Consider the following 229,614-nt stretch of genomic DNA (forward strand, 5'->3'; position numbering starts at 1 on the left):
TCTGTAGCTTGCACCTGTAATCCTAGTTACTTGGAAGTCTGAGATCTGAAGGATTGTGGTTCGAGGCCAGCCCAGGCAAATAGTTCTGGAGACCCCATCTCCAAAAATAACCAGAGAAAAACGGACTGGAGGTATGGTTCAGATGGTAGAGTGCCTGTTCTGCAAGTGTGAAGCCCTGAGTTCAAATCCTGGTCCCCCCCAAAAAATCAATTCTTAGGGCTGGTTGCATTACAAAAGTGAAGCAAGACAATAAGGTTCCTTTTTCCTTATTTAGAATGTTGTTCCATTATGGAGTTTTCCCAAAGTATTCCATTTAGTTTTTGTTGCTATAATTCTTTGTTTTTATATTTGCTTTATTTAGAATTATAACTTTATTTAGATGCAACTCATGATATCATAAAATTGACACTTTTAAAGTATACCATTCACAGGTTTTAGAACCTACAGTTAGATAACTATTACCAGTATCTAATTCCAGAATATTTTAATCACCCCCAAAAGAAATCCTATATCTATTAGCAAGTACTTTGCATTTTCTCCTAGTCCAGCCCCCATGAGTCTTTTTGTCTCCACAGATTTGCCTACTTAGACTCCTTTCCCTTCGCATGTTTTCAAGGCTAATTCATGCTGTAAGATGTATCAGTACTTCTTCCTTTGTACTGCTGGATAACATTCCATTGTATAGATAGATCACATTTTGTTCATCTACTAATCAGCTGATTATATTTGACTTCCCACTTTTTGGCTTTTAAGGTCCTTTTTTCCTCCATGCTTAATTTTTTAAATTAGCAGAATGTGTTTTTTAGAGAATATTTAGAATTTACAGAAAATTGAGTCTCCCTGTATCCCCCCACCCCACACACACATACAAGCACACACACTATTAACATCTTACAATGCTCTGGTACCTGATACATTTGTGACAACTAGTGACCCAACATTGGCATATTTTTATTAACTAAAGTCCACAGTTTGTTCAGAATCCTTAGTTTTAGCTTAAAATCCTTTTTCTGTTGGAGTATCCTATCCAGGAGGGCACATTTCATTTTAGTAGTCCTGTCTCCTTAGCCACCTCTTGACAGTTTAGACTTCTTTCCCTTGTTTTGGTGACCTACCCAGTTTTGAAGAATATACAAGATTCTCTTCTATTGGAATTTGTCTGGTTCTGTCATGATTAGTCCAGGATTTGGGGGAAGTGAGAATGCTACTTTAACAAATCACATCAAGGGTATATATGCTCAACGTGATTTATGGCTATTGCTGGCCTTCATCACCTGGTGAAGTTGTGATTATTAGGCTTCTCCACTGAAATGGGGGGCTACTCCCCCCTTTATGCTGTAGTTTTTGGAAGAAAATCACCTGTACAACCCACACTAAAGTAGTGGGGAATTATGCCCCACCTGTGAGGGTGGAGGTTCTACATACTTTATTTGGAATTCTGCGAGAGACATTTCTCTTCCCCATTTGTTAATTTACTCAGTCATTTATGTGGACTCGAGGATATTGATTTGATGCTTTGAGTTCTAATTTTTATTTACTTTATTGCTCATTGTTCCAGCTTTGGCCAGTGGGAGCTCTTTCAGTTGGCTCCCGTGCCCCTTTGACATATACCCATCAAGGTGGAATTTTTTCTTTTGTTTCTTACATTCTTTCATTTGTAAATAACCCAAATCCCCACAGAAGGCGACTTTAGGAAAACTAACAATACTCCCTATTGCAGGTAATCGGATTCCTGGGCTGATGGAGGCCTGTACTTCTCCAGCAGGGGGTGGAGGGAGTCTCAGGGAGTATCAGCGTGAATAAGACACCTGTCCCAGCTCTCCTGGAGCTTAGAGGATCACACAAATAGGCACTGGTAAGTTTGGGATGCAAACACAAATCTGTGATACTCAAACCTCTATTTGTCCTATACTTCAAGCTGTACATAACTTGAGAGCGTTAGAGAGTAAAAACCTCAGGAGCAAAAAGACTTGCATGGAAGGTGCCAGCTACTTTATACTACCTTTAATCCCAAAGGCATGAAGCTACTTTTTGATCATTTTGCCCTGATTTCTCCATGAAAATTCATTGTCATTTTACAAATGGAAGATTAACTATATGACTATGAATGGCAGATACATTATTCTTTTCTGCTTCATTAGACACCACATATTTTTTCCCAGGTGGGTGAGTTTCAAATTAGTGTGTACCGTAGTTTAGTATTTTATCAAATAGGGGTATTTATATAACAAATGTTTATATTCCACCATACTGCTACTTTAGTCTTGAGCTAACTCAAATGAAGCCAATCTAAAGATCTTGTTGCTTCAAAATGTCAGGTGAGTCAGTTCAACAGCCAGTGTCATCCTGCTCCTCTGCAGTGTGGATACTGAATGATGACTCAGTGATTCAGCTGAGTGCAATGATACCGCAGTCCAATCTTTCCTCATTTAAGGTTCTTGTTTTTACTGTAAATGCTTCCTATCTGAAAAGAATGAATGAAGGGGGTGGGGGAGAGAAGGGAGGCAGACACCTGTATACTGAGTGCTTCCCTTTGGTGTTGTGGGGCCACTTTGGGAAAACAGAATTTTTTTTTTATGGTGAAGCCAAATTAGTTAGAAAAAGGAACCCCATTAAGAAAAAGAAAATAAATATCAGTTATCCTTGTTGTGTAAGTATATTGTTTTGTGTATGATAATAATATAAAATGTATTTTTTAGTGTGGTGAAATGTTCAAAGGAGTTGGACAATCACTGCTATAAGGGGCCTAGGGGGATTTTTTTTTTTTTTTGTGGCATTACTGGGGTTTGAACTCAGGGCTTTGCACTTGCTAGGCAAGCACCCTACTACTTTAGCCATGCCTCCAGTACTAGGATAATCTTTTTCAGCCCTCTTGAGTCACTTCACCCTGAACTTCCACAGCCTTTCCTGAGAATTTGAGTCAGGGACAGTATTTTGGGAGTTTGTGGGGGAGGGTAGTAAGGACAATGAGACACTCCTGGATTGCAGCCCGTAGCTAAAACATGAAAAAGTTATGCCTATAATCCCAGCTACTCTGGAGGCCGAGGCAGGATCGCAAGTTGTCTGGCAATCCAGGCAAAGTTAGCGAGACCCTATTTCAAAAACAAAATACTAAAAACCAAAGGACGTGGGGGCGTGGCTCAAGTGGTACAGCGCTTGCCTGGCGTGTACAAGGCTCGGAGTTCCCCAGTGGGTGGGGGAAATACAGCCCACCCTTCCGCATGAAGACCGAATCCACAAATGAAAACGGGGCATTCACCATGTATGAAACAGGAAAGCATCCTTTTACTGGTGCACATCTTTAAAGAACATCGTATACCTGTCAGCCACCACCCCCCACCCCTGCCAAATTCTGTCTTCAGGAGAGAGGCCTGAATGTGGAGGGTGTTCGAAGTTGTTGCGTATCCTCTTTTCCTACCTTGATTTTATTTGCGCAGTTTTAAAAGCGCGTGAACAGCCCAGGCGACGCGAGGCCAGCTGGCTGGTTTAGACCCTAAGAGTGAAGCATCTTCCTTGGTGGCGAGTGGATGCGGGGAGGAGGGAGCTGAGGACTCCTCCCGTGAGGGGTGTTTGCGCAGCCGACCCTCCTCATTGGACTGCGTCTGGAGGAAGTGGCATCGCACGGAGGTAAGGGAAGAATTGGATAAAGGGGGGGGAGTGCACCCCGCAGGGGCTCTGACAAGCTTCGATAAAAGGCGAAGTGCATCTTTGGCAGGCGGTGTTGGAAAGGAGGAGAAACAGGGAAAAAGCGAAGCCTCCAGGGGTAACCGGGAACGGTCCGATCCAGCTTGAAACGCATCTGGAGCAGCCCGCCCGAGCCAGGTGAGCAGCCGCGGTGCCCGCGACTGCAGGACCTGCTTCTCCATGAACTTACCAAGAGCCGAGCGCCTTCGCTCCGCCCGGCAGCCCAGCCTCCGAAGCTGGGGCGCCGAGGACGGTGAGATCGACGTCCTGGGAGATGAGGAAGATGACGACGACGAGGAGGACGACGACGAGACTCAGGGGAGCCCCAAATGCCTAGAGCAGCGGCACCAGCCCGGGCCCCAGGGGGCGCGGCGGGGCGCGGGCGCAACGCCAGGAGAACCCTCCGAGGGCGGCGGCGGCCCAAGCCCCGCCACCGAGTTTGGCAGCAAATTTCGGGCACCGACTGGGCCGGCGGTGGCCTCTGGGGACGCCCCGGCGCTGGCGAAGCCCCCCTACTCGTACATCGCGCTCATCACCATGGCCATCCTGCAGAGCCCGCACAAGCGCCTGACGCTCAGCGGCATCTGCGCCTTCATCAGCGGCCGCTTCCCCTACTACCGCCGCAAGTTCCCCGCCTGGCAGAACAGCATCCGCCACAACCTGTCGCTCAACGACTGCTTCGTCAAGATCCCCCGCGAGCCCGGCCACCCCGGCAAGGGCAACTACTGGAGCCTGGACCCCGCCTCCCAGGACATGTTCGACAACGGCAGCTTCCTCCGGCGCAGGAAGCGCTTCAAGCGCCACCGCCCGCCCGCGGGAGGCCACCTGCACCACCCCTTCCCTCTGCCCGCCGCCCTGCACTGCCCCCACCCGGGCCTTCTGCTCGGGGCCCCCGTCCCGCCGCAGCCTGTCCCGGCCACCTACTCCGCCGCCGCCCCCGGGATCCGCCGGTGCGCGCTGCTGCATCCGCACCCCCTTCGCTACCTGCTGCTCTCCGCCCCGGCCTATGGCCGGGTGCCACCGAAAGCCGAAGGCGCGGACCTGGCGAGCCCGGCCGCCCTTGCGGCGCTGCAGCCCTCGCTGGGCCCCGAACTCTGGAAGGAGGGCAAAGACCTGGCATCTCAGCCGGGAGGCGGGTGTGCCTCCTTCAGCATCGACAGCATCATGCAGGGGGTCAGCGGCTCCGGAGTGGGGACAGCGCCGAGTCTGTCCCCGACTCCCTGGGGCTACAGCCACCTGCTGCAGCGCCCGTCCTGCCTGCTGCACCACCAGGCCGCTGTCCCCTTGCTGCGCGCGTCGGCCGCAGCCGCCCGGGCCATTTTGCTGCAGCAGCACGGTGGCAGCAATTGCGCTCCCCGCAAAGGCACGCTGCCCGGCCAGCACCTGCCTGCTGTCGCCGCGCTGCAGAGGTACCAGCATGCGGCCAAGGACTCCGGGCTTACGTCGCCCGGGCCTCCCCTCGGATACAGAGGGGACCTCGTCGGCCTTTTGAGCAGCTCTGGTCCACTCTGAGGGCAGGCACACCTGCGGTAGCAAGGTGGCAGGACGGAGACACCCGCCGCCTAGGCCTGGGCATCTAAGTCCCGCCGCCCAGCAGCCCCGAAGTTGTGGTCACTGCAGAGTTGTTACCAAGGAGCAGACGCCCAAAGCCAGTGTGGTCCTGGACGTCGTCTCACCTTTTCTTTTCCCGCCTTCAATTGTGACTTTCACAGCTGCTCCGATTTGCACTTTTGCCGAGGAACGTGAGTGGGGTATTTTGCGCTGGTATTAAACGAAAAACAAAACAATCTCTAACACAAAAACGTGTTTCTTCACTCTGTAGGAAATGCGAGCATTCCCAAGTGCAAAATGCTTACACTCTGGGACCTCCTGAAAACCCATGTGTAATATATGTAGAATTTTAATTTCAAAACATTTATCTGTGTCTGACGTGTCATATACCACAGGGAAGTATTAAAATTGATCCTAACTATATAGATTAAATAAAATCACTACACTATATCGTTTATATTGTAACTTGTCTCTTTATTCGCATTCTCAGTGGAACCATTTTTAAAACTTATTCTTTCCTCGCACACAATTAACTTGTATTTATGATTCATTATCGATGTCGGGAGACGCCCATTTTCAATGTGGCTTTTAAATTTCTGGATATTCGAATCTGACAAATTTTTCCTTTTAAAATAGATTTTGTACTTATGAACCTTCTAAAAAACTTTAGAGGCACTGTAAATATAATCTCCATAAATATAATCTCCATTATCTTCCCTTTCCCCTTCCTTTCTTTCCTTCCTTTCGCCTTCCTCTCTTCCTTCTTACCTTCCTTTCTCTCTCTCTCTCTCTCTCTCTCTCTCTCTCTCTCTCTCTCTCTCTCTCTCTCTTTCTCTCTCTCTGACTCAATCCTGCCTCAAGCTCCAGAGTGCTGGGATTACATCATGGACCGCCAACGCCCTGCGCATTTTCCATTTTTCTAAAGACGTTGAATTTTATTTTTCCGAATAAGCTGGAGAGTGATTTGAAATCAACTTGGAAGGTAGCAGACATTTACTCAGGGAAAATAAAAGGGCCATGTATACTAAAGTACTAGAATTTTTGAAGCTCTTTTTCTTAAAAAAAAAAAATCTTAAGGGACTGTGCAACCATCAGTAAGCTTCAGGTGACTAGGGAGAGAAACACGCGAGACGCCCTTGGTGAAATGCTGTCCGAAAATAAGGCAATTTTTTAAGAGATGCTCTGAGGGTTCAGGTTTCCTGAGAATCTTACTCCGCGCGGCTTTGACCAAAGCCACTGTGGGAATGTAAGAAAGTCTTCCCTGGTCTACCCACCCTCAGCCGTGAACTGCTCATTTCAGAAGGAAATTTTTCCTTCCAGCTTCTCATCCACCCCATTACTTGGAACCTTTTTGATGGGTCCTACCTGGGACCCCCGTCCCTCCCCGGTTTGTGGGGCGCTCTGGGAGGTGCCCAAGCCTCATCCTTAGTGGCTGCAGTCGGTCAGCTTGACTCCTGCTCTCCCCTCTGCTGGAGCACACTCCAGGGCTTGCCCAGTCTGAGAATTAGGAAACCGAGGATGAAGGGGCTTTATTTTATTCCCAGTTCCTGCGAGCCCAACTCCCCTTTGCATTTTGCGCGAAGATGTCCCTAGACTTTCCGTTGTTCATGTATTCAGTTAACGACCTTCCAAAGCCGCCTTCACCTGCACCGCAATCAGAATTGACCCCCTCCGGGCGTTGTCCACGCCCACGTCCTTCCTTCCCTCACCTGAGGCCACACTAGCACAGCCATGCATGTGGGTGACCGTGACCAAAGGCCAGAGCCCGGCCCAGGTCTGCCCCCAGCTCCTAATTTTTCCCTAAAGAAGCCGAATCGAACGACGACTTTCCAAGAAAACCATCGATTCGGTGGTAAAAAAAAAGTTAAACTTTGTTTATCGATGGAAAGTGGCGCTCTGAGTCCTCTCGGAGGACTGCGCGGACAGCTCGGGCGTCCGAGTGGGAGCCGCATGGGGTGCCTAGGGGACAGTGTCCCGGCGCTACCACCAGTGCGGTACCACACCTGCGGGACACCAGCGGCGGGGCGCGGAGTGCGCGGGGCTGCACGGCACACACGGCCGCAGCTCAGGATCCCAGGTTCAGAGCCTCTCTGGTCCCGCGCGTCTGTCACCCTGTCTCTGGGATTGAACAGCAAATGGCGTCTGGCCAGCCGGTCCCCACCCCCAAACCCCCGCGCGCGCCACACACATGCACACGTCTGCCAGGCACGGGATCGTGAGAACCACAAAACCCCCATTTTGCACAGAAGAAATTGCCACTCAGAGGTATGAAGAAAATCGTGAGGACCCCTGGGTCCGGTGGGTTTTGAACCACTAACTCCGCGCGTCCGCATCTTCTGGGCCTCCCGCGGGCGGAGGAGGCCGAGGCCCCGTATTCTTCCTTCCGCCCGGGCTCCGGGTGACCGCAAGGCAGGAGGCCCGGTTCTCTTCTTAGACCCAGGCGTCGGGGAACGCGTTCCGGAGCCGCGGGAAGGTTAAAGACAGGAGCCCACCTGGTCCCGCCTCGCCCAGGCAGAACTGGAGCGAGGGACAGAAGTTTACCCGAGAGGATCCCCAGTCCTTCGCGCTCCTCCTTCCCGGAGTGACCCTCTTTTGTTCTTTCCCCTCTTGGTCCCTAAGAACCCAGGCACCCTTTTAAGTAGGTGTCATTGATCCCCGCCACCCACCCGAAGCCGCCGCCTCCTCCCGGCCGCCCACAGCCCCACGTTTCCCCGCGCAGCCAATTCCTCCCCCGAATCTACTGCCCACTTCGCGCCCCGCGCGGGCACTGGATCCCGACAGCGTGAAAGGTGTCCGGGAGTAAGGCTGCGCAGACCTGGGACGAGGGACGCAGGGTAGGGACTAGCTCTCTGCTCACCAGGCCCTGGTCCACTGGAGTAAGAGTGCAGGTGGGATTGGAAGCACCTGGGATCATGGGCTCCTCGGGGCTGGCAAGGAGCTGCGAGCCAAGAAGCCCAGGTGCCATCTGGTGCGACCATAACCTTCTCCACGCCACAATGCTTTACATGGAGTATCCAAAATGAACAGTACTTGCTTACACATATGGGATGTAAGCAATTGGTTCAGGAATGTGTCATTTCTACCCTACCTTAAGTCACACGCCCCAGCTCCATTCATTTTGACTCCGATTCAGTAATAAAGGGTTAGACACAGAATCTAGAGATACACCAGAAACCAGGAAAACATTGAAATCAAAGGCGACAAAGAACTAACAAGGCTGGCAGTGATATCAAGCAAGTGGTGTCTTTTCCTATATTTGTTTCCAAGTGTGGGACACTAGGTTCTTATTCCTCCCCAGCATTTGGAGGAAAACGGTCAGAAATGTCCCTCCACATTTGTATATGGCTACAATTAAATAGTAATCTTATTTTAACTGCTAACGTCACCATCCTGTAGTTTTTACAAAAAAAAAACTTTAATAGCTGTTTTTCATGTCAGCACTGAAATTATTTCAATAGGTTTTAAGCATTCATTGAGCCCATAGACATCACTAGCTTTAAAGAACTTATGCAGGTGATAGCTAACACACAAATCTGTTGCTCCCAAAAGAAAAATTAGAAGTAGGAAAAAACAAGGATTTAGGAATACTGTATGACATTCAGTTCACCTTTATCCCCTGTTGCTCTTCCACCTTAACATAGTCAAGGTTTACCTGAATATAAACATGACTTTCTCACTCACAGGAGTACCTTTATTTAAATCAGTAATTAAGAGTATTTTGGGGATAGGGGAGGTCCTTCACTTGGGGGTGGGGAATGTAGTTCAGTGGTAGAGGGCTTGCCTAGTCTGTGCACAAGGCCATCTTGTTCAATTCCCAGCACCAGAAAAAAAGAGAAAAAAAATTGTTTTACAGTTATGGTTTAGTGAATCGGTTTCTACTCTCAAATCCAGGCAAGGAGAACAGTGAGGTTCAAGGAGCAGGAGAGAGTCCCTTTTCTTTGCTATGCAGTGCAATGACACTATTTAGAATCATGTTTATCACCTGTAGCTTCTAAAATTAAGGTGACTCTTACTGTGTTCACCAGAGTATCTGTTATATAAGATATACTGTGCCATACAACAATGCTTTTTCTTTCATTTAATTTTTTTTAAAAAATGGAAACTTCCAAACATGTACAAAGGCAGAGATTAGTTTAATTAACCTCTTACATTTTATTATAATGTCTCATATTGTAATTAATCCCTTAGCTAAGCCAACCTTGTTTCATCTTTACTGACAGTCCTCTGCCCACTAGATTATTTTGAATCGATTCTGAGCTTTCCTATAATTTCATTCATAAATATTTTTGAATATTTCTATAAAATATAAGAATTTTCATCAGTTAAACACGTTACCATTGTCAGACCTAAATAATTCATTGATAACATTAATCTATCCAGGAAATACTTAAATATATCCAATTGTCTCAAAAAAAATTTTCAGGTTGATTAGTTTGAACTATAATGAGAATAAGGGTCACACATTATATTTGCTTGATGTGGTCTTTTATGTCTCTTTTGGGTTTCCCCAGCACTCTTTTTTATTTTCTTAGCTTTTTGTTGAAGAAATTCAATTGCCCTGAAGAATGTGACAATCTAGGTTTTCTGGCTACAGGTAATATTCTTATGTCAAGATATATCCAGAGATAAGGTTATTTCTTTAGACTTTTGAACATTAGCACATAATATTGTTTGTAGCAGGACAAAAAAAGGGCCTGAGGAAGCTGATGTGAAATATTCCTGAGTGTAAATATAACCTTTTCATACAACTTTAGAAATAGATTATCGCTATATTTATAGAAAGATATTTCTAAGCTACTAATCAGATATCTCATCAAAAATTTACATCTGGTTATATTGGGGTGAGAATAAAGTTCTTTTTTACTTTTAAATTTTAGTCAAAGAATCAAAGGCATTTTATGTTTTTTTTTAAATTTTAGAATGTAAATAATGTCATAATTTTCAGTAAGGATCAGGTTAGTGTAATAGCACAAATTCTGTGCTTATGAAAATAAAAATCATTTAATGACTCTAAAGAGAATTGGGACATAAAAGAAATTAGATAAAACAGAAAAAAGTTCACTCAAATAAGAAATAAGTTTAGTAAACATCAAAGGTACCTATTTTGGCTGCTTTTCATTAAGGCAGAATGAGTCTACTGAACACTGGGCGTCTGTGCTTTCCTTCATCTCATTCTTCAGGTTTTGGAACAGGTTTCTGTGCTTACCACTATCTGGAGTGTGAGGGAAGGCAGAAGCCAAATGTTACCCATTTTATATTTGGAAGAAATCCAAATATTAAAAGTGCACAGGAAAATCAATTGAAATCTATAACATTGGAAAGTGTGTAAATATATCCATGTATATATAACTTAAATTTAGATGGATTTAAATATTGTTCAAATAACCAACATTATTGTTTAAAAAGTATTATTTATCTGGAGCAAATGGAAATTGTAGGAAAGGCTGGATTTATATGTTGTAAAACTATAATTAATTTATTGTTATACCTAGTTGGTAAGCACCTGATATTTTATGCAATACTTTTTGATATTTTTATTTGTTTATATATTCTGGTTCACTACCTTAACACTTAATCAATGTGCTTTCATATATCATATCTGTATATGTACACAAATATATTTAAATATATGCAATATCTTTGAAGCTTTGCTACTGGAATATATTTTAAATCTTTGTTAAAATTATTTAAATATCTACTGTAAGGAACTAGCTTTTGTTTATTAAAATACAACTTGGAGTCTGCTGTTTCCCTGGTGACTAGCCCAGTTTCCAAGGATAAATGGTGATAAGGAGTTGAATCTTTGAATGAAATCTGTGTGGTTTGCATTCCATTCTTTTTCTCTCTAGCTCTGTGACCTTGAGTAAGTAACATAACCACTCCAAGCCTCAATTTCTCCAACGATATAATGGTAATAATTATAGGTTTTACTTTATAGGGTCATTGTAGGGATTGCCTGAAGTAACGCATAGGAAATGCATAGTGCAGAACCTGGCTTATGGAAGTGCTCTGTAACTGTTATCTATGAATTAATCATGATAACTATGACATGTACTTAAGCGTAAGTGAAATCATAGCTGACATCCTTCTCTGTTGTGTTCCAGTCCGTTATCCTAGTGAGCACCCTTGATTCCTGCAGCACAGGGCTGGCGTACAGGGCATGCTGTTCGTGTTAGAGGGTCCTGATGCTACTTTAGTTTAATTCAGCATCTTGTGAGAGACAAACCCTGTGTACCATGACATTCCAGAGCCAACGTGGCCTTCCTCAGAACTCCCTCAGCATACACAGACTTCACCTTGCCCACCACTGAAGCCCAGCAGAATAAGAAATAAGCACAAAATTTCTAAAATGTATATTAGTATATGTGGAAAAACATACAATCTTCTCTCATATGAATCATCTGCTTCTTTTCTGTCCAGCTTAATTGTCACTTGATATATGGATTTATTTCCCATTCATTTTTGCTGAAAATATCAACCAAGCAATTACTCTGTGTTAGGTACTGTGCCGGGAGCATGGAACACAAAGATGAGCAAGATAAATGTAGCCTTCATCTTTGGGGCTTGGAATCCAGCCTTGGATACTGACACAGAAGCCGGTACCTGTAAAATCATGCTAGGCAAACTCACAGTGTTGTGAGAACATTCAAGAAGGGACAGCAACAGGAGGGGACTTCCTGGAGAAAGAGACACCTGAGCAGGTTGAGGAAGAGGTAGCAGGTAAAAGAGAGAGAACATGAGGCATGGCTGAGTGGCTTATCTGTTGGACTCTGAATTTTGTAGGGATAGGTAGGTATTTCTTATAGACTAGAAATAAGCCTCAGCAAGACAGTTATGTTGTTTTATTTATGTTTTGCCCAAGAAATCCAGGTGGAAGAGCAAGAGGACTTCAGCAGAAGGAAACTGGAGGTGACCCACCGGATGCTTTAGAGCTGTGGATGGACTAGCAGGCAACCAGTTGCAACAGAAATTCATTTGCCCATTCAGGCGAAGTGCAAGTTCTAAAGAACCTATAGAAGTATCCAAGAGAGGCAGTCAGCTCTACCTCCTGCCAAATGCAGAGGTGTCAATGTTGGAGCCTACAGTAAAACCATTGAAGTAGGGCTGGGATGCAGCTCAGTGGTCAGTGCTTGTCTACCACATGTGAGGCCCTGGGTTTGATTTCCAGCACTGGAGGGGTAGAGGGAGGAAAGAAAAAAAAATCAGTAAAATAAGAACTCTGTGTTCCCCTTGCCTCATCTGGGGTGGTCTATTAGCCCTGGTATGCCAGAAACTGAGGGGTTTGCCATGAGATGGCCATGAGGCTATGAGATGTCCAGTGCTAAATCCATGACAGTCCCAGGAAAACAGGGCAGTTGATTACCTTAGAAACCATCTCCTTTCCCAACTCTAACTATGGAAGGCGATGGAAGAAGTCAGAAACTCCATTGGCAAGATGGAAGAGGAGAACAAGGAAGCAGAGGGAAAAGCTGCCATACCCTGCTTCCCCAAGTGTAATTCTCAACTGCACCAGCCCAATCCCTAGGGAAGAGTCTGAACTCTCACACAACACCTACACTGTGGATGCTGTATGACATATTACTTCAGTAATTTATAATTTTAAGCCCATAGCATTAAAGTGACTATTCTACACATTTTTAAGTGTATAGCTAAGTAACCTAAAGTATACTCACATTGCTTTTGCAACAGAACAATTTCATCTTGGAAAACTGAAACTCTGCATCTGTTTAGCAGCTCTGTGGGCTCCCCACCCTCACCCTGTTCCCAGTCCTTGGTAACCACTGTTCTACCCTCAAAGACCTTTCCATATCTCCTCACAGTGACCTGAGGGGCATGGGTGGAAAGTGGGTGGTGTGTGTGTGCTCTGCTTCAGGTTCTGGTGATGGGGAATAAGAGCCCAGGAAGTTTCTTTCTAACTCTACCCATCAGGCTTGTTTAACCTAATGGCTAGACTTGTTTACAGATCCCTGTCCTCTGGGGGAGAGATTTTGTCTTTAAGTGTCACATCCTCAGTGCCTAGCATGGAGCCTGCCAAGCCATAGGTGTTCAACAGAGATTTGTGATCTGCTACATGAATGAGTGGAGTTTTAAAACTGTGGTTTTACGAATGTGTGTTTGTGATAGGTAAAAAGAAACAAGGTTCTAGAAGACGATACCTGTGGTCAGTATAACACAAAGTCAATGGACTATATGATAGGAAGAATTTGAAAGAGTAAAAAGATGAGAAAGAAAACAGAGGATGGTGACATATGTTTGTCTCTTGTTATTGCTGTTTCTGTCTGTCATTTCCCAGTCCTACATCTTAAACAAGGGGAGACTTTCTCCCTTGCTACTTTTTTCCAGTGTTCCAGTCACATTTTTGTGACTCTCAGTGGCTAGCTCGGCCCACTATGAATACCCCTTCTGGTGTGGTGTCCCCCGTGCTGGAACAGCTCTACTTCTGGGGGTGGTGAGCCTTCATCTTGGTGTCGGGGTGGCCCCAGAGCTGGGTCCACACTGTGCTCAGCTGTAGCATGGGTACCCTCTTCTTTTGTCCTCTGTGTTCTTCTAGTCCCAAGCCTGTTAGGCCAGTACCAAAGGGAAAGCTTTCCCATTTCTTATTTCCTCAGAAGATTTAAAAAACAAGCAAACAAAACCCCACCCCACCTGGATTAATGTACATACATATGTATGTACATGTCTATCTATCTATCTATCACCTATCTATGAGGGGTTGGTAGGAAACCCCCACCCCCTGCCACAGATTCCTAAACCTGCAGAGTCCAGGTTGCTTGCATGAAATGACATACCATTTGCACTTAGCTTCTGTACAACTTCCCATGCACTTTAAATCACATCTAGATTACTTATAGTATCCACTACAACACCAATGCGCTGTAAATATTTGTTACACTGTATTTTAGAGAATAATAACAAGAAAAATTCTGTACGTGTGCATGCAGTTTTCTTCTGAAAGTTTTCCCTCTGCCATTGGTTAAATCCACAGATCTGGAACCCACAGATGTGGAGGGTTGACTGTATTCATTTCTACCTTTTTCTTATAAGAAAACAGCCTCCTTGCTTTGCTCCAAACAGCCAATAGAGTGTATTCATCATGTTAAACTACTCTTTCACCATGCTGCCCAGAACACATGGCACCATATTTCCCAGGCACTGAATTCAACTCCCCAGTAAAAGACACCGACAATGCAAAAGAGGCAGAGATGGAAGCAATGTGTCTTCCAGCCAAGGCTTACAGAAAAGGAACAGATCCCTCCCAGAGCCTTCAGAGAAAGCATGGTGCTGCCACCATGTTGGTTTTTTTTTTTTTTTTTTTAAACTTCTGGCTTCCAGAACTGTGAGACAATAGATCTCGGCTGTTTTAATCCACCCAGTTTCTGGTACTTTGTTATGGCATACTTATGAAGTGAATAAACCCATTAAGTCATCACAGTTCTCCTTCTGGTTCTAAGATTCTTCCACATATAAACTGCTAGAATCCAGTCTATTTTATTTCTTCAGTCCTCGTTGATGCTTTACTCCCACATACTTCTCAACTTCCTTCACTTCTTCCTAACCCTACATCTCACAGCTGACTGCTGAATTTCCGGGTCCCTGGATTCATCACTGTCTCTTCCTCCCTATCCAGGCTGACAACTCACAAAATCTTCTAGTCCAACCCTCGCTCCTGAGTCCTAGGGTTGAATTTCCTATGGCCTCCTGGGTATTTATAACCTTGAACTTGTACAAGTGCTCAAACACTGCATGGCAGAAATGGAAGTCATCATCTAAAGCCCCACTTCCCAAGTACATGTCACTATTCTTTAGGACACTCTCTCTTGGATTGCTATTTTTGTTGACAATGGAAGCCCCTGGAAGATGATGTCCTTTGCCACAGGACTGCATCTGTACACCCAGCCCAGAACTTCAGCTGAAGAATGAGAGCAGAGAGAGAGCTAAGGCTGTAAGGGAGAATACACGGCAACCCGCTCCTAGAACTCCACAGCACCCTTCAGACATCATGGCTGCTCCTCATCCACACTTTCCAGTTCTTGCACAGATTGCTCATGTGATCAACCTTAATCTGGAACCGTATCTACAGAGCCTGGTGCTGGCTTAGCTATGTTGAGATAATACGAAGCAATCACAGGGAGAAAAAGCTAGCTACAGTGAAATAATAGGGAATAACACAAAATAAAACATAACTGAGTGATGTAGGAGAGAGTTCTGGATCTGTTCCTTTTCTGTAAGCCTTGGCTGGAAGATACATTGCTTCCATCTCTGCCTCTTTCGCGTTGTAGGTGTCTTTTACTGGGGAGTTGAATTCAGTGCCTGGGGCTTGCTAGTCAGGTACTCTGCCACTTGAGTCATGCTGCCAGCCCTTTTTTGCCCTCAGTGTTTTTGAGATAGGGTCTTCTTTTATGCCTGGGCAGGCCTGGACCCTGATCCTCCTGTTTGTCCTTTCCTTTGTAGCTAGGATGACAGGTATGTACCACCACACCCAGCCATTGGTTGAGATGGGGTCTCATGAACTTTTTCCCTAGGTCTGGCCTCAAATTGTAATACTCCTGATCTCTGTCTCCTGAGTTGCTAGGATTACAGGCATGAACAGCAGATTAGGGGTATACTCTCTTAGAACATCTCCAACTCTCTTTCCAAATATAATCACATTCTTCCTAGGGAGAACATGAAATTTTTTTTTGGCAGAGGGGCAATGATCAATCTAGAACGTGAGGTAAATAAATGGCAGGGAAGATTATAGACTACTTTGATTTAGGAAGCTGGAGAGGGAGACAGGGTTAACGGCAGAATTTTTTTTTCCAAGATGGGAGAGTATTAAACACGTTACTATGTTGAATAAATGAAAGAGCCCTAGGGGTGGAGAAATTAAAGATTCCAGACCAAATGTAAATAATTGATGGCACCAGCTCCCAGGGGTCCGGGGTCCGGAGTACAGGTGGATAGATCAATCGTGGGCAGGAGAGATGTGCTCAGATGCAGATGTGGGTGGGGAAGGGGGCAGTCTCCAAGCAGGGTGAAGCGTGACAAACAGCTCCGTGCATATTGAAGGTGTTCAACAAATAAATCAAGAGCAGATGTTGGTGTGAGCAGCTGAAATAACAGCTGGGCAATCAGCCCTTCTCTGTGGGTAGAGGATTAGTTAAGGATTCTGGCCATGGGAACCAAGAAGAGGAGGACAATCTGCTTGTGTGACAGGCTGGGCTTTCATTGCTAACCTGAATTAAGAGTCCTCTACTAAATAAAATGCTTATTCAAACATATGAGACCATTTGAAGGTATTTTTTGAGGAAAATCTTGACTGTGCCATAGGTGCTCTTGAGACTGACTTCTACATGGAAGTGAAATGGCCTTGCCCAAGTGAGAATTTAAAAAATAACCATCACTTCCTGAGGAACTACAGTGTAATTATCATTGTACTGAATTTTGTTTTACATATGCAATTTAAAATTCTGGATGTAATCATGCAAGGTCACTATTATTATGACTTTCATTTTGCAACTAAGGAATATGAGATCCAGAAAGATTAAGCAAGATCATATAAGTTTTAATTCTTAGAGGACACTCATTCAGCAGTGTCCTCAGGAGCACGTTAGGTCCTGTGACAGGCAGCCAAGGGCTCAGCAAAGACTATCTTGGGGCCTTGGGTGTTGGAGAAAACTGTCTAATGGACACATTAAGTTTCCAGGCTTCTGACTTTCTTGACCCTTGTCCAGGTTAAACTATACCTTGTTGGCATATCACAATTAGGCTATCACAGATATCTCTGTGTTATCACAGATATAACTCCAGATATCTCTGTGATATAACACAGATATCTCTGATATAACACAGATATCTCTGTGTTATCACAGATATAACTCCAGAGAAGCTTTCATGGAAAGCAAACATGGCCCACGCCCCCCAATCATATCAAGAGCCATCCCTGAATGGTATCACCAGGCTCTCTTCCTATGGCAAGTACAAGGAACCAGAGGAGATAGCTTATAAGAGATAGCTTGACAAAAGAGCTCTAAAGCAAGGTCCAGGGTGTGGGGTAGGGTGCGGGAATGATTCCTCAGAGTGGACCTGGGGAGTATTTCAAAGGAAAAGAGTCGTTAACTTGAGCTGAACACTGAGAATGAGTGGCTGAGCCCCAGCGCTCACTTCAGAGTTTATACTCTGAAGAGGGGAGAGGAACAGAGGGCAGTGATCTGTGAAAGACTGGAAGGTAGGGGATTTGTCCTGGAGCTGGGCTTCCATACCAAGCACCCTATATTTTTATTTGGGGTGGCTCTTCTTATGGCCACTGGAATTTAAGGTGCTTAAATATGTTCAGTTACCCCAAGGCACCACCGTTTATAGTGAGACGATTATATAGTCACTGACAATTACATTAAGATGTTTTGGCTAAATAGGTGAAAGGGAAGTTTTGATAAAAGGTATCATCTGAGCAAGATTTCTGAAATTTTAAAGAATATATAGCTGAAGACATTTTCCATAGTGCCTTGTGAAAGAACCATGTAATAAACTCTTCCTTTAGCTCATATTCTCTGGTTGACTAGGACAGCTCCTGCTTATCCATTTATAGCTTTTAATATTTTGTTGACTTCTTCTCCCCTCTTTCTTTATTTCCCTGACTTTATATCATTGAAAAATCAACAAGCTGGGCGTGGTGGTACACACCTGTAATACCAGTACTCACGAGGCTGAAGTAGGAAGACTGAGAGTTCAACGGCAGCCTGGGTTACAGACTGAGAACCTGTGTTAAAAAATCAAAACAAAAATTCTGCTTAGTGGTTTTGACAGAAAGTTGGACTATGCCATATTTCCTTGTAGGAGTTTGGGTATCTTTTATGCTTTTGTTCTGTAGCTGGGTATTTGTATCTTTCTCTTCCACAGGCCTGCCCATGGATAGTGGTCCTGACTTCGGGATGCATTGGCCTGGGCTTGTGACTCAGAATGACTGAAAGACAAAATATTCTGAAGGATGAGTGCACATTTAAGAAAAGGGAATGTCCAAATCAGATCACACATGAGGAACAAAGAAACTTAGATTGTAGACACTGAGAGAGGTCGGGGCAGGTCAGGAACAGATGTCTGAGGAAAGACACAATTGAGAGGCTCAGGATCCAGAACATCAAAGCCAAATCAGGGACTTCATGAATTCATTGTCATTGGTCAGAAGATATACAGATAGTCCCCAGCTTCCAATGGCTTGACTTATGATTTTTTTTGACTTTATAATGGTGTGAAAGCATATCCATACAACCATCTTGTTTTTTACTTTCAACATGGTATTCAACAAATTACATAAGCAATTCAACACTATTATAAAACAGGCTTTGATAGGTGATTTTGCCTAATTGGAGGCTACTGTAAGTGTTCTGAGCCTGTTTGAGGACAGCTAGGCTAAGCATGATGTTTGTACATTGGGTGTGAGGAATGATGGTTTTATCAGGAGATGACCCCACTGTAAGTCAAGGAGTGACTTGCAGGCTTAAAGTCAAGCAGACTTGTTTTGAGCCTTAGGGCTGGTGCATTTATGGATGGGATCCACGCTTCTGTAGAGTAGGATTTGAGAGCAAGCACAGTACTCAGCTAACTTAAAGGATCAACCCTAGCTGTCTTAGGAAGAAACTGAAAACTTTAGCATTGAATTCTTTTTTTGGTGAAAAATATTTATTAGAATTGAAGCAATGTTATAGTTGGCTGCCTGTGCTATAGAAGCACCTTGATAGGTAGCTAGAAGGGTCACCTGACTCTAGGTTGTGTGATTTCCTAAGGTTGAGTTGGCGGTAACACATGCCACTGTGCGGCAGAACAGGAAGGACTGCTTAGATTTGAATCACAGGATGTTAAAGCCAAATGCAATCTTACAAATATTCTACTGGAGGAATGGGTAGTAGGAGTCATTATAAGGCTATCTCAGCGCCATTGATAGTGGTCACCAAGGGGCCTAGGTTGGGAAGGATAGGAAGGAGAATCATGGTCCATTAGAGTGTGTAATGGGTATGGGAGGCCATGTCCGCAGCAGGATTTTACCATGTTCTGTTCTAATCCAACAGTTTTGTTTATGGGGAAACTGAAGCACAGAGACACAAGTGATTTGTAGGTTATCCCATTACTGCTTTTGAGTCATCACATGTAGAACTTAGCTCTTTTGCCTCCAAGAGGGTCAGCTGCCTTATCATCACCGTGTAACATAGCTGGTTTCCCAGTTCTTCCCTGCAATAAATAATTATCAAGGGCCTGCTTGTTTCCAGCACTGAAGTAAGAGCCAGATCCACAACAGTGAATGAATAAACCAAGTATCATCTCCTTCCTGGCCTTACATTTTACCGAAGAGATGGATTAGTATTTAGTAGAAGAATGCTTTCTGGAATAAGATACCAGAGGATAAATACAATGAAAGGACAGACATCTTGGGACAAATTTCTATTGCTGGCATATTTTAGGATGGCTGGGGCTTTGTGGAGGGCACAGGATCTCTGGAGCTGATGAAAGTCACCAAAAACCTCATCTCATAGGACTTTCATGCATGATAAACCATCCTTGCTTGGAGACCATATTTGGCCTGTAATATGTCCTCTGTGAAGTCAAGAAGAATCCAATTTGTTCATCAAAGAATGAATCTAAGAGGAACACAAGGTCTCAATTCCTCTCTAGAGTTCGCTGTCCTCTGTATTACAATACTGTATGCAGTGGACAATGTTAGCGAATCTTCAGGCACTTTAGTTGTTACACATTAATAATGATAGTAGGTAGATAAAATAAAAGTGATGAAAATCAGAATTGCGAAATTAAACACACACACACCCAAGACCCTGCTCCTATTTCTTCAAGATCTATCCTATGAGAAATCACGTGAAGGGAGGGGACAAGGAAACATACTCTGAAATGTGGATAGTCAAGCAGTTGAGAAGTGCAGGTTTGGTAGGGTGAGGGCAAGGCAAAAAAGAAAGAAGGAGCTAATTAGATCCAGGCAAAATGGCTTTGCCAAGTAAAAGAGGAGCGTTGGGATCACGGGTGTGGCAAAAACTGTTCAGATTTTCATGGAGGTGTGAGGGTGCTGGCTGGTAGGAAAGTGGGCAAGTACTCATCTCTAGAAGGAAGGAACAATAAAAATGCAATGTGTCATGGTCTTCATCTTAGGACAAATTTACTCCTAGATCTCCTCTACCTACCCAACTCCCAGCCCCTGCTCTTTCCTGGAGAATGGAATTGAAGAACAAAAATCACTTGCCAGCCACGGTTTTGGTGTTCCCACCCCTCCACCCCTGACTGTGGTGGGAAGCCCCTGGGATTTACTGTCCGACTTAGGGAAAGGGTGGAGGTAGCCAGAGGGACAAGCAGGTAACTCCTTGGACAACTGGTACATAATCTGTTCAGACACCAATGAAATTTAAGGCCAGGTGACTATATTCTTGTTTTTGCCAATGATATTATCATGGACTCAGTTTCTCTAAGCATCTCATGCCTCCCAGCTTCCACTTACCACGTTCTTTAATGCTGAAAATCAATGCTGCTTAAAAGTATCACAAAATTTTCTGTGCAAACTAGGTGTCCATATCCTGCTCTGCTCCCTGCCTCCTGCACCCATTAGGGCCCATAAAACTAATTTTCCAATGGGCAGTCTAAAGCTGCCTTTACATTCATTGAAAAAGGTGACTGATTCACCAGACTCAAAAGACAGCTCACAGAATTGGAGAAAATCTTTGCCAGCTACTCATCCGACAAGGGATATCCAGAATCTATAAGGAACTTAAAAAACTCAGCCAAAGAATCAATATCCCAATGAAGAAATGCACACATTAATTAAACAGGGAATTCTCAAAGGAAGAGGTACAAATGGCCAGTAAATACATGAAGAAGTGTTCAACTTCCCTGGTTATAAAAGAAATGCAAATCAAAACAATACTTAGATTTCACCTCACCCCAGTTAGAATGGTCATAATCAAGGGTAATAAGAACAACAAATGCTGGTGAGGAAGTGGTGAAACAGGAACCATTATACACTGCTAGCAGGAATGCAAATTAGTACAACCACTATGAAAAGCAGTATGGAGATTCCTCAAAAACTAGAAATAGAACTCCCATATGATGCCCAGTGATACCACTCCTGGGCATCTACCCAAAAGAACATAAGACAGGATACAATAGAGTCACCTGTACACTGATGATCATCACAGCACTATTCACAATAGCCAAGCTCTGGAAACAATCCACGTGCCCTACAACTGATGAATGGATCATGAAAATTGTGGTATATGTACACAATGGAGTATTACACAGCCAAAAAAAATAATGACATGTGGTTTGAAAGTGAATGTATGCAATTGGAGGACTTCATGTTAAGTGAAGTTAGCCAGTATCAGAAACACAAAAGATGCATGTTTTCTGTCATATGTGGAAGATAGATCAAATGATAAACATATACATAAAAACAAGCATGATCATATACAAACTCAGATGTTGAACATGTTTGTAACAGTGGAACTACTCGGAAACTCAGGGAAAGAGAGGAAGGAAAAGAGAATGATAGAGCATCAGTAATATCACATAACCTAAGATGTGAAGGTAGAGGATATAAAGATATTGACAGCTGTTGAAAAATGAGAGGTGGGAGGTAAAGGGGTAAGGGAGAATATTTGAAGGGATTGAACAGACCAAACTAAAGCACACCCACAGAGGGTGTACATTGAGACACCCCTTTGAACATCAACTCAAATATTAATAAAGAAAACTAGGACAGTAAAATAGGTACAGTGTGTGTGGGATGGGGGGTAGGGTACAAGTAGGAGGGGAGAGGGTGAAGGAAGGAGATTAAGGTGACAGTATATGGTAGATGGGCTTCACACAACTATATGAAACAGAATTTAAAAACCTCTTACAATTGCTTTAAGTGGGTCGGGGAGGGGGCTGAGAGGGAGAGACGATGGAGTCAATGTAAATAATGTACAATATAAGACTAATTGGAATTGTCACTACGAATCTCCCCCTGTACAATGAATATATCCTAATAAAAAAATTAAAAAGAGAAAGGTAAGTGAATCTGCTTTCATTGCTTTTGGGGACCACCATGTCACTTCTTGCTATCAGCACAGGCTGCTGGGTTCCAGAGATAGAAACTACATCAAATAATAATAACAACAACAGTATTTCTAATGAACATTTTATCATTTATCCAAAATGTGTCAGCTACTGTACTAAACCTTTAAATATAATTCTCATGAAAATGCACAATGTATACACATTTGTATATATTATTTCATTGAATTCTTACTATTGAAAACTTTAACTTTGCAGCTGAAAAGACTTGGATATGTAAAGTCGCCTGAGGTCACACAGTAAGAGGTAGGAGTTCAATGATGGACTCAGCTGTCTGACTCAGGTCTGGAGACTAACCTGTGTCCAGTACCTGAAGGGCAGATGGCCCAGGCACGCACGTGTTCTTCAGGCTCTACGATTGCACAGGCCACTGCGGTGCTGTAAGGGAGCCCTTAAGTGCTACAGTAGAAGATTCTTTTTTAACTGGGAAAACTATTTAGTGGATTGAAGATGTTTTGAGCTGTATGGGACACTGGTAGGCAGATTTTGGAGAGAGATCAGCTTTGCTAAGTTATAGAAACACCTCAGGGTCTGTTTCAGGGAAATACCTGTAGGGTGTTTCATGGTGTGAAAGAGAAAGAAGGCTGAGGGCATGGAGCAGGTGTCTGAATGCCACATTGAAGAGTTTAGAGTTTGTTCTTCGTGTATAAGAATGATACACCAAGAAAGGCTACTTGAGATAAATCTAGTTCACACTCCTTGTTTTGTACAGGAAGGCTCTGAGGTCAGGGTCACACACTAACAAATGGCCAACAAACACATTGCAATGGTGTAGGAGGCAGAGTGTGAGGACTTAGGCAGGCACTTGTGATAACTGCACTGGTGGGCAGGAACCTGGGTGCTGTGCCTGGGGAGGGGAGTCCAACCCCAGACACAGGCTCCAGCTCTGGGGCTAGAAGGGCTTGGGGAACACCAGTTAGAACTAAGGGAGAGGCTTTGGAAGAAGCTGTGCTCTGCCTAGAAGTCTGAGGGTGGTAAAAGAAGAGGAGCCAGCAAAGCCCAGAGAGACCTGAAAGCTGATGGCAGAGAGTGAGAGGCTGTGCCAGAGAAGTCAAATCAAGGCAGGTCAGATTGTGGCGGGGAGGAGGAGGCAGCGCAGTGGTCAGAGTGATTCCCAGTTGGAATTGGTTATGGATTGAGGAAATGACTTTCCATTTCACTGCTGTGAGAGGTTCCTAGACTGCAAAGGGCTGAGGGAGAGGGAAGAGAGAACATACACAGCCTTCCAATGTTGGCTGAGGATCAACGAGGAAGGAAAGGAGAGGGAGGATGGGTTCTTGAGGGGAAAACAAGTTAAATGGTATTTCTTCAGGAGAAGGGAGATAGGAGAGCCCTTTTTTTGGCTTGAGGGAATGAGCTAATCTTACAATGAAGGGATTAAAGTTTTCCTTTTATTTTATCCCAGTTTCAGGGCTTCAGTTTTAAACAAGGATAAAAAAGATCTACATTATAAGTTTATGAGGATTAAAGGGAAAACACATTTTGATGCTTGGCGTATTATAAACACCAAATCCTTAATCATTGGTTTTAATATTTTATTACCACAAATTTATGAAGCAATCGTCTCAGAATCTTGAAGCCAAGGAATACAATATTTACACTGTAAATCTTATCATGGTGCCATGTTCTTCATTTGAGAGGTATAGTTGTTTAAGAAATACTGTTTCGCATATTTTGAAATGCCTGGCTTGTAACATGCCCACGATGCATGATTTTATCCATCAACGTGCATGTGAACATTGTACAGTTTAATTGTTACTGCATGAGCCAAGTTTCATCCTTGTGGGTGTTGGTTTTGGATTTATTCCTTACATCTGTAAAAGGAGTAAGGAATAATAACAGGAACTCTGATAAGCAATTTCACTATTTTTTCTTTTTTGATCTGAAACCTTGTGATTCAAGATTGAGGTAACTTTTCTTAATTTTTTTTTAAATACTTTTCCATAGGTCAGAATGATATTAAGCAAGGACACATCATAGATGAAAAAGATTCTTTCTCTTGGAGGAGTCTAGGAGAAAGGGAGAGAGAGAGGATAGATAGATAATAGATGGATGGATGGATGGATGGATGGATCGATAGATCAATAGATAAATAGATAAATAGATAGATAGATGGAGAGAGGGAGAGAGAAAGAGAGAGATAAAACACCAAGGGACAAGATCACTCTTAAAGAAGACACCTGTGAAGCCAGCCAGTGTGCATGCACAAATGAAGCAGAAGGAATTAGCCACAGTCCTAAAAAAGAAATCCATGCATCTGGTGTCAGATGAACTCCAGTGAACAGTCTCACTTAGTTCTACACACCCCAACTCAAGAGCACGTTGATTTCAGCATGAAAACCAGATGTGCACAGATGACTTCTGAATAAATAAAATTCAGCAAGTTCATGTTAGGTGTGCATACAGCAGCACGGCTAGGTCTTAAAAATGTGATATCGAGGGCAAGGATAAGAAAAAAAAAAAGAATTTGCAATATGGAGCCAGCGTGTAACTTAAAGCCACATGTGCACATAAAGCCATTTTTTAAAATTTCTACAGAGAGATGTGCATTTTTAAGGACATACATGAAACACAGAGAGGTTGCTTATGGGGTAGGGAGGATGAATGTGGTATCAGACATAATGGGGAAAAACAAAACTAGAGAGGTTCTTTGCACAGATGGATAATGACAGAGCTGAGGAGGATGAGTTTTAAAGAGAAGTTGTCTTTTGTCTGTTTCTGTAAGGTCAATCCCACGCAAGGGTGAAGAATTTTCAGGCACACATTCTGTCCTGGTGGTAACACTGTTCTGAGGGACTCTGCAGAGCTGTTTAGAATGGCTTCCTGGGGTACATTAAATGTGAATGCATCAAATGTCATAGCCAGGACCCTGCTTGTGGCAGAACTCAAGGATTCCAGGGACCCTGTCACAGGAACAGTGATGGTTACACTTGCTCCCCTGGGCTGGAACCTGAGCTGTCTCCCTTTCACCTTTGCCAGGGGCTACATCCCAGGATATTTTCACAGTTTAGGCTTAAGCCTTGTTCTGCTGGAAAAATTATTTTATGAAGACTAAAGGAAATGAGTGGGGAGACTATTTCATGGCATGTCTTTTTAAAATTTTGTTTGAACGTTAGAAATCCGAATAAGCGATAGCATAGACGAAGTGTCTTAAATGTTTTGTAATTCAGTTTCTTCATCCTTAACTATGTTACCTGAGATACAGCTTGACGTGGGCCTTGAAAACTTCTCGGAGTGAGTGTGGGCATTAATTTCATGTGGTTCATCTCACTGGGATTCCCGGACCTGCAAGGGCGAGCCGCATTACTTGGACTTGTTAGAAATGCAAACCCTTGGTCCACCCTAGACCTCCTGAACCGGAAACTCTGGGGTTCACCAGGCATCTTCAGTTTATTAAACCACCCAGATGGTTCTGATGCAGCTAACATTCTAGAGCCACGATCTAGACCCATTTCATAACCTTGCTCATTCAGGTGTCTAGTTTGTAACGTGCCAGCTTTATAAACTGAGGAGGTTTTTTTGTTTTTTTTCTTTTTTTGGTAAAATACCTAGGCTCACATCTAATCCCAGACACTTAAATCAGACTTTGTAGTTGTCATTAAAGTCTCTGCAATGGTTCCAATGTTCTGGAAAATTAGAGAACCATAGGTCTAGACTAGGACTCCTCAAATTTCTGTGAATGAAATCAGCTGGATCTTGTCAAAATGCAGATTCAGAGTCGGCCTGGGGGGCCTCTGAGCTTCTGCATTTTAACAAGCCTCTTGGGGACGCTGGTGCCAACTGCAGTCCGAGACAGGATGAGGCGGGAGCATTAGTTTAGGAGTCAGAGGCACTGTCTTCTTAGCCAACGCTGTCTGGTTGCCACCAAGCTTGGACTGCCATCTCCACTCTCTGGCCCAAGGTTTGTTCTGCCTACTTTCCTCGCACAGATAGCAACAGAACTGAGCGAATATTGCCCAGGATTGTTTCCTAAAGGGTGTGCTTCTCCCCAGGGATTTAGAGAGTATATGGATAAGCACTTAAAACTTTCAGTGGTTGTGAGTTTACTGTTACGAATGCGTAGAACAAGTGATGTTGATGTTCAGTATATAGAACAATAACATAAAGTTTCCTTTTAAAAAACATGTGTTTAACTTTAGAAAAAGGGGCATTTAAAGAAAAATATTAAATAAATAACAACAAAATTATGAATGTAGAATGAAAATGACAAGTTTAGGAAATGCTGAGAAAGCAGATACAAAAGGGCTGTGATTGCAAAAAAAAAAAAGTAGCCTTGATTTTGATGGCTGAATGAGATGAGATGTCAGCTCATGTATGATGTAGGCATTCTGCAACATATACTCACTGGGAAACTGAGTCATTTTTTATTAAAAAGGGTTTATTGAGCATATCCCTGCTTTGCATTGGGCATTGTTTTGATTGTTGGAGGTCAGGGAGGAGACCAAAACTAATATTTATGCCCACAAAACACTACAGGAAGATAAGAGCTCAAGAAATAAACAGCTCTGCATTTTTAATTTAATATTTCACTATCAACATGGATTAAAAAAAGGTTTTGTTCTTGGAGCCAGGCATGGTAGCATATATCTGTAATCTTTTACTGAGGCAGAAAGATTACAAGTTTGAGGTCAAATGAGAGCATGTCTAAAAAAAAAAAAAAAAGTAAGGTCTTGCTCACTAACAGCTGACACTGTCACAATAAATTATTTGCACACACGTCAAAATGAGGAGTGGGGTGGCTTAGTTGTGACGACTGATGGACAGGCCAAGTTTATGACTTTGGGGAATGCTGCTGGGCTCTTACGTGAACAAGCAAAACAATTATTATTACCAGGATGTCTTGTCCAGAACATGAGGATAGAGCTCAATAGCTGAAAAAGGAAATCACTGGGCTGGTGAAGTAGCTCAAGAGGTAGAGCACCTGCCTAGCAAGTGTGAGGTTCTGAGTTCAAACCCCAGTTCTGCCAAAAATAAAAATAAAAAAATTTAAAAGCAAAACCAAAAAGGAAGTCACTGATTCTGACTCAAAATAAAATTTTCTGAGATTCCTAAAAAAGGGTACAGGAATGTAGCACAATTCAACCATACTTTGCAGTCCTGTGCCCCTGCCCTTGTATATAAATTCAAGGGCTGCTAATTTTCCCTCTAATTATTTGAGACAATGGATAGAAATTACTTGAATCCTTTGGGCTTCAGTGCTCCCACCCATCAAATTATAGGTTTGGACAGTCACTAAGCTCCCTTCTCTCATTCTAGTATCTATGGTTTTATTTTTATAAATTTTTTTGGCAGTACTGGGGCCTCACACTTGCTACACTGGTGCTGTCTCACTTGAGCCATGCCCCCAGCATTTTGTTTTGTTTTGTTTTACTTATTTTTCAGAGTATTTGCCCAGGATCAGCCTCAGACCAGGATTCTTCTACTTACACCTTTCAGGAGCTGGGACCATGCTCAGCTAATTTGTTGAGATGTAGTTTTGCTAACTTTTTATCCAGGCTGGTATCAAATGGCAATCGTCCTGATCATTGCCTCCCAAGTAGCTGGAATTACAGGCATTAGCCGTCATACCTGGCCTAGTTTCTATGATTTTAAATTTGAGAAAGAGTGTGCTATGGTTTGGATAAGTGTCCCCCAAAAGCCCATGTCTTTTTTTTTTAATTTTATTATTCATATGTGTATACAAGGCTTGGGTCATTTCTTCCCCCTGCCCCCACCCCCTCCCTTACCACCCACTCCACCCCCTCCCTCTCCCCCCCCCCACTCCCTCAATACCCAGCAGAAACTATTTTGCCCTTATTTCTAATTTTGTTGTAGAGAGAGTATAAGCAATAACAGGAAGGAACAAGGGTTTTTGCTGGTTGAGATAAGGATAGCTATACAGGGAGTTGACTCACATTAATTTCCTGTGCGTGGGTGTTATCTTCTAGGTTAATTCTTTTTGATCTAACCTTTCCTCTAGTTCCTGGTCCCCTTTTCCTATTGGCCTCAGTTGCTTTTAAGGTATCTGCTTTAGTTTCTCTGCGTTAAGGACAACAAATGCTAGCTAATTTTTTAGGTGTCTTACCTATCCTCACCCCTCCCTTGTGTGCTCTCGCTTTTATCATGTGCTCAAAGTCCAGTCCCCTTGTTGTGTTTGCCCATGATCTAATGTCTGCATATGAGGGAGAACATACGATTTTTGGTCTTTTGGGCCAGGCTAACCTCACTCAGAATGATGTTCTCCAATTCCATCCATTTACCAGCGAATGATAACATTTCGTTCTTCTTCATTGCTGCATAAAATTCCATTGTGTATAGATACCACATTTTCTTAATCCATTCGTCAGTGGTGGGACATCTTGGCTGTTTCCATAACTTGGCTATTGTGAATAGTGCCGCAATAAACATGGGTGTGCAGGTGCCTCTGGAGTAACCTGTGTCACAGTCTTTTGGGTATATCCCCAAGAGTGGTATTGCTGGATCAAATGGAAGATCAATGTCTAGCTTTTTAAGTAGCCTCCAAATTTTTTTCCAGAGTGGTTGTACTAGTCTACATTCCCACCAACAGTGTAAGAGGGTTCCTTTTTCCCCGCATCCTCGCCAACACCTGTTGGTGGTGGTGTTGCTGATGATGGCTATTCTAACAGGGGTGAGGTGGAATCTTAGTGTGATTTTAATTTGCATTTCCTTTATTGCTAGAGATGGTGAGCATTTTTTCATGTGTTTTCTGGCCATTTGAATTTCTTCTTTTGAGAAAGTTCTGTTTAGTTCACTTGCCCATTTCTTTATTGGTTCATTAGTTTTGGGAGAATTTAGTTTTTAAAGTTCCCTATATATTCTGGTTATCAGTCCTTTGTCTGATGTGTAGCTGGCAAATATTTTCTCCCACTCTGTGGGTGTTCTCTTCAGTTTAGAGACCATTTCTTTTGTTGAGTAGAAGCTTTTTAGTTTTATGAAGACCCATTTATCTATGCTATCTCTTAGTTGCTGAGCTGCTGGGGTTCCATTGAGAAAGTCCTTGCCTATACCTATTAGTTCCAAAGTATTTCCTACTCTTTCCTGTACCAACTTTAGAGTTTGGGGTCTGATATTAAGGTCCTTGATCCATTTTTAGTTAATACTGGTATATGGTGATAAACATGGATCTAGTTTCAGTTTTTTGCAGACTGCTAACCAGTTTTCCCAGCAGTTTTTGTTGAAGAGGCTGCTATTTCTCCATTGTATATTTTTAGCTCATTTGTCAAAGACAAGTTGGTTATAGTTGTCTGGCTTCATATCTGGGTCCTCTATTCTATTCCACTGGTCTTCATGTCTGTTTTTGTGCCAGTACAATGCTGTTTTTATTGTTATTGCTTTGTAATATAGTTTGAAGTCAGGTATTGTGATACCTCCAGCATTGTTCTTTTGACTGAGTATTGCCTTGGCTATTCGTGGCCTCTTGTGTTTCCATATAAATTTCACAGATTTTTCAATCTCTTTAATGAATGTCATTGGAATTTTGATGGGAATTGCATTAAACATGTAGATTACTTTTGGAAGTATAGACATTTTTACTATGTTGATTCTACCAATCCATGAGCATGGGAGATCTCTCCACTTTCTATAGTCTTCCTCAATCTCTTTCTTCAGAAGTGTATAGTTTTCCTTGTAGAGGTCTTTCACATCTTTTGTTAGGTTTACATCTAGGTATTTGATTTTGTTTGAGGCTATTGTAAATGGAATTGTTTTCATACATTCTTTTTCCGTTTGCTCATTGTTAGTGTATAGAAATGCTAATGATTTTTCTATGTTGATTTTATATCCTGCTACCTTGCTATAGCTATTTCCAGAAGCTTCTGAGTAGAGTTTTTTGGGTCTTTAAGGTATAGGATCATGTCGTCTGCAAATAGGGATATTTTGACAGTTTCTTTACCTATTTGTATTCCTTTTATTCCTTCTTCTTGCCTAATTGCTCTGGCTAGGAATTCCAGTACTATGTTGAATAGGAGTGGAGATAGTGGGCATCCTTGTCTGGTTCCTGATTTTAGAGGGAATGGTTTCAGTTTTTCTCCATTAAGTATAATGCTGGCTGTAGGTTTGTCATATATAGCTTTTATAATGTTGAGGTACTTTCCTTCTATTCCTAGTTTTCTTAGAGCTTTTATCATGAAATGGTGTTGAATCTTATCAAAGGCTTTTCTGCATCTATTGAGATGATCAAGTGGTTTTTGTCTTTGAAAAGCCCATGTCTTAAAGGAGTGGTCATCATTCGGTTGTCCAGAATTGGGAGGTGGCAAAACCTGTAAGAGCTGGAGCCTAGTAAGAGGCAGTCAGGTCACTGGGGACATGCCCTAAAAGGGGATATTAGGACCCCAGTCTTTTCCTCTTTCTTTCTTACTTTGTTTTCTGGCCACCCTGAGATGATTAGACCTCATTTGCCATATGCTCCCACCATGATGTACTAACCCACCACTGGCCCAAAGCAACAGGGTCAAGCAACCGTGGACTGAAACCTCTGAAACTGTGAGCAGAAATAAATGTTTTCCCTTATCAAGTTGATTAGCTCAGGCATTTTGTCACAATGGAAAGCTGGCTAACAGGGTATCTAGTGGAGACTATGTGGGAAAGACTGCAGGACTTATTAAAAGTACAGGTAGACACTGAAGTTTAAGAGTCACATTTCCTAAGGACTGGGGGCATGGCTCAAGTGGTAGAGTGCCTGCTTGGCAAGTTTGAGGTCCTGGTTCAAACCCAAGTACTGCTAACAAATATTTTAAAAGAATTGCATTTTCTAATAATTTCTTTGCCCAGTTAGAGTTTATGATTTTTATCTGATGATGGTGCTTAGAGGAATGGCTGTATTAAAACTAAAAATAAAATAAAGCAAGACCTTATTTGAACTTAGCAACAATGCCAGGTCTTCTCTTGTTCTCTCTCTCTCTCTTATTTTTTTTTTTTTTTTGGTTCTGGGATCAAACCCAGAGCCTTACACATGCTATGCAAGTGCTCTACCACTGAGCTACATCCCATCTCAGGTCTTCTCTTTGATTTGAAGAAGTTAAAACTGTTACAAATGGGTCTATCTAGGCAAAATGAAGATGGAGTCAATGTCTGATGCATTTAAACAATGTAGCCAATTAAAAGGGAGAGTTAAATCCTTCATCTTTCACTAACACATATATGAAAAAGGATAAAGACTTCCATTCTTAATTGTAGAGTCTGGGGGACTGAATGGCAGCCATGATTGCTTGAGCCTTTCTACTTGGGCTTGCTTGAATACAGAGGCATTGGGTAGGCTTCTCAAAGCAGGAATCCCTGGCCAAACCTGGATGAGCGGTCCAAGGTTTATCTACATTAGCCATAAACAAGCCAAAGGGAGGATGGTTGGGCTGCTCCATGCGGGAAAGAAACAGAGTGAGTTTGTGTATGATCCCTAAGGAGAAAGTGTCTTTGGGCTGTGTTTCTTTTTGACCTGAAAACCCTGAAAGCAAGCTAGCTAGGAGTTAGAGAAGGTAGTTCCTACAGTCTGGATTTGTCTTCAGTTTTAGGGAAAGTCTTGATTACAAAGAAGAAATGCTTTATTTACGTGTACTAGGGGATTTATGCAGGATTCCCTGAACTATCATTTCAGACACCAGGAATCTGGGATAAAAATTCTATGTCTCAATAGGGAGTCATTCCCTGTTGTTCAGCAAAACCTAACATTAGCAGTTCCTTCTCAAGTGACGACAAGCTAATTGCACTGGCTTCCTGTCACCATCACAAAAAAAAAAAAAAAGCAAAAAAAAAAAAGAGCAAAGCTTGCTCTTTGCCGAAACATCACAGTGTCTATTGCACTTGCTGACTCTTGCTGTAAGTGGCACTATTGGACCATTTTTTCTTGGGAACCTCGGTAATAGGAGTGCATTCAGAGGACGGTTGCCGTCAAAAGGACTTTTCTTTTTGATCCACACAATCAGCTTTCTTCTTCACATGACACTCTCTCCCCCCGGAATACGTAGAGGCAGCTCTGACTCCTTCCAGTTTGCAAACCTGAGATTCCTCTCAGGTGCAGGAAAATTAAATAAAGCATTTTGGATGATGCATTGGTGCCCACTCCATAGTGTTGGTCTGTTTGAACTTGAAAGGGAAACTGGTGGGTCTGAGGAGATATGGCAGCTGTGAAAGCTGATGGTGTAAGTGGATATAGTGAAGGGGTGATGGGGGAGCGCTGATCATTTACAAATAAAAGAACTTAGAAAGGGAGTCTGAAATGGTGCAGGATAAGGAGAAAGAAAGCATGAACCAGGAGAAGCCATTATGGGCTTGTTACATATGTAATTTATGTGTATGCATGTATGTCTATATAGTTCCATGTACTTGTGTATTTTTTTTCTTTTGCAATTAGCAAATAGATTTATTTCCTTTCCTCTCTTGGCCTCTTTCCTTAATTCCCTGGTCTTTATTTTTTGCTTCTATTTATTCCAGAACACTGATGGACAGCTGAGCTTCAGGGAGCTGGCTCTGGCAGGACTAGGCAACATTAACATTGCATCTCTAAGAATCCGATTTCTCAGAAAAAGTATGTCACATTTTAAAATTGTGACTCCTGCTGGATATCATGGTACATGCCTGTAATCCCAGCATTTGGGAGGCTTCGTGTAGGATTGCAACTTGGAAGCCAGTCTGGGCTTTATAATGAAACAAGCTCAAAATGAAACAAAAAGTGCAACTTCTTTGTATTTTGCAGTACTTATAAGAGTAAGAGACATTAGGCTGTTGTTCTTATCTGTCATGGAGGATTGAACCAAGTGGCTGGTGTAATGGATGATTTTTTTTCCTCCAGTGCTATCAACCAAGGTCCTGTGGCACCGGTAAGAGGATGACACTGCCTGACAACCCTTTTATAGCATATCTGAACCATTTTTTTTTTCCAGAATGAAAATGCAATAACTTTGGTCTGGAGCAGTCTGGTAGGAGGAGGGAGCTGGTGTACTTGGTTTCCTTCTGTCACATGTTTGGCAAAATTAATTAGACTTTTAAATCAGGAAATTCAGCAAGATGAGTTAGATTTTTATACAAGAGAAGTAGAGAATCTCCAGCTGGTTGGGGGAGTGATATGGAAGTGTCTTGCTAAATCAGTCTTGGTGGACTGTTGCTCTCCTGGCCAGCTCCATTTCTCAACAAGCAATCTGTAGGGTGCATATAGAACTAAGTGAGCAGGAAGAATCTTGCTTGCGGGAGACCTGCTGGTTCAGATGTTCATGATTAGAAACAGACTGTGGGCTTTTTCAAGTTAAACCAAAGCAGCAGTTCTAGTAGGAAGAACCTCCCCACTCCAGATCTTCTGTTTCTGGACACTCGTCTTTGGAAATACAGATTTCAGCAGAGAGGGTTGTTAGTGGAGGACTTTGTGCAACTGAAATCTCTTAGGAGCAATGGGAAAGATGAACCAGAGGTGGTTATAGCAAGTACTTTAACACTTTCTTTAGAACTGTTGACTTTAGAATAATAAGCCAAGACAAAAATATTTGCATTTGATGAAAATGTTGTCTTCCCTTGTCATGCTAGATGGCTGAGACCCAAGTCTTACACAGCTACACATTCTCCTTGCTGTTGACTGACTTATCTAGTTGTGCAAGTAATATACAACTTAGACAAATGTTTGGCTCAGGAACAAATATTGCTTACCATATTGAGACAATTACTGGCACTTTCCAAGGTAAGGCCTGACCTCTGCTTTCCCTCTACCATGTCATTGCTGATTGTTGAATATAAACTTCCTGTTGAATCTGCAGATTGGCTCTGATAAAACGTGAATGAAACTCTTAACATCCTTTAGACATAAACATAATTTAGCTTATTGTTTCTGAGTTTGCACACAGGTTTTCTTGCCTCTGACTTTCATGTCAGAGGGCCAGCTCTGTTGTGTATTACAGGCTTTGTATATTGATTTTGTATCCTGCAATTTCACACAATTAACTTATCAGTTTTAATAGTCTTTTTGGTGAAGTCTTTTGGTTTTCTATACATAATTGTCACCAGCAGAGACAATTTCAGTTTTTCCTTTTCTATATGCCTGTCTTTATTCCTGTCTCTTGCCTAATTTTTCAGGCTAGGACTTCCAACACTGCATTGAGTAAAAGTGGCAAGAGCAAGCATTCTTTTCCTATAATGATATTATAGGAAAAGCTTTGAACTTTTCACTGTTGAACGTGTTAATTCTGGGTTTTTCCTTTCTTTGCCCTTATTTTGTTGAGGTACATTCCCTTTGTACCCACTAAGAGTTCTTTTTTTTTTTTTTTAATTATCACAAAGGGATGTTAGGAGCCAAATGATTTTTCTACATGTGTCAATATGATCATATGGTTTTTATCCTTTATTTTACTAATTTGGTGTATTAAATTTATTGGTTTGTGTATGATGAACAATCCTTGCATTCCAGGAATAAATATCACTTGACTACGGTGAATGATTTTTTAATGTGTTGCTGAATTTGGTGTTAAAATTTTTTACATCTATGCTTATCAGAATATTGGCCCATCATTTTCATTTCCTGTAGTGTCCTTGTTTGGCCTTAATGTCAGAGAACACTGACCTTGTAAACTGTATTCCATCCTCTGACTTTTTGGAGAAGGCCGAAAGACTTCTTTAAATGTTTGGTAGAATTTAGCCATGAAATTATCAGGTTTCCGGTCTTTTCTTTGGTAAGAGACTTTTTATTACTGATTCAACCTCTGTACTCATTATCTCTCTGTTCAGAGTTTTAATTTTTTCATGATTAGGTTTTATGTGTCTAGGAATTTGCTCATTTCTTCTAAGTTATCCAGTCTCTTGACATATAATTGCATGCTTTTTTTTGGTGGGATTGGGATTTGAACTCAGTGCTTTGCACTTGCAAGGCAGGTACTCTACCACTTGAGCCACACCTCCAGTACTATAATTGCATATGGTGGTTTTTTTTACAATCCTTTATGGTCCTGTCATATTGTCTCCTCTTTCATATCTGGTTTTATGCTTGCTATCAAGGACTTGAGGCTTAGGGGAGAAGAGAGTTAGTTATGGCTCAGAATCCAAATTGCCATGAGTTAGGGTGGGTGTTCCTGGTTAACTCAGAGACTGTGTATAGAATTAACTGCCCACTTTCTGATTGTAATATACTCTTTGGCCAAAAAAAGAACTAGATGACAATGTTGAATAAAGGGACCAAATCAATATTTGTTACCATGGTGCAATCAACTCAGATTGGCTGTGGTCTTCTGTTAGTAAGTCAGTGGCTGATCCTGGTAGAACAAAGTTAGGTCACATTCAGGGAATAATCCTGAAATCTTTTTTTTTTTTTTTTCCATAGAGCAAAGTTTAATGGCGGGCCCAAACTGCCAGGCTGGCCAGGGAAAAGATGGTGCAGCAGCAAATCTGGGCCAGGCATGGCTTTTATAGAAGGGGTAGTTAAGGAAGTTAGCGCATGTGTGGTAGTCTCTGGTAGGGGTGGGGCTGTCTTAGAGTGCAGGATTTTCTGTTAAGGGCAGGGCTGTCCTTGGGAGTTTCTCAAGTGAGATCTGAGGATAAAATGGCCACTGATTTACAAATGATGACATTATTGTTCTATCATTCCCCCATTTTTTCTTTAATCATGATGAGGGCAGGGGCTGAGGATCAGGAATTGGGGTGAAGCATTGGTCTCTTTAGCTGCTTCCCATTGGCAGGGTCATTGTATGGGGCAGGATCTTCAGGCTCCTGTGGCATCCTGGATGGGGCCTTCACAGTAGCTTTTCCAGGCAGTTTTGGAGAGGTTGGTATCCCTGCAGGTGCAACTGGTTAAACTTTTGATTAGCAATAGCAGACATGCAGTGTGATACATGGGAGGAAGCTTAAGAATAGGAGAGCAAGAACACAGGCATCAGGATGGGCATTGGCCAGGAGAACCACTGTGAAATGTTCCCTAGACAATTTCAAGGGTCCTCCAATTCCCTTCTCTGTTTTTTCAACTGTTCCTAAAGAGGTGCCGCCACTGGGGGATCCCATTGAGCTTGACAGCAGTGGGTGTCGTGAGAATGACCAGATGAGGGCTGGTCCACTGAAGTCCCAATGAAGAGGGTAGAAGATCCTGGCAGGGGAGATACCATGATCACAAAGGTGGTTTTCCCAGGGCGAGGCTTATCCATTGCACTCCGGATGTGCTGACCCCTGCTATTTCCCCAAATGTGGGAAACTTGACTGCATAATTTGTGGCAGTGGAGGACTGCGTTCGCACTCTCCCCTGGAGAAGAGAAGCACTACCTCCAGATTCCACCTGATCCACACCATGCTACCTTTTGTATTTTCCTGAAATCTTAAGATGGCTTTCTTTGTCACATCCGGTCTCACCTTCTTCCCTACTCCTCAAGGATGCCCTCACCCGCTTTATTTGAACTTCTCCTTCAGTGGCTTGCCTAAGAAGGGGTGCTGATGAGTTTTTCTGTGTTAACATATGCTTAACCTTTTCAAGATTTTGATTCCTATTTTAATTAGGAGACTCTAGAAAAAGAGCAGATTGCTCTAAGCTCTTAAGTAAAGCTGACGTGGTGAAATTTCATATAGTTAGGGGACATGGTTTTAGGCAAGTGGGCTTTGCAGATGAACCTGGACAGATGCCTATTTCTTCTATGCTTAAATTATGCCTTCATTTTGGTACAATAATTCCTCTTTCTCTTTGTCAAAATTCAGGATCATGCATGTAGTATTGAGATTTCAATCTGAGTCTCACAGCGTTTACTAGCTTTGTGACCTTAGTCAAGTCACTTAGTCTTTCCAACCCTTAATTTCCTCATGTAAGAGAGAAGAAATAATATTGCTGCCTCAGAGGGTCTTTGTAGGCTTAAATGGGAGCAATGCACACACTTGTGTAGAGATGTAACTCCTTTTTCTTACATATGTAGGATATTCTTTAAGAAGATTTTTAAAACTCTGGGAAAGAGGGATATAGCTCAGTGGTAGAGCACTTACCTAGCATGTGCAAAGTCCTGGGTTCATCCCCAGAAGCTCCCACACAAAACCTTGAAACATTTATTTGCTGCCAGAGAGATAAAGGGTGAAGTAGGAGACTTTTTACTGTATACCCCTTTTTGTACCTTTTGAATTTTGAACCATATGAATGTATAATCTATGTAAAATATTAAGAATTCTCTAAATAACTTATTAGGAGTTAGATAAACATGAAGAAATTCCACTTAAGTGGCTGTGTGTCATTCAGTGTAGGTCACTGTCCTCAGCAACACTGTGTGAGGCAGATGATCTAGAGAGACACATGGCTTAAATAGCAGTGAAAGGGATTGTTGGCAGCTCATCCCGTAATATAGTAACTTTAAACATAACTTTTGTTATAAAATATTTCAAACATAAAGGAAAACACAGAGGAGCATTCTCTATAATTTTTTAAAGTGCTCTTAAGGGGTGGAATTTATCATTTGAACTGGGATAGCTCAATAAATAAAGGGGGTGCTATGGGTAAGTACGGTGGAAGAACAAAGTTAAACTCAACAGTTCCAGGAAAACTGGGTTGCATGCTCACCTAGAAATTAAGCAGTACCACAACTGTTGCATCCCCTTTTGTGACTCTTCCTGGGCCAGGTTCCCTTCATTCCCCAAAGCAACCTGATCTAAATAGGGATGTTCATTGTGTCAAGGCAAACACGGCAACTCTGATCTGGACATACTGTCTATGATTTATGCCTACGTGACAAATGTGTGCATGAGAAACTATGCAGAGGTCCTCTGTGTGTTCCTAAATTTCACATAAATAGTATCATATGTTGTCACTTTTAAAAATCGGTAAGGCATTTTGTCTTCTTTTCCTAGAAAATTAAAGGAACAAAGGCCTGGGAATAATGATGTATTAACTAAGGTTCTTTCGATTGAAAACAAACAGAAAGTAATTCTGGCTAGCTTAAATCATGGAAGGATTTAATGAAGAATATAAGCATACCTTAAGTATCTCATGACTGAGAGAAAGGAGGTTCACAGAAGCTCAGAGCTATGGGCAACAGGTGGCAGTAGATTCAGTCGCTCCTGCCCCACCATCAATATGGCCAGACCACACTGCCCCCTCTCCCCGTGCCTCTGCTCCCCCCCAGCCTCTGCCCTCCCCCTAGCCTCTGTCCCCTCCACCCACCCCCCCAGCCTCTGTCCCATCCACCCCCCAGCCTCTGCATGTCTGGGTTCCAAAGTTGAAATTCCAGAGATAGTGACAAAATCCAATTGAGCCAGGCATTCTTCGCTGGGTCACTCTCCCTGTATATGGTCAGGAATGCAAGACATAGGACATAGTCACTTAGAGCTCATCCCACTGAATTGAGGCCATTTGGAGAGCAGGTGATAATTGTGAGCTGGGCACTTTAAAAGGTGACAACTATATGGTAATCAGAAAAATTGGAGTCAAGAAGGAAAACAGTAAGAGCAAATAGTGTTTCCATTTGGGAATTTCTTCTTGGCATTTCCATTTGTGGGCTCCAGATCTGAATTCTGAGAAAAAAATCAGCTGAAAAATCAGGAAAGTGATCTCTTGCTTATTATTAGGATCACTTATTCCTGAGAATTAAAGCTTAATAGGCTGTAAAGAGACCTTACTGGTTTGAAGAAATCTATTGGCTTGAAGTGGAAGTGAGATCAGGTAGTACTGACATGGAGTCAGGAGCAGAAAAGAAGCCTCAGACAGACTTCCTTGTGTCTGTTGTTCTGTTGCAAGTGTGTGTTCATGGCCTTGCCTGCTAACAGCAAATGAAGTAAATGGTAAGTTTAGAGATTTATATAAATACAAATACATATATTACAAATCGCTGAGTGGTGTTCTAGAAATACCAAGTTTTGGAAACAAAACATGTCCTTAAATTGGCAATTCTGACATTTGCTTTGGTATAGTATTGTTGACCTTGCTAGAAGGTCCAAACATCACGTTATTTGAACACTTTCAGAGAAGACAACAGATGTCTTATAGGTTTAAATTTTTCATTTAAAGAATGATTACTCTTAAGTATTAAAGATTTGTACTATCTTACAATTTTAAAAATTATTTTTATCCAGCATATTTTTATTTTAATATGTTGGTTCACGATAATGTTTTGCATTTGTTATTATATCTTTTTTTAAATAAAAAGCTACTGCTGAAACTTTTTATATAATCCTCTTACAAGAAAAATGATTCCTTGCTCATTATTAAAGTTACTCCAAAAACATGTAAGTAAAAGGAGAAATTTTTTCTTTCTTTCTTTCTTTCTTTTTTTTTTTTTGGTAGTACTGGGATTTGAACTCAGTGGCGCTCTACCACTTGAGCCACTCCCTCATGTAAGTAAAGTGTTGTGAAAATACAGAATAACATCTGAATTCAGGAATTTTGAAGAATGCTCAGAAATTCCATTTGTAATGAAATCGAGAATTACACTCTTGATTTCCAATAATGAATGTCTGTCAGAAGTCAAAGGGAAGCTGGCCATGGTGGCTCACTTCTACAGTCCCAGCACAGAGGCAGAATGTCTGAGAGTTCTAGGCCAGCCTGGGCTACATAGCAAGACGCTGTCTCAAAAACAAACAGACACCAAAATCATTGCAGTCTCACAAAAATACTGCCCTCTCCACCCCAACCAAGTCAAAGGGAATAACATCTTATGTTGGATACCTGGTAGAGTTAAGGAAGAAATGTATTGCTGAGCCCTGAGCTTTTTTCTCTCTGAGGAGTAAGTAGTCAAGTTTGTTGGGAGGATCTGTGATACACAAGGAATTTGGCTGTTGTTGGATAAGCACTTCCTGGTTGATTTCAGGTCCTACAGGAAGTTGGAAAAATCAATTTTATGATAAATGAAAAGTGATTGCCTTGCTAGGAAATAACTTCTACTTTCTGATTTCAAAGAAGACAGCAAGCATAAGGTAAAATTTGGAAACAATGAAATACTTGAGACTTTTCCTTTGAAATTGGTAGCCATATTTTTTAGCCCATGAAACTCCAGCCATTGGCATTGCTCTTAGCTTAAAACATTATTCACAAAGCCTTAGGTTAAAATGCAGTGTATTTGGTACATTGTTCCTCTAATAGCTTGAGTTGGTTTTCAAGTTAATGTACCCTCACTTAGCTGTGCTCTGAAGGAACAAAATAACTGTTAAAAATCTGACTGAGAAAGTTGGTCAGGCAGGGTACAGAGAATCCTTGGGAACAATGGGTGAGTGAAACCTGAGCCAGGACCCACTGGAGGAAGTAAGGGTGACAAATACTCACAAGGCCCCAAACTGGCTTCTCTTATTAACACATTACTTCACTCTTGGTCTTGCAAATTCACCCAGACTTCATTGTTGAAAAAAATCCATTTATAAGGCAGGGATACTGGTTTGTATGGCATATATTTCCTTTTCAGCTCCATGACAAAGACGGATATAAAATAGCTTTTAAAAAACTACTTTACATAAGAATGTTAAAATATTTACATGGACATTAGCCATATATTATTGGTGGCCCCCTTTTAAAACCCAAACATTAAAACCGCCAAAGGAAAATTCTCTGTAGGAAAGGTTGCAAGTGACTAATAAATATAATTTAAGTTAAACATGGAAAATACACTTCCTTTTTAATAATGATCTGAATTATGTTCCTTTTGGAAGTCTTTGGAAACAGTTCAACTATTTAAAAAAAAGTACAGAGATTTCTTTAGAAAGTAAGCTTTTTTTTTTCCTTATCATAAAATGAAGGACTTTGGTGAGACCATTTCTAAAACTTTTAAATAATCCATTATTTTATATCATTTATGTCTCTAGGTACTGTACAGGACATTGGAAAATTGAGCTTTTATCCTTAGCAGAACACAAACCTATTATTTTTAGGAAAAACTGAATTAAGACGAAATATTTTGCTTTCCAAAAGGCAACATTTTTGCAAGTTAGTTAATTAACACCAAATACCTTTCAAAGTGGGGTCCAGGGCATTCAGGAGTGGGAGACCCCACCCCTTAACTTCCCATGCTGGCTATGGGAACCTTACAAATAGCACGTCAATATTTTAGTATCTTGTGGCTACCTCAAAAAACAAACGCCAGAGGAACTGGATTTATTTTCCTATGTTGGGCGGATGGCTCCTTTTGCACAAGTTACTTAAAGAGCATTTAAAGGGTCAGTGAAAAATAAGTTTTTTCATATTTAACGTTAATTCCCTAATATGTGTGATACCATTCTAGATATTATGCCAAAAAGGTTAAACTGATATAACCCCCCCCCAAGTCAATGTTCTTTGATACAAAGAATAAGAATTATTAGCATAGTAATAACAGTATTTATATTAGTAATTATTTTGGTAATAATATCTAATGATACATATTTTAGTAATAGTAACAGTAATAATAATTGGATCAATAACTAGGCACTTCTGTGCAAGCAATTCTCATATTCAACTCCTTAAATACGACACGACCCTTAGGAGGTAGCTAGCAGTAGGTGCATTTTATAGATGAAGAAATGAACATTCGAGAGGCTAACCAACTTGTGCAATGCCTCACAGGTAGAGGCTAAGGAAGGTCGGGGACAGAGGTGAAGCTGGGATGTTAGGACACCTAGGCAAGTGCATGGACATTTGCAAAATGCACACATGAGATGTACATTTATAGTTCTTAACTTTCATTTAGGGGCCTTCTTTCTAATGAAGGAATCAGAGAAGCAGCCAGTTTTATTGGAATCACCATATACTATTTCATCTGTTGAGTGGAAGATGGTACCTTAAGAGTTGGTTGAAATATATAATTGACTTCCCCACCACCGAAGGTGTTCAACAGGTTAAAAAATGAACCAGAGCTTCCTTGGAGGAATGCCCTGAGACATTTTCCCACTTGCTTTTCTGTCTCTTGTCCTGCACTTGTGGCATTTCTCTGCTCTTAGCGTCAATGAGTCAACTACATGTTTTTAGCATTCCCTGTATACACACAAGTAGACTGTGACTCAACAGGAGTATATAACTACTGTAGGAAAAATTGATGTGAGCTTTTCTGCCAGCACGGAGAGCAGGGATGGGAGGAGTTCAGAACAGAATGTGTCATACAGAATTGCATATATATATATATATATATAATTTATGTAACTGTCATCTGTCAGTTTGGCTCAAGAAGTTTTTGTGGTTGCTGCTGTTCTCTGGCCCATCCGCAGGGTGTTACACGTGCTAGGAAAACATTCTACCACTGGTCTACACTCCCACCCCAAGAGTATTTTTTTAAAGAAGGCAATTTTACCTCTTCCCTTTTGTACATTCTGACATGTTCCTAAGTGGAGTCCTGATTAAAATTACTCTTTTCATGCCTCACAAATAAAAAAGAAATCACAAAATGAGGTACTTGGAAGGGACCCCAGATATCTAAAGTGTTTTTTGGAACTTTCATGTCTTTGATCTGTTTATAGGTGTTTTAGAAAAGAACCCCTGGTTCAAATAAAATTGGGAAGTATTTGGGCTAAAGTTAACTAGGTTTCTTTCCTGCAGAGCTGGCTGCTGCCAAGTCTTCATTACATTAAGGTGCTTTGAGAACCTGTGCGAAGGGGATAGTAATAAAGTATTTCAACACGTATTTTACTCCAGATTCTCTTTAGGGAAATGGTGGTCTAGCTGAGCCAGATAGAATATTCTCTTTGTAAAGATGGCATCAGCTGCCAGGGAAAGGAAGGCTATGTCAGTTGCTCCTGTTTCATGCCAAGAGTTCTCAGAGTGATGCCTTGCTCTAAAGGCTCATAGAAGGCTGATAGGCATCTCTAGGAAGGTAGAGCTACCCTTCATTGGGACCCAAACTGCAGAGATGCTCTGAGCTTAAGAACAAAGGAGTGAGGAACATGCAATGATTCTTACCGAGTTCACTGACAACATAGGTGGGGAAAGGACATTAGCTGTGAGCACAAAGCTAGTCTGGTTCTCTTTCCCTAAGCAAACCAGGCATGTTAAGCTTAGGTTTGGAAGTAACTAGGTTAAAACATTGAAGCTGATGTCTTCTTTCTAAAACCTCTCAGAATTTTTAATATAAAAAACGTGTACTGTGAGGCTCCAAGACTGGGGTAGAATGTGCAGGATTTAAATAGTTACTTGGCTCTGACACTCTTGCTTTGTGCAGTATTTAGGAGACACTACTGTTCTGAGGAAAACCCTTTGGGAATACTGATGTAATTCAACCTCCTCATTTTACCAGTGTACCATCTATGGGCAAGGCATTTCTTATCCGGGGCCTTCTCAGTTTCTCCATCATTGTGACAAATTCATTGGAATTAACCTGATAAAATTTGGAGACAGCTTTGAAGAGATTTCTTTAGCTGGCAAAACCTTTTTGAATATTTTGTGTGTAATTTACTCCATACATTTGGAATTTCCAGAGTCAAAAACCACAGGTGAATTCAGTTGATTTTTGTAGAATATTGCCTATGCCAAAGGCCCTTCAGGAGCTGTGGTAGTCTACAAAGATATGAAGTGTAACTTTGCTGTAGAGAAGATATTTATAAGAATGACAAATATGGGATTTATGGAAATAATAATAACTAGCTTATATTAATTGAATTTTTTTATTTGTTGGGCACTGTATTAAGCATTTTAATCCTCCCAACAATTTATGAGGTAGGGCTTATAATAATTTCCATTTCACAGTGTGGACACTGAGGTTATGAAAGCTTATAGACTTATTCCAAGGTCATATACAGCTAGGGGAAAGAAAAAATGTATAAAATATATATGAGTATGAATAGAAATGTGTATCAGCTTGTGAAACATTCCTTATGAGTGAAGCAAAGTGCATGTAAATTCAGAGAAAAGAAAAATAGCTTTCCAAAAGACTTAGTTAGTGAGTTTCAAGTACATAGTGGACAACTATTGTTTGGTCACTCATTCCTTCTTCCTCTGAAGGACAGTAGCCCTTTATTTAAAAAAAAAACTGTTTTTACTTTTTTCCTTGTCCTTTTTCTGCTCTTCTCTTCTTTTCTCCCCCTTCCCTCTCTCTTTCTTCCCATAGGGGCTCACTGTGCGGCCTAGGCTAGCCAGAAACTCACCATCCTCCTTCCTCAGCCTCAGATTATAGGCGTGCACACCATGCCCAGCTCTGTTTTTCTTTTCATCTTAAGGTCTGGCTAGCTGGCTGGGTACATTGTCTCAAATTGAATTGGTCAGACTTTTTGGACAATTTGGAATTAACCCCAAGGGAATATTTTCTCCTGGATGGTAAAACAGTAAAACAGTTTGAGGTGTTGATGCCTTGCCCCTAGGACTATGGCAGGGGAAAATGGTGGTGATGGTGAGAAAGGCAAGTAGTGAAGTGGAGAGATGCAGTCCTGAAGGGCTTCTTGGAAACTCTGAGGCTGGGGGAATATGTCTTGTCTTTATGGGGGCACATCCATTCTTCTCTTGTGAATGACACTGTCCTTTGCCAAATGAAATGTCATTAGAAAGTGATTTAAAAAAAAACCCACACCACAAAGATGTGCACAGATCCTTTGAAGGGCTGCAGTTCTATTTGGTGCTAAGCGAAGACTCATGCACACCACTGCAAAGTTAGAAACTCTATGGCCTGGACTCCAGGAGACAGAATTGAGAGTAGAGGAAAACAACCTCTCCCAAAGTATGCTTGGAAACCATATTTCTCCTATCTAACTGAAACTGTGCACCCTTTGACCAATGTCTCTCCCCTACCCCTCTCTAGAACCCTCTCTAGTTTAAGAGAACAGCTAAAAAGTCCTGGCAGGTTCAGTCGCTGGCTTTGGTGTTTCTCCATCATACTTCAATGCTATTAATAAAAAGAGGAGAGGCAATACAAGAATTTGGACTGACTGCAAGTGCCATGTTAGCCACTTCCCTGACTTCATGAAAAGGTCCCATTTTTCATTTGTAAATGAGGGGTATGAATGCCATTCCTACTTTTTTTCATTGTTTTCAGTCTCCAAAGAAAGGACAGAGGCAAAGCCTTTCCCAGTCATCTTTCTACAATCAAACACTGTATAGGACCACAGCCAGTCAAGGGTACTCCTGGGAAGTAGGTAATATTCTGAAAAGAAGAGTAGCAGATTTCAAGACAGTAGTCTTACTGAGTACAATAATGTCTCGGGGTGACAAGATAGAAGCAAAAAGAAGAATTATTTCTTCCCCCTTTGAGTTTTATCTTTTCAACCCCTTCTCTTTTCACCCATATTTTCTATGAGAATTTTCTTGATTTTAGATTTTGGGTGGGTTTTGTGGAGAGAAGGCAGAAAGTCGCCAGTTCCTGAAGAACGCCAGGGTGTGTGCAAAAGGACCCAGCATAACATCAGCACAGTACCTGGCACCTAGTTTTTGTTTAACTTGGCTTTGTTCATTTGTTCCCCAGGATGTTAAAAGGGCTTTTAGCCTTTTTCTACTGAATTTAGAGAGCACTTCAACAGTGTGGAAAGATAGACAAGCGTGTTCTAAGCAGGAGTTGGTAGGGAGGGTGAGTAGAGCTAGCTTAAGAAAATGTGTGACGGTTGCAACCACCACAAAAAATAAATCAGCAAGCAAGCAAAAATACCCACCTCCTCCGATCGGAAAGTGCTCGCTGCCTTGAGAGTTGGCTGGGAAAGTGGACTGTTGGGGTAAGTCCTGGGGATGCATGGCCTGACAGTGTGTGATTCCCTGCAACAAATGGTCGTGGTGGGTGTGTGGTGTACACACACAGACGGCGAGCAGCGCTCAGCCTCCGATTTCACCTCTGGCAGAAGATAACAATTCTCAGCTCGCCTTTCCAGGGTTATTTTTGGCTAGGGCTGTTCCCTGGTGGCAAAAGGTTTTAGCCCCCTCCCAACTCCCTCCCTGCCCTTGTTCCAGAGAGCTTGTGCGCGTTTTCTGCTACTTTCAGGGAGACCTGGAGAGAGGGCTGCCAGGTGGGGGTGGGAAGAGGTAAGAGTTGCGGAAGAGACCCCCCTCCCCAACCCAACTCAAGCTCTCACCCGGGGGCTATTTTCTTGCGGAGGGTGTGCCTCTGGAGAGAAGCGATCCGAGGGAAGGCGGGGACTGGGCGCAGGAGAGGCGTCGCCGGGGGTCGGATAACTGGCACTAGAACCAGGCTTGTGGACACTCCAAAAGTAAGACCAGCTGGGGAAAGAAACTGAGGAGAGCCGGGGCGATCGGGCTGCAGAGTTGGGAGGGAGAAAACTTTATTGAAGGTGGAAGCCCAGCTGCTGGGGCAGCGAGGGGACGCGCGCGGAGGAGGAGCGGACGGCGCCGCGGGAGGGCGCGGGGCGCCTGGGGACCCCGGGGGCCGGGCGCGAGGCGGAGCCCGGGCGCACGGCCAGGCCGGTGGGGGACCGGGCAGGCTGCAGACTCCCTGCGGCTCCGGGAGCCGCAGCAGGACCGGCGGGGAAGCACCATGGAGGGGAGCCCCATCCCGGTGCTGACGGTGCCCACCGCGCCCTACGAGGACCAGCGACCGGCCGGCGGCGGGGGGCTGCGGCGGCCCACCGGCCTCTTCGAGGGTCAGCGCAACTACCTGCCCAACTTCATCCAGAGCGTGCTGTCGTCCATCGACCTGCGCGATCGGCAGGGCTGCACCATGGTGGTGGGCAGCGACGGCAGGTACTTCAGCAGGACGGCCACGGAGATCGTGGTGCAGATGGCTGCAGCCAACGGGGTGAGTGACTCGGACCCTTCGCGTGCTGCCGCCCCCCCTGCTCATCCCTCTCCTCGCGTGTCCCCTCGGCCAGACCCCACCTGCCCCGGCCACTCTCTAGGCTCTCCTTCCAGCCTCCCACCGCCGTGCCACTTGCAGCCAGCCAGGCGCACCCGGGACACCAGCTTAGGTCAGTACCCACGCCCGAAAAGTCTTGAGGAGGTCCTACTCTTCTTGGGAACCCTCTTTTCTTTGAGCCCCAAGAGCGTCCTGAACCTCCGGTAGCTCCCTGAACTCTCCCTCCTTTTGCACCTGTTAATTTTTCTTTTCGATGTTTTTTTTCCTTATCCCTTTTCACCCCATCTTAGCTCTGAGTTTTAAAGATTGTCCCAACTGTGTTCACTATCCACTCTCCTCTCACACACTTCTTTCCATTTTCTCAACAAAGTTCCCCCACCTTGAGTCCTTTCTGCAACCATCTTTTCCTTCCATCCCAAATCTTAGCTCCGTCAAATTTAACAGAGTTGCGCGCGCGCACATACACACACACACACACACACACACACACACACACACACACACATACCCCAGCACACGGTGTTGAACCATGAGATAATTGGCCAGAGCCAACCCTGAAGGATCTTTGGCTCTTTAACCCAGTGGTTATTTAATGGTTCCTTTGGTTGGCGCTATATTGGAGCGGATCAATTTGTTGCTCTACAGCCAGCCGGGGCTCCCAGTTCTTAAGAGGTGCAGCTCTAAGTGGTATGAAATGAGATTTGCGCTGGTTTTCTTAAAGGGATTCCCGTCTTCCCTTTGGCATATGACAGCAACTTATGCCTCTTCCTCTTTGCAGTTTTTATCCTCATTTCTTCTCTCTTCTCAGGGGACCTCTGCAGTCTCCTTTTGCAATCTGAATTCTCAGACCTTGGGTTTTTCCTCCTTCTGCTAGAGGCACCATTTGGCATATCTCCTCCCCCACCATTTCCTTCTTTCCAACCCTCCCCGCCCCCAGCATGTCAGGGGCCACTATGTAACATCAGGGGTCTCTGAATTATCTGTGGGAAATATTTTTAAAAGGAATTTCAGCCTTGTTAATGCAACCAGATTCACATCCATAAAATTTTCCTTGGGTGAAATCTCTTCTACAGATGTATATGCATGGAAATCTTTAAAAGTGAAACTAAACAATTACCTGTTATTTGGATTCTCTCCTTCCTTCCCAACGTTCTCCTTTTTATCTTCTAAACTTCCTGGGTTTTCTTTATTTTATTTTTAGAGCTGACCATACTTCATATTTGTCTGTACAATTTTCCCTTCTTTGCGTTTCAGGAATGGGGAAAGTTTTTGTTGTTGCTGCTGTTTTGGTTTTTGTTTAAATAACCAAAAGCGATTGGGAGAAAACAGAGCCAGTGGTGTTAAGGTGGGTGGTGGAATTATGAGTTTTGACTCCAGCTAACAATGGTGTAGCAGGCACTGAACTTGCATTTATCTCTGGTTCTTCACCTGGGACTGATGAATGTTAGTTAAAGTCAGGGGTTGGAGAGAGGTTGACAGTGGTCTTTCACTCTGTCTGACAAGCTATTCCTGTGGAGCGTTGGAGAGAACTGAGCCTTGGGAGAGTTAGGGCAGCCTTCATACTCTCTCCCTGGCTTCTTTTTTTTTTTTTTCAGGAGTGAGAGAAACATAGCCTGTCCAATATGTTTTGTGGGTCAGGATAGTTTTTGAAGGTACAGTTGTTGATATGCACAGATGAATTATCACTATGATTTATTATTTCTTGGCCCACTTTACCATAGGACTCTTCATCCTCTTATCCAAATGGGTCTTCTCGGATAAACACGTTTCTTAACTTTAAAGGTAGAATTAGACTTAGGAGTGATGGGCCTTGATCACAGGCACTTTGCCCTTTTTGATTTTCTATTGGATGCTCATGGACAGGCTAAGGAAAAAAAAGCAAAAACTAGAATTCCTTCTCCTTGAACTGGCAAACTGTCCAGTGGGGTGCACTCCCTGTTTCTGAAAAAAATTGATTTTGATTAAAAAATTAATTTAACAAAAAATTTTTGATGAAAAGTTGTGTTTGATCTCTGATAATATAATTTCTGGAGGAGAACACAAGAATGAAATTCTAAATGACACACTACATTACTTCTGTTTTAATATTTCACAAAGTTTGAAATAGATATATTTCAAATATGTACCTGAACAACTTGGTATTTAAATATTTTTTAACTTGTTCAAATTAGTTTCTATCAATCAAGGAACACACATTGCACTTGGTTTTATATCCCAAGACTCTCTTAACCTAGAAAGCACTCTATTTATCTGCCTTTCTATCTGTCTATATAACAAAATTGACTTATGGAAAAGCCAGGTCAGTTTTCCTGTAGAATGCTCTTCTGGAGTTTTAAGTTTGCTTCTTATGATGTCATTTATTTTTTTCACTCTGTTCCCTGTCTTTCTGTTAACTGAAAATTATTTCCATAGACTTGTCTTGGTCCATTTGGGTCTCTGTAACAAAGTACCATGAGCTGACTCACTAATAAACAACATGAACTTATTTCACATAGGTCTAGAGGCTGGGAGGTCCAAGGTCAAGACACTGGCTCTTTTGGTGTCTATGGAGACCCCATTTCCTGGTTCGTGCAATAGCGATTTCTTGTTACTCCTCACATAATGGGAGGGACTAGCTATCTCTCTGGGGTTTCTTTTAAAGGACACTAATCCCAACCATAAGAACTCCATCCCCACAACCTAATCACCCCCTAAAAGCCTTAACTCCTAATAGCATCATCTTGGGAGTTAGGGTTTCAACATATGAATTTTGGGGAGACATAGCATTCAGCCCCATTGCAAAGATTAATTAGATTCAGGATTAATTCTTTTTTTTTAAAAAAAGAAGACTATTTCACAGGTGATGCTGTCTATTCATATTGCATATTATAGGACACTTCCTGTGGTCTCAGCGTTAGGGATGCTGAAATGATTGCAGAGTTCTAGTGGTTACTGCTTGCATCCTCCATTATTTTCTCTCTTAGGTGCAGCCAGTAGCCTGTGGAGGTCAACTTTATAACATGTGCATATTCAGCTGCTTCCCAATCTCTATTCAATTGTTTAAGCACACCCTGATGACCATTTCTTTCTTGCTTTTTTTTTTAAATAAGGAAATATTCATTAAACAGGGGGATTCATAGTGATAATTCTGATTAGATTTATATTGTACATTATTTACATTGCCCCCATCCCTAAGGATCATTTCTTGGGTTGACTGTTTCTTTAGGGGTTTTAGAATGATGATTTGATTTTCGAGTTCTCTAATTCCATTAGCTGGCATTTTCTTATAAACTGGATATTTTCCTCACAGCTGGACTATTTGGTTATGCTCTCATATACTTCTTTCTAGAAAGACAGACTATTTGTTTGTTTCTCTCTCTCATTGCCAATTTTTGGAGAAAGAATTTGGTAAAATAGCTACCTTTATAGTTGAATTTTATGACAAATGAATTTTGTTTTTTGTTTTACTTTTGTTTTTTGGCATACCACTATGGATGCTTGGATTTTTACGTATACTGGGCAAGTGTTCTACCACTGAGTGGCATACCCAGCAGTAGTGATTGTTATACTTTTTATATTGCTATGGACTTTTCTAAAAACAAACTCCAGAAGTATTTTAGTTTCTCTTTTAACTATGCCATACTATATGGAATGAAAGAAAAATAACTGCTGTATGAATTGTGAGCAAGCTAAGTTTGTAACCAATTGGTTTTGAACCTATTTCTATTTCCATTTGCTTCAGATCCTCTTCAGTAGTTTGGATCTTGCATGTACCAGTTTATTCTAATCTCTTAGAGTTTCAGGCTTGGGGCTGGTGGTGTGGCTGAAGCAGTAAGATCGCCTGCCTGGCAAGTGTGAGGCTGCCCTGAGTTCAACAAAACGAACAAACAAACAAACAAATAAATAAAAAGAGTTTAAAGGCTAAATGCAACATAATTGCTATAAAAACACCTTTCCCTTGTTCTGGGTGGGTTCATCCACAGCTAAGAGCAATCTCTTGATTATTCCTCTGTTCAAATCTTTGTTAACCATAGGTACCTTTAATATTAGCAGATGACCACACTGTGTCTGCCTTAACATATTTCTGGCTTTCTCTCAATTCTTCTTTCTCTGCAGATAACATTCTATAACATTATTGCTCAGTAGAACTTTCTCTGATGATGGAAATGTTTTATAATCTGCATTGTCCCAGGCTCTAGCCAGATGTGACTGTCAGACACTTGAAATGTAGCTTGTGTGACTAAAGAACTGGATTTTGCATTTTTAAAAATTTTTTTCTTTTACAACACTTCTTTTTGTCCTGGGGTTTGAACTCAGGGCCTGGTGCTTGGTAGGCAGGTATTCTACCACTTGAGCCATGCCTCCAGCCCCACATCCTACTTAATTTTAATTAAATAAAATTGAAATTGAAATAGTCATAGTTAGTAGCTAGTGTACTGGACAGCACAGCTCTATAACTTAACATTTAAAATCTGTTTGTGAGTTTTAAAAAAGGAACTTGGACTGTTATCTCCCGAAGCAACCATTTGTCCATATGTTAACTAAACAGAGGTCACCAAATCCTGCAAATAGACATTTGTCACATCCAAGCCAGGTTTTCTAATGTGCTAACCTTAGAGTTAATAGCAATGGTAGAAAAAGTTGTATCAGCAGCTGGGAGGCTGGCCTTTTTCTCACTCTGACAGATAAGTTGGAGGCTAGATGCTTTAGCCTCTTGACATACCTAGAAGCCACTTGTCCCTTTCTCTCCCTCCCTCTCTCTCTTAGCATTACTGGGATTTGAACTCAACACCTCACACTTGTTAGGCAAGCACCCTACCACTTGAGCCACGCCCCAGTCCTAAACTACTTGTTTCTTCATCTATAAGCTAAGTATGACAGCATCACTGAATTATCCTGGGATCAAATGAAGCACCATATATGAAAGCACCCTGTAACATCTGCAGTACCATGTTCATCTGTTTTCCATTGCTGAGACCAAATGCCTGAGGTAAACAACTTAGGGGAGGAAGGATTTATTTTGGCTCAGGATTTCAGAGGTTTCAGTCTATTGTCAGCTTGCTCCATTGCTATAAGCCTGTGGTGAGGCAGAAGATCATGGCAGCAAAAGCACATGACAAAACCAAAGTTGTTTACCTCATGGTGGCCAGGAAGTAGAGAGAGATAGGAAAAGGCCAGGGACAGTTGTAGCTCTCCAGTGACCTACTTCCTCCAACGAGGCTGCACCTACCAGAAATGCCATAATATCATGAATCCACCAAGAGATTCATTCATTGATTAGGTCAAAGCCCTCAGGATCCAGTCACCTACCGAAAGCCCAGCTCTCAACCAAGCCCAGAACACAAGATCCTTGGAGGGACATCTCAGATTCAAATCCAAAAGCATTATCAAAGTTAAGGAAGTATGGTTATGATCAATAAATATCTCTTAGCTAAACATAATTGGACTGTATGCATTGAACAGAGCCTGTAGTGGGTCCCTTGGCAAACAACTTACAGCCCTGTGGCAAGTTTTAGCCAAGAGAAAACTCATTTGTTGATGAACCATGTACTATACTGGTCACATGGATGATCAGCAAAGAAATCATAGCATGCAGTATAACTGACAGATCCCAAGAGCCTGACAGTGTCAGGGAAACCTTTTATAGGTGGAAGCTGAGGTGTAGTGGCCTGAGGAAGGTGGGTGAGCTGGGGATATGGATGCGTCCTCCAGACAGATGCTTGCTCAGGTTGCATTCGATTTCAACAGGCCATGAAAAGCCAGTTGCATCAAAGAATGAGAATACACTTGGTTTGGCGTTTATTAGAACTATTTGGGGGAAAAAATCTTGGTGTTTGTCTTCAAAGACAAGGAATTCGGATTGGAAGTTGAAACAAAGTAGGCCATGGTGCTGGGTGGAGAGTTGGTGGGTGGGGGAGGTGGAGAAGGACAAGAGAAGGAAGCCTGTGCTTCAGCATCTAGTGCTTATATCCTGGAATGATCTGGAAATTGAAAGTGGCTCAAGGTCTTGTCTCTAGAAGAGGAAAAGAAGTGGGTGGTGATTGCTTTGTAGTTTTTACTAGTGTTTACTAGAGAATAGGTGGACAGAGTAAACTCCTGCAATCTAGGGGGCAGATTTGTGATACAATAGAAAACCTTTGGAGCCTTCATAATTCTACCTTGCTTCCCTTTGTGAATGTCATCCCTGAGTTATGGAACTAGGAAATCCACTATGTGAACAATAGCAATTTTTAGGAAGCCCTTGGCTCTATCATGTCCCTGCTGGGGTCAGTACATTCTTGACACTTTTAGCCTCTAGTCTTCATTCATTTTTTATGGGGAAGTAAAGGGAGTGGGAGAGGTTTTGAGAACAGCTGGGCCCTCCCAGTTGCTGGGGTGGTTATTTTAAGCTTGATGTGTCCAGAGACTCAGATGACATTTTTAACTAGGCTGCTTTATTAAATCCTGTGATAAAACATAGTGATGTTTATTGAAAAGGCATACACCAGCAGCATCAGGTATGAAACTTACCCTAAGAATTTTTTCTATAGAAGCTCTGTTCTCATTGGGCCTTTTGTGAACTCTGGGAGTTTGCTAGTTTCTGTACAGCCTTGAGGACTATAGGTGGACCCACTCTTGGAGAAGTTCAAGTGTAGTTATTGGACCCATCAACCTTAACTCCCATTTTTGGGTCCTGCACACTTGCGTTGGACCACAGTAACACGAGCAAGCACTGTGATAGAATTTTAACAAGGTTATTTGGGAATAATAGGCAGGGGAAAGTATTCCAGGGCTTTTAAAATAGAAGGTAGAAAGCGAGGGCTTCAAGGTCATGCATCAGCCAATAGCCTTGAGAACTAATTTGAAACATTTGAGATTTGGCCAATGTACTTTTACTGCCTCTGTTTCTACGGCCAAAGGGAAATTTTAGGTCCTTTCATCTGATTTGACTCTGCTGGTTATGAATAATAGGGTCTGTATATCTTTCATCTCTTACATTTTTAGTGACATCAGCTTTTGGAGAAATGTGTGTATTTGTATTAAGAGAAAATTTTCAGGAACATTCAACCCTCAAAGAAGTTCTTTTTCTTGGCCTGAAGTCATGGAAGTTTTTGACTTTTCCTTTTCCAAGTCTGTACCAAGAAGAATTTTGTACAATTACAATATTTAATTATTGCCTTTTTAATTGGTTTACTTTAATAAGAGTCCTGGATTTTAGTTAGGGGTATCTAGATTTGCATGTAGAGGTCTCTAAAGGAAAAAGAAAAAAAAAATCTAAAACCAGAGCTCCAAGTTTATTTGATGAAAGACCTCAGAATGTGTTGGGAGGAGAGTTTCACAATAAATGGCTCATATCTACAATATATAAAAAGCTCTTCCAAATCAAGTTGAAAATTCTAATCAGTACAAACATTGTTAGCAACAAACACATGAAAAAGGTGATCAAACATTAATAACCAGTTAAATATAAATAAAAATAGTCAATTGATTGACTTTTTAAAAATTATTGTTGTACTGGAGGTACATTGTGACATTTACAAGAGTTCTTGCAATATATCACAGTTGAATTCACCCCCTTCATCATTTTCCTTTGTCCCCTCTTCCCCCAGTCAATTGATTTATAAAGAAAAAATTTTTGAAAATACCCAGAGTTGGTGTGGTTAATGGAAAATTGTCATGTTTATTATATACTGTTGGTGGATGTTAAATTGATGAAACTTTTTGGTCAGGCAACTTGGCAGTGTATATCTAAATTAACAGAGTTTTTTTCCGATAACTTAGGAATCCTTTAATCTTAGAAACTATCCTGTAGATTTTCTAGTACAAGTATACAGATCTGTATGTACAAAAATACTCACTGCAGCATTTTGCTAAGGAAAAACTTAGAAACAACCTGCACATTCAATAGTGGAGAGCAGGGACATCATTTATGACATAATCACTTAATAAATACCATTAAAACCCATAAACAAAGGTGATAAATCTGTATGTGGCTTGAAAAAGATATGAATGAAAGCTTGTTAGCTGGAAAAGCCATTAGTGGAGTATTGCATGTAGTGTGATCCCACTTTTGAGTACATAAGATAGAGACAGAAAATAGGATTGGAAGAACACACTCCAAGAATTCAGTAGTGGGCTTGTCTGTATGTGTGGTGGTAAAGGGGAGGAGAATCCTTTTCTTTTCTAGTTCATACACATGTCTTGATTAAAACCCTCACACATGTATGTGCATTGCTTTCATAATTAAATAGATCAGTAAAAAATAATAAAGGTAAGGTGGGCATGATGGGTGACTCCTGTAATCCTAGCTACTCAGGAGATAAAGATTGGAGATCGGGAGATTTACAGTTTGGTTGGAGGCCCAGCAGGGCAAAAAGTTTGGGTGACCCCATTTCACTCAATGAAAGATGGGCACCGTGGCGAGCGCCTGGCGTTTCAGCTATGTGGAAAGTGTAAGTGGGAGGATCGTGACCCAGGCTGACTCAGGCATAAACAGAAGATCCTATCGGAAAAATAATAAAAGAAAAAGGATTAGAGGTCTGGCTGAAATGGTAGAGTGCCTGTTAAGCAAACATAAGGCCCTGGGCTCAAAAGGAAAAAAATAATGAAGGTAGCCTCGTGTGGATGGTGGCACATGCCTGCCATCCCACCTACTCAGGAGGCTGAGGCAGGAAGATCACTTGAGCCTATGAGTTCTTGAAGCTAGCTTGGGCAACATAGGGAGATCCTATCTCAAAAAGAAGGGAAAAAGGAGAAGCTATCACATTACTACTGCTTCCAACCTGGATGATAGGGGAAGTCACAAGTCTCAAGATTTATTTGCTCATTTGTAAAAATACAGAAATCAGTAATACTCCCTACACCTTCCAGGGTTGATGGGAGGATTAAGTGAAATAATGGATTATTAAGAATTCTTTTTATTTATATGGCACAACTATTACCAAACTATTTTGATCTGATTTAAATAAAAGGAGGATATGTTTATATTATTATTTTTAGCCTCAGCAGCTTTTCTAACCAGAAGGCGGCTGTCGGTGTGATGAACACAGTTGCTTCGGCATGGCTTCCTCTTGACTTGGCTTTTCTCCATGCTGCTGGGAGGCCAGGTGGTGACTGCATGAACACTGTCCCCCTCTTCCCTGTGCCTGCTCCCACACGTGCACGCCCACTCGGCTATGGTCCTTGAGGTGGTAGCAGCTGTGTCCGCACAGAACAACAACCCCAATGGGCCTCGTCTGCGTTGTCTTCTGCAATGATGAGTCAATGCCATGCTTTTCTATCTGCAACCTTTCTGAGACTCAGGCTGTGTGAAGAATGGGCCCTCTCCCTCCACCCCTGCCCCACTGCCCCTTCCTGAAGCCAGATCATAACCTGCTCATTTCAGGAGGATTTTCAGACCTAATGGACTGGGCCATGTGAGAGATTACTGAGAGGAACAGACCCAGCAGAGGCTGTGAGGCTCCAAGCTAATCTGCCTGGGACTCTGAAAATGCGCAGCTGTGGGGCTCGCCATGCTTTCAACTCTTTTGTCAGGATGTTTGTCGGGGCCTGTTCCTGCAGCCCTGCTGAGTGTTTGGTTAGGAGGCATAATCTTTTTTTGCACAGGATCTCTCAAATGTAAAATGACAGATGAATATGTGGAAGACCCAGCTTGGCTGTCATAAATAACGGTAAGTTGTTTAATCTTGCTGAGTTGTAAATCTATGATTGCCAGAGACGGGGGCACTTAGCAAATGGACAGTTATTATTGCCTAGCCAGCCAGAAGCTGGGCTAAGTGGATTTATTTATCTGTAGAAATGGCTTTTAATCAACTGTGACAACTACTCAAGAAAATACAAAGCTCAAAAGAGACTTTAAAATTTTTATATAATTCTACCTATAAAAAGTGTATGTGTATATATATATATACATATAAACTATGATATTTTATATCATATATACACATACTCTAACTGTGAATATGCTAAAGATCCTGAGTTTTTTGGTTTGAAGGATGTGTGTGCATGTGTGTACACATATATACATACAAATATATTGGAGAGTACATATATGTACATATACAATGTACATAGGTATATGTACACTTATATACATATGCACACATGCATTCATATATACAGATATAATTATATATATACTGCCCCTAAATATATATGGTACTTATAACATATTTCTAAAATATTATCTCATAGATGTATACTTTCTGTCTACTTAGAAAGGTAGCTAGTCAATCAAGTAGCATGTGTGTGCACAGGACCCCACTCTCTGCCTTCATCCTCCACAAGGCTATGTCTTCTTCCCTGGGTATACTTATGAAAAGTCCCAAACGTCAGAACTATTTGAAGGCTGCAGGGCACTGAAAGAGGTGCCTAATGTTCCCTAGTGACCTAGGCTTCTAGAACCATAAGTAGAACTTGCTCGGAGCTGGATGGAGCAAGAACAAGAACATAAGCAATGGGAGTCAGAATATTGCAGGTGGAGTCTCCCTCTCAGGATAGCTTTGCACAGCGAGCTCAATAGCACGGGTGAGTTACTAGTCCAGTCTGGTACGTGCAACTGAATGGTGTCGGTCAGAGGCACAGATGAGGACAGTGAAAGAAGATTCAGGCCATGAGAAGGATGTAGCTAAGGGGCTTGTCCCTGTCCCATGGACTTTAGCAACTTCTTACTGAGCAGGTTTGGGGGCTAAAGAAGAAAGACATTGTAGCATGCCACCACTGGTTTTTTGTTTAATTACTGGAAAATTATAACCAGTTTAATTTATACCATAGTATGGGCTTAGTCCTCAAACACCTTTTAGTTTTACATATAAAAATTTGAGGTAAAAGAACACATCCATATTAGTTAATCAATGACAGAACATTTAAATAATGCTGTGGAAGGACACAGAAAGATGGAATGAGGGACAGGGTAGACATATTAAGTCAGCACTGTAGACCCCAGTCCATTTTACCCTAGTTATTTTGGAGATGGGCTCACAAACTGTTTGTCTGGGCTGACCTTGAACTGTGGTCCTCCAGATTTCAGCCTCCTAAGTAGCTAGGATTACAGGCGTGAGCCACCAGTGCCTGGCTAGCTGTTTATTTCTCAATAGAAATGACACCAACAAGGAAGGAAAGTGAAATGGGTGAAAGATTACTGGGCAGTGGGCCCTGTGATCTGGAACTTGGCTGTGTTACTTCCTTTGACCCTCCATCCTGTTTCCTTTTATATAACCAAACAAGGATGCAGAAGGGTTTAGAATTTTGCCCAGAGTTACATAGGCAGGGAGTAGCATAGTCAGTTTTTATATCCTTTTCTATTGAACATCAGCTTGTCTGCACTTGTTGGCACTGGCACTGAGCACTGACTGTTTCTTCTTCCTTTTTTTTTTTTTTTCTTTCTTTTGGTTTTGTTTGTAGTGTTGGGGATGGAATCTAGAGTCTTGAGCATGCTAGGGAAGCCTCTCCCACAGAAGCTATGCCCCTGGCCTTCGTGACCATGCAGACACAATCGGCAGTCTCATTTCTTATCCTGTGTCCAGTTGGTGTTCTAAACTCATAAAATAGCAGCAAATGGAGCCCTTTCTTGTTTTACTGAGTCAAGCCTTTTATCTTAAAGATAAAGATAAAGGTAAAGATTCCAGCATATTTCCAAGCACTGAATTACCTAATTCCTAGGAGGGTCATCACTTCCAATTTCTACCCCATTTTGTAGAGGAGGACAATTAGATTTCCTGACCTCAGTGGAATCTTCTGAATTGCACTGATTGAGAAAGAAAACTTGGGCCAGACTTGTAGGTGCCTGTGAGTTTTCTACACTTGTTCACATATTAGGAATTGAATGTGAAATCTATGGTCTGGTTCAAATGCACTCTGATCCTTCTATCTAGCCTCCGAGTGTGTGTAAAGACTTTGAGAGTGCAGGAAGCTGAAGATGAGTTCTGTTGTTTCCATCTGGTCTCCATGTAAGAAAGCACATAACAGCACAATTATCCATGTGCAAATGGAGAACTCCCTTGATGTTTGGATAACCACATCCATGCCTTGCCGTGGGTCTGTTTTTTCTTGAAATTCCACTGAGCCATCTCCTGCTTACTCATGCACAGCACTGCTTAAGAGCTGGCACTCCTCTCTGACAGCTGGGACTGAGAGATTGAAGCCTTGCAGTCCATAGCAGCTTGGTTTTTGGCTTCGTGTGTGTGTGTGTGTATAAAATTGAGAGTACAGGAAACAGGCATCTCTGTGTATATGACTCTCCTCGGCACTTTGCAGGTGGACATGCTGGTGTTTGTGTGGTCCATTGTCTCTGTGAACCATCAAGGAAGTTTCTGTTTATTGCTCTCTTCACTTTCCCTAATTCACTTTATGATATGATCCCATTACAGGGACATGATTCCATTATAAGGATATGACCCAGTGAGCAGAAGACACTGAGGATTTTCATACTTACCTTTTCCTTTCTTTTCTTTTTTTAGAAATGATATTTTTAAAGCTAAAAGGGAATCACAAAGGGGACTCTTACTTAAGAGTGTTCACACATGAAAACAATTCTGCTTTCATTAGTGTTACATTACTGGGGAAAACTCTTTCAGAGTTGAAATTTTGCATCCACTCTGAGATTTTAACCTGAGGGTTTAAATTGTATGTCTCTGCTCTCTAGGACTTTAATCCAAGGTAATTAGAAACTGAACTCATGCGAAGTCTTATTTAGAGGAGTTGTTAACATTCTGAAAAAAAAAAGGAGCCATCAGAAATAAACTCATTTAAAAATTCATTGTACGAGGCACATGTTGTGAGGGAATAGAAATGCCGGGAGGCAGGTTTTGTGTTGTATTTTCTCTTTCTCAGGACGCTGGTCAGTGACGTGTGGAGGGCATATTGGTTCTTTCAGCATCTGCCATGCCTTATATGGGTCGAAAAAACAATGTAGACGTAGGTGAGGCATAAGGACTGACGAGCAGCTCTGGCATCAAGTTAGAAGAATAGACACCCAGAGATCGAAAATACCCACATATGGGAAGTGGCTATCACTAACGTTCCCTACTGCGTCCCTGTCTCTAACCACTTAGTCACGGCGGAGTAGGAGCAAGTTCATGCTGGGTCTTTCTACCTACCTGTGGGTCTGCGAAGGCATGCGCCTCATGTATGTGCCCTCAGGGACCCTTGTGATAGTGCTCATATGTCCACCTGAGGATCCTGGCATCTGTTCTTGGGCACCTCCTATGTGTGTAGAAGGAGACTAGAGTCCATCTTGCTCCCTTCCCAAGTGCGAAGGTCTCCATCAGGGCTGGTGGGGTGGCCTTCCTCCAGCGACAGCTAGACCCCATCGTGTGTGAGGCTGAGGAAGCCCCAGAATGCCATGCCTGGCTGTCCCTGGGCAGCAGTGTGGGTTTTACTCATGAATAAAAGTCAGATGTTGCCTGTTTCAGTGCTGTCAATAAAGCCAGCTATGTAAGTAGGCCATATTTCCCTTGCAAGGTAGCAAACTGCTACTTTGATAGAAGAGAGAATTTCTAGGACTTTTTCAGAAAGTAAAGTAGTAGTTTAAAATAATTCTAAAAAAATAATTTCAAATGTCGGAGGGAGGTATGGGATTTGGGAAAGACAATAGTACCATCTATGTCACATTTAATTTTAAAGAGTTTTTCTTTATAGGATCTCATGTTAAGTGCATTTTTATAACTCTTTGCAGTCTCAACTTTGCAGATAAAGGCACCAACCTTCAGAGAAGTCAAGTGGTTCATGCACTCTGATCCTTACTCTCTCATGGGTGAAGCTAAGCCTCCTGTGTAGGTCTTTTAACTACAAGTTGGGTGTTTTTCCCTTTACAAGGCTCCCAAACTTACAATTTAAAAGTTAATGTATCAATATTGGCTATTTATTTTTGTTTTTGTTTGGGTTTTTTTAAAAAAAACACTTTCATTAGTATATTATAGTCATACACAAGGTTTCATGTGACATTTCTGTATATACATATATTGTACCTGATTTGGTTCATCCCCTCCTTTATTCTCCTTTCTACCTTATTCCCCTTCTTAAAGTAATTTCAACAGGTTTCAGTGTTCCATATTCGTACATGTATAGGAAATACCTCAACCATAGTCACCCTCCTTTGTCCTCTTCTACATTTGTAAAAATTAATTACTACATATTGAAAACTGCCTTTTTTGTGACAGTACTTGGGTTTGAACTCACAGCCTTGTGCTTGCTATGCCAGTGCTCTACCACTTGAGCCATCCTCTTGTCCTTTTTGCATTAGTTAATTTTTAGATAGGCTCTTTTGTTTTTGCCAGGGCCAGCCTGGATGAAGATCCTCCTACTTACACCTCCTGGGTAGTTGGAATCACAGGTGCATGCCACCACACCTGACTGATTAGTTGAAATGGGGTCTTGCTAACTTCTTGCCTAGGTTGGCATTGAACTGAAATCCTCCTAATACCTGCCTTCCAAGTAGCTAGTATTATAGGTATAAGCAAGTGTGCCCTGCCTGAAAGCATAAGACAAATGTTCAGATGACATTTGTCTTGGACTAATTGGGAGAGGGAAGGTTAATAGAAAAGAAAACATAGACACACCGAGGAGGAAATAATCTGATGACAGAAGCTGAGGTTGAAGTTACATGGCTGCAAGGCCAGAAATGTGTGGACACACCAGAAACTGAAAGACGCAACGAAGGATCCTCCTCTGACGCCTTCAGAGAATGCACTGCCCTGTTGGCACATTCGTTCTGGACTTCTGGTCTTCAGGACTATGAGAGATTAAATTTCTGTTGTTCTAGCCACAAGTCTACAGCAATTTGTTATGGCAATTTTAGAAAATGAACTCAAGTTTTATAATAGCTTACAGGTTTTATATTACTTTCCTAGAGCTACTAAAATAAATCACCACCAACAGAAATTTATTCTCTCACAGTTCTGCAGACGAGAAGTTGCAATGAAGGTATTGGCAGGGCCACATTCCCTGGAGGCCCTGGGGTGAATTGCTTCCATGCCTCTTCTAGCTTCTGGTGGCAGTCGGCATTCCTTGGTTTGTTGGGCTGCTGGCCATAGAAAACAGGCAATCTCTACCTGTCTTCACACCTCCTGCTCTGTGTGTGTCTCCTTTTCTGTGACTCTCAACTGCTAAGACCAATGCTGACTTTCCATGATGGAATGACCCAAATTCACCAACCTTCCACCAGGTCACTGAACACTTTGGGGAAATGGTGACATGTTGGGAGGTTCAGGAGGTCTCTGATGCTCACAGCTTGAACACTCAGCAGTGGCCACAGCCAGGTCAGCCTCGGCGAGTGGAAGTCCATGCATAACCTTCCTTCCTGTTCCTATGACCAGTTTGCTCATGAGCTCATTGGACAATGACAGGACTGGCTGGGAAAAGAAGCTGACTGGTATCTACAGAATGGGTCATCATATCAACTTGATTGATAAAATCCTTCTCTGTTGTTGCCTTTTGGTGAGTGTTCACTTGGGACAAAACTAGCATCGTGATTTTCCATTTCTTACCTTAGAAGCCCATCATTCACTCTCCATCTCTCCTCCAGTGTTCATCGCCCCTCTGCTCACCCTCCACTAGCTTCATATTCAGTACCCACCACTACCTCACTTTTCTGGTATTCATGAGTTAATGAGAAAGTCTCATATATAAAATTTCAAAACATGTAGAATTTAATCTTCTAATTGCAGGTTGAAATTTTATTCAAGTATAATTTACTCACTTTAATTTTCTTAAATGGAGTGTATATTATTTTTTAAAATAAGAAATAATTGAAGGGTGGAGGTATGGCTCAAGTGTTAGAGCACCTATCTAGCAAACATAAAGCCCTGAGTTGAAACCCCCAGTACTGCCAAGAAAGAAAAAAATTGAAATTTAGTCAGTTAAATTTATAGTCTTGCCCACTTAAACTGTACATACTTATTGGTGTATTTTTCTAAGTCCTTGCCCCAAAGTGTATGTAATTTTAAGTTGTTTTAAAACACTGTGTTCCTTTCTCTATCACTTAATAAAATACAGGCAATTTTTTTTGTCTTCAAAGTGATAGAAAGTTATTTCTCACTCACATAATAGTCCAATGTGTAGTCATGACACACGACTCTTGTTTATACACTGGAACAGGACCCAGATTCTTTCCATCTTGTGGCTTTCGTATCTCCTATTGTCACATGGTCACCTATATTGAGTCCATAGAAAGGGAAAGAAGCAGTGTAGAAAAGACACGTCTGATTACGGTATCCTCACCCTGGAAGGAACATTCATTGCCTTCTGTTCCTATTCCCACGCTAGTTTATCAGTGTCATCAAAAGACATGTGGTCACACTTCAGTGCCAGGTGAGCTAGAAAAGGAACAGCTGCTCTTCAGCTGTATATGATGGCAGGAGGAGAAGGAGAAGAATACATTTTGATGGCTGGCAACCACACCTGCCACTGCTATGCAATTTAAAAAATTTTCCTTTAAAATGGCCACATACAATTCCCTAAATTGGTACATCCCACTTTAACAGGTTCTTCATTATTAGACACTTATAAAAATTGTTTTAAAATTTTTATTTTTCGTGAATAGCACTGTAGGACTTACCCACATTTATATACCTTTCTCCATTTTATTTATTTATTTTTATCTAGTTTCTCAGTACTAGGATTGAATCCAGAGCCTCGCTTTTGCTAGGCAAATGTGCTACCACTGATCTACATCTCCAGGCCCTTTCCCCATTTTAAAGATTATTTCTTTAAGAATAATTCTGGCTGGCAGAGTGGCTCAAGTGGTAGAGTGCCTGTTTAGCAAGCTTGAGGCCCTGAGTTCAAACCCCAGTACCACACACACACACAAAAGAATAATTCTGAAAAATGGAGGACATAGAGAATTATGAACAAAAGTCATGAATTTTTTCAGATTCTTGACTCTCCAGACCTGACTTAAGTGAGGGAGATGGCTGAATCACATTCACTACTGCCTATTTTATGGTAGATACTCAATAAATGAGTTCAGCGACTACACACGTTTTAGCAAGAGTTATGGATAGTAATTTATTATGGCTCTGGATAGCAATACGAGTGTAAATACTGTCTTTGTATTTCCTGTCTCTACCAACGCCATCACTATCCATCAGGTTATGAAGGTAGAAAGCTGGGAGTTATTCTTGACTCCTTTCCTCATTGCTCCTGACCTAGTTACTGATTGCCGTTTATTAAATCACCACAAAACTTGGTGATTTAAAGCAGCGATATGAATGTATTGTCTCTCACAGTTTCTGTGGGACAGGAGATGTGTTGCTTTGGCTTAAAGGACTCTCAGGAGGTCATAGTCCTGTGTTGGCAGGGATTTTGTCATGAAGAATTGACAGGTCCTGGAGGATCTACCACAAGGTAGACCACTCATGTGGTTAGCAAGTGGGTGCTGGCAGTTGGTGTGAGGTCTTGGTTCCTATCCATAGGGTGCTCTACTCAGGGCTCCTTGAGTGTCTTCATGACATGAGTGGCCTATCCAAGAAAGAGCAATCCAAGAGAGCAAAAAAGAAGTGTCAATGACACACCTGGCCTCATCTTGGAAGTTACACACTGTCACTTCTACAGTATTATACTGACCACCCACGTCTGCACTATTCAGGACCACACAGAGGCCCCAATACCAGAAGTCAAGGATCACCAGGAGCCATTTTGGAGACTGGCTTCCATAGCTCCTGTCTTCCAAACTCCATTCCACTTGCATGTTCTGTCCATTCTCCTTCTAAAAGTATGTCTCAAACTGAAGAACTTCTGCTCATTTCTGTGGCCTCTATCCAAGTCTCAGACACTAGGAGCACTCAATTCTGACAGCCTGCAACCTGGTATTCTTCTTTTCCACTCTGGCCACTCTTCAATGTAATTTTCATATAGCAACTGTTTATTATTCATTTATTTTTTACATTAACTAATTCAGCAGATATTTGCTGTACAGTGATTACATGCCAGATTTGCTCTTGGTTCTTGGGACATAGCAGCAAAATAAACAAACCTTGGGACTTAAAGACAATCGGTAAATAAACAAGTTATACAGAAAATATTAAGTAATCATATGTGTGATACAGAAAGTTTTATCAGGATAAAGTAAATAGAAAATAGTGGGGAAGTTAGAGGCTGTGGGTACCACCTTCATGGAGTTCTCAAGGGTGCTCTCTCTCACACTGGAGCAGAAATCAAAGGACTTCAGGGGTCAGCTATGAGAACACCTCGGTAAGAGTGCTCTAAGCAAAGGAAAGAAAATGCAAAGGACTTGAGGCAGGATCATATCTGGTGTGTTCAAGGAGCAGCAAACCAGCTATAGTGGCTGGAGTAGAGGAAAGGAGATGGAGAATGGCTGAGGATAGGGGTCCGAGCATTTAGGGATCTGTAGACCATGATGAAGACTTTGACTTTCTTTACCCTGGGTTGGAAGGGGACAAAGAAAGCCATTGGAATGTTTTGGTGACATGATACAACTTACTTTTCAATAGGATATTGGGGCAGCTTTGCCTATGATTTTTGTATATTATAGTAAAACCCTTGAATGGATTCCCATTGTACTTAGAATACAGTTGAAGACCCTTAGCTATTATCATGACTATTATTATAATGGATGCTCCTTATTCCTATTACAGTGCTCTATTTCCTCCCTAATGTGTATGGAACACTAACTATTGTTATTACGTTTATTTGTTTATGCTGTGTGTCCTTCATTTGAGAATATGTACTCTGGAGGGTGTTGTGGCATGTGGATCTTTCCATAATAAATGATTCCAAGACTGTTTTGCTTTTGGAGTTCTTGTGTTATCATACTTGGTCCATGAGTAGCCTCTAGCAATGCTGGTGCAAAGACAACTTTGCTGTTGAGCAGGGTGACAGACTTTGACTTGACTTGTAGGCCACATCAGGACTCTTAAAATGAATTATGTGGAGAGAAGGGATCTTGCTAAAGTGCAGCCTTTTATTTGGTAGGTCTAGATGGGCCTGTGAGGGTCCATTTCTCCCATGCTTGCCAGCCACGCCCACCCTGCAGGTCCTGTGAGTCACGGGGGACTTGAGCGCCAGGTGTGGCAGAACATCGGCATTACCTTTGAAGCTTTCAAAGCTACTAATCCCTGGATCTCACCCCCGACGATTGAACCCAATTTAAAACAAAATGTAGTAAGCCAAGCCAGTTTTGTAGCTATACAAAGAATCCCATGGATGGCCTCCAGATCTCTGCTTAGGGTAATTTCTCCAGGGTTCCCAGCACATGCTGTGACATAGCAGCAGAAGTAGAACTCCTACCTTCAGGAGAGTGGCTTCCTTGAGGAGCACATTTCAAACATATCTGAAGGTGAGGGCACAACCAGGTCCCTATGTGTGAGCTCATTCTGAGGCAGAGGATGGAGGGAAGCACCCTTTTTCATTTTTTCCTTATAATTTCAACAATGTTCATATGTACGGTTTCTCAGTCAGGACCAAATTAAGAACTTATGTGGGTTCAGTGAAACCCTTGGTCATCAAAAGCAGATGTTTTACTGAAGATTAATGAGCCATATCTTATTTATGGGTCAATAATGGACTACTGGATGTGAGAACCCCAATGGTCTCAGGGCAGAACAGACAATGCCAGAGCTGCCTCTGCCCCACCTCCTCTAACCTAAAGTGCATCCACCCAGTTTCTTTGGCCAAGTGATTGATGATATGTTAACAGAATCAGAGTGTTTTCCTGTTGAAATGACTTCAATTCCAGGCAATTTGGATTAACTTTTTTTTTTTTCTGGATGGTTTAGATTGGGCGGCTGATTATTGGACAGAATGGCATTTTATCAACACCTGCAGTTTCCTGCATCATCAGGAAGATCAAGGCAGCTGGTGGCATCATCTTAACAGCTAGCCACTGTCCCGGAGGGCCAGGGGGAGAGTTTGGAGTGAAATTCAATGTTGCCAATGGAGGTATGTGGTTCAGGATAGTCCTTAATCATGATTTCTTTCCTCTTGTATTATCATAGTCTTCCAATAACACTCTGATAGTAGACAAGCAAGGCAGAATGGAAAGCTGACTCAGAAAAATCCAGTGAGGTGCCCACAGTGATGCAATAAGGAAGTTATGTAATGGGCTGTCAGAACCAGGGCTGTCAGAACCATTTGTTTGGTCTCTGGACTTTTCCACACAAGGAAATGATTAAATAGGTGATGCTTCTCTGATACACATCAGAACATGCCCTGAAGGTTGTTGAGATCTTTCTTCTCATACTATAGATGAATAGATTGAAGCCCTAGGAGACTGAATTACTACTGAAGGTCACACAGTTGCCCAGGGACAGACAAATGAGTTTTAGCCTAAATCCTGGGTTCTCACTTTTCAATAATATAGGCTTTCTCTCACTGAAATGCATAGACTTATTTCATTTGTTCTTATATATGTGTGTGTATATGCAAAAATTGATTCTATATAAAAGCAGGGAGAACAGTAAATGGATACCTTGTATCTGTATATCCATTACCCTGTTTTTCCGTTTTGTTAATCATTTTTTTCTGAAGAATTTTAAGGCAGAATTCAGCATGAAGACATTTTACACCTAAATATTTTTGTATGCATCTCTTAAAAAGACAGACATATTCCTGAATCACTACAGTAATATAACCATCAAAAATAATACTAATTCTCTAATATTATCTGAACCCTAATCTGTAGTCAGAGTTTCCCAGTGATCTACAAAATGTTATTTATGACTGTTTTAATTCAAATAAAGATGCATCTCAGAACCACGTATTTGTTTTCTAAGTCTTTTAAATCTCTTTTAATCTAGAATATTGAGTCGGCATGTTTATGTGAGTAGAAGCTGATTTTAACCAGCAACTGTTAACATTATGAGTTATTCCTGGCCCCAGGCAAAACCAGCATATTCTGAAGGGAGAGTTTATTATCTCTCACTCCTTATATCCATTTTGCATATAATCTAAACAATAAACTTTATTCTTGTTGAAAAAATATACTTCATAACTGTAAGGCAAAAACAAAACAAAACAAAACAAAAACTCTGCAGCAGATACACACATAAGGAAGAAATCAAAGCCTAGTACTACAGAAAATGACCAAACCACAAAAATAGATATGAAAAGAGGAAGGAAGGAACAAAGGGTCTAGAAAGCAATGAAAAAAATGCTAGGAGTAGTACCCTTGTATGTAAATGGATTAACATTGCCAATGAAAAGATATTAGAGTGCTTGAATGGACATAAAACAAGATCTAACTATATGCTGCCTACAAGAGACCTATGGAAGCATTAAGAACACACCTATGCTGGAAGTGAAGCGGTAGAAGCAGAAGCAAATAGTAACTGAAAGAAAGCAGGATGGCTATATTTAGATAAAATAGACTTCAATAGGGGTCAATTTATCATGAAGCCATAACATTTATAAATAAATATGTATATACACACACTCAACATTAGCATATCTAAATATATAAAGAAAATATTAATGAATAAGAAGGAAGAAGTAGTTACCAATACAATAATAGCAGAGGACTTCAATAGCCCACTGTCAGAACTGGATAGACCAAACACAGAAACTGAATTCAGCAACACATCAAAAAGATTATTCACCACGACCAAGTAGGCTTCATCCCAGGGATGCAGGGGTGGTTCAACATACGAAAATCAATAAACGTAATAAACCACATTAACAGAAGCAAAGACAAAAACCACTTGATCATCTCAATAGATGCAGAAAAAGCCTTTGATAAGATCCAACATCATTTCATGATAAAAGCTCTAAGAAAACTAGGAATAGAAGGAAAGTACCTCAACATTATAAAAGCTATATATGACAAACCTACAGCCAGCATTATACTTAACAGAGAAAAATTAAAACCATTCCCTCTAAAATCAGGAACCAGACAAGGATGCCCACTATCTCCACTCCTATTCAACATAGTACTGGAATTTCTAGCCAGAGCAATTAGGCAAGAAGAAGGAATAAAAGGAATACAAATAGGTAAAGAAACTGTCAAAATATCCCTATTTGCAGACGACATGATCCTATACCTTAAAGACCCAAAAAACTCTACTCAGAAGCTTCTAGACATCATCAATAGCTATAGCAAGGTAGCAGGATATAAAATCAACATAGAAAAATCATTGGCATTTCTATACACTAATAATGAACAAACTGAAAAAGAATATATGGAAACAATTCCATTTACAATAGCCTCAAAAAAAATCAAATACCTAGGTGTAAACCTAACAAAAGATGTGAAAGACCTCTACAAGGAAAACTATACACTTCTGAAGAAAGAGATTGAGGAAGACTATAGAAAGTGGAGAGATCTCCCATGCTCATGGATTGGTAGAATCAACATAGTAAAAATGTTGATACTCCCAAAAGTAATCTACATGTTTAATGCAATTCCCATCAAAATTCCAATGACATTCATTAAAGAGATTGAAAAATCTACTGTTAAATTTATATGGAAACACAAGAGGCCACGAATAGCCAAGGCAATACTCAGTCAAAAGAACTATGCAGGAGGTATCACAATACCTGACTTCAAACTATATTACAAAGCAATAACAATAAAAACAGCATGGTACTGGCACAAAAACAGACATGAAGACCAGTGGAACAGAATAGAAGATCCAGATATGAAGCCACACAACTATAAGCAACTTATCTTTGACAAAGGAGCTAAAAATATACGATGGAGAAATAGCAGCCTCTTCAACAAAAACTGCTGGGAAAACTGGTTAGCAGTCTGCAAAAAACTGAAACTAGATCCATGTATATCACCCTATACCAAGATTAACTCAAAATGGATCAAGGATCTTAATATCAGACCCCAAACTCTTAAGTTGATACAAGAAAGAGTAGGAAATACTCTGGAGTTAGTAGGTATAGGTAAGAACTTTCTCAATGAAACCCCAGCAGCACAGCAACTAAAAGATAGCATAGATAAATGGGACCTCATAAAACTAAAAAGCTTCTGTTCATCAAAAGAAATGGTCTCTAAACTGAAGAGAACACCCACAGAGTGGGAGAAAATATTTACCAACTATACATCAGACAAAGGACTGATAACCAGAATATACAGGGAACTTAAAAAACTAAATTCTCCCAAAACTAATGAACCAATAAAGAAATGGGCATGTGAACTAAACAGAACTTTCTCAAAAGAAGAAATTCAAATGGCCAGAAAACACATGAAAAAATGCTCACCATCTCTAGCAATAAAGGAAATGCAAATTAAAACCACACTAAGATTCCACCTCACCCCTGTTAGAATAGCCATCATCAGCAACACCACCACCAACAGGTGTTGGCGAGGATGCGGGGAAAAAGGAACCCTCTTACACTGTTGGTGGGAATGTAGACTAGTACAACCACTCTGGAAAAACATTTGGAGGCTACTTAAAAAGCTGGACATCGATCTACCATTTGATCCAGCAATACCACTCTTGGGGATATTCCCAAAAGACTGTTACTCCAGAGGCACCTGCACACCCATGTTTATTGCGGCACTATTCACAATAGCCAAGTTATGGAAACAGCCAAGATGTCCCACCACTGATGAATGGATTAAGAAAATGTGGTATCTATACACAATGGAATTTTATGCAGCCATGAAGAAGAACGAAATGTTATCATTCGCTGGTAAATGGATGGAATTGGAGAACATCATTCTGAGTGAGGTTAGCCTGGCTCAAAAAACCAAAAATCGTATGTTCTCCCTCATATGTGGACATTAGATCAAGGGCAAACACAACAAGGGGACTGGACTATGAGTACATGATAAAAGCGAGAGCACACAAGGGAGGGATGTGGATAGGTAAGACACCTAAAAAACTAGCTAGCATTTGTTGCCCTTAACGCAGAGAAACTAAAGCAGATACCTCAAAGCAACTGAGGCCAATAGGAAAAGGGGAACAGGTACTAGAGAAAAGGTTAGATCAAAAAGAATTAACCTAGAAGGTAACACCCACGCACAGGAAATCAATGTGAGTCAATGCCCTGTATAGCTATCCTTATCTCAACCAGCAAAAACTCTTGTTCCTTCCTATTATTGCTTATACTCTCTCTACAACAAGATTAGAAATAAGGGCAAAATAGTTTCTGCTGGGTATTGGGGGGAGAGAGGGAGGGGGCGGAGTGGGTGGTAAGGGAGGGGGTGGGGCAGTTTGGAGAAATGAACCAATCCTTGTATGCACATATGAATAATAAAAGAAAAATGAAAAAAAAAACCACAACCAAAAAAAAAAATAGAAAATTTACAAGAAAATGTGGGACTCAAACTGCACTTTAGACCAAATGGACCTTATAGACATATATAGAACTTCTAACAACAGCAGAATACATATTCTTCTCCAGCACACATGGAACATTCATTAGGCTAGACCACATGTTAGGTAACAAAACAAATCTTAATAAGTTCAAGAATCATGAAATATTACCTCACACCCATTAGGATGGTTATTATTTTAAAAAATAAAAGATAAATGTTTGTGAGGGTAAGGAGAAAAGGGGATCCTAGTACACTGTTGGTGAGAATGTAGATTGGCATAGCCATTATGGAAAACCATAGGGAGGATCCTAAAGAAATAAAAAATGAAACTACCACATGACTGAGCCATCTCTCTTTTGGGTATAAAACCAAAGATGATGAGCTCACTATGTCATACATATAACTGTATTCCTATGTTCATTGGAGCACTGCCTACAATAACAAAGACATATAAATAACTTAAGTGTCTGTCAACAAATGAATGGGTAAAGAAAATGTTACACACGCACACATATATTTAATGAAATATTGTTCAGCCTTAAAAAGGAAGGAGATCTGCCATTTGCTACAATATGGTTGGAATCAGAGGACATTAAATTAAGTGAAACAAGCCAAACACAAGGAAAAGTAGTGCATGGTTTCACCTGTATGTGGAATCTTAAAAAAAAGTTAAATTTACAGAGATAGAGAATAAAACAGAGGTTATCATGAGTGTGGGCACAGAGGAGCACACAGGTCAAAGGATACAAAGTACTGAATGTGTGGGATGAACAAATAGAGATCTAATGTACATGAAGACTAAAGTTAATAAAATTATATTAAGGATTTTTGTTCAATAACTAGATTTTAACTGTTTTTGTGACAAAAAAGTACCAGTGTGATGGTAGATATATTAATCTGATTCATAATAGTAATCATTTTATTCCTATATATATATCTAATGACATCATGTAGGAAACCTCAAATATACATGATTAAACTTGTTTATAAAAAACAAACACCAACAAAAAGACATGGTATAAGTGCCCCATCTTTGAAAGCCAGCTCAGAGCAGTGTTACTTTGCTAACAAAACACACATGGAACCCACATTAGTCTTGGAGCTGCTACCAAACATGTCAGAAGTATGCAGTTTTCAAGTATTTCATACACTCATAACATTGGAAAATGAACAGCCTCAGAAAATGGTAATTTGTAGAGAAATGTAATATATAAGTTGCCAAATTAAATAATGAGTTTCAAATAGGCATTTGAAATTAATATCTGATTTTATGTCTTACAAGGACCAGTTGGTCATCTTTATGATTGTGAGGCATAAGTGAGGAAGGTATGATTTGTGTATTAGTCTATTTTCTGTTGCTATAGCAAAATACCCAAGACTAGAAAATGTATAAAGAAAAGAGGTTTATTTAGCTCACGGTTTTTGAAACTGAAAGTGGAAACCAAGAGGCCCCATCTCTTTAGCCTCTGGTGATGTCCTTTCTGGCTACATTATAAGGTAGTAGATAACATTACAGTGAAGTGTGGGCAAGAGGAAGAGAGTAGTCAGATGGTAAGGCAGGAAGCCAGAGATAATTTGGGGACTGGGATTGCTCTTTTTGTAACTGGATCCCTTAGGAACTAAGCACCGTCCCACAAGAACCATTATTAGTCTCTTTGGAGGCTGGTGCCCACTCTTCTAACTCTTCCATTAGCTTACAATTTTCACCAGATCAACACTGCCATCCTGGGGACCAAGCTTCTAACACAAGTACTTTTGGAGGACACATTCAAACCATATCCAAACCCAAGCAATTTATAGACCCATTTGTAGACTCAATCCCAGGAGGTGTGAGTGCTCAGTCACACCTTGAGTGGGAAGGCATAGATTGGACTTAGCACTCAGTGCTTCCCTCTGATGAAAATCCTTCCATGCCCAGCGACTCATGCACCATCCCTTCTGAGTCTCCTAACAAACTGACAAGACAACTGAAGAGTCAACACTGGGAGAAGTTTAACCAGTATCTCCAATTATTAGTCTGTGGAGCTAATTCACAACTTAGATTAGAGGAAAGGGGCAGAATTTCTCATGAGGGCAAACATGGGTGAGATATAGAAAGGAAGTTTACCTATATTGGTTCCAAAAAAGTATGAAGACAAGTTCCTTGCCAAGATAATGGGCCAAGAACAAAGAAGGAATTTTGGGTAAATGGAGATGCTTAGTAAAAGGCATTGCTAGGAAATTCATCGAAGAGTCTTGCGAAGTTGTGAGGATCAAGGTAAGCAATCTCATTCTTAGGAGAATCCAGAGGCTGTAATTTCATGACTTCCCCCATTAGTGCCTGGGAGTCTGGGAATGGTAGCAGTGGAACACATGACAGAGATGTCCTGAGACTGAGACATGGCAGTACGGGCACGGCAGAGTATCAAGAGGACTCGTAGTTGTGAGGAGTGTCCAAACTGACATCACACTGCTAGGATGCAAAGGCAGCCTCTAAGGAGTGAACTTGGGTAAAGCATATAATCTTTTCCAATTCAGTTTCTCCATTTGGAAAATGACGGGAATAGTTTTTCACCTGCTTTTTTGAGTGCTAAATTCCATATAAAGTGTAAAATGTATTGCATGAAAGTTTCCATGAATGTTGGTTTGGGTTATTGTATGAATGAAGGAAAGACTCAAATGGTGGACCACGGAGTCATATCTGGGACAAGAAACCAATCAAAGTAGAATGGGCTGATAGTGTGGGATCAATCAAATAATGGCAAGTCTCAGTACAGGAATGAGGGAGAGGGCTCAGAATCAGGTAAATGGGTAATAAAAAAATTTGTGGAGTTGGTGGCTTAAGTGGTAGAGCAACTGCTTAGCAAGCATGAGGCCCTGAGTTCAAACCCCAGTATGGCCAATTGAAAAAATAGAATTTGTAGGTTGGAAAGGTTCAAATTGCTATCTCCAAGAGTATTTCAAGAGAACAGTAATAGTTTTGACTGTGCTAGGAGTGATTACAGTAAAATGAAGAGGAAGGTCATTGGAATGGAAGAAGTGAAGAAAGTTGGAAGTTGCCAAGGAATTCAGAAGTTGCTGATCTACTCTGAGGCTTTCAACATGGATGGTTGAGAGGTGTCATGGACAATTATGTAGCCTGCTGGAACTTGCTTTACCTTTGGAAACCAGTGTGCTTTTGATTAAAAGTCAGACTTCTTAATAACGATAGATACAGCCAGAGAACAGTATGGTACCTGGGGCACAGTCATGCATTCTGCAATCTGGCACGCATAAAAAAATGCAAAAACCTAAGCAAGACCACTTAATTTTTATGTTTTATCAAGGGTAAAAACGGTAAGGAGTACAGGAGAAGGGTTATGTTTATTTCTTTGAGGTTTTCACTTTTTAAATAATTATTGATGAAACCTACAGGGCTGTCTTCTCTCCCACCTACTGGAATGGGCCTTTCGCCATTCTTGTTTGTATTTGTTGGAAGGCAGTGAGATCTTGGGTAGCATTGTCCAGTAGAAATGTATTGTGAGCACATATATCATTTAAAAATTTTATAATAGCCACATTAAAAAAGGGCTGGTAGAGTAACTCAAGGTGTAGGCCCTGAGTTCAAACCCCAGTACCTCCCCCCACACAAAATATATATATAGAAAGGAATGTTAATAATATATTTTATTTAATGTACTATGTCAAAATATCATCATTTCAACATGCTGTCAATGTAAACATGATTAATACAATCTATTACGTTTTGTAAACTAACTCTCCAAAATTTGATGTGCACTTTAGAATTGTAGCACCTCTCAATTTGACTGGCTACATTTCAAATACTCAGCAGCCAAATGTGGCTGGTGACTATTCCATTGGATAGGAGTTAGGTAGCTCTAAGGACTGGGATATAAAACAAATCAAGAAATAATTTCTATTTGGTAGAAAGTTACTGTATCATTGGCAAGTAAGTTTCAAACACAAAACTACCTGTCAGTCTCTCTTTCATATTTTAAATCTTTTAGTTTACTTATTTATTTGGTTCTCACTTTCTTGTAAAAAAAGTGGCACATTAAGCCGGGCGCCGGTGGCTCATGCCTGTAATCCTAGCTACTCAGGAGGCAGAGATCAGAAGATCATGGTTCAAAGCCATCCCAGGCAAATAGTTCTGAAAACCCTATCTCAAAAAACCCTTTACAAAAATAGGGCTGGTGGAGTGGCTCAAGGTGAAGGCCCTGAATTCAAGCCCCAGTGCTTAAAAAAAAAAAAAAGATACACACATTAAAAAGAGGAGAAACCAAGAGAACAAGTCTTGAGTTCATGTTCAATTCACTTAAAGGTCTATCATTCCTTAATTTTCAACTTGGCCTTCTGAGGAAATGCATTGGATTTTTTTTTTTTTTTAGTTCACCTTCATTCTAAAACCTAAGGAGTAACTAGAGATTGAAAATTGGGGAAATTAATTATTTTACCTGGTTAAGCTCACGCAGCAGCTCAGCAGCAAATCTGGGAGGTTATACTTTCTTTCTCTTGGTGCACTCAGGAAGCTGTGGTTTAAGTCTGGAATCCCTCACTTCTGTCAAGTGCATATTCTGAATAAAGCTAATTGCAGAACCGGGTCTCCCTAGCAGGTGTGAAGCTATTTTTAGGAGAGATGTGTCATTGCCTAAAACAAACAAACATGTGGGTTATTAGTCTGCACAGAACAGGTGAGGCTGACCAAATTTCTTCCATAGTGGATGAATATAGCATAAGAAACACTTGACTCATGATTGAACCATGAGTCATTGTTCATTGTTTAGAGAAAAAAATTATTTTTCCCCCTTCCTGGTGGAACAGGATATAACAACTCTTAAACTGAAATTTTGGGGTGTTCCAATTTTAGGTCCTGCACCAGACATTGTCTCAGAAAAAATCTATCAGATCAGCAAAACAATTGAGGAATATGCTATATGTCCTGATCTTCGAATTGATTTATCCCGACTAGGAAGACAAGAATTTGACCTGGAGAACAAATTCAAGCCATTCAGAGGTAACAGATTACACATATTTGGAAGATGTAAGAAAAACTCTGTGGATGGGGGTGTCTTCCCAGGAGACCAGGTGTGCATGGGGTTGTCCTGCTTGGTGACAATCTGTGGGTTCTGCAGGGGAGTGGACTTAGGAAAGTTAGTAAATTATCAATATGAAGGGTGACTCTAGATAAATATTTGGAAACTGTGGTACAGAGAGGACGAGAGCAGCTGAGATACTCTGAACTGAACGCTGTTAAAACACCACTTACCAAATTCTAGCTCACTTTCAACCTAGGAAAAGTTTGAAAGTTGATTCCATTATGGCACTCCTGGAATAGATTGTGCATTGCCAGAGGTCATCTTGGGATTTCTAAGCAATTTAAGTGAAGATGCTGGAATACCTTAGATAGTTGAGAAGAGAGCTCACATGTCAGTGGGAGGTTGGAGTTTCTTCTCCAAGTTAGAACCAAACAGTTCAGCTTAATTTTATGCACAATGATTGCTCACCTACTGTATATGAAGCACTGTGTGAGGAGATTTTACAAAGGAATTCAATAGCTGCCAAATGTATTAGGAAAGTGGTTCAAGAATTGATGAGCCAAGCGTGGTGGCACACACATGTGAGCCAAGCGTGGTGGCACACACATGTAATCCCAGCTGTCAGGAGGCTGAGGCAGGAAGATTAACAGTTGAGGCCAGTCTGGGCAATATACTATGACCCTGCCTCAAAAAAACAAAACAACACAAAACCTCAAAAAAACAAACAAAACAAAAAGCCAGAATGAATTTGACATATAATATTTTCTGTTGTAGAGTGAATAAAGCTTCTGAAGCATGAAGAACATGATTTATTGCCTTATGATCGATTCTGACCCGTGTAACATTAATATATCCCACATGCACTCATCATTTCCCCCAGTTTTCTTCTGCTGCTTTTTCCTAAAAGGCATGAAGTAGCAAGAGAACTAAAATCGAATGCAGTTTGTGTTAAGATGGTATCTTTATTACAGGGAACTTAACTTTAAAAAGTTAAATGCCTGACTTGTGGTCACGTGTTATTTTAGAGACAGAAAAGCTTAAAATGGACTGTAGCTTTCACAATGCTGGCGACTGATACCGAGTCTTTCTTCAAGAGTTTCCCATCCGTCGCTCGCTCAGTTAGTGAGCAGGCATTTATTGAAAGCCACATGATGCTGTTGGAAGTAACAGTGTCCGCTTTGATTAATCAAGTTGTGAGCACACACGTGCACATGTTTGCACACACACGGAAGGCAAGGGATTTGTCATATTAGACAAAATAGCTTCAATCTGCTTGACTACACATGTTTGGAACGACTGGGCTGTAAGTTGACTGAGAAACATCAGGCATTACCAGCGTGGTGATGTTATCTATTTGATTTATTTTTGATATCTTCACAAGTTTTAGAGTTGTCCAAGAGACCTACAGCTTTGGTGAGCTCAGTTGCTGGCTCTTTACTGTACCACATTGCTAGTTGGATGGCTTTTCTAAAATGCTGTTGAAACCAGGAGGTGGGTGAAAGGATTTCCTGGCTCCCAAGAAGAATTTGGAGATAATCATTTGAGCTAATTTATGTGCTGTGCTCTTGCTCTTTTGAGTGTTGAGCAAGGCTTGACTTAACTAGAAACCAGACAGCCCTTGGTGTTTCACCTTAAAGTGTCAACAGCCTGAACTATTTGATGTAAACTTTGAATTTTCATGAACTTTTGCTTCCTCCTTTTCACATTTCTGTTTGGCATTGTGTGTTATCTGTTGTAAACATCAAATGTCTGATTTAAGAATTGAAGAACCAGAATGAAATTGCCAAAAATATTATTCTATATGACGGAATGAGTAAAGCTTCTAAAGTATTCAGGGCATAAGGTTTTATTTTATAGATTCACTTTTATTGTGGTAAATGATACATAAAGTAAATTTTACATAGCACAAAATTAGCCATATTGTTCATATGGATTAACTTCTAATTATTATCTGGATTAATATCCTCCTCATTTCAAAAGATAATTTAAAACAGACAATGCTCCTTAAAAAGTAATTATATTAAATGTCAATGGATAGGTATATAGATTGAAGTGTAAAGAAAAGTATTTTGAGATGTGGATTTCACCAGATGAAATGATAATTTCCCATCACATATTAAAATATTATTTATTAAATATTATAACTGGATTACTGAAAACTGTTATAATTATTATTCTTTATGTGTGTGTTCTTGCAATGCTGAGGATTAAACCCAGGGCCTTGCATAAACTAAGCAAGTGCTGTACCTCTGAGTTAGATCCGCAGCCCTGGATGTACTGTGTACCAAAAATTATTGAAGGGTGATTAGTAATATCTTCTGTGTAGGTTTAAATATTTCAGGACTCCTAAGCAGTATGTAGTTGAAAAATACGAAAAGCAATGGACATAAATTTTAAAATTTAACTGTGAATTTCAAAAGCAAGGCTCCTGGACAAAATTTTAGTTCCTATTGAGTGAAATATTTACTACTTCTGGGAAAAGTATTTTCTGATTATTAATTATGTGTTGATTGTCAAATTTGAAAAATGTGGTATATCCTGGATTTTTCCTATGTCATATGAGTGGAAAAGACTTCTTTTAAATTTTTGATCATTGGGTGGTGCTGGCCAGTGGTGAGCATTACAGGGATTACAAGGATTATAATCCTTATAATGTGTGATTATAAGGATTTTCAAATATTTGGCATTTAGTTAGGAATTGGTTACTAGAGATTTCATGAAAACTCAGGAATATAGCTTCATCTTAAAGTCTGCACTTGGATCTGGTGGGCACAATGGCATTTGGAAAATAGGGGTCACTACTGAGGTCATCCCTTTATTTATTTCACACCAGCTGAGTCATTCTTTGGCCAACCCCCACAGGAAAGTTAACTGGATATGCCAAGAAGCCTGTTAGCTGATATGGGTGCATTTAGGGAAAGATAGGTGGCAGAAAGAAGGGGGGTGGGGAGGACAGGGGTGACAGCACATTTTTACCTTAAATTATTCTCATGGTTAATTTTTCACTTGCAAAAAATTTATGATGTTATTACTTGTACCCATTGAACGTCTGAAAAGTTTGTAGCATCTTGGTTGTGCCTTGTCTTGTGACTTTGTCTGCAAGTGGACACCCTTCAGGTGAAGTGTGGGGTTATGATGGGATTGTGATTGGATTTCAGGCGACAATGGAGTTTTCATGCTTCCAAGTCTCTTTCCTGGGTGTGGTCATTGACATTTCCCTTTGTTTTGCTGTTGTCAGTGGAGATCGTGGACCCCGTGGATATCTATCTCAACCTGCTTCGGACCATCTTTGACTTCAGTGCAATCAAAGGCTTGCTGACTGGGCCCAGCCAGCTGAAGATCCGCGTTGACGCAATGCATGGAGGTGAGGTCACGGTGGGGAAGACCTCACGGAGGCTGCCGCATGTGGGGCCTATGAGATTAGAGGAAGGGTGGATGCAGAGGAACTCACACAACTTGTATGCGTTGAATATTTGGAACGCTCAGAAAGCTTCAGGACCCTATTTTTTTTCTCAGGGTAAAGGAAAACAAAAGTTTAACAAAGGAATTTGAGGTTATGCCTGTAAGTGTGCGGAGTGGGTTCAGATGGTTTATTTATTTAGGCGTGTATGTACGTCTTTATTTATTTATTTTGGCAGTACTGGGGTTTGAACTCAGGGCTTTATGCGTGTTAGGCAGCTCTCTACCACTTAATCATGCCCCCCATTTACTTATTTTTAATCATACTACATGCCATAATTTAAATAGCCAACTAGTTCAGAGTTTATTATGAAAAAAAAATCTACCCCCACTCCTTTCTTCCCTCAATTTCCTACTGTCCAGAGTCAATCTTTTTCAGCTCTTTTAGCATTTATCTCCTATCTTTAAATACTGTGAATATCCAGCTCCTTATTATTTTCTGGAGTTGACTATTACTGACTTTACACTCTGAAAACTTCCCTTTCTGGATCTGTGTATCAAGCTCATCCCCCTCTGCTCAGGCCCTGGCAAGCACTCATCTGCTTTCTGCCCCCATAGTTTCACCGGTCCCAGAATTCCACACAACCATAAGCATAAAATGTGGCGCCTTTTGCTTCTGGTTTCTTTCACTGAGCACAATGCTTTTGAGCTACATGTGTGGTGTTGCATGTGTCTTTCAGTAGTTGTTCTTACTCCTGCTGAATAGTATTCCGTTCTGCTGATGTACCACAGTTTCTTGATGGAAATTAGATCCCCCCCTCTCCGGTTTCCAGTTGTCTTGGGTAAATAGGGAGGAGTGAGACTGCTGAGTCAGATGATAAGTAGATATTCACTATGTTCTCCAAAGCAGCTGCCACATTAGCACCCACACTGGGTGAGGGCTCTGGTTTCTCTGCATCTCCACCAACACTTAGCATTGTCAGCCTTTTCAACTTCAGCCATTCTGTTTGACCTTGCTCATATCTGCTAGGATATTACTGATATAATTAAAAGTTGTCTTCTCCCTATAGAAGTTCTGTTTCCTGTAAGTTTCTCTTTACTCTTTGTTTCAGACTCATGCTAAGTGCATTCTTCAAAATTCTGTTGATCCTTGGCTTCTCTTAAACCTGGCATGTTTAAGAGGGAGGCAATAAAACTGTACTGGCAGCTCTGAGCCCACTGTGGGTCTTACTCTCCTTAGACTTTCCACTAAGGGCTTTTGCTGGGCTTTTTCATTCCTTCCTGTTGGGCTTATCATACTCCCCAGGAAAAGCTCTTTTAGTTTTTTGCCTTAGTACTATCCGGCCTGGAAAAGACAGCTCCTCTTTCCAGACAATTTGAACATTATTTCTGAGGTTGTGCCTCACTGCCTAGCCGGTATTAAATGTACATCATATACATCTCTGAATCAGTCACTCTGGCTGGGGGTCAGAGGACACTGACTGGACAGACCCAGGCTACCTCCTCAGCCTTGGGGACAATGGGATTTATCTCATACCAACTGAGATAAGGGAAGATTTGATTTCCCACATGAAACCCAAAATGCTGCTACTACAGGAAGGGAAGTGGGAGCTAGGCAGAAAAAACTCAAGAGATATTCACTTTTTGAGGACTCTGTTGTGTTGATGGAAGATAAATGAAAGCAATACTTCATATACATTTCAGCAAACATGATTACATAGCAATCCCCTACTGTGCCCTATGTGCTATCTCAGGCTTTGTTTCTTTGTTCATAATGTCTTCCAATTGGTTGGCCTCCCCACCCCTATCAAATTTAAATTCTTCCTTTAAGTCCTCCCAGAAATGCTGTTTCCTCTGGGAAGCCTTACTTGTGGTGATTGCTTCTCCCATGCCATTGGTTCTAATTAGTTCATAACTGGACTTTGACTGGCTCCTCTTTTAGTCTTACCACTCCAGTCACTCAGTGCAGATTTCACCCATCCCACTACTTAATGTAGGACCCAGAAGGGTATAAGTTGTGTGGTTTGCATCTCTTTGATATGATTCCTTCAGCTCCTAAGACAGAAGTTCCACATTAGGCATTGCATTCCACAGGACTGGAAAATTCTGTTGCTTAGTATTTGTCTTGCAAAATGTGCTTGGTTTTCTGTGAGGCTTCAGGGGTTTACAGTGTTTAATTATACACTTGGCAACATTCAAATGATTGCACAAAGAGCATTGCTAGAGTCTGCTAGAGACTTTGCATATATTCAACTAAAGCATTTAATACATGAAAATCAGCAGATTACAAATCATTAGTCCACACCTGATTTCTTTAAGGCAGTATTTTTAGAAAACTTTGGGGAGGAAAATTTCATCTAACTGGATAATTGAATACATCTTCTATATGCCTAACACAGTTACTTACACAAAGCAGATGCTCGGTGGACAGTAATCAGCGTGAATGTTTTATGTCTTGTCTTGAAAAAGCCTATAGAACTTATCTTTTTCTTCTGTGCTGTTAAGTAGCCTTTCATGTTCTAACCAGATCAAAATACCCTGGGGAGAGGATTCTGCAAATATTTCACATCATTGTATGTCTTTTTCGTTTAGTTATGGGACCTTACGTGAGAAAAGTTCTGTGTGACGAGCTGGGGGCCCCAGCCAATTCTGCAATAAACTGTGTCCCACTAGAAGACTTTGGAGGACAGCACCCTGACCCAAATCTGACATACGCAACCACCCTTCTGGAAGCTATGAAAGGAGGAGAATATGGATTTGGAGCTGCATTTGATGCCGATGGGGTAAGTAGGACAATTTTCTGTCTCTGACCCTGTTACCATGTAAGCACTGGAGACCAGAGAAGTAATAAGCACATCTGAAGCTGACATGCGTGGGGCATGTGCGTCCACCTGGCTCTGCTTTAATGCTAAATATTGCAGTTAAATAGCCGTTACTTTTCTTAACTTCTCATTAACATGTGGTAAAAGAAGGGTTTTTTTTAAAGGAATATTCATGCAATAACTCTTTATTTATAGCTGGTTTTGTTGAAAATACCTGATTAAGGAGCCAGCTATTGTGCCTGTCACTGCTATTCTCCATTCCGTTTGGCGGAAGAGGGAATTAAGTTTTGGAGGCCACCAAAGCATGCAGTAGTCATCCATTTCAACAGGTGGAACGTGTTCCTAGTAGTGTTGAGATTTTGAGTCCTTGACATTCAGGGAGTTCTGAGATTTCCCATGCTCTCTTTGGCCTCATTCAAATAGTTTTAGGTTGTGTAAATGGCAGAAAAGTGGCTTGCTTGTGATCCTTATGGGAATGGGCCGTTAGCAGCAGAGGCTTCTGTCTGATTGTTTTCACACATTCCTTCCCACAGGACCGTTATATGATCCTAGGCCAAAATGGCTTCTTTGTGAGTCCTTCTGATTCCCTGGCCATCATTGCTGCCAACCTCTCCTGCATTCCTTATTTCCGTCAGATGGGGGTTCGAGGGTTTGGAAGAAGTATGCCCACCAGCACAGCCCTGGACAGGTAAGCAAGGATGTCACCGTGGAATGCTTTGTGGTAGACCTGTGATGTCAATGTCCCCTTTGCTGGTAGCTGACACTCATTCTTCCCTGTTCCACTGGGAGCTGGTTGAAAGCATGAGGCCTGGGGACTTGGAGACATGGTATGGTGCACTGGGTAATAGCACTGAGTTAGGAGGCCTGAGCTGGATTCTTGTTTCTTGTTTGATCTCCATGTTTTATTTTTTTTAATCTGTAAGTTGGGGGTAATAACAGTATTAACTTACAGGGATCATTATGAGGTGTGAATGAAGTGACTCAGGTGAAACATTTAACAGAGTACCTGGTACACAGTAAACACTTCACCAATGCTCAGAAGTAGAACTTACTAAACCTGAAACTATATATTAGTGAAGGGAAAAGAGCATGGAGTTTGAGGTCAGATCATGCATTTATGTACAAAATTAGCTTGTATTCTTATTCGCCAAGCTACTTTCCAAGTTTGTTGTGAGAATGAGATGAGAGAGAGCATGAACAGTGCCCAACAGGAGATCACTTTGTAAGGGTGCAGTGTTAGGTTCTTTCTCCTTGCCCTACCCAACCTTGCCATCTTTTACCTCATGGGGTGAACAGTGAATTTCAGTCTGATGACTGTCTGTCAGTTGTTCGGTCTATCTGTCTGTTTATCTATCTAGCTAATATTTTTAAGCTCTGGGTTTGAACCCAGGGCCTCAAAGTGCTAGGGATCAAACCCAGGACGAGGCAAGCAGTCCACTGCTGGGCTGCATCCCCAGCCCTAAGTCTAATATTTTTAATCTGTTTTGTTTTTTGTGGTGCTGGGATCAAACCCATGCCTTGTGCATGCTAGATAGGTACTCTCCCACTGAGCTGCACCCCCAGCTCTGAGGCTAATATTTTTGAACAATTTGTATGATTATAGGAGCAGGACATGAGCATGGCAGAAAATTAGAAAACAGAATCAAGTACGATAATGTAAATATCATGTCCCGAGTTACTTATGTTAGGTAAATTTACATTCTTTACCAGATCTCTTTCTCTATGAATAAATTGTACACATGAATTAACTTCATGATATAATATACATATATTTTATATAATACAAAAAAGAGATCAGGAACTGTATACCAAAGGTGGAGTGCTTGTTGTAGGATGGCCGTATATTCAGTTTTACAATAAACTGCCAAACTGTTTTCCATGTTACACTTATTTGCAATGTACATGAGTTCCAGTTGCCTCATCTCCTCATCATTTGGTAGGGCCAGGCTTTTTAATTTTAGCCATTCTAGAGAGTACAAAACATCATCTCATCGTGGCTTAGACCTGCAGCATCCCAGTGACCAGGGTTTCATGTTGGCCGTTTATATTACTTCCTGTGCTATACATCCATTCGAAATGCACTTGCTCAGTTTTAAATTGGACTCATTGCCTTGTTATTGATTTGTAGGGGTTGTTTATATTTTCTGTTTCAGTTATTTGTCCTATGTGGTATTGCAAATATTTTCCTTGCCTGTTTGCCTGCTTTTAATTTTCAGACTAGTGTCTTTTGATTGGGCAGACATTTTAAATTTTGATGAAGTCCAGTCTATTAGTTTTTTCTAATCATTAATTCATTATATTATTTTGTATATGCTTTTGTTATCTCTAAGAAATATTTTCTTTCTCCAAGGTCAGAAAGATGTTTTCCTTTTAGAATTACTGCAATTTTCACTTTCACGTTTACATCTATGATGGTTTGTGCTTAGTTTTATGTATGGTATGAGGTGACAGTTGAGGGTCATTTTTTGACATATCCAGTAGCTCTAACCTATTTAAGAAAGAGTTTTCTTCTTCCTGAATAGTCTTTGTTGCTTTGTTAAAAAAAATCAAAAGAACCTATTGCAGGATTCTTTTTTTTTGTGGTACTATGGTTTGAACTCAGGGCTTCAAACTTGCTAAGCAGGTGTTCTACTGCTTGAACCATGCCTCCAGCCCTTTTTGCTCTGGTTATTTTTGAGATAGGATCTTGCTTTTGACACAGATGGGTCTGGACTACAATTCTGTTTCATGCCTCCTGCTGTAGCTGGGATGACAGGTAAGTACCACCATGCCCGGCTTTTTTTCTGTTGAGATGGGGTCTCAGGCAAACTTTTTTTTGCCTGAGCTGTCCTGGAACCATGATCCTCCTGATCTCATCCTCCTGTGTAGCTGGGATGATTGGCATGTGCTACAGCACCCAGCTAGTGGTTGAGATGAGGTCTCTTGAGCTTTTTGCCCAAGCTGGCTTTAAACTGTGATCCTATTACTCTCAGCTTCCCAAGTAGCTAGGATTAAAGGCATGAGTCACTACTACTGGTCTTATTCTAGGATTCGTTATTCTTTTCTATTGATGTTTTGTTGCTCTATATGAAAGTATTACACTGAAATCAGGTGAATCCTCCAATACTTTTTCTACTTTGTCGAATTAATATATATATAATATATGTATAATCCTAAATCTTCTGCATTTCGATATATATTTTAGAATTAATGTGTTGATTTCTGTCAGACCCTGTTGGGATTTTGATTGACATCATTTTGAACCTATAGGACCTTTTGGGGAGAATGACATTTTACTAACATCAAGCTAATCCATGAATGTGGTATACATCTCCAGATAACTTTTCTTCAATTTCTCCCATATATTTTGTAGTTCTTTGTGTAGAAATCTTGCACAATTTTTGTTAAATTTATTACTATTTTACATATTTTGATGTTGTAAATGGAATAGTTTTATAAATATATTTCCCAGGTTTTTTTGATGCTAATGATTAGAGATAGAATTGATTTTTATAAATTGGCCTTGCATCCTTCCACTGGAAGGGAGAAGAATCACATAGATTTTAGATGTCTCCTGTTTTACTCCTCTCTTTCAGGTGATATTGCTATCAAATCCATGATAGTGAGCTTAATTTAGTTTAAAATTCTTGTCCAGTAGCACCAAAAAACAGGGTGATTCCATTTACCTTTGCTTAAATCCTTTCTTTAGAAGAGAAACCTAGTAAAATTGCAGAACATGGAGGAAAATATGGACCATCTCGAGAATCTGAGAACTCAGAGTTGGATAGGATGCTAAATGCTATGTAAAATATTTAAAAGTATAGGATTGTATTTAACAACAATACCTTCCACATATACTTGATCTTATAATTTAGAAAGAACTTTCATAGTCATCTTACTTGATCTTGGCAAAAATTTTGTGAAGAAGTTGTGGTAATCATTTCTGTCTCCACATTAATGACATTGAACCAATGATCAGAGAAGTTAAGTGACTTGTACAAAGTACCACTGCTGAATTAGTATTGACAGGATTTGACATGATGTCTTCTGATGAAGTCACTACTGCATCTGCCCAGTAGCTATCATAAGATCCCAAGTGTCCCCCAAAAGCCAGTTAAGATTATCACCCAACTCTCCTGTGGGGTACCCAGCAACCTTCTACACAGTGGAGGCTGGGTTCATTCTCACAACAAAAACCATTTGTCCTCTTTTCTTGTGGAAATTTCCCAGTAGTTCTTGATTTCACTTTATCCCCCCTTCCCAGTAAATCTCTGTTTCAGTCAGAAACCAGAGGCCTTGCATAGAAATTTCACAAAGGACCTGTTCTGATATGCAAGTGACCATTTAAAAGGATTATTCATGCCTGCTGGTTGGGATTCAGAATTCTGTGAGTCTCTGACATGGTGATTTGTTTTGGGTATTTGATCTGCTGTGTAACTCCCAAGTGGATTCTTAAGATGGACACTTCATAAGCTTCTTTCTTCCTAGGTAAAATAAATGCAGCTTCAAAATGTTGATCTTGCCAGTGGTTTCCCAAATAGCTTATTTTTTTTTTAAATTAAGGAAATTGTAGGATTGTGCCCATAAATGGCAGGGCCAGAAGAATAACCGTTGACTATCTGAGACACAGTGACTGGCTCACTTGCCCAAACTCCTGGGATTCCAGAATGAAGAGGCCTACTTCTTTGAAACTGATGAATTACTCAGACAAACTTTCATTGTCCACAGATAATTGTCCCCTGAGAGAAGACTTTCAGCATCTTTAATTTCTACTCTTACAGTGTCACTAAAACAAGGATTCCATTTACTCCTGAATAATACATTTTCAGCCCTGAAAATGGCATTCTTTGGGGGCTCTGTCATCCTGAATGTGTCTGACTTTGACTGCAGATGAGTTGTGCTGCTGAAAACATTTTGGTTCATATGACTTGAGAAGTAACGCACATGTAAAGTATATTTGTGGCCTGAGGTCCATCTCCACCCCATGTGGAGGTATTAAATAATCCTCTGTGTCATCATCCCTCAATAATATTTATGAAGCGCCCATCTGGACTTGGAGCTATGCCCAATGCTGTGCAAAACAAGGCAAACACACACAGGCATTAGCCCTACTCACTTGGGATATTTATACTCCCAAACAAGGCTCATATCCTGTAGTCATCATAGGAGCCAGCTCTAAGGAGTATGTTTTGTTTATGAAGAAGACCATGGAAGGTCCATGACCATAGCCGTGGCAATGAGGGATTTAGTGCCCTCCTCTCTTTGCTTTTGATACTGCCCCCAGGTTCACCATTTATTCAGTCAAAAAATATTTTAAGTACCTTTTGTGTCCTAGACATAGTCCCCTACCATGGTAGAACTTACAGTCTAACAGGGAAGACAAAGAATCACAAAGAAAATAATAAAGAAGTGCAAGTTGTAAGTAGGCTAAGGGGAAATGAACTTAACAGCAGTCATACTTGGTGGGGATGGAGCATGTTGCTTAGTTAGGGTGCCCAGGGAAAGATGCTCTCAGGAGGTCAGGGGTCATCAGAAACATGCAGCTGGACTGGTTCTGATGCTGGGATTAGAAATGACCCATGTAACACATGTGAAAATACTTATTTCTGAGACTATAGTCTGCTGTTGCCAATCCTCAGTCTAAAATATGTACTGTAGCTTTATCTTGAACATGCTCTGCTGGCTGTTGGAATTTGGACAGTGTTAATCCTCCAAGTTGTAAGTATCTACTAATCTATGGTGATGGTGGTCCTTGCCACATACTTTATTTAGATCTGTGCTGTTTCATCTCCCAGATCACCCATGAAGTGAAATGCTAACGACAGAGATAGTGATGGGACATTGTGTAATTAGTCAGTATCCCATACATTGCTTCTACTACAGAATGATGAGAGCAATTGTGCTCTAGCAGATAAATATGGTTGTATCTCCTATATTGAAATAACAGAAAAAAGCTTGTTATCATAGTAATTATTGAAAATTTTCATACTTGAACTTTTCAGACTTGACTAAGTAGTGATCAAGGCAGGAAGGAAATGGCACCTTTAAAGGGAACTACCAAAGAGTAGGAACTTAACAGCCTGGCCCATAGAGGTCTCAGTGAGGTTAAGGATACTCAAAAGGTTAAAAAGGAATGAGAAGCACCCTGGGACTAGCAATAGCAAGAAGCTGTTAACCTACAAGATCAGGGAACCACAGCCTGGTGAAGTCTGGAGTTGTGGAAGACATGCTGTCTGACAGACACAGATCTTGTCAAGGAGGGAGAACTGTCTGTCCTGTCTCCCTCTTCTCACCTGCCAATCTTCTGCCATTGCTTCCTATTGATCAAACTCACTGGAAGTCAGAGAACAGCTTGTGGAATTCTGTCCTCGGGAGGAAAGCAGGGCATTGTGTGGATCTCAGAGTGAAATGGGATGATCAAAGAACAGTCAGGGTAACCAACACAATGGCCAGTCTTTCTGGAGCTCTCCACTTGCTCATCTTTTGGTCCTAGCCTCTCCATTCTTTTTGGCACCTTAGGCACAGACAGTTGTATTAATCATACTCATCACTGACCAGTGCTTTCATAATTGATCCACTGGAAAACCCATTCCTTATTACCTAAAAAAATTGTTGATCCTAAGCACCACACAAAAAATTTAATGTATTTGTCTTTTCTCTGATTGGCTTCTCCACTATAGACAACCACAAAGATGTGTTTGAGTTCTTTTTTGATGATTGCGTGTATATTGTTGTCTTGTGTATATTTTTAGTGAGCACAGTGTAATTTTTGTGTTTGATTTATAACTTTTGTTCACTGAAGACTGCTTTAGATCCTCTTCCCGTGGTGCTGCATCTGCGTGCTACACAGTAGCCATGGTGGGCATTGGGACATTTGCCTCTAGGATTGAACAGTTAGACTCCCTTTCACCTCCAGCCATCATGACAGTGCTACATGGCCTCTGTGGGAGAATTTCTTTGAGCTGTGTATCCAGGAGCAGAATGTGGTTGAGCCAGAGGGTGTGTCTGTATTGACTTTAACCAATTTTGACCAAATACAGTTAAAATGTCTTCCACGATGTGCTTGGCCTACTGGTTCCGAGTTTCTGCATCTTCAAATCCAGGTGAACAGTTCATGATGCCTAGATTTTTAATTTTTCCACTATGAAATGATAGAGTAATATACCATTGCTATTTTAGTTTTTCACTTCTCATGCTGCTGATGAGTTTAAGAATCTCTCTTCATATGCTTGAAGGTTTCTATCAATTGTCTGTTTTTGTCCTTTTCTCATTCTTTTTAATATTCTTTTTTTTTCCTCATGAATTTGCAGGAAATCCTTACATGTTCTAGATGTTAGATTCTTGTCTGTTTTAGGCAATATCTTGTCTCTTAGTTCTCTGTCCAACACAAATTTAATATGTAAATGGCAACTTCTCTAATTTTTCCTAAAAATTGTTCTTCTTCTTATGCTTACTCTCTGGGTGAGTCACTTACCACTGTAATAAGAACCCTTGGAATAATCCAGGATTTCTGATTCTCCCTCAATCCCAATGTCCCATGAGTCACTGACTTTTATTAGAAAAATCCTTTCACTATTTCTAAAGCTTTCTTTCCTTTCCATTTACTACATTTCCATTACTTTGCTGCTTCTGGTTCTCATGATCTTTTGCTTGGGCCATTGCCATAGTCAATGAACTAGTCTCTCTCTTTCCTTCATTCCATATGGAATGAAGATTTGGATTTCCCCAAGGACATTTGTTCTAAAGCAGAAAGTCCTCTCTCTCTCCCTTGCTTAAAATTACTTGCTTAAAATTAGTTAGTGACTTCGAATGCCTTCAGAAGGCTATTCCAGTTCCTGACTGTACATCGTGTGCAGCCCCTGCTTATGAACGTCTTCTCCAGCCTGTTTTTTCACCCTGCCCTCTATACAACTGCTGCTCACAGTTGTTCAGATCCCATGGCCCTCGCACATCTGTGCCTGTCTCTCTTTGACATGTGCTCCCTCTGCCCCGCCCCATCTACCTTGTTCTTCCTCCTCTGTGAAAGCTTGAGTTAAGCCTCGTCTTCACAGTGTGTCCCTCTTTGATATGGTCTTCTCTCCACTCCAAAATGGCACATGGAACTTACTCTTCACCACTTGTCCCTTTGTCACCATTGTAACAGATATTAAAAACACTTACTTGTCTGTTTTCTCATACCTTGTTTTTACCCAGTGCTTGGCACAGAACATGGCTTAGAATCCCACAAATCTAATCACATAATTCTGAAGTTTAATTCTATGAGTTGCCTGCATATTTCTTTTGACTTTTCATACCAAGAGAAATTTGGTGATACTACCATTTTGATAATAAAGAAAATGTACCGTAATGATAAGAAGAAAATGAATGATGCCTAATTACCCAGTCTTCCCTAGGGGTAGTAAAACGGTGCCTGATTTATAGTTAAATGAGTTTGTAGTAAGTTGGATTTTTCATGGTAGATGGTATTGAAGTCCTTAACGTGTATGGTTTAATCAAGGAGAGATAAAAGGAAACAACCAAATAGCAATTATTTCCTAGTCAATGATTAAAAACTAGCTGGGTATGGTGACTCAGCCTACAATTCCAGCTACTTGGGAGGTGGAGATCAGAAAGATCATGGTTCAAGGCCAGCCTGGCAAAAAGTTATCAAGATTCCATATTAACCAATAAGCTGGATGTTATGGCACACACCTGTCATCCTAGCTACATGGTAGGCATAAACAGGAGGACTGCAGTTCAGACCACCCTGGGTAAACTGCGGAGACCTTATCTGAAAAAAGTAACTAAAGCAAAAAGGGCTTGGGCATGGCTCAAGTGCTAGAGCGCCTGCCTATCAAGAATGAGGCCCTTAGTCCAAACTTTAGTATTGCCAAGAAAAATTTTTAATTAAATAAAAAAATTTGCCTGGTGGTGCACGCCTGCAATCCTAGCTACTCAAGACAGCTTGAGTAAAGTTAATGAGACCCTAGCTCAAAAAGAAAAAAGAAAAAAAAAAGCAAAAGGGGAGCACATAAGCACAAAGGCCTGGATTAAATCCCTAGTACTGAAAAAAAAATTAAAAATCACCATAGCCTGGAGTCACCTCAAGATGGTTTATTTCTTGCGCTGGTAAGTAGGATGAGTGATAAGCTCATTGTTAGGACATTTAGAGGATACTGAGTACTGCCCTCCTGCATGACTTTTGCGTTCATTTACTGGAACGGACACTGAGAATGGCTTACACCTGTCATTTGGTGTTTCTAAAGTTGATTTCTGATAGCAAAGTGATGCCACTTGTATATTAACTGGCTAGAGTGAGAGGCATAAATGGACATCTAAGATCAGAAGCTGCAGGAGCTTTGAGATGTTGGATAAGTCATTTGCCATTCAAGTCTACAGAGCCATATTGGGTTTCTGCCACCTGAGTTGGTCAGAAAAACATCATTGAATGACCATTAGTGACTTGATTCCAAACTGTATGGTATTATTATCCTCCCATGGGAACTAAAAGACTAACCGTGTTTGAAGTTAGCTCTTCAACTGCTATATTGGCAAGGACTCTTTGGCCCTCTCCAATTTTGCCTGGGAAGGTTGTTGTCATTGTTAAAAGCATCCAGCACCCTGTTCTCAGCCTTTTCACTGTCTTGGCCCTCCTTGGCCTGAGGCAAATCCCTTTTACCACTAGTGGATTCCTCCATACTGAACAAAGCCCCTTCATTGACATCACTCTGTGGGACCGGTTAAAGACACGGAGCAACCTAGCGCCATACACTGCTCTCCAGCGGAATGTTTTTGGCCTGTCATTACTTCTAATCTTCATTTTAGCTTCTAGAGGGTCAGTTTATTTAAATAACCTCCCTCTTTTGCCCCCTATGACTTGAAATATTTCTTCGATTTAAAAGCCAATCTTGCCAGGCACAGGTGGCTCATGCCTATAATCCTAGCTACTCAGGAGGCAGAGATCAGGAGGACTGAGGTTCAAAGCCAGCCTGGGCAAATGGTTCTTGAGACCCTATCTCAAAAAGCCTTATCACCAAAAAAGGGCTGGTGGAATGGCTCAAGGTGAAGGCCCTAAGATCAAATCCCAGTACTGCAAAAAAAAAAAAAAAAAAAAAGCCAAAGCCAATTCCATTGGTTACTGCAGAGAGGTTAACTGGTTTGATAAAAATGGTCCATTTCTTGATTATGGTGGGAGTTACACAACGTCACATGCTTGCTAAGATTCATGGAGCTGTACAATTAAAATTGATGAAAAGTGCTAATTTTATTTTTGTAAGTTATACCTTGTCAGAGGTGATTAAAAATAATCAAGTCCTATTTGTTTAAAAATAAAGCAAAGCACCTCTGTTGGTTCGTTCCTTCCTTGTGACCCGGGGTCAGAAATCATCCCTCACTCTGAAAGGCTCTGGTCCCCAGCATGGCAGTTTGCCCATATTAGACTATCAGTAAATGTCGACTGGGTCAGGAGAGGGGAGTGACCTCTGGAATCACCACACACTGGTTCCCTCTTCATGCTGAACCAGAACCTAAAGGCACTCTCTGCAATCTGGTCTTCCTTGGAAAAGCCTTAACTTTACATTTAGAGCTGTAGCTTTTAATATTTGAAGGTCATGGTTGGGGGAGTGACTCAAGTAGCAGAGTGCCTGTCTAGCAAGTTTGAAGCCCAGAGTCTAAACTCCAGGACCACCCCCAAAAAGTGAAGGTCCTTGGTCAAATTCGTTGGTAGTCTAAAAGATATAAGGAAGATCGGCCAGTGCCACCTACCTCTGATCTATGGGCTTTTTCAGCTTCCAGAGAAGTGTGGTACTTGACACTGCTGTTAGATGAAGGAAGACAATGGTAATTCATCCTTGGCCCACTAATACTTCCAGAGTGCAAGAGTGTTGTGCTTTTGGTGTGTGGTTTTTGAAATGTATTTTGTAACTCTCACTAAAAAAAAAAAAAGTTTTAAGCTGGGTGCTAGTGGCTCATGCCTGTAATCCTAGCTACTTGGGAGGCTGAGATGGGGAGGATCAAGATTTGAGTCCAACCTGGGCAGATAGTTTGCAAGACCTTGTCTCAACCAATAGCTGGGCACAGTGGCACAAGCCTGTCATCCCAAGCTCCATAAGAATCTTAGGAGGAATGCTGTTCCAGGATAGTTTGGGGAAAAAAGTTTGTGAGACCCGCATCTCAATGGAAAAAAAGCTGAGTATGGTGGGGCATGCTTGTTATTCCAGTGACCGTGAGAAGCATAAAATAGGAGAACTGTGGTCCTTGCCAACCTGGGCAAAAAGTGGGACCCTATCTCCAAAATAACGAGAGAAAAAAGAACTAGAAGTATGGCTCACAAGCACAAACCACTGAGTTCAAAACCCTAGTATCACCACCATCAAAAACAAACAAAAAAAGAAAGAAAGTTTTATAGTAATTTTTAAACTTCAGCTTCCAAGGGCAGTGGTTAGTTGGGCTCGTTGCCACACTGCTTGAATGCAGGCCAAATAGGATTGGTGTCACTCTCCCCATCAGGCTAACGGAGGGACAGAATCTGGAAGAGACACACAGGGAGAATTGAGAAGCTGCCTGAAAATTTTACTGCTCAACTAGGAGTAGAAGTAAGGTGTGAATTCATTTTTCATTTACACTGGGCTCCGTTACAATATCTCATTTGATGGTCATACAAACCCTCAGAAATATTTCAGATGGACACTGTATTTATAGACAAAATGTGATGCTGAGAGGTTCAGCAACTTGCCTGAGGTCACACAGCAGTAAAGAGGCAGTCAAGGCTGGTACCATCAGATTGTCTGATTTGAGTCTCATTTGCTCTTTAGTATTGCTGTTGTTGAGAGCAGGAAAAGCTCTCTGGTGTGGAGCTCAGGGTGGGGGAGGGACTTACATTGTCCAAAGGGTGGAGGATGACATCAGATAAACATAATTTCAGCTCCAGTCGCCTTCTAAATTTGACCCTCGACCTATCACTACTGTTTGGTAGCTGGGCGTGGTGGTATGTGCCTGTTTGGTAAAGTTCTGGAAGAAACAATTCCTGGCTTTCAACTGAGACTTCAGGGAAAATGTTGACTGGAGTTCAAGGTAAAGTTTGAGTTTTGCACTCTTGCTCAGGATCTGCTGGAAGTTGTAAGATCCCGACAGCTGTAGCAAAAAAGTGTTGGTCAGGTTTCAGCAGCTTTGCTCAGCTACGTACTCGTGAAGTAGGCTAAGCAGACAGCATTTCTTCTCTGTGACAGTTTTAAATCTGAAACAGACAACAATGATGACCTGAAACATAACAGATTTGGATTAAGTACAATGGGTTCCTTAGTAACTAAGGTGTTAGCATTTGGGTTTAAGATGTCTGTGTCTAGAGAAATAAAAATTAATCTTGTTAGTGCCTGTCTCTACACCCTACACAAGTAAGGGTGGATTCCAGGCCTTCGGGATCCTTGGCCTCCAATCTGATCAGGTTTCTGCCTGGGGTTTCACTTTGTCATTTGGAATTCCAGACTCTTCTAGAGATTGCATCAGTGGTTTGTATTCCAGCACCGAAGACACTCTTTGGTGAGGTCAGGCCTGGTCTCTAACCAGGACTCAGATTGTGTCAGTCAGTTGATTGTATCAGCTCTTGCTCTGTGCAGAACAGGAGAGAAAAGTAGCTGAAACGGGGCCTCAGTGGTAAAGCAATGTGCTGGCCCTCATATTAAAGTAGACTGGCCTCAAGTGAACCTTGATCCAGCAGCTCGAATTGTACTAACATTTGAAATGGATATTCCCCCTTGTCTGCTTGGCCTTGGAAGGTGTCACTCTTCAGGTTCCTCACTCTGGCTTTCTAGGCCAGAATCCAAGTAGCAAGTGCCTAAAGGATTTCTAGACCTCATACCCTGCACCACGTTGTCTGTGAGAGTGAGAGACAAAGCTTTTCTTTCCAAAAAGAAGCTAAAAGCATCATCTTGAGTCTTGGCATTGGTCGGGTTTGTAACATCTCTGACCTCTTGATTCACTGGAACAACAGGGGATGGCATAAGCTGACAGTTTTAAGTCCCTCCTCCTTGTTAGCTAAAGCCAAGACAGGGGTTATTCCTTCACAAAGCAAATGATAGATAATGGATGCATTTGTTCTCTAAAGCAAGATCTTCCTGTTTTCCTACTGGAAGGAGTAACTGTAGCAATTCTGGACCTAATAAGTGGCAACAGAGTGTGAACTACTTGAGGGTTTTGGAGGTGCAGCTTTGGAGGAGAAATTTAGGACACTGTTCTTTTTTTTTACATCCTCAGAGCCCACAAGTCCTTCTCTACTCACCAGTAATAGACCATCATATTTAAATTATGGATTGTAGAGCTTGCCTATGACCTTTGCATATGCAAAGTTCAATTGGTCCTCTATCCTTCTTTCCCATTCCTTCCCTTACTCCTACCTCCCTTCCTCCATCTTTCTTTCTCTTGGCCCTCGTCCTTCCTCTCTCCTTTATCTTTATCATTCCTTCCCGCCCTCCCTCCTTACTTACCTCCTATGTTTTTATTTTTAAAAAAACATTTTCAGCACCTTCTGTTTGTCAGGCACACTGGTTCTGTATATTATGATGAGAGCTTGTCTTCCCTTCCATATCCCTTCTTCCTCTTGTACTCTTGTAAACTTCATCACCAACAAAGTTTATTAGCTTTCTTTGTGTAAGGTATTCTGCCAAGTTCAGAGAGGTCTAGCAATCTGAACCTTAAAGGTAGGTCTAGAGGGTGCTTGCAAATCCTGGTGGCATTGCATACTGCAGAGCAAAGACAAACACAGAGAAAGAATGTGCTAGAGAACATAGTTTGAGAAAAGCAAGCATTTATGCATGCCTGTGCAATCAGTTATACTCCTGGCTGAAATAGCAGGGAGAGAGGGAGAGGGAAAGGGATAGAAAGAGAGGGAGAGGGAACGAGAGAGAGGGAGAGGGAGAGGAGGAGCGGGAGAGAGGGAGAGAGGGAAAGAGGGAGAGATGGAAAGAGGGAGAGAGGTCTCTCTGACCTGTCTTGGTTTCTGAATTTGGATGACCTGGGTTTGAATTCTGACTCCATTGCCACCTGGCTTCTTGATGTTAGGCTGGATTACCATTCTTCCTGAGGACACTACCTCCTACAGGGACAGTGCTTAGAGCAGTGCCCATCCACAGTTCATGCTCAGTGAAGGTCAGCTGTTGCTATAAGCTGATGGAGTTTTAGAGTTCATGCACGGAAGCATGGCCAGCCTAGACCAGTTAGTTCTTCCACATTAAGGACTAAGCCTTAGGTGGTGGCTATACGCAGATCTTGTATAGAGAACTGTGTAGAAAATACACAGTGGTGCTCCCTGCTTGGGCTTCTCACATTTCACAGCACAACGAGGCTTTGTGAAGACTTCGTGTTAACTTCTATATCCATAGGATATTTCTTCGTTTTCAGATTAACTTGTTAGTAATGATTGTTCACTTTCTTTAGCTCCTCTGTATATGTTTGTCAAACTTTTAATGACTCAGGAATGGATCTGTTGCCTCTTGATTCTTGCCTTTCAGTTAACATCCTATAAAGTGGTTACAAATGACAATTTTTTTGTTCCCTCTATCAGGTGTTACCATAGAAAACATCCTAACCATACAAGCCCTATTTCTTTAGAAAAATTTCCTTTCTGGGAGAATGTCAGATTTCTTTGTCTGTATGTATGCTAGCCAAACACCATCAAACCCCCCACAGAAACATTCCCACCACTAATTGTGACTAGATGATTTGAGACTTGCATTGCATGTACATTATTAATTGATTCACCTGCAAATTGTGAGCATTTGCCATTTCTCAATCTGTTTAGTAGTTCAGCCAAAAGCTGTAAAAGGAAAAAATAAGAGAAACACCATAACTAAATGAATTACCCTGTGATAAACTTGTTCATGGAGAGATTTATGAAAATGACTTTCCTTGTTACTCTGTAACAAGGTTCACAACTATAGCTCCTAGTTCTTCCTCCCATGGGTGCAGTCCCTGTCCTCAGGGTGCAGTGGAAGTGCCAAACACCAGGCCTTGCATTTCAGTTAGCACCAGGAAAGGCTGAAGAAGAAAGGCAAAGGAATGCACTATCCTTTAAGGAGGTTCACAGAAATGGACAATTGACACTTTTGCTTAGATCCTAGTGGCTGGAACTTAATACTAGAGCCACAAAGAAGTTGAGAAATAGAAGTCTTCGTTGTGCATAGCTGTATGTATGCCTAAAACTTGGGGGTTTTCTCATGAAGGAAGTATGGGAAACAGTTATAAAGGAATAAGAAGCAGTCTCAGCCATCACTTCTGTGTTTAGGATACAGAATGTCCTGAACATTCTGTGTACAATTGCATAGCTATGTAGATATAAACTATTTCTGTTCTTTGCTGAAAAAGTTTTCTTTAGACTAAGGAATTTGGAAGATGACTAAGCTATGATGACTATGATATTAATAAGGATGATGATAAGAAGAGCTGGGAGGAGAGGAGGAAGACAAATATCTACTAGAGAAAAGATTTCAGGCCATAGAATATAGTGACTCACAACCCAATGAAAAAGGTATTTTCCTCTTTTTTCAACTAAATAAATTGATGCCCCAAGTGGGGAAGGCATACTGAGATCAAACTAGTTCTGACCTACGGGGTCCTGATGTGGCAACAAGGGTTGGGGGCAAGTGGCGTTCAGTTATAAATATGAAAAACTTGCATTCTAATTACATAAACAATAAGGAAAAAGTCACATCTCACCTGTTAAAACATGTAAAAAGGGGCCGCTCCAGGGTGCAGTTAATTCAGTGCCTTGGCATTTTCATGGTGGAGCCTGCTTTGTCATCCTCAAGTGTGTCTTTCTCCAGAAGTTTCCTTCCATAAGAGCCCAATTGGTGGTAGCAGTTACCCCAACTTATGATCCAGTCTTAGGAAAGAAATGAGACTGTCTTTTACTTATACATCATTTCAGAGTCAAGAAAACTTTTCCAGAAACCCCCTTGTGAGGAATTGATCCTGTTCAGGAGTAAATTCTCCTTTGCTGAGGAGTGGGTCCTGAATAAAGTCCTGGTTCTGGTCATAAGGAAAGTGGTGGCAATGACTTTGGGTGGGCAACTGTGAGTTCCTGCTAATTCATTTAAATTATTTGCCTGTCATTCAAGGACATCCTAGAATTACGGATGTTTCCCTAAAAACACTATTGTCCTTATGCCACTTGCTTTTTATAACTTATTCATTTACTCATCAACAAACAGTTTTTGAATTTCTTCTCTGGCTCAGATAGTGTTGTAAGAGAATGAAATTCATCAAAAGAATTCATAACTCAATGAGAGAGCTAGATATAGGTGGTAGCACTTACAGTAAGATACAGGGAATGCCTTTAATAGAGGCCAAAAAGATGCTGAGAGGAAACCATTTATGTTGGCCTATGGGATCAGGATTTGTCATGGTAGGGCTTTCTTCTCTTAGATTATGAAAGTTGCTCATGGGAAATCCTTGAATGAACCACTTGAGAAGAAGGACTGCATCTTCTTTGTTTTTTATTTTGGCCTGAATATACTGCTTTGATCATATAGCTGATGGTGTGGTAAGCAGAGATGAGCTAGATTAGGAAGACAAAAAACCTTCTAAAGCAAACCATCCATTGTGAATAACAAAGTGCAACAGTGTGGGGGCAGAGAACCTGGGCTTTAGAGTCACAACTGTAAGTGTTCAAGTTCAAAATTCACCCTTAATAGTCCTAATGTAGACCCACCATTACCTAGCCTTCATTTGTCAAATGAAAACCAAGTACTTATCCTCGTCAGGTTCTTAAGCAACTTAAACGGGATTTATAAATGTAAAGTGAGGGCTGACGGATGTGGCTCAGTGGTACAGTGCTTATCTGCCATGCCTGAGATCCTGGGTTTTATCTTTAGTGCCACAAAAGCAAACACAAAGTAGATAAATGTAAAGTGATCCACAAAGAATAAGCACTCAACGAATACTAGCTGTCATTATACTTAATAATGTAGTCTGCCTTCCCCCCCATCTAAGAATTCAATATCATTGGGTTATTTTTGAAGAAAATCCCATCTTTAAATCCTAACATTGCTGGCAGCTGGACATGAACCTTGCACATACTCTGTTTCATAGTATCTGAGATGAGAGTCATGGGGTTTCATTTCTAGGCCAATAGAAAAGGTTGAAGAGTTGCTAAATTTTCTCCACGAATGCCTGGTTTTTCTTAATTGATGAAGTCACCCTTGTCAACAGATCCGTTTTTGACTGAAATGACTAAATCTTCTCAGAGCTCATCTTGTAGACCTCTCCCCTTCCCTACCCAAACTGTAAAGTATCTTTAAGCTATCCGTGCACAGCTGGTCATGACAGCCACATGTCCAAGACTATATTTCCTCTAACTGGCTTCAGGGACCATTTTCTTGATAGTTTTTCTCTTTTTATTGGACTAGGTGCCATATTCCATTTTAAGAAGAACACAGGATTCCAGAGCATGCTGGGCTGGGTGGGGATGGCGTTCCTTACAAACAGAGCAGTGAGGATAGGGGAAATCCAGTTGCACGGAGGCCCCTGGTCTTATGTGTGGCTTGAAGAGATTGAGGATGCTGATGTGTTCTTTGGGGAGAGATTCACAGTTTGACAGGAAACATCTGCTTTAATCTGCTCCAACATCAACAAGGTGGATGTAGGAAACCTGTTGTTACTGTGTGGGTTCCATTTCTCAAGCCAGGGCTTGGCCCAAGATTGGGGCTGTTTGGACAAGCAGCACAATGTGGTCCCATTTGTCAAAATATGGACATAACAAGCAGCATTATTTGAGAATATCCTGTGGCTATTTTTCTACCTAAAGGGAATTGTTTTCTTTCCAAACCTGTCTGATTATCTTCACTTCTTTCTCTTTCCCCTTATGTCTTTTTCTCAGCACATTTTCATCCTGGGTTTCAATTACGAGTGTACACTTCTCAATTTTAATTCTACCACCATATTACGTCCTCTCATGAGTAAGAAAGATTCCCTGCTGTTGTGACTGTCAGCAAAACAAGATTGTCCCCAAGAATCTCAAAATATCTGGGCATACATACAGGACACACTCATACACTCACACACACGGACACCAAACCTTGAAAAACATTAGCTATACCTAGGGTATATCTACCTGCTGTTGTTATCATAAGAATCACTTACTTGGAATTAATTAAAGGTGTTATTTTAGTGAAAACTGCCTTGCTTTTCATTATGCGTAAAAGCAAAGTTGGTATCTGATGCTTAAATGTCGTCCCTGAAGAATTCAAAGAATTCTAAGTGTTCTTATATCAGTGCATCCATGATACCAATCATTTAAAAATTATTACATTACTAGTAAAGTGAGAAATGTAGATTTGCCACACTCAGGTCACCTTATTAGCTCCTCTAACGAAATGTTAGTGCCCATCATATCCTAGGAATTGTGAACAACTTAAGAGATATGGGAACTGGTGTCCTAAACACAAATTGCAGTCATATTCAGATAAAATCAAGGTCCTTTTCTCGTTCATTCTGATATAGGGCGGATTGATTAATGCAAAGAAATTGGAAAGGCCATGTCTTATATTTCCGGAGTCCTCTTGGACCCTCTAGTGAGATAAATTCAAGAGCTTCCAAGTTCTTTGTCCTTAGTCCTGACCATAGGGTCCAAATGAGACAATGAAAGTTTCTGTTACCAGTTACTTTCTCCTCTCTTCTGCCTGCTTCCCACTGAGTGACTTGATGGCACATGTGCTCCAGATGTTGGCCAGCGTGGACACAATCATTTCCTTTACCAACATCCTCTTCCCTAGTTGTGATGTCATCTGCCCAACACTGTTCTGTGCCAAATACCGTGCATAGTATGAAGGAAAGGTTCACTAGGAAGTGATAACTCACTTTCTGCCCTAGAGGATCTCATTGGTGCAGAAAGAGATACAGATAAGTAAGCAAATGATTTCAGAAATAATGGTTAAGTTACATCAGTAGCACAAAGAAGTGAAGAGTCAGCTTCCTGAGATTGGAGATCACTGTGAAGGGAAAGCTTCAGATAGGAGATGTTTGGAGAGTGTGTTGAAGGTCAGATAGATGGTTTGGAGAATAGGAGTTTGGTGTGTAGGAAAGAAAACTGGAGGAATATTCAAGGCAGTGGACAGCAGTCAGCAAAAGGATATAAGTGGCTGAGGTTCATTAGGAGACTGGTAAGCACAATCTTTGAGGAGTCATGGAGGTCCATATGCATAAACTAATGGTGGGTAATGATGCTCAAAGGATAACCAGGGACTGGGAAAAGAAGAACCACTGTGGTATGTTTTGAGTCTCTCCGGATCTTCTTACATTCCTTGCGGTCTGTTTGGCTTCCTGTCTCTTGACCTGCTGGTCATTCAGAGCCTAGCCTTGTGCAGTTCCTAGTTATTCCTCATATGCAGTAGTACCTCATATGCAGGTGGAAGACCTGGACCAGATCAAAGTATGAAGACCTAATGACAGGACTGGACTCTGCCTGCAGCCCTCAGGGAGAGGAACTGAGGTTGGTGCGCTGAGAGGTGATGTGATAGGAAACTCTGCAGCCAAAGGCTAGCAGGTAGGCATCCGACATGGCAAAGGGCTAGCAAGAAAATTCAAGTGAGAGCTTCGGAAGACACTTGACCACAGATGGGGAAATTCAAAACACAGCCTGGAACCCGGGAAGATCTTCTGAGTCATAGGAATGTGAACAGCTGAAATTGTGGCTTTGAACATGGATAGGTTTAGGACTGAAATTGACTTGGTATAGACACAACTCAAGTTCATTTTTTTCCATAAAATTTCCTCCACTTTCACCTGCTTGGAATTTATTGCTTCATCTTAGTTGCTGTAGAGAGCACTGTTTATACTTTTAGTAATTATTACATGCTTTGTTTTATAGTATTTTTATACAATTATGCCTAAACTCTTGATTATAAATTTGTTAAATTTATAAACAAATTATAAGTTTATTAAGGCAGGGCACCTCTTAATATATTATGCCTTAACATTATATATTGCTTTAAATGCTATCTAGACATAGCATACATAAATACACAAATACGTTTTTTGTTGAATTAAACTTAATTGAATTAGTCCTAACCTCTTTCAGAATTTAAATTGTATTTTCTAGAACCTATAAACGATTGCAGGAGATATCTATATTGTTGATGAGACTTTAAAATGGCAGTCAATTCCATTGTGGGCTTGTGTTTATTGAATGTCGTCCAAAGTCTAAGTGAGTGTTATGCTGGCAGTTCTGAAATAAGTTAGCCATGTATGGGAAGATGTAGAATCATAGGTATTCCTTCCACAAAGGCTCTGCTATCTGATTTTTGATTAGCCAATGATTTTGTACCATCTTCAGAACAGTGGTATAGTTTCCTCAAAAGAGTTGCACAGCAGTTAATTTCATAAAATAACAAAATTACTCATAATCATCAAGGGTAGAACACCCCTTTGGGATTCAGGTGAAGTGCTTTGGGTCGAAGGAGTCCATCTAAGAAGTTATGGGGTTCCTGCACCAGGACCTGATGTACAAATACTCCAGCTTCCTTGCCCCTTGTGGGAATCCTGAGGCATGTACCTTTGACTGGCTTCCAGAAGGGCTTAAGTTTCAGTCACCAATGGTGGTAACTGGCCTGAGAACCCAGTTTTCTTTCCTTCCTTGTCTTACTTCTCTTCTTTCCTATCTGTGTTCTCTTCACTGTTTTCTTCTCTGCCCAATCAATTTATGTGCAGTTGAATCTCCGCAGGATTCAAGTTATACTTATTCTCTTCCTTCTCATTTGGTGTGGAGATATTTTAAATCCCCAACAACTGGGGATCTGCATATGCAGATCTAATTACATGTGCCTGGCTTATGAAAGGAGGTATTGAGAAAAATTAAGTCCTGCGGTGAAACTTGCACAATTATAATAGTACAACTTTGAAATGTGCCAGCTCTGGGGCTTTATCTTGGTCGCTGTTGAGCAGCCAATCCCAAAGGGGTGTTCTACCCTTGATGATTATGAGTAATTTTGTTATTTTATGAAATTAACTGCTGTGCAACTCTTTTGAGGAAACAGACTTGATAAAGCTAGTGAAATATATATCTGCCACAGAGGGAATTTTATCTTCAAAAATGCTATTTCCTCTTCAGTTCTGAATGTTGACAGATGTTTTTCTTCCCTAAAGGGGTTCAGTAGGTTGGCTGGGAAACCAGGGTCAAATCCAGATGGAGGTGTAAAGACTGGCAAGCTCAGGTCCCATGAGAAGCCATCCTGCTGCTAAACCATCCTCCTGATAAGATCTCCACCCTCTGGGTCAGACCCAGGCCTGCTGGTCTCTCTAAGCCTGTCAGCAGCACAGCTACGTGCAGTAGGAATAGCTTTTAAGTTATGTTTAGCAGCAGGTCTCATGAAACAGATTTCCTTATCAAAATACAGTGAGACATGGTGATAGACCTCTACTGGGAAGCCCCTTCCTCAACGATGGGTTATGCTTTCAGCTTTAGGGCTAATCCTGCTAACAAGGCCCAGTGGAACTCTACACTTCCCTCTAGATCCCTGCCAGACCCAGGAGACCTTGGGAAAGAATCAGAGAGAGTCAGAGAAAGGAACTTGCTCTCCTGGGCTCTGGGGAACATGTGAAATGCTTGTGCCATGACTCCAGTAGTGGAAAATCTTGATCCATTTCACGGAACATTCAGTTACATATCCTCTCATTTCCATCATTCAGGGCAATATACAAAATATAGGATAGGCGTTTTAAGCTACAAAATTATATTGAGAAGTGAAAATAGTGTTGGAAAATACTACATTGCACACCTAATCAAGTAGGAAGAGACTAGAAAGCAGGTGAATGGTGCTAAATTCAGGTTCAACACCTGTGTTCAAAATTAATTTACTCTTCCTGAGGCCTGACTCCCTTTCCTGGTTGGCATGAAAGACCATCCTTTTGTGTCGCCATCCGAATTTTCTAGGATTTGATGGTATCTGCCAGAGTTTACAAAGGGCCAGGAAAAACCTGTTAGCTCTGCCTCAGTTGTACCATCTCTCTCCTCTGCCTGGCTTTCATTCCACCCTCTGCATCACAGAAACCTGACAGTAGCTGTTCCCTGCTGCTTAACTTCACTTGAAACACACAATTGCCAAAGTCCTCTCTGATACCACCCAGGAGCAAGGGAACTTAATTCTTCTGCCTTTGATCTCTCCCTTTTGCTCTGTTTTGGTCCTGACAGGAGCCAGAGTTGTTTTTTGAGGGGTCACTTGGGGCCTTTCTCAGTCTTCTTACTACCACCTGCTTGCATGATCCCATTTTGTGTTTACCGAGTTTGACCAAAGCTCACAAGCTTCTTTGAACTACAGGGACCCTATCTGCCTGCCAAACCAACACGACCCATTTCACTGGGCAGATCAAGTACAATGAATGCATTTTTATTTACCTCTGTGGACATGGGGAAAGGGGTCCTCTTAGAGTCTGTCCCATGGGGTTTCTCTTGCCTCCCATTCTGCTTCAGCATAAACAAAGGTACCCTTGGGCTCAGAAACTGACTCTTGCCTTGTGCTGAATTTTACAGACAAGTGGCATTATTTTTAGCTCACAGACCTTTTAGCTAACCTCCTGCAGTGGTGAGGGTGTGAGAGAGAAGTGCTGTGGAAATCAGACCCTGTCATTGATAGCTTGTCCTAAACTGAAAAGGCAATGGAAGAAAGGATGCTTTGTGTTCAAGAGAAAGAAAACGCCACTCCACAGTCTCCAGGCAGCCTTCTGTTTTGCTCACCTTGCTGTTTGGTGGGATGGCTCTCTGCTCTTAGTTGGCCTGTATTGTAAGGCTATGCATCGGAGAGCCCCCTTGCCTGCTTCAGTGGCCCCAGCAGCACCTAACTTAATCCCATCTGAGCCCAGGAGTGTCGGTTTTATCAGCTGGCTGCAGTGGGATTGCCAGACAATCAGCACTCTTTCACGGTCTTTCCTCCTTTCCTCAGGACCCCTCCTCCCTGGCTGCCAGCCTAACACTCCCCCCACCCCCCCCACATCACCCTTTGCTTTGGATGTCAGAGTCAGAGACTGAGGGAAAAAGGAGGAGGTATTGAGAGGCAAATTCAGAAGGTAAAATGATACTGTGAGGAACACTGCTAATAAGATCTTGTAAGCTTGTAGCTGATTGAAAAAAAGAGAATGTGGTAAGGATCAGGTGGCCTGTTTTTCAATGGTTGTAACTTTTAATACTTTACCAAGTGTCCCCTCCTTGCCCTATTTTATATAGAGAAATAAACCACTGCTTTAGTATTCTGACAGATTCATTTGGTTAAAAATAACATGCAATTGGTCTCAACTGCGTAGCTCACTATTATTGGTTAATTAGGAGTGAGATACAGGCACGGATGTATACATGCAGTTGCCTGAGGAAGAAGAGCAGAAGGTAATATGTTTTAAGTTGTGGATGTCTTTAAGTTGTAAACCTCTAAGATTGCTGGTGCTATTCAATGAATATGTAGAGTCCCCATCACTAGACATTCTATGGGCAAAAGCAAAACACAAAAAGCTTTAATGGTTAGCATCCAGACCAGCTTTGCTCTTCCTCGTTGCTATCTGCTACTAGTCAGATGTGTAGAGCAGGAGGGGCATTTTGGTTGGGAGTTAGTCAGGGGGAGGATTTGGCTGTGGTCAGAGTATGTGTTGCTTCAGATGGAGCTGAGGTGTTTTGAGGTTGCCGTGGAAGAAGCCATACTTGAGGGGAGCAAGGGAAGAGAGTAGGACTGGGGAGGACCCCACAGCTCTTCTGCAAATCACCCCAGAGACTTGACTTTGCTAGAAGCATTTCATGAAACAAGTATTTATCGCTGTTTACATAGCACTTAAATTCTCTCAGTCTGGCAGTGTCAATCAGTATGGAACCTTGCCTTTCCCTTTGCATATTCTTAGAGCCCAAACAGAACATTTTCATGGGAGAAATGACAAAAATCTCCTTGTCACACATACTGCAGGATTTGGATTGGATGGCTTTCCCCTCTTGTGAGAATTCCATCACAACTTAACCTGTTGAGAGGTCTGCCTCTTCCATTTTATAAAGAACTAAGTTTGCTAGAAGACTGTCTTTTGCAATTAGATTCCAATCAGATTTGAATGCTGCATATTGAACAGTGTGACTGCCTTTCACCTGTAAGTTCACTTAAGGATGCTTGTCAAGCAGGTGGGAAGTGCCTTGACTCCAATGTTTGGAGCTGTTGCTGCTTGTAGACCAAATCAGAGTGTCACCAAGAACTTTCTACAGATGTATGCCAAGAGAAGTCCCCACTATGTAATGGAACCACCTATTCTTTCTGTACTGATAGGGCCTGGCCTCATGTTGGGGCTCTTAAAGTCTCTAGAGTTATTACAGCACCAAACCCTTGAGGTGTGGTGGAGCCCAAGTATAGAATCAGAGCTGCTCTGTTGTCTGTGACTGTGAGGGTTGGAGGAACAGAATTAAATGACAGCTGAAAAAAAATCCTCTGGTTGTGATCTTGAGAGAAATGAAGAAAAGACCTCTTTGAATTCAAAGTAGGTCACAAGTTCACAGTCTCTCAAGAAATAAAAAGATGGCCCTGCTGAACTGGAACTGACTTACTCACAATGCACTCAAGTTAGATATGGGCACGGATCATGATGTGTGGCAGGAATATTAAATCAAATAAGGAGGTAAGAAGGTACTTCATAAGTTGTCATGCATGGATTATTGCTGCAATGAATTTCTTTAAAATGGGTAACCTGAAGAATAAAGAAACTGAGAGATGAGACCATTGCCTGTGATTAACTTGGTGTATTTTCACCTACTATTCTATGGTCAGATGTGGTACTTCAGTGCCTGTAGAGGCTACGAACTTACTCTGTACACTCATGACCTTCATGCATTCATGAGAAGGCAGGACATAGAGATACAGCTTTGGCGCTTGAACAATCCAGGACTTTGGATCTGATGTTTCCAGGCATTTGTTGAAGACTTAATTACTCCAAATTTCCTTGTTCATAAAATCAGAATGCTAGTACATGAATTGCTTCATATGGTGGTTGTAAAAACTAAAATAAAAATGTATGGATTGTTTTCAGTGTGCTTTGAAATGGTGAAGTATTATAGAAGTGTACACTATTATGATGATCACAGAAGTGTTGAGAGAAGTAACGCTAACTTGGGTTGCTTCCCCCATTGATGGTTTCTTCTTGGGAGGCAAGGCTGTTGTAATGTCAATAATGTGATGAGTGTGTGTGCACATGTGTACATGTGGGTACACGTGTCCATGTCAGTGAATATCGTGTGAGGAACAGGAAATTAGCTGCGTGTTGTTCACTTCCACTTTTATACACAGATCCATCCCCTGCCCTTCTCTTGTCCCAGCCTATAGCCAGCTTCTTTTTCTCGATCTTGACAATGTGGCAGGATCCTGATGTTGTTAAGCTCTGGGTGGTCTCACTGTCTTCTGCTTGGTTTCTTTGCTTTTCTGTCTTCTCAGTAGCTGATTCACCATATCAAATTCCTCCTGTTTGAAATACCTAGAGTTGATTCTGTTTTCCTAACTGGACCTGACTGATTTAAGATGTTTATTTTATAGATGGATATTAGATTAAGGCATGGTATGAACAATTTATAGAGAAGAAAGATAGTAAAGTATTTAACTTTATACTGTTTATAAAAGATACATCTGAAACAAAGTAATTCAGAATGGTTGAAAGTAAAAAGTTAGGCAAAGATATATAAAACATTATAAGAAAAAAAGACAGCAAAAATCAAGATAAAAATGTTTAATAAAGCAATGAAGAAAACTTACTGATTTTAAATAACTATCGTGAATATTTATTTATTGAATAATAACATCAGATATATAAAGATATGATTCTTAGATATAAAAAATTTAGGAACTTTATAAGTAATAAGAAACCTTACTAAAATTCTCACTTTTAACAGATCAAGTAAGAGGGAAAAAAGCCCCAATAACAATAAAATAAAGGTTTCTTGGCCTGAAAAAATGTTTAACAGCATTTGATTGGCTCCAAAATGTCTTTGTAGGGGGCTTTTAGGCATCACCATCTTTTTGGAAGGGAGTTGGATGACTTGTCTGTAAACTCCATTTTCATAAAAAGCACTTGGTATTTATTCTTGTTGAGTTATGTTAGTAGGAGGGAATTATGGGGTGGAGCTAAGTCGACCTCCCAGACCTCTTGGTAGCAGAACCTATCCTCAGGATTGCTACCTTGCTGGGGTGTTCACCTTACCCCATTCATTTAGAAGAGTAAAGGGTAAACATGTTGATGAGATAGTATCCCATTAAGAAAATAAGTAACATGACAATAGCATTCTGCAAGGACAACTAATCAGAATTTGGAAGAGTAAGTGGTGCCAGGGCTCCTGTGGAGATGATTTTAAGGAGCAGGACAGAACATCTTTGCCGAGTCACAATTTATATCAAGGATGAAATGAAGATGGAGACATTAGATTCTAGAAGGTCATTTCTTTTCCCATGTAGAGGCAGTCCTTGTGAAATAACACAAAGAGCAGACTCTCTTTCTCTTTCCCCCTCCCTCTTTCTCTTTCTGTTTCCATCTCTTTCTTTCTCTCTCTTTTGGGGGACTGCGCACCTTGAAAACCCTTGACCATTTCATGAATAATAAGAGACAACCCTGAGTGTTTCCCTTATGGGAAAACTGGGGCATGTATATTCACAACTCCACTTCCTTCTCTCATTTCCCTCCTTGCTGTGGGAGGAAAAGGGAGTGGACAGGGAAATGGGACGATATTAGACAGAATTTATCTAGATGAGGAAGGCTGGACTGAATTTGAGGAAGCTGAGTTTTACTTCCAAGTCCATCCAAGGGTCAGTACTACTGTGTCCCTTGGGAAAATAAGAAGCAGGCACCTTCTGTGACCACTCCTAACTTAATACCAGAATTCCTCTTCTCCCTTCTCCTTATCCATACCTCCCTCCCCTCCAGGCACTTCAGATCTCATGTGAACAAGGATGGAGAAGTATCTGGAAATTTTTCCTGTGAAGAGCTATTGACAAAACCTGAGATGTTTAGTGTAGAGATGACTCAACTTTGCATTTTCGACAAGTGTTTCTTGGAATACTACTTGTCCTAGTTCATTGGGGAAGCTTTAACAAACCACCATTTACAGAGTGGTTTATAAAGAGCAGAAATGTATTTCTTATGGTTCTGGAAGCTGGGAAGTCCATATCAAGATGTTGGTGGATTCATTGTCTGGTGGTGCCTGTTGCCTGGTTCATAGATGGTTCCTGTTTATTGTGTCCTTACATAAAAGTCAAGGGCAAGGCAGCTCTCTGGGGCCTCTCTTATAATGACATCAAGCCAGCTATTGCTGATAATGGGGAGATGTGAGATGTGATGGCTCTCAGTTGTTTGTGTATCATACAGGAAGTAGGCATTACTTTCACAGATACATCTTATATTCCTTAATGTACACAGAAGTGAAAACCAAGCTCATACTCTCAGAGGAGGTTTGCTGAGTTGAGATCAAAACCTGTCCTAAGCATTGTCCTATTTTTGAGTTAAGATGTCTAATTCCAGAAATATCTTTAATTTAGGATTGGTCAAAAACTGGATATTTTAATTATTCTTTCTGGGTTTTTTTTTGGGCTTGGTGTGTGTGAGGAAAGGCATCTTGAAGCAATTGTGATCATTGGCCAACAATCATAAAGTTAAATGTAAAAAGTAGAACCCAAATTTGTACAGCTACTATGATTGGCTCCTTATATATAAGGGAAGATCAGAAAAGAGCTAAAACAATTACATATATGTATAAGGATGATGAAGGTTGTGAGTTTCCTTTATGTATTTTCTTACTAGACATTCACAGTCACCCTGGGAAGTAGATAGGATGATTGTGACTGTTTTTAATGCATGAGGACTTGGAGTTCAGGAGTATACATGACTTACCTGAGGCCAGAGTTGAAAACTTAAAACACAAGAAAGACATCTGATCTCAAATTCCTTCTTTCCATTATACTTTTTGCCTCCAGAGAATGAAAGGGGTAACTACTACAAATTAAAAAAAAATATATATATATATAGCTAGAATAGCATCAAAAAAGTTTGACACACCTAGTAACAACGAGCATCACCACAACAATAAACTTAGCCAAGAAGCAGGAGACATTACTTTTTTATTTAAAACTGAAAGTCAGGAGGGTGTGGGACCTAGTCTGTTTTCAATACAAATTCACTGTGATCTCAGCTTAAGAAAGTCACTGGGTCATCTATGTTACTTTTTGTACCCTGGGTTTCCTTACAGTGAAAGTTCAAATTTTTGTCAATTTATTAATCAGCAAAAATTAATGAGGTGTTATCATGTTTGTACCATGATTTATTAGGTCTTACACTAGTGATAGACATTTAAATGGTTTACAGTTGTTGCCTATTATAATACTTAGTGATAAACATCGTGGCACATTTAGGATTTTCTCTTCTGGTTTTTTTTTTTAAACCAGTTTCTCTGGGATTAGTTCCAAAAGAGAGATTACAGAGTCAAAGTGAATGACTTTTTTTTTTTTTTAATCTATGCTGTCTTTTGAGCTTTCTACTTCAATCCAAATATCCCTTCCATTGGAAAGCTTCCTAGAATGTCACAGAGTGCTTAAATGCCCTCTTGAAGGCAGCCAGGAAGACTCAGAATTGATATTTGGTGGTCGTATGTCCATCTTTAGGCCCCTGGATTGCAAGCTTCTCAGGGCACCCTGAGAATCATCCTTGCACCCTAGCATGGACTGACTGGTCACAAGAGCTCAATGAGTCATGACTCAGCGGCAGGAAACTGGAGAGAGCTAATACCTGATAGGTTCCTTATTGTCACCTAACTTGTCAAGATAGTCATTCATCAAAGAGTTATTAAAGGTTCTAGGCACTGATGCTAGAAACTGAAGGCAGGCAAATGTGACCCTAGGCCTCAGCACCCTAACAAGCCAAACCCCCACCGGCAGCAGCAGACCTTAGTCTTGGATCTGTGAATTCCTTGAGAAGGAGTTCAAGGATAGATCTGACTCAAGTCATGTAATGCGATGGCAGGGAAGGCCTTTGCTCCACTCAAACATTTTAATCATCCATCCACTAATTATCTGTCATTCTGCAACACAGATCACGTTTCAGAGATGGAGCTAACAGAAGGAGCCTCTGCTATGTTGTTTGATAACCATTTCCTGTGTCAAAGAACCCAAACTCTGCATGAAAACCAGGATATGTGAACAGAGTTCTTTGACACAGTAGGCCTGGGGAAGATTTCCAAATTCGCTTTGGAGCAGAAATTCCCCTTTTGAGTCTATGGATCATCATAAGGTCCCCTGCTGTAGGCATGGATGCTGGGGCATGGGGTGGGGTTAGTGTGGCCAATTCAGGAAGGATCTGAGTTCTGAGCTTTTGACTTGTATATTAATAAATGTTTCTAAATATTATGTTTCCTATTTGCCTAGTGCTGCATAATTTGATAAAGGGAGTAGAAATTGGGCAAATCATTCTGAAAAGGGGCGTAGAAGGTTTTCTTTGGCTTCACAACTCTGTGTTGTTTTGCAACCAGGTCCTTGGGAGCCTGTGTAATTTATTGTTTATTGGATGGAAACCAGTCTTAGGTCTATCATGAAGCCTCCTGTAGTGCTGGCTTACCCTGAATTCCGAGGGCAGAGATTATCCAGCAGGGAAGCTCTGCTCTAGACTTCTAATGACTTCTTTCTGTAGAAGCCCTCAGAGCACTCTCACAAGTTTCTCAGGCTCCACATTGTTTTATGTTGAACATTGTACTTTTGAACAAAGACTCAGAGTTCTCTTTATGAGTTAGAATGCTGTGGCTTTCCTTTTATAATTCTCTACTACTTTACATGAGTATTAATGATATGTAAGTTTTAAATGTCAAGTGGGAGATAGATCTATCACAGTTGCGTAGCATAGGATATTGATTACAGTTTTATATGTGCACATGTAGTTACCAGTTTGGGAGGTGTTTGATTTATTTTCAGTCACCTATAGGTGGTTTCATTATTGCAAGAATATATTGATGAGCAAATTATTTCTGACTTGTTCATTTTGGCCTCTATTTCAAAAGTGCCTGGGTATATTTCTTTCTTTGCCTTTGTTGACTGACTTTCAAACAGACAGGCTAATGCCTGTTTCCCCTGAGCCAAGATCACATATTGTGTTTCAGCTGTAAGCTAAATTGCCTGTCAGAAATATGGAAATATATATCTGGAGTTTATAATTCTGTACGGAATCAGGATTTCTAGGAGTGCCTGTTAGAGGAAACCCTGCTCTGTGCCTCTCATGTCTTAATGTTAGTTCTTAGTGTTAACTCAGAGCAGCTGCTAGAGTTCCAGTTGTCCTGAAGTTGCCATCTCTATCTCTCACATTGTACAATTTCCTATGTACATGCATTCAGTGACACCTATGGAATTTCTTGGAGTATTCGTGTCTAGGAGAATGCTCCCCATAATTCAGATTTCATGCATACAAGTATCTCATGCATAACTGCCTTTCATACTTGTCCTTGAGCAACAGCTCTGTATGAACTTGAACTGGGGAGATGGTGTTGATGGTGCAATGCTAGATTTGAACATTAGCTCTTCTGTGACTTACTAGTTGGGTGAGCTTGGACAAATATTTGAAACTTTTGGTTCTTTGCTTTCCTCACCTGTAAAATGGAGATTGAAACAGTCTTGCTGTTATCTTCCTGTGGTCCAAGATATGTGGATGGAATACTGTCAGCGCTGCTCCAGTAAAGATAACAAATCATGAGGAGTATGCCAGTCTTGTTGTAAACAGTGTATGAAATGATACACCAAAGCATTTAGAACAGTCCCTAGCACACAATCAGCTTTTAGAATGCACTGGTGCCCTTATCATCATAGAACTCTCAAGAAAAGATTGCTTCTCTGCCTTTGAGATGGGACAGAGCTCAATATTACCCCAGAGCAATGCCCATTGTGGGAGCTTTTCTTTTTAATCCTATATTTACAAAGCAGTAAATACAGATAGGTGTTAAAAATAATCAACTAACTGGCCAGGCATGGTAGCTCATGCCTGTAGTTCCAGCTATTTGGAAAGTGGACATTAGGAGGACTGTAGTTCAAGGCCAGCCTGGGCAAAAAGTTAGTGAGACCCAACCTCAATCAATAAGCTGGGTAGGTTGGTATCTGCTTGTAGGAGGCTGTAGGTAAGAGATTCATAGTCTGAGGCTGGCCCCTGGCCAAAACATGAGACCCTAGCTGGAAAATAACTAAAACCAAAAAGGAATGGGGTGTGGGTCAAGTGGTAGTCCACCTGTCTAGCAAGCATGAGGCCCAACTAACTAACTTATCAACCACCACCACCAAAATCAATCCAAGTTCTAAAGCAAGAGCGTGACAATGATATTTATCACTAACACAAAGTTCATAAAACAAAATTTCATATCAAAAAGCCAATTCAAACTTCCAGCTAACATTTTCACTTCAGAATTGTTCATTGCTCTTATATTCTCCGAAAGACAGAAACTCACCGACGGTGGTCTTTGTCAATGTTTTTGAAAGTCGAATGAAACAAGTATACTTTGGGATGAAACAGACTTTATGTGAAAGGAAGTGTGAAAAACTTCCTTTGTACAATTTTTTGTTGGTCCCTGCCAGCTGCACCATCTTGGACTGCAACACATATTTTATTTGTCCCAACATCTGGAGAACAAGCTACAGTTTTTCTTTGGCCTCAGTCTTGGAGTTTAACAGCTATTATTGTAGAAATCTTTCTGAGAGGTAATGTTTGTTATTGCAATCTAAGACAGTTTCCTTTTCTTCCTGACTTCCACAATCATCCTTTGGACAACAGCCATATATGGGCTTGAGCCTCACAGTTCCCTGTTGCACAGGGAATAATGCCAGGGAACTGCAGTAAGACTCAGTTTTTGTGTTGCTGGGAGGAAGAAGATCTGGGTATCTGAGATTGGCTATATTTTCTTAACACCTTAGGGCTTTGTTTGAAATGCAAAACCTAATTTTAAAAACCCTATTGCTATCTTCAGATTTGTTATTTGAAATTTAGGGACACCCTGAAAATAAGCATATATTATTGAAAGACCTCTGAAAATGAATGCTTTGGGAAATGTATAGCTTCCATTTGCCTTCTCTTTTGTTTTGAAACTTAACCATGGGATATTTGGGACCTAAACAGCTCTGTGTCTTATGTGTAGCTAAATAAATGCATTTCATGCTTTTCTCTTCCAGAATGTTTATTCTATTCAAATAAACTCAACTTACAGATGTACTGTTATTTAAAATTATATCATTAACTAAAAATGTATCATTAACATAAAAAGAATAACTCAGAGCAAAACTAGAAGAGCATTTATATAATCTTTGTACTTCCCTCACTGATCTTCGGATTTTCTTTTTCTCCCATTTAATTCTGATTTTTTCCAGCTCGAGGATGTTAAACTCTTCCATGAAGTTTTCTGGATATTGCTTTTAATGTGGAGTCTTGTAGCCATTTTTTTCCAGGTATAAAAATGACTTTAACTTCCCCCCTCTTAAGGGAAATATCAGATTTCCTTTTCTGTACCTCTCAATATGTGTATATTTGTTCTCCATACCTTATCTTTTCTGATCAGAAGCAAAGACCAATAAAAAGTATTAAAACTTTCAGGTAATTATTCTTTTTAAAATTAGGTTGTTTTCCTACTTAATTCTTTCTTTGAACCTACATTGTCTTTTGAAATTAGAACACTCATCATAATATGTATTAACTGCTTAAAATTTTCTCAATAAGATATCCTCAACAACTAGTTTAACATGCTGGTCTCTTTCAAAATCCCTTTTATGAGCACCAGACCTGCCTTTTTCCCTAGAATACACACAACCTGAATAAATCTTGGGCCTTTTGGGACCAAGTCTCAGGACAGTGTGACATTTAAAGAAGCAACTAAAGCAGACAAAAGGAGCTGCTAAGTTTTGCTTCCAGTTCTCAGAGCACAACAAAGGAACCCATTTCACGGATTCTGGCCACATTGCTTAAGATCCTTCTTCCATTTCCATGCTGCTAGAGCCCACGCACAGCTCTCATTCTCTAATTACCTCTTCCCTCTCCATTTTTGACCTCTAGTCCTACTTCTATCTTGCCATTGTCCTGATTCTGTATCTCAGGAACCCAGGAGTCAAGCTAGCAAGATAAAGTCTCTTTAGAGGGTAGGCAAAGGGGAGAAGCTGAACAGGCAAAGAAAAATCTATCTGTATTGGGAGTGGAGGCCTGGGAGGTTTGGAGTGAGGCTAGGAATACTGCAAATAAGAATAAATTTTGTCTCTGTCACACAAGCACTTTTACAAAGATCACAAGGATTTAATGCAGCTATTAAAGATCTTGTTTTACTTAGCTTGGGTTAAACTTTCCAGAACAGGCCACCTGTCCACAGTTCTCAAAACCACTAGCAAAGGAGTGTATGTTTAGAGAAACCTCAAACAATAAATTTAGAATCTTCTAGAGTTATAAGAGCTAGAGGGCCAAAACATACTCTTAAGAATCTTAATCTATTCCATCTAATAAGGATGACGGATTTGCCTGGGCCCTGTGCTATGGTTTTTCAGAATTTCTGTGTAGCAGTAGCAGCTGGCTAGAAGGGGATTGCCGAGGAGAGCATAACTTGGGTCTGATGGTGAGAATATCATTTTCCCCAGCAGGGAATAGGCTGATGGGAGATCAGTGCAATGCCAAAGCCTCTGCTGTCCGGTCTACACTGGAGCGCCCACCACTCGTGTGCGCGGTCTGCAGACCACGGATCTTTTTTTCATGTACTCCGCTTCACGGAACTTGGATTATTTTATGATCTTGTGCAGTTCTTTTGGCTGTGTTACTTTTTGATCCTAAAAGTCCCTTTTCCTATACATAACCAATATGGACAGCGGAATGTGGGTTTCCAGGCATCACATGTGCACATCTGCACGCATGCATACACACAGGCACACATACGGAGTTTTAATTTGTTTTTAAAACAAACAAAAAATGAGGTCATACTCACTCTTTGATCTGAGATTTGCCTTCTCCACTTTGCAGTTTGTCGTGAAGATGCTTGTCAGGGCATTTAACGGCACCGTATTCTTTTTAACAGCTCTTGTATTCCTTTGCACCATCATGGCATCTTGTACTCAAAATGGCTTTATTGTTGGACAAGTCTGCACTCCACAGATAGCAGCAGTGAGCATCCTGGTGCAGGTCATTTTTCTATAGTGGCCTTACTATTTCTACACTATTAATTTCTAAAATTATGATTTTAAGATCAAAGAGATGCTTTTGATATTTTGATGGTCGCTGCTATGTTCTTATGCCCTAAAGAAACACATTTACCCCGAAGGCAAATGTTCTGGTCTGACTTTGTAGCTATCTAGTTGGACACTTGGGGCAGGCTGCTGGGACCCTCTGTGAGATGAGGGAATTGGGGCAGGAGGTGACTCCTGAGCACCAACGGCCCTGGAATCTTTATGTGTACAAATCGATATGGTCCAATTTCAGAGAAACGACATGAAAATCCTCTCTTTGAAAGATGGCTGAGAGCAGAGCTAATTTAAGCTCCTTCTGATTTAGCCTTGATTAGTAAACAAATCCATTAACCCTCCTGGAAGATTCTTTTGAGACATTCAAGCTGTGAATCTTTCTTCCAGAGCTTTTGAAGCTGAGAGCCACTGCGCCAGCTTGTGTTTGTTTTGTCCGATTCCAATCAGTTTGATGACTGTGTGTTTATGCGTGTTCTTAAATGTTCCCCAGTACTTGGACAGGGCACGTTTAACCTGTTGGCCAATGAACAGATTTGGTTTTAATCAAGCTCCAAGTCAGATACAGCACTCATGTGATAGTGATCTTTCATTTAAAGGGCATGTTTTGCTCACTGAACCTTGTAAAAAATCAAATACATAAATAAAATGAAGAAGTTGGGGAAAATGCTGGTTTGGTTTATTTCAGCCTTCTGCTTATTAAGGGATCAGGGCCAAAAGGAGGAGAAAGTAGGATGATGGGGATTTTATTCCATACTGTACTTAGCAGAATGAGTCTGCAGATAGCTGGGACTGTTTGCTATAAAATATAGCACTCCCTGCTTACATGGATGGTATGATCCAAGACCCAAACTGGGTGCTTAAAACCATGGATAGTACTGAATCTTGTATATGCTATTGTTTTTCCTGTGCATACATACCTATGATAAAATTTAATTTATAAATTAGGCACAGAAAGGGAAGCTAACAGCAATTATTATAAAATAGAGTTGTTATAACAATTGAATGTCACTGCACTTTGAGGGCATTATTAAATAAATAAGGGTCACTTGAACTCAAGTATACTGAGATACTGCAATAGTTAGTATGATAGCCAACATGGACACTTGGTGAATGACAGGCAGGTAGTATATACAGCATGGATACACTGAGCAAAGGGATGATTTTCATCCTGTAATAGAACAGCATGAGACTTCATGCTACTCAGAATGTCATACAATTTAAAATTTATGAATTAGTTCCTGAACTTTGTGGTTGACATTGTTAGGCTGTGGTTGATCTGAATCTGAAACTGGGTAAGGTGTATACTATTCAACAGTTCCCAAGAGATCCTCAAGGAAACAATCATGGTTTAACACAGCAAATATCAAAGTACAGATTTGAATCTGTTTGAACCAATATAGAATTTTGCATTGACAGAGTGCTTTTATACCTATCATACAAAGCATTACTTGTAAATCACTTTTTGTGCCTAGTAAGACAAAGGTTGTGAAATCTGATGTTAGAATTTTGGACTCTACAGTATGTGGGGTCCTAACCAGGGTGACTATACCTTACAAGTGAATTATTACTACGTGTGGTTAAGGTATCAAAGAATGGTATTAATATAAAGTAAGTTGGAATTAATTGAAAATTATCTCTGCTGAGTGTGATGGTGCGCAATCTCAAGGATAGAAATTACACGCACACATGCACACCTATGCACACCAAAATTATTTTGTAAAAATGCTAACAGTTTCTGTTTGAACCAAAAATAGCAAACTGATACCCTGGAATTTCACTTTTGAGTAATTTTATTAGCATTTAACAACAGGGAGATTTCATATAAAAATTCAGATTGTTATGTTATTGAAAAATTGCAATTCTGGCACTAGTGGGCCTGCATTGCCCCACAATTCAGCAATAATTGTCTGAACCCTTTAGACATTAAAAGTATAAGAGGAGAGTGCTCCCAACAACTCTTCTTTAGTAAACTCAAAACTTAACGAAATGAACCAATTCTTGAAAAACACAACTAAACACTCACCCAAGATAAGATTGATAAGTTGAATATTTCTGTGACTGTTAAAAAAATTGAACAACAGTTTCAAACTCTCAAAACAGAAAATTCCAAGTGCAGATAGATGCCCTGATAAATTATTCCAAACATAAAAAAATTATACATAATCCCTTCCAGAAAATAGAAGTGATGGAACACTTCTCAAGACAGTTCATGAGGCCAACATTACCTGTCACTAAAGACCAAAGATGGTACAAAAAAAGGAAAATGTAGACCAATATGCTTATAAACATGGTTTTAAAAATCCTTTACAAAATATTAACGTAATAAATCTCATGGCATATGAAAAGAAATGTTTCCTATGTACGAATGGCATGCTTGGTGACATGGAAAAATCTCAAGTAATCCACAACCCCCCTGTAGAGCTAAGGAAGGTCAGAGTACAAAGTCAGCATTCAAAGTGAATTGTAGTTGTGTGCACTATCAGTGTTCATCTGGGAACCAAGATGACTAGAGCAGTATTATTTACAATTGCTCAATAATGAAATACTTAGCTACAAATCTAATAAGATACTTACACTATCTGCAAGCTGAAAACTATAAAACTGTAGTTAAAAAAATCAAAGAATACCTAGATGGAGAGACAGTCCGTGTCCGTGGGTTAGAAGACAACACAGTAAAGATGTCACTTATCTTCAAATTGATCTATAGTTTTAACAAAATTCAATCAAAATTCTCACAGGATTTTAATAGATATAAACAAAATGATTGTAAACTGCATATTGTAAAGCAAAAGAGTAGAATAGACGAAACCATTTTGAAAAAGAAGACAGCTGAGGATGTCACTCAGTGGTAGTGTGCTTGTCTAGCATGTATGAGGCCCTGAGTTTGATCCTCAGCACCACACACACACACACACACAAGAAAATCTTTTTAAAAAAATCTTAAGAAAGCTAGAAGAATTGAATCATATTTTCTGATTGGCAGAAAGCAATGTAGTATTGGCAAAGGGATAGACATATAGATCAAGAAACAGAATAGAGAGTTCAGAAACTTAAATAAATATTGCCAGTTGGTTTTTGGCAATGGTGCTAAAGCAATTAGTAGGAGAAAGTATCATGTTTTCGACATAGAAGATGAGTTGTAACAGTTAATCAAATTAAGATTGTGCAGAAGATTTGAACAAACACTTGCTAAATAACCACATGAAAAGACATTGTACATCATTAACCTTAGCAGATGCGAATGGAACCTACTATATAACTATTAGAACAGCTAAAATAAAAATTACTGCTAATGTTAAGTGCTGCTAGGATCCACATTATCAGGGTCTCTCCCCCAGTGTTGGTGGGAATGCAAATAGGACACAAGGCCACTTTGGGAAACAGCTTGTGAATTGTTGATAAAGTTAAACAGATGTTAGCCATATGATCCCTGTAATCTCATACCTATGTATGTAGCTTACAGAATTAAAATCTTATATTCACACAAAACCTGGACACAAATATTTCTAACAGCCCTATTCATATTGGCTTCAAACCAGAAACAGCTCAACGTCACTCAATAGGTGAATGAGTAAACAAATCATGTTACGTCCTCCACAATAAACTGGACTGTGATATATCCAAGTTGGATGAATCTCACAGGATTTGGCTCAGTGAAAAGTACCTGACTCAAATGTCACATAATGCATGAGTTCATTCATATCATGTTCAGACAGACAAAACTATAGAGGCAGAAACAGAGCGGTGCTAGGGGATTGGGGACAGGTATGACTGCACAAGGGAGTTTCTGGGGGTGATGGAAGTGTCTGTGTTCTGATTGTGGTGCTAGATGCATGAATCTACAGCTATGCCAAAATTCACAATGCAAAGCACATCAAAAAATCAGTTTCACTGTAGATTAATTTTAAGGCTTTCCTGCTAATGCTAATCTGCTGTGTGAACTGTGCAGATTCACCTTAACCTGGACAGTTACTGATGACGGACCTCTTTAACAAGCGTTTTGACCCTGTCCTTCAAAAAATTAGAACTTCTTTTGAAAGTCATAGTGAATAGTAAGTAAACCTGCCGCAAGAGTCATGCAGTCATTTCAAAGCAAAAGCAGTAGAGTGTCTGAAAGTTCACCATGCTGCCAAATCAAACAGAAAACACAAATATTTGTATAGCTTTGTAACAAAAGAGCAAATGGGTTTTGGCAGAAAGACCTCTTAATGGTAATTGTGGCTTTAAAATAACCGAGCCTTGCTCCCATTATGTGGAAATTGCATGCAGATGTACTGTATGTCAGAGACCGTGGTGCTGTCCCAGAGAGCTGAAATTAAAGATAAAGCTCATACTAATAAGGAGGACAATCTGTCTACACATGCAGATGTGGCAGAGCCCAGTGACTCTTTGGCACTGGATCTTGAGGGGACTGCATGTGCTATTTTGCATTTGTGGGTTCATGGAATGTTTCTGTTTTCACAGGTAGTATCTTAAACCTTTTAGTTCAGAGGTGGTATGTTTTGGAATCAAAGGCAGAAATGCTGGGCCATTTGGAATGACGACAGTGGTAGTATTGAGGGGACTAAGTTTTCCAAAACCACTCAACCTGTCCCACCCAAACGCAAAGTCCTAATCCTCTCTGCTTCCAAAAGAGAGCGATTTAACCACTACTTCCCTTTCTATCAGCCTGGATCAAATGCTTGCCCGAGTTATGAGGGCAAGGAAGCAGGGGTCAAGTTGGGTTCTTGGGATGCAAGTAACAAGACCAAATTTAAGTTACTTAAAAGGAATGCAATGGAGGGATAAGGAGTAAGTCTCACAAGCAATGGAAAAGCTTGTCTCCAAAACAATAGGTGGCAGACATTGAGTATGGGCAGTCTCATCAGAGAACTGCCTTCCAGATTGAGGAAGAAGCATAGTTCATTGCTGCCATTTCCACTTCACTCAAGACTCAGCAGTTCCTCAGTACAGCTTGAGTCACATGTCCACCCCTTGGCCACAGAAGAGATCATCTTGAGTGACATGCAGTAGGCAAGGGAGAAGTTCTATAAAAGTAACCAAATGTCTGTTTCCTTAGGCAGAAGGTGGTACTGGACAGACAGAAACAACAGCTACGAGAGCACCCTGGTGATCAACATTTTAAACTGAACAGCACTGTAGGGTGTTTGGATAGGTATGGGTGGGGTGCTGGAAAGTGTTGAGTATTGTGGTAGAAAGTGCTAGGATCTAGACCTAGACCAGAATTCCCTCAGGGTTCTGCCATAAGTGGTCAAGAAGACTCAGGGAAGTCTTCTTCCCTGGGCCTCTGCTTTTCTCATCAAAAGATTGAGGAGGCTGCACTGGCTGTTCCCTAAGACCCCTGATATGGTCTGGATACTGTTTGAGTGTGACCTGCAGAGATTTGTGTGCTAGAAGCTTGTGTGTCCTCAGTGTGGTATTGTTGAGGTGGTGGAAACTTCAAGAGGGAATATAATTAGGTCATGAGGTCACCATCTTCAGAATGGATTAAGACTGGTCCTATGGGACTGGAAGAATTAGAGGGAGCTGACATTTTCCCCCAATCTCTTTTCCACCCTTATGAGGCCATCTTCCCTGAGGCCCTCACCAGAGCCAAGCAGAAGCTGGTGTATGGTCTTGAACTTCCAGAACTGTGAGTTAAATAACCTCTCTTATTTACAAAAGTACCCAGCCTCAGGTATTCTGTTTTAACAACAGAAAATGGATTAAGACAATCTGGTTTTGATACAAATTTTAAGAGAAGTACACTTTGAGGTCAAGGCCATGACTTATATTCCTTAGCTTAGCTTGGTATAGGTCTTGCAGGTCCTGCATTAAACTTATCATCTTTTTTTCAGTTTTAGTGCTTTTGGCAGTGAGTTAGGTAGATGGAGAAGTTTTTGTAAAAATACAGATTACAAAGCTCTACTTCACAGACCCTGATCCAGTCATTCTCAGTGGAGCCCGAGAATCTGCACTTTAAATAAGATTGTTAGGTAATTTTTATTCAGGCTCTAAAGACTGAAGTCCTACACATTACCTGTTTGGTTCCCAATATGTAGAAGGGAAGCCCCTCAGGTGGAAGTGTTTAAAATTGAACAAATGAGCACGCCCTTGCAAAGCTTCCTCCTCAGTCCCCCTAGAGAGTGTCGGGATACTTGGGTAGTGGGGGCTCCATTGCCTGTGTGTTAAAACCCAGCAACCCAGGGGTTCTGCATTCTCTCCTAACACCTATTCTTTCTGCTTCAAAGGGAGCCATGTCCTGAAGCTGAGAGGTAGAGTCTACCATGAGTGCCTGTAGAGCTTTCCTTGTTGTTCCCATTATATAAGAATCTGAAATGGAACCTTTGTATGTGTGGACCCGTGTTTGGACACAGCCACGTCTGATTTAGTAAATTTTTGCTTTTAAGATGTTGAACCTCCAAGTTAAACTTTCACATTGAACACATCTCACTTAAGGAATTACATGAAAAGACATGTTTTCTTTTTTTTTTTTAGCATCATTATTTGTAATGTACTGTCTATCTGGGATCCCAATTGCTTTTAAAAATGATTCAGTTTCACATTGAGCTGCTTCTTACCTTCATGTAATTTGCAAGTGGTGAAGGAATATGTATAATATATAAAAAACGTCCCAGTCTTTCTCTGTCCATTAGCTTGTAAATGCAACATTAAAATATGGAGTGGATGCCCAAAGGTCCCTGGGTTTTTGATACATGATAGAAAAATTTGGTCATTTGACCTAGTATGCCCTTCAAATAAATTCAGAACCCGGAACAAAAGAATGTGAATTATCACAAGGGTGAAGATAGTTTAAATAATGACATAACTTATACTTGGTTACACCCAAGAAATCCATTTGTGTATTAAATTAAGATAATAAAGAGTAATTAAAGTAACAATTCAAGGAGAACATTTTCAGTGTGTGAAATAACTGCGGGTATTATATGATTTACAGTGTACAAAGCATTTTACCATACATTCTCATTGATACATTCCCCACCCCCACCTTGTTTTTATTGGCTACAATCTTAGGATAGAGATTGGATGGGAAATTTGGTCTCTAACCTCTCAGTACATGGCTAAGGGCCTTTAGAGATAAGTGCTCTTCGTAGTGGACTGGTCCTTTGTCCCCTTTCTGTGTTCTATTTAAAATGAAATTGTTTTTTCTTTTCAGATGCTTAATTGGCTGTGTGTGCCACATGTGTCTGTGCGAGTCTCTGTTTATGTGAATCTGTGTGTATGCATGTGTGTGTCTCTGTGTGCATATATATGTGTGTCTATGTGTGTGTGTATCTGTGTATTTAATGGGGAAATAAAGGCAAGAGTGGGTGGGAGTAATTTTATGAAGGATTAATCTTAAAAATCTTATTCTTCTTTCCTTTTCACTTTTTCCAGTGCATGGGGGACCTCTACATATTCTTTGGCTTTGAAGCAGTTCCTACTCGAGAGAGGAACAAAAGTGTTTATTCTTCATAGTTAAAGGCAAACAACTCATCAAGTCTGTATTCTCTTCCACTTGGCCTTGTAAGTCATTTGCCAGCAGGATGAGCTTTCTATCTTCTGGGGTGAACCACCCCTGCATCTCTTGATCTGCAATCCTCTGTGCCTTTGCTTCATAAATTAGAAGGGAGGATGCCATTGTAATACTTGACCATATAAGGGGGGAGAGAGGCCCAGCTGTGATTTAGCTGCCCTCATGTCAGAACTGTATATACACTGGAGGCCTTTTAAGGAAACAGGGTGCGTGCAGGCAAAGCATCCCGAGGCAGTCCATCCATTTTCTTTGCTACTGCAGAGTTGGTGCCTGCAAGCTGTGTCGCTGTGAAGTATAAATCACAGGGGGTTTCTGGCGCCAGTCTCTAAGGAGGACAACTTCAGAGACCAAGCTCACTGCTGAATCAGTCGCATTTTACTTTCACTAACAGTCCATCTCACAGCTTGACTTTCTGACTTTTAGCAAAAATGTCACAAGTTCCACATTCTGACCCTCTCTTGGGCATTCCCCCTCTCTGTTATGAACTATTATGATGGTGGCAGTGAAGTGACGCCTACCTTCTTAAGGCTTCAGATTAGTAACATTTGTTTCTGTAGAGTGAGGTCTCAAATTCAGAGAGAGGGAGTTGGTTTGAACTACAGAACTTTCTCTTACTAACTCTGAGCTCTCAGGAAAGTCATGTAATCTTTGTGAGACTCAGTGTTCTCAACTAAAAATGAGAAGATAAACAGAATAAAATGCATGCAAAGTGTTTAGCGCAGTACTGCGCATATGGTAAGTGTTTGATACATGTTAGCTGGTATGGTTATTACTATTAACAGCTGGAAGAGAGCTGTAGTTTTGGGATTTGTAGGAAGTATTTTCTATAACTTCACTGTTCCTCATCTAGCATCCTTTTTACAAACAGATTTTCTTTCAGAGCAAAACACATCCAGAAATAGTCTTAACGTCCCTGAAGAATGTCTTGGCGTGACTCGGTGTACAGAAAATGGGATCATGCAAGACAAAGTCTGAATCCCCACCAGGCCACTTTTCAGTTTATGGAACTGGACAAACTATTTAATCTCTTAGTACCTTAGTTTTGTAGTCTGTGATCTGATGATAATAGTTATTTAAATTCAGGCACTTTGGTTGCCAGGGGCAAAAACAAATCAAATTAGAGCAGGAACAAATAAGTGGTTTATTTCAAACCTATAGGGATTTCACTGAAATAGACTATGGCTTATTTCACAAGCTGGGGAAGAAGGAAGAGAAAAAGGGGCCTCAGGGGGAAGGAGGCACTTCCACTTGTAGGCAGATAGATTGTCTTCCTTGGCTGTATCTCATGCTAGACATACTTCCAACTTTGAACTCCACCTCCTTGAGCTATAGTCCACAGTTAGACAAAAGTCCTAAGGATAGGCCAAAATGGCAGAAATGTGACAGCATGTGGCCTGGAATACCTCGTCCACTGTATTATGGGACAGGTGCAGTGGGCATGACACTGCCACTAGGGCACCAAGTAGCTGAATCATCCAAATCAAGGGATTGTTTGGGAGGCACTTCGGGAAGCCTGCGTGTGGCTTCCCCCAAGGCCCCTGCACCTGTGTGCCAAGGTCTGCTTCCACCCAGAGGCTTCTGTCCAGTACCTGTCCGGTGTCCAGTTAGCCTCTGCTAACTTTGTTCACAGGCACGGACAGAAGAGACCTGTCTTGCCGTTCCAGCTTGGTCAGACTCTTTTTGTTCCAGGTGTAGCCTACTCCTATTGGCAGCACAGTGACTCTCAGAGCAGGTGCGGTGAAATCTTTCTACCACAGGGGTTTCCAGTCACCCTTTTGCCTCACTAGAATGTAGCTCAGCGGTCATTGTTCAATCAACAGACATCCTCACTCAGCATGTCTTTGGAGCCTGGCCTCGTGCTTGGAGTAGACATTCAAAGGAGGACACAGCCACTCCTCCTGAAGCGGCTGGAGATGCACAGGACCGGATGGTGTGAAAGGAGCCATGGCAGGGATTCTGCAATGTACTGGGCTGTGGGAAAGCCGAAGGGGCCACCTGTGGTGACCATGTCACCCTGAGGGAACCTTAGGTGGTGCCATCTCCCATTCTGCATGTCCTGGTCCAGTTGGACTACTATAACAAACTGCCACAGTCTGAGTGGCTTACACACATCAGAACTTTATTCCTTACCCTCCTAGAAACTGAGAAGTCCAAGATCAAGGTGCCAGCAGTCAGTGTGTGACGAGGGCCCACTTCCTGGACCACAGATGGCTCCACTTCTGTAACCTCACATGACAGAAGGGATGAGACAGCTATTTCAGCCTCTTTTATAAGGGCACTACACCCATTCATAAGGACTCTACTCATGACCTGATCACCTCCAAAGGTCCCCGCCTCTCTCACATTGGGGATTGGGATTTAACAAATAAATTTTGGGGAGACACAGTCTTTCAGTCTATAGCACTGGTCTCTGAACAGTTCAGAGACCTGTTCTGACACTTGAAGCATTGTTTTGAGCTTTTGAGAAACTTGCATCACCAGTGCTAGGCTGATGTGCTGGGATTTCACACATCTGTATTTGGCATTCCAAATGGGCAACATTGATTGCGTGATTGCATTGGATATTGGCAAAGGAAAAGGGAGCTGGCTGAAAAGATTCTGAGATGCCATGCTTAGAAGTAAGTGTGTAGGGCCTGCTGAGAATAAGTCTAGGATATGTGGACTACTGTGGAGGCAGTGGAGACTTCATTATATAAGAGATAGCCTAGGGCTCTGATCCCCTCACTCCATTATACATATCTACACACCACCACCCATGCCATATGCACCAGGACCATTTATCCCTTACTGCCACTTTCAGTCCCTGGCATTTGGTATTCATGAGCCTACAGATATAAATGACCTAAAAACAGCCATGAGCTCCAAAATGAAGAACACTGCAACTCCAGCATGGTTAACTGCCTAACTGAATATGTACAAAATGCAACATGGTATCATTTTCTTATTAAATTTAGTATTCAAGAAATCATAGCCCTTCAAAATAATTTGAGGATATATTTTCTCATTTTATAGTGAGAAATATTATAGTAGTGTGCACGAGGGATAAGAGATTATTGCCAATATTTAATTAAATGAGTGACTTAGAGTCTCATCATTTCTAAAGCAAAATTATAAAAATCTTTTCAAGATGCTTTTGGAGCAAATAGCAAAGACTTTTATGTAAGATTTTAAGTGGATGTATTTTAATATGTTTGGTATGAGGTGGGGCAGGGCCTCATTCACACACGTGCACACACACACACACACACATACAGAGCTCACCACAACCAAGTGCTGTTGAGCAGGGCGTGGAGAAAAATGAAATGTGCCATTCAAAGTTGTATCTTCTGCCCCACCACTGACGAATGGATCAAGAAAATGTGGTATCTCTACACAATGGAATTCTATGCAGCCATGAAGAAGAACGAAATTTTATCATTTGCTGGTAAATGGATGGAATTGAAGAACATCATTCTGAGTGAGGTTAGCCTGGCCCAAAAGACCAAAAATCATATGTTCTCCCTCATATGTGGACATTAGATCAAGAGCAAACACAACAAGGGGATTGGACTTTGATCACACGATAAAGCGAGAGCACACAAGGGAGGGGTGAGGATAGGTAAGACACCTAAAAAACTAGCTAGCATTTGTTGCCCTTAACGCAGAGAAACTAAAGCAGATACCTTAAAAGCAACTGAGGCCAATAGGAAAAGGGGACCAGGAACTAGAGAAAAGGTTAGATTAAAAAGAATTAACCTAGAAGGTAACACCCACGCACAGGAAATCAATGTGAGTCAATGCCCTGTATAGCTATCCTTATCTCAACCAGCAAAACCCCTTGTTCCTTCCTATTATTGCTTATACTCTCTCTTCAACAAGATTAAAAATAAGGGCAAAATAGTTTAAGGTGTAGTCCATTCTTTGCTATACCAGATGTGTCCTGAAGGGACTTAAGAGCAATTATTTCTACTCTGCCTGGGTGCCGGGGTGGCTGATAAGAGCTGCTGCATGCAGTTACATGGGATGTACGTGTGTGAGGGTCCTACATACAAAGGGGTCAACAGTCACAATGAGAGCACCCAACATTTGAATATTCACCATGATACTATTTTAAAGGTGCCATTAACGTTTCTGTTCTGAGGAACTTGGCAGTTGCAACATCTTTGGATAACTGGAAATTATCAGGCCTTGAAGAAGGGTGTTAACTTTCTATCACTGCAGCTAATACCCGAGATAATCAACTTAAAAGGAGGGAAAGGCTTGTTTTGGCTTACAGTACATAATCTCTTGGGCCTGTGGCAACATAGTACATTTTGGTGTGAGTGCATGGTGGCAAGAAAGTTAAAGAGCGAAAGGAGAGGTGAAGGTCTTAATATCCCCTTCAAGGGCACGCCCGCCAGTGACGTAACTCCTTCCACTAGGCCCGACGACCTCCCCATAGTGCCATGAGCTGGAGAACAAGACTTCAATATATCAGCCTTTAGGGGACATTCAAGATCCAAACTACACAAAGAGGTCCCTTTAGCATAAAAGCACTGCTTGGATTTCAGCCCTGGCTTGCCACAGAGAGTGGTGTCCCTTTCATTTCCAGCCCTTCTCTGTAGGCTGTGAGATCTTGACCTAAAGGGAGATGCAACACACACACACGACTGTGCCCTACAGTGGTTCTCAAAGCCAGAGGCCATGATGTTTTCTTTTTGCTTTTCTACCTGCCTTTGGCCCTCCTCCCATTAGCAGGATTGCTTGCTGGAAAATTTTTCATGTCAAAGGTCCTTGCCCTTCCCCTTCTCTGAAATTTCTCCTAAATTCCCAACTGCTTCCACATAGAATGAAAACACATAAATAAAAACTATCCCACTTGATCTCCAGAGAAGAGGAATAGAACAGTTAAGTGGTCTTCTTATTTCCCTGGGAGCATCTGCTTCTCCAATTAAGCTCAGGAATTGTGTGTTCTCACCAACCTGTTTTGATCCCCATCCTCCAACTAGGCCCTCTGAGACAGGGCCCATTGCAGCTGCAGCCCACAAGGTCACTCTAACCACTAACAGTTTCTTTTCCCACCTTCTTCCTCTTCCCCTACCACCTCCCTAGGGATTCAACCCCAGGGCCAGACTGCTCAGGGGAAGAGAGCACAAGTCAGACACCATAGAGCTTTGCTGTCAACCACACACATTGGTGGTGCTCTGAATGTCCTCACCAGGTTAGGCCTGGGATAGACCTAGGTAAGGCCTCTCTCTGCTGACATTAGTGTGTCTTACAGTTCAGACTTCTGAAGAGGGGTATCTCTGCTGGCTGAAATTCCCTTCCAACTTCTTTCCTAAGCCTCTTGGGATAAGGCATCTCGCTTGGGATCCCTGATGTGATTAAAAGCTTTTGACATGTTCCTTCTCTCTTGGCCTTCAAAAGTGTTCACTGGGAGTAAATTCCTTTGAACCACACCCCTGCCAAAGTCAGATAAAGAATATATTGCTTGGTTCATCTTAAGCAGTGTTTTCCAGTATGTGCTGATGAAAGGTGTCCCGTGTAAATGTGAGAAACAGGTTCAGTGAAATGAGCATTTGATTCTCAGATGTCACAGAGGCCAGCTTCACCATCCTCTCCTGCCTTTCAGCACTAAACTGCAGCACTGGATTTGGCAAATTAATAGAAGTACTGTACTTAATTAGAAGAAAGGTTAATAATTTTTTCAGTCAACCTTTTGTATTACTTCCATTTGGAAATTCATCCACCTTCACTTGGTTCTACCCTAAACTTTCAACCGTCCCATACGTGTTCACCCACTGGTATTCTAAGGATGTAGCTGAGGAGTTACACCCACTGGGGGAAGTCCATGTTCTAATGTGCCCCATGATGTTTGCCTGAAGTGTACAAATGTCATTAAGTACAATACTCTGTGCCTGCAGAGTGCACCTTTGAGGGCCTCCCAGATGGGAGAAGGAAACAGATTTCCAGACATCTAATATAATATTCTTGTTACCAGTGGACTGAGAGTTCTTTTGCTCTGCTCTATTTGGATGAAAGTTATGAATAGGCAAAGTGCAACTCCCTTAATGTCAGTGACTCCAAGCTTTGAGTACCAGTGGTTCACCAGTTCATGCTAACAGCTCTGTCAGACACCCTTGGTGGCTGTTCAACTCGCAGTGGCTTTTTGGAGGTCTCCTCCTGCAGCCTGATTGGCTGCTGACTATAGCTTTTCTGAAGTGTGCTTTTCCTTCTACAGTCTCTCTGCACTCTGCAGCCTCTTTCCTTCTCAGACGTCCACAGTCCTTCTCAGTCTGAATTCCTCATAGTCTCTGCTACCCGGCTGCACTCTGGAACTCTTTAGACACCTTCTAGCTGCTCAGTACGCCTGGGGCTAGCAGCCCCAGGAGTTGTCTGTTCTTTGTGTTATCACTCAGTGTTTTCTACCTGTGATAAGAACACAAGTAGGCAATAGCACCACTCAGATGACATCATATCGGGACCCAGGTTGCAGCACCAGGGGGCCAGTGTACAGGATGGACATCTTCCATACTGACCTGGGGAGACTGAGAGGGGAGCTGCTTACATAGCCAGTTATACCATCAGTCTCTTCCTTCCACATATAAACATTCTTCTTAGTCATACTGGTCTGCACAGGTGTACTGGGTCTTCCTGTTCTGACAGTTATGGATGGAAAAGGTGGTCCTCCCAAGCCTGATTGAGGACACCTGAAAGATGGGTGGAGTCATCTGAAGATACTTCATGGCTGAAGTGACATCCTTCAGAGTCCATCAAGGGTTTCTGGAGCAGTCGTTACTGAAACAGAGCCTCTCAACTCAGAGGCTGTTGAATTGATGTCCCCCAGAAGAAACTGGCTCTTATGGAGACCATGACAGCTGTGGCAGTTCCTGTGGCTGGACTGAAGTCTCTTCTGGGTTGTCAGCATCGGAGTAAAGTCTCCCTGACAACTGAGGCATTTAAAACAGTGGTGGCTTTAATGATAACACTTCCCAAATTGTGGAAGGGAGTGGCTGGTTGATTGACAGTTCCATAGTGTGGAAGTAACTTGGCTGAAGCTATGATTACCACTTTCTCCAATGGAACTTTAGGAGTAGCAGCAGTATTTCTTACACTGGCAACAGACTTGGGGATCTCAGAGACAATAGTAGTGGTTCTGGATCAGGCCTCTGTCCCTGCCTGGCCTGGGTTCTGTTCTCAGGCACTTGCTACTGCAGCCCAGGGTTGGGGAAGGGTCTGATAGCTGCCAGTCAAACAACCTAACTCCTTGATCCTGACAGTTTTAAAGGAAAAAAAGAAGTTAAAGAGTTCTTGCAACAAAAATCTAACATGACATTAACATTTGTTATCCAGAACACTTTATGTAACAATGCTTAACCTTAGCCAAATGCCCTTAGGGTTTGCAGGGGCAGCACAAAGGAGGGACTGGCTAGAGTAACCTGGAAAAATAAGCAAGTAGCTTGAGTCCAGTGGGAGATGAATGAAAAGTGTGCTGTTATCTTCCATTTGTGCCAAAGTCACCTCCCCATCCTTGTCTCAGCCCTCTGGTTTGCAGGATGACCACTATGTACTGTATATACTGTCAATAGGCTCCCCTTCCCTCTAGATTTTAGTTGAGTTTGGGTAATTTAGAGAATTTCAGATATCCGAAGTGGAGAGAATGTGGTCAGGTATTTACTTCTCTCCTTACAGAGGTTCCTGTAGTGAAACCATGGACTGGCAATCTGACTCTTTCAAAGATCATGGCTCCTACCAGGCAGTACATTTGCATAGCCGTCTCTGGATTCCAGGAATGAATCTTGGGGTGGAAGACTGTAGTCCCCATGGTGCTTGCCCAGGGGTACTGGACTGTCCATTGTACTTTTCTTCTCCAACGTGCACACCTATGTAAATACTTTATGTATGTAACTCTTCAAATTATTCCAATAGAGAGTGTCATCTCTTCCTGTTGAAACTCTCACTGAGACAAAGGCTTCCCCAATGTACATGAGTGGTGCATGCAAGTGTCTGAAGAGGTTTGAAGGGGGCTCCATCAGAAGAGCGTTTGTTATGGAAGAGCAGAGAATGTGAAGCAGGAAGCAACAACAGGAAGTAATGATACTGTGGAGTACTGCTGATGTTTCTAGAGCACTTTGGGAATTTGGGGCTTCCTAGATATCGTCCCACTTGGTCTTCACTGAGTAAGGAGATAGATCATTATTCCATTTTGTAGGTGAAAGAGCTGGGTTTACTGCATGTAAGTAGCTTGGCCAAGGTCACACAGGCATCAGTAGGTGGAGTTGGATAGGGTTTGGGGGGGTGGGGCCCTCCTTTCACCAATGTCAAAGTATTTGGATTTGATTTGATAGGCAAAATGTTTGCCTGGCCTTCCTGCCCATTCAGCCCTTATCTTTTGCTGGGCAACTCTCCCACAAAAAGAAATCAATTTTTTCAATAGTTCCTTTTCTCACGATTGGGAGGCATTGAACTGAAATGTGTTTTAAAAGATAAATTAATAGTAGGGCAGGTAATGTGGCAAGGACCTTTCTGTATGCCTGCTATTGAAATTAAACCAAATCCTGATGGACAAAAGGAAATCTTAGGAAGGTAGGTGTGGTCTTGAACATGGTACTTTTCAGTGACCTAGCTGCCTGATGTCCCTTGGTGTACACTCATTTCCCTAGATCCCATGTAGAGATAGTTGCCTGGCGACTTGACCTGGTTGCTGGAAAGTGCAACCTGGGTCACCCATTAGGACCAAGATCAGAGTCCCATGATGAAATGTTCAGGTTATGGTATTCCAAGCCCACTGCGGACAGCTGAAACTCACTCCTGTAGGGAACTGCAGGGAACCTGGAGATTTGCAGGTTGTCCTGCTCAGGGCACTAACTCCTGGAAACTGAAGAGTTTGCATCCAGTTTGAGATTTTCAGTCTTCTTAAGGTGGAAGAAACAGGAACTCCTTATCAAGAGTTGAAGAGGAGTCTCAGTAATCATGTGCAGGCCTGGTGAATTCTTATCGGTGATAGTGGTACACAAGTTAGCAGGAGAAAAGTGAGGCAAAATGCTTCTAGTACACAGAATCCAAACCAATCTCTTAATTTACAGAAAGGCAAATAATTACAGCGGGCTACATCTAGCATGTGTGGACTTGCCTTCTACCTTGGGAGGTATATCTGTGGGACCAGGGCAGATCTTCCAAGTTCCTCTGCAGCTCTGGTGCCATTGATGGGTCTTGACTGCTTTTCTGAGCACATGATGTTAAACTGCTTCCTTTAATCCCGTTAATTCTTCAGAGTTGCAAATATCTGAAGGCTGTAATTAGAGAGTAGGAGTGATATCCCATTAGGTTTTCAGCTTGAACTATTAAGGGAGAAACAGCAATTGGAATGCAGAGGTCTAAGATAATTGAAAGATGACGTTCTCACAGTTTCTTCTCTGTGGCTCTTTTGCGTTCTGTATTTTGGCAACTTGAACCACAGCTGTGTATCTGCCACTGTAGAATTAAACTATAGCTTGTCTATCCCCCACCCATAGATAATAAGGTTGCTTCTGGTTTATACTTTATTTCCCTCTGACAGACATCTGTGAACCTCACTTTGACAAACCATCAACACTTTGTACTACTAGATTTTTAACTTTTTTTCTTTTTTCTGTTTTTGATAGTGTGGTAGATATAACATTATCTCTGGCTGTTGTTTTGATTTTTCATTTATTTGATTTTCTGTACATTTTCAGATGGCCAGTCAGCATCAGGCTTCCTCTTCTGTGAATTGCTTGGGTCATTTGAGTTTTTTTTTTTAATTGGTTTATAGGATTTTATTTAGATTGGCTATGAATTGTTAACAGTTACATTATCTCCATTTTTTTTTTGTTTTTCCTTATTCTGAACACAATCTCACAGGAATTTGAAGGACAGAGGATATAACTATCTTTTTATTTTTATTTATTTATCTACTTATTTTGGTGGTAGTGGGGTTTAAACTCAGGGCCTTGCACTTGCTACCATGTAAGCCACCCCCATGCCTTTTTTGCTTCAGTTTATTTTTAAGGAAGGTCTTGCTTTTGCCCAGGACCAGCTTCGGACTGTGATTCTCTTACCTCAGCCTCCCAAGTAGCTGGGATTACAGGCATGAACCACTATAGCTTGTTTTTTGAGATAGGGTTTCACTAACTTTTTTCCTGGGCTGACCTTGAATCACAGTCCTCTTATCTCTGCCTCCTGAGTAACTGGAATTATAGGTGTGTGCCACATCACCCAGCTCTGACAATTATCTCTTGACTATTTGTCATTTTAGTTGGAGGACTTCGGACTTAAAATTCCCAAGCCCTAGCCCCTTAGCATTTTTTCCCATTGAAAATAATCAGAACCAGGAACCATTTACATCAAAGTTCATGCGTCAAGATTGTAAACATATACATTTAATTCCCCTCAGAGGGTTTCAGATTGTTTACTAGCTTTAGAGAGTAAACAACCTGCGGTTGTTTCAATTATACATTTGTTTCTCTTGGATCTTTGATCGGTTTCCTAAAGCCAAGTTTTTTCTTTCAAGTAAAGTCAGGAACTTCAGAAATCTGCCTGCTTTATGTTGTCTGATAAAATTTAAAATCTGATTGGGAAAGATCCGCTACTTTCTCCCACGACACCTACTAAAATGAAAATGCAGAAGTGTACAGGTAAAGCTGCAAAGGTCCAGGGATTGCCAGGTTTGGAATCTACTTTTGTTTATTTTACAATTGGTCAACATCTAGAAGTCTGCAGGGAGCATGAGAGATGCAGTGATCTTTGGCTTTCCCTTTTAAAAATTCTTTAGATGGCATATCCAGTTCCCTTTTGGTTAAGTGAAAGATCTGATATGAAGAACAGTGACAATGTTGTAACCTGGTAGGCCATTCTGTACTCGTTAGAATACCTTCTTTTCATTATGTAGTCTTTCATTCACTCTGCACAGCTTTTCAGATAAGGCAAGCAAAGAAGGTGTTATTTAATATGGGAGTGTTGAGGGTTAGGCCAGGCTGAGATGATGTGGGCCCAGAACCCTGTAACACTCTGTTAAGTTCATGTATGGTTGATTATTGTCATCTTGTTATGATAGTGTCATGCCTTATGTTTATTTTACATGAAAGGGTAAGATGTTCCATGCACAAAATTGCTCTAAGGATGAACTTTAAGGTTGCAATTAAATGGAGTGGAGGTGTAGCTCACTAGTAGAGCTCTTGCCTAGCATGTGAGAGGCCCTGGGTTCCATCCACAGCACTGAAGAAACAAAACAACAACAAAAGGATTGCCATCAGAAAAGCAGGCTTAGCTGAACTCCGTTCCATTCATATTTATGAGTTGGGCAGACTTCCTAAAAGAGACTTTTAAAGTGCAGGTTCATATAAGCCTTTACCAGAGAGCAGCCCCAGCTAGCAGTGCCAGACATCAAAGAAGGAATCAGGGAGCCAACTCATCTATGTGAAAATACTGAAGAACTGATCTGAGGGCTGTTTTGTTAAATGTCTGCTAGACATTGTCCAGAGTATCAGGATGCTATTAAACTCCATATTAACAGCTTGTTTTCTGGAATTCTGTAAACGTAGCAAGTTCAAACATGCATTTGGTTACAGAGGCCTTTTCTTTTAAATAAACTTAAAAAACATTTTTTTGAGACAGGGCCTCATTATGTAGCTCAGGCTGGCTCTAAACTCTAGCTTCTCCTGCCTCAGCCTCCCAAGTGCTGGGATTACAGATGTGATCCACCATGCTAGGCTTTTAAATAAACTTTTACTTAAAGTATAATATAGAGACAAAAAAAGCTTAGCACATACGGCATTTTCACAAAATGTGAACAACTGTGTAACTACCAGTGGGATCAAGAAACAGAACAGCAGCCCCAAACGTCCTTGCTCCAGATTCTGGTCACTCCTTCCTCCCTCTTCCCTGATTTCTACCACCAGTGATTCACTTTGTCTATTTTGAGCTATATCTAAATGAAGTCACATAGTGCATATTCCTGTGTGTGATTTTTTTCACTCAATGCTATGTTGGCGATAACCACTTATATTTTTCCATATAGTAGAAGTTTGTTCATTTATGTTGTCCTGTGGAATCCCCTTGTGGGAATTACCACACTGAGTAAATACACAAAATGAGTGCTAATTTGCATCCTTTAACCATACGTGAGAATCTGTCTCTTCACCAGCACTTGGCAATCCACTTTCTTCTGCAGCGATTGTGGTTATGTAGTGTTAGCTCCTTGTGGTTGGAGGCCGCAATTGCCTGGTATTTAAAGATATGGGGCATCTTTCCATATGTTAATTGGTCATTTGGCTATCCTCCTGCATAAAGTATCAATTTTTATGTTATCTGTCTTTTAAGAAATTTGTTTATAGAAATTTGAAATATGTAAAGTGCATTAGCCCTTTGTTGAATATTCGTGATGCACATGTCTTCTCCCAGGCTGTGTAGGGGAGGGCTTTGTAAAAGATGGCTGAGAACTCAGTGCACAGAAAATGGTAGCACTGGCACTTGTGGGCTCTGAAGAAAGGGGGAATTTGAGGATAGAGCAAAGGAAGAAAGGCTTGGATCTTGTCCTCTTTGAACCTGTCACAACTTTCTTGAAATGGGATTGCAAGACCAGCCAGGCATGCCTCATGTACTTGATGAGATCAGTCAGTGTTTATTTGATTATCCCCTTACAAGTTAAAAGACTCTGTTATCATATATATTATATGTGATATAGTGCTCTGGGTTAATAAATATTTGGACACCTACTGTGCAGGATGCTGGGGACACACAGATGGATATGCTAGCACCTACACTCAGTGAAATTTTAGGATACTGTTAGAGCACTTCTGTATCTGCTGTCCTGTTTGATCACATAGCAGAGGGACCTTCGGACTGTTAAGATAAAAACAATTTGATAAAATAATAATATGTCCTTCTAGTAGTCAAATATTGATTCTCACTCAGTCACTGCCCTATTTCTGTAAGATGTTCATTTCCCAGATAGGCATCCAAATAACCCAACGAATTTATACCTGGAGAAATTCTGTTTTTCAAAATGCCTAATTTAAATAAAACATGCAAAAATGACTTATATTTTAAGGGGTATACGTGGAGAAAGACCACAAAATAAATGCCTCTTCAATGAAAGCTATCAGTCAATTAAAATTGTATATTTACTGAGGGCAGTTCTGGCAAGTTTCTTTGGGGTTCTAGACAGAGGACACTGTGAAGGAGCCATAAAAATGTTCAAGATGCAAAGAATTCCTGGTGCATTAGTGGTGGGATATTGACTGTGTGGGAAGAAAAATGTAAAGGAGGTATACAAAAGACACAATAGTAAAGTGAACAGAAAGACCCACACCGAATGATGGGAAGCTCATGGTGGCAAGAAGGCGGTCACATTGGACAAAGAAAGGATTGCATTTGTCGAGATAGTGTAGCCTCTACTCAAAACAAGCCCCCAAATGTATTACAGCTAAAACACAGGAAAAGGTTATTTCTCAGTCACTGAAAAGTAAAAAACAGGGCTCTCTGATCAATAGTTAACTCTGTTCCAAATGGTGGCTTACAGATCCAGATCCTTCTGTCCTATGTGACAGCCATTTTCAACACATGCCTTGTAAGATTGCTGAGCTTGTCCACTTAAAGTGGGCAGAAGGAGAAAGAATAGGGAGAAAGGGAAGTTTGTATAGTCAGTCCTGAAAGTGGAGTTCCTTCGGCTAGAACTCAGTCACATGGCCACAGCTAACCGCAAGGGGTCAGGAAACTAGTCCAGCTATGTGTCTGAAAAGATGCATTGAGATTGTTGACCACCTGGAAGTCTTTGCCACAGGCTTTGCTGTAGTTCGAATGTTTCTTTCCATTCCAAAATTCATGTTGAAAGTTAACTCTTCCAAAATTTAGGTGTTGCCAACATGATAGGATTAAAAGGTAGAATCATTTAAGAGGTGATTGGCCCATGAGGACTCCTTCCTCATAAATAGAGTTTACAACCCTTAAAAAAAAGATGCTTCATGGAGCCTGTGACTGTGAGGACACAAGAGCAAGGTCTCATCAGCCCCAGTGCAGGGGTCTTGGTTTTGGACTCTCCAGACTCTGGAACTGGAAGATACAACTTTTGGTTCTTTATGAATTACCCAGTCTAGAGGATTCTATTATAGGATGAGAAAAATGGATCATGACAGACTTTAGGATGGCAGGTAATTTAAGATAGGTCTTGATAGTGATTGGAAAATGAGGGTTAACCAGGGTTAAATGAATGGCCTAAGGAAGGACTAAGCAGTCTACAACCATAACAAAAGGTAAGGACATATTTGGAAAGTAGGGAATACTAAAGTTATTTAGGAGCACAGAACATAAGGAAGCATGTGGGAAAAACTTGCAGGGGAGACTGTTTCTATCCCAAAGTCACATTGTTGCAGGTTTTCAAATCTAGGCTGAGGAAGTTCCATCCAGCAAGTTCTTTTTGGCTACCAGGGCTCATGTTCACTTGCAGAATTGTGGCCCAGATTAATTTTCTTCCTTTTCTTTCATACTCTGTCCTTTCTTGAATGTGGATCCTCCTGTGCCTCTGGCATATGGAGGCAGAAGTTAAGGAGAGGGCCTCAGCGTGAGTGACTTCATTTAGAACTTTTGTGTTAAATGATTTGGGAGAGTGCAGGAGCATCCTGCCAAAAACCAGTCTAATGCATGGTATCTTCTGAATGCTGTATTTGGTACGAATCCCAGGTTCAGGAGAGAGAGGAGGGAGGGAGATTCCTTTCTGACCCAGGATACAATCAACTCATGGTCAGGAACCTGGAATTTAATTACCCGTATTGTTATCTTAGCTCGCATAGCTGCAACCATGTCTCATCGTTGTAAAAGTATCCGGTCCTTGAAAATCCAGCCAGTGCCACAACCGGTGACCTCCTGATAGTGATTAATTAGGAAGGGTAGGAACTGGGGAAATCCTTTCCCCTCCCTTCAGTCCTGCCAACTTGGCTTTGAACCTACAAGAGTATTTTGGTCAGAAAATATATATCCCCCACCCAGTACCCTCTCTTTCACCCTCACCTCTGCCCCCATGTTGTATGTTCTATTTGGTAATCATATACATTCACATTTGTTAAATTAATTTTGACCCAGGCTTTTCTATGTGCTGCCCCTGGAAGACTTCTGTGAGGTTTATTCCTTCCTTCTTAAGCTTCTGACCATAAAATTAATGGCTCTGAAAATTCACTTTTGCTCTAAGTTTGAGGAGGGTTTCTTTCATCATTCCTACCAGGATGTAAGTATGATTACTGATCTTTCTCAAATCATTGAAAAAGAGAGAAAGTGGAACCTCTGAGGTAACTCTAACCATCTAAAAGGTGCTTCTTTTCAAAACAAACTTGAAAAAGACTCAGCACACGATTTTCAACCCTAAGCACATTCATGATAATTTGGGGTATGTGGAAAGGGAAGTGTTCACTTCCTGGGGCAAAGGTTTCTAAATTTTCTTTTTCCTGTGCAGCCAGCTACAAACCAAATCCAAACAAGTCATTACTACATTGCATTCTTTATTCTGTATGCATCTCCCTTCCTCTTCTGCACTGATCCTCACTGATTCTTTTCCCTGTAGCTCTTGCCCTCTCAGCCTTCAAAGACTGAAGTCTTGCAGCTGGTAGGCATTTGGTTGTTTTCTATTTCACTTGTCCATACCTGGGGAAAATAAAACACTTGAGGCCAGTGTCTGTGGTACCACGTGTTTTCAGGTCTACATCTCTCTTGAAGAACTAAGACATTTGTGGAAAGAGCATGGTAAATGGGACATGAACAGAAATTAAGCAGACCTGGGTCCAAATTCTAGTATTCTATCTCTGTGGGCCTTTGAATAAAAAATTTGGCCACTCGGAGCCGGAAATTTGACAGTAGTTTTGGGTTTGGGTTGTTTGTGAACGAAATCTAAATACAGTTTATAGTTGTTGTTGACTTCTTTTGTTTGTGAGATTCACTCAAGTTGTTGGTTGAAATAACAGTTTGTTCAATGCAGCTTATGTATCACAAATCATTTGTCTTTTGGACATTTATTTGTGTTGTTTCAGTTATTATAAATTGTGATTCTATGACCATTCTCGTAAAATCTCATGTTCATACTTGGTTGCTTAACATTACATGCTGGGTTCCCCAGGAAGCAGCTCTGACAGAAATTCGCTTATAAAAAGTGTATTTCTTTCTACTTTCAACATCAAAACTACCTTCACAATCAACCCTGTGTCAGGTAGCTGAGATAATCAACTTTAAAAAGGGAAAGGTTTATTTTGGCTTTGGAGGTTTCAGTTCATGGTCAGTTGGCTCTGTGATAAGGCTGAGCATCATGGCAGGATTGCATGGTAAGAAAGTTAACCCACCTCATGGCAGATGGGAAGTGAAAAAGAGAGAAAGAGGAAGATACCAACATCCCACAATCCCTTTGAGGGCATGTCCCAGTGACCTAAAACATCTCACCAGGCTCCACTCTTAAACCACCTTCCAATAGAACCAAGTTAAGGACTGAGCCTTAATGCATGAGCCTGTGGGGGACTTTCCAAATCCAACTACAGCAAAGAGAGTGAGAAGGGAGGATGAGACTGAGAGGAGAGAGAGAGAGAGGAGTGGGACTATACTGAGGTCATTAAAAAGGCCTCTGCTAACTTTTGGGGAGCTGTGGAGTTGAAATGACTCTGCAGAGTTGTACCAAATTGGGAAAGGAAGGCAGACCTTTGGAGATCCCACATTGATCAGTCACGCTGGGTGCAGATTCATCTGGGCAGGGGGAGCATGACTGTGGGTGAGACATCTGTCTTTGGCAGGGAGTGGGGGTCACATCTATAAACTGTCAGCCATCAGCATTCATGGATGCTGATAGAATGAATATTGAAGTCGTAAAATGTCTAAAGTGCGTGCGTGCATGCATGTGTGTGTGTGTGTTGGTGTGAATCTGAGCAGTGCACCACAGTGTTTGCTTCATGTAATTTCTAAGAGTTGAATTGCTGCTTTATAGGATATGACTGTGTTCATCTTTGGTAGATATTGCCAAACAATATTACAAAGTGTTTGTATCCAAATACCATCTCATTTAGTTTCTCATGTCCCCAAGTGTTCTCTTACCAAAAAGGTAAAGAAAAAATTTGTAGACGAGAAACAAATGTGAGAATATTTCATATATCTTCTCAATATTTTCTGTATCATGGAGAAAGAAAAATTGGAAACCACTGGATAAGCTATTTATCCTTCTCTATTGGACATATTGGCATCTTAAAACCTGTCAACACCAGCCAAGTTGGTCTGAAATTTAGTTACAGAGTTAATAGACCTTAGACATCCTACTGTGCTGAGAAAAGAAAGGAAACGAGGTATATGATTTGCTTGTTGCTTCAAATTTCATTTTTCAGAGTGGCCAAATCAATGAAGGTCCCCGTATATGAGACCCCAGCTGGATGGAGATTCTTTTCGAATCTGATGGACTCCGGGCGGTGCTCCCTGTGTGGAGAAGAAAGCTTCGGCACTGGTAGGCTTTGTTGGGATGAGGTTCTGGGGAAAGGGGCTGCAGCACTGTGACCCAAGTTGGGAGACTTGTGAACCTTCAGGGTGAATTTTTAAATATAAGGACTCTTCAGAAAAAAAAGTACCATTATCATATTTTAAATGTTTTTTTTAATCTCCTTATCAGTACTTTAAAGCTATCACTTTATTGTCTTCAGGCTTGCATAGTTCCCAAGAAGTCTGATGTATGCAATTATTTTTTTGGCAGTATTGAGATTTGAACTCACAACCTAATCTTTGCTAACAGGTACTCTGCCATTTGAACCACACCACCAGCTCTAGTAATGTTTTATCTTTACTCCTCTATCAACCCCTGCACTCTGGATGCCTTCTATAGATTTTTTTTCTTAATCTTTGATTTTTCTACAGTTCAGTCTTAATATATATAGAGGTGTGTGTGTGTGTGTATTTAACCCTACTAGAGGCTCTCATGGATTTTGGTGTCTGTTATTCATTGTCCTTCATTCATTTTAGAAAATGCTCATTGTTTTTTGAAATATTCTCCTTCTCCATTTTCCATCTCTTTTCCTTCTAAGACTGCAGTTATACAGTATGTGAGATAATTCATGATGATAGATGTTGCCTCAGGTCTTACATGCACTGATCTGATTTGTTTTATCCTCTTTTCTTTTTGTGTCTCAGTTTAGATCATCTCTATTTGCACTTTGTGTTTTGGAGGGACTGGGGTTTGAACTCAGAGCTTCATGCTTGCAAAACAGGTGCTCTACCACTTGAGCCACACTTTCAGTCCATTTTGTTCTGGTTATTTTCTAGATGGGGAATTATACTCTTGGGCTGGCCTTGAACTGTGATCCTCCAGATCTCAGCCTCCCAAGTAGCTAGGATTACAGGCATGAGCCACCACTATCTGTGGCAAACTTTGGGGGGAGAAGAGGGCAGTATGGGGGTTTGAACACAGGGCCTAATGCTAAGCATACATTCTACTTCTTGAGTCACTCCATCAGCCTTCATTGGCATATTTTTAAGCTACTGGTATTTTCCTTAACTGTGTCCAATCTGCTGATGAGTCTGTTAAAGGAATATTTCATCTCTGATACTGTGTTTTTCTTATTTCTAGCATTTCTCTACCTTTTAAAAATAGTTTTATATCTTCAATGAAATTATCCACCTATTAATGTATGCCTACTGAGCTTTTCAATTAGATCATTTGACACATTAAACATGGTTATTTTAAAGTCTGTTCTGATATTCTAATATGTTTCACTTCTGACTCTGATTCTGTTGATTGCTTTATCTCTTGACAATGATTTGCTTTGTCTCACTTTTTGTGAACATCATAATTTTTTAATTGAATGCTGAACTGTATATGGATAAGAACAGTAGATATACAGGCAAATAGCATTTATGCCCAGAAATGGGCACACCTCTTCCTTTGGGCCAATCTAGTCAACAACTGAGCTGGGCCTGGGTCTTATTGTTTCTGTTATAAACCTCAGTGTACCACATTCCTTCAGCAGTGGAATACTTGATGTACTCAAACAGGGAACAGGGTGATTCAGAAGTTTTTTTTTTTTACTGTTCCAATTTCAACTTTTAGCAGTTATTGCGTATCTGTGACACAAAATAGGTGCTCTGTCACCGGGCTCCTGAGCATTCTGCAGTGGCAATGCCTTCTGCTTAGTATTGGTGTAGGATTCTGAGACCAAGGAAGGGAAAGATGTTTTTACTACTGCCCTATTCAGCAGCATAGGATCTTTGCCTGGACCTTTGTGGTGGGAGGGTTTCAGCTGTTTCACGAGAGACAGGTTCAGCAGGTAGATGGTGGGTGGGTGTCTTCTAGCAGCAGCTACACATGCCTGTACCACTAGTCTCCCTCTCTGTCCTAAGCTTTCTTGACTGCATCCAGAGGGAGCCTGGGAAGGGCTTGAGAGTGTTTTCCTTGTATCCAGGACTCCAAGTGATTAAAAAAAAAAGTGACAGGCTGCACTTGAGCTTCACACATTTATAAAACTCTTTGGTGGTTTATTATCTGCTTGCATGGCAGCCTCCTCTTTCTCTTCTACTCTGTCAAAGGTGGGACTGCTTTGTGTCCTGTCTCCCTGTGGAACAGCTTGTCATTTTAGAATTCACTTTATTGTCTTGGGATCAAGAAAATGTAGATTTCCTGCCTTTTTCTTGTTGCTAGGAATGCAAGATTTTCTCTTTCAGATTTCTGCATTCTAAGCAGAGTACAGAAATGGAACTATGAGGGCTGGTGGAGTGGCTCAAGTGGTAGAGTGCCTGCCTAGCAAGTGTGATGCCCTGAGTTCAAGCTCCAGTACCACCTCCCCTCCCCCCAAAAAAGTGAATAAACAAACAGAACTATGCAAGTAATTTCTTAATAATTTCCTTATTGTCATTCTCTTCTCCCACCCAACAGTTTGTTTGTATTAGGAACCAGGAGGTCTTAACGATATAATTGGTTAATATGTCTCAAGTCTCCTTTGCAATATTTTTTGGCCGTGCTAGGGATGGAACCCAGGACCTTGCACATGCTAGGCAAGTGCTCTACCACTGAGCCACACTTCTAGCCCTTAAGTCTCATTTAATCCGCGGGTCTCCACAGGGCTATATGTCCTAGACAGCCTTGGGTAGCTTTGATTTTTGACATTGCTGTCTTCTTTTCCTTTCTAACTTGATTAGAGACATTGAAACTATTAGATTTTTCTCTAGTTTGCAACCCTTTTAGTTCATTTTACTGATTATAATGTTCTACTTTTCAAAAATTCTATAGTCTCCTTTTAAAATAAAATTTTATTAGGATATATTCATTATAGAGAGGGGCATTTGTAGTGACAATTCTGATTAGATTTATATTGTATATTATTTACATTGTCCCCACCATCTCTCCCCCTCAACTCCCTACCCGCCCCACTTAAAGCAATTGCAAAAGGTGTCTTAGTTCTGTTTCATATAGGTATGTGAAGTCCATCTATCATACACCATCACCTTAGTCTCCTTCATTCACCCTCCGCCTTCCATTCATAACCCCCCTTCCTGCACACACTGTGTCTATTTTACAGTCCTGTTTTTTGTTATTAATATTTAAGTTGATTTTTTTTGTTTTCCAAGTCTTAAGTTTTTTTTTATAAAAGGTATACAGTCACATATATAATCTATGACTAAGAGATATATTTTATATTTTTTCTAACATTGATTTCTTTTATTTCATACTATCTTATTGCATTGTTACTATCTTCAAAATGATATTAATAACTGTAATTATTCCTAATTTTAATGGAAATGGATTTTGCATTTTATCATCTATTTTGATCATTGCTTTGTAATATTAGTAAAATATGTTTATAAAGATTTTTTTTTCTATTCCTATTTAACTTAGAGCCTTATTAGAAATGGCTGTAGGATTTATCAGGTATCTTAAAGAATTTAATGCTCTGTTGATATATATATATAATGTATATATATGTATCTTTATGTAAATGCAATGAAATATGATTGATTTTCTGATTGCAAACCGTGCTTGAATTCCTGAGAGTTAAGTCCAATTTGGTCATACTTAAACAGATTAAACTACTTTGAATGGTCACAATGACACTGGAATTCATGAAGGAATTTCTTCTGGAACATTTTCTTCTTTTACCAAAATCAGTTACTCCTTATCAGTATTACCATCAATAGCCCAGATGGGATGGCATGCATCTTTGTTACCTTGGATAAAGAGACCTCTCTTCAGTACTACCAATGAACTTAGGATGTGTCAGGGACAGCTTAAACTGTTGAACCTTTTCTCTACAGAGGCCTGACAAATAGATCACCTTCATCTTTGGTGTTCTTTGTGCTTACATCAGAACTCTAAAATCAGAAATTCTGTATTATATATTGTAATTCTGCTCACTAGTTCCAAAATAGCACAAATCCTGCAACTGGAATGGAAACTGGGAAATCCAGGTTAGACTTCTCTGTCTTCATAAGTGTTTATTGAGTGCTTACAAGCTTCCATATGCTTTTACAGCCTCTTTAATTAAGGTGATAAAATATTGCATGTGCAAACTATGTTACACCCTTCCTAATAAATACTTGCTTACTTTTATAATGCACATTTATTCAAAGTGCTTCCAGAGTATAAGGCAGTGTATTGGGTGGTGTGTAGAATGCAAAGTGCTTAAGACAATGCCCTTAAGAATAATAAGAAAGACTCATAGATGACTGTTCTAGGAAATAGAGACTTTAAACAGAGAAGAAGGAAACATGCTCGTGAGATGAGAAAAGGAACAGATGCTTTAGGACTGGCGGTTCAAAGTCAAGTTTATGAAAGAGATGGAAGTTAAGCTAGTGCTTAAAGAATGGGGAGGAGTTGTACACACAGACATGAAAGAGCAATGCAGTGATGTCAATAAAGGAATGGAAGTAGGAAGCAGGGACATGTATTAAAAATAGCCAATTGCTCAGTTTTCTCAAATAATGTTTTTCCAAATTTGGATTGAGACTCATTTGGGGTCATGAGAGTAGTATAATATCTGTTCTTTAAGAAAATATCTGTTTATTTCTTTAAGAAATATAACAGAAGTTATCAGAGTACATCGCATTTAGTAAAGATATTTTGGAAATTGTGTGTACATATATATGTGTATGTATGTATATACCTATATGTACCTATGTATGTGTGCATATTGTAGTTCTCCTGGCAAAATGTATTTGTTGTAGATCATGGTCAAAATTTCTATAAACACTGAATTTTTTCCATAAAAGGCAAGATAATAACTGTTTTAGGCCACACAGAGTCTCTGTCAAAATGGGGGATGGTGAATATGATTGAAGTTTATTATATGCATGAATGAAAATAGAATACTTACACCCTTTAAAATTGTAAGAAAAAAGAGAGGGGACAGGGCATGTAAGAGGTAAATTATCACCATACATATATTATTTGCATGTTTGGAAATATCACAGCAAAACCCTTTTGTACAATTAATATACCCTAAGAAAAACATTTTAAAAATTATTCAGCTCTACTACTTTAACCCAAAAGCAGCATAGACAGTACATAAACAAATGAGCATGGCTGTGTTTCAATAAAACATTAATCACAAAAATAGGCATGAGTCCAGATTTGGCCCAAGGGCTGTAGTTTGCTGCCTCTGATGTACAGGGTAGGGTAGAGGAGAAAGAATCCAGAAAGTCACGTTCTGCATGGGGAGGTCAGCTTGCAGACACTTCTCAGCCAGCTTGGCTCTCAGTGATTCTGCCTGCAACATGAGGCCAGACTCGAAACGTTGTTTTTTTTTTTTTTTTTTAAGTTTTTCACTTTTATAGTTGTCTATCCTTCTGCTTTTAAGGAGCACAAGAGATTTTTCAATGTAAAGAGTTTTAAAAGTTTTGCCCCTCTTCTGCTCTTTGACATGTTAAGTGACTTTAGCCTAGTTTGAGAGATGACACCTCTGAGCCCAAGGAATAGTTGAATGACTCTCCCAGGGATCCAGACCCTGAAGCAGGTATCCATATGCAATAAATTACAGCAGAACTAAAAGACAGGTCTCCTGCCCTGCAGAGTATGCCGCTTTCCACTGTGCTCGTCAGTCTTTCTGACAAAAGCAATGACTTCTTCCATCTGTTGAGTACCAGGCAGGAGGTGACCACTCAAAAGTCGACAGGACCTGGGTTACTCAGTCTCAGATCAGCTGCTCTCATGCTAGACTTCCTTAATGCCAGGTCTTGGAGAGGCGCTGACAGTATCTCCCAGAAGCTTGTAAAAAAACACAGATTGTCTATCTTACTCCAGCTGTGAAACGCTGGCTTGGTGGGCCCTGAGAATCTGCACTTTAATAAGTATCCTCAAGTAATTCTGGAGTACAGCCAGGAACAGGAAACATTGCTCAAGTGAATACTAAACTTTTGCTTTTCATCAGGATTTGCAGCAAGAGTGTGCCTGAGATGCCACATCTGGTTTCACCCAGGCAGTGCAGTGGCACAGGAATGAGGCTGATTCACGATCTCTGCCAGCTACTTATGAACCAGTTAGGGGACCTCTGCGACAACTCTCATTTCCAACTTGTAAATGTCAGCTGGCCACAGGAGCTGTTTTTCTACCTTAGGATATGGTTTTCAGAATTAAGTGAACTAATTACAGGAGAAGAAATGAGAAATGGAAAGGAGAAACTTCTAGAATGTACCAAAGCTTTCCCAACTGGGAGCTTTATCCAGCATCCCTGGGGCATGGAGCTGTGTACCAACCAGGAATGCATAGTGTAGTGCCAAGAAAGCTTGGAAATATGAATCTGCCTCAGGTTCAAGGATGCCAGTGCACTGCCCAGTGCTAGATCCAGGAGGAGCAAGATACACGGAGTGGAAATTTCCCCTGCTGCATCTTGAGCTTCCAGAATGTGCCAGGATAACAGGCATCTGATGGTGGGATCAACATTCAGGCTTCTTTCCTGTGGAAAGTTCCAGGTTCCAGACAGTAGAAAACTTGTGTTCTTTTCTCTGTTAAAGAACAAAGGTCATTTAAGATGCCAAACCATCTTTTGTGCTAGGAGCAGGTATATACTTCCTGGGAAGGACCTTGGAAAACGGCTTTACAGTGGGGAAAGACAATGTTTTGTAAATACTCAGAGTTACTTAGGAGACTGTTCATCCAAATGGCATTCTGGCTTCTTCTTAAAGTTCCAATTTAAAAAAAAGTCTGCACTTATTCCCATACACAAAGGAGGGATGTATTAATATACTCAAGTTAAGATTAAAAAAACCAATAACTTCTATTTTTTTGCATTTGTTGAAAACGTTCCACTGTTTCAAGAAAGTACTCTATGTTGAGTCTCCTGTGATCATAGACTTTTTGTTTAAATGAGCATCTAGTATATGAGAGGGCATTCCTAAGTCTTTTGTGTATGTTCATCTCTTTCTGGAAATTTGGAATTGCATCTAGGTTTCTTGACATTAACAACCATATCCATAATTGTCACACCAAATTTGTCCACTGTGATCTCTTGAGTACAGCCCAGTGCTCTCAAGTTGGCTTTTTTTGTATCTCAGTTTTTAGCACAACAGGAAGAAGCCCAGAGTACGTGTGTAATTCCAGGTCACAAGAAGGCCAGGATGCATTGGTACACGTTTAAGGTTTGCTGGATTCCTCTGCTTGCCATTCAGATATTGTAAATGCCCTGAGGACAGGGGCCATGTCTACCTTGTGTAGATCTTTTTCTTTCTTTGTTTTTTTTTTTTTTTCGCATATGGTAGACCCTGAGTAAACATTTGCAGGATGGATGGAAGGACAGAAAGATAGATGGGAGGAAGGAAAGAGGGAAGGAGAAGAGGAGGAGGTGTTTCTATTTTGGTATTTCTCCTTGCATTACTATTAGTTATATTTTTATCATGCTTAAGTGGATGTGTTTCTGAAGCATCTGGGCATTTGGGAGGATTCAAAATCACAAAAATCACACAAATGTAGACCAAGGGAATATGAAGGAATATTATGAATTATGGTAAAATCAAAATTATATATATTTTAAAAGAAAGTTTTCCTATTTTCAATCATCCTATAAGTATCAGGACAAATTAATAGCCAACAAAATGCTTCTAGGAAGAGCTCTCCTCCTGAATCTAGTGTTAATGATTTTAAAGCATTTGTAATTGGTGGCATTAACTTGTGTATTGCCATGTCTGTGATTGCTGACATTAAATTGGAAATAGCTAGGTTTGACAATGGTTAGTTTCCAGCTTTAGTGACTTTTTTTTTTTTTGGTATGTACTATATTCTTACATCGTTAGCATAATCATTCTGTGCTCTCTTCTCTTGAGGTTTATATTATTGACTTGCTCTCCAGTTACTTCGTAAAAGAACATTTTATTTCCCCCAGTAGTTGTACAGTTTATAACACTCCCAGGCCTGCATCTTCATTTATATTTTATACTCAAATCACATACATCTTAACTCAAGATTGAGCTCACACCCAGTGTGGTGGTAAAAATACTGAATAGATTTAATTATCTCTTATTGATACAACTGCTTTCTGTTTCTCAAAGTCAAATAAAGGAAAAAGTTGAGTCTTTTCTCTGTCTGGGTGGCCATTAACTCTACATGTGGCTGTTTTTACTTCTGCCCAGGCTGTAGGAGGGAGAAAGAGGCAGATGATCGAGGTTCTACCACAGTTATTTTCCTTCTTTGTGGCCAGTGTGTGTAAATTTGGCTGGGATGCAGAAGTGGTGTAAGGCTGTTGCAGTGAGCATGGGACTGTTGGAAATAGTGTGTGTGTGTGTGTGTGTGTGTGTGTGTGTGTGTGCAATTCAATCCAGGCTGGGCAGTGCACAGAGGTACTGTGATTGACACCCCCCAAGAGTCTCCTTGTAACGCTGGAAAACTGAAACTCCCCTCAGGACTCTCTGGAAACCATCACCCCACCCATACTGGAAGCAGGGGGTCCCACCTGGAGTGGGAAGAATGTCTCCATCGCATAGACTCCTTTTCTTGGGGTTTTCATAGCTCCAGTTCCATTGACCCTTGAGTTATCTTCCTAGTCCATGAAAAGGGACAAGGAAAAACGACATGGGGCCTGAGAGGCTAGGTCCACACTTAGCAGTGCCCTCTGGGACTGGGAACCCTGGGAGTTCATGGCTGTCAGTCACAGCTTGGAAACTTCCAAACAGACCAAGCATTCTTTGTACAATGTCTACTATGGGACTTTTCACAAGGAAACCTGTCCTGTGGGATTAGATGCAATCTCTAAAATTGTGCTTGGGAAGATTGCTAGTCATGTAGTAGCTTCGTTGAGGACAGGATACAATGAATATAGAGTGGCAGGTCTTCAAGCTGAAACCCACTGGAGAAATTTCTGGTTCAACATATGTCAAGGAACAATTTTTCTTATTTCTTAACTTTTAGTTTATTATTTTTTAAGGGCACAATTCTTAAAGAGTTCTGTTCTTTTCTGATGAGGAAAAAACTAGACCTCTTGATGTCAAAGGAATGGGCCGGGATGCATGAGTTAAGAGACCACACTTTCCACTGGTGTGCTCCTAAGTGTGTGTCCTTGGGCTGACCATGACACTATTCAAGTGCTCCTCCCTCCTCTGGCATGGATGGTTGCTTGCCTAGGGTGTGTGTTAATAAAATAGTGCTAATATGTGTCATTTATTGGGCACCTCCTCAGCTATCGACACAGTGCTCAGCACCTCCTGTGCTTTGTTCACTAAATCCTCTGCATATGAAGCAGGGGCCGTGATGACCCCTGTTTTATAGAGGAGGTCACTGAGACTTAGGAAGAAAGCTGAAGCCAGGATTGAAGTCCAGTCTCACTGGCTTCCCAACATTCTCTTCAAATGTTTAAGGTGATGATGACGAGTTATTCCCCCCGCCCCCCACATACACTCTGGTTACTCTCTTGAATGCAGATGGAATTAATTCCAGGTAAACTTGGACAGATGGTGTCCTGTAAATACCTCAGCACTTGGAATTGACATACCTGGCTCCATTGTCCCCTCCTGTGCAGTTGAACTTCCTTGGACAAATGGTTGAACTTGTATGCACCCCCATCTCTTCTTCTGTGAGGTGAATCTGTTCTAGGAGATGACCGGTGAGGTTTTGTTTTTTTTGTTTCCATTGTAATATTTTAGCATGCTTCTAGCTAGCCTTGCTTACAGTGAGGAGTAAATCTGATTACTGCATCAGATCATGTACTAGAGGTTTCTTTAATCACTCATTCATTCAGCAAATGTTTCCTGCACGATTTCTAGGAGCTAGGTGAGAATAGAGAGACTAATAATTTCAGACGCAAGCCCTTCCTTCTGGAGCTTGCCCAGTGTTGCTGCCACCAGCAGATGAGCCAGAAGCATGTGTGTCAGATGCTATCATTATTATTTTACATGTTATCCATGTTTCGCTAGACATTATTACTCATTGGGAACCACGTGGCGCACAGCACAGGATGACATGCAGGCCTTGATTGCTGTTCCCTGTCGTTTGACCTCACAGCTGGCCCTAACCCTCTTCCACACAGGAGAGCTTTGTTAACCCACTGAGCAATAATTGTTGCATTTAGGAGCATTTTGAAACTTAGGAAGGTGACGATTTTTCACTTTTTAGTGACTCCTGCTTTTTTGCCAGATGTTAGAGTTGAGCATAAGTGGTTTGAGAAATTAAGGAAAAAACCCCAAAACTCCTGTCATGATTCCATAAAATGATCTCAAATCTGATTCACCTAAAGGGGGGGGGTCCCTTCCCCCTTTTAACTTCATGACTCTGCTATTTTACAAAAATTAAATCCCTGTCTGGAGTAAATGAAAAAAGGAAGGGGAGAAATTCATTGCAATTTAATGGAAATCATTTATAAATTAAAAAAAAATGTGAACTGACGTGAGAAGAATGGTAAAGGGAAGTTTTGGCACTCCTACAATGCCAAGTGTGAGAGGGAGGAAGTGCAAGTTCATTCCTCAGCTCTGTAGGAAGGACTGCCTCAGCTCTCCCCACACGCACACTTGGTCCTCTTTACCCCTGGGACCGCTGTCATCACTGGGCTACTCCAGCAGCAATGAAGGCCGTAGGTTTTTGGAGTCTGTCTGCCCAGGTTCAAATCCTACATAGTAGCCATGTGACCTCATACAAACAACCTAACTTTACACTGTTTTCTGTAAAAAAAAAAAGGGGGGGGCTCTCAAATTGTGAGCTTTGGATAAAAGTTATATAAAGCTACTCAGCATAGTGCCTGGTGCCTTGCTGTTATTTATTTTTCTTAGAAGGAAATTTATTCTGCTTATAATTCTGCTCCAGGAGAATTAGGAATGTATATGCCACCTGTCATTTCCAGGTCCAGGAAAAATGTGTGCTAAGGCATGTACTGAATATACACATCCCTTAAAAGACTCACCAGGAAGCTGAGTGTCTATAATCCTAGCTACTTGGGAGGCTGAGATCAAAAGGATCATGGTTTGAGTTCAACCCAGGCCAAAAAAAAAAGACCCATTCTCAATCAGTGGCTGTGCATGGTGACATGCATCCAGCATCCCAGCTACTGTGGGAAGCCTAAAGTAGGAGGATTGGTCCAGACCAACATGGGCAAAAAGAGAGACTCTATCTCCAAAATGATCAGAGCAAAAAGGGCTGAAGGCAGGGTTTAAGTAGTAGAGCACCTGCCTAAGCAAGTGTGAAGCTCTGAGTTCAAACCCCAGCACCACCAAAAAAAAAAAAAAGAAAAGAAAAAAATCACCAGGAATCTCTTTGAACAGATGGCCTTTCCTATTGGACGGCCACAATCCTGCTTTGCCTGGGACTTAGAAAATTCTTGGGAACTGGACATTTTGAACTAAAACTGGGAAAGTCCCAGGCAAACCAGGATGAAGATGGCAAGGTCCTCGCTTTTCCAGGTGAAAAGGGCAGAGAGAAATCAGGACACTGAAGCTGACTCCAGGGAGGACCCCCACGTGTACAAGGTCAGTGACATCCATTGAACTGGAGGCCAGTGGTCACTATTCTTCAGCCCCAAATTAGAGCAAAAAGAGGAAGCAGCCTGACTCACTGCGCCCCACATGAGGCTATGTGGAGTGCCTTCTCCTCAAGCAGTGCCCCAGCCCTGGTTGTCGTGAGAACCACACATAGAGCTTTTTGGAAAAAGAATTGCCAAGGTTTAATTTTATTGGCCTAGAGAAGGGCCTGAACCTTGGTAATTTTTAATCACATTAGGTGATTCTAATGTGCCATCTGCATTTGGGAACTGCTAACTGTGGTACAGCTGAGAGTCACCAAAGGTGCAAGATGGCCTATGATTTACTAATTGACAAATTTAGAATTTCCTGACCTGACTTTCAGCTGTGATGATTTGCATTGGTTAGGAACCTGTGTTGTTTTATTGATTCATCCACATTGGAATTTTTATTTGGAGAAAAATCCTTTGAAATGATTGAGCATTCTCCGTATTTCCCCTTTTATTGCCCTATTTTATTTGTTCCTATTATTTATTGCTCTTTGGTGAGGGCAATAAATAATACTGGTGAACCTCAAGGATCATGATTTTAAAGCTCGAGAAAATTCAAAGCTTAATTCAAGTGGAGAGGGAACATTCTGATATTTCTGATGTAAAAAGACAGATCCCCTTTTTGTGCGAAGTTTTGCTGGGGTAATGGCAGGGAAAAGCTGAGCACCCTCCTTCTAGTCTCCCGGTGTGGCTGGTGCTCAGAGGAAGGTGAAATGGTCTTTGGGCTGCATTGGCATTGATGGAGAACAGCAAGGTGGGAAGTGCCTATAGTCTCTGGGAATTGGGGTAAATTCTCCTTGCAATGTTCCCAGAGAGTGGCAAGCTCTGGCTATACTTGCACCAGAGGAAGCAAGCTTCAAAAATTGTGCTGGGTTATTCAGTCCCAAAAAGATGTGAGCTCTGCAGCTATGAAAAGGCTGTGAGGAGACTAACATGCAGAGTGCTAAGGGAAAGAGACTAATCTGGCAAGGCCACATGCTGTCTGAGACCAACTATACAAGATTCTAGAAAAGGCAAGTTTTCAAATATAAATTTATACACACCATTGATGAGCTTACAATTATTTTTTCATATGAAAATAATATGTACATGTTTATTGTAGAAATATGTGCACCCAGACATGTGCACATATTTGTCTATAAAACAGACTGCATATTTCTTGGGGTTCTTTTTTTGTGGGACTAGGGTTTGAACTCAGGGCTTCATGCTTGCAAAGCAGGTGTTCTACCACTTGAGCCACACCTCCAGTCCATTTTACTCTGGTTATTTTGGAGATGGAGTCTTGCACACTCACTGCTCGGGCTGGCCTTGAAACGTGATCCTCTGAATCTCAGCCTCTAAAGTAGCTAAGAGTACACGTCTGAGCCACCTGTAATATTCTTCTGTAATAAGCTGATTGTTTCACTTATTGAAACTGACTGACCATCCTCTTTTTTGATAAACTGACTTTTTTCCATTTATTAAAATTAGATGAACATTATTCTATGTTACCAAAGACTTTTATTCAATACTTTGTCTCAAGAAGCTTTTGTATGGCTTTTTCATAATTTTCCTACTGTTTAACAATTAATTTTTATTTTTTTCAATTTTTCCCTTCTTAGCTACTTCTGTGAATGTCTTTAGGAGTAAAAGTTAAGAAATAGAACAGCTGGGTCCAAGCAGGAGCAATTTTAAAGTCTACTGATCACTGTTGCTGAATTACTCTTACCAAGTGTACTCATTTGCGCTGGTATTTTATTGGGATTAGTTACTGTCCTTCTTCCAACCAACCTTCCCTAATTTGACAGTCCCAAATGGTGTCCCATGTTACAGGCTTTTCCTGGACCACAGTGAGATTGAATATTTGTTTAAGTGTTTGCTGACCCACCAGTACTTTCCTCTTGAAAATTGCTTGTTTGGTATGGAGATGTAGCCCCGAGAATACTTGCCTAACATGTGTAAGACCCTCGGTTTGATCCCCAGTAACTCATGTGCACACACACAACCCAGAAAATGAAAATTAGTTGTCTGTGTCCACAGTTGTCTCTTGGGGGTTCCTCTTTTTCTTACTGACTTATAAAAACATTTTGATATAAAGTCTATCAGCACTGTCATATATACAGTGTGAGCATTTCTCACTCCATTCTAACTCTGTTTATAATGAGGTTTTAGAAAATGACTTGGTTCCTTTGTGTTTTCTGCATTCCTTGTTTAATCTTTCTGACACTGATATGGCACTAGAGCTCACTTCCTTAAAGATGTTACTAAATCCCCCATTCTCTTTCCAAAGCACACAATTATCATCTGGTGGAAACTGTGTAATTGCAGCATCATCAGCATTTCTATTGCTACTCAAGGAACTCTAAGGAGCACAGTGAATTTTCCTTGATCATTGGTCTCCTTATGAATCTTGGCAAGTGTTCAGCTTGTAGGCAAGGATATCCAGGCACTCACAGTTTGCTGTGCAGTTGGCTACAAATGATTGAGTTTTTTTTTTTAATCTATCTAAAAGAACTCTATGTCTCTCTACCACTAAATTATGATATCTTATCTTACAGACTTAACAGCATCTAATAGTTCTATCTCTAGGTAATGTGATCCAGCTGGAGATGTTTTAGGACAAAAGGACATGTTTCTCTAGCCAGTAAGTAAAAGTGTTTTTTTTCAGCTATAAAAGGACAAAAGGTTTTGAAATGATTATACTGGGCAGGGTTTCCTAGACTTGTTTGTTTGGCAGTTGGCCATATTGCTAAGCCTGAGTCTTCCAAACTTCTTCCATTTTTGTAGCAGTGTGAAGAATTCACTGGTTGAGACCAGAGTCCCTTTATGGTGTGATGATTAATGTCCAGGGTCTTTTTAACCTAGAGGCAATCACAATGGGACATCTAACAGTTTCATCAGCAGACCATCGATCAATGTGTGTTAAGAATTAAAGACGTGATCCTCTTTCTTTTTGAGTTAAGTAACTTTACTGCCTTTTCAGGATTGTGTGTTTTCCTCCTTAAGAAAACATTCACATTTGACACAGCAAATATAACAAGAATTGTACAGGATCTGTAGTTTCAGTGAGATGTCAGCAAAGATGTCTAACTTAGCTAAGGTGCTGTTTCATCTCATTTTCAAGGTTTTGACAGCTCTGTGACATGGGTCTCCTTTGCTGATTTTCTATTTATGTTTTGTCATCTTGAAACCAAGAGTGCTGTCATCTGTTTTCATTGCCCTACTGCAAGAAGAAATGGTCTACCTCTACTCCCACACTCATTTTCAAACAAAATCTTTTTGGCAGTTTTGGAGCTTGAACTCAGAGCCTCACTGCCTGTGGCACCCTTGTACCACACTGCCACCTTGTTCTGCTTTAGTTATTTTTTTAGATAGAATGTTGATCTTTTGCCTGGGGCCAGTCTCAGGCTGCGATCCACCCACCTCTGCCTTCTGTATAGCTGGGATTGTATGCCACCATGCCTGACTTGTTCTTTGAGTTAGGGTCTTGTTAACTTTTTTTTTGCCTAGGCTGACCTCAAACCACAATCCTCCTATCTCTGCCTCCCAAGTAGCTGGAATTACAGGCATGAGCCACTGTGCCTGACCCCAATTTCATTTCTTAAGACATTACTATTACTAGAGTTAGACCAACAATTGTAAATACTACAATAATTCGTCTCAAAGCACATATTGAGGAATCAATAGTGAGTAGGTACTTTTTGTGTTCCAAGATCAACAGCAACAACCATTTGTGATATTCTAGTCATGGTTCTAAATAGCTATACATATGTAGTTGCTTAAGCCTGAAAGTAACCCCATGGGGCAGGGGCTTTAACTGTCCCCCTATTACAAATGAGTATAGCAAACATGGTAAGTGGCTGAACATGAAAAACCTGGCTCTAGAAACTGCCCCCCTTATCTTTGAGAAAGGGTGCTACTATGTAGCCCAAGTGGGCCTTGTACTCAAGACCCTGCCTCAGATTCCTGAGTAGCTGGGATTACAGGTATGAACCACCATGCTCTAGAGGCAATCCTTTTAACTTGATTATGTTGTTACAATGCTACAAGATTAACGACTGCATCGTCATTTTACAGATGAGAAGCTAAGGCCTAGAGAGATGATTTTGCAGTAACTTTTCATACATCTGGGAAGTAGCAGATATTGGTTGAAATCCTAATTCCAAAGCCTTCCTTGTGCTTTTCCTGCACTATGACATGTTTCTTTGAATTCAGGATTTCATCCATATCAGAGAAAGCTTGCAACTGGCCAAGAAACAGATGCTTAAATGGGCCTACAACATGTGTTTCTGGATTCGTGTGCACAGGAAACCTCTCTTTGAGGCCACTTTCTGTGTTTGTATAAAGGACACAGTAAGAACTGCCTCTCTTTTCTACATAAATAGCTGTAGGATTTAGTTTTCCAGCTCATTCTGTTCCTGCCTCAGGAACTTTGCATTTGCTGCCCCTTGGCTTGGAATGCATCATCCCCAGACCTTGGCATGACTGACTTCTTCTCAAGTGTCAGCTCAGTTGTCATCACCTCAGTGGGCCTGACCCTAACAACCTGCATTTGTCTGCTAGGGCTGCCATAATGAATTACCACAAGCTAGGCAGCTTAACACAACAGAAATTATCCTCTCATGGTTCTGGAGGCCAGGAGTCCCGACGAAGTGTTGGCAGGGCCCTGTTCCCTCTGAAGGCTCTAGGGTAGGTTCCTTTCTTGCCTCTTCATTTTGTGGTGGCTCCATACATTCCTTGGCTCATGGTAGTACAACTCCAATCTCTCCTCTGTCACTGTGTTTCTTTCATCTCTATTATTTTCTTCTTCTTAGAAGAACACTTGTCATTGGGTTTAGAGAACACTTAGAAAATTTAAAATGATCTCATTTCAAGATTCCTAACTAGTTATACCTGCGTAGACCATTTCTCCAAATAAAGTCACAGGTTCCAGGAGAACACATCTTTTGGGGGGCACCATTCAACCTTAAGTAAAGCAGAGTGTGTTGCTGTCATGCTCTGTGACATCAGCATCCACTTTAATTTCTTCAAAGTATTTGCCCTTATTTGATGCATCTTGATCCTTTGTCTGTCTTCTGTCTCCATCTACTTGAATTCAGATTTTGAGTAAAGAGCTATCTTATTACTGTATCCCTAGCGTGTAGAACAATGCTCAGAATCTTATAAGGATTGCCAAATATTTACTGAATAAAGGGATGAATTAATGTTGTTATTGTGCTAATCTGAAGTCAACTCAACTTAGTTCTTTGATTCAACAATTTCTAGGATTTTATTGTATTTTTGTTATGGGTTTCAGTTGTAGCATTCTGGAAAAGCAAACATATTGTGGGACATTTATTTTGCACAGTGGGTAAATATATCCAATCATTGCAAATTAGCCCTCAGTTGCTAACGGGTCTTGTTAGTTCCTGTTGCTTTTACTTTCCCTCAAGAAAGAATCCTTAGCAGTATCTTTCTTTCTCTCTTAGGCTCTGATCACCTCCGAGAGAAAGATGGTCTCTGGGCTGTCTTGGTCTGGCTATCCATTATTGCTGCCCGGAAGCAGAGTGTGGAGGAAATTGTCCGAGATCACTGGGCCAAATATGGCCGCCACTACTACTGCAGGTGAGAAGGCGAAGAATCTTTGCATGTACCCTGGGAAAACTCTCAGAGAAAATTTCTAAAACTGATGGGATAGCACCTTGAGAAGGAGACAACTTTCAGAAACATCTGAGGGACCAAAAGTATGGAGCTAGATTACCCTGATAAGTGTTTAGGGATGATGTCAAGAGCTACCAAACTATAAGGCACAAATTTTGCTTTCCCTAGTGACATCCCTCTCTAGTCTTTTCATCAGTGCCTATGAGGTGGACATAAGAACATATCTGAACTGTAGAGCTCTGAAAACTCCTTTGCTGAGTGTCATGCAGTCAGTGGCAGAAGCATTTCTTGTTAGTTTACCACCTGTACTTGCAAGGAAGGGAGCAGACACAGAAGCTACACTGGGCTGGTGTGCTGTGTAATCCTTTCCTTACCTTTGTCTTACCTGCACATTTATGAACAATGTTCAAGATGCCCAAGCTGGCACCCTTTAAAGGGGCCACATGGTTCAGGAGCCCCAGATTTTGCTAGAGGTTTACTCTCATGAGAAGAGAAACAGAAAAGGGAAATATTACCCAGGAAGGAGGCAAATGAAAGGATGGTAGGCGGGAGCTTAGGGTAGTCTGTCTCCATCCCTTTCATCTTACTGAAGTAAGAGAGAATAAGAGTATTCCAGGGTGTGCTTGCCTGCTAGGTATGTGAAGCAAAGTATGCCAGGTACATGCACCTAGTACCAAGCCATAGTTGCAAAGGATGTTAACTGTGGAGACCTCAGGGAGGGACAAAAAGGACTTTGGGGTAGCCTGGGAGACTATTAAAAACAAAGAAATTGTGACTCATTTTACTTTGCTCATGGATAGTTAACTGCTTTGGGTGTTCAGTTGTGTTTCAAGAGCTTGGGGGACAAAAAGAGCCTTAGACTTTTCCCTTATAAGGTGATTGTTTCTGCTCTTAAGAAGCCATTTACTTAGATAAATATCAAAGAATAAGGAAGAGTTTGATGGTGCTTATTAAACACAAAGAGATTGCAATGTCCTGGTAAATGTAGACAACATTACCAGGACCATAATATTCACGGGTCCTGTTTAGTCAAGAAGGCTGGGAGTGGGATAGCCTGAACATGACCCTAAATTATTCATTGCATCATAAAATATGGATTTGTAAAGCAGGTAAGAACTTGTCAAACTCCTTTTGTGGAGTTTTATTTATTTATATATTTTGCACATACATTTAATCAGCACATGAAATCCTTCTATTACATGAAGCTCTTCCAAAAATTTCAACCTGATAAAACATATTGTGACTGCCAACGTCTGGCTTAATGAGACCTTTTTGAGTCAGAGATGCTGGTCTCATAATTTGTGGAATAATTATCTAGGTTCCTGCCAGTGTTTTGAAGAAATGGTGTTATGATAAGTATATTTATAATATAGTTCATTTTTGTAGCCAAGAGCTTGTAGTCTAATCACCTTTTTCATAACAAATACCATATTAGAGAATAGTATGCAATGGAGATTTAATTTCTTGTAGGACATTGAATTATGTTACAGATTTCTGTCCAAAAAGATCACAGAGAAAAAGAAAAAGGGAGGAGGGAAAAGGTAGAAGGAAACACAAACATTTCCTTTAACTCCAGCAGATGGCAAGTTGGGAGATGTTTTTGAAATAAATGATTTCTAGCCTGACAATTTTCTTGGCAGGGAGGAAATAACACAATTTCAGTTTAACTAATACTGAGCCTAAAGTTTAGCTGAAAAAATCTTGCACAGTTTTCCTTGTTTGAAGCAGTTCTCATTTGACCATTTCATCTGTTGAGAGATAATATGTTGACAGTGGTGGTGGTGGCTGATGGGGAGGACACTCAGGGTAGTGAGGGGAAGGTGGTTCCAGACCCTGCTTGTGTATAAGATAAACACTTGGGTATGCTGTTCTGATCTCAGCCATACACTAAATAATCCACTAGTGGATTTTCTCAATTTTTGAATTTCTTTCAATGCCTCTATCTCTCTAGACTCTCCTACCCCATTCTCCTGCTCCTTTCTAGGTTAGATCTTTTTTATTCTTGATGCAGAGTCTTGCTATGTAGCCCAGGCTGGCCTTGAACTCATGATCCTCCTGCCTTGGTCTCCCAAGTGCCAAGATTATAAGCATGTACCACCACACTTGGCTCTTGGTTATATCTCACCTTCCCGAAATTATTATCCTTAAAGAAAAGCTAGTCTTAGAACACATGTACACTGACAGTGTTGTAAGGAGTTCCTTGTTGTTTTGTTTCTGAAACTGGGAAAAAAATAAAGAAGCACCTTGTGTAGGAGGAAGAAAATAAAAGAAAGGGATATAGATATGGGGACCCTTTGCTAGACATTGGATCATTCCATGTCCTCCATTTATTAATGCCCTGATGTTTACTGGAAGTCTTAAAGCTCTTGGGTAGAAAAAAGTAGCAACAACTATTCTGAGCTTCCTTCACTTAGCTCTGAGAACTCACATCTTTTCTCTATGCTACAGGAAGACCAATGTGAGGTCCTGTCATAGCTACTTGGGCACAGCTGCCCCTCGTTGGGCTTCTTCCATAAGCAGGCCCTGCTGGGTGTGCCAGTAAGTCTCAGTCAAGACTATCTGATGTCTTCTAATGACTGAGAATAAAAGTAGTTAACAGATTTTAAGCTCTGATGCCAGGCACTGTCCCAGCTGCTTGATATGCATTATATGTTAAAAGCTCCAGCAACAAAATGGATAGGGATGATTTTTTAGTCTTTTTTTTTCCTTCTAATCATCACCCAACCCCACTGTTATATTTGATGCTTTGGCTAGGAGGACTTTTTTAAATGGAGCAATAATGACACTTCTTCCCAGTTTCCAAGAGAGTTTTATGGTGTGTTCAGTTCATTTTCTCCCTCTGTTTTTGCCTCCCTGTCTTTTCCCTACCATCCTTTCTCCTATGTACCATGCTCTAGATGTAGTAGAGAGCTAAGGTCTGTGCCCTCCGGGAGCTCAAATTCTGGTGGGCAAAGACCCATATTCAATAAGTAAACAAATATAGAAACAAGCTAGCTAGATAGATAGATATGGAAACAAACCATATATATTTTCCCCTGTGCTTATTTATATGCATTATATGTATATATGTGACAAGATTGGGAAGTAATAAGATTGGGAAGGGAAGGAAGCTACCTAAGTAGATGGGTACTAGGGGAAGGATGCTCACTTTCTGGAGGAGACAGTAGGTTTGAAGATTGAAAAAAGAGGATGAGCCAGCTCTTTGAATGCGCTAGGTGTAGAGGAATAAGAACATGGGGTAGAGGGAACAGGCCCAGATGCAGGTGAGGGGAGGGTAAAGTGTCACTGAGGACTAAAGAGTAGTCATGGTGGCTGGAGCAAATGAAGACAAAACGTGGAACGAAGTCAAGTGGGGAAGGGTCAGATCCCACAGTGTGTGATGGACTGTGGTTGGCATTCTGTGTTTTGTTCTCAACATGATAGCTGTTTTGGGAGGGATTTTACAGAAGGGAGTGACATGATTTATTTTTACAATTCCACTTTGGTCACTGCTTGGGGCTGAATTATAAGGGCCATTTGGAAGAGGGGAGACCAGGTGAGGGTACTCTCTATGCTCTCTTTTGCTGAAATCAGAACCAATGATTAGATGACCTTAAAAGGCTCACTCAATTACTAATTCTCTTATTGGGTGTTTTGTTCTTCCTGTGTCCTGTCCTCCCTCAATAGGTTTGACTATGAGGGCCTGGAGCCCAAGTCGACATATTATATTCTGAGGGACCTGGAGGCCCTGGTCACAGACAAGTCCTTCATTGGCCAGCAGTTTGCTGTGGGGAACCACATCTACAGTGTGGCAAAGACAGACAGCTTTGAATATGTGGACCCTGTGGATGGCACCGTGACCAAGAAACAGGTACTTGGCTAGGCAATCACCAAAACAGATCACCAGGCAGAACTGGTGCCCAAAGCATCCTAAAACTAGAGAAGTCTTTTGGAATGGTCTGTTCTGAGCCCTTCATTTTACACAGAACTCTGCAGACTGGGAAGCAGTCCTTGATGAAGGCTACCTCACTAGTTAGTCACAGAGGGTAGATTAGAACATGGGTCTCTCTATCCAGTATTCTTTCCATTTGGTAACTGATGGGCCAATACCTTAAACAGGCATAGGCTCAACATTTTCTTCCCAAGTGTTTGCAGCCTACAGGTGCTTTTATGTGGTGGCCATTATTGATGACAGATTCAGAGAAGTATTTAAGAGCAAAAGATCAGGGGCCCAGGGAATATTTCCCTGTCACTGAAGAATCCCAGAAGCTTAGCCATATGAATTCAGTACTATAGGGAAGAAGCAGTTGGGAATTTTTCCAGAAAACCCAAAAGAAAGATTTATGGCTAAGAATGAGTATGATAGATAAGTGTCAAAAACAATCACAACTCTATTGGGGTTTCGCCTTTGTGAATTGTGTAAGAAAAGTTGCTAGCTACTATGCTTATTTGTATTTTCCATTTTATGTATTTATTGGTTATGGCAAATACTGACCCCTCCAAGAGCACATTACAGTCCTTAATTTTTGCAGTCTAAATAATACAATCAGAATAGTTTCAAGTGAAGCTCAATTCCTAACTTCTCACCTTTTTATATCCCTTTCATAAGTACAGACAATAAAATAACTAAGGAGCTGCAGGTCTTTGGCAACTAGATGTAGTATAGTTACTGCTGTTTTCATTCGACAAGCACTTCCTACACCCTCTTTCTCATAGGACCCCCTGTCTTGCCAGTACTCCAAATTTTGATGCCTTCTTATTATTCTCTTGGTCCTCTCTGGTCCACTTAGCTTTATAGTGATTTTTCATCTCCATCAAAATATTGGCCCTTCCTTCTAGAAGCCCTTATATGGTTTTACAAATCAGTTGCAGCCTCAGTTTGGAAAGGTGAGGGCAGTAGAGAAAACAGTGGGTAAGAAGCTAGAAGACTCAGAATCAAATCCTGTCACTTACTAGCTGCAACTTTGGGAATGTTGCCTAATTTGTTCGGGTCATAGCTTCTTCCTCACCTGTGGAATACCTATGTCATAGAATTGTTCTAGGAATAGAATGAAAGAAAATACACAAAAGCTCCTAGTTATCCTTTTTATAGTTTGTACTAAGCTCTTTTTTGTACGTGTGTGTGTGTGTGTGTACACGTACGTGTGTGTGTGTGTGTGTGTGTGTGTGTGTGTGTGTGTGTGTGTGTGTTTGTGTTTCCCTCAAGGATAGCTGCTTGCAGACAGGACTGAATTTGCTCTGCAGTAACAGCAGTGAATCAGTCCTTGGAGAAGAGAAGTCAGGGCTTGGCTGGCAACTTTGAGTCCCTGTGCCTTGGGTCCATGTTTTCCAGTTTTGTGCCCCATTCCCATTTCCATTCTACACAGGGTCATCTGGGCAGACTTTCCCCAAATCCAAGGTTCATTTCATTTTTGTTGCTGTAGGATTCAGCAGACATGAAAAATGTGCTTTCTAAAGAATCTTTGGGAGGGTTTTGCTCACTGATGACAAAGACTTAGAAACTCTCCTTGGAGGGATTGGTCCAGTCAACTGAATTCTGGGCTTTATCTGGTTGTGAGAAGCTTGTCTGTTGAACTAATTTGTTTGGCTGTCTAATCTGGTATTTCGCTACCTTATATCTTCTTCAATGTACTCAGCGTTTGGATGCTTTTTTGTTGAATGTTCTTTAGCCATTCGTTTCAGGTGGATTCCTCAACTGGATCTCAAGTTATGACATCAGTTTATTCCATCTTCCTTCTCCCTCCATAACCACAGTATTGGTTTCCATTTTAACTCTGGAATTTATTGAGTTTTTTTCCTTTCCACACTGTCCCATTGGAGCTCAAATGTGGCTATAAATAGATAAGTGTTACCAGGACCTGCTCTAGGGAATTTTTCTAGTAAGAAGGAAAGAAGACTGTTGTTCATTTTCCCAGATTTTAGGACTGTAGTGACATCTTTATTGGCCGGTGGCCCTGAATCACAGTGGGATTTCTCTGCAGGTCGGGTTTTGGTTCAGTGAGAGCAATAAGGAACCAGTTAACACTCAGCAGCATCTCCACTGTTAGCCAATCACAGATGATTCTTTTGCCACAGTTGGTCCTATTGAGTCCTATGTAGGGGGGAGTCCTGCATAGCAGGGCTGTGCCACTCTCTTAGGATATCAACAGACATCAGCATTCCATCTTGTGGTAGTTGAGTCTGGTGCACATGTCAGGTGATCAATATACATATACTTTTGGAACTATGGACACCTAAAAGACATTTGAATTTAAGTCAACTAGGATCATTTCAAAATACTTATAAAATAGTGCATTCAGTGAGTAGATATATATTGAGAGTCTACCAAATGCATGATTTTGAGTTTTTTATGATACAGTTTTTAGTATAAATATATAACAGCTTTATTGATATATAATCACATACTATATAATTCACTCATTTAGAATGAACACTTCAGTGGTTTCTACATTTACAAAGTAGGCAATCATGCCTACAGTCAATTTTAGGACATACTCACACACTCCCCCCAAACAAGACTTTGTATTCTTTAACAGTCACCTCCCTTCCCACACCCCTCTAGCACTCAGCTCCTGGCAACCACTGACCTACTTTCTGTCTCTATGGATTTGCCTGTTCTGGACATTACATATAAATGGAGTCATGTGTGGTCCTTCGTGACTAGCTTTTCTCACTTAGTGCACTGTTTTCAGGGGTCATTCATGTTGTACTATGTATCAGTACTTCATTCCTATTATTGCTGGGTAATATTCCATTGTGTATATTTGTTTATTCATTATCAGCTGATGACATTTATTTTGCTTCCACGTTTGACTTTTATGACTAATGCTGCTGTGGATTTTCACATATATGTGGTGCACACAGAGATTTTCCATTCTCTTAGCATATAACTAGGAGTGGAATTGCTGTGTCAAATGTAGGTACCTAAATCTTAGAGGAACTGTCATATTGCTTCCAGAAGCAATTAAGCCTGTGTTCCCACCAGGGGTGCATGAAGTTTCCAGTTTTTCTACATCTTTGCTAGCCCTTGTTATTAGGTCTTTGTTATTTTAGGATACTATTATTTTAAAACATTATGAATTATTTCAAAATTAAGACAGGACATTTGAACAGAAGTATGTCTATCTGTTAGCAAAACCCAAAGAAAACATAATATTGCAAAGTCTATATTTGCTGTGGGAGGCAGATTGCTATGGTCCTCATCAGTGTTCTATTGCCTGGGAATGAGATAGACACAGGTTTGAAGACTGGCTTCATCACTGTCTAGATTTGTGACTTTGGTTGTGCTGCTTAACATCTCTGAACTTTACTTTGAGGGATGGCGGTGATGGTAATCACCATGTAGGGTAATGGAGAAGGTTTGAGGAGAAAGTTATATAAAGTCCCTGGTATAGTGATATCTGATCCATGCTCAAGAAATGGTAGTTTCTTCCCCCAGTAAAATCCTTAACCTGACTATCAGTGTGAGGAAGTATTTAGTGACTTGCTTCTAACAATTTTTACAAATGATGTGTTATGAAAAGATGTAACTTCCATCTTGGGTAGTCTCTCTCTCTCTCTCTCTAACAGACACACACAATTGAGTATATATTCTCAAAAATAATCTTTGGAATACCTTAGAATTAGAAAACATTTCCCCAAAACTTCTGTTTACTCTATCTCTAAAATTCTTTGCAGTGAAATTTGAGTTCAGATTGAGGATCCCAAGGTAATGGGAAATTCCTAGCTATTTCTTATTTGTTTTAAATTCTACTTCCATGTAAAAAGAGATAACAGACGTGATTTTCAACAATTTTTTTGCTATTCCCGTTTTATCCAGAAATTATCTCTAAATACAATATTCTGTTCCAGAGCATTCCATGCCTGCAAAGGGCATGAGCAACTTCAAGCATGTAGTCCTCATGTCAGGGTGTCTTGGGTTTGTGTCTTAATTCTACCACCTCCATGCTGGGCTATAGCCATTGGGAGAGTTAAATAATACATGAAAATTACTGGCACATGACAAACACCAGTAAATAGTTAACTAAAATTAGTTATGTTAAAGGAGCATCTTTGGAAGGACCTGGGGTGTGGCTCAGTGATACAGCGCTTACCTAGCATGTATAAGGATCTGGGTTTACTCCCCAGCACCACAAAATAAAAAAAAGAAAGATTTTTGTCATTTGAGGAACCACATATGAAGAAAAGCCAGAGGAAAAAAACATACATGGTGTCATGTGACACCTCTTTCACTTCTGATTCATCTGTAACTCAAACTCACATTTCTCTGCCTATACCAAGTCACACCCTCCCCTCCCCCCACCCCAACACATACATTCTGATTGAGAAAGGAAAAGTCTTTTAAGGCATTTTAGGCTCTGTTTTGTCCTTAATCTGAGGTCAGAGTCAGGAAATAGATCATGGGGGAAGAAAACTGTTTCACATACATCTCTAGAAATAAAGTAGAAATGCTTTTCCAACCAAAATGAAATGAAAATCCTATTCTGGCAATAAGCCCCCAGCCAGCCCCGGTGCTGTAGAAATATTCAGGGAAGTCTGTCCTGCCTGAGAGGCCTGTGAGGGTCGCTCAAGGAGCAGAAGGAAACCCTGAAGCACTCCACCCAGACACAAACTTCCACAGAATTGGTCACATGAATGACAAAGGCTGGTTTCTTCAAATATGAGTGGGAATAAGCCAATAACTACTATGAGAGTTAGGAAGCCATTTGATCAAATTGCTGACAGTTTAAGAAGTTCACAACTTATGCCTTGTAATAAGATGAAAAGGGTAAGCAAAAGTTGGGCAATCCATGGGACTGAGAGTGCCTACTCTCTCCAGTGGTAAAGTCATTATGCATACATGTGGGTTTCTTTTGTGTCATCCTCCCTCCCTGCACCATTAGTATCCCAAGGAACATTAGCAATACCAAGAAGTCTTTTACCATCATCCCTTCCATCTCCTTCTTGTAGCCTAAGTCCTGGAATCTCCACTCAGTACCCACAATTACCATGCTCCCAACTCTGACAGGAGGAATACTGCAATTTGGTACTGTGTATGAAGGACAATCTGACAGAACTGGCCCCACACTGGGAGGTGGTACATTGTTACCATGGTAGCATCCATTCAGTACCATAACCTGTATTTTGAAAATTTACTTTGAAATAAGACAATGATCCTTTAGGAGCAAAAATTAAGCAACTGAGTCTCTTTTTTATAACTTGTCCATCTTATGTATTTCTTTTTTCAATGTTTTTATTAGTATACGGTAGTTGTACAGGGGGGTTTATTGTGATTTTCCATATATACATATATTGTACTCTGGTTTGGTTCATCCCCTCCATTATTCTCCATCTTTCCCCTTCAAATGACTTTGACAGGTTCAATGCTTCATATTCATACATGTATAGAAAGTATATCAATCATATTCACCCTCCTTTACCCTCTTCACTTTCCCTCCCAATCCCACTAGTACCCTCCTTTTAACATGACCTGTGTTACATTTCTGTCCTTCATTGTTTAAGTGTCTGTTCAGTGTTCAGTGGGGATTTTGCCTTGGTATTTTATCATGCTTCAATCAGTCTAACCCCCTCTATCACTCTTCCTTTACCTTTTCCCCTACCCTGTATTGTTCAGCAATTTTCAGCGTGTTCTCTTAAGTTTTATTCCTACACAGATCAGATGTGCTGTATTTCATTATTATTCACTATCATTTTTTTCTTCTTTTCCTCCTCCCTTAGTGTCCTCTAACAGTCCCACCTTTGGAAATGTATATATGTTTGTGTGTGTGTGTGTGTGTGTAGAGAGAGAGAGAGACAGAGAGAGAGAGAAAGAGAGAGAGATGAATTTGGATCTATCTTTCACATATGAGAGAAAATATGTGACCTTTGTCTTTCTAAATCTGGCTTACTTCACTTAAGATGATGATCTCCAGTTCTATCCATTTTCTTGCGTGTATTTCTATTTAGCAAGCTCAAAAATCATAAAATCCTCCCAGTGCTGAAGTCATTTGCAACTAATGGTTCAGCTGATATTTAAAAGCCTGATATAAATAAATACATACCAGTTAGCTGATGTGGAAAGCCAAATCCAATTTGATTATTCCAGATTTACTCTGGGCATATTAAAACTTCCTCAAGTTATGCAGGCTGCATAGAAACAGTTTGATGTTCTCCTCCACCTGGAATAAAGAACCATTTGAAATTAGTTCAGAGAAAAAGTCCACTTTGAAAACTGAGTCTGAAGTCACTTTGCTTTTAGAGTTCCTATTTTAATATTCAGGAAGGGGCCTGAAATTTTTAACTTAGGTATTTAGAAATAACAAAGTCATTTGACAGTATGGCAATCACATTTTAGTCCCAACATATGGCGCCTTAGAGTGTATCTTGGTTGCTACCAAAGCCTGGTCAGCAGATATGGAGAAGCTCACTGAGTTATTATCATCCACAGTAACATAGAAATGCCACTGAATAGGTCAGCTGAGGAATCTGGAGTTTTGAGGGTGAGCCCTCTCTCTCTCTCTCTCTCTCTCTCTCTCTCCAGGGATAACTGGTCAACCTTTGACTTCAGCCTTCAACTCTGATCACATCATAATCACATCCTAATCAATGAACCAACTGAGAGGCTAACAGTGGCAGTTTATCATTATCTTTGCACATGCTGTTTGTTGGAATGGGGTTTGTGCATCTAGAAGTAGAACTTTGGAAGTCATTTCAGTCACTCTGATTAGCCCACTTATAGAATTTAGTTAAGCCTGAAAGTTAGTATCCAGATGGAGTCCCTCTACATTGAGTAACAGAAATGTTATCATGGCATTCATATTGTGATTGACTGCGAATTTAAAACATTCCTTTTCTATTGCAAATTGTAATGTTGAAAAAAATCTCTGTAATCAATGTACACTCCTTTTAACTTAGGATAATACAGTGAAGTTTGTTGAAGTTTGATTCATTCATGTCTTTACCCACTCAATGAGTATTTAGTGGGCACCTACTATCTGGTAGTCAGCCATTAGGCAGTGAGGACTGAACAGTACTCGGGACAGTTGAGAGGCCTGCTCTGTGCTTCAATTTAGCAGGGAAGACAAAGTGAAGTTAAATTTGTAATTACTATGGCGTTTATTTAACAGTTGGACATACTTGGGCATGTATGTCAGCAGGAACTAATCGAGATGATAGTTAAGCTGTGCCCTGATGAATAAGTAGACACTAACCCAGGCAAGAAAAATCTTATCAGACTACACACTTTTCCTTGATCAAATGTGATTATATGGTTATTTGGCTTTACAGATGAAGAGCTAGGGTTTCCTATAGTTACTTTTATAAAGTGTTATGATAACTGTAAGTATGGCTATGATCTCCAGTGCTGTTCATTCTAAAGCACTGTAGTTGTGATGAGTAAAGACACTACATGGTGCTAAATATGCCTCTTAGTTGGACATCTTGAGAAACATGGATTAAAAAATAATTATTTCTAGTGATTTTTTTTCCCTGAGGTTTTCTTATTTGTCCTAGAAGGATCAAACATATATTCCATGTTTTTATAATGACCTGGAATGGCTGATTTTAAAATAAAGCAAAAGAGACAGTTCCTGGTTAATTAAGAAGTTCTCATTCCTCTGCTTCTGGTTAACTGAACTTGTTATATTGAGTTATCTTCTCCGGCAAAATTTGATTGCTTTAGGACTGTCTTCTTCTAAAATGTTAGTAGGGGAATCATCATAAGGCATGCAGTAAGAATCTGAGCTTTCTGAAATCAGCAACTTCCTACTGAATTGCTAAGGTCTCTACATAGTGAGGAGGGTGACCAACACCAGGAAACACAAGTACAGAAGGAAAAAACAATAAACTGCCACCAGAACTAAGGAAAGAAGCTTGGCTGCCTCTAGGTCAAGTGTATATCACAGACCTGGGCTGGTGTAGTGTGAACAGGAATGTCATTTTGGCCGAAGAAATAGGGGAATCGAGTGAGTGTGACCTACTTCTGTTGGTCCATATTTGATAGTGGGACTCTAATGAGGAAGAGCTTTTAAGTCTCTCTCTGAGCAACCTTCTTATCATGTAATACTGTTTTTGCTAGGTAGATGTTTTAACAGAGCATTTAAGAAATCACTAACCTTGATTTCCCCAGATAGTTTCATGTAGTTGTTGGCCCCAAGAGAACCGATGGGTTTTTTTGTTGTTGTTTATTTGTTTGTTTTTGGAGGTATTAGGATCCTTGCATTTGTTAAGCAGGTGCTCTGCCACTTGAGCCATGATTCCAGATCTTGGTTGGTTCTTTAAAAAAAAGAGCCTGCTCTTTTTCTCCCAAGAGCAGAATAGTCAGTTATGGCTGTGTAGTCCTTGCATTGCACGAAGGCACCTAGCCTAATGGAAGAGGTGAAGCTGAAGTCCAAGCTAGTGAAAAGGAAAAGATAATTTGTCTACCCAAAGGGGATACTGTTTCATAATTCATGCAAAGACACCATATGGACTAAGCTGCTGCTTTGCTCAACTGCTTTTGAACTCCTGCTCACAGTTAATTCTATGACTTAAACAAAGAAAAATGGGCAATTCTACATATTTTTGTGTGTGTGGAGAGATATGTCTGTTCCATCCAAATCCCCTGCTTTATGGGATGCATGTTTTCTTCTACAAAATATGGTTCAGATGTTGCATAGCAATATTTTCACCTTGAAGCTTTCCAGATAAATCTTCGGGATTTCCTGTGGGAGATGATATCCAAGTTGGGCTCACAGAGCCTTTCCCTTCCAAGGCTGTCCTGTGTCCAGGTTCACATGCCTGGTGTGGCCAACTGATTGTATATACAACTTTGTACCAGATTTTAGGGCCATATGCTGTTTTCCCCTGGAATTCATCCTACATCAGTATTTGACTTGGTCAGATGCTGCCAAATAACTGTTGGTAACATACAGCTCCTCCTTCCCGCCTGGCTGCAACACGTCCTAGAGTCTCCAAACCAACATCTGGCAGCTCTGAGTAGATTTAGCAACTTGCAGATTTCTCTGCATTGATTTACACAAGTGCTTTAAAAAAAAAAAAAACCCAAACAAGAAAACTCCCAACATTCATTTATCAAACATTTATCAGACATTTACTCTATATAAGGTCTGAGCCAGCTTTGGGGACCCTATAAAACACATGAGAGATTGTCCAAACATGTCACATGACGAGCAATGTCTGAGCAACAGCAGCTTCACGTGGGTCAACAGCAAATTCCAAGCCTGGTGTCAGCACACCTAGATGGAAATCTCAGGTCCTCTATTGACAAGCTGTGTTACAGCCAGCAAGTTTTTAAACTTCCTTTCTTTTCCATAAAAAGAGACAATAAGAATTTTCTTGAACCTTGAGGGTCTAATGGCTAAATATGAAGGAGTATTTTATTACTTCACAAGCCAGTGGGTAGATATAGTGAAGTTCAATGGTAAGAGATCTGTGAGGTCAGGAGTGATTACAGAGGGCATGGCAAGTCTTAAAGTCAATCTGAATCCTGCCTAATTTAAAAATAATTATGCACCATTGCATCAAAAATCTGGCACTATTTTTCTTTTTCTTTTTTCTTTTTTGTTTTGGTGGTACTGATGTTTGAACTCAGGGCCTCATACTTGCTAACTTCTACTGCTTGAGCCACTCCACCAGCCCATAGCACTATTTTTCATTGAAAATGTAGCATAGGAAGAGTCCCTGTATTTTTTATAGAGATTGACACTTTCAAAGCACTTCTCACATACATTTTCTGATCTTATGTTCCCAGCAATGCAGCGAGCAAGGCTATATTATTTTTTTCATCTGATTTTTAGGAAACATAGGCTCAGAGAGCTTAAGTGACCTGCTTAAGACCACCAGCTAAGGGGCCAAGAGAGAATTTTAGCTTGGGTTTATCTGATAGCTATTCCTGGACCGCTTCCGAAGTGACTTTCCACGAACAGTGAATCCAAGAGGGACAAACCTGAGGAGAAAAAGAAAAGCTGTAGTGATAGCTGGGAGCAGACCGAAGGATTTCTGTGTGGAAATAGTTGCATGCAGCCAGGGCTATCAGGTCCTGTAGCGATCATTCTTTGTGACAAAGCTAGGTTGTACAAAACCCTGCTGTCATCAATGAGAGGAAGCCAAATGCAATGCTGGAACTGAAGACACCTTCCATACTCCCCATCTGACCCCATAATCAATCTTATCTTCTAATGGAGAAGGGCATCTTTCCCCCACTTTTTTTGAACTGACAGCTGCTGTGTCATCCAGAACATTCCAGATACTACAGCTGCTGTGGTTACAGAGGTATTACAGATTCCTTCTAGCTACTCTGAGAATTCCTTAGAAGACTATGCTAAAAACAATGTCGGGTGACTCAAGAGGAGGTCCTTGCCATGGTTCTGCTGCTGACAAGGACCCAGTAGGAAACTTTCAGGTCTTAGTAGTGTGATGTTGCTTTGCTAACCCTTCTGTGTTGTAGCCCCCCTGTATTATGGCCCTTCTAAGACTGCAGATGGTAAGGTATGCATGAAACCATCCATCTTACAAGGACTTAAGACTGACATGTAACCCACCCCAGATGCTTGAAAGATGAGGCAAGAGACCTAGAGAAAAGAGGCTACCCCCCTGGTTCTCAAGTTTGACTGCAACACTAGAATTACCTGGAGAGCTTTTAAAGTCCCAATGCCCAAGTGACTCCCCATACAAATTAAATCACAATGCTTGGGGTGAGAGCCTAGTAGCATCATTTTTTAAAGGCCATCTTCCCCTAGCTAATTCCATTGTGTAACAAAGTTTGCATGCAAGTGGGAGCCACACTGGTTCCACTTTATTGTTTTTAGCCCAAACTGACTTGTTTTAGGACATTATGAGAGAGGAAGGATGAGTACATACAGTAAAGAAGCTGCCCTGACAACGATCCGGATGATTTCTACTGATTCCTTTTATCTTCTACAACTGCCCTTCAGGGTTTGAGCATTAGCCCCAGTTCGCCATGAAGAATGTGAGAATGTTTTCATTTGACCTGGGGTCCTCACTAAAGGGTCCTCACTAGAAGGTCTGCTGGGTGGGGCCTCCAGTGCTGCTCACTACAGTTGTAGTGAAATACATTCAAGTGCTTCTGGAGGTCTGATGGGTCCAGGCATTGTCCGTGGCTATGTGGCTAAAATGGAGATGAATAAGGTATGTAAGGCTCTGTCCTCCCAGAGCTTATCAGCTAATGAAGGACTCAAAGACAAAAGTCTGTAATTCCAACAATTTAGGATTAAGGCTGTGATGGAAACATGTTTTATTCCTTTGCTCTGGGCCTTGTCTTTTCAAGAGGATTTGTGGCAGCAAAACCACATAATGAAGTTGTTAGAATATAAATAAGAAACAGAAATCAAGACTAGGGAATATATAAATTAGAGAGTCAAGAACAGAAGAAGAAAAATTCATAGTTATGCAAATCATAAGGACCCACTTGGACTGAACCTCAAATTTGCATTAAGTATTCTGGCAGCCATATTGAAAAGGGAAATGTGGTGAGTTACAAAGCACTTATTGTTAGAAAGAAAAAGAAGACCAGTTCCTCAGGGAAGAAAAGGCTTTTCTAACACTTGGCTCTTGGCAAAATGCTCATGGGGAGGTTCATACAGTCTCTAGCAATATTCCTATGGTGACTACAAAAGTGGATTTTGTAAGCAGGGCCTTGTATCACTCTCAATAACCAAGAATATTATGGCTACCCTTAGGGGAAAATAGCATGATTTTATTTTTAAAGGCTTAGTTAAGAGTACATAACACATGCCGATGGTTTGTTATAACCTGAATTCTTAAGAACCTTCCACTGGCCATCCACAAATCTAGGAGGTTAATTGTACTATGGAAGCTACCTGAAAGGGTTAAGTCTGGGAGATCAGCAGAAAAGGCAGCCCAAAGTTATTTGGAATCTGCAACAACAGGTGTGTTAGGGCTTCAGCCTGAGAATTGCTTCAGCCAATTTATAGATAAGCAATCCATAGTCCTAAGCAATGAGTTACATGTTGGTGTGTTCCATATACTGACAATTGAAATACAGTTTCCAAAGAGTTTGTAAAAACTTTGCTGGGAACACAGTTTTGGAACTTTTGGGACTCTGTTAGTTTGAACCTCACTTAGCATATGATACTTTCTGAATACTAGGTAATTTATTGATTTGCTTCATTTGAAATTTTATTGACATTCCCCTCTCTAGCAGCCAAAGGTCGGTAAGAAGCCAATTTTTCATTATTGTAATATAGTACTCCAGGCTATGGAGGGCAAATAATATATTTGCTCAATGGCAATTACCTAGCTCTGGCCATTTGCAAAGCCAGTAGAGTAATCAGTTGCCAGTAAAGGAGATGGCTACCATTGTTGAGCCACTTTGAAAGCAACTACCATCATTTATTTGGAAATTGGGACAGAATATGCCTACAAAATTTAGAAAAACAGAAAACTATTCAGATAGAATGATAGTGTCTTTCTCTATCAGATATTGCCAGGTGGGGGTAGAGGTAAGGAGCTGGCAGTCAGATTTATGTATGAGGTATGATACAATTTTAATAATGGCTTATTCTTAATAAGCAGAATTTGGGGCCAGAGAAATTTCAAGTTTAAATTGCTTAGGGAAAATGTCTGCTATCTAAATCACCTGAAATAGCTATTTTTTAAGAAGTAGCAACACACTAGACATTTTGTTTCTTCCTCTTTCTTCCTCTGGCTCCTGCCTATGTTCTTATTGACAAGATTTACTTTATCAGCTGCCTTAGAAGGACAAATTTCCTTCAGCAAAAATCACAGTATGATCTTGTAGTCATAATTTTTAAACATCCCTGCCACTAATAAGAGGAAATACAGCGAGTTAGGGACCCTCTGGACCTAAAATGAATTAATCTTGGGCAGCATTAGTTAAGTGTGGCCACAGCTCTGCTCCCACCCAACCCTCGTGGCCAGGACTTGCAGGTGAGAAGGAAGGAGAGAGTCAAAGAATGAGGATGTTTCAACAACCCTCAGCCTGAGCATTTTGTTATTTGGTTCTATTGCTACCAGAAGAATATGGGAATGGGGGGTTGGTGAACTTCAAGCAAAGTCTAACATTATGTGGGGGTAACCCTAAAATGGATATTTTTCACTCACCTTTAATCCTCAGACTCAGGAGGCAGAGGCAGGAGGATTTTAAGTTCAGGAAAAGCCAAGACCAAGACCTTGACTCAAAAACAAAACATTTTTTCCTATGCAATAAATAAATTTCTCACTTCTATCACATCCAGCAGATTTATAAGGAATGAACTTTGGCCCTGGAAATATTTTCTAAACACCATCTTATCTTTATTACTTCTGTTGTCTGATTCTCATGGCATCAGACCAAGAAAACTTGAGCATCTGTTGATAGTTTTACGCCTAACCCCCGCCAACATTAACCACAAAGCAACCGAAATAGAATAAAGAGACAGATAAGATACCTCAAGGAGCTTTTAGGTTTACCACACTGTCCTGCTTGGGTGAGCGTCCAGAAATAATAATAAATTGTTGTGACTCTCATGGATTTTAGGTCACAGAACCATTTTGACTTCCATAGTAAGTATTACTTAATAGTGCCTGTGTATTCATTTGTTCACTGGCCCTTTCTGGATGTTCCTGCTCCCAGGGCCTGAGGATCATTTTCTCGGATGCATCACGGCTCATCTTCCGACTCAGTTCCTCCAGTGGCGTCAGGGCCACCATCAGACTGTATGCGGAGAGCTATGAGCGGGATCCCAGCGGTCATAATCAGGAACCTCAGGTACAGAAGCAGCGTTGTGCTCTTGGCAATGTGTGTCTCCTACTCACTCGTGGAAACTTTAGAGAGCTCCCGTGGACCTGTAGTGGATAGCTTCAGCTGAAGGCAAGCTTAGTATGACTTCAACAAATTTAATTCATTCATTGCAATGTTTGAAAGAGAATAAAAACTGCCCTAGCATCTATAAAGAGTTCAGACCAGCATTAACAAACAACTTACCTCTGCAGTTTCATTGGGGTGATACTCAGAAAAGGCACTTTGGATGGGCAAGTTAAGAAAATTTCAAGTTAAAGCCAAACTCTTCAGACCCTTGATTGTTCTCATGTAAGCTATGAATCTCCAGGGGTTTGGAAGACTGGGTTGGACCATGACCTTTCTTGTATCTCATGAAGTACAGATACAGATACCACTCTGGGCTTCCTCTCCAGGACTGTGGCAATAATCATAAATAGCTCAACCAGAAGCCTCCCCATTCCTATATTTGTTAAAGCTCCATTGGTACCAGAAAGAACCCAGTCTGGTGTCAGGTACATCCTGCTGCACTGTTCGTTGAGCTTGGCTCCTTGGTCTTTGCTTCAATCTGGGTTCTTCCCAGTGAGATACTTCCTTGCACCGATACATCTGCAACACTTCTTTGTGGAAAAGTAGAGAAGTAGAAAAGCTCACTACTTCTCAGTGTAGAGTCACTCACAATTTCCCACTATAATTTGCACTGGATGGAGTAAGACACTAGGAAGGGTTTTCTCTCTTTTGTCAGTAGTTTAGTTCGTTTCTTCATGGGATCTTTCTTTGGAGAATCTCCAAGAACTTTGTAATTACGGTGATTTGGATTCTTATGCCTGATCCTATGACCAAAATACCTGTGTGGAGTAAAATCAGCACAGAGCGGGAAGGAAAGGCCTGAAAACTGTTCTCAGCGTCATCAGGAGGATGTGTAGGCAGAACAGAGGGCCCACATTCAAGGCTTGGCCCTGCATCTCAGGATCATAGGCTCCCATGCAGGAGTTGGACAACACTAATAATTTGTTGGTGAGCACATTTTGCCCAAGATAGTACCAAGTCATGCAAGAACTAGATAGAGTATTACTCCCTCTTTCCGAATAAAACTCCTTCTATGTCCCCTATTAGGAAAGGAGTCCTGAAAGTCCAGAGCTACGTACTGGGTGAGGAATGATATTCCTGGCCTCCCCAGCTCTGACTCACTCTGACTTGAGGCTATTTTTTTTTTCTGCAACATTCTTTTCCCTCTTTGCACAGGGTAAGTGATTATAATACTTGCTTATTTTTATTTACCTTCCTCCCTGGACTAAGCCCAGGCCATTAGGCCAAGTGTGAAAACAACTATACACACAAACAAATCTCTCTCTGCAGTGGCCCACAAAGCAAAGTGGTACTTTTTTGTTTTTTTAAAGGCTTTCTTTGAAGCCAAAAACCTCCCTAAGGCTGCTTTTAGAAGGTTATGTGGGTAAAGAAAACATAAATAGCACTTGCTTTAGGCCCCATGCTGCATATTTTCCACGCTGTTGGTGTAAAGAGTTCACCAGTTTGACTAGCTGAAATCCCTTCATTGATGTTTCTCTCTTTTCTCATCGTTGATACTCTCTTCTTTTCGAATCATGAGTGAGAGTTTTTGTTCCAGACCTGCCTGGGTGGGTTCAGAGTATTTAGTACATGATCTAGATAAACATTTTACACTAAAAGTAGAACTCCTTATTAAAATAGCACATATCATTGACTCAAAATCCTAAGCCCTACTGCATAATACATTTAGGTAAAGATATAAAAATAAAATAAAAATTTAAAAGAAATCTAAACCCCGAAAGGAATGGAGAAGGTATAGTGGGCATATCTGTGTTAATTATTGCCTTGCTCTATGTAGATACTTATCTTGGAGCATTTGGAGGCTTCTTACAAGTATTGTTTACCATTGCCAGCTGCCTGCCTTCAAGAGTGCTGGGAGGAAAAAACTGTGGTTAACTGTTAACAGAGATCAAGGATAAGCCATGCTTCCCAGCATACTGGTGTTAATACTGATCCAGAGCCTAACAGGCAAAGACTAGTCCATGTTGCTTTTTTAACTTGTTCTTATTTGCTGTCCAGCAAGCAGACAAGATTCCCACGCATACCGCACACTCAGGCACCCATTCACTAACTCTTAATCTGCAGAGATTCCATTGATAAGCTTCTTCCACTTCAACAGGTAGTTCTTAATATTTCACCCACCCTAACTCAGTAGCCATCTATATTCTAGTTACTTTGCAAGAGGACAGAGTTCCTTTCAACTGGTTTATCACTATCTGGCTATTTTACTTTGCCCATAGATCATTTCTTTTTCATGTTAAATTCATGTGAACAGAGCATTTACACTGGTTACCTTGTGGAAGTTTTCAACCAGGAAACCTTATGACATAGTGAATGTGTATGGGAATCTCTACCCCACATGTGTCTCAGTTGTGTCATTTTATTAAGTGATTATGCCATTTGTTTTAAGTTACTATCAAGTTATTTCTTACTTACATAAAAATATTGTAAACCGTTCTATCTACATTTACTCATGAGTTGGAGGGAAGTGGAGGAAGGACAAGAGGAGGACATTGAGGGTAAGGCCTTGCCCTCCTTCTGTGTCCTTAGTCTATCAGGAGGAAAAATACCCAAAGGCTGATGGCTGAAAAAGTTTTAAAAGCACAGAATTACTTTAATTTTACTGGCAATAATTAGGCCTTCAATGATCTCTCAAACCAGCTGGTAATAATTTGAAAAAGGGTTGAGCCAAAAGGGTTTTTTAATTCACAGGTAACTAGACACGGTACAATTGTTTCCATCTTCTGTCCTTCCTAACTTATTAGCAGAACTCTAAATTAGCTTTTTATTTGCCTTCCTCCCTTGTCCCTCTGAGCCCATGGGTGGAGTAGCTAATGAGCAATAGAAGATCCAAAAGGAAAAGTTTTGTTGTGGGGTAGAATAATCACTGAGAATCAGCTGGGGGCCTATGAACAGTTGGCTTTGATATTTTTATTGTAGAATATAACCACACCCCGCACCCCATTTCACCCCAGTCCTTGGGAGGAGCCTGATTCTCCTCAACCTGCCTGATGAATTTATGGATTTCTGAGAAGCTGTACCTAGAAGACTCTAAGGACTAATATCGGAGCACCAGGAGTCTGTCCATATTTAATGCATCTGTCAAACCAAAGGCCATCTGCCATTGTATTCTACCTGTTCTTATTATAAATTTATAATCTGGAAATAGAAAGTATACAGCCAATTTGTTTTACATAGGGGAAACATACAAACCAGGACACTTTGGGAAGTGAAAAGGGGTATTATTAATATTTGTGTTGAAACTGTCCCCAATAAACCAGAGATACGGTTAATTTAGTTACATATTTTCCTCCTCTCATAGAACTGCACGTCTCTTTAGGGATGGGATTGCAAGAAAAGGGACTAAACCAGGAGTAAGAGTTATATGAAAGTTCTCAGTCAGACTACACATCAGGACCACCCGGAGAAATTGGTAGACATTTCCGGGCCTGGGCCCACTCTCAGATTCCACTTTAATTGTTCTGAGGTGGGGCTTATAGTTTTACCCAAATGATTCTAATTAGAACAGGACTTCTAAAACTTTAATTACATGCTAGTCACCTGGGAATCTTGTTAAAAACTGGGGGCTAGAGATTCTATATTTCTTTCTTTCAGCCTTCTTTCTTTTTCTCTCCTCCTCCTCCCCTCTACCTTCTACTGCCTTCTTCTTCTTTGTGATGGCGATCAAAGTCACATGCTGGGCAAGTGCTCTGCCCCCAGTCTGATTCTGCATTTCTAACAAGTTGCCAGAAGATAGTGCTGCTGTTCTCAGAGCCAAGGAACCACATTTTATATAGCAAAGAATTAGATGAATTGTGCAGGCCCAGCATCAGGGCCTTGAAGTCTTTAAAACTGTAAAGTAGGCAACACCTATTTCTAGTGCTATCACCATTGGTCTCTGTCCCCTAGACTTTGATTTCCATTGCCTATTTTACTCTACTTGTTTGTCTTACAGGCATCACCACCTCGACATATGAACCCCTGCCAGCCTCCTGCATGCCCTCTTCCCCCAGCAAACCAGTATCCTACTTCATTCAATTGTCTCCATTTCAAAATACAGCAATTTCCAGTCTTCTGATTAGTTCAGCCAAATTCACCCTTGACAGTGTTCTCTCATACTCTACTTCCAATTCCACAGCAGATCCCATCAACGAGACCTTCTAAACACATCTAGAACCTCACACTGTCTCACCACCTCTACCATTTCCACCCAGGGCTAAACCACTGTTGTATCTGAATCACTACAGTAATCTCCCAACTGTATCCTTCTGCCATATTTGCTCATTCCTTGGGCCACTCCACAAGCCCTTTCTCAGCACAGCAACCAGAGTGATGCTTTTAAAACATGTTAGGACACCTCATTGCACCAGTAAGATCCTTTAATTGATCATCTCACTTAGAGAAGAGACAAAACCCTTACTATTTCCTTGAATACCATACTAAAAATGACCCTTCCTCCTTCTGACCTCATCTACCCCCACTCTTCCTGCTTCTCCAGTCCAGTCATTGTTCTGTAAACATGTCACACACTGTGCCTTGTGTGGCATTTGTAATAGCTGTTCCCTCTGCCTAGAATGCTTTTTCCTTCTGATATCTGTATGGCTGTCCCCTCACTTCTCAGTAGGGGATTCCCTGGCCACCATGTATAAAATGGCCCTCACACCCAGGCACTTCTTATCTCTTTTGCCCTGTTTTACTTTTCTCTGTAGCATTTCTCCTCATAACACACACACACACACACACGCTCATTGATTTGATACATGTCTCTAACCAGCATTTTAAGAGGTTAAGATTTTGTCAGTTTTAGTCATTGTATCCCCAGTTGTACATGATTGCATCTGGTAGATTGCGAATGCCCAATGAAGTTTTGCCAAGTTAATGAACTATTAAGTATTGATTATTTTGGAATATCCCAGACCACTTAATGTCACATGAGAAACTGATATATTCTATACTCAGTATGAACCTTAGCACTCCCATTAGGCTTCCTCCTATCATGGAGGGATTGAATACCATTTTGACAATATCTATAATACACTGGATTTTATTCTAGGTATTTCACATACATCTATTTTCTAATTCACCATTCCAGGGCCCATAAAGAAAGATTATATCCTGTTTTATAGGAAAGGAAACTGAGTCAGGAAGCTATTCAGATCCATAGAACAGATGATTTCTAGATTGGAGAGTCAAACTAGGCCTTTCTTAAAGCAACTCTGGTCTCTACACTACTGGCTAAGGTCCAGAGGGGAGACTTCTTCTACCTATACTCAGTCTAAGGCTCCATCAGCTAATTATCTGAGCCTCGGATATCAACTGGATACCCAACAATTCAGTTCAGTTCCATTCAGTCCAGTTCAGTCCAGTTCATTCTGACACTATCTGAAATTAGCTGAGACCTCACAAATAAGGGCTCAGTCCCACAAGACTGTCCCTATTTCCTATGCCAGCTACAAATGAGGTGCTTGGGCTTCTCACATTTCTTCCAGGCTGACTTCAAATTCAGGGGCTCCCATGACCCTCCTTTAGGTTCAATGATTCGCTAGAATGACTCACCAGAACTTAGGAAAGGGCTTTACTTTCTATTGCTGATTATAAAGGACACAGTTCAGGAATAGCCAAATGGAAGAGATGCATGAGGCAAGGTATAGGGGTGTGTGGAGCTCCATGCCTGCTCTGGGCTCCACACCCTCCAAGCACTTTAATGTGTTCACCTACCAGGAAGTTCTCGAAACCTCATTTAGGGGTTTTTATGGAGGTGTCATTAGTCAAGTATGGTTGACCAAATCATTGGCCCTTGGTTCTTGAACTCTTCCTCTTTCCCCTCCTCCTCATCCTCCTTCCCCTCCTCCCCCTCCTCTCCATCTTTCCCCACCTCCCCCTCCTGGAGGTCAGGAGTGGCGCTCAAGTTTCCAACTCTCTAACCACCTAGGTAGGCACCTTTGGTAGCCATGTCCTGAACTGAAGCCTCCACCAAGAGTCACCTCATTAGCATAATGTCAGGTATGGTCAGAATACAAGTAACAAAAAACACCACTCAGGAAGTTCTAAGCCAGGAACTGGCAGAAGGTCTCTGCCAGGACCTGGAGACAAAAAACCCAATGTATTTTTTTTTTTTTATTCCACACGTGTAAAAGTCAGTAAATAATAAGTTTTCTGTCCCTTAATTTGAATTAGCAATGAATCGATTTTAAAACATCATTAAGAGAATGATGTTCTAAATACATACTGGCTATGTTCTATATTAGTAGGGATCTGGAATGATTGGTCAAAAATTTAGATAATGGAATTAGAAATTGAAATAATATTTGTGATGTGCTAGAGCTAGAAATATTATGGAATTCAGAAGTGACATTGGCACTCATTTGGACATTCCATTTTCATGACAAGCTGAAAATTTGTATATATATGTGTCTATATATATATACATGTGTGTGTATAAGTATGTCTGTGTGTGAGAGAGAGAGAGAGAGAGAGAGAGATAACATGATTTTGGAATCATACTAAATAAATGTATACCAAAATATTGTTATATGAAAAGAAAACCTGCATAGGGATGTCTTAATAGTCATATGTGCAAGGAAAACCATGAGGAAATACTTCTTTTTCTCCTTAGAATTAGTCTGTATTGCTGCGATTTGGAACTATGGGGGAAAGCGGGAGTGATACAGAGAGAGTTTAGAAAAGAAACACATGGTGAAAGGTTTGAGCTATAAACTCTATGGCCAAGTTAAGGAACTGGCTCATTTTGTCTGGAAGAGAGGCATGACCTTGAGGTCTTCAGGAATTTAAAAATAATATGAGAAAGATGACCAGCTGTTCTCCGTAGCTAATGAATATGTAATTTGAGGAAATAAACTCAAGCTGAACTGGAAAGGATTCAGACTGACTATTAGGACAATTTCTCAATTGTGAGGACTCTTGCTCTGTTAGGATAGTTGGTTGTGCTTTTCTAGAAGTCTCTATGGCCACATAGATTCAAATAATTTTTAAATATGGGCCAGGGGACAAAGTACTGAACAAGATAATGCCTCAAAGTATTTTTCAACCTTAAAACATTGGTTCTGTGATTATAATTTTTTCAAACACAACAAGGGGATTGGACTTTGATCACATGATAAGGCAAGTGCACACAAGGGAGGTAAGAGGATAGGTAGGTAACTCCCCCCCAAAAAAAGATAGCATTTGATGTCTTCAATGCAAAGGAACTAATGCAGAAACTTGAAAGCAACAGAGGCCAATAGGAGAAGGAGACTAGGAACTACAGAAAAGGTTAGTTCAAGAAGAATCAATTTAGAAAGTAACACATATGTACATGGAAGCAAAACTAGGAATCTCCCTACATAGCTATCCTTACCTCAACTAGCAAAACCCCCTGGTCCTCCTCATTAATGTTTATACTCTCTTTAACAAAATTAGAGACAAGGGCAAAACAGTATCTGCTTGGAAAGCGAGGAGGGTGGGGGGAGATAGTACGGGTTGGGGGGAAAGGGAGGGGAGGGGGGAGTAATGACCCAATTATTGTATGCACATATGAATAAAGGAAATTAAAAAAGGAAAAAAACAAAAAAAGAAAAAAAACAAATACATTCTAGTCAGGTGGATTAGAGTTCCCTCTAGTGGTGTAGATTGGAACTTAGTGTAGTTGTGTTTTTGCAAGATCAAACTTTGCAAAAATAAGCTGGTTTTCTATTCATTGATGAAGGTGAATTACTTCCTTGAAAAAAATGCAGATCAACAGTCCTTTTTCTCACTTAGATATTGAAATCTGGTCTCCCACTTTGCCATTACTAGACATTGCAAACTTCTGCCAAATTCTGATATATGACAAAGTCCCTTGGTTTCAGAATTTGACAGAAGGTTCCCAAGGAATGGTGTCTGTTGCAGACCAGGGTTGTTTAGAGTTTTGAAGATAATATACCTTTTCCCCAGTCAACCATTGTGACCAGAACTCCCTTCAAGGTACTGAGTATGTGACAGCCCTGTCTACTCACAGTGTGTACTGTCTAAGACCTATGGGAAAGGGGGAGACTGCCACTGCAGACCACTCATGTTGATCCTGCTGATGGAGCTCATCTCAAAACCTCTTTTATGGTAGTATATTCAAAAGAGACTCTTATTACAAATTTTGTAACAATACCTTGGCATTGCCAACTTATCCAATAAGACTAGTGGTCTTAAGAACAGATCACTGATTGAACAGCAAAAACTTGTACGTTGATTCTGGCTTTGGGTAAAATTTAGATTAAGTTTTAATCTAAACCTCACAAAATTCTATTTCTTCTTCCTACTTACCCATATGTAATTAAAAATAAAAGCAAAAGTAACTTTAAAAATAAATGTAAGGAAATCTAACAAAAGTTTGATTGTGATGCTGTTCCAATTTTCTAAAATATTGAGTATCAACTTCTGATAATTTCTTACCAAAAAAAATTTTTTTTGGAGGCTCGGCTTTGCTGTGTCTGAAATACATGCTTAACTAGCTCTTGGTTAACCCAGTACTGTTTCTGTCCACATATCACCAAGTCTTTCTGGATCTTGTTTACCCAGCCTGAAAAGAGAGCATGAATGAATTTTGCATTGATCACACAAGTACAGAGCACCATTGGTCACAACTCCTCTTGCCAGATGAATGGGTCTGACAAGCTGTGTCTAGCACAGTCTAGGTTTTCCAGCATCCTCTTTGTTCCACCCGAGTTTCAATGCCTTTCAGCAGAAGGCTCCTCAAGTCTCATAGATTGGTGGTGATCCAGGCTTTCTTTGAAGCAGTGCCTTTCTTTGGTGTAGAGTCAATCATTTGCTTTTCTCATAAACAAGAGTATGTCTTAGCCAATTAAAACTGACAGGAAACCTGTTCACTGGCTATGACTTTCAGAAGAAGCACTGGACTAATATAGGCAATCTGGAGGAGGCCTTGCTGGGCTCCCACACAGTCCAGCTTCATTCACATGGGTAACACAGCATCTGGCTGTCAAGGGAAGGAATGTAGTAGTCTTACTTTGATTAATTTTAACTTTGATGCCCTAGTCCCAGATTGAGAATTCCTATGCAGGATGCAGATAAGGGAGTTCCCCATCCTTTGTTTTTGCCTCCCAGAGATGGCACAAACTCCAAGAGGGCAGCATTTCAGTATCAGAATGCTTAGGTTTAGGGGAGGAGGGAAAACAGTTAAAGACTTCTGAAATTCTGGCTTTATGTTCCTTTTTGGTATCTCATTTCTGAGCATTTCTGTTGGTAGGAATCCTCATGTGAGCTACTGTTTGGTCATCTTGGGCCTGGGTACTCCGAACTTTATGATTTAGGGCTGGAAGTAGATGAGGCTGTGAAGGTTGACTTAAAATGGGGATTCCAACAAATCGACAATTTGTTGTCTCCAACTAATCAGGAGACAACTGCCACTGAAAAGATAGTTGCTACTCACAGTTCCCAAGAGGAGGTATACAGCATGCTCCACCAGGCCGCAGGGGGAGGCATCAGGGACAGCCAGGAGGCAGAAGGGGTGAGTGGGAAACTTAGGCCTTTATTGTAGTTTCTGTGGGAAAAGCTAGGTGAGGCAGGACAAGCAGATTCAGGATTGGTTTTAAGGAACAGAGACTGCCCAATTCTCTGGTACTTCACCGTGGTGTATGTAGGGAGGAATAAGATAGGAAAATTGTGGCCCAAGTGTAAGACTGCTGTGAGAGCTCTGATAATGAACAAGATTGGTTTGCATTTGAAAGATACTCTCCTATAAACTGTTTGCTATTGTAAGAATCAGCTAATCCAGGAAGGCAGTCTCTCCAGTGTCAGCAAGGTCCCAATATGTCAAGACATCAGAATAAACAGTCATGCTTAATGCAGAAAGCAATGATAAAACCACTGTCAAGTTTCCAGGTGGCTAAAATTTGGGGGAGGGAGGGAAACCCCAATATGATTTTGTTTTTTCAAATACTATCAGTGCTATATTGCTAGCCTCTGGGCAAAGGTTGGGCTTTGGAATTAGATGTCTTTGGTTTTGTGCTCTGTTTTTGCCATTTCCCAGTTCTTAACTTGTCTAAACTTCCATTATTCTATCAGTCAAATGGAGATAGAACTATCTTTTATTTTATTGCTAGTTGTAATGATTAAGTCAGATTATTCATGTAATGAGTTTTGCTCAATGCCTGGCTCATGAACATAAATGTTTAATGAATGTTAGATCTCATTAGTATTATTGTTTCTGACCTTAATTTTATTAATAAAAATGTAAACCATTTCCTGTTCACTCAAGGATAAAAGTTTCTCAGATTAGCCAGCAATTTGTTTTCAAATGAAATTAACTTGTCTTTTCTTCTCCCATTAACATCTAACTAGAACTATGGAAGGCTCCCCAACAGAACTGACAGCTTCTAAAAACCTGGGTCTTACAAGGCAGCTGCCAGAGCCCTTATGCTCTGGCAATCTAGATATACCTTACTGTGCTGAAAGATTCAAAATGAACTTGATTCTCAACCTGTCTTTTCATTCTGCCCTCTTCCCACTGCTCTCGTTCTTTAGGGCCCTTATATCCATGGAGTACATGTAACAAATTCTCTGCCTTCCTGGCTTGGAGCAAGATATACTGAGTTGAACCCATTCAATTATCCCATTTTACCCATGATAATGTGCTATTTTAGGTTGTTCCAATCTCATATACCAGAGAATCTTTATTTAAACACTAAAGTGGTTATGAGATGAAGGGTGGGTTCATTGAACAAAGGTTTCTGAAGTTTCTGCTGGTGGTCAAAATCATGTGCTTAGAAGCTTCAAAGTGAACATGAAAATAGGTCCCTTGGAGGAGTTGGCAAACTTTTTCTTTAACGTCCAAATAGTAAGTAGAGTAAGCTTTGCTACCTGTATTAGTTTGCTAATACAAACAAAGCACTACAGCCTGAATGGTTTAAACAACAGAAATGTATTATTTCATAGGATCTAGATAGAAGTCCAAGATCAAGGTGTCAAAGGGTCGTTTCCTCTAAGGGCCATGAGGAAAGGATCTGTTCCAGGCATCTCTCCTTGGTTTATACATGGCTATCTTCTCTTCTGTGTCTTCATAATGTCTTCCATCTATGTGTGTTTCTAGGTTCAAATTTCTCCTTTTTGTAAGAACACTAAATGAATAAATCAGCTTTCCATCTCTGTGACAAAATACAAATTTATAAGGAGCGAAGATTTGCTTAGGCTCACAGTTTCAAAGATTTTGGTCCTGTGGTTGGTTGCCCCCATTGCTTTTGAGCTTGTGCCAAGGCAACACATCATGGCAGGGAGTAAGTGACAGAGCAAAGCTGTTCAACTCATGGTGGCCAGAAAGCAAATAAAGATAGGAGATGGGGCTGGGGTCCCAGTATTCCCTTGAAGGGCATGCCTTTAGTGATATAATTTCCTCCCACTAGAACCTGCCTCCTAAAGGCTCTACACCTTCCAGTAATACCAACAACAATACAGGCTAGAGACCAAACCAAAGCACATGGGCCACTGGGGGACATTTCAGAACTAAACTATAGCAGAAGTCATATGGGATTAGGGACCTCCTTAATAGTCTTCTTTTAACTTGACTACATTTGTAAAGACCCTGTCTCCAAATAGGGTCATATTCTGAGGTATTAGCAGTTAGGAGTTCAACATAAAAATGTTGATGAGGGGTTGGGGAACAAAGTTTAATTCATAACGTTATGCAGATGGTCTGGGGTGCAAATTCTCCACTGCTGTCATAGCACAAAAGCAGCAGATAATACATGAACAAATTAGTGAGGCTATTGTCCAATAAAACTGTATTTGTAGGAACTGAAATTTAAATTTCAGATAATTTTAATATGTCACAGAATCTTCTGATATAAAAAAAATTATTAAAAATCCTTCATAGGCTGTACCCAAACCAAGTGGAGACCTGAATTTGACCCAAACACTATAATATGTTCACCCTTGCATTATGAATTTCTGACCCATTCTGCACAATTTCTATTTATACTCAGTGATAGATGCATAAACAATGAGTTTGGCTAAGCAGTTTATTCTGTCAAATGTTAAAATTATGTCTGTATTTGTGTAATTGTGTAGATGAATTTCAAAGTTTTACCAAAAACATATCAAATATCTCTGAAAATCTCCAAGTTAGCCTTCTGAGATTGAACTCCCCAGCTTTTGTTCCCAACCAAACATGAAAGAAAAGTGTCTTAAATTATATTTGTGCTCATGAAATTAAATCCTTTTTTCAGATGTTTGGTTTCTTGTTGGAGGATTTCTGTTTTCTACTTAAAGGAGTTACTTACCAATGCTGTTCAGCTGAGCAACACTGTACTTATGTCACGAGGAATGGGGTAAAGGGGACAAAAAAGAAAAGTATGAATGTGGGAAGCAAATAACAGAGCCCTGAGCTGGGGTGTTCAGGCTGGGTGGGGCGTCCAGGAGTGCATGAGAAGGTACTATTACTGCTTTTCAGATGCCTTAACAGTGACCCTCAAATCCACTTACCAAGGAAGTCCCACAACCCCTATGCAGCAACAAGCCTGTTGTTACTCTGGTCTTTATTTGCTTTTAGCTACATCCTCAGGAGTTAGCTAAGATGGTCAGTGGTGGTCCCAAACCACAACGCTGCTTTGAGGAGATAGTAGCAAGACTCCCAGCTGCACATTCAGGCTGTGCTTGACTACGTGCAGATTTCTATACTGGCAAATCATGCTGCTGACTCCAGCTCATGTTTCATACAACGTTCCTCAGAACTTGCAGTTATTATGAATTCACTTTCCTTTTAACGGAGAACACTTGAGGGAATGTTATAAAGCAAGAATGTTCTGTCCTGCTCTAGCACTACTTTGAACTCTTGCAGAGGGTCATTCTTAGACCAGCATCAGCATCAGCAGATTGCTTTTGGAAATGCAGAACCTCATTTTAACAAGCTCTGTTGGTGATTTTTGTGCACATTAACATTTAGAAGGCTTCTATAGATGACTGTTGGGATTGTTATTTCCACCTCTGCTTAGCAGGATGGCTTTCCTTTCAGACCAATCTTCTAATGTGAAATGAACTAGGATGCAGTTATAGGGATAGCTAGTCTCTATGGTTCCCTCCCACTCCTGGAAAATTACCAGAAGTGTAGAAAATCACCCAGAAAAGTGTTCCCAAGACCCTTGAAGACCTATTCCAGCTTTTCAAGTCAATTAACAAAAAGGAAAACAAGAAAACCAGTTTCCCCTTGCATCTCCATAGTAACCCTACCACAGTATCACTCAGCAGCATGAGACTGTTTTCTTCACACAACTATCTTAGTGGAGCTGAGAGATTTAAAATAACCCCTGGATGAAGTGAAGAAAGTTCTAACTTTATTTTTCCAGGACTAAATTTGTAGATAGACAGTCTAGCACAACCTTAACGACTAGGAAAGGTCAATTATTTATAACCCTTAAGGTTATGTAGCCTAGTTTGAAAGGCCAAGAACATGAAAACATGTTCCTATGACAAAACCATACTCCTATAATGTAACCATCAATTCCACAAATGTCTTTTTATTTCAACGAAGAAACCCTCTTCCTGTCAGGGCTTGTTTCCATCTTTTTGGTACTTGGTACTGATGACTGTCCTTGTTGAGCTGCCTCCTTCATGAGCCTCAGGCAGAAGTTGTTTCTTTTCACTTTGCTTCTGCAGCTCAGTCCTGCTCAATGTGTGTCCTTGTACTCCTTTAGAAACTGATACACGCTTAAGGAATGTGTTTCAAGTTCTGTGATGTCTGTTCCCTCTGTTTTCAGCATTGTCTTGTCCAACTACAATCTGATTGTATTTCCTCTAAGTGGATATGGAGACCTGTGCACACAAACAGAAAGCGAGGCCAGTTTTACTAGGCCAAGTGTCTCACTGATGCAGAGCAGTGTCACCTCTGATTTAAGAGGTGTAGAGTGGCTTTCACTCAAAGAACCAAGGACTCTGGCATTCTCCATCTCTTTTTATCTAGCTTCCATCAGAAAAGATAATGTGAACTTCATTTTCTGGGGAAATGAGCAGAAGCCAGAGAGGCTGTTGTCTATCTACCAAAAGGTCAGCCTGTTGAGAGTAGAATTCAGGTCACTTCCACCTACTGTTGTAGCAAGCCACACTTCCTGCTCCATCAACAATAACCACAGCTGTGTTCGTCAGCATCTATCATAGGCTAGCCTGTATATGGGCCAGGCACTGATGTGGATGCTTTGGCTGTCACATCTGGTTCTCACCACAATCCAATGCTACAGGTACTGTGTTATCCATCTGTGTTTTACACACGTGAAAACTCTGACCCTGAAAACTTGAAATACCTACGGTTTCTAAATAGTACCTGTGGTATTTCAACCTAGAATCTGTGGTGTTAACTAGGGTGCTATGCCACGGCCAGCTCCATAAGGAGATGCTCACCCACCTATGGAAAATAAATTGGAGTATCTTTAGTCTGGCATATAGTTAATGAAACCCAACCCAGCCACTAAGAATACTAGTAGATGTAACCTTTAAGCCCCACAATTCGGGATGAGCAGAAAGTCAGGTCTCTCTTTCAGACCTCCTCCTTCCTTTTGCCATCAAATCCCTTGTCTTCCTTAGAAGGCTGTATCCTCTGGAAGCTGAAGAATGCTACGTGTAACTGGTTTCATCAAGCAGTTGTGCAGATTGCTCAGCTCTTAACCAGAGAAGCAGAATCACCAGCATGGGGACAGGGAGTGCTCCCCATGGGTCAGCCTCAAAAAATAGATGGTGGTGCTGGTTCTTTCCCATTTGGCCAGTAAAGGACCTGCCTAGGCCTTGGTAGTTCCTCAAGGTGGGAAGAGAAAAAAGCCCATTCTCTTAGGGAGTTTTCTCTGCCAACATGGGCCTGGGCATGCAGCTTCCCTTTCTCAGCAGCTTACAAGGCTTCAGTGTGCCTGGGTGGTGGGGTTGGAGGGTGGTCAAGGGGACTGGACTGCAGGGGAACAGATTCTGAACTGCAGTTCTGTGCCTGAATCATGATCAGTTCAGTCCAAGCTGAGTGTTTGCATTGCAAGGAGCAGAGGCTGGAAGGATCTCAGCTGCTTTCCTCCACATTCTGAGTTTCTTATACAATCTGCCAACCCTTCCCAGTGGCTTTCAAGCTCCTCACAGTGAAAATCTCTATGTCAGAAAAATAAAAATTAAATTAGAGTGTGATTTTTGGATAAGTAACTATCAGGTGAAAATCCATACTTATTAATATTGAAATCACTTCATGACTTCTGCTCTTTACTGCTTGGTCAGTGATAGCAAAAAAGTCTAGACTAGGGCAAGTTTAACACCATAGAGCATCATGGGAATTTGGGGGACACTGAGTTCTCCTCAATCATTGCCTTGTTCATATATTGCTTCAGGGTTGCCAGGTTATCTTTTTCTTATTGCCAATTACTTGAATTTTCATATAAAATTATATTTTTAAATATTGGCAGGAAAATGATTACAAATCAAAACAAATTCTGTTTGAAGGACTTCTAGTTTCTAGAAACAGTAGACTAGGAAATCTGAACTAACCCTCTTTCTGAAAAGAAAAAATAAAAATAAACTTGGTGTGGTGGTACACACTTGCAATCCTAGAACTCAAGAGGCTGAGTTAGGAGCATCAAAAGTTTGAGGTCAGCCTAGACTACATAGTGAGTTTCAGGATAATCTGAGCTGTGAGATTCTGTCTCAAAAACAAATAAAAATAAAAAATAAAAAACACATGTTTAAAAATTGCAAGAAATATATAAAAGCATCTTTTTAGAAGTGTCCGTGACCTGCTGACCTTGTAAAATAGTAACAAGAACAAGGAAGATGGAGCTTGAGAAATGAACCTGAACTCTGTATATCCTAACACATTTACCTACCTAGGAGAAGTGCTATAAAACCAGGTGCTTTGGTGAACTACTTAGGATGTAGGTAACAGACATTAAGTCAAGTGGAGTACTTGCTCTATTACAGCTTGGCTCTGCTACCAAAAGAATTAACCAAAGAGGTAGAGCTGTGTGGCAGAGTCATCCTAGCATGGCAACCCCTGTTCCAGATTGTAAACTCAAGGGGAACTGTTCCAAAGGTAGGGTACAGACTACTAACCAAAGTGTTATAAATCCATGAACTACTAGCTCTGAACTTCTTATTAGTTCTCCCTGAAGTCTCATAGAAAGAAATAAAAGAAGTTAGCTAACAATATCCTAGTTATCAAGGTATTTCTATGAGTAATTTTCCATACAAAATGGCCAGCAACCAATAAAAGGTTACAATGAACTTGATGAGACAAAGTATCATGTACCAGAATCAACAGAAATAATATACAACTGGAATAGATTCACAGATTTATTCAATACAATCTATAAAACAGTTATTTTCACTTTGTTAATGGAACTCAAACACCAGCAAATAAATGGAAGCAATAAAAAGATATCAAGATGCTGAATTTAAAGAAGTGAAAAGGATAGGAGAAATTAAGAAGATAGTAATAGGCTTAGCAGCAAATGAAGAAAGTATTGTTGAGCTTAAAACATGTCAGAAGAAACTAGATACATGCAACTGGAGAGAGAAAAAGTGGAAAACATAATAGAGGAAAAGAGGCAAGAAGGATACCTAAGAAGTTCTAACATAATTTAATAGTCTCAAAAGAAGAGGAAACAGTGGGGTTCAGGGAAAACTTGAAAAGATAATAACTGAGGATTTCCCAGAACTGACAAAGGAGATCAGCCCATTGGTTGGTTCTAGAAGGCCAAGCAGGAAATATAAAAATAAACTCACATCTAAATTCATCAGATAAAGTCATAGAAAATCAAAGAAGCATTAGTTTGATTGTCCAAAATTTTTTCAACTGCAGCACTGAAAATTAGAAGATTGAAATAAAAATCACTTACAGTCTAGAATTCTCTAATTAGTGAAACTGTTCTTGTAAAATGAAAGCAAAATAAAGATATTTTCAGACAACAGAAACTGAGAGAATAGTCTCCCAGTAGACCTACACAAAAGAAAATTTTAAGAATAGTCTTTAGGAAAATTACCCCAGATGGATATTGGAATAAAATGCACCAAGAAATAAAAACAAAGAAATGTTAAAAAGGAAAATTAATTTCAATGAACTTTGGCTACATAAAGCATTAGTTTTATTATTGTTTTGTTGGGACTAGGCTTTGAACTCAGAGCTTCTCACTTGCCAAAGAGGTACTCTATCACTTGAGCCACACTTCCAGCCCTACATTAGTAGCCAGGTGCCAGTGGCGCATGCCTGTAATCCTAGCTATTCAGGAGGCAGAGGTCAGGAGGATTACAGTTCAAAGCCAGCCTGGGCAAATAGTTCCATGAGATTCTATCTAAAAAAAAAAAAAAAATCACAAAAAAGGGCTGGTGGAGTGGCTCAAAGTGTAGACCATGAGCTCAAGCCCCAGTACTGCAAAAAGTAAAGAAATTAGTAATAGGATCTTGTGGTGCTGAAATTATGTATCATATTAATATTATAGATAACTAATATGATAGACAGTAAACACAAGAACTATAAGCATTTGAAGAATAATCGTACATAAGGTAGGAGGCTTATGTATGATTATACATTTCTTGCATATCTTGGAGGAAAGTAAAGGTCTACATAAATATTAGACTTTGGTAGGTCTAAGTTTTATGTTGTAATTTCTTAGGTCACCATTGAAAGATAGAAGAAAATGGTGTAAACTCCTGAGAGAGGCAAATATAGAACAACTTAAAAAGCATCAATCCAAGAGAAGAAAGAAAAATAAGTAGATCAAATAAAAAGCATGTAAGATGATAGATTTAGATTCAAATATTATGATTATTATTTTATTAGCATGTATCAGTAAGCTAAGTGCTCCAGGGGAAAAGACAAAGTCTGGATTTTAAGAAACAGCAAATGTAAGCTCAGTCGTAGACACATCTCAAGCAAAAACAAAACAAAACAATGTTTCCCGACCAGAGTTTGAGAGTTTAAAATGAGAAAAACAAAAATAAAAATATGGTTTTATTCATTTCAGGTAAGGTATACTTCAAAGTCAAAAATAAAAATATGGTTTTATTCATTTCAGGTAAGGTATACTTCAAAGTCAAAAGCATTGCTAAAGATATAGAGAGTTCTTCAAAATTCACCCAGAACATAATTTTAATTTTACAAAGCAAAAATCCAACAAAGATACAGGAAGAAAGAAATTCTCAGTAATCCTGGAATATTTTAACACTCCCTTCCGTAATTATTAGAGTAAGCAGAAGCAACAATTTGAATCAATATAGAATATTTAAAGAACATAGTTAACATACTCAATTTAATAGACATATGTAGATGCTACAGCAACCAACACCAGCATAAATTATTTTCATACTACAGACACAGGTATAAAAATTAACTGTAGAGTAAGGAATGGAAGACTAAAGGGAACTATCACAAAAGCAATGAGGTTAGAATGTGAAATAAGCAAACACAAAAAAGCATTTGATAAAATGCAACATTTATTCATGGTAAAAAATTCTTCCAAAAGAAATAGATGAGAAACCCTTTAATCTCATAGGGTGTTGCTAACAAAAAATCTTGGAGGTAGCCAATATGTGTGAACTGCATTTCTGCTAACAAAAGAGAACAATTTGAAGGGCTTGTTTAAAACTCAGGCTATGTTTTCAGAAGTACAAGCATCAGTTTTATATATAACTCAAGTATTGTTAAATTTTATACACTTCCCTATGGCTATTCTAGTTCACAGTTCTTAAAAGGGTAGTTTTCAGGTATGGGGACATGGCTCAAGTGGTAGAGCACCTGACTAACAAGTGTGAGGCCCCAAATTCAAACCCAGTACCATCAGAAAAAAAAAAAATAGCTGGCCGTAGTGATTTGAACCTGTAATTCCATCACTTGGGAGGAGCTGGCAGGAAGAACATGAGTTCAAGGCCATCCTGGGCTGCACAGCAAACCTGTCTTATAGACTCTTGCGAACTCTTTGCCCTGCCTGGCTTCAAACCTTGATCTTCCTGATCTCTGCCTCCTGGGAAGCTAGGATTATAGACATGAGCCACCCATGCCTGACCTGAAGCAGTAACCTTTTATAGCAAAAGCCTTAAGACATTTTTCTTTTTGCTTTCAGAAAGCGAAAACTTTCCTCTCTGTTCCCCCCTCCATATAAGGGCCATTTAGTAGTAAGATACAATCCAACTTTACAGTGAAAAATCATAGCACGGGGTGGGTTCGAAGCTCAACTTCATGACTTTCAGCAAGTTAATGCTGTGCCTCTAGCTTCAGTTTCCTCAAAAAATCTCAGCTTTCTAGGAAATGTGTCCCTTGATACATGAATTGGAATAGTGCATGGCACACCAGGGATACTCAGTGTCCACAATTAAAAATTGCTAAAGAACAGTGAAAACTTCAGAAACCAAGTTACAAACTACAGATGAGCCCAAGAGACGACATTTCCTCTTCACAAGACTTTTGCAAGCCAATAAATTAATTTTCTCTCTTGCAATGGAGCCAGTTGTGTTGCTTGTGACTTTAGCCCAGCCAGGAAACATGATATTTTCTGGCCTCCAATTTGGCTTAGGCAAGAGTGAGGATGTATTTGATATCCATGAGTCTGTGCTGCCTATTTGCATATTTATTGGAGTGAGGCAACCTGGCAGTCTTTGGTGTCAGAACCCTGAATACAGGGTTAGTAAGCTGCTAAGGGCCAAGCTGTTTATACAACTGCTTGCCTGGGAACCACTGTGTGAACTTATTTCTGAAAGCTGTTGTCAGCTGTGGAATGTGTTGAGGGAGGACCCCCCTCCATGTGATGATATGAGAAAGAGATCCCTTCTTCTATGCTAAATAATGCTAATTTGCAAGAACAGCTCTGAACTGTGACTTGGTAGCATCATAAGGACAGACAGGGTGTGGCCTTCAGATCTGGATTTTAATTGCTAGCCCATAAGGAGAAGAGCCAACCAAACAGATTCAATATCTGGGAGTTGCCCTGATGCCTGAAAGTAATCAGGAAAGGAAGACATCATGATATAAAACTGGCCAGGAATATTTAATGATAATACTATTAATACCTCTCGTTAAATGAGTGTTTACTATGTGACGGGCACTTCACTAAGTGCTTCATATATATTATCATTTCATGTTTACAACAGTTCTGTGACATCGGAACTACTATCTGTATCCCAACCCCAAGCATAAGGCATAAAGAGATTAAGAACTCTATTTAGTGCTAGAGATGGAACTAAACCCTGCCCTCCGGATTCATGCATTCAACTAACATACTACAGAACCTTCCACATCGTTTCTTCCTTATCACTTTCCTTACCTAAAGAACAGTGTAGAGCACTGTGTAGATTGTGTGCCTTTTGCTCTATTCGTTAGCCATTCTTGTGTAACAAACTACCTCAAAACTTAGTGGAACACAAAAACAGTTTTAGCATGCTAATGGATCCTGTGGGCCAAGGATTTAGACATGGCTCTGTGGGATGTCTTGCCCCACCCTGCTCCGTGATGTTTGGGTCTGATGGGAAAACTACAAAAATGGAGAGTGACACAAATGGTTAGAGCTGGAATCCTCTGGAAGTTTGGCAGTACCAGGGTTTGAGCTCAGGGCATTGTGCCTGTGAGGCAGACACTTTACCACTTGAGCCACACCTCCAGCCCTGGAAGTTTCTTCATACCTGCACCTAATGTCTAAGAAGAGCAGCATAGTTAGCTGCTTAGGGCTTGATGGGGAAGTTTCAGGGCCTTCTTTCTCTCAGTCTCAGAAGTCACATAACTTCCACTGAACTCAACTGGTTGATATTCACAAGCCCGTCAAGCTTCTAGAGAAGAGGGAAGAGACCCCACCTCTGTCTCTCTCTTTCTTTTAAACTGGGGTTTGAATTCAGGGCTTTGTACTTCCTAGGAAGGCACTCTACCTTCCTAGGAATGGAATGCCTCCCATCCTTTCTGCTCTGCTTATTTTTGGAGATAGTTTAGAGCACTGTGTAGGTTGTGTACCTTTTGCTCTAGTCTCACTTTTTGCCCAGGCTAGCCTAGACTATGACCCTCCTATTTTAAGCTTCCCACCATAGCTGAGATGGCAGGTGGTTTTTGTCCAGGCCGACCTGGAACTGGGATCCTTCCAAGCTCAGCCTCCCAAATAGCTAAGATTACAGATATGAGCCACTGATACCCATTTGAGGCCTTACCTCTTAATGGGAGGAATTCCAAACAATTTACAGCCATGTTTTAAAACTGCCACACTGTTCTTATCCTCTTATTTGGTGTATTAGTCAGCTTTACAGCTCTATAATGAAATACCTGAAATAATTAACTTATAAAGAGAAAAGGTTTATTTTGGCTCACAGTGTTGGAAGGTCCATGATTGGGTGGGCCCATTGCTTTTGGTGGACGTGCTAGATGGCAATGATAGAACAAACTGCTCACCTTATGACAAGGAAGCAAAAAAGGAAGAGAAGAAGAAGGAACTGGGATTCTCCAGTCCCTTTCAATTCATGTCCACAATGACCTAAGAACCTCTCACAAGGCTCCAACTCCCAAATGTTCCACCATCTCCCTATAGTGCCCCCTGGGACCACACCATTAACACATGGACCTTTGGAGACATTTAACATATACACTCTAACAATTGGCTTCAGAATATCCAGCATAATAAAAATATCCTCATGTCTAAAAGCAAAAGTCTATGAGATATAAGACATAGTCTCTCTCTTCATTTGAAAATGTTTTGAAAGGCAGTTGCACTCACCACTGTGCCACCAACACACACAGAAAAATGCTTTTGACATGGCATTTCCTACTTTGTATGGGTGAACAGTGTTGCCATTGGTCAGGATGAGTTAAGTCATGTCATGAAAACCAGCAGCCCTAAAATCTCAGTAGCCAGGGACTAGGGATTTAGCTGAAGAGCAGAGTGTATACTTAGCATATGGAAAGCTCTGCATTCAATCTCAGCACCAAAACCAAAATTAATTAAAATTTTTAAAAACCCACATGATATATGTAGGTGGGTTCCTCCATGTTTTTGTTACTCCAGGGTCCAGGACCATGGGACAGGCATCTGGAACATTGCCAGTCACTGTGCAAAGGGAGAACTTTGGTTGAAAATGACCACATCTCCCCGACTGCTACACCACTGACCAGAAATAGCCCCAGGACACTACCTGTTCAAGAAAGGGGTGGGGGAGGAAAACTAGACATTGGTACGTGACACTAATGACTGCCACAGAGATTGAATAATGCCATGCACTTATTATTTTGAATAGTTTTTCTGAACCTAGACCAACAAGGGCTTGGGAAATAAATACTTGCAACTCACGTGTCAGAGAGTAGTTTGGGTAAATGTCAATTAGTATGAATGTGCTCAGATTCTGTTACACAAAGTGAATTAAACATTCCAATAGACAGAATACATTTGAGGAAATATGGTGAAACTGGCTGGAGCCAAGCTTGGTTTTATGGTCCTGAAATGTACCTGAAGAAAACCCGTGGCCAGCTATAAGAATCACTGATACTCAGGGATACCCCACCATCCTGGCACAGGTTTACATATTGGGTCCTGAGCTGCATAGTTGATTCTTCATTATTATAATGGAATATCTGAGACAGCTTATTTATGAAAACAGAGGTTTGTTTACCTCAGAGTAGAAAGCTGAACAGCCAAGATCAGAAAGCCCCATTGGTTTGCCCTCTTGTGAGAGCCCAACAGAAAAAACCATTGTGACAGTGAGGGATCACATCACCAGAAAGGAAGCCAGAGAGGCTGGTGTTCCACAATCTCTTCTAGGCCATATCCCAATTGATCGAAGAACCTCGCACTAGGTTACATTCCTTAAAAGCCCACCATCTCCCAACATCACCACCTGGGAACCATGGGGGACAAATTCAAACCATATCTAAAACGAGCATTCTTCCAGTTGGGGAGGACTAAGAGCTGGTTATAGGTCACCTTGAAGCTCAGATGCTTCAAGATATATGAAGCATCATGGGGGATATATGCCCCCCCATGAAGCCACTTTCAGGAGCAGCCCTGGGGGTGGGCACCTCCATATCACTGATATACCTAACACTCACCACACTGCTACAGAAGCCTGCTTCCCATGAAGAGGCCAGGGTGACAGCAATGCATGGTCCCCATGGCAAACCCTGGGGATAAGAAACCTGAAGGGAAAGGGGTAACAGCATATGACAGTAAAAAATGTTGATTTGAACTGGAGAGCTTTCTAAAGGCGCTCATTTGACACTTGAATATATATGTGTATATATATTATATATATATACTGATTTTTAATCTTATTTAAAACAAGAGATCTGAGAGTGTACTGAGTAGCAATTAGACTACCAGTTTGCATATCCTGAGCTAGCCTTATGCGTTGCAATGAAGATGTTCAAGTGTTCAAACCACTAGTTTGTCTGAAAATAGCAAATGCTTATGCAGCGACCTTGTGTGCCAGGGACTATTTTGTTTCCTATTCACCAGCTCATTTAGTCCTCACACCTGCTCTCTGAGGTAAGGGCTCCCTATTCCAACTGACCAAAATGAATGCTTCGAGAGGTTAAGTAATTTACCCAGATTGCATGGCTCATGAGGGATAGAGCCAGGCTTTGATCCCAGGCAGTTTGGCACCAGAATCCATACATGTAACCCCTTTCCTATTCTGCCTGTCCTAGGCTAAAGAGCACATGCTTAGCAAGAGTGGTTTCCAAATCTGGCTGTGCCTGAAGATCACCTTGAGAGCTTGTCAGAGCCCCACAATCCCTTCTGGGTTCATAGGATCATGAATATTCCATGTCTGTGGCTATTCCATCTCTGAGCCCACAGCCAGTATCCTCAGCTGGTCCTTGGCTAGCAGACTACTGAGCAATCTTTGGGAGACATGTTGATGCCTTTACTTCATCTTTAAGGAAGAAGACCTCCTGGATCCACAAGCAGAAAGCCAAGCTCAGCAGCATCATTGTTATAACCATAGGAACCCAGATTTTTTTAAATGACCCTAAGGACTGATAACCTAGATCTTGACTTTAGAAGTCTTCTAGGGACCAAAGAAAGAGCAGGCAACAGAGAGGGGCCTCTGAGTAACACAAACTGGAGAGACCATAGTCCTTTTACTTTTTTAACTTCTGTTTTCAATTTTGCAGTTCTGGTTCTGCTAACAATTTTGCTCATTTCTCATTAAACTGCAAGAATATTCCACATGACAGAATCTTTTGAAGTGTGCTGTGGATATACCCAGTGAAGAAAAATGTGAAGTCATGATAGGGACATTTGGGGGGACATGGGGTTTTGAACCAATTAGTAATTCCCCATCCTTTCACATTGTTCTTGGTGGAAGAAGGAATGAGATGGTGGGCACAGAAAGAAGAAGAGAGAGAGAGGAGAACAGTGACCAGGGAAGCATTTCTGTGAGATTTCAAATGGGAATGCTTGCACTTTGTTTCATCCTTGAGCATCAGGATGCTGAGAGGGTACAGAGCTTCTGCCTAACACCTTCCTGCTGTGCCCACAGAGGCTGACCAGTGAGTTTGTCTGCTTCCTGCTTCAATGCCCTCAGGTGATGTTTGTGTGTGAAGCCAAATGAAGCTCATATTTGAAGAAATGTGAAAGTTGGCTTCAGGACTCTTCTATTTTCCTTTTGATTTGCAACCTCATTGCCACTCCTCACCTCCTAAAGACCCGAATCAATTGCAAAAGTGGAGACTGGTGGAAAAGGAGGTGGAGCCTGCCTGGCCAAAGTGGTTTCTGTCAGGTGGGACACTGCAGTCCCCAAATGCTACCTAATTTTTGCTGTGATGAACCACTTTAGGACTATTTCATCCACTTCTGTTTGGAAAGGCTTTTCCCCTCAAAAGAGAGTTTTTGTGGCAGCCTTTTATTTTATTGAGAAGATAGATTGATTCTCTCAGCATTGGACTCTGAATTCTAATTTATCCATAGGCATTTTTCATTTGCCAGTTTTGGTTAATTTGGGTCCCGTTTTTGGATCAAAATAGTTTTATAACATGAAAAATAGATTAAAGTTGGCTGAGCATGGTGGAGGGTGCCTGTAATCCCAGATATTTGGGAAGCAGAGACAAGAGGATTGGTTTGAGGCCAGTCCAGGCAAAAATGAATGAGATCCTGTCTCAAAAACAAACCACGCATGGTGTCACACGACTGTAATCCCAGCCATTTGAGAGGTGGAAGTAGATGGATCATAGTCTGAGGCCAGACAGAGCAAAGTGTGAAACCCTATCTGAAAAACAAATTAAAAGCAAAAGGACTGGCATATGGCTGAAGTGGTGGGGCCCTTGAGTTCAATGCCCAGTACTTTAAAAAGAAAAACAAGGGAAGGGGGGCATTAACGTTTGAATTGAGCTCATATATTATGATAGAGATTAATTAACAGGTCAGCAGTGTTTAGCATTTTTTCAGCTAATTTTTATTAGCAAAAATGTATTTGATTTAGTTTTCAGTGATAGTTTCTCTTCTACATGCTTCCCAAATGATGTGAAAGACTTGGTGGTCTTTGCCCTCCAGGGTCTGTGCTCCAGCCTAGAGGGCAAGTACTGCCAATGAGGGGAAATACCCAGGATGAGGAGGCTGGGGGGACAGAGTGTTTGTGAAAGCAGGGGAGCCAGGGCTTCTGGTTTGCCAAGAGAAGCTTGCCATTGCTTTGGGCCCAAGGTGAAGCAGAATACGATCAGGGCAAGGAACACGTGTTTGGCTCGTTAACGCAGAAGGAATTAGGAGAAGTTACTAACGGCATATCTGTCTTGATCATTGCAGTTCCAACATAAGACATGTAAATGTATATGCATTTTCCAACATTTCCTTTAGCCTAACACTTTCTCTTTGCATATGAGAATACTGTTTAGTATTTTGATTCAAAAGATTCCTATCCAAAATTCATCCTCTATAATGTCCTTCTTTTATCCCTTTGTAGCACAGTAAGAAGAAACTCAAAGACAATTGTGAAGCAATCCAAAGAAAAAATTCTATGCTTTCTTGATTTCTCACCAATATGTTATACTATCTCACTCACATATAATTTGACAAGATTGGCTAATCTTACCCTATTCTTTTTTAAAACATTCGACTTAATTTTTGCAGAAGAAGCTACTTGCTTTTACTCATGTTGGTTATTGAGATTATTTCATTGAAATTATTTCAGTTTCATTATTTCAATGAAAAGAAGTTATTTCTTATTTATTCATTAGTGAGACTGCAATTTAACTCTATGAACTAGCCATAAATGTGTCAAATCACCAGATGTACTACCAGATCGGTCTTTCCAAAGCACAACTCTGTTGGTCTTACCTTTCAGCCCCAAGCACTCCAATCTTCCCTAATGACTTAAATCTGTGTACAACACCCTAGCATTTAGTTCCCTGCAAACCAGGCTGGCTTGCATACCTCTGTGTCTACACTCCACTCAGGACACACTGGGCCACTTGTGCTGTCATGTACCCTGTGCATTTGCTTGTGTTATTGCTATCTGACTTGGAATGCATTTGTATCTGTTAAGAACAGGTGAGGTTGTATTAAAAAAAAAATCCCCATTTCTATCACAGGTTTTATTTTCCTGAATTATTGAATCTTTTCTTGCTCCCTTGCTCCAGTATTGACCAGTCTCCTTTTTTTTTAAATCAATATCTCTATGTTAGAATTGTCTCTAAATGAACTGACTTTATTTTTATGTCAATCTATTTATTTGTTATAGAGAGTTTATAACAGTGCTTTTTGTGGAAAACTGATATTGGATAAATACAAGTGTACCATAAAAGGAATTCAATAAAAATATATAGAGTGACAATACCTTCCAGTTAGGTAATTCTTGCCAAAGGCATGCACTGTCTTGGTTAAAAGTGCTAAAGATTGGCAACAAAGCGTTTCTCCTTGGTGAAATCAGAAGGATTGAAGAAGAATGGAAAATAAGCTGGCATTCTCACAATTTCATAAGTGATGCCACATCTGTGTACCTTCTAAAATCATCCCCGGTGGTGTGTGCTTATGGCAAGAAATGATCCTTACTTCTCTTTATGTCCTTCACCTTATGTGTTCCTCAGGCCTCTAAACCACTCCTGCCTCCTTGGGAGCAAGGAGGTGTGTCAGGAGCCACAGCAATGTGAGACAGGAGGAAATACCATTTACTTCTGCAACACTAGCAATTAGTCTGTCTTCTCTGAAACATCAGGATGACAGGCTCTTTAGGCAGAGGGTCTTAGGATGAAAATGGACTTTTCTCCTCAAGTTGTATTGGGTGAGGGTTATAGAGTAGGGGGATGTGATTGGGAAGGGGGACAGCTGGAGTTTTACTGAACTTCCTTACTTCATAATCCTCTGTTTATACTCTCGTGTAAGTAATTGGCTTGTGCACTCTTTTTTTTTTGAATAGTACTGGGAGTTCAACTAGGACCTCACACATCTCACACATGCTAGGCAAGCATTCTACTACTTGTTCCATGCCCCAAACCCTTCTGTTTGCATTTTATTTTTGAGATAGGGTCTCACTTAATTTGCCTAGGCTCGCCTCTAACTCACAGCCCTCCTGCCTCTGCCTCCTGAGTGCCTGTGACTGTAGGCATGCACCATGCATACACCACTTTCCCATCTTAGGTAGATTTCTTTGGGAGCTGGGTCAGACTTTGTTGATCATCATAGCTCTGTACTGCTTCTCTGTCCTACCCACTCTAACATGCTTTGAAGGGGAGAGCAGCAAAGGTCCAGAGAGGATATCTAACCTATCCTCCACGTCTGCCTGAAAGCCATAACCTGGAATTTGAATTCTGATGCTGCTAGAACTCAGTCACAGGCTCCATTCTGCAACTGATTCAAGTTGTTCACAAACTTTCTTCTTCCTTTTCCAGGCAGTGCTGAGTCCTCTCATAGCCATCGCACTGAAAATATCCCAGATTCACGAGAGAACTGGCCGGAGGGGGCCTACTGTCATCACCTGAATGAAGGAAAGCCAGCTTGCCAGGGCCAGAGAGCACGCAGCAGGAAATGCTTCACCATGCCTTTTTGCTACCTGTTTGTGCCTCTTATGACTTTGGAAAACCAAAAGTTATTTTGCTGTTGGGCGGGGGTGGGGTGGGGTGGGGTGGGTAAAGGATGGTTGGGAAAAGAGAAAAACATGTTTTGTTTTGGCTTGTCCAATTCCTCCAAATGCAAAAGGATCTTTAGTTATCTGTTGAAGCTACACTATTATTTGATATCTATATTTTATCACACTAAGGGGCCTCTTCTTTTGAGAAAAAAATAAGTGGGCTGGGAAACTGATAATCACAGCTCCTGCATATCACTGGTGCCACATGAGCAAAGGTTCCAAAATCATAAGGGAGCAGTGCCAGAATTAAGCTGACCCTAAGCCACAGGGGCCTTAGGCAGGCAGGTCAGGCCCACAATGGGACAAGGTTTTAGAACGCCTCATAGCTCGCCTCACTCTCACCAACCATACTCCCCAAATTCCCAACTTCCCTGAACACCTTCTCTCACACCTTCTAGAGCTTTCTACAAATCACAATGGCACAGACCCAACAAGACATATCCAAGGGTGTTTTACTCTCTTTTATTTTATAAACGGTATTACTTTAGCTATCAAGCCGGTTGTGTCATTTGAGTGTGTGTGAGAATGATCTTCTGTACAAGACAGCAAATGAATGCTTAGAACTGGGTAGCTTCCTTGATTACATCACACAGGTTGATATGTGAGTTTGTATAAATTACTCCCATGAAGACAAAAACACACCGTGTGAACACACGCTCTAACTTTCCTACTAGGGCCTATTTTCATGCACTTGTTTAGATGCAATTCTGATCTTATTTGTAATGGTTGTAAAACGGAGAGGGTGAAATACTGTCAAAGTAGGAAATGAAGTGGATGCCAAAAGGAAATATTACCAGTGGGACAGTTATGCGCTGGATGACAGGAGGAGAGGCAGGGGGGTCACAGTGGCTTTCTTCGCCCCAGAGGAAAAGAGATCTTGCAGCTCTTGCAGGCTCATCTGTACTGTAGAAGACTCAGTCATGCAAAGTGTTTGCATATGTTTTGCTTCCTTGGGAACAGATGCTCAGTGATCATGTCATTTGCAGAGATGACCTAGTACACTTTGACTGTTAAGCAACGTGTTATTGCTGTAGTCAAGGTCAATGCAAGCAAGGGAACATTCCCAGCAAGGTATTTGTTTCCATTTTCTGTCTGTGCTTCTGTCAAGAACTTACTGGGACATTTAGTAGTTAATAAAAAAGAAATTCTGTGTTTTAACCTTGTTCAAGGATTGTGGCTTTTAGCTCATTCATTTCGTCACTTGAGAAATTTCAGTAGTGGTCACCTATTCTGACAAATCTGCCTTTCAGAATACTTTCAAGGACTGTTTTTCTTTATGATGACCTGGAGGATTTATTAACTACATGGAATAGAAAAATGAATTGCTCAAAATTGCCTTGGGGAGTCAGCAAAAGTGAAAATGGTATCTAGTTTTTCATTGTAATAGTCTTTATTTCAAAATAATAAGAAGTTGGCTTCCAGTTGAGATTATAAAGAACCAGTTATGAAGGATATCACCAATGGACTCAAATTTGCCTTACGGCCGTGGTTCTTATTATCTCTCGACTCAAAAGTCTCTGTTAACCATCTGTCCATCCATTCATTATGGATGTCTTAGCCAGGACAATCTGACACATTCTTAGGCTTATCAGTTCTAAGAAAAATATTTGTTTTTTTCTTAAGTTGCTGAATTTTTAATCACCTCTAACTTTTTTGTTTTTTTGACACTGGGGTTTGAACTCAGGACCTACACCTTGAGTCATTCCACCAGCCCTTTTCTGCACTGGGTATTTTTGAGATAGGGTCCCATAAACTATTTTCCTGGGCTGGCTTTGAACCCAAATCCTCCTTATCTCTGCCTCCTGTGTAGCTGGGATTACAGGCATGAGCCACCAGTGCCTGGCCTCACCTCTAACTTTTAAGTTCAAATGTAAATTAGTCTTTACTTAAACACACTCTTTCTTTTTTTTAAAATCTGAAATCATGTGTATCCAGTAACCCAAGTATATATTTTACCCATCAGTTCACTCACCGGCTCATTCATTCATTCAATAAGAAGCATTCAGCAGGCAGACTTGTTTTAGGTATAGCAAGAAGATGGATAAAACATTATTCCTGCTCTTATGAATTTGCGATTTGGGAACAGGAGGCTTGACAAGCATTTGCAAATAATTAGGGAGACATAAATATTATTGTAGAGGCACTAGCAATGATCTGTGGGAATACACAGAGGGGTGGAACACTGGGACCTAGAGAGTTTTTCTGAATCATACAGTTTCTGGATATTTTTAACCATGTATATGCATTTATGTCATTTCATCAGGGAGAATGGAACAAGAGCTAGCAAGACTAGTTGAGAGCTAGGACTTGTGAGAGGAAGCTGGCTTTGGGTCGGGTGAGAGGTTGGTTTGTATGGTAGCAATTGAAGCAGACACAGGGTTGTGAAAATCAGATGGAGCCAGCTGCACAGTCACCATTTACGGAGATTTTTTTCAGCCTGTTGCCAAAGGGAAGGTTTTCCAGTGATTCTAGGACCCAGCCAGTCTCTGGATCCTGCTCAAATTCATATTGTCAGGTATCATTGCTGCCTTATGTAATATCCAAACTTCTTGCTGGACTCTACATGTATGTCCTTTTGCCTTATTCTCAGGATAAGTGAAAGACAGGATACTAGTCACTCTTCCCCATGCAATGTTCCTTGTGATCTTAAAGATGAAGTCCCAACCACCACCCTTTAAGAGTAAGTGATTTGAGAGGGCTGAGAATTTTGTGAGAGCCACCAAGGTGAATCATAGACGAGACGAGGGGTAGAGTGTGACGACTATCAGAGACAGTTGGTGATCTTCTAACACTGAGGGGTTCCCCCACTACAAGTGCCTCCAGAAAATGGCAAGTCACTGTATATATATATATATATACATGTATATATATACTGTACTGTATATATACATATATATATATATATATATATATATATATATATATATATATGTATGTATTCTACTGGTTCTCAACTAGGGTCTACCCACTCATCCATGTACCATGTGCCAGGGAGGCATTTAGTAGAAGAGGACCAAGTATGCTTAAATACCCAGCCAGGTGTTAGCCTAGCCACTTTGCATCACCCAGGATTCTTGAGTTTTAGCTATGATAAAAAATGAGTAGCCATCATTAAAATGAGATCATTTATCAAATCTTCCTGATCCAAAGTGCCGGGTACATCCAGAGTATTTGTGGGACAAATAGTGTTGGGTGATGTTATAGGATAAAAGGCTTAGACATGACATGAATGCTTTCAGCACAGACATTCTCAGATGGAGACACAATCCCGTGGTGGCACCTTGTGCTGAGTGTTGGCTCTTCTGAGCCAAGATAAGATCAATGGTATGGTGACTTCTGATTGGCTTCCCATGGGCCAGCATAAGCCATGAGATTTTGGCATCCAGATCCATTAGTTATGGCAGGTGTGGGGAATTTAAAAAGCACTTGCAGGAACTGGTAATGACACAGCAGGAAGTCTCTGTCCCACTGCTGGAGCATGTCCTGGGCCCTCTCACAACAGGTGGAGAGTGAGATCCAAGGCACACGCCTGGAGGAAATTGCCAGTTCTGAATGCAGAAGGGTCTGAGAAGCTGTGCATCTTGGGAGATGATGTAAGTGCTAGTGAATCAGTGTTTGGACCTTCAGCAGCTACAAACAGCAAGAGATTATCTGAGGCGGCAGAGCTTAGCAGAATGCCTGCTCCACTCCAACCAGCTGGAGTCCTTACTAGCAGAAATAGCTCGTGCAGTTGACAGTCTCCTGGTATGTGAGCCACCCTGGGTTGTCATGGAACTTTATATAATACAATAAAGACATGATTGCAAATCCATGCCTTTATCATCTTTTCATATCTTTTAGTACCTAGGTGCTAATGTAGGTGAGCTGTCACCTATAATGCAATGTAGGTGAGCTGAAGTAATGCCTCACCAAAGACAATTTATTTAAGTAAAGTGTTAAAGGGTGAATAAGCATGTCAGGGAAAACACTTGCGGAGTTTTTGCATGGAGTTATCAAAATGAGTCCAGTAATCCCAGATATGCACAGTTTATCAGTGATCTTACCACCCTCATCTTTTGGGTGGTGGTAGTGATTATTTAGACTTGCTGCTGAAAGGAACATTACGACATTATAATACTAGAGGACCATCAGCTCTGAAAAACTCCTTTCCCTGTTTGCATGTGAGCAAGAAGAAATGAGCACAGATTCTCTGTAGTAGAGACTTTCTCTTTCCATTTTCTCAGGGTAAGTGCCCACCCCAGAATTCATGGAATTATGGTTCCCAATCCATCACCTTTCATAGAGCAGGAAAAGGAGATACAATATCTATTGCCCCTAAATGAATCCTCCAGGGATGACCAATGTATCACTGTCTGCCACACCAGGACATTTTTGTTTGACTTGTCTGGTGGGTTTTAATTGCTGGCCTTCTCAAATGTAGGATTTGCTTTGAGTCTTATCCAGGTTCTTCACACTTGAGTCAGAGAGCACATGTTTTAAAAATCATGTGTTTGTTGGTATTCCTTTTCAAAAAGAAGCACCCAGGTTATTTTCTGAATCGACCATTGGTGATCAATAATGTTTGGGTTTACAGAAAGAGTAACTCATCTTAACACTGTGCTAGTTTCACATAGAGAATAATACTCTGGCTTATGGTCCTCTATTGATTTTTTTCTGATGCAAAAAATAGCAAAAAGGAAAGTTTAAATACAAAATTTATTGCCATAAAGAGATTAAAACAATTTCTTATGCAAACCAAATTAATATTTGTTTCACCTGACTTCCAGAAGTTGGAAACACCATCTATTACACATGCAAGCTTTGGGTGAAAGTCCAGTGATACTGCTTATTCAGTCTAGTAAATGTGCTCAGACGCTCAGGGAAACATTCCCAGAAGAGGAATAGAAAGAGATGACAAAAAAGGAATAATAAATTGCATTGTTAATAAATGATAACCTTCATATTGGACAGCCATGAGTGACCTTGATACCTAGTCGTACCCTCATTGTTGAGGATTCAAATCACATGCCCAAGTTTGTACTCCATGGACAGGTGTATTTGTCATGATGTACTTAACCTGTGCACTCAGCAGTGGGGGGAAAGAGAAGGCCACGGAGACCCCATTCCATCTTCCTTCCTTCAAAGGTTGCATCCTTTCTTCCCATTGTCCAAAGGCTCTGTGCCAATCACAGGGTGTGTGAAGAACACGCCCTTCATCACTCAAATAGTGACCAGATGCAGAAAAACTGCACTAGTATGTGAGGGCCCAGCTCAGGTAAGAAACACAGCAGACTTCTTTACATTAAGTGAGAAGCCATTTAGCCCTAAAGTTACCTCTGCTGTTTCTCCAAAGGCTTGAAGATAACTGCAGCCACCTGGAGTGCCATGTTCTGCTAAGGATCATTTTCTCAATGAGGAGAGAAATCCAAACCACTCCCTGGAAGGAGGGAAGGAGAAACAAGGCTAGCCTAGCACAAAAGTTTGAAGAAAGTAGATCCTGTCACATTGTTCTATGGACCATTCTTTGTTTTCCTGGAAGCCACTGTGTGTTACTAGACAAGTTTCTTAACTTCTCAAAGCCTCAGTTTTATGCATCTGTAAAATAGAATAATGGAGCACCTGCCTCTTAAGTATAGAATGAAGACTAAGAAATTTCATGGCACAGAGGCGGCCATATAAAATGCATCCCATAATCCCAGCATGAATGCCTCACATGGCAGAGAAGGAAACTGAGGCCCAGAGAGGTAAATATCCTCATCCAAGTTAAAAAACATTAGGCTGTGTGTCTTTCCAGCACCCTGCCACCACTTATATTAAAAATACCATATAATATTCTTATATTAAAAATACCATAAAATATAATAATATGCAGGAGGAGTCATTGTGCTTAAAAAAACAATTCTCCCAAGTCTAGAAGTCAAGAGCTCTGTCTTGAGACTCAAAGAATTTCTTTAAGGATAAAGGTATGTCCTTATTATCTTCTATCTTTCAAATTCTTAAGATTTATAAGGGAATTCTTTGGATTACATATAAACATTTGAAAACTTCACAAGACTTTTATCAAATCCACAGATAGCTGGAGGAGTGGCTCAAGTGGTAGAGCACTTGCCTAGCAAGTGCCAAAAAAAAAAAAAAGTGGAATCAAACCCACAACTAGCACAAATTCCCCCCCCCAAAATGTTGTACATTGTGAATTAAATATTCTATTTATTCAATTTGAGTCTATAAGAAATTTTATCCTATCAGTTTGTATGAGGACCTCTTTGAAAAATAACTCACTTAATATTTCGCATTTAAACCATTTTGAAGGTACGTATTTCAGTCAGTTTCCTTTCATACAGAAAAAAAACACACATACTTAAAATAAAACAATGTAAAAAAACATTCACTGTTTCCTAAGGATATCTCCTTTGATGTGAATTATTGAGTCATTCTGGTAATGTCAACAGGTGTGATGTGATTCTTACAGAATGTCATGACTGTCCCAGCAAGCAGCATGTGCTCCTCCCTGTCTGGGCTGTGATGATGAGAGGGGAGTGAAGTGAGACAGGAAGCCTCCCCTTGAGCAAGGCTGTCCCAATACCACCTTTGTGGTCCCAAGGCTCACCTGGGATGGGACTAGTGGGAATCCTCTGTAATGTCTGCTTGGAGCTGGGTGTGGTGGCTCATGCCTGGAATTCTAGCTTCTTGGGAGGCTGAGATCTATCTGGAGGATCACAGTTTGAAGCCAGCCTCATCAAAGAGTTTGCAAGATCCCGTCTCAACTATGGCTGGGTATGGAGGCACAAATCTGTCATCCCCATCTATGTGGGGAAGCACAAACAAAAAAATTGCTGTTTAGCCTGGCCCTAACATAAAGTGAATTCCTATCTCAAAAATGACCAACAGGAAAAGGGCTGAAGTGGCTCAAGTAGTAGAGTGACTGCCTAGCAAGTATAAGGCACTGAGTTCAACCTTCAGTACCACCAAAAAAAAAAAAATGTTTGGTGCTGGCCACACACCTGCCAGGGTCACCATGCTGCCCTTTCATGGCTGAGCCATCGCTAAAGTCACACTGCTGCTGCATCCCTGGAGTCACACAGCATGGTAAGCCCTCGTTCAGGGTCCCTGGGGCAGAGCTTTTCATCTCCAGTCCCTGACCTGCTTTTCTTCTTAGCAGCTGATTCCCACAAAGGTGTGTCCTGAGTGCTGGTGAGTGTCCCCTGTGTTCAACACTGGGCTTGGCCTCTCAGCCTCCCGAGATGTTTCTGTAGCCTCCAGGTCGTCTATGGCCTCCAGGTCGTCTATGGACTCTTGGTAGGATGGTGGGGCCTGTGGGTGAACATCAGTTTCATCCTCAAGTTCAAGGGCCATCTCTGTGTACAGAGGTGGAGGAATGTCCAAGGCCTCTCCCTCTTCAGGACAGGTCTGTTTCTCAGCATCAAGGATCTCTTCATAAGCCGGAGGGTAAAAGTCTGGCCTATGGGACAAAGTGCCACAAACACACATGTGTTATTTAGGAGGTGATGCCAGAGAGGCATATGTCTGCTTCTCTCTACTCAGGGTGTGAAGTTAAACTGTAAGAAACACTGATTTTTGAAACAGATGTACTTCTTCCCTGGCATTACCAGTTTCTAAAGAATGTGCACCCTTCCAGAAAATCCCTTATCAGTCAAAGCTTGCATGGCTCTAGTCCTGTTTTTTTCCAGCTTGTATTCCAGGTTGTTTCCTTTTTCTTTCTCCTTCACTCCTGGAAAAGCCCATTCAGTGTGGGACACATAGTAGAGGACAAGGGGCTCTTTGGCTATGGAACCTCTCTCCCCGCTACTCAGTCCATTCTCAACCTGGTTCCCATCCACACAAGTCGTCTTCTACTCCACTGCTCTCAGGGTCTCTGATCTTCACAACTAACAAAATAATGAATGAAAGCCAACTATGTGCAGGCCCCTAACTATAGCAGGTGCCAGCTTCTCCTGACTGCCTTTCAAGTCTCAACAGCTAGTTTGCAAGAAGGCACATGGCCATGCTCATTTCTCACATGGGTTCAAAGAGAACTTCATGCAGCCATTCTGTGCCTTCGGGCCTGTGCTTACAGGAGAGCCTCATGCCAGGGCTGTACCTGTTGGTCATCTGGCCCAACATGACTAATTGCTACGAGCTGTTTCATCATGAATGCACTTGGGGGTGAGTGCAGGTGAGGAAGATGGACAGAGTGAGCTTAGTTGAGTTGTGTATTTATACAGGGAGTCCATCCAGTGCCTACAGGGACTGTTTGTGGTGTGTAACCACAACACAGCCGGGATTGCCATTTGTCACCACAGCCCCATTCCAAATGTTACCAGGCTCAGAGCCAAATAGCTGAAGGAGCTGTCTACTGTATGACATAAACTCATGTGGAGTGGCCAAGGTTGAGTCATGGGACAGATGTGTAAAGACACTGTGGACAGAAAGGTGAGCTGTTCCCTGGAGCAGCTGGAAAGTCTCCCCCGATGACTGCCAGCCCCCAAATCCCACCCCCTCTCCCAATTCTGCCCTCCCCCACTGCCATTCACATTCCCAGGACCCTGAGTCCCACCAATGGGAACACACTTGTTTGATACCACTGTCTGATACCTATTTTGAGTACAAAGCTTCTGAGAAAAGCAACTTCCCAGTCTGACTTGCTGGTCATTCTGTTTGGGTTGAGCATCTCAGAGTACAGCAGGAAGAGGCAGTAAAATCAGGTGTCATGATAGCCATGATTTACCTTCAAGTATTTACTTGAAGTAAATTTAAGCTGCATCCTAAAGGCACTCAGTTACCATGATCAGAAATTCACACTCTGGAGGTAGACATCTATACCCATACATATACACACAGACACACAAATTATCACTCTAGAAGCACCTTTTATAATCGATACAGTTATCTTAATTTTTAATCAATCCCAAAGGCCTTGCTGAGTTTCCAGTAAACATTAGAAACACCTGTGGTTGTTGTAATTAGGATCTTGGTAATTAGCATATGGACATCACGATGTAGTGTTATGGGTGGATTACCAACATTCAAAGCACATGGAATAGCTAAAACATTTTAGGTACTCTTACTCTTGCATGAAGAGTGCAAAAGAATTTATGAATTCCTTTCAAAATAATGCCTGAGATTTTATCCTAAATAGTCCTGTATTTGGCCATGAATTAGGAGGTTTATGGTTCGCTAACTGACTATAAGGTTAACAGAATCTTTTTTCTTTACGATAAGATATATATATATATATATACATAAAATTTGCTATCTTAAGTGTACAACTCATGTCCATTCAGTACACTCATACTGTTATGCAACCATCACCAGAACTTTCCATCCCCCAAACCGAAAGTCTATATTTATTAAACAATAACTGTTCATTCTCCCCTCCCCAAGTCCTGGCAACTGCTGTTGTATCCCCTGTCTCTATGAATTTGACTCCTCTAGCTACTTCATATAAGTGGAATCATACAACAATTATCCTTTATTGGCTAATTTCACTTAGCATAATGTTTTCAAGATTCGTCAAGCATGTGTCAGGATTTCATTCCTTTTTAAGGTTGAGTAATATTCCATTGTGTGTGGGTACACAGTATTTTGTTTATTCATCTTGCCTTGAATGGCACTTTCACACAAGATGAGATCAGAACACCTAAAGGGAGAGTCAGCTGGGACTTCTCTTAGTAACAGAGGTTATAGGCCTGATTTTATGTCTGCTTACTCATTTGTTGTGGACAGAATTTGGTCTGGGAATTACTTTCCCTTATAACTTGGTTACCAACTAGTCATTACCTGTCTCTACTAATGGCAACATAACCAAAGAACCTAGAAGCTGAGCCTCTTAAGTTGGCTTAGATGGGCTTTTACTGTTGGTGACAATAGTGATAGTGTTTCTCTAGGGAAACTTCCCTGACCTCATGGTCTTCCCCAAGGCAGCCCCATTCTTCCTAAAGACCAACCCCAGAGTAATGACTCAATGGTAGAGTTTTGGTTCTAGATACATAACTCTGTGGGATGGGAAAGTGACTCCACTGTAGGATTTCTGCACCATGGCCCATCTCAGCCCCTCACGTTCCCTCTGGCCCTCAGCACATACCTGTCCACCGTGGCCAGGGGCAGGTCCCTGTGAGCAAGGTGTTGCCTGAGCATATGGCTGAACATCTCTTTGCTTTCACTCACGTGGTAGTAGATGCACCAGAAAACTCCACTCAGAAGGATCACAAACCCTAGAGGCAGAAGTAAGTATGCCACAATCAGGTTCCTCTGACAATGGACTATGGAGTTGGAGGAGATGAAGAAGGACCCGAGGCAGATTATCAAGAAGCCAGTCAGCATGGCCAGAGCACAAAGAATGAGGCCAGCTCGGCTCTGCATCCTTGCTCCTCAGAACCTGTGCCCTGACCCTGCCACCCCTCTGCTTCCAGGCTTCCTCAAGGAGAGTGTGCTCATTAGCCACCTGGCAGCCTTATACACCTAGGGACCAAATGGCCTTTGGACAACTAAATAAAGCAGGCACTGAGAAGCTATTCATTAACCATTGAAAGTCACTGTAACATCCTTGCAGAGTGAACCAGAAGCCCAATGGTGTGTCCTGCAGGAAGAGGTGGCTGCAGGTAGCCAATTCACTCTTCCTCGTTGGTGGTTGGGACTCTCAGTAGCTCCTAGGCATTGAGGAGGGGTCCCTCATCTTATGATTCAAAAGGCACTGGTCTCTGAATCCCTACTGTGGGTAACTTCCCACTAAAAGCTAGGGAAATGAGCATTTCTGGAAGAACTACTTCCTTTGTGGTTTGGCAAGGAATCCTTTCCTGATTTCTTTTCCTCCTTCTGTCTTCACAAGGCATTTCTTTAAGAGGCTCTTACCATCAGGGTCTTGCCTTTCTCGATGAACCACCTATTATTGCCTCCAAACTCTAATACTGAACAATTTTCCAAGAGGAAAGTCAGGGTGTGAACTCCTTGGTTCCTTCTGTTGACAAGAAGAGCTTTACAGGAGAAGGAGAGAGCTGGAGAGATGACTGTGGGACACAGAGTCTTGAGGATCAGGGGAGAGGGGTTCCTGAGGATTGGTTGTAAAAGAGGACCATCTAGTCACTTCTATTCTGATGCTGGCTTTGAATCCTTCCCATTGCTGGGATCCACATGTTGCTCATCACTTCTGGTCAACACGTAGATGTTTGTTGAATATTTTGTTCCATATTGCTCAAGCACTGGCCACCATTCCTGACTCACTAACAATATTTGAGCCTGGTCCCATCCTTTCTGTTCTCATATAAGGCCATAAGCATTTGAAAACAGAGCATCACCCAAAGGATATATCATGTCACCACCACCATGCCAAACAAGCAAGCATTTGTCAGAAGCGCTGCCTAAGACAGCTCCATCTCCCCCCTACACAGAGCTTCACAGAACACCCTAGCATGGTAAAGTCTCTGAAAAGTCCTCCAGTCTTCCCCTTAAAATATGTATTAAAGAAATTGATTTTAGTAGATTTTGCTAAGAAATGTTCCATGTCCTCTCACTGTATCTCTGCTTTATATAGCATTGCCTTAAAAATCTTCCCAGCATGAGCCTTCTATGCTCTGTATGGAATTTTGTTTCCTTCCTCTAGACAGTTTTTGGTTATAGACACCTTATTCCAGATCTGGCTCATGCCCATATCCTTTCCTCTTTTATTTGACACTTTCGTGTATTCCTCCCCAAAGTTTCCTTCCCAGAGGGGCTCTGAGTCACTTTTTGCCCAGAAAGGTTTTCTGCAGCTTCTCTTTGCTTGTCTTTCTACCCCAGTACTCCATCGCCACTGCTTTCCACTTGCTTTCCCAATGGGAAAAGCAATGGTTTGTGCAGTGTCATTGTAGTTCCATGCACACACTTCAGCATCACAGGCACTATCTCCTTAGCTCTGCCTTCATGTTGAGGCTAAGACAAAGAAGACACCATAGATCAAAAACAATATAAGGTACTTCCATATCCCCTCCCCCACAATCCATATTTCTATTAGCTTCAATTCCAACCCTGAGCTACTTCTGTCTTCTAGACTTTATTATCTTTACAATTCTAAAACAATGCTTTTTCCCTTCTTCCCCCAACTAGTCTTCAGATAATCAAGTTTCTAAGATAAACCTAATGAGCCTCACCATCTGGCATCCGTATTCAAGTGTAAGTAATTCCCTCCCTTTGAGTGTGGGCTGGACCTAGTGACTTTATTCTAACAAATAGTTTATAGCAGAGATGATGAAGTGTCCCTTCCACCATTAGGTTACAAAAAATGGTGACTTCTCTCTTGCTAGACAACTCTCTTTATTGCTTCCTTGGCTTACAACCTTTGAAGAAGAAGGCTGCCATATTGGAGAGACCTGTGTGGCAAAGAACTGAGGGCACCTCTAGCTAACAGTCAATGAAGAACAGAGGCCCATGGTCCTTCAGCCCATGTGGAACTGCATCCTGTCAACAAACATGGGAACTGGGGATCAAAAACTTGTGCAATTGAGCCTTGAAGTGACTATACCCCAGCAACTTTCATTGAATAACCTAAAATAGAGGATCCATTTAAGTCATGCCTACATTCCTGACCCACAGAAACTAGGAGATAACAAGTGTGTACTATTTTGAGTTACTAAGTTTTGCAGCAAGTTGGAAATCAGAGTAGACAATGTGCCCTATTAAAACTAGCTGTAGTCATCCTCAACATCATCATTATTATCATTACAGCAGTAATTCCAAAATGCAATGAAAGACCCAGAATTCCCAATGGAAAGGTCTGCACTAGGAGTTGGGTCTTGAGAACTGGTAGATGGGCAAGTCCCAGAGCTACTATTCAGTATCAGATTAAGGAGAAATAGCACTCATGATGAGAACTGCCCACCCCAAGAGGGGGCTTGTTTTAGACCAAAATGCAGCGGTGGTGGATTAAGTTGGGGACTATGGCAAATCAGGCCCAGTTCTTGTGCATACGTAAACATGGGAGCAAGTAAGTGTTTCTGTACCTGTTCTCCTCCAGTACCTATTGAGGACACTCTAACCTGTGCCTCCCAGTTTGCCAGGCAGACTTCTTCCTCCCCAATATCTTTTGAGGAGGCTTCTGTCCTCCCAGACCTGTGTTTTGGTGGTGGAGATGGCAATGGTGATGTTTGGTGAGAAATTCTGTAGGAAAGAGCAAAATCTAGGAAGGAAGGAGTCAGTTCCTTTATATAAAATTTATATGAAATAAAAAAGCTCCTGGTCTCAGGATATTTAAGGAATTTATTTGAGGGGAAATGGGGCATCAAGGGAGAATGTATAGTAGACGCTGAAGTAGATGAGGGAAGTAGAAAAGGAAAAAACAATTTGGAAACATGAAGTGTCACTGGGAACCATATGTTTCGTTCATGATGATTAAGGAACACTAGTGAGCCGAGCGCTGTAGCTCACATCTGAAACCCTAACCACTTGGGAGGCAGAGATCAGGAGCATCATAGTTGAAGGTTGACCCAGGCAAACAGTTCACAAAACCTCATCTCAACCAATAAAAGCTGGACACAGTGGCATGGGCCTGTCATCCTACCTACACAGGAAGTGTAAATAGAGGATCTTGATCCAGGTCAGCCAGGCATAAATGTGAGGCCTTATTAGAAAAATGACTAAAGCAAAAAGTGCTGAGGATATTACTCCAGTGACAGAGCACCTGGCTAGCAATGGCCAGGCCCTGAGTTTAAACCCAGTACTGTCAAAAAACCCCACGAGTGATATTGAAATTATTTTCTAATTTGCATTTGTCATTATTAAATTTATGCTATTAAATAATTCTACATATCTATTTCTGCTGTGACTTTCTGTTCTTGTATGCATGGATCACTGTCCTATATGCATTAGTACCCTCTGCCCTTTTCATTCTTCAAACATGATCAAGGATCACTAAAACAATGACATCTCGTGTTTTTAAAAATCCTTGTTAATTGGAATTTTTAAATTATTTGTGTTGCAATATACTCTCTTTTCCTTTAGTCACTAGCAGTTAAAATATTTTGGAAAAAATATTTTTATATTTTTTGTGAAATACCATGCACTGTGAGGAATCACCCTATTCTTCAGGCTTCTGAAAGGGGTAAAGAAACCCAAGCAGAAGAACAGATGTAATGACACAGGGAACAACAGCCAGATCTTCAGGGCTGGAGAAAAATGAAAAGAATCCTACAGAGTCAGCAAACACTAATATGCTCCCTTGAAGGGTCTGTTTCAAGAACCTTTGGCCACTCCACTGAGCTTTCTGGCTTCCCGGTATCTCCTGGATCTGCACTCTCTCCCCTTCTACTTCTTTCCCCTCTTGCCACCAATCATGGAGGGAGGGGCCATGTAAAAGTGGGAAAGGCCAGAGAGGGAGGATGACTCTCTAAGCTCACGTGGATGCTGTGGGAAAATGGGTACCCAGGGAGGAGCATGCCCACCCTCCAGACAGAGACTTTCTGAAGCCAGTTGAAGCCAAGCCGAACTCCACAAGAGATCCATGGAGGAAAATGGTGCCTTACTTTTAGATCAATTTCTTCTTCTTAAAAATTTACCAATCCACAAAAGCCTCTGACCTGGTAACATGCTATTTGATTGTCAGCCAAATACCTTAAAATGTAGTGACTCTTTCAACACTGTTCCTTGAGCAGGACGGCCCCATGAGCACTGTTCTGGACATTGTGTGCAGCTGAGCTCCAGGCACTGAAACTCTTTTGTCCAACTCTCCAGTGCAACACATACAGGCCTTGGAACTTCGCACAGCCCTCTGCACTTGAGTTTCTGTTTACTGGGTGCACGGGTCAGTGCCTTTCTCTTGAAAACAGGAAAAGCATACTTCTCTGAATGAGACGCTGTTGGGGACTTTGGAAGGCAGCTAATGGTGTGTGGAGGCTGTGGCACAGGAGGGGCATGGGGCCAAGCGTGAAGGCAGAGTGGCAGTTTTCAGGAGGTCATTTTGGTTCAGGAAACAAGGCTTTGTGGGAGGTGAGTGAGGAGAGTGTGTACGTAATAGGAGATGCCACCCAGTCTGATCTCATGGTGGTGATTACTGAGTGATTCTGGATTAGCCTTTCACACTTGAAGGTTCATTGAGCAATGGACACTTCCTCCTTGTTGTTTTCTTTGCTTTTGAAACATTTCTCCCCTCCCCCCTCTACTTCCTCCTCCCTCACTCGAAGATTTAAATAAAGAGATTTTTGAGGTTGGTGAAGAACAAATGGCCTCTCAAAAAATGCACTGGGTCACAGGTGAGACTCCTACTCGCCCTACAAAGAACCTGATGGTTCTGCAGGACAGAGACTGTGAGCAAGGCCAGAACTAGGTGGGGCCCCTGAGGCATTTGCCAGGTGCAAAGTGTGTGTGTGTGTGTGTGTGTGTGTGTGTGTGTGTGTGTGTGTGTGTGTGTGTGCAGGTGCAAAGTGTGTGTGTGTGTGTGTGTGTGTGTGTGTGTGTGTGTGTGTGTGTAAGTAGGCAAACCCTGGTGATCAAGACAGATCATATTTTCAAGCAATGTTGAAAACCCAAATTGGCAGATATGACTCTTAGGTCAGTTGCCTGATTCTGCTGAATACATTTTTGGTGAGGAAGTTGGGTTATGCCTGTGGACCACACAAGAAGAAAAACTCTGTTCCAGACAGAGCCTAACTTTCAGTATAATCCACGAATAAACCAGAATGGATTTAATGTCTTTGATAATCCTGTTAAAGCTGAAAGGAGATCACCCTTCAGCGGCCACTGTGGAGTCTCAAGCCAGGGCAGAACTCGACTACCTGAGTTTGCACCAAGTGGTATGGTGGGCAAGGACTTGTAAATATGAAGCAGGTCTGTGTGCAATTTCATGCAGTGTTCTTTAATACTGAGCTTCTACTTTCCTTCTTCCTACTTCCTAGTTTTTAATACTCGTGAATAGCTTAAATGGTATCAAAATTTTGAGTTCCCCAAAAAAGTTTGGTAGAACTCACTCATAAAACCACTGGGTCCAAGATCTCTTTTTTTCTTAAAAAAAAATCTTGCAATTTATTATTAAATGCAAGATACTGTGGGTAGGACAGTAGATATTGAGATAAATACAGGATATGCCATGCCTGGACACACCTCTCCCACTGTCCACCTTTCAGGATAAGAGGTTGAGTGAATGGAGTTAAGATTTGAGCTGACTTTGGTTTTGATGTCACAATGGTTACCTTTGGTGCACTGCTTGATTCAAATTCCTCTTGTGTTCACTGGTGTTTGACGTGAGGGTTGGCTGGCTAAAAGGTTTTCCCTTGTCCACCCTAACTTTAGGTCTTTCCTGAGTACCTGCACCTCATGAGGGGTCTTTACACTCTTCCCAGTTCCCTTAGCGGTAGACCATGGTGCTTGGTGCTTGCTAGCTGGGTGGCAGGTACAAGGATTTCTCTGTGTTCCTGGTCTACCACAGCCTTGGGCAGATCCTGTGATCATGGGTCTTGGGAGTGGAGACTTTCTCAGTCAGCCTACTCTTTCTCCAGCACTAGTTGCTTCTAGGGTCATGGTGTCACAATGGTTTCCTGACCCTCCCCTAGAAGCAGAGGTTTCTTTCTTTTTACTTTCTCCACCGGCATGAGTTTTCACAGTGCCCTAGTGAAAAAAGGGCTTTCTTCCTTTCCTTCCACCCCACCCTAGCAGCTTAATGAAGTCCCAGTGAGGCTTTGGGAGCCCTCTGCAGCAACTTGATGTTAATGCACTGGGAAGAATCTAGGAGGGTGAGCAAACTGCGCTTGCTCTACAGCTCCCCTGGCTCTACACTCCCACCTAAGCCCACTATTAAAATGTTTAGTTGAGTTCTTTTCACTGGCTTATGTGACACTTGTGTATTCTCTTCCTGAGTCCCCTTGCCAGATATTAGCCAGGGCTCTGTCCCAGTTTCCCCTGAGGACTCCTGTCTTTCCTTAGATTTCAAAATATTTGGTTGACTCATAACCTCAGCTCTCTGATAGATGCAAGGCTTTTGTAGTTTATCTTCTTTTTAGAGTGAGAGCAACACACTTCCCACTTTCTGCATTCTGAGCAGTCATGCAATATCCTGGGCAACAGTTTTGTTCTTGTGGTACGAGGGTCTGGACTCAGGGCCTCATGCTTGCTAGTCAGGCACACTACCACTTGAGCCACTCTGCCAGACCTTTTTTGTGTTGGGTGTTTTTGAGACAGTGTATTGCTTTTTTCCCAGTCCAGCCTTGAGCAGTGATCCTCCTGATCTCTGCCTCCCAAGTAGCTAGGATTACAGGCATGAGCCATGGGTGCTGCCCAGCTTTTAGTCCGTTTTTAATGATTGCTTTTGTCATTCTTTTGCAGTATCTTCTATGTAATACTTAATTTATTTCCAATCTTGTTTTCTAATAAATATATAATTAGAGCCACACAATTTTCTTCCATGTCACTTTGACTTAAATCCCACAAGTTTTTATATGCTATGTTCTCCTTGTCATTCATTTTCAAATAATAAGTAATTTCATAAAATATAAAAATAAGCAAAATATATAAACATATAAGTGAGAGGAAACAAATGAAAATAGCCTTTAAGAAAAGTTGTTCAATCTCACTTATAATAAGAAGACAGTAAAATAAAATTTCTTACCAATCAGTTCAGCTAAACTCCCAAAGATTGACCACATGTTCTTTTGCAGTGTGGTAGGGAAAAGGCTCTCTTCTGTTGTTGGTGAGAATACAGCATCAGCAAAATTATATTTGTAGTTCTTTCTGACCCAGAAGTCAAACTTCCAGAAATCTATTCCAATGACACACTGGCAAAAATACAAAATTGTAAATGTACAGGTCTCCTCTTTTCGGCCAGCACTGTTTGTGATGACGTAACACTAGAAACACTCAAATGGCTGTGAATATGGACCAGTTAATAATCAAAGGCATGTCACAATAACAGAGTGCTATGCAGTTGTAAAAAGGAATGAGTAATAATTCTACATTACCAAATATCATCTCCAGGATGTATTGTTAGGATGAAAAGATAAAGTAAACAACAATGTATAGTGTAAAAAAAGAAGATATACATATACCTTTATTTTCGAAAAGTAACAAGATAACAAGCTTACTTTTTAAGATGATCACCTTTAGGAGACAGAGAACAAGGTCGGAGGGACAAGTCTGAATGTGGTTTTGACATTAGAATTATATACATGAGTTACATAATTCAAAACAAAATCTAACCAAGACTGAAAAAAGCAATGCATAATTCTCTCTCTCTCTCTCTCTCTCTCTCTCTCTCTTTCTCTCTCTTTCTCTCTCTCTAGTACTGAGGTCTCAACTCAGGGACTTGCACTTGCTAGGCAGACACTTTACCATTTGAGCCATGCACCCAACTCTCTCTCTCTCTCTCTTTTTTATGAAGGCAACAAATAAACCTAGATTTTTATCAGGCTGCTTATATACCATAAAGGAAATAATTGCTTAAAGTAAATTCAGTTTTCTTTTTTTGTTTTTGTGGTGCTGGGGGTCAAATGTAGGGTGTTGTGAATATATAGCAGGCGCTCTCCCATTGAGCTATATCCCAGCCCTGGAGGAAAATTTTAATGCAGTCTTTTCACTCAATGGGAAATACTAAAATATAAGACAAAACAAAGGTAAAACCTACAAATAAATCCAGTAGTCTTATTGTTAGTAAGAATATAAGGTATTTTCTCCAAATTTTTACATTTGTAGTGTAAGATAAACCAAGTAGGGTAACCTGAATATGGTGCAATTGTTTCAGCACAAGAGAAAGAAGATATAAATAAAAATCAAGGAGGTTAAGTAAAATCTGTATCATCTTAAATTTAAGCTTAACACGATGAACTCATGATTTATATCTTTCCGAAAATGCATATAATCTAATTATATAATCAGTGAGAAAACTTTTGAGTGGTCCAAACCACTCAGATTGCTTCTCTATAGCCACTTCCCACAAAAAGGAACCAAGAATCTTTGTAGAAATGGCTGACTATAAACCTCAGGTACAACTGACAGAGTGGCTCAAGAGGTAGAGCACTCACCTAGAAAGCAAGGGGCCCTGAGTTCAAACTCTAGTACTGCCCCCCAAAAGAAGGAATGACCTCAGGTAAAAAAACCTCAGAGACATAATTTTGAACCAAAAAGCAAAAAAACTAACAAAATTCTAGGGGTTATGCCTAACAGATGCAGTAGTTGAGCTGAAGGGGCCTCCCACTAGCCTAGATTTCTCAGCCTCAGCACTATTAATATTTCTTGTCAGAGAATCCTGCATTGTGGGATAAATGGTGTTTGGGACCCTGGCTTCTACCCAGTAGATACCAGTCACGGAATCAAAGACACCTCCAGACATTGCTGAACCTCTTCTGAGGATCGAACTTTCCCCTAGTTCAAAACTGCACTAGCCCAAGATGGCACAATCTGAATGCCAATTCTCAAAGACTGAAATAAATCAAAACAAATTAAATGCATTTAAAAATCATGAGTTCCAGTTTTTTTAGCACTGAAAAGATCTTCTTGGACCTTTCATGTGTTCTTTTTGCCTAGTTAGATGAATGCAGAAGCTTCTGGAAATCCCTTTTCTTTCCTTCTACACTGTGTTCTGGAAGAGTCCCTTGGCCCAGCATTCCTACTCATTAATTTAATAATCATCTGTGTCCATTTGGACATTCAGCCCTACTTCTGAAGAAGATCAGATTGTGTTTTCAATAGTTTGGAAGTCTGAGTGTTTCTTTTCCGTGGCCACAGAAGTCATCCTGAGACTGAAGGTTCTGGTGAAGGAGATAGCTTCTAGAGTGTGCAGGGTGAGTAGGGAAGGTACATCACCTGGGTGGGGAGCGTTCTCTTCTCAGAATAAGAGGTCTGGGAACCGCCCATGTCAGAAGAAATCCGTGGTTCCTTTTCCTTGTCACCTCCCTTCACCCCAGCTCTTGCTGTTGTGTGCATGGAGTGACTCCAGGTCTGTAGGGCCTCTGTGCCATCAGTCAGCCTTTCTGCTGAGAGACCCTCCAGCTTCCCTGGGGAAAGCAGTCAGTGAGGCTCTGGCATGGGATCAAGGACCACATCAGTGCTTCAGTGCAGGAGCGAGACAGGAGGACCCTGACCAGCTCAGCAGTTTGTAATGTGATCTTTTAATTTATTGATCAGATAATTATTGACAAGGCCCCTCCCTGCAGTACTAGTTAACCCTGAGCTTGAAATTCCTGTAACATATTTGTGTTTCAAACAACACTGACCTTTGCAATGACCTTTTGGCTTTTCTTCTGCCTTCATTGCTTTGCAATTCAATTCTATCTTTGGTCTGCATTCCAGGAAATCTTCAAAATATCCAATCTGTGATTATAACTTTTCTCATTTGGAGGTTCAGTACAATTTGAGGAGAGAGGAAAAGTAGACAGGTGTGCTCAGTCTATCAATTACAAGGCCCGTTTTTTTCTGAGTGTATAGGGTGCCAGTGGGCACAGCTTACAGAATCAGGATCATATTATATATCCGATTTTGTATTTTTCTTTTTCACAACATGTTTTTTTGAAAATATCATTATTAGTGATTTGAATATATTTCTTAAATAACATATTTAATGTTTTGAATGAACCTTAGAATTTCATCACACCAGAAAATACTTGCTAATTTTCTTTTATTTTTTCCACACTAAATAATAATAAAATCCTTGAGGAAAGAGAAAACATCAGTTTTGTAGATTCTTAAGCCTGGCTTCAATAGCTGTGTAAGTTTCCTGAAGACAGGGAGCAGAAATAGGGTTAATGGCAGAAACAGGGAGTAAGTTTGATTTAAAAAGAGAAGACTAAACGTTTCATTCCTGTCTTTTTATTTGATTGCCCCCTCCTGTGTTGTTGCTGCATTTGTGGACGCACACTCCTTGGTTGCATTGGGAAATATGACTGCTGAGATTTTGCTCCATTTAACAAAGTTGTAGAAACAAGCACCTGTCTTTGGAACACAGTGTTTCTTCTAGAACATATCATAATCTTTATAAAGTGTTGCTGAGTGCGATGTGTTTCTCAGCTACAGGTGTATTAAGCAGCATAAAGATGATGTTGACCTAGCCAAGCTCTATTTGCTGTCCCAGAAGGATGACTCATTCTTTATGTTGAAGGATTGAAGTCACACCTTCTCACAGCCAGGAGTGTAACCAAGTTGTGAACATGCCATGACGGTGACTATAAGCTATCATGGGGTTGTGATTTTAGATGGTTAGAGACATTTTTTTAATGTTTTATTTTTTGTCATGCCAGGGATTGAATCCAGGGCCTCATGCTTGCTAGGCAAGTGCTGTACCATTCCCCCAGCCCTTTTGTTTGTATTTTGTTTTTTTCAGAGCGAGTTTCACTAACTTTACCTCCAGTGGCCCTGAACTCAATCCTCGTGCCACTGCCTCCTGAGTAAGTGGGATTACTGAAGTGTGCCACCTGTCTTGCTTAGAAGCTTTTATTTGTCACTGCTCTTATCAAAATATGAAGACAAAACTCAACATTACACTCACATGGACGATTTATTATCAGGCCCAGGACTAACTTTTTATAAATGTAATTGGAAGCTTCAAAAGCCGGTGATCCTCATTTTCTGTCTACAAACATTGAAAAGCAAATCCTGAGCCTTATTTTTTTTCTTTTCTTTTCTCAATGCATTGGCTTACTTAAAGTAAATCACTGTTGTCTAGCATGGAGGGATAATGAATAATTCATTAAAAATAGTTCTTTCTTAGAATGAGAAAATGGGATTTAGACATAAATTATTAACTATTCACATATAGTAGTAGACTTTTTTTGGCAGTACTGGGGTTTGAACTCAGGGCCTTGTTCTTGGTAGGCAGGTGCTGTATCACTTGAGCCACACCTCCAACCCATGATAGTAGATTTCTAAATGTCAACGTGGGTCTAAATGTACTTTTTTTTTTAAAGATGGATGAAAGAAAGATAGAGAAGTAAAATTGCTACTGACCTATAGGAAGGAGGAGCAGTGTCTTGGTTTATTGGCTTCTCACATATCTCACTTTCCACATGATCCAATATGAAAAATACATCTAAAACCATCTTCATGCTAATTTATGGGGTACCATGTGCCCAGCACTTTCATTTGCTATCTTTCATTCTCACAACAATATTGCAAGGCAGATACCATAAAGCAGATACCACAAAGACTGAAGGATGCTGAGTTCTAAGAGGTTCAATGACCTCCTCAAGGTCATGTACAGCCACTTTGCTCACCTGCAGCTCACTGGCTCTGCCTCCTGTACTCTTCATCTTGCATCACAATGCCTCTCTTCACAGCTGAACTTAAGCTGACAATTTTTCTTAACAAATTCATAATTAATGGTAAATTACCAGTGGCTGCTTCCCATGGATTTCTAAAATGTTATAAGCTCACAATATTTATTCAGCACCTGTTGTTTATAAGTATATCAGTGAAGACAGGACAGGCTTGGTTTTGCTTTCTTCAGAGCATCTGTTTATTTAATGTGGGTCACTAGCGTGCAAACAACCCCAGGTCATAGTTACTTTAAATGTTAAGAGTTCATTTCTCTTTCACTCACCGTGTTCATCATAGAACAACTGGGGCTCATCTCCAAGTCTACATAATCTCACTTTAGGACTCAGCAGAGGGAGTAACTATCTCCTGATCATTGACAGCCACATAGTCAAGAGCAAAGATGAAAGTGAAGGGCCTTGCATTGGCAATTAAAATTGGGACCCAGAGGTGTCATGTACCACTCTGAAATACTCATTGATAATGATTGACCACAACCATAAGAGACAAAGAACTATAAATCTACCAGAAGCCAGAAGACTTGAAAGCCAAAAATATTTCGATGAACAGCCTTAACTCCAGTCACCAGGTGTGCAATTGCAGGCTAGGGGAGCACAAAGAATGAGCCAGGCTCTTTGTTTTTTAAAAACTTACCATGAGACAATCTACCATAATACAAAGAAAAAGCAAGATACTAGGGTGAATGAAAGGGAAATATGACTGAGTTAAATGGTAATGTAATGGCCTTGAAGAGGATATTACAGGTGAGCTGAAAGCTTGAGGGGTTTCAAAGCATTGAGGGGTAGTATAAGGAGAAAAGTACTCAGGCCAAGAGAATTGTATGAAGCTTTGGCCCATTCAAGCAACAAAGATGACTAGAGCAATGGAATAGGAGAGGTAGGTAAACAAGAAGAGGAGTGAAATAAGAAACTGGAAAAGTCTTCTGGGGATAGATCATGGAGGTCTGAACACTACATAAGGAAACAGTGCCTTTTATATTGCTATGGCTACATTTTTACTACATCTATAGCAGAGGTGTTGTCTCAAATAAATTAGTATTTCCATCTTGACATACCTATGTCTCTTAGAAGAATATGTTCTCTTGGCAATGAGAACTCTATCAGAATAGATGTCATAAAATCAATAAATATGAATGAATAAATGAAGGAAGAACACCAAGAAAAGCATTATAGGTCAATCCCTTTATACTTTATCAAATTCTGAGTATCACACTTAACTTTTTTAAAAAAGAACAAAAATTACTGAATAGTAATAGTTCCCATGTTTGTTGACAGCATGGTCATCCTATTCCCTTTGTCAGTGATTTGTTTGAGTCTCGTCATGTGACCAATCTTGGTCAATGAAACAAAAGGCAAGGCTGGTGAGGACTTTTAAGAGTCTTTATGTTTCCTGTCTTTGGAGGTGACAGATGAGGATGTGATCCTCAGAGCTGCTGTTTTCATTTTGCAAGTGTGGAGAGAACTTGCTGGTCCCTGGGTTTTCTGCCCACTACTCCACTGAATGCTTTCTACCTTCCTTGTTGGCACCACATTTTGTAGTTGATCCCTACTCAGTGGACTTCCCAAGACAGTATTTTTCTCCCTCTTTTGTTCTTCTGCATTCTCTAAATCAGATTTTTCAAATTATATGTAGTAGCCCATTGATGCATCATTAAAACAATGTAGAAGGTTGTGACCAGAATTGGAAGAACATGGCAGGAACATCACACATGGCAAGGGAAAAAAATCTAGGGGTTTCCTGTTTCTGGTGTGTGTGTGTGTGTGTGTGTGTGTGTGTGTGTGTGTGTGTGTTTTAAAACAAACTTCATATTACAGATCTCCATCAAAAAGTTTGAGAGCCACAGGTACCTGTGGTCTCATTTATTTCTATAACTCCCAAATCTTTATCAAGGAAACCATTTCCATCTCTTCTTATATATCTTGTATCTATATCTATATCTATCATCTAATCAGTTCCAAGCTCAAATCTTCAACCATCTATCAATGTGTCCACCCAGAAAGCTGAGAGCAATTCATCACAGACAGGAAGCAGTAAGTTTCTTGAAAGTCAAATCAACCTTCCCTTTGTTTCATTGACCAGGATGGGTCACTTTGCCCTAGTGACTAGGGCAAAACCAATCACTGACAAATGGAGTAAAATGACCCTGATGAACCTAGGCTAGTTGCTCACTGTGGTCCCACTCAGGGCTTCCCATCCCCATCTTCTCTTTACTGCCCATTCTTCTCCTCCTCTATTTCTTGCATTAGGCAAAGACAGGACCATCTTTCTAATCAGGTCAGCTGAAACCCTGGGAGTCATTCTTGGCCCTTCCCTCTTCTTCACACTCAACATTCTTTGTCTTTAAATTTTGTTTATTTCACCCCTACACACCTTTCCAAAGGGGTATTTTAAAAAATCCTTTACTCATCTCCATTATATGCTACCACCCTGATCCAAGTCACTGTCATCTCACTTCTGGACAAGGGCATTTACACTCTAACTCATCTCCTCATGTCACCTTCTTCCTTTCCAATCCCTTCTTTCTTTGGCAGATGGAGAGATTTATTAGCCAGGCCCCTTCCTTACTTAAAGCTAGGGGTCAATCTGCACATCAACAACCATCCCAGTCTTCTGGAACGGCCCTGGAAGCTTCCTCTGCCCAGCTCCTATGGCTTCCCATCTGAGCTGATGGCAGCATTTCACACATGCTACTGGTGCTCATGCCTGGGCCCTTGAAGATGCCTGTCTTACCGGGAACTCTCACCCACCTCACCCTCCACCTCTTCGTGTGCCAACTTTTTCTTATTTGTTAAGGTCTCAGAGTCTATTACCTCAGGGGCCTTCCTTAACATGAATAAGATTAGATCCTTCTGGAGTCACACAACACAGTTGTGATTATTTGTTTCCTGTATTCCCTACGAGACCACAATCCCCATCAAGGGATAGGGCCTGTGGAACCTCTTCACCAAGCCAGGGTCTGATACTCAGCAGTGACTCAATCATTGTTTTTTGAATAGACAAATGACAGATGCAGCATTTAAGATATTTCTTTAAATATTTTTGATGGCTAATTGTAAATATTTTTTGCAGCACTGGGATTTGAACTC

The 229,614-nt window shown here is 40.9% G+C and overlaps 3 protein-coding genes and 1 non-coding gene across 6 annotated transcripts; 3 read left to right on the forward strand and 1 right to left on the reverse strand.

Annotated features, from left to right (window-relative positions):
* The first annotated feature begins 3,728 nt into the window (after window positions 1-3,728).
* On the forward strand, window positions 3,729-5,196 carry LOC109690489 (forkhead box protein D4-like 1). Its single transcript, XM_020169879.2, has one exon. It carries the CDS (start codon window positions 3,865-3,867, stop codon window positions 5,194-5,196), a length of 1,332 nt encoding a protein of 443 aa, XP_020025468.1. The 5' UTR covers window positions 3,729-3,864.
* A 27,872-nt stretch (window positions 5,197-33,068) lies between these two features.
* Window positions 33,069-205,497, forward strand: Pgm5 (phosphoglucomutase 5). Of its 2 annotated transcripts, none has more exons than XM_074051978.1 (11): window positions 33,069-33,134; window positions 66,614-66,776; window positions 75,950-76,096; window positions 79,357-79,482; window positions 82,110-82,300; window positions 82,873-83,027; window positions 141,340-141,455; window positions 158,358-158,493; window positions 162,196-162,379; window positions 176,102-176,236; window positions 204,096-205,497. In XM_074051978.1, the coding sequence occupies exons 1-11, from the start codon at window positions 33,084-33,086 to the stop codon at window positions 204,183-204,185; spliced, it is 1,494 nt and encodes a 497-aa protein (XP_073908079.1). In that variant the 5' UTR covers window positions 33,069-33,083; the 3' UTR covers window positions 204,186-205,497. The 2 variants fall into 2 exon arrangements, with proteins under 2 accessions (XP_073908079.1, XP_020014189.1); XM_020158600.2 differs by lacking the exon at window positions 33,069-33,134 and adding an exon at window positions 46,031-46,865.
* LOC141415841 (U1 spliceosomal RNA) lies at window positions 36,360-36,523 on the forward strand. The gene has a single exon (XR_012440797.1). It is a non-coding gene; the product is annotated as a U1 spliceosomal RNA (small nuclear RNA).
* Window positions 205,498-209,010: 3,513 nt separating the features above from the next.
* Tmem252 (transmembrane protein 252) lies at window positions 209,011-214,773 on the reverse strand. 2 transcript variants are annotated; one of them, XM_074051979.1, is made up of 3 exons: window positions 214,395-214,773; window positions 211,454-211,772; window positions 209,011-211,116 (listed from the first exon to the last, which is right to left on the reverse strand). In XM_074051979.1, exons 1-2 carry the CDS (start codon window positions 214,670-214,672, stop codon window positions 211,466-211,468), a joined length of 585 nt encoding a protein of 194 aa, XP_073908080.1. In that variant the 5' UTR covers window positions 214,673-214,773; the 3' UTR covers window positions 209,011-211,116; window positions 211,454-211,465. The 2 variants fall into 2 exon arrangements, with proteins under 2 accessions (XP_073908080.1, XP_020014193.2); XM_020158604.2 differs by having other exon boundaries at window positions 209,011-211,772.
* Window positions 214,774-229,614: the final 14,841 nt, after the last annotated feature.

The sequence above is a fragment of the Castor canadensis genome, chromosome 13 (genome assembly GCF_047511655.1).
Source record: "Castor canadensis chromosome 13, mCasCan1.hap1v2, whole genome shotgun sequence".
Lineage (NCBI taxonomy): Eukaryota > Metazoa > Chordata > Mammalia > Rodentia > Castoridae > Castor > Castor canadensis.

Bases quoted from the DNA above. Each gene is read 5' to 3' on its own strand.
- Tmem252 (XM_074051979.1), bottom strand. From the start codon at position 214,672: ATGCAGAGCCGAGCTGGCCTCATTCTTTGTGCTCTGGCCATGCTGACT. The intron at 211,773-214,394 runs GTATGTGCTGAG...TTTGTCCCATAG, and splicing joins CCCCTGGCCACGGTGGACAG to GCCAGACTTTTACCCTCCGG.
- Pgm5 (XM_020158600.2), top strand. From the start codon at position 46,605: ATGGAGGGGAGCCCCATCCCGGTGCTGACGGTGCCCACCGCGCCCTAC. The intron at 66,777-75,949 runs GTATGTGGTTCA...TTCCAATTTTAG, and splicing joins ATTCAATGTTGCCAATGGAG to GTCCTGCACCAGACATTGTC. The intron at 83,028-141,339 runs GTAAGCAAGGAT...TTCATTTTTCAG, and splicing joins ACCAGCACAGCCCTGGACAG to AGTGGCCAAATCAATGAAGG.
- LOC109690489 (XM_020169879.2), top strand. From the start codon at position 3,865: ATGAACTTACCAAGAGCCGAGCGCCTTCGCTCCGCCCGGCAGCCCAGC.